The sequence below is a fragment of the Dermacentor albipictus genome, chromosome 4 (assembly GCF_038994185.2).
Source record: "Dermacentor albipictus isolate Rhodes 1998 colony chromosome 4, USDA_Dalb.pri_finalv2, whole genome shotgun sequence".
In the NCBI taxonomy this organism is placed as follows: domain Eukaryota; kingdom Metazoa; phylum Arthropoda; class Arachnida; order Ixodida; family Ixodidae; genus Dermacentor; species Dermacentor albipictus.
The window spans coordinates 155,194,009-155,482,366 of record NC_091824.1 but is presented as its reverse complement, the minus strand read 5'-3'; the positions used below and the strand labels follow the sequence as shown (position 1 = coordinate 155,482,366).

At 44.7% G+C, this 288,358-nt stretch overlaps 4 protein-coding genes and 1 pseudogene across 4 annotated transcripts; 3 read left to right on the top strand and 2 right to left on the bottom strand.

The window, feature by feature from the left end:
• Positions 1-65,919: 65,919 nt before the first annotated feature.
• Positions 65,920-270,611, bottom strand: LOC135903828 (L-asparaginase 1-like). The gene is made up of 11 exons (XM_065434240.2): positions 270,526-270,611; positions 93,055-93,217; positions 92,717-92,834; positions 87,399-87,510; positions 86,278-86,403; positions 82,315-82,398; positions 77,881-78,007; positions 76,208-76,317; positions 75,879-76,064; positions 71,611-71,724; positions 65,920-66,415 (listed from the first exon to the last, which is right to left on the bottom strand). The coding sequence occupies exons 2-11, from the start codon at positions 93,215-93,217 to the stop codon at positions 66,305-66,307; spliced, it is 1,251 nt and encodes a 416-aa protein (XP_065290312.1). The 5' UTR covers positions 270,526-270,611; the 3' UTR covers positions 65,920-66,304.
• On the top strand, positions 96,482-106,404 carry LOC135903806 (tetraspanin-33-like). Its single transcript, XM_065434225.1, has 4 exons — positions 96,482-96,665; positions 99,034-99,291; positions 105,781-105,864; positions 106,384-106,404. The coding sequence occupies exons 1-4, from the start codon at positions 96,531-96,533 to the stop codon at positions 106,402-106,404; spliced, it is 498 nt and encodes a 165-aa protein (XP_065290297.1). The 5' UTR covers positions 96,482-96,530.
• On the top strand, positions 107,667-117,434 carry LOC135903829 (tetraspanin-33-like). Its single transcript, XM_065434241.1, has 3 exons — positions 107,667-107,939; positions 114,302-114,576; positions 117,219-117,434. Exons 1-3 carry the CDS (start codon positions 107,706-107,708, stop codon positions 117,358-117,360), a joined length of 651 nt encoding a protein of 216 aa, XP_065290313.1. The 5' UTR covers positions 107,667-107,705; the 3' UTR covers positions 117,361-117,434.
• Positions 122,957-124,441, bottom strand: LOC135903807 (acetylcholinesterase-like). Its single transcript, XM_065434226.2, has one exon. The coding sequence runs from the start codon at positions 124,439-124,441 to the stop codon at positions 122,957-122,959; it is 1,485 nt and encodes a 494-aa protein (XP_065290298.2).
• LOC135903848 (U2 spliceosomal RNA) lies at positions 178,987-179,168 on the top strand (annotated as a pseudogene).
• Positions 270,612-288,358: the final 17,747 nt, after the last annotated feature.

The following is a 288,358-nucleotide window of genomic DNA, read 5'->3' as shown; positions in this document are numbered from 1 at the left end:
GTGTACCCATTCGACAAGCGCTGAAAGTGATATTAATACTAGTAGTGCTTTTTGCAGGGTAATCTATAACTATCCAATTCTTTCATTAATTATTTAATCATAATTAATCGTTTAGCCGGCAATATCATTACAATATTATTACTAATATGAATGAGATAGTTCAAGCGGCTGAGGAGTTCTATAGAGATTTATACACTACCAGTGGCACCCACGACGATAATGAAAGAGAGAATAGTCTAGAGGAATTTGACATGCCACAAGTAACGCCGGAAGAACTAAATGAAGCCTTGGGAGCTATGCAAAGGGGCCAGGCAGCTGGTGAGGACCAGGTAACAGCAGGTTTGTTGAAGGATGGTGGGCAGATTGTTCTAGAAAAACTGGCCACCCTGTATACGCAATGCCTCATGACTTCTAGCGTACCGGAATCTTGGAAGAACGCTAACATAATCCTAATCCACAAGAAAGGGGACGCCAAAGACTTGAAAAGTTATAGACTAATCAGCTTACTGTCCGTTGCCTACAAAGTATTTACTAAGGTAATCGCAAATATAATAAGGGACACCTTAGACTTCTGTCAACCAAAGGACCAGGCAGGATTCCGTAAAGGCTACTCAACAATAGACCATATTCACACTATCAATCAGGTGATATAAAAATGTGCGGAATAAAACCAACCCTTATATATAGCTTTCATTGATTACGAGAAAGCGTTTGATTCAGTCGGAACCTCAGCAGTCATGGAGGCATTGCGGAATCAGGGTGTAGACGAGCTATATGCAAAAATACTGAACGATATCTATAGCGGCTCCACAGCCACCGTAGTCCTCCATAAAGAGGGCAACTAAATCCCAATAAAGAAAGGCGTCAGGCAGGGAGATACAATCTCTCCAACGATATTCACAGCTTGTTTACAGGAGGTATTCAGTGACCTGGATTGGGAAGAATCGGGGATAAGAGTTAATGGAGAATACCTTCGTAACTTGTGATTCGCTAACGATATTGCCTTGCTTAGTAACTCAGGGGACCAATTGCAATGCATGCTCACTGACCTGGAGAGGCAAAGCAGAAGGGTGGGTCTAAAAGTTAATCTAAAAACTAAAGTAATGTCTAATAGTCTCGGAATAGAACAGCGGTTTACGATAGGTAGCGAGGCACTGGAAGTGGTAAGGGAATACATCTACTTAGGGCAGGTAGTGACCGCGGATCCGGATCATGAGACTGAAATAATCAGAAGAATAATAATAGGCTGGGGTGCGTTTGGCATGCATTCTCAGATCATGAACAGCAAGGTTGATATTATCCCTCAAGAGAAAAGTATGTAATAGTTGTGTCTTACTAGTACTCACCTGCGGGGCAGAAACCTGGAGGCTTACGAAAAGGGTCCTACTTAAATTGAGGACGACGCAACGAGCTATAGAAAGAAGAATGATGTGTGTAACGTTAAGGGATAAGAAAAGAGCAGATTGGGTGAGGGAACAAACGCGAGTTAATGACATCTTAGTTGAAATCAAGAAAAAGAAATGGGCATGGGTAGGACATGTAATGAGGAGGGAAGATAACCAATGGTCATTAAGGGTTACGGACTGGATTCCAAGGGAAGGGAAACGTAGCAGGAGGCGGCAGAAAGTTAGGCGGGCGGATGTGATTAAGAAGTTTGCAGGGACAACATGGCCACAATTAGTACATGACCGGGGTAGTTGGAGAAGTATGGGAGAGGCCCTTACCCTGCAGTGGGCGTAACCAGGCTGATGATGATGATGATGATGATGATGAATCGATTGATGTGGCATGAGCAAAAACAGGGAATCAGCTATTGTTGTATTGCTGCATGCATTTTTTCGAGGCACTGCACATGACGGTTACCACCCTTGTTCGACTAAGATACTTGGCACAGCTGTAGCATGTCGGTTCATGAGCCAGCTGAGAGTGAAGCTACCTGGAAGGGAATGAGTGAAGGTTCACCGTGGTTTCTTTAGAATACGAGTTAATTATAAGTGGTTTAGTTTTGCGTTCATTGCTGTGTTGTAGCAAAGGCGCATGCATTTTGTCCACTGTTGTAAGTAAATAGGTGCGAAACCATAAATAGATTGTTGCAGGGCCCTGACATGCTTACTAGATTTCAGTTTCAACCAAAGCAGCTGACTTGATGTATGCCTTCCCTGACTTCATCTTCTGTGGGCATTTTGTGGTCGGGATTAGCGATATATATATATATATATATATATATATATATATATATATATATATATATATATATATATCCGTCCACCGAAAGGAGGAGACTTCAAGCCCTGCTCACCGTCCCTAAGAATGTGCCCGCGTCCTCAGGGCGCTTTGCCGTGGCAACTAGAGCTATTTGTAACCCTCATAATAGTATGCTGACAGCTGGGCTGAGACGTTTAGTTTGCGTGAGCAACGATTAGTCTTGACATGTTTGTAGTATCCAAAAAATGTCAGCAAAGAATATCAGCATATGAATACGTACTGGTAGTCATCCAACCTGAACTAGCATTTTCGTGCAGGACACCGATTAAAGCCTTGTTACTCGATACCGAAAAAAAAGATGTTGAGGTTTAGATCGTTTGCCCCCATCGCTCATGCATCCATTAAAATCTCCTAATGCGCTTCAGCTTTACTTTCTTATCTTCACTGGTGCCGGTGCTTTTCTTATTGCTCATTTTCCTTCACTTTGCGACCGTTACGTAATTCCTAAAAAATAAAAATATAAGCCCAAATCTGCCTCATCGCGCCGGCACAAAGGAACGGATGCCAATTGTTCCTTGCGAAATGTAAGGCAGATAATTGGTCTACTACGTTTCTCTACTGCGAACTCTAGAGCTCCAAAAAACCGCCAGCAGAGCAGCACGCGTCCATTTTCTGAGAAGTCTTGCATCTGCAAGCTCACTCTAAGCGAAAGCTACTTTTGGTGGTGAGCCGATTTCGCGATTTTAATGACGCATGGTTTTCGACTACGAAAGGATGATGGTGTTGCAAAGTTTTCATTCGAGGATTGGCGACTAGGCCGTAAGTAGGCTACTGGATGAGTCTTCAATAACGGCGTTCTCATGAGTGTTTGTTCAGTTGACGTTACTCTTTTCTTTGCGTGAGGAAGAATACGCCATGGTATGATACTTGACGCCCCACGCAAGACCGAACCGAAAATTTAAAATGGCCGACACGAACAAAAAGGATATAAGTTGCAGCTAGCGAACTCCTGACTCAGATGAAGTCGCTGTCCAAGCAAGATACGCTCACTCGAAAGTTTTGCTGGATGGAATAACAGAAAAGAAGCTGGAATCAAAATTCCTTAACTCTCTTCACTTTAACGAAAATTCGAATTGACACTTGCGAGAACCCTAGTAGACATAGACTTGGTACTTACAACAGTTGAATCTTTGTTTTGTTTGGAATTTATGAAGCTGAGTGCAAGAGCATCAGCGTTAGTTTTTTGTTGATCGTAAGTATTGAAATTTTGTACCAATTATAAATATAGAAGACAGACGAGATAGAGTGCTGATTCAATAAAACGCCCAATCGAAAACCGGTATCCTTTTGGCTACACTGTATTCGTCTTTAAAATAGAGCTTATAGGCTTCAGCTGCTGGGAGTTGGGAAACTCGGCAGGCAATGATCGGTATTTTAGCTTACGTGTTATCCACGACTTCTTCTAGGGCAGAGAAGGATGCACATATTTGCTTTTTACATGCCGGTACACTGGTTTCACTTTATAGTTCTAAGATGTACGCCTCTTAGTCTGTGTAACCAGAAGCCGCGGTCGCAGTAAGAGAGCGCAATAAGGCCCTCAGTAAATTGAAAAGTAAGCATTCTCATTCTGTTCAAACACTTGTGGAATACCTTTTTAAAACCTTAACTGGCTTTCAGTTGTTCGCTGAACTTCTTTCGCGGTGAAAGCGTAGCGGCCTGTTATCCGAATACTTGTGGTTTTATTTCAAACCGTTACATCGCGTCCAGTTTCAAAACTAAGTATGATCGTTTGTCTCTGAGCTCTGCAAATAGCCGACGCAATACGCTACCTCAGGTATCTGGGAGAGTTCTTACGCATCGCATAAGCGCTGTCTCAGGTAATATAAGAACTGTTACAATAAGAACTGAATAAAGCTTAAGACTCAATATTTGCACAGGTAGTTTCTTTCATAAGACGCTCACAGTTGTGGCATTTTATGGTTTGAATGCCTATATTAGGCATCCTATTTCACTGTCTTTTGATCTTTTGGGTGACCACAAGTTCAACTTCTGTCGCCACGGAAGCGACAAGAACCACCTTTCACTTAAGCCTTGAGTGCGCAAAAGAAATGTTTATCTAATTTAGTGCAGATTTATCATGCATGCGATAATAAATCATATGTATTTTATATTCACCTTCATATAGGTTATTCACGTGCTGTAATCTCCGCAATGATGGTAGCCGGACAGTATCGATGTTGACTTAAGTTTGTGCGTCATCATGTGTAGTATATCTCCAGCTTCAACACAGTGGAAATTTTTGGGAGTTAAACATGAACGATCCAAGTTTTTCCTGCAGTTAGAAAGATATGGCAGGGTTTAACAGGCGGTAGTGGATCAGTACTGCTGCCTCTTGGTTTTCAGTGCCGTGAGGATCTCACTGGTAGTGCTAGGGCACTGTAATACAAAGTTATTCCAAGGTATTTATATACAATTTTTTTCTTTAGATCTCTGCTATTCGCCAAACATTTTTTTTAATTATGTGTTTTACGTGCCAAAACCACTTTCTGATTTTGAGGCACGCAATAGTGGGGGACTCCGGAAATTTCGACTACCTGGGGTTCTTTAACGTACACCTAAACCTAAGTGCGCGGGTGTTTTCCCATTTCACCCCCATCGAAATGTGGCCGCCATGGCCAAAACATTTTTGGGGCAAGGCCCACTACGCCTGTGCGTCGCAACACGTCGCAAAAACCACGAAATCTCCCCATCTCGACATGACTTGCACGCACTGACTGTGCATCACTGGGCTGAACAAAAGAAAAACATATGTCTGATTATATACCTTCATCACCATTAGCCTTTCGGGATTGGCGATAATATTTTCGGGCCATGCCTAGTTCGGCTCTCTGTCGCATGACGTCACAAAACCGCCGAAAGGTCACCGCGTCAAAGTGATGTGTACGCGCTAAAGATACAGTAATATGCTTAACATGCTAAACAAAACTGAATATTTTTTGGGTAGCCGGAGACTGCCCTGTTCCAAAATGAATTGAAGACAGCTGTTCACTGATCACTCCGGGTGCTCCGTTCTCGGTGTTTCCCGCGAGAATTGATTTCTTTGCATATAATAGAAATTTTGTCTTGGCAGGATAACGTTTTCTTGCCCTTTCGGCACGTATGCGACATCGCTCTACCGAACCTTCTTCACAGAGCATGCGTCTTGGCGAGAATTTTAGAGCCCCGTTGAACGCCACCGCAATCGTCACGAGACACAGCAAGTTAAGCTAGGGAAAACGGGCCAATCGGAGACGCCGGTACCTCTTTTCTCAACTGGTGATCTACACGTTTGTTGGATTAAGAGGAGACCCACAGCAACGCAGATGAAAATATGCAGGTGGTGTCATCTGTGGTGCGCCGGGCTGCGCCCACTCACAGCAAGGTTCGAGGGTGCACTGTACAGCGGCGGCCCCTCGCCTTGCACGCAGTGCAATCGAGAGCGGAGGTGCAGGGTGTATTGCTGTACCTCGGGGAATCGAAGGCCTAGGTGCAGTGCATTGTTAATAGGTGCAGAAGGTGCAGTGAAACTTGGTAGAATCGATTAAACCTTACTTTGACTTCGCTCGCTCAGCCCCGCTAAAACCCTCTGCGCTTCTGCGGGCTCGTCGCCTCTCGTCAGCGAATTAGACAAAATAAACCTGTCGCGGTAAGCAATGCTATTCGGTTTGAAAGAAAACAAAAGTGGCCTGCTATAAACGACGAGAGCGTTTTTATTGGACTGTTGAAATAAGCTTCCTTTGAGTGGTTACGTAAATTTGACATCAGGAGGTTGCAATAAAGTCAGAACGAAATAACTTTATGTTATAGCGCCCCTTCGCGTTCATATAAGGTAGCAATATCTTATATTAGGCGATATGCAGAATACTGTTAACGTTCATTAAAGCAATCCCTGTAATGAAAGCACATACTCTTTCGTAAGCCTTGTATATTGAAACCTTAGGATGCCGGAAAGCACAGCTTAAAACGACTATCCGAGGTGGCCTGGAAGCTTGTGAGGTCAAAGTAGTCTCTAGTTTGGACTTGCTAACAATGTTAAAGAGCTCCTATATAGTTTGTCATCCGATGCATTTTTATTTCGACATTATATAATCAAGTCACCCGACCCTTACCATCCCTAGCCTTAACAGGATGAAGTCTCAGAAAATTGTCGCAGATGACTTTAGCATTCAGCATGGTGCAATCGGTTTTATCACTGCGCTTTATGTCGCTTAGTAGTTATAACACACAAAAAATGTTTAAATTCTTCTTGGCCGTCTGAAAGTAATTGACCTGCCGATGGAGGCTTCCGTTGAGACAAGTAAACAGAATTAGGTTCCGCGCAGAAGTTCTGACAGCCTCGCTTCCATTCTCCCGCAGTCAATCAATATCAATTTGATTTCGTGCCGCCTGTCTAGCCCAAAAGCAGCTGGTGCTCTTCTAACTGCTCCGAGAAACACCGTTGTTGCGCTTGCAACTCAATATAGTTTCACTTATTGTTTTGTTTTCTTGTGCTGTTTGCAACAAAGGTTCCATAATACTCGAGAAAGTTTGCTATAGCTTAGTTATTTACTGATCAGATTGACGCAGGTGCTTCGGGCGTTCCTTAAGGAACTTCGCGCTTTTTCCGAGTCCTTTTGTTGAGCAAGTATAAGGTGGGCTTTGAAAGCTGCCAAAGCGAAGCTTGAAGCGAAGCTTCAAGCTTCGCTTTATGGGAAACATGAACAGCTAAAATCCTGTCGAAAACAGCAACACTGAACGATATCGAGTCTGTGCCGGGAAGCGTGTGCTTCGATTTGAGTTAGTTTTAGCAAAATACGAGCCTGAGTAACTCTGCCCGAGAGAAGCACAAACACATGCTAAGAGTTATGTTTGATGCGAATGGGTTCTAATGACTCAGTCTCTTTGAGTGCGAACATAAATGTCTCTTGAGTGTAAACGCGTGGGCCCATGGGTAGTTCGAGTGAGCGTGTATCGCTGAGACCCGCAGCGAAATCCCAATACCTCCCGACACAGGTGAATTTTGTGAATTCCGATTTTCAAATATTTTAATAAGCGACTCCAAGGGGATCGTAGTACGGAAACTAATATGAGCCCAAGTGAACAAAGGCCAGAAAAACTTTGCATAATGCCATTTTATAAAGACGGCTTCGCCACAATACAGCCCCGTTATCCAAAAGTGGAGCGCGTGTACTGCCACGGGACACAGTATGAGTTCCTTAATGATACGCGTGCGCCCTCACCACCTTCTGTGAACTGTGCGAGCGCCGAGAGGCCCACTAAGTGAACGGGCACGCATTCGGAGCTATTTCGGTGGTGGCTGTGGTGATTTGAGCCTTTGTTTCATCCACGTTACGCGCGCCGTATACGTGACCGCCGTAACGGGGAACACGCTTTACTAAAATATACATGGGCTCATGCATGGGAGGATCGTATGACCAGTTTTCACGACATCACGGCACACTACCAATTACAAAGACGCATATACCCATTCCCTCACGCTAGGTTAGACAGGACGCAAGCCGTACACTTCCGACAATTACAAACATACTCTTACAGAAACCACAGACTCATGCACGCCATTTATCCAGACATGTACACTACAAACAGATGCACATCGTGTGGCGAGGTTGCCACACTAAATCACATGTTATGGGAGTGTCGGGACCTAACAAACAAGTCGGGCAGTGCCGACCCCTCCGTCTCTTCCACCGCCAGCCTCCGGTCACGCTGGATGACCGCACTGCTCAGCTCTGACCTGACAGGACAACTCTGGGCCGTCCAGCGAGCCGAGGAAGCCGTTTCGAGACAAGGTCTCGGAACCGCGTCCGCGGCGGGTGCCCAGACCCACTAAAAAGACGCCGGACTCAAATCTTGTTGATTTGAAATTAACGTTTACGCTCTCATGCGCCGTCTCTGGTCACAGTAAGAGCACCGAGGCACCTAATAACTACACTGGCAGCTATTCAAAGCTGTTTCTGACGCTGCTGCTCCAGTTTAATCCGCTTGTTTTGTTTGGGGTGACAAGTACGGTCCTATCTGTAGAAAAATAATATTTTGTTATTAAACCGATGTTCATGGCTCATATTTTTTTAAATGTTGAATAATTTGTCATTTAATTGCTACATGATTTCACGGTTTTCTGTCCAACTGCTTTGGTCATGTACAAGTCAAGGCGTTATTCCTAGTGCCACCACTGACAATAGCATTTTGTTAACCCACCTAAGGGATGAATCGGCAGGGTTCGTTCCATGCGCTCCGATTAGGATTCCTCTCTGTTCATGTACTCACAAGTGGCACGGACATGGCCCCAAAACAAGGCGCTTAAATCGACGCGGCAACGCAGGAATCTCTTTCTATTTTTGATCTGCTTCACCGCAATACATTGCGTATATTTCTACCGAATAACAATTTTGTAGTGTGCCAATGTTGACTTTAGAAAACCGGCCATTATGCAACGTTACTTGGACACTTGCCCTTAAATGAACCCAGAGCACTTCAGGGGATCGAAGTCTCTGAACCCGATAGTAATAAAGACCGGATTAACACAGGTCGACAAGCGGACAGTACTAACAAAGCCAGCCTAGATCTGCGCCACGACTTGTCAAAACATTATATTTGATCCAAAGAACTTATCTGAGAGGCTCACTAACTTGGATTAACCGTGCACTCGATGCAGCATCTTCGAATACGCTTTGTAATATGGTTATATTTATCAGTGTTAAACAAAAGATTAAAAGGCAAGTGAATTCCGTCCTTATTTTCAAAGCCGCTTTCAGCTGAGGATTGATATTAGCAGTTCTTGACTTGCGTTTTTTCGTTTGAGCATGGTTTTCTTATCTAAATGATATTAACCGTTCCATGTACCCGAAGATTTGACCGCGCGAAATAACTCATGAAGTAGCAGAAGCTTGATGTGGGTGAGTTGGTTATGCATACATGATGAAATTAGCCTAAGAAGACGCGGACGAAAGAACAACATGTACGACAAACAAGGCGCTACTTCCAAGCAGTTGGAAGTAGCGCCTTGTTTGTCGTACATGTTGTTCTTTCGTCCGCGTCTTCGTAGCGCTCATTTCATCCAATAACTCATGAATACGAGGATAGACATTTCTGTATACATAAAAAAAAATTCTCGAACTTTAAAAGGGTAACGTCCGAAGTGGCCGAACAGGTGGCAATAGCCATGGCAATGAGAGACCCCGAACGTCCTTACGTCTACACAGATTCGCGATCGGCGGCAAGAGCATTCGCCTCGGGCTCGATATCTCGGGAAGCGGCGGCCGTCCTCGGCAGCGAGGGAGCCGCGGGTCAGCACCTCGTCAAATGGTTTCCAGCCCACATGGGGGCCGACGTGCACCCCGAATTTCCCAACGCCAACGAGCTGGCGCACGGACGCGCGCGAGGACTCACGCACCGCGGCGATCGTGGCGAGCGAGGTGGCAGGGAGGGAGGGGAGCACCGAGACCCGCTGCTCACCTTCAACGAAATAACAATGCACTATCAGCTGTCGAGGAGGACCTTCCCACTCCCCCACGCTAAACTCACTAGACCACAGTCATCGATATTCAGAATGCTTCAGACAGCGTCGTTCCCCTCGAGAGGCAGACTGAGCCGTTATTCACCAGAAGTAGAGCCGCAATGTCCGGATTGTGGCGAATCTTACTGCTCGCTAGCGCACATGCTTTGGCAATGCTCCGCGTTAAGCGGCACCGTGTTCACTAAAGAAGAAGACTGGGTGGACGCCCTGCAAAGCGACGACCACCAGACCCAGCTCCGGGCCGTCCAGAGGGCTCACGAAAGGGCGGAGGCTCACGGGCTTCCCGTCCCAACGTGGGTGCGGCCCGCGACCCCTGCCGCCCACTAAACCAAGAGTGGGTGGGGAGGGGTTCCTCAGGACACATTAAAGTTATTTCCTCCTCCTCCTCCTCCTCGAACTTTAAAAGCCCTCCAAGAACAGCGACAAGTGCTGAAATATTTTATAGATGACTCAGTAAAAGCAACTATCTCGAACTTGTGCACACAAGGGGAATGGTCACTCTTGAGGCTTGATACGAAATGGGTTCCTACAGTTTCCTGCTGATCACCAGCCAGGAACCTGTAGTTCTGTTCTTTAGAAGCGGTGAAAATTTTCACAGTTGGAATGCTACCCTAATAAATGTATTCCTCCGATTCCCAGTTACAAGAGAAAATACGTTAACTTGGTTCAGTCCTGCTTCTCCGAAGCTTTTTCCATGAAGGAGACTCAACTTTGCCATATGGCTTCGCACGCTAGCCCCAGATATTGGCATCAGTGTCTCTGTAAGTCAGTGCAGCAATGAGTTCAGAGAAATGCTATTTGGTCTTTATTTCACTGTTCTAGATGCTAAAGATCGGCTTCGTTATCATATTTACCAGTCTTGGTCAAGCTTAAGCTGGTGCCTCTGTTCCACCTTTGAGCGCAGTACGTGCGAGTACTGTCAAAGGCATTTGTCCCTTTGCTTCTTTTCGTTCCCTCACGCTTGCCAGTGATCCTCGGTCGCCCGCATCATGAAGGAATAGCATTTAGGGCTTAGCAGTGCGTGCTAGATGAGGTAACGGGAAGATAAGCAGCAAAGGGGTCGGGCTTTTCCTAGTAGAAAACAACAAAGAAAAAGAAAGAAGCCACGTCTGGGCTAATTTGCCTAAATCCGCTAATGATGACAAGCGGGCCGTGCGATCTTGCCTCTTCACTGCAACGGCAGCCTGATAGGAAGCAGAGGCACTACGTGTAAGAAAAAAGACAAAACAATGAAGAAAAGAGAAGAAAAACAACTTGCGAAAGAACGAGTAAATGCATGGACGCGAGGACAAGCCGGGGATCAAGGTTGCGGTGTCATGACGGCTCACCTACGCTTGAGCCCCTCTCCGATGCCTTGCTTTCTTGCCCTCCTCATCATATTTCTGAAATTCTGTGCAGTAGAGTATCAGCTGAGGGAAACCTCTTCGGCTGCGTTCGATAATGTAGCTTGTGACATAAGGGTGGGCCGTTATAGCGTTGGCATAACTTCTCTCTTGGGGAAAGCGAGATTTCTAGTATTCGCACATGTAGGAAGATCGATTGAGGCGACATTCTTGGAAGCACGAGTGCTAGGAAGGTAGCACAAGGTGACGCCGGGTGTTTTAGTGCCCCCCCTTCTTTTCTCACAGAAGCGGCTGCGTATAAGCCCGAGACTGCACGCAAGTTGTGTGCGGCCGCATGGACGACCTCATCGCGATGGGAGCGGGACCGGTGTTAAGCGAAGCACTCACGTCTGACCCAGGTTCGAGAGCAGAGCTCAGAGCTGCATAAACCAAGGGCACAAAAGCGTGTGCTCTGCGGCCTGTAGGCGTGCGAAGACCTTGTTGCGCTTGTTCTTTTGCTTCGACCTCCGTGGCAGCGGACAAGTCGCGCTGATGCGATCGGCGTTGTGGTTAATTTATCTGTCGGTTAAATAAGGCGGTAAATTAGCTGTGCAAGCTCATTTCCCTATACGAAGGGTAGCTCGTTTCGCCGTGTTTGCTGTTGAGTAGCAGACAAGGAGCCCGGACGTGCGCAAGAGAGCGGTGCTATTGGAGCGTAATCATCGGACGGTCGTTGTGAGCCTTTAATGGAGGTTCACCATAGTTGCTCGCAGTAGGCAAAACAATGACTTGAGTAGAAAGAGTGCAAATAACAGGGCGTAAGGAAGGAGCAGACAACGTCCTGTTCTTGTTCTTTTCTGTACGTCCTGATCTAATTAGTGCTGTTTCTGTTCAAGACATGAATCAGCCAGCCCAAATGCGCACCCTTAGGTCACCAAATGCCAAATGTCAAATGTCAAATGTCAAATGCGCACCCTTAGGTCACCTTAGGTCAAATGCGCACCCTTAGGTCAGCTTAGGTCACAGGTGGCTTCACCTCGTGTTTTTATCCGCAAGGTGCATTTCGATCATACAGAATTTTTGGTCAGGAATGACGTAAACAAGTAATCGCTCAGAAAACCTGCGGTTTTCTTTTTTACCGCTGATGAACTGACAGGCTGTGCTGTATTTACTCAAAACTACAGCTCTAACTGTTCTGGACAGCTGTCCTATCAAAGCCAATATGCTAGTGTATTTTGTCAATAAATTTTGATACTGACAGTTTGAAACTGGTACTGGTTTCATCCAATGAAGCGTTCCAGACGGAACATGCCTCGTGGGCTCACCTGCTTTTATTTCAAATTTCTAAAGCAAAATGGAAACTATTTGGTAAAACTGTTAACATGTGTACTTTTCTTAACAAGCTCTCGCACATATTGATTTGTTCAGAAACAATGCTTACTACTCAAGTAACCCAGTCCCGAATTTGAGGCATTTCGAAATCTGCCATAAAGTTTATAAAATTTTTAACAGCACTCCTCCCCCCCCCCTCCTCCAGTCTACAAGAAAAACAAGACAACGAACACCATCTTTATCACAAAAGAGAGTCATGATGTAGTGCTTCCATTGTCTGAACTTATTCCCCCATATGACGTCGTTTTCCAAGCCAAAATAAAGAAAAAAAGCAAATAGAATAGTAATAATGAAATCAGCACGTGTAGATAGAGCATGAGTGATAAACGTCAGGCAATTTTATTGAAGGTGTAGAATATGCGTTGACAGGCAGAAAGTTTGGCAGCAAGATGCGAGTGTCGCCGGTAAAAGCTTCCTATCGCTCCAAGAGGAAAATTCTCCGGACCTTTGTCAGCGAGTTGTGTTAGTTCTTTTACGTTCTTATCACGTTCTCGGCACCTGGCATTTGTAAAGGAAAGAATCGATATCCCGGAAAGCAGCTTCCGCTCTCGCCAATGTCTGCTCACTTTTTTTTTTTCGTAGACGTTTGCAGGTGCGGGCCTTTCGGCACGTGTGCCCTTGTAAAGTTACAACTGCTGCCAAACACTGCGGTTTGTGTCGCACCAAGCTGCAGGGCTATTGAGACAAATGATGTCACATGCGGTGACAAAAAAGAGAACGTTTTGTTAATCAATAATACGATAGCTTTTCTTTTCTTTTTATTTCACTGCTGAACAAACGACGGTGAAATTAGAATTGTTCAACGGCTGTGCACAGCTTTTGGCCAATACTGGTATTTCAGTGAAGATTCATTGGTTTTGGGAGAAAGAATACCGACACGGTGCTGTCAATGCGAAAGAATAGAAAGCTGGCCGAGTTGGGCGAGTTGGTCTGCTTCTAGTCTGTGTCCGTGTCACTTCGCGCTGTCAATGTGACAACGTTGTTGGAATGCGGGCTAATGTTTTAGTGACTTTTATGCCCACTTCTTCGTGTCACCCTGTACTAAAGGTGCGCTCGATTGAACGGGACAGACTCAGCCTTGTTTTGTGTCGCGTGAGCCTTGGCACGTGTGCTGCGTCCTTTCCTCAGTCCGTGTTCTCTAGGCACTATTTCCTTCCAATAAGCTCGATTAATAGATCACAATTTTGCACTCGCAAATGTACCATCCTTACGGCAATCGGAAGATTCGTTTATCAGGAGGGGACCTTGAAATTCGCGAACCAGTTCTGCGGGGCGAAAAAGCGAAAGCGGCGGTTGCTAAGGGCTCAGCTTGTTCTCCACGCCGATTACCGTTGCTGGTGCATTCCCGTTCGCGCAGGAACTACGGCCGTGCGACGGATTCAGCTATTCTTCTCTAGCCCCGCGTTATCGAGGCAAGAGCGCCCACATATACGACATCGACGAACATTGCCGGCCCACTGCCAAACAAGAGCGCAGAGGAGGCTTTCAGGCAAATGTCGCCGATATCGCGTAGCCTAAACCACACTAGGTCTCAGCTCCTCATCGACATTCACAAGAGGTTGCACCATCGCATCTAGCGCATTCACGTTCCCGCTGTATCGCGAGATCGTTGGAGTGACGCACATCCCCGGTGTATGGCGCAGCATTCGAGTCATCTCCATCGAAAAGAGTGCGTTCTTTGGGCATTCGCTGGGGACGCGCGAGTGAGAGTTATTTTAGGAAATGCCTTACGCACTGCCTTATTGATTTACGATTCGTCGAGCCCGTCGCTAAAACTGTGCTGCAAAGAATGCGCTCCAGGGGTTCCCTCGTGGGAGCGAATGCGGAACAGTGTTCAAGCGGAAGTAATCGTGAGTTATGGAGCGCAGACGGAAAGAAAAGAAAGGAACTGACGCATGGCCGCTTTTTCTTTTGATAATGTTTGGTTTCACAGGTCTTGTATCATATACTTCCCGGTGTTATATATGTTTGCTGTTCTTTTGTCGCTTCGGGGCGATGATGTTTACCTCTGAAAGTGTTTATTCTGTTCTGCGACGACAGCGATGGGTTCGTCACCGTTAGCGCAGTCGTCAAGCGTACGGGCTTGCCCTTGGATTTTCCGTGTGAAGGGCTTACAGTACATAAATTGACACAGAAACGCGCAAAAACACGAAAAGCTCGTAAATGCTTCTTAGTGAGTGCGTGAACACGCAGCCATAACTTATGCAACACGTGTTTGTTCCACTACAGGGCTTTGCGCTTGATGCAGCTTTCTTGCCTGACTGCTTGCTTAATTGTCTTCCATCGCTCGGCAAGCCTCAAGGTGGTTTAGCTGACACGCGAGAGCAACCTCGTAAACACTTTTGGTGCCGCTGTAAAATGGCAGCTCGGAAGAACTTTATGAGCAAAGGAAGCGCTAGCGACTCCTTTTTGCTGGATGCTGCCTATCCCATATTTAGGAGCCTATTAATAGTGGACAACTTGTTTCCCAGCGGTTAAGATCTGTTTTGCTAAACAACGCGCCACATTACACAAACGCCTTGGCAACAAGAACAACGATGCCCGCAGTGTGACATTCGCCAATAAAACGGCGAGATAGCGTTGGATGCGACTCGTGCAATCTGTATTCTTGTCCCTGTGGCATGTAATGCATCATGCTACACATTCTGTTCGTTTTTTTCCCCTCTACCATTTGTGGCGCGTGCTACGGTGTCGCAAACGCTGTTCACCAAACACGTCCCAATGGGCGCCTCACGAAAATTTTGAGTGGCAAGGTGTTACGACGTTGCCTTTATTATTGGGTTTTCCTTGGAAAAAGGAATGACAAATATAGTATGGACGTACGTAGCAGGGTAGAGGAATGACGCTTCATGTGAGACGTGGAAAAGTTCAGTAGGTCATTGCGCGACATGTTCTACTTATTTATTTGTTTATTGTTTATTTATTATTGGTGCGACAGTGACAAAATGTTGGCCAATAACTAGCTGGCGCTTGTTCAGAGTACGTTGCGTCTGCAGTGTTGCTATCGTACGGTCGGCGGACAGCGTCTGCTAACTTGCTGTCCAGTGTGAATAGACCTCAGCAATATATAGACCTCGCTTTGGGCATTCACTAGCACAGTGAATATACTCCATAAGGGAATATGTGGATGAACTGGCCACCTTCTTCTTCAATATTAAATGTGAAGCTCGGCAACAGGCAGGGCCGAATATCCCAAAATAATAGATAGGCAAAAAAAAGATTATCAAAACACTGTTGAAAATCTATAACAATATGTCAGAACTCTAACAAAGGAAGTCTGTGGATTGCGAAGAAAAGTATGTCACAGTTTCGTCATGAGGGTGAAGCAATGAATGCGACAACAGTATGTTAGAATAATACACGCACAAATGTCATAAAACGAAACATTGACAAAGCATGCCTTTTATCCTAAATCTTCTCAGGCTTAAATATTAAATGTGCGAGACAACAACAGAGCTCAAACCTGAAAATGATGTAATTTTATTGGGATAGGACCAGCAAAGAGGCTTGAAACATTACCGATACGGAAAAGTGGTGGCAAAGTCACTAAAAAAAGTCATTAATTTTAATTAATAAACATAAATAAAATTGTCCGCTAGCAGCATTCAAGCAGAGGACCCCTAGCACAACAGCTCGTTTTTACCTAATAAGATTCATAACTGTAGTGGCAGTATGAATTGAAGTAAACGTAAGCTGATTAGGTATATATATACGGCACCTCACCTAAATATATACGGCACCTCACAGCGACGCCAACACGGGCGCCGGTGGCGATGACGACGGCAGAGATTCGCTAGCAGTGTCCATATAATTGCCATCGCAATAATAAGAGATAGTGATAGGTAACAAAGTGAAACCCCGAGCCCGGTAATAGAGGAAAGCGAGTACAGCGACACGAAGAGAAACCTAGTCCTTCCGCACGCTCAGAATAAAGCCTTAAAACTAGAGACACTAGTTAACGCAGCAGCGCAGGACGAATAAAGAAAGGACGCAGGAATGTAAAGTGCCCGCATAACTAGAAATGAACTTGCTTATGTTCCAAAAATTATGGGGTTTTACGTGCCAAAACCACTTTCTGATTATGAGGCACGCCGTAGTGGAGGACTCCGGAAGTTTTGACTACCTGGGGTTCTTTAACGTGAACCTAAATCTAAGTACACGGGTGTTTTCGCATTTCACCACCATCGAAATGCGGCTGCCGTGGCCGGGATATTCTGATGTTCCAAATGAAGTCGCCAATTGTACGCTCTTGTGTCCATCATGCTACCTGCGGTGCTGCGTTAGCACGTCGAACCAACTAGCCCATCAAATCGCATTCAAACTAGAGAATGTTAAGAGTAGATAATGGAACGGATTATAGCTAATGATCGCTATCATTAGCTATAAGCGCCGACGTAGACCTATGCGCGTTATTGGTGCATAGAGAAGTTCGTATAAGAAAAACAGCTAAAAAGGTCACTGCTCAAACGATTCTTTCCACGTGGTGTTGTGAGAAACGACAAAAAAGAGCTCCCTAACGAATGTTCACGTTAGGTGCCATGCATACAGTTGCATTTCACGTTGAACTTCTAAAAAGAAAAAAGAAAATAAACTTATGCAGGGGCTTGCAAAAAGACTTGCTCTCGCGCTCTGGTCAGCTTCCACATAGAGCTTAAAAAGAAAAACGAGGATACCTAAGCACTTATGAGCTGTGAATGCGAAAGCATTAATGTCCAATTCAACGCCGCTGAGCGGTCCTTCGAGTTATGAACTTGTCGCGGGCAAGCGAACGCGTTTAGATGCTTGGCGAGGAGCAAGGCCGGTGCACTTCGATTCGTGACGTTATGCTATCTTACCTGACTGCCATAGTATCTAATGGCGAATCTCTTTAAAAAGCCGCGAAGATTTTCACGTCTACGCTTTCGCCACGCCGGGCTTGGCAATGAAAACTTCGGTCCAAGTAGCATGACGTCATAAAGCAAAGTGCACAAGCCTGCTATGCTTGTCGCGTATTGATTTGGCTTTACCAAGGTGCAGTTAGAACGCAGGCAAGAAAGAGCTTGCGCGGATAACACAGGCTTCCGGGAGCGAGAACGAGGATAATGTGACATCACGGCGGTACGCTTTCCTCTCATGCAACACCTGGTGCGCTCTTTCGTCTCGCTGTTCGCTCATCACTGTCGAGGCGCGATCGTGACGTAGCGTCGCAGCCAATGGGAATTTAGGCGCCGTTTTTCGCTTGTCCAGACGACAGACGCCGTCCTTTTCGCTCAATGGGCAATTTGATGCTCTCGCACAAAAATAAATAAAGAAAACAATAGGGAGGCATTCGGTACTCATAAGTGTGGCCAGTGCGGTCTCTCGCCTTGAGTCTTCGGTGCTGACAAACGGAGCAACAAACCGGAAATGAAGAAGGCTGTTCATAGCCTTGCGGGTATGTCTTTTCCTTCTTCGTCTTTATAGCTCCGTGCCGGCCGGTCGCGGACAGCGACAAGCTTGCGTGGTACGGTGGCACGGCCAGCCAAAGTTCTATTTACAACGCTGAACAGCGCGCTGATTGAAGTCTGACTTCGCCGCTAGGCATATGCGCCAAGAAACTCGGAAAAGAGAGCTGGGGCTCGCGTGGTTTACTTTTTGTACATGGCGGAACGAGATTTTTCGCGATGTCGCCTATCCTCATGCAGTCGCCTTGTATTCTGGCCACGGATTGCAGCTCGAGGGGTTTCAATCGCTGAGCTAGGGACTCGTATACTCTGAGAGTTATTTATCCGTTATTTGGTTGAAAGACGCTGATTCTGTTTTTTCGCCGTTCACTGTTCGCACGTGCGCGTTTCATTTCCAGCAGTAATATCGCCCAGGGGCTTCTGCACAAAAGGAAGTGTGGGCGCGACCGGATTGTATCGCATATAGCGAAGGAAAGGCAAGCGTAAGCCTGTGTTAGCAGATTAGCATAAACGGTAGAATGCATTTCAATTACACCACGGGAGGGGGGTTTCTAGCGGTAGACAGACGTTATCGTTGAATTTGTTTTTTAAGATTCAGTCATGGTGGAAATCCAGGCCACGTGGCGGAACAATTATTGTGAGTGCATGCATGTGTTCTGCAAAAAGCATTTCGTGAACCACCCCCAACGTTTGCGGTCATTGGTAGAACTGATATGCCATATAGGGTGCTTAATTCTGTGATTCGAGTTGTCGGTTTATTCGCCCCCACTCTGCAATCTCCTAGTCTCTTGGTTAGGTTGGTCCTCATTTCAATCCGCCGCATCAGGAGAAATTTTTCTTAAACTGCGAAACTTTCACGCTCTTGTGTCCGTTGTCCTTCCTTGTGAGATGCGGGTTTCCTCTGCAGCTTCGTGCAACTCTCGGCTGGGTGAAAATTTTCCCTTTCGTGAGTTTTCCTTCACCTTGCGGGTTTCTGCAGAACTAGTTTGCCGTGTTCTGCAAGAACATTCGATATAATGCTGGTATTATATGGCGTAGTTGATAAGTGAATTACTACTGCCGCAGTACTTGAAGTTATAAAACCTATTGCAGGTCTAGTTAGTTGGAAATGAGATCTCCTCAAGAGTATCCGTAAACAACCTTTCTTTATGAACAAATTAGGAAGAATAAGTATAATAGCGCCAGCATAAAATTGATTTCCACATCTGCCGCTTTCAAGCTTGGGTTTTATTTAATGAAACTACTGCCTAGGGGGGTATTTTCAGGGGTAGCTTATACATTAGATGGTTTCCGCAGATACTCATGTACAGCATATAGTACTTTTACAGTGGTTTCTCGTTCAAAAGGCGCTGCGCTATCTCGTCGGTACTTGCTGACGTGAGGGAAAACTGAAGGAGGCTGTTTATATAGAAAAGAGCCATACGCCGCTTAAAGCTGCGGTGGCTAGCCTGACGAGAAAAAAGACGCGAACGGCACAACAACATCGGCGACCACGACGACCGTCGACGTCATTTCGCGTCGGCCATGACAACGATGATGACACTACATAAGTCGTCGCGCCGTTACACGTCACTGAACAGGGATAAATTCCTTGGTGAGGACAACGAACGTTCTATTCTGGCGATTTCTTCCGACGATTACATGATCACAATATACGTAATCGTGATACGTGCTACTTACTATACATGACTAATCAGGTATCACACGCTGTGACTGGATGTTCGCGTGCTGCCGATACAGTGTGTTCTTACTGTGCCTATTGTACAGTACGTCATACCTAAGTTAAGTTATTTTTTATTTCTCTGCTATTTTTTATGGTTAATTTGTTCGTTTACTTTTTGCCTTTTTTCCCCCTTCGTGCCTTAGCCATCGGAACTTATTTTTGAGGACTGCGATGACCGGGCCTTCGGTGACCTATTTTCCAGGATCTCATCATCGCATCAAACGTACAACAATACCTGATAGAGGCGGCGCGAAATCGGGAGGAAGTGCGTTTAACTGTCGCTGTTAGAATGATTCAGTGACCACGAAATGCCCAAACCGTTGTGTCTCGATGGAGCCTCGTTTAATCTGCATCACCCAGATAAAAATAGATGGCACAGACAAAGATTTCCATCGGTGCCATAAAGCTTCATATGTGTCAGATCTGTGCCCGACGCGATCAGGCCGTTTCCGAAACCGAAGCGCCAGAATAAGCGGCACATGGACGAAGCTAAAACCCAGAAGCAAGCACCAGAAGCCAAAAGGTCGTGAAAGCCATGGGCATGCAAGGCAGAGAGGCAAGGCAAGCTTTTGGAAGAGGAAAACTGTTGTCTCTTTTTTCGGGACAACGTTTTAATGTTTGCGATAAAAATTTGCCCTTTATCACTTGATTGATCGAGCCTAAAGCGGATGCCTTTAGTTAAAGCGAATTGCAGGAGGCACCTAAATATAAACATGAACGGCTTGGCACGGTTTCATCGATGGGAGTGCGTTGAACCTAACCTCACGCATTCGAAGTGGTTTCGCTCAAGGCGTTAAATGTGATTCGTATAGTGTGTGAAAGGAAAGCCATAAATAAGAGGTTTCGCAAACTTTTGCGTATTCGGGCTAACTTTTCCATTTCACTGCTGCGTGCTGCGCGCAGTTGCCATCATTTGTCACAATGAATATTTATATAAATGCCTTGTCAGAGCTCACTTCTTCCGACAAATTGCTGGCATATCAAACGCACGGAAAGTTCTTGCTCGGTAACATACGGCAATGACTTAAATATTTTCTGAGCGTTATGACCCAGTTCCTTCACGAACCGCTGCACCAAAGTGCTGAAATTATTAGAAAGAATACCGTTGCTTTCTGAATGAACGTTTTCTCCCGTCAACTACCAATTGTTGACCACTTCCTTCATGCTTTTTGCCGCCGTATCATCAACCAGAAAACAGCCGTTGCTTTGGTTCTCCCTTTAAACTGAGATCAAAAGTAGCTCACTGAGTAAATATGTTGGCTGAAGCTTCTCTTCATTAGAGGTACCGCCATACCATGTCATTCATACTTACCTAACTGCATAATAAAACTATTGCATAATCGAGAACATTCAAAGTGCTTATGCTTTAGAGCCGCTGAAAGAGCCGAAAATGCACTTGCCTAACTGCATCCTAAACCTATGACATAATCGAAAAGATTCGAAGTGCTTATGCTTTAGAGTCGCTGAAAGAGCCGAAAATGTAGACAAATACGCGCACGAATGTTACCGCGGCTCTTCATAAACGTGCTCTTGCTGTTCCCAAAGAGTTTTCGGAGGTCACTCACATTATATAGATACTAGAGTAAGAAGTGCATGTGCGTACTGTGGTATAAAGGTTATAAACAGGGATAAGGTGCCTCAGAAATGCATATGCATTGTATATATGACATTGTACAGGCCTTTTCGCTTTGAAACACGAAGAACAATAAAATGAGAGAGAGGGATATAAAGAAAGAAAGAAGGAAGGAAAGAAAGAAAGAAAGAGAGAAAGAAAGAAAGAAGGAAAGAAAGAACAGGAAGAAAGGAACAACAGATTTGTCAAAAATTTCGTGTCTCTTTATAACACTTTGTGTATGTATAAGGAATCTATATTGTTTGTCACATGCTAAGCTGTGCTTCTTTCTTTCGACATTTTACCTTGGTGGTGTGCGACTTCCGATGTATTCCCATGTTCTGCATGCAAAAAGGAGGTGGTAGTACCCTAGGTGCCAAAGTCTCTTAATGAATTTGTGTTGAAAAAGGAATGAAAACAATAAGTAAAAAAAAATACCCGCCTTGTTGCATGGCTCTCTTCCAAATGCCTTCTAGCGTAAGTCTATAACTGATAGTGCGACCTCGCGGATCGATAACACGGACACGTCTGATGTTGCGTTGTCGAGGCAGCATTATTTCGCTCATACAGAGGCGACATTTGCATAATCACTGTTTATTCTCACGTTGCCTGAGGTGAAAGAAAATGGGAAGTCAACGAATGGAACTCGCCGTCTATTGCATCCATGGGGTCTATGCACTTTTTTCTCTAGTAAACATACGTGTACATACGCTGGAAAGCGTCACGCTGCATCGCCGCAGAAAAAAAAATCGCATCACATCAAGTTTTACGAAATCGCGTATTCTTTCAACGTATGCGACTTACACTATACCAGCGTTCCGCCAGCCTCGCGTGGCTCACTCACGGCTTCATTATGCTACGCTCTGGTGGCACGAAGAAGGCTTGGGCAAACTGACAAAAAAGCTTCCGCAGATTCCGCGTATTCCGTTAGGACATTCTGTCGTGCGGTGTTGCCTACAGCTTCACGCAACACGTGCCGCGTAGGAGGAGGTAAAAACACGAAAAATTATTTGAAGCGCCAGTACCATACCAGGAAGCCAGCCTCTGATCGCAAAAGCAGCGACAGGCGTACGCTGGCGGCGTTGTGTTCGCGCTTGTGCACGTTGTCCTGCATCGCTGATGCTCCGCGGGGAGAAGAGGGCCCGGATCGGGAGAGCTGGGCTTCCGAGCGTCGGTCGATAGGTTTCTGGCTCGAGGCCGCGAAGGGACCTCTCATATTTCCATCTCTGCGCGATGCGAGAACAGGTGGCGAGGAAGCACGAGTTTCGTAGTTTGGTACATGGCCGTGCTCGCTTCCTGTGGTTCTTTGTTGCTGTACCATGTAGCCGTTTTCAGCTCGAAACACTCATTCGAGCTGGCAGGTAGTGTTCGGGTTAATGGCATGCACGCTTGAAGTGGGATGAAAATGAGGGGCGACGTTCAGCTCTCTATTATTAATAATTACAACCACGACAACAATGAGCCTGCGCGAAAAAAAGGCGCAGCTATACCGCAGCATATCGTATGCACGTCGGGTCTTCTTGCACCTGTGTCTTTCATCGAAGTGAAGTTCTTGTAATCTTTATTAGATTAATATTTAAATATTTGTTAAAGGAGAAAAGTTTCATGTTGAATGGCTTACCAATGTGATTAGAAGTTCGGCTGTAAAAGGGGGAGGGCTGGAGCAGAGGGACGGGAGGGGGATTGGCGCTCACGTAGTAGGTAAACTTGCTGTCACCAATGTTTTAGTACTATAGACAAGAGAAATTCATGCGGACTTCTGGTGAAAGACAGCTGCGAAAGTAGCCCATCGCTTATTTATGTCATGGATGGTTAGGCTGACCCATAATCCTCACCTGCAGCCTTTCTTTCTTATATACGCTTTTATTGTGGCATTATTTGGGCCTTACATAAAGGACGCTCATCTCTAGGCTTATTGTCGTCTATAGGTTCTCTTCTCGCAACGAATGGTTTATTATAGTTTAAAGACTGACCAAAACAGTTTCTTATCATAGGTTTAAAAAATGCATGGGGTATGAGTCATTGCTTTGCAGAGTTTTAAATAGATCTTATTTACACGAACGACAGAGAGGGCGAGCTGAGCTGGTGCACTATAGCCTGCTACTGCCCACTGAAATAGGAGTAAAGTGAGTGAAAGTACAGGGATGAATGACGAGTAATATACGGTATGATCATTTTTAAGTTTTTCGGAATTTTCTAAAATTGCCTGTGGCAGATAGCAAAATTCTTGTCCTTGAGCTGTATTATTCGAAGAGGCGGACGATACCAGCACGAGAAATCGAAACGCATATTCAACTGATTCAACAGCCGGTTAATAAGTGCTTGTCCATCTGATGCTCGGTGCAGACGCTCTACATGATGTAACACTCTCTGGTCTGCTTGCAGCCTCAGGGCCAGCTGGTGTGCTTCAGTGAGTAATGGAACAGACTGCACTTCACGAGGTAAGCACGGGAATGACTCGGAGGGCAACACGATGGTCCCGTGCCAATTGAGACATCAAATGACGTGGCACATTCAACACTGACAAGGCATACATCACGCCAGATGAAGTGTGGAAATCAATAAGACCTGCATGATATACTTGATAAAGGCCAGGCAATGCACTGAATGACAGAATAGTTAAGAGAGGGATAGTAGATACCACCATCCAGGTCTAGACAGAGTTCTTTTTTTATGCCGTCGTGAGAGTTAAAGAAAGAGAGCGTTAAACTTCGAAGGCAAGATGAGCGAAAACCGTTACCCAATACACCCTTCTGGCCTGCAAAGGAGCGAAAACACTCGAAATTGCGAAGGTGCTCTAACTTCAGCGCTGGCGTAACGTTCACGTGATTGCGCAACTTTCTTCGAACTGAGTGCCTTGGCTCAGACAGAAGCGTCTTTAGCACCCGCATCGATCACCACAAATTTTAAATTCCTCCTCGCTGCCATTTACAGGCGCTGCGTCCCGCCCCGTTCCAACTTCCTGCAATTTTCTTTCTCTTTGGCCATTCGACATTTCACCACGGTATTTCGCAATTCCTCTTCAGGCAGCACATATAGAAGGTTGGGTGGCGAACAAAGAGTGTTTCGGCATCGGCGGCCACTAATCGAGTGGCGCAGGGAGCGGTTCATGGATGGTGACCAGCCGACCATGATGAAAGCTCGATGCCTGGCTATGTGGGGTTCAGTTTCTGTTGTGTCGCGGTCTACTACACAAAAATAGCACTAAAAAGGGTCAAAACGTTTTATGTGGAACATAAACACGATGATAGAGTCACATATCTGGATGGATTATATAATTATAATGTGACTAACACTTTCTACCAGAAACTGGTATTTATTGATTCGTAGTAAGGTTCGTCACAGCGCAACACAAGACAAGGATAAAAGACACACCTTCTTTTGTCCTTGTCCTGTGTTGCACTGTAACAAACCTTACTATGAATCCCAACCAACTGGCCCAACTTGCCGTCTTGATGGTACTTATTGAACCTGACGTTTCGAGGTGAACTCGAATCCTTCTTCCGGAACGTCAAAGATTGGGCTAGTTTTTTACATATTGCTACGGCATGAGCCGGGCGAGGAGAAGAAGAAGAAGACGTTAGCGTGTGCATGCGTGTGCAGCCTCGGGACGCCATCTTTACTTCGCCATCAATCTCGGTCCTTAAATAAAGCCTGTTTAACTTTAACCGTAACAGTTTTGTGGTGGAGGTGCGGGGTACTTCGACCAAGACGACGGAGCTGCTGCAGCAAGTACCACGCCGGAGCCGACGCCTCGCTCGACTGCCCCCAACACCACTTGAGATCCCGATGTCCCACAGCGGTGACCAACAACCTTCTCTGGCAGCTCCAGTGCGAACAACCGGCGCCTGGATGCATCAGATGGAGCCCCGCCCTTTCTCAGGAAAATTCGGCGAGGACGTGGAGGAATGGCTCACCCACTACAAGCGTGTGAGCAAGTACAACGGCTGGAATTCCACGGCTCAGCTCGACAATGTGGTTCTGTTCCTCACAGACACTGCGCTAGTGTGGTTCGAGAACCATGAAGATATCTGCACAACGTGGGACAGCTTCGTGACTCACCTTACCGAATGCTTCGGCGATTCCACCACGAAGAGGAAGCGGGCGGAGCAGACATTGCTGCAGCGCGCTCAAGTCCCAGGTGAGACCTGTACCACGTACATTGAAGCAATCCTGAAGCTTTGCAGAACGGTCAATCCTCGAATGTCCGAAGAGGACAAGGTTGGACACCTTCTCAAAGGCATAGCCGAGGATGTGTACAATTATTTAATCGGCAAGGAGAGTCTCGCCTCGGTCGCCGACCTCATCAAGCATTGCCGCACATTTGAGGCCTTGAAGCTGCGCCGTATCACGCCTAAGTTCGGCAGGTTAGCAAATGTCGCAACGGTGGCAAGCGTTGAAGACAATGACTACAGTTTTCAATTTGACCTTGCGGCAACGATAAGGCAAATTGTTCGCGAAGAACTTGAAAGACACAACAAAGGGGCGGATGTCGAACAGCTTGGGTGGGCTCCCAACCAACCTCAAGAACATGCATCTGCTGTGTCCGCATTGTCTGCCATGCCAGGCGTTGCAGAGTGTCGAGTCGATCAGCTGCGACAGCACCGGCGTACCTTTCCCGACGACGTGACGCACGATCAACGAACTCGTCGAGCTACCACCACGAATCGGAATTCGGAAGATCGCATTTATTATTCGCAGCGTCCCAGGGTTGACCCCGAGGCTTACAACGTCGGTCGCGCATCGCCTGTGTGTTACAGCTGTGGCGCCTCAGGGCACATTGCTCGTTTTTGTCGCCGGCGCCGACAGACAAGATATGGCCCACCACCAACTTGGCCTAATTTTGAACGTGACAGTTATGACGACCGTTGGCCGACAGACCCTGATGGTGCAAACACCACAGGCGCGCCACCCCGGAATACCTTCCGCCAATATAGTAAAAGGAGTGGCTCGCCAGCTTCGGACCGCAGCCTGACGCCCCCAACCAGTCACCCACGCCGTTCACCGTCACCACGGCGACGTGCTGCGTCACCTCCGCCGTCGGGAAACTAGCCGGCGCGACCGATGGAGGTAAGGTCGCCGGACCGTCTGCGTCTCTGCGAAATACTCCTCTGCCTATTATGATGGTGAAGAACAAAGTGCGTGTGTTAATTGATAGTATACCTGCAACAGCATTAGTGGATACTGGTGCTACCGTTTCCGTCATGAGTGTGACTTTCAAGGAGAGGCTGGGTCGGAAAGTTATGTTCCCGTGGAATGGTGATGTGACGTTTCGTGGTGTCAGTGGAGAGTGCCTAGTGCCCCTTGGTATCTGTGTTGCAAGTGTTTTGTTCGGAGGAGAAGACCTTAAAACAGAATTCCTCGTATTACCGCGGTGCACTCATGACGTAATTCTCGGGATTGACTTTCTTCAGGATTGTGGTGCATCTGTTAACTGTGGCACAGGCGAAATTACTTTGAATAGCGCACTTCTCGCCACCCTTGCCGACACATCCTTACCAGTGAAAAACTATTGTGTTGTTTCGAAGAATTTGCTGGTACCGCCTTGGTCGCTGTCACGTGTCCCTGTCAACCTCACTGCTGCCGACCTTTCATCGTTTGACGCGCAAGTCCAGCCACTTACGTCGAGCTGCGCAAAGAAAGGTGTACTCGTGCCACGCTCTGTCGTGAGAGTAGTGAATGGCGTCTCAAATTTGTGGGCTTTAATTGTTCTTGCGTCCCTGCCGTTCTCCCGCGTGATATGAAGCTTGCTGAATTTGACAAGATTACTTATAGCTCCATTACAGTTCTAAGCGAGGAGGAGCAGTCTCATACTAGCGATCCCCAACGAAACATTTCTGAAGAGCAGATCCTACGAATGATCAACAAGGCACTGCCCTCACATGAGCGCCGCGCTCTCGCACAAGTATTGTGGGCACATCTTTCTGTGTTCGATTTCACACAAGGCGACAAGCAGGCTTCACTCCCGCGTTCTCGTGCTCGCCACAGAATTGACACCGGATCTGCGCACCCCATTCGGCAAAAGCCTTACCGCGTTTCTTCAACCGAGAGGACAGTTATTGCTGAACAGGTGAAAGACATGCTGCGGAATAACGTCGTTCAAGAGTCTTCTAGTCCGTGGGCAGCACCAGTGATCTTAGTAAAGAAGAAGGATGGATCGTGGCGGTTTTGCGTCGATTACAGGAAACTGAATGCGGTCACCAAAAAGGATGTGTATCCACTTCCTAGAATTGATGATGTCATCGATTGTTTACATTCCGCTGCCTACTTTTCATCACTGGATTTGCGATCAGGGTATTGGCAGATACCCATGCACCCAGACGATAAGGAGAAAACGGCCTTCGTGACACCAGACGGTCTTTATGAATTTAACGTTATGCCGTTCGGCCTTTGTAACGCGCCAGCAACATTCGAACGATTCATGGATACTATCCTCCGAGGACTTAAATGGGAAATTTGTTTGTGCTACCTCGACGATGTGGTGATTTTTGGCAGCACATTGAGTGAGCATAACAGCCGTCTCAGTCTTGTTCTGGATTGTGTCAAACAAGCCGGCTTGATCCTAAATTCCAAGAAATGTCGTTTCGGGGAAACCGAGACGTTAGTACTTGGGCATCTGGTCGACAAAAACGGTGTGAGGCCAGATCCACGGAAGATTGAGGCAGTCAGCTCCTTCGAAGCACCGAAGTCAGTGCGGGAGTTGAGAAGTTTCTTGGGCCTGTGCTCGTATTTTCGTCGCTTCGTCCCAAGATTCGCCGACGTGGTGTACCCCCTAACATGTCTTCTCCAAAAAGCCGTCCCTTTCAACTGGACATCGGCTTGCGACGACGCGTTCCGCCAGCTAAAATTTCTGCTAACGTCAGGGCCCATATTGCGTCACTTCGATGCATCCGCACCTACGGAAGTGCACGCTGATGCCAGTGGCATCGGCATCGGTGCCGTACTTGTGCAACGTCATCAAGGAGCTGAACACGTTGTGGCTTATGCTAGTCGCTCTTTGACTAAGGCGGAACGCAATTACACTGTGACTGAACAAGAATGCTTGGCAGCTGTTTTCGCTGTCCACAAATTTCGACCCTATATCTATGGACGCCCGTTCACTGTCATTACTGACCACCACGCGTTGTGCTGGTTGGTGAATCTCCGTGACCCGAGTGGACGACTGGCACGTTGGGCTCTTCGACTGCAGGAGTACGACTTCGTTATTTCCTACAAGTCCGGGCGTTGCCACGCAGATGCGGACTGTCTCTCCCGCCTTCCTCTGACGACGACGGAGTGTGACGAAGACAATTTTGATGACTGTTTTGCTCCCATTTCTTCTACATTCCCAGATTCGATGACTTTCAAAGCAGAGCAGGAAAATGATATTAGTTTGGAACCTCTATTTGTAGCCGCATCGCGTCCTGGAGCCACCGGTCGATTTTGTGTCCGTGACGGCCTGCTTTACAAGACCAATTATGCTGTTAAAGGAGCACGCTTCCTTCTGGTGGTGCCGCAAAGTCTGCGAACGGACATACTGAGAGCCATGCACAACGATGTAACCTCTGGTCATCTAGGATTCGTAAGAACTTTGAACCGGACACAGGAGCGTTTTTACTGGCCCAAAATGCGGGCCACAGTCAAGCACTACGTCGCCAGTTGCGAACAATGTCAACGCTACAAGCGCCCTACGACCGCTCCGCCAGGTCTTCTCCAACCTCTGCCGCCACCTTGCCTGCCATTTGAACAAGTGGGTATCGATCTTCTGGGCCCATTTCCCCGATCATCTAACGACAACCGATGGGTGATCGTATGTGTCGACCATCTGACCCGTTACGCGGAAACGGCGGCTTTACCATCTTCAACAGCTGCGTCCGTTGCGACGTTTTTGCTTCGATTCATTATTCTTCGACATGGTCCCCCCCGTGTCATCATTAGCGATCGCGGTCGTCAGTTCGTTGCGGACGCCGTAGAAGAACTGCTTCGTCTCTGCAGTTCGCAGTTCCGTCATTCAACGCCTTATCACCCTCAGACAAATGGGCTCGTGGAACGTACGAACAGAACTCTAACTAACATGCTGGCCATGTACGTATCTTCCGATCACAAGGACTGGGATGACGTACTCCCCTTCATCACCTATGCTTATAATACTGCAAAGCATGAGACGACCGATTACAGTCCTTTTTATCTCCTTTACGCACGTTCACCGCTAAGCTGCATTGACACTATACTACCGTTTGACTTTCACAGCGAGTACTCTGTTGCCAAGACGCTTTGTCTTGCCGAAGAAGCCAGGCGTATAGCTCGTCTTCGCACTGTGGCATCGCAAGACCGATCGAAAGAGCGCTATGACAGCCGACATCAGTTTGTCTCGTACGCCAAAGGAGACTTTGTGTGGTTGTGGACTCCGCAACGTAAACGTGGCTTATGCGAAAAGTTTTTACCCCAGTACACGGGCCCATTCGTCATTGTAGATCGCTTGAGTGACTTGACGTACGTGGTGGCACGCTTGACGTCGGCTGGTCGTCGGTCTAGTCGGACCCAGTTAGTACATGTTGCCCGTCTTAAGCGGTTTCACCCTACGCTTTCCGAGTGATTTGGACTTGCCCAGCGGGCTTCGTCTGGCAACCGGGGATTGCTACGGCATGAGCCGGGCGAGGAGAAGAAGAAGAAGACGTTAGCGTGTGCATGCGTGTGCAGCCTCGGGACGCCATCTTTACTTCGCCATCAATCTCGGTCCTTAAATAAAGCCTGTTTAACTTTAACCGTAACAATATTATATAAAGGGTGAGAGCGTAACTCCGATCAAGGACAAAGGTGGCAAAGTAGACAAGGACACGCGCTTGTCCTTGTCTGCTCTTCGGTTAGTGTGCTCATCCCAATGTCAGGCTGTCACATCTTGAATTTTACTGAGAGGTCTAAACTACGGATGACAAAAAGTGCGAAGCTTCCTCCCGTCGCCATCCATTGTTTAGCAACTGGGCCACGAGGCGATAAAATTTAGTAAATCCTGGCCTTTTCGCTCCTTCCCCTTATGCAGATAAAATAATAAAAATTGGGCCTCCAGGGACGAGCCCACACAGTGGCCACGACGAGACAGCGCGTCTCTTGAGATACAGGTACAGTGCCGAGGGAAGAGGTAACGGACTGCGGAAATGGTCTGCACTCCACAGAGTTCCAAAACGATGCAAGGAAAGTGGCACAGACTGAAGAATGAGAGCTACATAGAAGAGAAAGGAAGCCAGGGAAACAAAACGGCAGAAAAAAAAGCTGAATGGCTTGGGCAGGAAATTGCTTCCCGTGCCCTTCTCGCGCCTCTCCAACAACGCGATGACTCTTTCATTCACACTCACGCACGCGCACAGCCATCGGAAACAAGCGAACAAACAGAAACAGTAGGAGGAGAGTCGAGGTTTGTCTCGCGCACGTAAGGCAAACGGGCGTCTCAAGCAGGGAGTGAAGTGGCGCGTTTTCTTATGCCGCACTGTTCTCTCGCGACCCGGCTGTGTTTTCTGTTTCTTTTCTCTCGGGGCACAGCGCTGCCATCGAGATGATAAGATGAGACAAAAGCACGAAGAGGTAGACTGGTAAGGCTCTTAAGCGAAGACAAAAAAGAAGAAAAAAGAAAGAAGGAAGAATATGGGGCAAAGATGCGCGAAGATCCTGCAATTTCCGCCTAAGCGCTGGCACGTGACACCAGTGTTTGCTCCTCATTCGCCGGTTCCCAATGATATCTCACTTTTTATGGATGTGTGGGCAGCCGCTCGCTAGAAGCTTTTACGCATGGTCAGGCGGTCAGAGAAAGCGGCAAAGGCCAGTTGGTGACGTATCAGACTTTTGGTGTTTTTTTTTATGGTGCTTATCGCACTGTTTTCTGTGCTTATAATCTAGGCTCTTTCATGGACTGCGAGAAATAAAACTGACTCAATGAATTTTTTATAAATATCAAGCCGATGTACGCAGAGATGTGTAAATTACCAGAATTTCGGCGGTGAAGCCAGGTTGGACAATATATATATATATATATATATATATATATATATATATATATATATATATATATTTCGACAGATGTTGTAATGGTAAAATTAAAACGGAACAGCAGTGAAGTCATGTCTACTCAGTAACTTTGAGAATAATAACACTAGCGCAGCTTTCCAGGTTGCTATCTTCACATTGTACCCGCCGCAGTGGCTTAGCAGCTATGGTGTTGCTCTGCTAAGCACGAAGTCGCGGGATCAAATCCCGGCCGCGGCGGCCGCATTTCGATGGGGGCGAAGTGCAAAAATGCCCGTGTCCCGTGCATTGGGGGCACGTTAACGATCCCCTGGGGGACAGAATTAATCAGGAGTCCCCAACTACGGCGTGCCTCATAATAAAATCGCGGTTCTAGCACATAAAACCCCCCAATTCAGTTAAATTCCGCAAATTCTCCTAATAAAATCAGTGCAGGAATGGTGATCGCACTGCTCCGTCGCCAGTCCACCAATGTACAGGTGTAGGCGCGAAAACCGTTCAGGCGCATAAGTCAAGAAAAATAAATAAAAATAAAACAGGCAAATACCTGCACAAGCAACGGCGGTAAGTTTGTGGTCATGGCAATGTCGAGCCCCCTAAAGCAGATTCCGTCTCTTCAGGCAGTCCCCTTAAACTGGCCGGTGTACGTCGCATGCTGGGTGGGAATAAAAAAAGATATGTCGAAATATAAAAAAAGGCACCCTGCGTAAGTCATCAAATCCATATAATGCCTACAGAAAAAGGCTTCACTTGTGACTACGAAAGGGCTTTATGGGGCTTATGTAACGCATAAGTCAGATAATCGAGCCAAGGAGATAATACTCAGTGGAAAAGGAATTTCTTTCTCGCTGAACAGCTGCGTGACAATATAAAAAACGATTAAAATAATTTTTATTACTTTATAATTCGAAGAATGTTTACGGGGCAATAACTTGTGTCAATACCGCTGCTTTCTTTATGAATGTATTTTTGCCTTCAATGTGAAATTTAATTGATATGTGCCAACTTGCAGGACTGCCGCTGTGCCCGTTGGGGTGACCTTAGGTAGGTATCCTTATACAAGAATACGCTGACCATCGGCTTCGGGGATTGAATAAATAATCTATTCTGGACGTTCCAGTGGCAGGAATAACCAGATGAACACTGGGCTGAATGCATCAATCGATACAATTAATAGCTTGCTGACGTCTGGAAATGAAGTGATGGCGATATTTTTTGGCGGGGAGGGGGCGGAAAGGAAACCAGAAATGCGGTGACCTTTGATGCTCTTTGGGACGATACAGTGTAGAATTTTCAGAATCTCCAAATTGTACAAGGCCTACACTCACTGAAAAGCTTAGCCGAGGCATTCCCCATGAATAGTTTCACATCTCCAACGCGCTTAGGGTTCTATTATTGAGTGCGTGAAAGTGGAACGGGCAGAGAATACCAAGCGTGTGCTCGTTAGAAGCTGTCGGACTACACATGCGAACACAGTCGGATTAAATGAAGCTTAGCTCGCTGATACTCTGGTCATGTTGATGAAGTGAACGACAAGCGTGCGAGCAAAGCCGAAAGTCGTTGTTTGTTTGTATGTTTATTTCCACAGAGGGTTATTCATTGTGAAGCCGCCACCAAAGAGCTTAACTTAACGTGGCGAGGGAACTGCTTCCATTTGTTGCAGATGTGGTTTCTGTGCGTCTGCTTTTTTTGTTTATGCGTGCTGTGCACGCGTGCGTACGGCTTGTAGTCACAGCGCATATTGAAGCCTAAATTGCGCAGCGAAGGCTCAGTGAAGGGTCTCCGAGTGAAAAAGAGGCTGGTTCTCGGGATACATACATAATATCAGTGAAATCAAAACAGAATCAATGGTGGCCGTTCTCGGTTACCGAAGAAATATAAGCAGAGCTATGCCATGCTTACTAATTTAGCTCCATAGTGATTCGTTGCAGTGCATGCAATACATAAAAACCTCCTGGTGACTCTCGACCGTAGGGCGGTCGAAGATCTACAGGTGGCGGCAACGAGAGCAGCGCCTGCTTCAGTTCCCCCCCCCCCCCCCCCCAACCCCAAATATTTTTTTCGTAACGATGTCCAATTTTGGGAGATGTTACTTCATATTATGTGGTTTTCAAGTTCATATTAGGGCAATCCTTTCTTAAATTTACACAAAGAAAAACCTGACGCCTTATCCTTCAGGATGTGGATGCACGAATGAACAAACAGATTACAATTTTTAGTTTTAGTTTTCATAATAAGCCCCGTCCATTGTTTCCACTACACAAGCTTATCCAATTTCGCACAAATAACTTTCTGGTCAAATGTTCGGAGCTTTTACAGCGAGATACTTCAGCTCGTATGGCGTCGCATTTGTACTTGGACAGAACTTACAAAATTTTAAGGTTTAAAAATAACGATATTAGGATCAGCATCCCGACTTTGCGTGCTTGTTCAGATGCGAACAACGCCACGCAGCTACATAGCAAGGTTATACGGGAACCGATGGGCCGTTTCATCGCTCATTTAGCACCGCAGCTGCTCTCAAGTCGCGTATTTTATAAATATTCAACTTATTCAGCTTCCGCCCAGGAATGCAGACCATGAACTTACGTAACGGAATTGTCGAATGTAACAAAGCATATAGCGAACTTGGTTATACAGACGATGACGAGCAGTTTGCGCAGACGCCGAGTTTCATAAATAGTTAGTGGAAGAGCCACAGGGCGGGGCTCGGTCCGACTGTGCAATAATTTAGGCCCCGCAGTGTATGAGCGCTTCGATATGAGCTCTTAGTGAATCGCTTGTGGAGCTGAATGATGCTGTAGGTGCCCCTGAATGCAGAGCTGAAAGTTTCGAGCAGAGGAAGTTAATAAAGTAGAAGAGACCAAGCTGTTTGCGGCATTGGACGGTTTCTTAGAGATAGTCTCCGCAACTCTGCTTAGTTACCTTATTAAGTTATTATGCAATGGAAAGGCTAGAGAAAAAAAAAACGTAAGCGACTGATGATGCCCGTGGTGCGGTGCCCAGAAATTTCAAAGGAATGTTTAGCGACACCCTTACCGTCGACAAGATATCTTTAACTGCCCGAAATGTCAGACACTATTTCCATTGCGGTTGCCACAGCCCGATGCGCAATCACTATAGCAAAAATCACAAAAGCGATAACGGATGCAAAATGTTTCATCAGCACAATAATGTTATCTCTTGCATGGTGGGTAAATTGTAAAGCTCGCATTAGACGCAGACAGGTTTTCATCTATAGGTAACTAGCTGATCCAACTGATCATTCAAATGATAATCAATGTTAATAAATAGCAGCATAAACATCAAAAACACCAGAAAATCAGCGCAGCATTGAACTTATGACGCCGCTTGAAGTCCATGCTGCAATAAATTTGGTGGTTTACCCCTAACATCATTCGCTGACCAGTTGCTTAAGTTTGCAGTGACCGAGGCTGAAGCTAAATGAGAAGGAATGTACCTCATGTGTGGTGTCTCCAGCAAAGTTTGGAGATCGGAGTTGGATGATAGAGAAAGAGCACTGTGCGGGTTGGGAGAGGCCGCAAGGCAAGGGTGCGGAAACACGAAGGACGCTTGGCGAATCGATGATCCTGGGCCATCTGGCGCCTTGCTACAAGCAACGGCAGATACAGACTGACGTTTCCCAGAGGCCACAAGCCGCAAGCCAGCTGCACGCGCCTAAGGAAAGCGAGTGCAGAAAGCCGAGTGATACCTGCCACGGAACGCAGACGAAGAACATAACAAACTAACAGAAGTTGGCGGAACCGGGCTTGCGAGTGTTAGCATCAATAACCTTCTTGTCACTCTCGTCGTTTTAGAATATGTTGGTATGAAAAGGCCCGATATCGATGGTTATGCTAAACTCTGACTTCAGTTTAAAGAAAGAAAGCTATATTTGCTATCGGGTTCTGTGCTCTAATTGAGGTGCTGAATTAAGAATTACCCTTGATTCTTCGTTTTACTACGTGTGTTCTTATTATTTGCTACATTTTCTACTTTTAAGCTCCCCCTTTTTACTGTAGTAGGTGTTATGTATGCTTGTTTACTTCTCAATATGGTGTAACTTGCCGTTTCCGCAATATGTTTCTTGTTGTTTTCGTTTGTGTCGAATATAATTCTGGCTGCATTTCGCGTGAATGTGTCTCTGTTCAGCATGAGTGATGGTGCACTATGTGATGTGTTCTGTTTCGTCGTTATTTTTTAGCAACTATTTTTCTAAATTTTTTTGTTATTTCAATGGCCTAATGTGACAGTGATGCTTCTTTCATTACACCTGTGTTATTTTTTAAGTTGTTCAAAACATTAAAAAAAAGCAATTGGTTACTCGCTGATACTGAGCTATGTACGGGCGGAGGGACCCTAGTGAGGAAGAGTTACTCTGCAAAACGACAGAAAGTTGGGCGAGTTGGTGCGCTAACATGATCTTGAGTGTAGCGCGAAGTGACATAGAGAGAGACTAGAAGCAGGCAGGAGGAGCGCGACAGGATAGCGCTCCTCCTGTCTGCTTCTAGTCTCTGTCTACGTCACTTTTATACAACTCAAGAGTTACTTTGCAATTTAGTTACGAGGCAATGCATGCGAGTTACTTTGCAATTTAGTTACGAGGCAATGCATGCCTCGTAAATAAAAATAATTATCACTGGCGTTTCTTGGTGGTTTTTATTCTGAAGCAAAGTGAACAAGGGAGGAAGAGTGGGATTCACACAGTGTCCGTTTTAACGCGCATCGATATCTTTACGCCGGATCTACGGAAGAGGTGCTGGTCATCTACAGCAGCCGCGGAATTCGCAGCACTTGTTATATAGCAGCCACAGGCGCGCTCCTCGAAGAATTGAGGAACCGAAGAACTGGAGTGTTGGAAGGAGATAATGTAGCTATTTCACTGATAAAGCAGCAGCTTTGCTAGGTAGTCGCTAGTAGCAAAAGTCTATGTAAGCACTAATATAGGAACAGAGCTGCTGAATTTATTTGTCGCTTTTTCCATATATTGTGAACGGACATAGACAAGTAAAGAAATAGCGCAGTTGCGGTAAGAAAAGGATATAAAGTTAAGGCAGGTGCGAAATAAATAAATATACAAAGAAAAAAGAAAGGAATAAAGAAAAACTAAGTGAGCGAAAAAAAATGCGGACCATTCAGGACCCTGACACTATCCGTTAGGTTTCGCCTACAAGGACACTCATTGCTATTCCGCGGACACTTCAACGAAAACTGCTTCCGCAAACAAGAGCATGCTTCTTGTGGTGTTTACCATATCCGCACAATTCCGTGCGTGTGATGAACTCTCGGCAGTCGTAAGCACGTAAGCTGCTCTCCTGCTCTGTCCAACACTACCCAAATAACCCGTGGCCTTTGAACCCGGAGTTTTGACGTCACACGTACGGACTGACAACTTAATACAATCAATAAGAAACGACGGCAAGCGAGCAGCAGCGCCCTTGTCACGTTCATGCTTCTTCGCGCCACGCTTGGCGGTTGAAGCGTCATTCGATTTGTGCGACGTTGGTGGCCCGAAGGTCGAAAACCGCTAGTCGTCTTGTTTTGTCTTAATCCCAAGCAGTAAGGGCATGTTGGCAGCCTTGGGGTAATGTAACGCAATTACTTGTTGGTTTCACAAATATAAAGTCTTGGAACATTTGAACCCGTTGGGGTGTATATTTGTTCCAAAACATTAATCGCCATCTGCCTTGCTTGCGTTTCCTTTCTTGAAAACGCTGCCCTTGCTATTTTTGGGATGAAAATGCTAAGTCACGCTGATAACGCGCACGTCGTTCGTGACTTGGAAGTAACGGGCTTTCAGCGTTAAAGAAAGGAAATGCGGGCATGACAGGTGATGATTATTGCTGCGGGATAAGATACGCCCCAAAAGGTGCAAACTGTTCTAAGAGTGTGCGCGGGATATGCGCAAAATGTGAATTGGTCGCGCCGAAATCAGAAGACCACTGCTCCAGTTTCTTAAAGGCAAAGCCTTTATTGGGGAGTTAGCATCACTTTTTCGTATCGGATCTGTTTCTATCCGCTTATCGTTTGCCGATACAGGGTATAGTGCAACCAAAAGATGTGGTCCGATATGTGCTACTAGGAGCACTGGTCGCTGGGATGTTCCAAATGTGGGAACGATGTGTATTACATGGATTTGTCTGATCTTCGTGCTTGTGCATTCAGACGTTCGTTTGCCTCTGTTTATTACTCTATATCTGCCTTAAATGACTTAAGCTTTAGAGCAATCCATATTTTTCTAAACGCAGAGGGCTCTGCGAACAAGCACAAATGCTACTGATTGCAGCGGTTCCCCCTGTCGAGGTGGCGAAATCAAAACGCGCTGGCTTGCCCGCGAGAAATTCTTAAGTGCCGGTTGTCGATGCATGCGTCCGTGGTGCAATAGTTTCAATACCGTGATTCTGTGCCACACGTCGTGTGTTCTAATCCCTCCGTCGGACATTATTAATGGTGTTTATTTAATTATTCATAAAACTATATTTTACCTAAAAGGAATACTTTACGAAGCCGTTTGAAGCCACAAGGACGAAGCTTAGGCAAATATATATGCTAACCGTCACTCCCATGATGGTTGACAAAAAACTCTCATCGGAGGTTCGTGCACCTACAAGTAGGTGGCGGTAAGTGTACAGAAAGCTTGTGTATTAACTGGGCTGGCGAACTGGGTGGCGAACCCGCCGTGGTTGCTCAGTGGCTATGGTGTTAGGCTGCTGAGCACGAGGTCGCGGGATCGAATCCCGGCCACGGCGGCCGCATTTCGATGGGGGCGAAATGCGAAAACACCCGTGTACTTAGATTTAGGTGCACGTTAAAGAACCCCAGGTGGTCGAAATTTCCGGAGTCCCCCACTACGGCGTGCCTCATAATCAGAAAGTGGTTTTGGCACGTAAAACCCCACATATTATTATTAACTGGGTGGCGAAGGTCGCGGCCAGCTGGACGCCACCATAACCCTCTCCACCTGATCTCGGCATCCCCCTCCCCCTCGCCTCATCTTCAATAAAGTTTATTTCCTCCTTCTTCCTTCCCAGATATTTAAGCCTAGATGACGCTAAGGGTTTTCTTGGAACACTAAACGGAAGGACGAACGAAAATGAGCAGGAAATTGCACTGTGCACATTGCAAAGGAATGGTACGCATTAAAAGCAAAACACTGCGTGAACGAAATAGGATTCCAACCTCTACCGTTGAGTACAGCAGCCTGGTGCTCTAACCATTAGGCCACGTTCGATCGTTCTTTCTGCATTGCGTGCGTTTGCTCAAAATACAGTCATATTTACAAGGAAAACATGGGGAATGCGGGAGACGGAAAATCAAAACGATGGGCAAAACGAGAACAAGGTAAAAGCGGGGTCCATCGTTTTGACAAGTGGACTTGTCTTTTTCAAGGCGACGTATTCTTTCCTTGGCACAGTATATATAGGTAGGGTTCTTCTAAAGGGAAAGGGGGGGGGGTTAAGGCAGCAACCGAAAGTGGTTTAGCGGCGAGGGTGTAGAAATGAGAATAAAGGGATGCTATGCAGCCGGCGTGTCAACCGTGTTGTGCATAACACCCCTTTATTATCTGCTTCACTGGACGTCAGCGGGTTATCGTTTCTCTGAAAGAAATAATAAAAGCAGCGACAGAGAACAGTGCTCGTGAAAGAAAAATACTGAAATGGAATAAATGTACCAATAAAAGAAAAAAAGAAAGGGAGGAAAAAGACACACTAAGCAACCAAATGAAAATAACTAAGTGCTGTTGCCTATAGCTTGAAACTTAGCATAGCGAATAGATTCTAAAGATCCCTTTGAAACATTTATGCCTTTTTGTTGCAATGTCTTGAACTTATGGATGAGGTATGATTCTCTGTATTTGCTTTTTCGTTCAGAACGGAAATTTGACTGTAAGATGTAGAGTTTGAGTTCATCAAAGCTATGACCTGGTTGGTTCAAATACCCGGCGAAGGCTTTCGGAGCTTTTTAGCTGCGTCCGTGCGATGTCCGCTTAACCTGATGTTCACTGATTGATGTTCATTGATGTTCTTCCGTGACTCAAAGCCGAGAGAATACGGACACATCTGATGTGTGGCCTAAGCGAGGAGATACAAAAACGGGATATGGGCGCCTACTGTCGCCTAGCAGAATTGAATTAGTGGGTTTGAGCGCTTTCGCAATATGGCAAGAAGCGCATATGCATTCCAAAAGATTTACATGTGCAGTTCGGAAGCGGTGAGTGCACGCCTAAGCATCTTAAATATCCCTTGTAATGTCGTCTAAATAACAGTAAGAAAATAAGAGCTCTTGAAATAACAGTCTGGTCAAGGCGCTGACGTCCATGTATCGACCGAGAAGACGTTCTAGCTATTCGAAGTACCTTTAGCGCTAACGCAAAATAAATGATTAACAAGAAAGAGGATGCTTTGCTGCTGCGTTATTTAGTGGGAGACAGCACGTTTTTACGACGAAACGAGCACTTCTACGAGCCGTCATCTGATGAAATCGCCTAGCGACATTTTCACTGTCGCAATCTTTCGTCCGGGCATAACATATGGCTGTTTGCATGCTTACTTCACAATAGTACCATTGCACGTGGATGGCTGCAGATTTCACAAGCTTGCCTGAACAAAATAAAGCCTCCCAGTGTGTTCTCGTACGTACAAAACATTTAGGAAGTGACGTTATCGTTAGTGTTATACGTATAGGCTTTAGGCTTACAGTCATTCATACGCGAGGCATGCTAGTCTGGCGCCGAGTCTTGAACGTTGCGCCACAATAGCTCCTTATTTGCTGCATAATATTCGAAGCTGTGGTATTGGAAGTTAGAGAGCGTCGTTAGGGAAAGATACTGGAAAGGTCACGTAGGTATACGTGACCATTCGCGGTCATGCATGGTGCAAGCGTGCAGTTGGATAACAAGGCTTGAAGAAGTCCTGTTTCACGGTGGTGTCCTCGTCAGTAGTTCCGACGGTCTTTTTGCTAATCCGCCTGTTCTACACATGACATTGGCAGATCTGTTTAATAAATAAATAAATAAATAAATAAATAAATAAATAAATAAATAAATAAATAAATAAATAAATAAATAAATAAATAAATAAATAAATAAATAAATAAATAAACCACACTCGCAAGCACCGACACAGGAGCTGCATTTCACTCTATTGCACACGCTTGTACATGGGCTTCGTGGAACTCAGCAAGTCAGCAACGCACTGGCTACTGACTTCAAGCTCTATATACTGCCTGAACTACCCAAGGTGGGAAGAAGCACTGTTTTGCCGGCTGTTTATTGGGTGTCGCGCTCACCAAGTAATATTCGTTCCCAATTGAATGGGCCGACAGCCTCTCTCCCTCTCTCTCTCTCCCTCTCTCTCTCTCTCTCTCTCTCTATATATATATATATATATATATATATAGTCATATAATGAGAAGCCAACAAACACTGACACCAAGTACAACATAGGGGAAATTGCATGTGCCTAATAAATGAAATAAAGTAATGATAAATTAATGGAAATTAAAGTGGATGAAAAAACAACTTGCCGCAGGTGTTGTTTTTTCATCCGCTTTAATTTCCATTAATTTATCATTACTTTATTTCATTTATTAAGCACATGCAATTTCCCCTATGTTGTACTTGGTGTCAGTGTTTGTTGGCTTCTCATTATATGACTAATAATTATCGGGCCCTCGGTTAACCTCCTTTCTTCTCGTTTATTACATAACGAGGGTCTCGAATCCGGCAACATTGATGCCTTCAGGTAGCATATGTGGGTTTATTGACCAGTTGCCTTCACCCGAAAAGATCACGTTCTCGTGACGCCTGCGGCAAAAAAGACGTTCCACGTCCGCCGCCAAGGTCTGTGAGTGGGGGCGCTGGCTAACACTCCCAGGGTTCTACTAGTACACATAAATACCCAAGAAAGTGGATGGGGAAACGCCGCCGCGGTAGCTCAATTGGTAGAGCATCGCACGCGACATGCGAAGGTTGTGGGTTCGGTTCCCACCTGCGGCAAGTTGTTTTTTCATCCACTTTAATTTCCATTAATTTATCATTACTTTATTTCATTTATTAAGCACATGCAATTTATATATATATATATATATATATATATATATATATATATATATATATATATATATATATATATATATATATATATATATGCCTCTGACACTTGTGGCTGTGAAGGAACAATCTACCCACATCTCGCATAGTACGGAGAGGCATTTTCTGTGTGCCACGTTAGACACTGCCGGCTCAAAATGCACTTCAAGAGTGGTCAGCACAGACATGTGCGCTGAAGGCAGCCAGAGTGTGCTAGTTCGCTTCTTGCGGTCTATACGGACCTGCGAGATAGGCTGTGATAGCGGCGCGTGCTGCTTCAGTTTTGTTTGCCGATATCCGATTCGACACTAACCTTTCTCCCTTCATATTTTCTTAAATCACGTTTCGCAAACCGGACTACGTCCATACCTTTACTTTGTTTTTCTCTGAATGACTGTGTGGTTTTTACTGGCACAAGGGCCAGGTATGGCCAAAGAGCGCCAATTGTTTTTCTCTCAGAAGACAAAATACATGAGTAAGCTTATTAGGAAAACTGCGTTGTCAATGGATGGGTTGCTCTACGGTGTACGCATTACGCTATAAAAAATTGCAGCAATTTGCATTGAAGGAAAATGCAAGAGCGAGAAAATTGAATCATAATAGAAGCAGGTGCCACAGAAAAAGCAAACGAACAAGCGAACGGGCAATATGTGTTCAAGGAATCCAGACCACTAAATTATTCCGAAAGTAGTATGTACGCAAACAAACTTTAACATGATTCTGGAGAATTGTTAACAGGTGCTACACATACGGGATGTAGAAAGAAAAACACTACTATAACGCTGGATTTTTATTCGAAAATCCCCGGCTAGTCCAGCTTTCCTGTTTGTGAGGAAAATAAAATCATTTATATTTTCTAAAGCATTTCAGTTTCGGGCAGGTGACCTTTTGTCGACTAGAGGGACCGATCTGTCAACACCCGTTCAGGCGAAGGCTTCGGCTCATCCACATGTAGTCAAGTGGCAGCCATCAATAAGGAGAAATGTTATGAGCGCGCTGCTTCTGAAATACTGTATAGTCGCCCTGGGCAACGAGCGATGGAGAGACTGACCAGTGTAGAATTCATAATGACGCTAAGAAAGAGTAAAGGGTGGCACTGTAAGCCTCGCATCAATGTACTGTGCTACAGGAGAGCTTGCGCTTTGCAATTCTGATCAGCGGGCTTGTGGGTGTGTGTTTTAGACATAACTTCAATTAATTTAATCTTTCGAGGCTTTACGAAAGGTAGCAATTAGCACCCACCGACGTTCTTCCACTTCTGCTTTTCATTCTTGCGTACCGAAGGCGTCAGCGCCTTGCCAGCGTTAATTAAAATAAGGAGCTAAGAAGTCCGAGACTTCAGAGCCGCAAAAGGTGGTGGCAGCATGGCCTGACTAATCGAAGGGAGGGTAGCGCTTCTGAAAGGGAAAAAAATGTACAGTATGCACGGTTTTATACAGGCTAGATTATTAGCATTTCTTGGATTATTATCTTTCAGCCTCTTAGCCTATAAACCCTCGGCCATGCGCTTTCTTTGCTGGAAAAGTGCTGCTCATGATAGTGACGCCGCAAGAAGCGTCACTATAGGACTGTTTTTTGATATATAGCTTGCGATAGTTGGTCGTTTATACCAAATGTTAAACAGTGGCGCAGTACAACAATGACAACAGGATGTACATCAATTACCAACTGAAGTCTGTGCTAAAAAAATGCTACCGAATGTTTTTCTCTCTAACGAACAAATTTTCTTTATTGCTTGGTGCTTCAAAATTGGCGTTCACCATGCTCTGCTTATCGTGGGGGAAAAGCCGCTTCTCAATGGCTTAGAATTAAACATAAGACTTTCGGCAACCTTCACGACTAAATTCAAATTCATTAAAAAGAAATACCTGCCGTCCTTGAGTAATAAAGCTTGAAGTAGATTACGTGCTTGCGCAAAAAGAGAAATAATCACGTACAACGAATGAAGTAAACCTTCAAAATGAAGAGGCGTCTGTCTTCTCTCTTTAGTGAGAGCGAAGCAATTCAGAACCACTCCATTCGTATAGCCCCGCATTTCCCGACAGGTGTGAGCGAAAACACCTTCTGAATTCTTTCTGTCTCGCCTTCGTTCCAAAAACTTCGGAGGAGAAAGTTGCCTTGAGTGAAGGAGAACGCGTTCCATGCTTAGACTCGCTATTTTGTGAACCGCCAACTTAATGCGACCAGAGGTGAGCATCCTGCAAGGCAGGGACACAATGGTGAGCTGGAGAAGAGAAGGGCATCTTGAGGGACAGGAAATCGATGGCGGCGGAGCTCGCAGGATGTGCACGGCCGCGACCGGAGGCCTCTGCTGACATCACGTCGGCCGACGTCGCGTTGCTCGTGGCCTAATGCGAACCCGAATGTCTCTGGCAGCTGCAGAATTCTTGTCTGCCAGCTGGCTCGGCGAGCATTCACCTGTCTCTTCATGCCTCGCTTGTGAAGCTAGCTAGCTATACGCGTGGCTTTCCCGCACGGTTTGGGAAAAACGAAACGGGCAGCTTCGAACTAAAACAGCGATTTGGGCGAGCAGATCTAAGCTTGTGGCGTGAATTCAGCGCAAGGCACCGAAGTGTGCATAGACAGACGGAAGCTTAGCGGGAAGATGAACATACAGAAGCGCCAGACGGTGCTTTGCACTGCGATCCCACCATGAGCTTTGAACTAAGAGTTTAAAAGCAGGAAAAGATCGACGAACTACACACGTTTTGCTGTCGAAGCGCTTAAAGGAGCACATCGTGGCAATGGCGGGAGCAGACTGCTAGCATGCGGGGTGGCGAACTTACGTATTAAACGGAAGGAAGGTAAGGCTTGAGAACACAGATAAACGAAATTTCTTTCATTGTATCTTCTTGATTAAAACAAATGCACGATGCCTGTGTTTTCATCGTGCATAAATCCCTTTGAAGTGTATGAATGAACGAAAAGCTTTATTTAGTACAAAGGGGTACCACCTCACATAGTGAACAGTACATATTGTGTGAAGAGAAATGGAGTGGGAATGTGGAGGTTTTAGAGGGTCAGTTGAAATCGCGCAGACGTGAAGGGTGTTGTTTGAGTCAAGGAAAATCAAGAAAATACGAAAGATCTTATGTGAAGGCGACACATGTAACGCTCATCTTCATTTCGTTGTACAAGAAAAAGGCATCGATACAACGTAGTTAGCGAATATAGAACCATTTTTGTTCTCTTATATGCCCAGAGTCGGCGCAAGAAGAATTCGAATTTTCGACTACACTTATATGAATGATTATAGCAACGCGGGAAGCTTAGTATTATACCGAATACGAAGAAATGTAACGTAATGGGTACTAAACTGTTCGCTAAAAAATGCGGCGTAAAACAAACATAAAGAGCTAAACATAACATGTTCTCGGCACCAATGTTGCCAGGACTACAATCAAGGCTTTTGAAGTACGTGTGCCGCCACTACTGCACCTTGGTATGCGGTACATAGTAAGGTATTGATATTCGTGGGTGACTAAATTCTACTATACAAAACCTACCCTCAAAACCTTTTCGCCATTGCATGATGAAATTCCTCTGAGCTTAACTGCGGGTGGCTCTCTCATTTCCTGCGTGGGTGTCGACATATATTGCTCCTAAATTTTTTTAATTGATATAAGTGCAAGATATATTATCAGGGTCATTATCGTCTGTATGATGTGCATGTGCCTACTCTGAGTGTCGGTTCCATTTGAGCGATACTGATTGGCGAAATTATCACAGACGGAATAGAAACTCGCACGCGTCAAAAATCATAAAACAAATAATAACAATAACAAAAAAGAACTTCTTATATGCTCCGCACGTCGGTAATTCCTTCGAAGCTTATCTCATCTTTGGTTTCCTTTTAGCGCTGCGGTCGTCAAAAGATAACTAATAGGAATTCGAAGTTTCGCTATTGCTTCGCTTTTTGCGGATTTGCGGAGATAAATTTTGCATTGCGAAATGTGCAGGCACAAATTACCGATGCGTCGAAAAAAAAAATCACGTAGCTCTAATCTTCTACACGTGCCGTCAAAGTTTGCTTAAGCCAGGAGGATTTCAGCCCAACGGTTTGCTCAAGCAGGCTGAAAAAAATAATAGAAAGGGGGAAAAAAAAGAACTGAAATTTAGGTTAACAAAAAATAACTGTAAGTCGGAGCGGTTTTTCATCTCAGCCGCCGCTAGCAGATTAGGCCTGACACTGACAGACTTTTGTATCATCCTAAGGTAGTTTTTTATGTACCTAAGTAAGCTTTCAATCTAGTCAACCCACTTTTGCGCTTTAAGAGCTCTATCCCCAGTTGTGTTCACAGGGTTTATTAAGCCATGAAAATGTATGCATTTCTCAAAAGAATAGAAAAAAGGACAGGTAGACTGATTTAGTCTCCAATTTCGCCTTAATGTCTCCTCCCGGAGTTCCACTCATTTGCGGTTCATGTGACCTCGATGGTGTCGTATTCCATTCAACATGCACTAAGTTTCTCTTCAGGTGAAGCATTCTTAGTGAGCGTAGAGTTGCGTTTAATTTGTGGAGTTCGGCTCGAGCGAACACCGAAATTGCGCGATGCCCACTGACGTATTCTTGTTTTCTTAGAATATCAGAGATAGAAAAAGGGAGACCTTAAAGAGAACGGTATACTTTCGCGGCCAGTAAAATCGTTTTGTGACCAGTAAAATCGTTTTATGAGACAACGAGTGTTGAAATGCGAAAATTAAATTATGGAGTTTTACGCGCCAAAACCACTATCTCATTATGAGGCTCGCCACAGTGGGGGATTTCGAATTAATTTTGACCATCTGGGATTCTTTACCGTGCACTTAAATCTAACAACACGGGCGTTCTTGCACTTCACTCTCATCGAAATGCGGCCGCCGTGGCTTGGATTTTATCCCGCGACCTCATGCTTAGCAGCGCAAACCCCAAGCCACTAAGCCACCATGGCGGACAGAGTTGGAATGTCGGCTATGGGTGGTGAGACATGGTATGTAAGTTTATACAAGACGAGCACGAAATTTGCGGCATTTACGCTCGTGCTTTTTCACAGCACTCAGTGCCCTTTGTAGTGCTTTTTCTGTCGTAATGAGTGAGAATCCTTTGATGTGCCAGCAACCGGAGCAGCGAAGGCGTTGCTTTCTTTGCGGGGTAGTCAACGGCACGTTAAGAAAGTCGCGAAACAGTTGTTATATCGGGCACACGAAGGTAGCACTGGCGTTAGCCGGCTTTTCCGTACGCAGTGAAACCCAGATATACCGAAGGCGTACTTGCAGCGAAAAACGTCGTTAAATCGCGAATTTCGTTAATTGAAGGTTAAATAATTTACTAATTTCCTAGGACATTCCTGGCGGCTAGTATCTTGTCAGTAAGCGCGGTGCGGATTGCGCCGAGAGCAATGCATCGACGTGGCTCACGGCGTCCGAGATTTGCGACTGTTGCGTCGCGCCGCGACGTAAATCTCGGAAGCCATGGCTGACCACGCTTAGTGCTTGCTGCCGCTATCAGATGGCGCCAACAAATTAAAAACAAACATCTAGCAAGGTACTGACATTCTCCTTGATATAAAAAAAAGATATATCGCAGTTTCGCCAGAAAGGCGGAGCATAAATGGCGATAGCGGGGAGATAACTACGCGAAGTAAGGCTCGTAGTTTTATCGGTGTCACGCGTGCTCAGGCAAGCGCGAGCAGGACTCACTCGATGATCACGAACACCCGCAGTCACAAGGCGAGAACGCGAGGGAACGATTTGCAGCGGGAACTTGAGATTACGAGACCACCAACGCTAGACGCGCGGGAGCAAAATGCGCATGAAGGCACCAACCATCTCGACTCGCCTCGATCAATTTGCTGCAGATTAGCTGGAATATACAGCGCGTGACCCGTGCATGAACAGCAATGCGCCGCCACTGCAAGAGCAGAGATGGAGACTTGCGCGCCGATGTGGAAACAGCAGACAGGCGCGCATATCCTGCGCGCAATGCTTTACTACGAAGCTGTGTCCGTAATAATGAAAATAAGTAAATCGAAAAAAAGATGGTTTCAAATGTGAGCGCCTTTCTCTTGTTATTCTAAACATTTCGTACAACGTGAATAAAACACTATACAGAGCATGCGAGGGTGTCCCATTCGTGAGAAGTAAAACAAAGCACGACTGCGATTGTACGACTACATTTACTGCAAGCTATGCCTCGGTGGCCGGATTTTGCAAACAATTAAGTAGCGCGTGTCCAGTGCTTCTGTGTACATATTCTGTCGCGTCTAAGAATTGTGCTTACCAGTATTCAGTTGTTAAGTAAGAAGCCAGAAAAGAAAAACACACGCCGTTAGGTTGGATAACGCTGAACGAGCAAAAACTATAAGTAGTCGGAATTCATTAAAATATTTTCATAACAGTCATTCTGGCTGTGGCAGTGAGGGAAGAGCAGCCTCTTAGAGAAGCACGTGGTGCGCATTATGAATTCATTTCCGCAATCGAAACTTCGTCGCTTTAAGTTTGGAAATGTTTTACTGTCTTCGCAAGCTTGAAGTAAGGAAGCGTCAGTTTTATAAGCCCCTCTTATTTCGCTGCTTTCTCTTCTTATCCGCACTTTCTCAACTAAGAGAAGAAAAAATTGGGCAGTTACGCTTGACGTCCTCGGACGGTGTTCAAGCAATCGTGGGGATGACATGTTGGCACGACACTGCAAGCTAGGCAACTGCTGCTGCTCAGCAGGATCAACGTCACTGGGCCTCGGCAGCTACTCTGCTTCTCACAGCACTGGTGCGATAAGCAGAGAGAGAGAGAGAGAGAATGTGGAGAGGAGGGGGCATTATTTTCTGAGAAAACTCTGGCAGAGACACTTAAAACCGCTTACGTGTGGGACTGCGAAAGCATTAGAGCCCCTAGGTGACATGTTTTCGATGGATGTGTTAAAGTTCCTTTTTGCTAATTCGGTGTATGCATATATATACATATATATATAGACAACGCGTTCCTTTTATACACTCAAAGCCCTCCTCCCGATTGGCTGCACCTACACGTGCCCAATGCACACCTTTAGTCAGCCAGAACCGTAGAGTCGCCGCGCAGCGTTGGCGAAGCGGGCTCGTCTCGCAACCCGGAGCCCCGGGTTAATTGGATTTCCATCCAGATTGAAATGTCCCAAATCATATTTTTTAAGCCATCAATTTACTTTGTTTACGGGAACCTTCATGAGAAATTTCACGTCAACTCGAGCATTTTAACATGTTTTTACTCCTTGCGCCGTCGGCCGTTTTTGGCACCATCGATCGGTCACGCCAACTACGCCGATGGATTTTCACGTAATGGAGCATGTAATGCGTTCGCATTAACAAGGAGCCCTGCAACTTGTGTTGCTGACATCGCAACTTGATGGGGTACGAGGTCAGAATGAAGGAAAGCCGTCGGTGTTTGTTGTTTGAAGCACGATGGGGTGACATCTGCGCTGGAACGCGAGCACTAGAGCGAGTAGCGCCACCATTGTGGTCATGTACGCAGCTGCCAACTAGAACCGCTAGCATTTGCGCGCACAGCCAACAACTCAGCACTTGTGCCAGCAGTAGAAGGCGAAACAGTCCACCATATACAATTGCTATCGCAATAACACAGGTTTGAATTGTAAAATACCTTCCACTCGGAAGTATCACGTTACTTGTCCAATTTGTAATGCGAACGCTATGTATGGCTCACGAGGCAGAAAATCCGGCTTTGTCCGGCATTGAAAATCCGGTGCGTTGTCGGCGTGACCACGCAGTGGTGCAAAAACGCGACGAACCCTCGACCTTTGGTGGCAGTCGAAGACACGACCTGTGGTGTTAATTAAGGCTACGAACCTTCGACGTTTGGTGGGAGTGAAACACACGACCTTTGGTGTTAAGGTGAAGTTAAGTAAGGCCAGTTAATTAGGGTGTAGTTAATCAGGGCACTGAAACCCATGACCTTGCGTTGTGTGCACCACGTGACGAACACCGTTGGTCACGTGGCGTCGCGGCGCTTCTGCTGACGTGGTCGCTCGAGTCACGTGACTCCGCCAGTAGAGCCACCGGACGTAGCCGCCCTTCTGCTGACGTGGCCGCAATGTTTTCGCGTTCATCCAGGTAGGGATAACCATAGAGTTTCTCCGTATAACACCTAAAGGGAAATCTGGCGCCACCGTCTATGGGAGTTTCCTAAGGGGCGCTGTGCTGTCATGGGAATGACGGTGTATGTGTCTGCGAGGCTTGTGTTGGCTGGTTTTGTAAGGGGCTTCGTCTAAAACGTGGATACAGCTATACAAATAACGCGTAGTTAAAGTAAAGTCTTCATAGAATGTTTCCATTCACGCATATTACATCTTTATTCACCTACAATGCATGACCAAGCGAAGAAAAACAACAGACGACAAACTGTTTCAAAGCGAGCGCGAATCTTGTCGTCTGTCCTCCAAATTTAGCGGCCCGTTGATACTTTTTACGCATCGTGTAATTGTACATGCAATAACAAGTTCTCATAGTTAAAACAAAACATGTTTTTGCGTAATAATAAAGGTAAAACAGCTTTTTACGTGCTGTTTTAGCAGAAAATGAATCATTATCACAGACGGAACGGTGCTTGCCAGGCGTTTCTTCAAGGTGTCCTAGCTCTCCGAGAAGGATGCCAATCATTTGCCGCCCTACTAAAATCCCGACCAGGGATTGTAGTATTACAAATAAATAAAATAAATAAATCTGAAGTCACAATACACCGGCATTCTCATGCATACCACAGCGCAGCAGCGCCAGATTTCCCTCTAGGTAATATACTGAGAAACTCTATGGGGATAACTAAGTGCTCCTTGAATTTTTTTTTCTAAAAGAGCTCCACCGAGCAACGTGAAAATGAAATTATTCAAAGAATTTGAAGCAAGACGGATGTGGTCATAAAAAGGTGACAAAATGGACATCTCCTCAGGAAAAAAAAATATTCCCGCAAGGCTGGCTTTAGTGGGTACCTGTGAAAAATAATAGTCGAGATAATTCACCCCCAAATTTCGCACTCTTCGAAATGCAATTTGTCACCGTGAAACCGTTCCTGAACATTTTTAAAAAAGAAATAGAACCTTGCCAAAAAAGTTGAGGAATTCTTTACTTTTTTATAACTATTCTTTATTCTGACTGAATTTTGCTAATGGAGTAAAATAACTCTTTCAAGCACAATGCAATTCTAAATAAACATTAGAAAATTAGGTGAATTTCTTCTAAATACCCTCGAGCTGTGCCACTTATAACAGCACGTTGACGACATGAAAGAAAACGAAGGAGATACGCGTCAATAATGCGATGCGATAACTTTATTTGGAATCCGGCGATTGAGAGGCCCGGGCCTGGGGCCGCCTAGATGGCCACTGGGAGCTGCTGCTCCTTTGTGGCTTCCTTATGAGATAATTATTTTCACAGCAATCATTCCAGCCCTGCAGCGCAGAGAGGCCCGGGGGCGCGCTTTTGAAAGGTTTTGGTAAGACTAGCGACACCATCTTAGGTGGAGAAAAAAAAAAGCGAAAGAAAGGTGCAAGGAATGTTGCTCTATGAGGGAAAATCAGATTAGAAGCACAGGTTAAGCGTTCCGCTGACTATAAATTCTGTTGCGTCTATGGACAGATGTTGCAGCGGAGTGTCACGAGGAATTGTTCTTTCAGTGTCATAACTTGCGCAGAGGGCATAGAAAACAACTTTCTGTCGAAATATACAAAGCAACTGAACTGAATGCAACAAAACATAAGCCACAGCGGAAGACGTAACAAAACAGGGCAAAAATGCGAATTAATGCAAAATATTTCGCATTCACATTTTTTGCAAGAGAGCCTTGTTTTTTTTTCATTTTTGAAATGTCTTAACCAAAATACTGTTGAATATTGCGAAAATGCAAGAATGGTACTAAACCTCGCCACCAGATAAGAGATTTATCGTGCATGATAATCTATTCATCAAGAAATTATGGAGCGATATAAGAGTCGTGTAGCAGGGCTGTCGCGAAAAATGGGAGCTTGTATTTTGCGACACTGCAGTCGGGACGCTCTGGTAAGATGAACACAATTGAATACAGAGTTTGTACTACTCGGCCACAACCCTGTTAGCAGTATTACAAACAAACAAATAAATAAATAAATAAATAAATAAATAAATAAATAAATAAATAAATAAATAAATAAATAAATAAATAAATAAAAATTATCATGGAGTGAAAAGCGTCGATATCCAAAACTTAGCTTAAGTTTACAACTATGTGCCATTTCAGCGAGCAACATCGCTATTATTTGGGATCAAAATGACGTACGTCAGGGCGATGTCTACTTTCTCTTTTGCCCGCCCTGGTGGCGTAGTGGATTTGGCCTTGCACTGCTAAGCTCGAGGGAGCGGGATCAAATTCAGGCCGCGGTGGCCGCATTTTGATGGGGGGCGAAATGCACAAAGCTCGTGTACCGTGCATTGGGTGCAAGTTCAAGAACCTCAGGTGGTCCAAATTAAACCGACGACCTTTACTACGGCGTGCCTCAAATCCTATCATGGTTCTGGCCCAAGAAAACCCAGAATTTAATTTTCATTTTTATTTTTGACTTAAGCTTAAAAACACCTTTTTGAAAAGTAAGCGGCGTATGCCAGTCACCAGGCCATTTTGGAGCCACAATTTTCTGCAGTTCTCATCAGCACTGAATAACTATTATCCCTTGACGCGTGTACAGCGGGTCTGAGAGTACCGTAGATAGGGAAAAAGAAATGAAAGCGTTTTCTTCTTGTTTTTTGTAAGAAAGGCGATACCAAACTGAGCCACATAAACATAATAGGAGGTATGTGCAAGGGACTGAATTTCAAGTGATCGCTGAACCTTTTCCTTCACGAATTCAGCGATTGCAACATCTGAGGTTGGGGCGCCGGGAATGTATTGCGCAGCTTCTTGCGTACAGTGGTCTCTCTAATGCCGTCAGAGCCTAGTGCTCTGACGAACAAAAAATGCAGAGAAAGATTAATGAAGGCGTTGATAACGGGGCGTTAAAAGAAAATGAGAAGTTGCAAACCATTATGCCATGCACTTATAGGGACTGAGAGGAATAATATGCTTACTGAATACAAGAGAGAAAAAAGAAAGAAAGAAAAAAAAGGTCTAACGAATCTCTCCAATGCCTTCTACAGCTTTGTTGCCTTCGATGTGGTCTTGAATAAATTTGAAACACGAACCATTTCAATTCATTTCCTCACTCTCGAAATACTCTGAACTCTGTGTTTTCGTTGAGGGCATTGTCTTCTAGCTCATATGGGGCTCTTCTTGGCTAAGCAGGAACAGAGGAAGCGCGTGTGAGCAACTCGATAGCATCAGTTGAGTCTTCAGAAACTATAACAGTGTGACAGAAAGACAAACAACATAGCCAGTAGCACGCACGGTTACCCTCTGCGCCCTTGTGAGTAGCAGATGAACGCGGTGTTTTGCTGACTTAGCCATGGAATCGGAGCTGAGCCTGGAAAAATAGCACTGGGTCATGTCATGGTGATTGTGCAGATCAAGGACATTCTTGCAACGCTCCAGTCATGAGAGGAATAAGAATTGGCATTCGCTGCGCCATCCGCTGCTGGCCGTTCTGTCGGACTTTGCGCGTGTCTGCAATGTGCGTGACCGCGAACGAGAGTGAGTCTCTTATTACCGGGTGAAGATACGTGCCTGCAGGTCGCTTGACCCCACACATGCCGGGCATTGTGCCTGTACTGGAGCCAAGCTTGTTGCAGGCAATGGTTGAGGACAGAACGCTGAACGTCGGACTATCTGCGAATATTGACTGCCTTTCGCCGTCATGATATATATATATATATATATATATATATATATATATATATATATATATATATATATATATATATATATATATATATATATATATATATATATATATATATATATATATATATATATATATATATATATATATATATATGCGAACAAGGGTCAGCGGCTTAATAAAATAGTTTGACAAACTTGGCTGCCACCTGAGTAGCTTGGGTTGACTGGTATGGGTTCCTCAGGATCGGTGCTTGTGGCCGCTCGGTTTGTGTGCTCTCGAGCTGCCTTGTCCGCCCTTAGGTTCCCTTCTATTCCAGCGTGTCCCGGTACCCAGAAAATTGTATGCCTGACTTTGTTGTTAGCCCTGCAGGAGCGGAGGATGTGAAGCGCTCTGCGTCCTACTCTGCCGTTCATGTAATTCCGACACGTAGCTTGCGAGTCGGTGAGTATTGTTAAAGACCTTTCGGATCGGTAGCCCTCCACTGCCGCTAGAGCTACGGCTATTTCCTCAGCTTCCGTTACCGAGCAGTCCTTCATTGATGCGCTGCTGATCTCTTTGTAGTCCTGGCTTATTACTATCGCAGCTGTCTTTACCATGTTTGTGCCTCTTTGCTTGGCGTATACTGCAGCATCTGTGTATACTGTTGTGTTTTTTGTGGCCAGGTACTTTTCGACGTATTTCGCCCTTGCGTCCCTTCGCGCCGTGTGGAGGTTTGGGTCCATGTTTTTGGGTATAGGGCTAACAGTGAATGTTTTCCGATATTCATCAGGAATCCCCTCCGTTCTTTGGGTTTCTTTGATTGATTCCGCGAAGCCTAGCCTCATTAGCAGTTCCCTTCCCGTTTTGGTTTGCTGGAGTCTCATGAGCTGTGCGATACTTTGGGCTTCTTTTAATTCTTCGAAGGTGTTGCTTAAACCAAGTGCCATTAGTTTCTCTGTCGATGTATTGTTCGGCAGGTGAAGTGCTGTTTTGTACGCTTTGCGTAAAATTGTGTCCGCTTCTTGTATTTCCTGTTTGGTGCAGTTTCAGTGATTTCAGCGAAACTCAAGGTGATTCGGCTATACCGAGGCTAAGAACCACTATCGTTAAATTGATAGCTAGCGATGACGTAAGCTATCTTACACAGTGAGAAATGTGGAGGAATAATTACATCTTATGTGGAAAAACGGACGCCCTGCGCGGAACGGCACGGGACAGAGGCGAGCAGCAAGAAGTCCACAAGCTCGCGAAGAACATAGTGAAGAACGCAAGAAGAAGCTAGGCTGGGGGGGGGGGGGGAGGGTGTTCATTGGCGAAGATCGTCCGTAGTGCGAATGGGCCACTTCCCGAGAGGAAGTGCAAGGACAGCCACCAAGTGATAACACAAACGAAACTTTTTTGTTGCGGTGGCACCAAGGAGACGGCCCATGCTGAGCAACCAAAAATCAGTGTTTGGGAGCCCTCTTTCCTCCAAATCGTGCTCATTAATTCAGGAGCATGCCGGCGATGAGGAAAGTTACACTGTAGAACTCGACTTTGACAACACACGTAGTCAAAACGCTCTCGTCTTTTTTTTAACAATGCATGGCTATTCACAACGAAGAAGGTAAATTGATAGTTGCAATGCGCTGTGCTGCGCTGAAATTTGCATCGTGCAGCGCAGCACCGTGAACAGTGGCCATGGCAACGCTTCGAAGTCAATGTATTTAGGGGCACTCAGTTTTGGCGCTTTAGCATTAGAAGTTCTGGGATGTGTATGGTATTCACTTGGGAGAGCCTATTCTATGCCGCTATGTGGAACTGCTGGTTGTGCTTGTTCCTTTTTTGTTTGTCAAATTCTTACATCTGGCCACTTCTTGACTCTCTTTTTCTGCTACCCACCTCGTGCGCAAGAGTATTTCTACGAAAAGGCGCTAGGTGATCCCTATATTGCGCGTATTATTAGCCAAGGTGAAGAGGACTGACAAATAGTTCTTAGAAGCGAACATTTTATTTACATTCGAGAAGGAAATTTTGTAAATCCTTACTCGCGCACAATATTCAGCTAAAACTCATTATACAAGCGCAAATCCAAAATAAAGATGAAAAATTTTATGAAATTTTGAGGGACGTGAGAAAACCTAGTTCTTTTTATGTTTTCTTTTCCAGAAAACACGAAAAACTGAGAGAAACACAATTGTGCTCAGAGCAATGAAAAACCAGATACATTTATTTATCTAACGCTGAAAAAATATATAATTGTTACGTTATTGCATCACAAAACTGCCAGCAGAGTTTCCTGGTTCGAAATCTAGGCACAATTCTCGTCAAGGCATATATTTCGCATCAAACTGTCCAGGCCAACATTTGTATTAATCTGTGTTCGATTCATTCTCGCTTGACGCGTCAACGCTTCACTGTGCAGCGGACGAAGTCTTCCGGACATTGAGGTCCGAGTGCACGTAAACAAGTTTTTGCACGCGGCCCCCTGCGAGCCTGTTGCGTAGTTTGGTGTGCACATTTCCAAACTCGGACAAGTTTCTTTCACGTGCCACAGAAGAAGGGGGAATCTGCAGTACGCGACAGACGAGAAGGCTCAAGGGTTGGTTGAAGCAAAGTCCTTACCACGAAGTGGATGGACCCAGGTGCTTTGCAGACTCCCAAACTCCTTCTGTTGACAAAACTTTTAGATAAGTCGAAAGGAGTCGTATCGCAACAGAAGAATTCTGCGGGGAAGCTCTCCAGTTTCTTTTGTTGAATTTTATCCTGGTTAAAAAAAAACGAAAAGGCCCCGTTTCTTCCGCATACTTTTCAATGCTTTTTTTTTTCAACGGCTTACATCTCTAGATTCACAACAGCAGGCGTCGATTAATTCAGATAGCGGATGTATTACCAAAGTACTAGCCGCTGACGAGGAACAGTCGGTGTTATTCAAAACTTAATCGGGGGGGGGGGGGGGTAGCAGTTACAAGGCTTTTTTTTGTAAAAATCTAGTTGACATTGGCCGGCCGCCTTCCAAGTAAAATTATGGGTATATCCGACTGGTTGGTGTCTGTTTCGACGAACGGCGGCTCTATCTCTCACAAAGTGCTATCTGAACACGAGGCCAGCAAGACCCATAGAAGCCGCTATTATGAACACGAGACTGAATTTTACCTCAATTACTGCAATTGTTTCCTGTGGTGAATTGAATGCACTTCCTTCCGACATGGTTGATGTACCAGCTACTATCTAACTGATATGATTGATATTTTTATAGGAGTTTTCTAGTTGCCTTAGAAACAATCATGCACAGAAAACATCATGACACAGGAAACAAAAAATCTGTATATTCATGAGATGGGGTGCTGCGCCAACTCTAACACAATTTTTGCTGCTTTGATGATGAGTCATAATCCCTCGCGTGATCGTCTTAACGCCTCACTTGATGATGCGTTGAAGATAGGCCCGCCCCTATAGCAGCGAGATACCTCAGTGGCCGCAATTTCAGCTGGGGAGCCTTCATTTTTATTAATAAGTACTGTAGATCACATCGAGGATTCCAACAGGGAAGACATACACATAGGTAATATTAGCGCATTAGATATAAATTTGTACGGATGTGTTAACACAAGATTGGTAGGCAATAAGCCCAGGTACACCATTTGGTAAGCATAAATAACAGAAAATAACACATAGCATTAAATTAAGAACAGAATAGTGGTAATATACCATTAGATTCATTTTAGGCATCAGTAGTATAAGTTAGCACCACGTATACAATAAGCTTCGAAGGGAATAACAAAAACAGAGTTCGATCACAATTGCAAAGCATGTAATTCTTTTGACTAATGATAAAAATATAGATAGTGTTTGGCTATTTGTAATAGAAGAATTCAGCTTGTTCCATTCCCGTGCCCATTAAAGAAAGAAAGGAATACTTATAATGTCATAGCAACCCTATAGTAGCTGTACAGTAGCTGCCCCTATTACACTTCGCAAGTGATGATAGCTGCACAATTACCAACATCCTTAACTCGTTTAATAAAATCTTGTTAGGTTAGGAATATCCTCTCAGAGCTTGATGTGCCGTAGAGGCCGATGCATTCTACTTTGCTTCTGAGGCAATACCTTTTGGAAATGGCAGGCTGATGGCATACATTACGCGCGCGAAAATTTTACCACTACGTGACCGCTCATTGACAGTCTCGTAGTGTAATTGGAATATTTTGGAAAAACTAGTACTACCCACCGTAGTTGCTCAGTGACTGTAGTGTTGGGCTGCAGAGCACGAGGTCGCGGGATCGAATCCCGGCCATGGCGGCCGCATTTCGATGGGGGCGAAATGCGAAAACCTCCGTGTACTTAGATTTAGTTGCACGTTAAAGATTCCCAGGTGGTCGAAATTTCCGGAGTCCTCCACTATGGCGTGCCTCATAATCAGAAAGTGGTTTTTGCACGTAAAATCCCATAATTAAAAAAAAAAAGAACTAGTACTGACATAAGCTTTTAACCATGAATGGTGTGCTGATAGTACCATTTCATCATGTCTGCTTTACATGATGAGGTTAGCAAACCAGATGAGTGTCTGGTTCGCTGTGCTGCATGGTGAAAATGGATTAGGGCTTGAAAGAAAGAAGGTGATAGTAAAAGCAAAAGTAGAGAGAGTTCACGTGCACAGTTGCAGACTCAAGGTACCTGTAAACACCTTCTCAGGTCTGCTGATTTAAGAAAAGTCATAGGAATCATCGAATTCGCATCAAAGTCCAACGTCAATCTTTTCGAAGCACTCTCAGTCTTCTTTACTGTCGAACTTCAACGAAGGCGAAGATCCGGGGCGCATGGCCTCACCAATCATCCACCCAGAAATGTACATCCACATTACATACACACACAAAAGGGGTATGGACCACAAATGCACCCACGCATATAGGGGCGTCTATGCGGCCCCAGATCCATTAAATAGGTTATGCCAGGTGGAATTTGGCCTGGCCGCTTTGCATTTGGAAAACCACTTGCACTGCAAAGAGCTTTGCGCTTAAAACGGATAATTTTTCGGTCCCATGTGAGTGCTGTTTCATTTCGGCATGACTAACTGACAGCTGCTTCATGCAGTTTGGCGTAAGCAATAAAATGCTAGATTTACTTCCTGAATGTGTGAGTGCGTTCCGTACATAGGCTTGCTATATAGTATTGCGTACGTAAGTAGTTACGTTCAATGTGTTATGCTATACGTAAAGGGGTGTAATAGTTTTAAGCGGCAACATTTCTGCGCTCATGCTTCGGTGGTAGCCACAAAATTATTACCACGTGAATTATTCTGTGAACGGACGCATGTAACCTGCGTTAATCGTACTCCGACGTGCGGCAGTAAGCGGTTGTCGCCAACCCATTATAATGCTCTAAGCAGCCTGCGCTCAACGCTCTGACTGGAACGATTCTACTCGCGTGGTTAGGAAGAGGAATTTGCTATAAAAAATATAGCTCGGGAGGTTGGGCTGAACCAGTCTAAAACAGACGGTGCAATTTCGACCAAGAGAGTTAGTTTCGCCAACTTTAAGCCGTTATTTACTCCATAGCTGGTTGGAGAAAGTCCCACAAGTGTTATTAGTGAACTGCTTTTGCTACAGAATCATCATCCTCTCTTATGTCCCACTTATCTACAGAGGCTCGCGTACACCCGCTGACAGTAAGCTGTTGCCTAAAGTTTTTCATACGTGGTGCTGGTAATTCTAAAATGTAAACGGAAAAAAAATTACCGACGATTACGTTACTTCCTAATGCGAAATTTGAGCGCAGCAAATAAGCTGTTTCACCTTTTCGATAGATTGAGGCAAAGAAATCGAGCAACACATGTATGCGCTATCACAGAATTTTTTTTTTATTTTTCACACGTATTCCTTAAACAAAGACTCCATTAACAGTTCTTGACAGTCATGAAGGAAGCTTTGTGGTCGGAGAAATAGACTGATATATGTTCGACTTGGTACACCAATGCTTGATTCTCAAAGACGAGATCTATACAAGTGCCTCGCGAGGTTGTCACAGCCGTGGGACGCGTTACGAGCGAGAGGAACGGGATGTTCTCCCGCATAAGTGTTAGGAAATTGCTGTTTGTCTTTATGTCAACATTAAAGTCCCCCACTACTAACATCGGTGTGGATCGATGGACGGTTAATGCGAGTTGCAGGAAGTGCACGACGTCTTTCGTGAGTGCGGTAGCGGACTCACGAAAGCGGTATCAGTCGGTCGCTGCTAGCGCTGGGGGGATGAAAGGGGGGCGGAGCTGGTTATGAGGCCGACGACAACGCGAAACCCAGGAACGGACGCCAAAGAGCCATTTGTGTAGCCAGCCCTCCTCCACAGTCTCTCCTCCTCCCTTCCATCATCCTCCCTCGCCCGGAGAGCCGACAGCGCGCATGCGCGGCGGCGGAGCAGCGGCGCATGCGCGGCGGCGGAGCGCGGCGGCGGAGGCGAGCTGGTTACGAGGCCGACGCCGTCGACGACGACGCCGACGACGACGACGACGACGACGACGCGAAACCCAGGAACGGACGCCAAAGAGCTGCGCTCTAAAAGACCCCCGTTGCCTGAGATTGACAACGAACCTCACCATTTCCTGAAGGTCAGGCACCGAATTCACAAAGCTTAACGTTCTAAGTTTTCTGTTCCATTGGCCGGCCACCTTCGCTAAATAAACTGCTCATCATCAGGAGAGAGAGAGAGAGAGAGAAAGAAACGTTTATTATGCGAAACAGTGTCCTGAGCGAGGCCCGGTATCAGCCTAATGTGGGAAGGCTCCATAGTTCAGGAACGCTCTGGCTTCGACTGCCCTCTTGGCCCTGGCGACGAGTTGTCGTTGGTCTTCTAGGTGGTTTGCTTCTTGTGCTCGTTTTGCGTCCGTTTCTGGCTGCATTTCGCTGCCTTCCTGCCACGGGCATTTCAGGAGCAGGTGTGCCAGAGTGTCGGGTACGTTACAGAGTGGGCAGAGGTAGCCGTGGAGTGTCGGGTAGAGGCGATGCATTATCGTTTTGTGAGTGTACGTATTACTTTACAGGCGTCTAAGGATCAGGCTTTCTTCTTAGCCGAGTTTAGGGTGCAGTGGAGGGTACACACGATGCTTGAGCCTGTAATGTTGCAATGTGGCTGAATAGCTGGTGGGTACGGCCTCCGCCTCTTCTGTCACGGGTCGGAGAGCACGTGGGGAGAGGGGAGCCCGGCTCACGCGCTCGCGTGCAGCGGCGTGGGCAGCTTCGTTCTCCTCTAGTGCCTCGTGTCCGGGTACCCACGTTACGCAGGTGTACGGGAGCGAAGTGCTAAGGTCTTTTTAGTATCTTGAGTGCATCGGATGAGATGCGGCCCCTCAAGAAGTTTCTACAGGCGGCCTGAGAGTCGGTGAAAGTCCTAGTGCCACAACCCGTGCTTTCGAGATTGTTGAGGATCGCGTCGTGGCTAACGTTATCAAATGCTCCATTGACGTCTACTGCCACTATGGAGTATTTGCTTCGATTGTTTAGGTGATCTATAAGGTCTTCTATTAGCTGTAAGAGTACGTCCTGCGTTGAGAGGTACTGCCTGAAGCCGAACATGGGGTCTGGTAGGTGGCCGTTGTCTTCCAGGTACTGGGTAATGCGGTCATGCACCATATGTTCGAAAAGCTTTCCCAAGCGCGAGGTGAAGGAGATCGGCCGTAGGTTCTCCAAGCCGAGAGGTTTGTTGGGCTAGGGGATCATGGTGATGTCCGAGTGCTTCCATACAGCAGGCAGTTCTCCTTTCTCCCAGCACTAGTTGTAGTAACGGAGGAGAGCCTCGGTGGCCTGCTGCGGTAGATTGCGTAAGTGTTTGTTAACGATCCGGTCTTTACCAGGGCTAGTTTTTATAGTCAGCTTGGATAGGGGCTACGTAGATTTCGGCCTGCGTAAAGGGTCAGTCGAGTTGTGGATTCGGTTTTCCAGAGTATTCTTTACTGCGAGTTGACGCGGGAGACGGGGCGTCTCCGCATAGTTTCTTTTGTATTTCTCGCAGGAGGTGTTCTTCTGATCAGGCGTGGTTGGGGATAACACTGTGGAGATGTTGCTTCTGTTTCGTTTTGATGGGTTCAGTGGCCAGGAGTGTGCGTAGGAGGTGCCAGGTCCTCTTCGTGCTCAGAGTTCCCTGTAGCTTGTCACACAAAGCGTGCCAGTTCTGTCTGACAAGGTGGTCCGCATAGTCTTAAGCCTGGTTGGTAAGGAGATGGATGCGCGTCTTTTGCTTCTGTTAAGATTTTGCCGCTTCCGTCTCTTCAGGAGGCCACTTCTGGCCTCACAGAGAGGGATGAGGTGCGTGTCAACCGCGGGTGTATTGGCATCGAGTTGTATGATCTTGGTGTGATGTTCTGCAGCGTCTAATACATTTTTGAGCCACTGGTCAATGTCAATTATGCCCTAAAGGATTAAAGAATGTCTCTAAAGGATTTCCCTTCGTTTAGCCGTGCAATTCCGGTCTTCGTCTGTCTACGGGTGTGTGCTACATCTAAATGGAGGACATGGTGATTGCTACCTAAGGTTTCCTGGAGTCGACTGCTCTCTGCCCAGAGGACGTCCGCAGTAAAGGTAAGATCGGGGTTTGTGTTCCTGGAGGCGGTGTTTCCAATTCTCGTGGCCTGAAGAGGATCATTCCGGAGGGTGAGTATGTGCTGCTGGGCGGCATCGTGCGCTCTAGCACCCTTCTTTGTTGTGGTATGATAGCCCCATGCCGTGTGCGAGGCGTTGAAGTCTCCCACTATGACGAGTTGGTGTCCATTCTTGGATTTCCTGATTTCTCGTACAAAGTGATCGAAGTCCGGTAGCTTGTCGCGAGGCGTGGTGTACACACTGGCCATGATTAGAATTTTCTGCGTCTTTCGTTCCGGTAAAACCTCGATTAAAGTGTGTTCTGTCAGAATGTTCTCTACGTCGTATTTTTGGACAGTGAGAGTTTTTTTCCCCAGTTTGGCAGTTCATCTGGTTTGTGCATGTGTGGCGCATTCTTCCAATCGGACGTTCTGCGTGTTGATTTCCTGTAGTGCTATGACGTCGGGTTGATTAAGCGTCACGAATTCTTGTAGGTTAGCGTGTCGAGGGCGGTATGTTCGACAGTTCCATTGGCATATGTGTATAGTTGAATGCTGGTTCTTTGCCTTGTGGTTAGGGGTCACCGTCGTCGATGGATTCGAATTCGCGTCGGCGATCGCGAGTGGGCGAGACCGAGTGAGTGTAGCTGTGACTGTTCGCCCGTGCTTTCTTCCGAGTTGTGGGGCGCGAATTGTCGAGATGTGCCTCGGTGATGTAGTTGTTCTTTCATTGCGGGATAAAATTGTTTAGCTGTGGCGCAATCCCATAGATTTTGGCGTTTAACGTGGCGATATTGTTTTCGAAGGTAGCGACGGTTTTTTCGACTGCTGATTGGACAATTTTTTTCCATAGGGGCGTGAATGTTCTTCACAAAGGCTTCTTGAAATATTAGGCACCTTGTATCTACTATGGCTTCAACATCGGCCTTGGTCAACGTCGTTCCCGACTGTCTGTTTATGTTTTCGAGTTCCTGGCATTTTTGATGCAGCTTGTCTGTGAGTTATTGTTGTTCTTTGCATTTTTGAAGCAGTTTGTCGTTGAGCTCTTGCTGTTTCCGTTGACTGCAAAGTAGCTTGTCTATGAGGTTTTGCTGGCTTGCAATTGGCTGTGCTGATTCTGCAGTTTGCCCTGCTGGTTCTGCTGCTTGTTTTCTAGGACCCGTATGACTGCGGCTTCGGCCGATGCATCCAAGCTGCTCGTACCACCCGAGTCGCCCGAACCGCGTACCTCGTCGGCGTAGCTCGCGCGCCTGAGCTGGAGCGAGAGCGGGAACGTGAGCGCGAAGGACTTGGCAGTATTGGCTTGGAGCTGCTGCGTCTGGGGGAGCTGCTCGCACTGACACTGCTCGAGCTGGTGGCCGAGGTGCCCAGCTCCGGGAACTCTTCCCTGCTGGAGCTCCAGTGGTTGTCTCTTTCTTGTAGTCTGTTAAGGCGCTGTTGCCGTATATTTTAGGGTGGAGGGCTTGGCTTCAGTCTCTTCTTGCACTCTGTACTTGCAGTTTCGTGCGCTTCTCCGCAGAGCTTGCAGGTCAGTTTGTAGTCATGGTCTGGTGGTTGTCCAGTCTTGCTGCATTTGTAGCAGAAATCTGGGATCGCTTTCGGACAGACGTCTTGGTGGTGTCCCATGTTGCCACAGGTGCGGCAGTACTGCACTGACTTGCGATATTGTCTGCAGCGGAAGTCTGTGCTCTGGAAGATGATGAAGTAGGGAACGTGTGGTCCTTCGAAGAATACCACTGCCACGGTCGCTTGACCCATCATTCGGGCGTGAGGAACGGTGCATTGTGCCGGTGATCGGATTGCTGCCATAAGTCCTGCGGTGCTTGTTCCTGGTATGAGGCCACTGATGACGCCTCGGGAGACGTCGTTCGGGGTTCGTATGTTGCCTTTGACGTTGTGGTAAGTGTCTCCGAGCTGTATTCTGTTGATGCTGACCACCATCCTGGCGCTTTACTTGTCGGCTGTGCTTGCGATGATTAAATTTTCGCGTCTCTGTACATGTATACGGGTCTTTCGTCATTGAAGTCTTGCTGCCATATAGTCCACTCGATCTACCGATGGCGTGCATGACTGCGACGGTATTCTATTTGGCGAGGTCGAGACCTGCTTGCGGGCGGTAGACAATCTTAAAGTCGTGAAGTGGCAGGGACGGCATCCTGGGTCTGCATTGTTGCTGTGAAGGTGCTGGATTAGACGTTTGTTCATCGGTTGGTTTTTGGCCGGTGTTTTTGAAATCGAGGTGCCCTTCTTTGCTTTCTTGTTTCTTGTGATCCAGGCGCTTTCCGCTTCGATTGTTCGGCTGCTTTCTGCGTCATAGTTCCAGTATACCTTCCCCGGTGTTTTCTTCCATCCGGTCTGTTTGCATCGCATTTACTTGATCTTCTTTCTGGCTCTTCGACATTTCACTTGCAGCAGCTGCATCTCGACTCATCGTAGGGGCTCTTCGCCGCAGCGTGGACGAGCGCTCGTGTGCTCATGCTCACGCGGCGCGCGGCGTGCGGCGCGAGGGTGTTTCGGCCGATGAGATTGCGGGAGCTGGTTCTGGCGTTAGGCTTAACCGGGCGGGCAGGCGGTCGTCGGGAATAACGCTTGATATCTTGAGATAAGGTGCATTCACCCGAAAGTGGCTTGTGTCCGCTGATTTCTCTCGTCTTGCCGGTTGCACCTGTGCAATACTTGGGTTCGTCACTGGCCTTGTTCCGGGGTGAGAAGCACGAGAAGCGGAAGCCTATGTGAGACACGTCTGTACTCCACGGCCCCTCTCATGTTCAGGATTGATTGGAATTTTCTCTTGCGAGCAATTCAGGTGCAAGAAAATTTTGTGAATGCGTACCCAGAGGCCGAATCCCAAAGCTTTTTGTTCGTAAGTGTTTTTTGCTACTGGCCAGTTGACATTACTTATGTCCTGAAACAGGATTGACTGCGATTTCCTCTTTAGTGAAATTCAAGCGCGAGGGCATTTTGTGGATTCGGGCAAAGATTCGCAATACTTCGCTTACGTGAGGTTTCGTAGATGATCAAGACTAAATGTTCTGGTTGCCTTTGACACTTTCAGTACGATCGCGCTGTTCGCTTACAGGTGAAAATGAGCCGAAGATGGTACTTCCGGTACGTTTGCAAGATGCAGTTTCGCTGGCAGGGAATCCCTGACCAAACTAACGCGGGCGAAATTGAGTGAATTTAGCGATGCTTTCGTAAGTTTCGCTAGCAGGGAATCACTGACCAAACTAGCGTGGGCGAAATTGAGTGAGTTTAGCGATGCTTTCGTAAGTTTCGCTGGCAAGATATCACTGACCAAACTAACGTGGGCGAAATTGAGTGAGTTTAGCGATGATTTCGTAATTTCGCTGGCAGGCAATCACTGACCAAACTAGCGTGGGCGAAATTCAGTGAGTTTAGTGATGCTTTCGTAAGTTTCGCTGGCACGGAATCACTGACGAAACTAACGTGGGTGAAATTGAGTGAGTTTAGCGATGCTTTTGTAACAACTACAGGTACCGTTTCATAAGAAAATGTTTTTCCTACTTCGCAGGAAGATTGAGGCTCGTAGTGGGGTACTGAATGGAAAGATGAGTGGCGTCAAATTTTCCTGCTAAGGTGACATGCCGGTGTGGGCCAGACATATCTTTTACTGCTTTGCACTCTGGGTTTCTTTTTGCTTCGGGTCACAAGAAGTAAGCACTCAAGTGTGCGTGCTGCGCGTACGCATTGCGTGCGCAACTTCTTCTACTTCGAACCTCTTTTTGGCGGCACGCTACCAGTTTGTACACAGGCACAGGGCTCATTAGAGTGTTCACGTGCACACCTTGGGTACGTGATTAGCGCAGTTTTTGGCCTAAACAACCATTCTAGAGAGTTGGGGATCACGCGAACGTGTCGTAAACTGCACTGTGTGCCTAGGTGGGCTTAAAGAGAACTGGAGTTGCGATACACAAAGAAAAACATTGTCATTTCCTAGACACGTGAAACACGACGTGACATACAGCGAGAAAACGAAGACACGATACTTACATTTGCGGAAGAGAAGGCACGTAACAGCCACATAAAACAACTTTCCGCTAGCGCGACATGTAAACATCTGCCATACTTTTCGCTAAAGTTTGTTCTTTAAATAATGTCCCCGTGCGCCTGGGTCAAATAATTGCTTTCAAAATTTAGGCCACCGGACACCTTCATCGCTATGAGAACATCCTCTATTCCTCGCCTCTTTCTCCGTTACTTCGTTTACGGCTGTGTTTGCACACTCTCTGGCTTAGAGAGCTTCCGTTATATCAAGTTTCAAACTGGCTGTATAGTGCCGTGTCAAACTTGCGAAGATGTGAGAACTGTGTCATGGGGTTCTCGCATTCACTACTATTATGCTTGCTATCATTATTAGTGAGCGCCAGCGCATATAACGTGGTTTATGTTACTTAGAGAAAGCAGCTATTGTGCGAAAGTTACTGAAAATGTGGCAGCGCTAATGTAGGTCCGTGTTGCCTTCCAGCCTCTCGCGCAATGATATATATCGAGCATCTGGTTAACTCATGGTGATGCATGCATTGTTTTTTTAGTTTTACAATAAGTATTGAAACTAAATTGGTAATTATTTATGTTTATTTAGAACACACTCGTACAATGGGCCGGCCTTAGTCGGCAACCACTCTCAGACCGGCATTGCATGCAAGAAACACGACACAGGAAGCGCACTCAATGTATAAGCAACCTCTTCCATGGTGAAATGTTGGCCGCGTTGTAGTGGAGATTAAACCTACGTTCGGAGTCTGTAGTGAGTTCTCCGCGGAGGCTTTCCTGGAGTTTCTAAAAAAAAAAGAAGAAAAGAAAATGCAACAGCTCTGTCATTTAGCGTCTCAGCAAACATGAACATCAGTGCTTGTTTCGGAAGGTTTCCGGTTAAGCTCCTCATTCTAAACTATGCCTCGGTGAACGGCTTCGTCTGATGGCGCCGAACTTAGGGCCGGAGATTTGGAAAAACCAACGACCACCGCATAGCGCGCGACTCTGCGTGAGCAATAGGGAGCATGTGATGCAAGGCTATGGGCCCGCCTGCAGTCAGCCTCCTCCTCCTTCTCCTCCTCTTCCTCATCAGCGTGAGCAGCCCTTCCGTAACGTTTTCGCAAAAAAGGAAGAAAAAAAAAGCTACTGCTGGGCTTCAAGGCATAAAACGACGTTTTGTTAAGAAAGTAACCGGAACGCCAGTGCTTCAGGGTAGGCTCCTCGACTGACTGTGCTATACTTTCTTTCACGGATAAAATAAGAAAGGCTATAGATGCCGGTTTCTACGCAGGTTCAGTTTTTATTAATCTATCCAAAGCATTAGAATCCATAAACAACGATATCTTACTTGCTAAACTACGGGCAGTAGGCGTCGATGGCCCAGCATTAGCACTTATAAAAAGTTACTGAATAGATAGACAACAAGCTGTGTATTTTAGTTCCTCACTTTCTAATTTCAGAAGAAACTATAAAGCGGACCCGCAGGGTTCTGTACATGGGTCACTACTATTCCTGCTTTATATAAATGATTTGCCCGGTTGTTTAACAGAAACTGAGGCCTTCCTTTACGCTGACGACACACATTACTTGCAACCGATCATTCACTAACTTCTCTGACTACTAAGCTAAACACTGTTCTGAAAAAAAAATATTTTAACGTGGTGCCAGCTTAACTCGCTAAGAATAAATCCTACCAAAACGTCTTTTATGCTTTTTCATTCGAATCATAGGACACCAGAACTCATTCCCACTGTCAACCTAAAATCTCTTGACATCAATGCAGTTAATGAATGCTCATTTCATGGTATAATTCTTGACTCAAACTTAACATTTACGAAGCATATCGCCTATTTGAAGCGCAAAACTTCTCCCGGTATTAGAACTTTACTTAAACCTAGATATTATTTTAGCAAATCAACACTGCTAACCTTGTATTATGAATTTATTCACAGCCATTTAAATTATTGCATTACAGCATGGGGTAACACATATCCAACTCATATAGCACCACTACAGCATTTGCAGAATCAAGCCATCCGGATGTTGTCGTTCAGCTCAGTCTACTGCAATGCTTCTGATATGTTTCTCAACCAGAGAATACTTTCAGTAAAAAATCTTGTTAAATATAAATTAGACGTAATGTTATTTAAGGTAACACGTAATTCTCCCTAAGTAAATATATTTTCGGAGGCTACTTTGGTTAACCTGAACCGCACAAGACTTGCAGCTAACAACAATTTCTTATTGCCACTAATACATACTAATTATAGAAAACAATCTGGATATTTCGCAACATTATCTACTTGGAACAGCTTCCCACTAGATATCAAGCGCTTTTCGTCTTTAGGTTTCTTCAAGAAAACATTATTCGCTTTTCTACTGGATAGCAAACATAATACACTTGTCTAAGCTATTCACTTCACTCCTGTTCATTTCCTTTCCGTTTTTCCTTTTTCTTTAGTTTCTTTTTCGTTTGTAGATTTTATAAATATTTTTTGTTTGTTCTGTTGCGAATACCTTAAACTACTTTTTAATTATACGAGTAGTTATTGACTTCATATTATTTTGCTGTTTGAACTACATTTACATCGTATAGCTTTCCCCTTAGTGACTACTGTATTGCTGTTTTATGCTGTGTATTTGCTCTAATGTATATATTTTCTGACAGGAGGTCCCCTTTCAGTCACACGCTCTGGGACCTCCGTCTGTATACTTGTGCAGGCATGTATCCACTTAAGAAAGAAATGAACTGAAACTGAAACTGCTACAAAAGTTTTAATATTTAAACAAATAATTGTACTTGGTGGTTAATTCTACAGCGTAAATGTATCGCAGTTTAGGTAATAGTATTTCTCCGCAAAGTTTGGGAATTAATACATCGAAAGTGGTGTCATTCTGAGAATTCGTTCCAAGTATGGATCCACCTTGCTAACTTTACGGCTTGAATTTGTAAATTGCAATAAGGGTCACAAGGTAATTAGTGAAAAATAGTTAGTGATTTTTTTATTAGTTGATTATACATCTCGATTTTCTGTGCAATGTCGGCCTTTTCGAGTACACTTGCTCATGAGCTATAACATTGTGCTATCTGCCAGGCAACCTTTAAACATTTTTTGCAAGTGTTCGCTGAAACGCCCGGTACGTACCAGACTCGCTTTACTTATACGGTACGTTACACCTCTGAGTTTGATGCTTCTAACTGGCTAAGTCGTGGGCATGATTACCAAAAATTGAGCCAACCATTGAACGGGGCTTGAGAAAGAAGGCCTTTGACAGTGTCAAGCACGTGGCCATCCTCGACAAAATCGCTTAACTCGGCCTGGGCGAACGAACGCATAATTATATCCGCAATTTTCTTACGGGAAGAACAGCCAGAATTAGACTGGATGAGGAAGAGAGCATCCAGGTGGACATGGGCACCGCTGGCACACCGCAAGGGTCCGTCGTGTCACCGATGCTCTTCAACCTCATCATGATCGGACTATCGGAAAAGCTGGAGCTAATAGAAGACATTAATCACACCGTTTATGCAGACGACATTACGATTTGGACCACGAAGGGCGCAAGCGAGGGCGATATGAAGAACCGACTTCAAGGGGCGGTGGAGGCAATCGAAAATCTCTGCAGGGCACCGGACTAGAATGCTCGCCGGAGAAAGCGGAACTGCTGCTCTACCGCCACAGGAAGCTAACCAAACCGTCCAGAGACGTAGCGGAACTACACAAAAGGGGAATCAGTGTAATCATGAGAAAAGGCACGGAAATACCCATGGTCCAAAAGATCTGAGTCCTGGGTCTCTGGATCGAAGCCAGGGGAACAAACGCGGAAACTATAACGCGCCTGGAAAAGAATGTCACGGTGACCGTTCGGCTAATACAGAGAGTCTCCAACAACAGGAGGGGCATTAAAGAAAGAAACGTCGTACGGCTCGTTCAGGCCTTCGCGATCAGCCACATCGCCTACGTGGCGGCATTCGTCCACTGGAACAAGGCTGAGAAAGATAAGATCGACGCGCTCATTAGGAAAGCGTATAGAATAGAACTGGGTCTCCCCCAATACACAAGAAACGAAAAGTTACTACAACTCGGGCTACATAACACGCTGGAGGAAATGGCGGAATCACAGAGGATAGCGCAACTTGAAAGACTCTCGGGAACCATGGCGGGCAGAGAAATCACGGAAAAGATCGGCATAAGCTACCACGGAATGAAAGGCCCCAAGACGCAGATTCACCCAGACGTCTCAGCCGCAATAAACATGGAAAATATCCCGAAGAACACGCACCCCGTGCACAATGTCAAGAGAAGAAAATACCGCACGAAAACGATTCTCAAAAATCACGGCGCGCGGGAGGTGGTGCTCTTCGTAGACGCTGCCCGGTCCCCCAACACCGGCATGACAATGGGAGTGTCAGCGCTGACAAAGGTAACTCCCTCTTCGCAATGACGGCCGTATGCACGAAAGGAAAGACAGTGACTGCGGGCTACATCAGGACCAGATCCTCGGAGGCAGCGGAAGAAACGACAATCGCATTGGCTATAATAAACGGTCGGCAACAAGACAAAACAATGATCAGCGACTCCAAGACGGCTATTAAGAACTTCACAAAGGGCTGGGTCTCCATCCAGACGGCCAAAATCCTGAACTGCAGAGCAGAAGACTTCAAGAACGGCAAAATCGCACCTAAATACCTCAAATGGATCCCGGCATATATGGGAGAAGTCCCCACGAATGCCCCTCCAAACCTCAATTAGAAGGCCCACCGAGCTGCGCGAGAACTAACCCACCGCGGCTCGCACAGTGATGGCCCGACACCCCGCAACCCCCGGGGAAGGGGGAAGGACTGCGTCGGAGGGGATGGAGGACACGGAGGAGGCGACAACGACGAAGTAGCGATAAAAGCTGACAGGGACAGACTAGTCACGTACCGCGATATACTGACACACTATACGAAACAAAGAGAAGCATACCCACAACCCCACAAACAACTCGACAGGTCTCAAGAAACGTATTGGAGAAGGTTATAAACCCGAACGTTACGGAACCCAGTACATTTAAACAGAGTGAGTTCAACACAATACCCAGACGTGAGCTGCACGCCCTGCAAGCACGAACACGCAAACATGGCACACATCTTATGGAAGTGCACAAATATCAGATCGATATATGTAGAAAACAACATAGAACCGGACCTTCTCGAGGAGCGATGGTTTAGCGCTCTAACTAACTCGGAACTACACGCCCAACTATGAGCTGTCCAGCGGGCCCGGGCAGCGGTGGAAAGGCTATGCCTCACCGCACAAAGTGCCCGGGTGGCCTGAGCCAGGGCTGGCAACCTCGCAGGTCCTTTGATCATTAAAGCTTCTTCCGTCCATTATATGGTGAAATGCTAGCGTTTCATGTGAGCTGTGTTGCGCGCCGTTGCACAGATCCCTGGATTATTTGGGACAACTTCGTGTTCTTTAACGTATAGCGAAGTACAAGCACACGGAAATAATTATTACAAGATAAGGTCCCAGGATTTCAAGGCGCCTGACAACAACTCGTGCTCACCAATAAAACTGTGCAGTATGTCCAGATAAGTTTACTTGGTCCCGTTCAATAAAAACTATACCTTGTAGATTACAGCTTTATGCGTTTGATGAAACATCTTGTAAACTTGGCTGAAATATTCATACCAGTAAAACGAGGTCGTAAACTTTGATTACAGTGCCAATTTTGCTAAGTGATAATTATAATAATTTTCGAGCTGCATTTCTTTTTAGGACTACATATATTTGTCAAAACAAGTGCTTCAATCTTGGCCGCATCAATATCTGGCCATGCGAGGTGATCAGCACTGCATGATTATACACCAACCTGGCCGAACGTAACATCTGAGAAGGAATTAATCAATAACGAAATATTCAAATCCACTGATAATGATTGCAGCTAGTCACTGCACTAGTTACCCTTCGCAGTTCGCAATTAGGGCATCTGTTTGCGTAACGATTAATTACCTCTCTTTTCTTTTTATCCGTCCATTCCGTCTTGGAAATAACGAAGCTGAGCTTTGTTAGCGCCGCTTCCGGTGTCATGTCCGCACCAGGTATTGCTCCTACATTGAGCAGTTCCTGTTGAGAGTCGAAAAGAAAAGAAAAAGAAAATCGCTAGAAACATTAATTGTTACAGGAATAGCAAAACACGTGCTTTGTGCAGACAATTTGCAAAGGAACAGGGTACCGTGTAGTGTCCTGGCGTACAGTGTTTTTATTTTTCCCAGCGGATGCTTCACACCGAATTATTACTGTTATCAAGCTATCGCTAGGCGCAAGACACGAATGCTATATCAAATTTCTTTCTTCCTAACGTTAGAGTCAATAACGAAAGAGTGTTGTCTAAACAAATTGCGTGCGTGACAACAGGAACAGCGTCGCACATTCTCGAATGTATGAAAGTAGCAGTGATTACACTGTAATGCAAGTCTATATTGATACATGCATAAATAGCGGAAGTACTTTGTCCTTGAGGTCACATTCGACGATCGACTACTGTGCTCGCCGCTATCGTTGAGATTGGAGTGTTGCGTCTCGACACATGGGGCGTAAGTTCACCCAATAAATATTTATTCGTTCCTAACTAACCCTTCTGGCAGTGTTTTCTCCTTCTTCGTCACAACAAAATGATTATATCATCACTTTGTTCACGTCAAGAAGTCTGAAGAATGCACTTCGCGCTGATGTCCCGACATGGGAATCAAGGTAACTCTGCATTCACAATCTGAGCTCAAATGTAGAGTTTAGTCGAGTGCTGCCTCTCTACTCTCACTGCGCTTCAATGTGGCTCACTGATATTCCTGCGTTTAGGAGATGCTTGAAACGCACGGCTCCTCTCGAGTGCCATCGTGCGGAAGCTGAATGTATGTGATAGCGATGTTCTAGCTCATGCGCTGCCCATAAGTATTATTAAAGCCCAAATACTAGATTTAATCCTAGGATTAGCCCTTCCCTACATACCATAGTCTAAGAAGCGCTTATAGTCGAGTCGCCTTTGAGAATGCAATAGGGGGACACATAAGCCTTGGGCTTGTGTCCACAAAGCAGCTCGTAGCCTATGGTGGTTTATAAGTACAAGTGCCGAAGAATCGTGGCATCCCATGTATCATTAATGAGGGCGTCAATCTTGTCATTGGCTAGCTGCCTTCCAGAATATGTTTGCTATCACGATTATCTAACACATATTAGGAGGAACCGCCCTTGTGTAAGAGGCTCTTCACGAATCCGGGCACTGAAGTCTTGTACTTTTGACACCTGAACCCGGGGCGGCAGTTGGGGCAATTGCTAGTTTGAGAAATCTGAACCCGCTTGGTTTGATCACAAATAATGACTATTCATTTGATTAAACGGTGAACATGTAGCAGCTCTTGACATTTCTTTGAATAACAAGAGCATCAACTATTTTGCAGCCTATAAACCATTTTCGACGAAAAAAAATTCGGCATATGACTATGACTGCCGAAGCTAATGCGTGTAGCATTGAATCAATTTAGCGGCACAACGTACTGCCCCCGTCAAAATGAGTCATGTATGAGGCGTATACTGCAGCGGGACTCCTTTTTTCGTACTTTCCTAAGAACCCTTGGCGTCTTTTAGCGCCGCCACCGCGTAGCCTGCGCGTGGCGTCCGAAATGTATGGGGCGCCGGTGCGTACGTACGCTTAGGCCCGATTCACAGAGCCGCCAAACATCCCGTCCCGTCACCCTCACCGCACCGGCGTCCGTCATGAAGCAGTGCTTTCTTGCCCGTTTTTATTAAAAGATAGCACATTGGTGAGCTTGGCTGACGCTCCCGAGGTCGCCGGTGCTCTACTTTTTAATAAAGATTGGCAAGGAAACACTGTTTCATGACCAGCGCTGGTGCCGTGACGGTAACGGGACGGGGCGTTTGACGGCTGTGTGAATCCTGCCTTACAGAAGCGCCATGTGGAAGCCTGCCCCCTCTCTCGCGCTTCTTTCTGAGCACGCTGCACCATCTAGAGGTGCCACCGAGAAGTCCGCGCGTGGCCTCCGAGACGAGAAGCGTGGCGCGCTGGTGACTGCAAAGGCTGAGAATTGCTCGCTCGCTTGCCGCACGTCCAGTGGCAGATACCCAGTGCATTTGTGGTTCAGCCTGCTAAAGCATCGGGCTGCTGTCCTTCAGGAACCGTTGGGACATATTGACATAGTGACAATACCTAGTTAGCCAAATTGGCGTCAAACACGTTCATTGAAGAGCGGTACACACCTTCTTATATATACCCAGTGACCCAAGTTGGCATAAAGAAAAGTTAATTGAAGACCAGCGCAGAGCTACAAGACAGTGTCATAGTTTCAGTGAACAACGGTACCTTTGCAGTCCCTCATCTACAGCGACCCGCCTAGACGTGAAAGAGGTTCGCTGAAGAACGGCGCATATGTACACATTGCCACTATGAAGCCGCACAAGTTGGTCTGACAGTTGGTTTCGAACTTTGTTCCCTCATCACAACAGCCCGATGCGCTACCCATTCGACCATGGCCTATCCAAGTAGTCGGGAAAGTGGTTAGATATCCAAACATAAACAGCCCCCGCAAAGCGCGAGAAGGGTAGTAGCCCAAGAATGCCAACGCATTAAAAATTAGGGCAGAACTCATGTGCGCAGACTATCTAAGTGCGCGAACAGCCGAATGTGTGAGGCGTGTGATGCTGTCGGGGTCCTACCTAGCACTTCCCTCTGGACACACTTCGCCCTCGAGCTGCGGCGCCGCGAATTCCACACATACCCAGCCAGCGGCCCCAGTGGGCCTCCAAGAGGCTCATAGAAGGACTGCCCACCGGGGAAATAGAAGGACTGCATAGAAGGACTGCATAAACCGGGGGAATAGCCCATATTTTCAAACTGCACTTTTCGGGATCGGCCAAGACGTTCATGCTGCGCTATCTTAGGGATCGATTCATATATTTTTGGGGGGGCGGGGGGGGGGGGGGAGGGAGGGCTATGCATTAACATAGCTGGAAAGAAAACTGGTCGCGTCTAAGAGGGCCAAGAATGCTATTCACAATAAAACACATGTTAAACAAAGCAAATTTTGAAAAGTCGGCTTCTGTCCATAAATCATGTTGTTGGGAAGCGAGCAATACCAAACGGTTGACTTGGCCTCATAAGTACTCTCTTAATATCGATACGCCCGCTTAGACAAATGGTTTGTTAATAGAGTAACTCGCACAAACGTTGAATTTCATGTGCATCGCAAACGAAGTGTTCATGACGTCACCAGGGAAAGCGCTTACAATAAGGAAAATTTCCAAACATCATTCCGATGAAAGTAAAACCGTCATCAGCGAATAACAATGGCACACACGGAAAACAATTGTTTCAGAGACAAGCATTTCTCGCAATCGAAAATAATGCTTTGTCAATCAGTCCCATATTTTGCAGATATTCTTTCCCGCGGTGTGCCAATTCCGCCAGAGGAATTGTTATCGGGGACGCTGACACTTGAACAAAATGTCATGGCGATGTGTCACAGGGCGCGAAACGGTCAGCTCAAAGAGAAAGATACTGTCGAATCAGAGCTACCAAGGTGACGAAAGCTCAGGCAAACAAAATGACCGTATATTTAAAACAAGCTGTAATAAGTGGGTCTGTATGTATAAAAATAGTCCAAAAGAAGAGCTCAATTATTCATCTAACAAAGTTATTTTATATAGGTTCTTTACGGGTAGAGCTATTTGTACATATGCATTCACAACTGCTTTGAGATATGGGTAAATATATCAAGACCTTGAAGACTAGTGAAAACCGGTGGCTATGTAATAACTTTTGAATAGTTATGCTGTCACCGAAAGGAGTCACTGATCCAAATTAATGCCCCATTTCGGGCTGCCTAAAATTTTGTCCAGGCAAAAAAATATTTTAAAATATACAATAATATTATTCACAGATGTATTCATTTTTCTGAATTGTTTTGTACGATTCCTGTATTTCAAATGTTTGAACACTTCAAAGCTAAAGAACGCGCAGCATGTGACCGGACAATCTACCAAGCAATTCAAAGAAGTGAACAGTTCAAATCCACTGATAATATAGGTAAGAGCAATATTTTTGAGGTCTTCTGTCTTATTTTTTAGTTTCGTAGATAATTTTCTCTTTGTACGCTGCAAAATAAGTGCGGCTTCGCTATGTGCCCTTTGGTTATCTTCATTCTCCTATTAATGTGTGCTAAGTATTCTGAAGTGTGTTCCGGACCGCTGCTGACACTATTACTTACGCGCCCTGTCTCATAGGCGGGATCCACGGCTCCATTAAGACACTGAGAACAGCTCACTATGAGAACGCCTCGCTCTGTGGCGCGGCGAATGGCATGCATGATGTCCTTGCGCTTCGTGGGTACGTTGCCTGCGCCGTAGGTTTGCAGCACGACACCCTTCATTGGTGTTCCAAAGAAGGCCTCCACCTGGGCAGCAACGAATTGTCAGAAATAAGTCTACGACCCATTAGCAATGCGTGCATTTAGGATGCGTTACAGAAAACGTGCTCCTAACGGTCGTACCTTCGCCACTACACCCACGCCTGAAAATGATGAGACTTCTCACTTACCAATTCAACTGTAATGCTGGGAAATAGGCGAAGTATGCCCACATCTCTGTTCAAAACCGTGTGGACGTAGAGTGTACCTTCTGGAGGCGGCAAGATGAGATCCCAGTTGACTGGAAAGAACATCCATTCAGCACTTCATGCGTGACTGTTGCCATATTCAGAGGATCGTTTTAGAGTGCTCTTGCAGCGCTACAAATATCATATAAAAGGCTGACCAAGCGGTAGTGTTAGTACACGCAGGCTGCACAGATGACAAGGAAGCAGGATCATCACTTCCATGACAAATTACTCTCGTAATAAAATCAGAGAGCTGTTTTCACCATTTTCTCATCACGGTGAAACCGCGTGCTGAAGAACCTGGTGAGCAGTTAAATAAATGTATTCAGCATATATGCTCAATTTTTTTTTATTTCTGCAATGATTTATTTGTAAACGTTAAAATAACCTCGGCAATAAATGTCTCGGTAAGCTATATTACGCGTATATATGCACCAATGGGCACCACAGAATGGGCACCACAGAAAGAACTCACTCATTCTTCGGCATTTCTGAAATTCACTATAGGAGCTGTTTTGGTGACACAAACCATTGAACGGAGTTTTTTCGCCTGATTACTGTCGTTCGCTTTTTTCGCGTAATCTATTACCCTAGACGAACGTACTTCTTAGCATTGGTGACAATATAGTTGCATAAATGCAATCAACCCCGCGTTTATGCCACAATATGAAAGGATACCAGTGCTGGATTTCCGAAGCTCTGCCTGCTTCATTACATTGCACACATATTCTTTTTTTTCAGGCCGAATCGCCGCAAGGCACACGGGGAATAAATGAAAATATAGAAGTATTATTCATGCAGGAACTGCAGTTACGTTTATGCAAAATTATATTTCCTTCACCCAACTAGCGTAGTTTTTACGTACGTCTGAGTTGAGTCAAGCCGTTCTAAAAATCTCAAGTTTGCCCACTGGCGTTTTCATACTTGTAGAGCGAAAATATTCGGCGCTCTTCATGCGAGCTCCAGCTTGTGGGAAAGCCTTCTCATATAGAAACCACTTACGAGGGGCCGAACTAGCAGAGTTTAACATTAGTAATGTTTGGCAGCTGCTCCTACAAGCATTTCTAGTGCAAGAGCTTCTTTTTTGTGTGCGAAACCAGGCTTGTGATTACCTTGATACATCTGCCATGTTTTGCTTTCACTATGACGTACATAAAACCTCACTTACGTAAACTTACGTAAAACTTAAGTTAAACGATTACTTACGTAATCCTTACGTAATTTTTCATGGTGAATACACAACTCATCATCATCAGCAGCAGCCTATTTTATGTCCACTGTAGGATGAAGGCCTCTCCCTGCGATCTCCAATTAGCCCTGTCTTGCGCCAACCAATTCCAACAAGCGTCCATGGATCGTCCAATTTCATCGCTCCACCTAGTTTTCTGCTATCCTCGACTGCGTTTCCCTACTCTTGCTATCGATTCTGTAACCCTAATAGTCCAGGGGTTGTCTGATCTCCACATTACATGACCTGCCAAGCTCTATTAATTTTCTCGTGTTGTCAGTTAATGATAAATTTAATAAATGATAAACTAATAATAAACTGACAAACTAGCGTTTAAATTTTGGCGTCACGAGCTTAAGATGAAGTAGCGCCTTTATCCTAGACTTACTTTCAACGTTGATGCCGATGGTCGCAAGCGGGGCCATGTTGAATGATGCGAAGGCATCCAAGTGAGATATGCTGAATTTGCTGACTCGGTTTCCGCGAAACAGTTGACCATGGAACATTAGCGTCACCTGTGCGTTGAGATGGCAGCTTTACATTTCATGACCGTAAAAATGTGAAAAATAAAGCAAGAAAGATAAATAAAAATAAACAGCGACACGCTGAGACGGCATAAAAATCTTCTGTCAAACGCAGCAGGGAAGTGTGGCCAGGGAACAGTGGTGGTTTCGGCGCTAAGCATGTGCATCACAGAGCATGATTTATTTTTATATAATTGGAAAGTGTTTATGTTAGACTCTCATTTGAAGATAGATAAATGAAAAGAAGATACAATTATGGGTAGAACTGCCATGAAAATTACAATTTAAAATGTATGAAGCTGATGACGTAGCCTGCAGTAGAAATAAAAACTACGATTGAGAAGTGTGTGAAAAAAAAAGAAAGCACAGGCAGACTTCAGCAGTTCTTTCAGTTCTGAATTCACTTACTACGATAGCAGCATTACCCGACAATGGAGGGCGCCATTTCATTTCCGCTTTCCTACTGCTTTTTCCTCAGGTAATTACGTTCACCCACTAAGGGGAACTGGGCAACAACTTAGTTGTTATAGCATGGTTTGTTATTAGGAAGGAGCTGGGTCGTATGAAAAGAATAATTCACAGTAGGAAGCTGAAATTTTTGTATTATAATATCTAAAAGGTAAGTATAATTGCGTGATAGTACAGAAGTAATAGCGCGGATTAGCTAAATAAGTGCTCACTTTTTTGTGTGAGGTACGGAACGTTTAGCATGACATAGTAAATAATTTTCAGACTACCCCTGTCTAAGTAGGCAGTTTTATTTCATTCGCAATTCTATGGCCAAAGGCTTATACCATCCTTTGTTTTTGTTTGAGGTGGTTCACCATGTACCATTGTACCATTGGCTGAAATGTGTAAAAAATAGTGCATGCAATATTTTTTACACTATATTAAATGCTCTGGCGTACTACCGTAGAATCAGGTTTATGCATGTCTCGTACTTTATTGTGCAGTCGAATAGCAAGACTGTCCACACTTAGGTTAAAGGGGCCATGGCAGCAAATTTTCGAGCTTAAGTTATGCATTGAATGTTAAACCATACGCGTCCCTCAGTGACCTGGCAAAGTTTGAGTGCATTCGGTGCAGCAGAAAACTTGCATTCGATTTCTTTAGCGTCGCAGTTGAACCTGAGTGATGAGTTGAACACTGAGTGATGAAGAAATGAATGGGCATGCCCGAAAACAACACCCTCAGGCAACAGAGGCCGGTATAGAAGGCCATGCTTTTGTGCACTTCAAACACCAGAAGTGATTTCAGGAGCTGGAAACATGTAATTACCGCCATGCGCCCTTTAGTTTTTGCATGTGCATCTCGACGCATTTTGGTGGTTTGCTACTCCTTTTTATCGCGCAAGTGAAGAATTGCGGGCAAAATTCAGCGGCAATGCCGTTGCTACGCCGTTGGGTGCCGGAGCGTGCCAAGAAAGACGGTCGATTTGGTTTCGAACTGTTTTGAAGCAGATGACACAGAGGTGGCCGCTCAGTTCCCGACGTCACACAGCCTCGCCAAAATGGCGGTTCTGTCTGTGGGAGGGGTTAAGAGGTAGCAATTTCAATTTGAAATATTTGGTTAAAGCTTGCGCTGAGTGTCCAGTTATTTCTGTGTGAATATCCATATTGGGCCCTCTACTCTGTGTTACAAAGATAACTAGAGAACAGACAGGTCTTGATTTTTCCTCAAAACATTCATCACTAAGATATAGACATCCTATATGAAACTTCGTTTTATTAGAACGTAAAGGGATCGGAAGCACTAACCACTACAGTGTCGAACTGAAACATTTTTCGTCCCAGCTTTCGTTTCGGTTCCCCGAAGATGGTTCAGTTCCGGTTCAACTCCGGAGGGAAAAAATATCTCGAACCGATTCGAAGCGACACAACTTCAGTTGCATAACCAAACCATAATTACAGGAAAACAGTACTAATGCATTTTGCACAAAAGCTTGATGCTATTGAGAACCTGCACTGAATGATTATCTATGTTTGCTATTCAGGCCGCGCATAGTTAAAAAAGAATTATGCGGATCCGACACCAGTGCTGGAATCGATGTGAAGCGAAGCTTTATGGAGGGAAAGAGAGAGAGAGAGAGAGAGAGAGAGAGAGAGAGAGAGAGAGAGAGAGAGAGAGAGAGAGAGAGAGAGATGAGAATTTATTAAGGAGAGTCCTACAGCCTGCTACTCTGATATCGAGGGAAGGAAAGGGGATAAAAATAGGGGGCTGAGGAGTAATGACGAGAACAGGCAAGCGAAAGGCCTGTTCACAGCCTTGAATAAAGATTTGTGTTAAATAAATACTCGACCTTGACGAAGCTTCAACGGCTCGCTTAATTCGTATCTCCGGCGGATGGCCAAGTAACAGTTTTTCACTGAAGAGCCTGTTGTTACTTGACGCTAACAAAAAGACCAATCGATGCCGTTTACGGTTATGCAGGGGACCAGTGAAGATTAAGTATATGTGCTGCACTGTCTCAGGTATCTTGCACGCGTCACAGTCCAGTGAGTCCCTGTGCCGGATGCGATCCAAGTACTGACGCGTTAGCACAACACCTATTCTGCCCCCTGACGCTAGGAGCTGAATAACGTACTAACGGCAATGCTACTTTTAAAATCATGGTAAGGTGGCACGTACTTACAAAAGAGGTAGCATAGTTGATCCATAAGTACAGGGAACGTAGGGATGGAAAGAGTTAGAAAACGTAGCCAACCTGATCCTTGCCTTTCGGTTTTGCTACGGAGTGAAAAAAATCGTAAAGTTCAGGTTTAGTTCCGGTTCGAACCAAAATAGCGCTTTTTTCCGGTTTTAGGTTTTAGGCTTATTTCAGGTTCGATACCCTGCTATCCGCATTAGCCTAAAGTTCGCTGAGCACTTGGATTGGCTGCGAGAAGCTAAACCGCATATAGTAAACGCGCAGTGGGCTAACTGTGAATATGTTGTGGTAGTAGCTAAGGTATACTAACGCCTACCACGACATAATTATTACGCACGCGTTGAGCAAAATAGTTGAGAAGATTTAAAACGAAGGGCTAAATGGTCAACTTCAAACCCTGTATTATTAGCGCTTGCTGGGGCCAATCAATCGTGTCCTTCGAAAACGTTGATCCACATTTCTTGCATCTGTAGAATCATAGAAAGCATACAACTACACAACAGACGATCAATTCGTAATTTTTTTAGAATTTGGTCAAGTTTACAGAAAGTGCACTCCACGCGACAGCTATCTACAAGTGCGTACGGTATGACAATATAAACAATTTTTTGTGTACCGTAGTTGGATAGCACCTATCCAGTGTACGATTTGGGGCTCATGGTCACGGAGTCTGGCGTCACTCTCGGAATCTGGGTCGCTGTCTAGCCTCTGCCATCGGTGCGTCTCGTAACGGGTAGATAGATAGCCTACGCTACCGGGGCGTCACGCGGAGGCAAAGCGGGCCCACGCCGTCACCCGGCTGATGAAGGTTGCTTCTTTAGTGATGATTACGAGGTCGATAGGTTGGAGGAATGGAACAGGTGGTTTATTTACACAGGAAAGGTAAACTTACTCACATAAAACAAGGGGTAGCCGTACTGGCTGGAGCACGGAGCGCTGTACATTGTTCTTGTAGCATCAGCTACAGGTCAGACATCTTTCTGGGAAAGCGTTTCAAGACACGTCTGCAAATGCTACCACATCTGAGTTGAAGCGCACTTGTTTACAGAACACAACGGGAGAAATAACCCCAGGCGCACCTAGTTCACTGACCCAGAGAAAGGAGGGGACCTTCGTAGACAGAAGATGTGACGCTTGACTGAATCTGGTGCGTCTTGTTTGGTGGGATGGCCCAGCCATCACCGAGTTCATATCACTGTTGAACAGTCTTGGCGGCTAGCAGTGGCCGCGAGGAACGCCCTTTCCCAGGAGTTTCTTGCAGCCAGCGTGGTCGTGGTTGGTGGCCGGGTGACATCCATCGATCACGTATTCTTCAAAAGCTGTCTCACCATGATGTCGCCGGTGGTCTGTCCTACGGGACGTATTACTAGCTTCACGAAGCGATTCGTCGCAGTAGGGCAGGAGAGGCTGGAAGGTCGCTTCCCCGCTTTGTGATCGTAACACCAGTTACTCGTAAAATATGACTGATATAAAATATCGTGTTTATGGTGTAAAATCCGCAGTGCTTAAAGATGCAAGCGACAAGTTTTAAAGATCCCTAGTTTCTTCAGCGATATTGCTTTTTATGTACTATTTTGGCGTTCGCAACTATGCACCCAGCGTCTAAAGGGACTATTTTATTTAGCGAGAAATCTTACTTATGTGTACTTACTTCCGGTATTACGTAGTTCCCAGCTAAGATCAAGGCATTCAGCAAGTTGTCCCTCCCGTCGCTACGAGTTTCGAATACAGGAATCTGCAGTGAAACACACAAAAGTGAATGCAGAAAGAAATAACATGCATGTGTAAATAACGATCCGCTAAAAACAACGACAAGGATGCGACAAGCATTTGAATAGAACTCAAGGTTAAGTGATCATTTGGCTTATTAACATGTGCGGTATTCTGCAGTGCGAAAAAAAATTGTATCAAGTACATATTGCCTTGCTGTTAGTATGGAAGTCTCGTATGTATAACCGTATACTCGCTGACCTAGGCCTAGCTCATTTATTCTGTTTAGTATCGTTTCGTGCGTAACACTGTCAAAAGCTTTCTTCAGGTCCAGTCCTAAGGTAGCTTTGGTGTTCCGACTTGTGCTATCTATAATTTGATGCTCAAGTTGCAGCACTGCATCCTGTGTGGGCAAGTTTCCCTGGAAGCCCAACATTGTAGGGGGGGAGAACGTCGTTATCCTCGACATAGTTGGTCAGTCTCGTTAGGACAACGCGCTTCATGAGTTTGTCCACACAGGACGTGAGTGAAATGGGTCTCAGGTTCTCCAACTGTAGCCGCTTGCCTGGTTTAAGTATTAGAATAATCTGGGCCGTTTTTCGTTGTTGTGGTATTGTACCGGATTGCCAGCATTCGTTTATATACTTGGTAGGTTGTTCTAGAGAGGCATCATCGAGATTTAGGATTGTCTTGCTTGTTATTGCGTTCAGTCCCGGCGCGGATGTAGTGTTAAGCCTTTTGTAGAGCGGCGTCTCAATTCCGCTTCGCTAATCTCTTCGTGTAATTGTCTGTTTTTGGTGCCTGTGTAATCTTGGTGAATTGTTGGCTTAGCCCGAGATGAACACTTTGCGGCTATCTCATCGATAAAAGTGGCTTCAGTTTTGTAATATACATGTAAGATTTTGTTTATGTTTTGTCTGTACGTGGCTTTACTTTTTTTAGGATTCCAAAGATAGAAGACCTTAACTCCGAAGAACTACAGATCGGAACCGCAGGTACACCCCAAGGTTCAGCAATACCAACGATTCTGTTTAACCTGGCTCTTATCAGATTACCAGCATAGCTACAGAAAATCGATGGTCTCAATTATACCCTCTACACTGACAATATCACCCTCTGGGTGAACGATGGAAACGATGGACAGGCTGAAAACACATTACAACGTGCAATAGAAGCAGTTGAACAATACCTAGCAGGAACCGGACTGGCGTGTTCGGCAGAGAAATTTGAGCTCCTCATTTATGCGCCATCGTGACGTGGCCGAAAACCACGCAACTACGAGGAACGAAACTATCCGCGAATTCAGCTAGCTACGGCAGATGGTACGGCCATACCCAAGGTTGACAAGATCAGAGTTTGAATGAGTAAAGGCAACATAAACGACCGGACCGGTGCCGGTCTTGTCGTTTGTGTCCTTCTTCAGTCCTGGTCTTTTGCGTCTTGCCTTTACTCATTAAAGCATGAACCAACTAGCCCAAGCAAGAGTTTTACTCAAGATCAGAGTATTGGGCCTCATCATTGAAAGTAACGGCTTCAATGGAGAGACCATACGCAAATTAGACAATATAATATCTCAAATCATGCGGCTACTTAAACGAATAGCAAACAAACATAGTGGAATAAAAGAAGGCAATCTGCTTAAACTAGTCCAAGCGTTCGTAATAAGCAGAATAGCATATGTGGCATCGTACCTACGATGGTGTTCGTCAGACAAAAACAAATTAGACTGCTTAATCAGAAAAATCTACAAGCAAGCAATCGGAATCTCCATCACCACCTGCAACGATAGACTATTGCAGCTAGGTCTCCAGAATACACTGGATGAGCTAATCGGGGCACAGCGAGTAGCACAATACGAATACGAGGGGGAGGGGAAGAGGGGGCTTCCAAAGTTGCTTACGTACTGGCTTCTTTTCTTGCCAGTAAATGATCAACTGCCCCAATTTAACAATAAACCTAGAACTACGACATACACGTGCTATATAAGAATACAATCAAATTGCTCTTTTTAATATAAAAATGGCTTTCGAAAATGTTTTCCTAAATAATGGAAGACAGCATATGACTCTCAAGGAAATCGAGTAAATATACGCTGAACATTTTTTTCTGTGTGTGTGGAAGAACAATTCTTGAGCGTGAAAATGGCACGGCGCAATTTTTTGGACAAAATGAGAAAACTGAATGCCAAATGCGTTGGGTATGCTCCATGTAAATCCAGTTGTAAAATAATTCATAAGAATGTGTTGAAGTGCACTCCCCTTGTGCTGGTGTGCCTCAAAGCAGTGCATTTTGTCGGTATAGTCCCGGCTGTAGCCTCGGTAATGCCATTACAGATATGGTAACACTAGTAGCGCTGCGATAATAGATTTTTGTATTAGAGTCAATAAATTAAATTAAAGAAACAAATGAAAATCTATGAGCCAGACGCAACTGGGCGGGGCAAATTTGAGTTAACTTTCTTGTGATCATCCACTTTAAACGCAAGACGCTTTGGCTTATAAGGATTGCAACGTTATGCCAAATTTTTATGCGTTCTTTCATTCCCTTTTTTTCATGAATGGCTGATTGCTGATTGAATCCGTCAGTGTCATCACATGTTACTATCCACAATGTTGTGACTGCTTTATATTACTGCAATAATTTTATTTTATTATACAAACACAATGCAGAGCTCGCATCCATTTTTAAACATGATTATTTATAGTTGGGAGGAATTGTTATTGAGAAATATGGGATTTGAAATACGTTACAGCTGACTATGTGCATAACTTGCTTCAAAATATTCTGTTCACTGAAATGTAGATTAGCGAAGCAATGTAAAAAAAAACAAGAAAAAAACAGTTACATATTTTATTCTGCTCAGTTTTTCCGGTAGATAAAGCAAATGCAGGAAGCCTGTATTATCAGCTTGTAACACAAGCGATAACAATAACGTGAGCTGGATAAAATGCCAGCAATGAGCATTTATAATATGAAAATATTCATTGTCAACCCAACCTATTCATAGATTATTATAAGGAAAGAAGCTACGACATCAATGCAGTATTTGAGACGCAGAAAGCGTTTATCTGCTTCGAGAGGCCCTTATAAAGAGGATAATAAAGAGGGACAAGAACAAGTCGTGGAATTATACATTATTACATCAGTCTATTCGAAGGATCCCTCCCAGTGTTTTCTTTTTTTTTGACAAGCAAGACATGCCTTTGCTTTGTAAAAAGTGACAGTGAAATGCTTTATTTCGATAACTTTAATGGAACTCCCGCCATAACCGCCATCGGAATGTCGTCGCTCCCGTAAATCACCAATTTTAGCGCTGAGCGAGAACAAGGTAAAAGAGAGAGACAACATTTCCACAAGTGGACTTGTATTTTTCAAGGCAACCTTGAAAAAGACAAGTCTACTTGTCGAAACGTTGCCTCCCGCTTCAACCTTGTTCTCGTTTCGCTCATCGTCTTCAATTTCCAGCTCCAGCCTTCCCCGTGTTTTCCCTCGATTTTCGAACTAGGTTTTTTTTCAGGTTTTATTCCAGCAAAAACAAGCACAAATAATTTCTGTATATCTTGCTCCTGTTCTTCCAGTGGATCCCGAGCAATACTTAAACTGATAAATAATGTTCGCGCAGGCTCGTTATCTGTGAAACTACCACCTGATGCCTTATGGAACGCAGCGTTGTGTTAGGCACTGGAGACGTTGGGGTAAACATTTAGGATTGTCGGTTAGACTACGTTGGGGTTTAGCATGTTTTCCTCGCATCTAAAATAATTTTTTTCAATTAGAAGTGATGCATTCGTAATTTCAGAGGTGTTATATTGCAGTATAACTTCAGTTCTTTTTATTGACGTGCACTTCATGTGCGTGAGGAGACATAACCGCATAATTACAAAACATTTTTGCCTTTCAGTACCTGTGCGCCGGTGACGATGACCGATTTGCCTAGAGACTCAAGAAGAAAGGAGAGAGCAGACGATGTGTACGCCATGGTGTCCGTGCCGTGAAGGATGACGAAGCCATCGTATGAGTCATAGTTATCCTGCGCACAGAGATATGAATTTTTGAGAAGAAGGCTGGAGACCAGAGCCGCGGAGGAATAAAGAATCTCATAAACTCCCACGTGTTTTAAGCGCGGAAGCTCGGGTGGTGGTTCATTGCGATCATTTCCACTGTAGTGCGCGAATGGTTTAGGAGATAACGAACAGGATGATATTGAGAGAGCGCTGACTCTGGACTGACTTCATTATTGTGAGACACTGAATATTTACAGTGTAGTCAAGAAAGATAAGGCAAATTAGGAGTAGGCATAAATGATTTGAGGTTACAGCTTTCTTCATTAGCATGGGCCAAAAAGCGGTTTGGTTATTCACTGGTGTGTATAGCCAAATGCTTTACTCTGGGAACATGTTCGTTAACACTATTGGCTGTCGCCTGTGCACTAGCGTACCAAGTGCTTTGTGATTACGGGTCATTGAGTAGGACTCCTTAAAGTATGTGGCAATGCTAGCATTTCCACTACTCACAAGATCTCTATATAATATCTTTGTTGTGATAATATAAGAAGTCTTCTGAAGCAACTGCCTCGATTGAAACAGATGTGAGAATTCCATCTTGGCATGAACCAGGCTCTAGCGGAGCAGCTGAGTGGCTTGGCTGACAATAAGACTATATGTAAAAAGTTTAGCATAAATAACTTTGTGAATTTGTAAAATTCAGTCTCATTTCTAAAATTTAAGCTGGGATATACACTTGCTTGCCATTATCTGGCATATGGACTCATTTGTTGAACGTTTCACTGTTAAACTTATCTTTTCAATTTGGCTAAATATTTATTTATAGATTTTAGTTACAGATACTGCAGGTCCTTTCTGGGCCCAAGCAGGAGTGGGTACATCAGTGAGCATGAAAACAGTACAAATCATATTTACAAAGCATATAAGCATACAAAGCGCACTCAACGCATACAAAGCATACAAAGCATATTTCAGTAGTCACAGGCAGATCGTTTGGGGATCTTCGGAATGAAGTTATCACCTTAATGTCGATGGCAATTTTCGTCCAGTCATTAACCGTGATGTTAGAAGAGTCTATGAGCACACTGTACTCCGATATAGAGTACATAACCCGTCGCGGATCTCCTGTCGGCCTGCAGGAACAGAAAAAAATGGGTAAGAATGGAGAAAGAAAGCCGTTTATTGGAAAGTCTTTTTCCCTGCCTGTATTCTCCAAGAATTCACTCTGCAGGGCAAAGAGCAAAAAGTAGCAAAGACCCAAAAAAGACATTGGCAGACATTTTAAACGCAAAGAAGAACATGCAGAACACGCAATCTTGTATTTAGAATAATGGCTTTATGCAATGAAGGCAAGCTTCTATCTTAGAAGTTGCAATGCTGGTAGTATGAAGAAAACGTTTTGGTCAGTGGAGAAGGATTCGGTGACGTTTGCAGGGTAAGCTTATTGCATTAGGCCATCTAAGCAGGAAGTTATGAACTTAGCGTTGTTTCGGTGAGCGAGTCCAGGTATCTGACATGCAGAGGTTATACAGAGTGTCCCAGCAAACTTTAGCCAGATTTTAAAAATACACAAATGCCACGTAGCTGGAGAGAACAAAGGTAATGTTGCTTGCCATCGCTTGTAGATACTCAAACTATTTATTTCATTCCGCCTAATTGTATAATTAGTCTTAATTGATTAATCAACTTGTCAAATAATATAATTGGATGAAAAGTGTCAGTTAGAAAATAGAGCGACCTGAAAAACTCCCGATACAGCTTTCTGTTGCTCAATACGTGCTACACAAAAGTGTTTTTCCGAGCGTGAAAGGAGCCCGCGAATGCACGCAAAGTGCCTCGAGCGGCCAGTCCCGCGACAAATTTGAGTGAATTTGCGGGCTTCTTTCACGTTCAGAAAAATACTTTTATGTAGCACGTATTGAGCAACAGAAAGCTGTATCGGTAGTTTTTGATGTCGCTCCACGATTTTCTCATTGACACCTTTCATCTAATTATAATACTTCAGAGGTTGCTTAACTAAATAAATAAATAATTTGAGTGTATCCAAGCGACGGCAAACAACATTACCTTTGTTCTGTCCAGCTACGTGGCGTTCGCGTATTTTTAAACTGTGATTAAAATTTTGACTTTAAACTTTCACTGAAGTCAGCTGGGATGCCCTGCATGTCCATGCACTGTCAATAACCTGATGACGCAAGACCATGCGAAACAGGTGCACGATCTGCGCCACAGTTCTGCATTGTCACACAGCCAGTCGTTTCAGAAACAAGCTGTGCGATAGGAGATCGTTGTTTGAAGTGCACGTTGCGTTTGCGTTCAGTTTCACCTCACGCAAGTGGCATAGGCCGCGCCGAGTCGTTAGCCGTCGCGTGAGCCGAAACTGAAGGCAAACTGATCGTGCGTTTCGAACAACAATCTCCGATCACGCCCAAGGTCAATTCTTTCGCGCCATCAAACTAGGGCATAAAGGGCTGACTTATGAAGATTGGTGATAAATCGAACAATCGACCTATCTCGCACAAAAAAATGTTCACAGCCCTCGTCAGTGACTTAGTTCCATAACACCTATTGCTATGATCATAAGGCCAGATTCGCAAAGCTTCATTCTTCTTTTCCGTCTAAGTGCGTTTCCTTATTTAACGATCGCCTTCACTAAAAATATGCCTAGCATCAAGGGTGGCTGCGATCTGCTCTAAGGAACCATTCTCGCGTACAAGCATTTTTTGTGAATTTGAAAAAAATGTTTCGTTGCATTACGTTTGCGTAGCAGTACAGGGGCCACATGCTACCACTACTTTTTTTTTTCTTCAACACGACACACCCGGACATCTTTCAGTCCAGATGCTACAGTGTGCCACGGTGCGGTGCCGCAGGTAAAGTGCACATCCATGTCGCCATAGGTATGAGTGTGCTGGAACAATTTTGAGACTTCTAATGATGAATTCGTGTCAAATGAAGTTCACTTTTTTCTCAGAGGCTTGATTGTGTAACATTTGGACGACACACACACAAGAGAAATACACACCACAGAGCGCATTTTGCAACTATCATTTTATTCCCTTGTCAATGGAATAAATACTGGAAGATACTGGGGGGAGGGGGAGGGGGGAGGGAGGGTAACAACAAAAACAAAAAGATTGTTACAAACATGGCCATCTACCAATGCCAAGCCAGCTTTGTCATGTGATCATTTTTGACATCGCAAACAAGGAAACACCATACAAAATTCCAGATTCCAGATTCCAAAATCTATTTCCTTTGCACTAAGGGAGACTGATGGCATGCTCATTGCCGTCGCCATCTGCCGAGCACGAAGTCTGGCTTTCCACATATGGATGAACCAGCTACCTCCAGAAGTACTACTTCTCTTCGGGAGCTTTGCACCGTCGCAGTCAAAGGGAATGCGGGTATGCAAGCTTCTGCACTCCGAATGCCACAAGCAAGTACGTTTCTTCAAGGACTGCCTCTTCTTACGTGTGCATGGATCAGGTTCTCAAAGAGGCAAGCGGGACTGGCGTAGTTTTAGGAACCTGGCGGATGCGACAGCTGAATTCATCATCATCATCATCATCATCAGCCTGGTTACGCCCACTGCAGGGCAAAGGCCTCTCCCGTACTTCTCCAACAACCCCGGTCATGTACTAATTGTGGCCATGCCGTCCCCGCAAACTTCTTAATCTCATCGGCCCACCTAACTTTCTGTCGCCCCCTGCTACGCTTCCCTTCCCTTGGAATCCAGTCCGTAACCCTTAATGACCATCGGTTATCTTCCCTCCTCATTACATGTCCTGCCCATGCCCATTTCTTTTTCTTGATTTCAACTAAGATGTCATTAACTCGCGTTTGTTCCCTCACCCAATCTGCTCTTTTCTTATCCCTTAACGTTAGACCTATCATTCTTCTTTCCATAGCTCGTTGCGTCGTCCTCAATTTGAGTAGAACCCTTTTCGTAAGCCTCCAAGTTTCTGCCCCGTAGGTGAGTACTGGTAAGACACAGCATATGCATCTGCATGTGGATCAGATGCTTTGGCAGCTAAGAGCGTCGATGAAGCGAAAGACCGCCTCCCCATTGGCTCCTATCCACATACGAGGTGAGGTGGCCCTACCGGAACCCATCAAGGACGTTCTCTCGAAGGGACCAAAGTTTGCCGTTCAACCTAAACTCTCTCCGCCACCTCTTCTGGGCATCGTCAAGCGCGTGTCCAAGTTGGCTCCGGAAAGTGAATCTGACCGCTGTTTGTCCGAAGGCATCGACGTTTTGGTGAGATACAAGACACCTATGAACGTTGTTCCTGTCAAAAAAGCAGTGTTCTACCTAAAGGAGCGTTCGCTGGCTTTAGTTCTGGCCGATAAAGAAGGAGGCTTCTTGGTGTTACCTAAGGAATTGTGTTTATCTAAAGCAACAGAAGCCATCAGAGCGACTTTTGACTGCGGCACCAGTGTCTGCTTGTCTAAAGTAAAAAATGAAGCTAAGAAGTTGTGCGCCAGATGGAAACTAGATAATCTGAATAAGTCTCATGATAAAAAGAGAAAATTAAGCTTACAAATGTTCTTCGCAGCAAAGATCTATAAAGTGGACTGCCCGCTTAGGCTAATTGTCGCTGCTAAAGACGCCTGGCAGTTGCCGGTAGCCTCGTTCCTGCAGACCAGGTTAAAATTACTGGAAGTTGACGACCCCTTTTTAATAAAACATTCTGAGCAAGTTATTGCGTTTCTACGAGAAAATTGTGGCAAGGGGTATTTGGCTTACTCTTTTGATGTGAAAGACTTATTTTACTCTATTCCTCACAAAGGGCTCTTGCTGTGCCTTGAACAATGTATTGACAATTATGGAAACGTTGCCTTTCAAAATGATTCACAGATACATGTTCAAGCTTGTTAGAATTGTTGTCCCTGTATTTAAGATCCACCTACGTGTCTTCGAATGGAAAATTTTTTCTTCAGAAATAAGGAATATGTATAGGTTCGTCTATCGCACCGATTCTGAGCGACTTGTTCCTAGCCAACATTGACAGAACCCTAGCGGCGCGCCTCATGAGTTCACAGGTTGCTCGTATGTTCAGGTTTTTTTGATGATTATTTAGTTCTAGTGGAAAATGTTAAAAACATGACTCAATCGTGCTTGACACACCTAGAAAGAATTTTCAGAGAGGGGCTAGAGCCATTGGTGATCACAAATGAAGAGCCAGACGCTGGATCAATTAGGTTTCTTGAGTTAAAACTAAGTCTGGGCTCCAGTCATTGTTGTTGGCAATACGAACCACGTGCAAATAAGCCTCTTTTGCCCTTCGAATCTACGCATTCGAAAGTCGTAAAACGAGCCATAGTCAAGTGATGTTACAGATACGCGTAGCAAAAATCGTGCCATCACAGCGTTGCTGACAGCTTTCGGCAGCAAACGCGCAGGCTCACGGGGGCAGGTTATCCATTCCTTGTATTAGTATGTGTGGCACAATGTTTGCTCAAGGAAATCGGAACCAAGGCACCATTATCTGGGAAGGAGCCTTGTGGTCGAAGCACACGAGGAAAAATTGTGGTGATGCCTTACATCCATTCGATTGCGCACCGAGTTAAGAAAATTGGTAAAAGATGCGATGTAAAAGTGGTGTTTTCCGCACCGGAATAATTGCTGAGCATGTGTGCAAAGGTAAACTCTTGTGCCACACAGAAACGAGACTGTGAAACACAACACAGACGAAAGTTCGTCGACTGCACTAAGGGAGTGGTATATTCTATGCCACTTCAGTGCGACTGAAGCTATATCGGACAGACTGGACGATGTTTGAATGAAAGATTAAAGGAGCATGACTGTCACGTTTCAAAAGCAGTCGCCGGACACCTTGGGATACATTGTAGAGATTGCGGATGTCGGCCATTCTTTAAGAAATGCAGGATTGTGAGCAAAGATGGCTGCCAAATGACGCGAGAAATAATCGAGGCCGCTGAGATTTCGCGTTTGGGAAGTATGTCCGTGAGCATGCCATCAGTCTCCCTAAGTGCAAAGGAAATAGATTTGCTTACACGCTAACCTGGAATTTTGTATCGTGGTTCCTTTTTTGCAATCTCAAAAATGATCACATGACAAAGCTGTCTTGGCATTGGTGGATGGACATATTTGTAAAAATCTCTTTGGTTTTGTTGTTACCCTCCCGCCCCTCCCCGCCTTCCTCGAGTATCTTCCAGTATTTATTCCATTGACAAGGGAATAAAACGATAGTTGTAAGTAGCACTCTGTGGTGTGTATTTCTCTTCTGTGTGTGTCGTCCAAGTGTTGCACAATCAAGCCTCTAATACGCTTTGCCAACACGCCCAGTCCTCAACCTTGGGAAGTTCACTTACGGTAACACTAGTGGACAGTTTTCGCAATCACCGAATTGGCTCCTCATGTACTCCTCGTCATGTAGCTCCGGAAACTCACGCAGGCGCTTGTCCAGGATACCCGGTGCCGGTTTGAGAACTACGAAGGATAAGTAATCAATTGATTATGCAATAATGTTTTACGTTTAAAACAAGAAGTAACCAGAAACGGAGAATGAATCTAAAGGCTCCGGTTTATTTTGAGCACACTTAATCAGATTGCTTTTAAGGCTGTACGTGCTCATAAAGTGCCTGCGCTATTGTTGCTAGGTTGCACAGAAGTAGACAAACAGGGAGTTAAAAATAACTTTCAAACGTACGCCCTTTTTCGTCCTTGACCATGCCGATCGTACCGCCGGTGTAAATAACCAAGACGCAGGCCTGATCGGGACCGGTACACGAATACCATGCATCTCTGTCGCCCGTCACTGAGCGCAGCACCTTGGGGGCATATGAGGTGTCTGTCGTAGACCCCTCGGCCATCTGCACGGGAATTCGACACTGTTATCGGAGAAATTCACCGTATGCACGCACGGACCCAGCCGAACGGCTGCTGCACGTGAACGAGAAGCACACGCACACACCAGAATCTCCTCTGTGCCGCTTTCTGAAGCTTTATTTGAATTAGTTACTACAGCCAAGATCTTGAGCCCAGCGACTTGTTGGACTATACTATAATGAATGACATTTTCGATCTCTTTTGGTTAGCGACGGAATACTTAACTCGCTTCCACTGTTGTGCATGTCTTTTCTACGTGATCAGCATATCTAATCAAACTTTCGTGTGCTCGTTACCTCTCCCCTGTTCAGAATGGTACGCTATAGCACGCTAGCTCAGGTTGGCCTTTCCATCTTCCTTCAAATAAATATACTCTCTCTGTCTCAGCAGCCGATGCACGCCCGGTTAGTGGCTATTGAGGGCGCATAGACTGCTTATGCATAAAGCAGAGCGCCTGCCTGTACAGTAGGTGCACACAGCCACAAATCACTATCTGTCTCCTTCTATCTCTCAATAGGGCTGTTGGCGTCAACTGTGACGACGTCAGTACAATGCCGATACTTATCGTACTATACAATGCTAGCATTGTATAGTGCGAGCTTAAGTACGAGCCCAAGCAATGAAAAGCGCCATTTCACGGTATGTTGATGCAATATAGCTGCTGGAAGCGACCAGCCGCCAGAAACATGCAAAATTGTTCGACGTAACAGGCCTGCACAGAATGATTGATCGTTCATGGTGGAGCGTCACGTCGCGTTGGAGAGGAGATCTTATTGTCGGCTCACTCATACCAATCTTTGCAACAACAATTTATGCAGTAATTATTTAGACTTTGTGGTAGGTTCGCATGAACTCAAGCGCAAACTGTGATTTGCTTACTGAAGGCAGTCTGTAACACTAAATAAAAAGCAGAGTACGTTACTTGCCGTTGTTCCACGTTGTTTCCTTGAGGTCAGAATGTAAGGGTAAGTGAATTGGACGTATATTTCACATGAAAATCTGCGTTGCGATGCTAGTGTCGCTTCTGAAATTTATAGAAGGTACGACCGGTGAAGCTCGTCCACGCAACGAGCGCTGCCTTTGCAGAGCAACGTGCACTTTTCGTTTTTCGAGCCACCTGCAACAGGCACTCTGACGAGCGCTCGTACATCAACAACGGATGCCTATTCTCTATATTCTCGTATAGTAAATGGCGCGTTTGGATCCATAGAGCATGAGGATTTATTACAATGAGAATCTGGAGAGCCCATGTGAAAGCCAGATCTTCATGACTCTTATCGCGAACATTCGGTAGCACTTAGAAGATTAGTATGCCGTGGTCAGGAGATTCATTTGGGCAATGAACAACAGTGTCACAAAAGACAGGCTTTTATAATGAGTAACTGGAAAAAAATAATAAATAAAAGGAAATGCAATGAAAGAGGTAGCTCAGGTTGGCTTTGTCTGCAAAATCTCGTCTTGTGCAAGCTTTAAGTAAATGATGACTGCCTATGGAACTGCCATTCGTAAATACACGGTCCCCGCCATGGATGCCTGCTAGACTTTGTGGTAGAAAACAACGTATATACGCATATATGTATATCCCTATTTTCATTGAAAGGTAAACTATAAAATAGAAACCTGATGAAAAATAAAGCAATGAGACTTGGAAATAGCGTTGACGTGCCGCGTGCGTGCTTTCAAACTCTTTCGTCACTTCCGCTTCAGCTGGTTTGGCTTAGGTCAATGAAGTGGCAGTGTAAATTACACTCGCGAGCTTAATTTATTTAGTTATTGACGAAATAAACTAAAGAAATATACCGAGAGAAAAAAATACAATAGAAAAAACTAATATGGAAGTGAAAACCATTTCAGTGAGCGTACATCCTGTGTGCTGATTCGTTACCAGTGACGCTAACAATTTTTTCGTCGGAGCCACCTATGTGCTCGGCTGACTGGTATCGTTGAATAGACAAAATAAGATGACGCCAGTAAGCAGCTTAGATATTATGAGTATACGTACATCGCAATCTGCCTCCATGATCGGTGGTAGCACGCGACCACGTAACCTAATCGAAATCCTTCACCGCACCAGCTCTACTCACCCACGCTGGAAATGGACACATAAAATAGCAAGCATTTCATTTTAGGCAAATTGATACAAAATTTATGAAATTGCCTTGTATACCAGGAAGGCAGGCTATACTGCTTCTCTACTTGCTCAAACAAGAAATTATCACAGGTAGTAAGAAAGTACTTTTCAATTATGTGTGACTTGCTTTAGAACGAAGCAGAAAATGGAACGTTAATAAGATGATCACAACGCCATAGTGTAGCCCCTCTCTGTTTGCCCCTCGTTTCGATGCTGTGCTTTAATAGCTGCTTGCAAGCTTTAGTTTTATGTTGCAGCGAAAGTAAGCCGAAGTTACTGCACCTCCGCTTTTACGGAGAAGTGGCTGCAAGAAGCGCTCAAGTTGAAGGCGTTTGGGGTAATTTATTAGGACTAAATGTGGCCGCTAAGTAGAACGACATACGAAAGAAGCTGCGCTATACTTCTCAGTGTAGTATTCTTCCCGCAAAGGAGCAACAAAGCTTGGGAAGCTAACACAACTATGAAATTCTTTTTGCAAGTCAAGAGAGTGTGCGTTTTAAAGATTACATGAAGGTGGTCACTATTTGTGCGATGGCGTCTTCTGTCACTTGAAGTATAGCACTTTCTACAAACTCCCTTTTACACTTTTTACGGCTTCCGCACTTAGACTAATGCAATGTATATTGCGTGGCACAGTTTCCGTATACAGATAATATAGTTTTCTTACACCGAGGCACACGCGCTTGCGATGAGTGACCTAGGCCTGCAACTTCGCTGGAGCTGAAACGCTGCACAGACAGACTGATAGCCATAATGTAACACTTTAGTAATGGTAACTGCAAATTGGATTGCTGTTTAGTTCATTCGGGGGTCGTATGACGTATGTGGGCAGTACAGAAACGAGTAAGGGTACCTGCACAACGCCCTCTATGAATACGAACTATATATACAAAACTGCAGCACACAAGTTCAGGCGCATGACATAGTTGGCGTTTGCTGAGGTCATCAAGACGTCGGCATCGCCATGTCCATAGCAGCCCTGGACTAAGGGCTCTACCCTTTAACCTTACGACGACAATAAATATATTTTCTATCTTTCTCTATGTCCCCTACTGTTAGCTTCAACGAGGGGTCCACACCGCAGTAAATGAACAAAGAGGAGGAAGTAGATGATTAGCGCGGGCGAGCGTGTTTGCTGCACGCTGAACTAGAAGAAGAAGCCAACCATGGTCAAGAGGATTCCGACGCCGAAGGGCGACGAGTCAACGTTGATTATCGACGTCAGCCCGTGGCGCCGGGTGCCGCTCGTTTTCATAAACTTGCTCCTCTTCGCCTCCAGCTGCGTGGTCTCGTTCATATGCGTGAGTACCGAACTGCATTTCGGCCAGCGCCTTTCACGCGCACCTGTCGTGGCTGTGTAGCTGCTTCGCCAGTCTCCAGCGAAGCTACAAGTCGTGAGCTTTACTTTAGCTCAATGCTTACTGAACTGCTGTGAAGTTGAATACAAAAATCAACCATTATAGTGGTATTCTGTTGCGAGGTAAGCATACCCAGGCAGAAATGATGCGCTAGCTATTTTAGGAATTTTCTTGCCTTCGTCAATGCGTTTAGCGGCACCGCTAGGTCAAAAAGAGGGTAGAATAACCGTATATTGATCGAAAATAAGAACTGAAGACAATGGAAAAAGATATAGTCACGCTGGTTCAGGTGTTCGAAAGTAATATCGACTCTTCTACAATGGCTTCTAGCATATTGCTAGATTAGTTGCTAACATAGGGGTATTGATAACAGCAGAGTGCGTCCATAGCAAAGGATATGTTCCTTATCGAACGTCACATTAATGTCCTTGATCGGGAGAAAAAATTGGAGGACGTGTAAGCTTTGCCTTTAAGAGTAAAACGCGATAGCATTCAATGATCCCCGAGTGCTTCTCAGGCTTCCGGTAACTGTAGCTTATGTAACCACAACGTTCACTGGGAAACGCTGGCCGCGAACGCTATGCATGAAGGCAAGCTTTGTGGTCCTTCTTTTTTTTTCATGTGCAAGGAACCGAGGGCGCCGCGCCACTCGTACTGAGGCAAACCTCAAACGGCAGCTCGAAAACACTATCCCGTTAAAAGGGGTTTGGGTTTGAGTTTCCGCGTAAAATAATTAGGTTTTCTCGTATATTAAAGTTGCAATTCGACGCTATCACGTCTGTAGGTTGTGTGTAAGTAGTACTTTATGATTGTTCTACGTATTTTGCCTTAAGAAATTCAATTAGTTACGTAGCTTCTTTGCGCCACATAGGGGGCCTGCGTGGTTGGGTATGCGTGGTTCGAAATGTTTTGCCGAAGCAATTTTTTGCCTGCACTCGACGTCGGACGACGACGACGCATTTGCTGCGACACGGGCTCCTTAACGCTATCGCTTTAATATGATGAAGATCGGTCGTCGTGACCTGGGACCCGAGGAGTAGTATAAGATGAGTGGGGGTCAGTTCTTGTCATCAAGACTATGGGGCTGCAGTGCTTAGCTAATCCATGCTGCGTAATCACCGTAAGCCACAATAGCGCTATCTTGTTACACTGGGGATCACTGCCGCCCCTCTCCTCTCTACCCAACCCATCTTCCCGCACGCTAACGTAGGCCGCAGAGCCATCCCCTTTTGAATAAAATTTATTCACTCATTCATGTTTGTACAAGCACAGCCATACGTGCCGTTCAAACCACGTACAAAAGATATACGCCCAGTGATCGATTCATGCTGGTTTTTCAGCATGACTTCAGAACAAGTGCATATGCACCCTGCCACGCTTCCACTTCTCGCCCTTCCTCCCTCCAAAATAAAATAAAATAAACATGAACTAAGCACACTGAAAACCTCAACAATTATAAAAGTTTCGTCCAATAAATAAAACGCTATCCTAGCAGCTGCGTTTGCCAGTTGTGATTGCTTGTTATGGCGCTTAATTATGGATTCTGCATGACAAAAATTTACCACCAAAGTATATCCGCGGATATGCTCTTGTTATCGCACGTAGCACCCGTGCAGGCTTCCAAAACTCTTTTTGCCCCAACGTAACAGTTAGGAATTAAAGGGTAGTTCAACATGACAGCAAACAACAGCTACTAAGTCAGCGCTCGCAAACGTGATAGTCATTCGCAGCTCGCTGATTCCAATGAATTCTAATGTTCCGGTAGCGTGTTACGTGTGGTATGCAGACTTGCCTAAGATAGTACGGCTCGAGTGGCTTCAGAAGCATTCCATATCCAAAACAATTTACCTACTTGTGTAAGCAAAAAGTATATTCATTTGCACTGTACCGAACTGGACTTCTTGAATTCTGCTATCTAAAGCAGGCAGCAGTATTGTTAATCTTTTTAGTTATGTTTTTTATCACGATCGCATGGAAAATGGGGCGTGGCGCTTGTGCGTGGATGACTTTATGAAATTGGTAGTAGCGCTCGTCCGCGTCTGTCCTGTATTCCTTGTGTGTATGTGTATTTTTTACGCTGTATTTGAAATTTACAATGTCAGACCAACTAGCCCAATAGACGGCCCTTCACAAGGACAGCCACCAGCACTGGGTGGGCTCGGGCATTTTCCAATCATTTTTCCAAGAGCCATGTTGCTTCGCTCTATTAGATGCGATATCACCGAAAGATAAGAGTATTTTGGTTTCCCGCACTTTTCGAGGTGAGGTTGTGCGCGTACTTAACAGTTGAACCCTTCTTCCTCGTTCACAGTTGGCGTCCGTATATGAGCGGCGTGACGCGATCTCATTCCTGAACCGCTCACTGCTCATCAGTTTCTTGGTGAACATGGAGGTCTCGGGGCTGCTCATCTCCGGTCTTCTCCTCGTCATCAGCTTCACGGGGTTCATGGGTGCCTTGCGCGAGAACATCTGTTTCTTGCGCTGGTACGTCAAAGACCTCTGCCTACTTATGATAATCACCATAATCTTCATCGCCGGTGCCATGATCCTCCCCTTCCTGAGCAAGAACGTGAGTAGAACCAATAGAAGTTATAGAAATTATGATATTTGATTTCAATGACTTCTAGCATTAGCACATCTGAGACAGCGAACTACGTTTATGCTGCAGCTCGCACTATAACGGCACATAGGCGAGCAGGGTATTGTATATGTGTGGTGATTTATTATGTCTATTTGTTGACAATATATTTTACGACGCCCATAACAATCTTGATGGAACAATTGCGGTACGGTGTTGACATTTTTTATCACGACACCGGAAAACAAGCAAGTGGCAAAGCTAGCCAGAAAATCCTCAAAAGGTAGAACAGCCACATGTTTTGCTCCTCGGCCACTGCGATGAGAGATGGTGGCGTCATTCGGTGACACGTTCTAAAGCGGCGGGTTTATCGTCACGCTGCTTTCTCCGTTGTGAAGGGAGGCGTTGGTGTCAAGGAGATTTATCTGATTTGGCTGGTGTGACAGCACAAGTGTAGCGGTTTTGGGCGTGTCAGTATATTGCTAATTTGGTGTACGTAGCAGAGAGAAAAATGAGGAAAATGTTTCTACGCCCCATGAGCTTCAGGTGACAATGAGCTTCAGGTGCTATAGGCTTCCTCGCGAGGCCATTTTGTCTCACTGTTCACGAAAACGTGCGAAAAATCTCAGAAATGCAAGTTATTGGTTGTTCAGAGTATGTAATTTCTGAGGGACTTTATTATGTTGCTGGGCCTGTGTAGGCAACTGGTGGATGTGTGAACAATCATCTCAGAGACCATGGCAACAACGTTCACAGAAGGAATTGTGAATTTCTTGACGGCCAATGCATTGTATGTGCTGTTGTCGACCGAATTTTCAACCAGTATAGTAAGGAAACGCCTTAACGAGATAATTAAATAGACAATCAAAACAGAAATATTAGCTAGTTTTGGTGACCTCTGCGCGTCTCAGTCACTAATCACGCCATCACTTAAAGAACCGCAGCTCGTACTCTAAAAAAATGTCTTACGCTGAACTCTTTCGTAAGACGAAATTTCAGCCTCTCTTAATGCTAGACACATTATTAAAGAAAGCGGCAGGGTAATGGAAAAGAGCACTTGCGGACAAAGAGCTCTGTGAATTCGACTCCAGAATTTCTCGAAGCATGATGTATGGACACTTTACACATGCGCTGGCGATCATATACAATAGTGCAACGCTAACATCAATCAAAATTAATTGAAAGCTAGCACTACGTGCAAAAAAAGTTAATCATAGTCAGCATGTTTTGTTGTTTCTCATATGTTGTGAGCAAATACATATCAGATAAAGAAAGATGCTTACAAGGAAGACTAACTTCCTTTTTATGTGTGAGGAACCCGCGCAATTTGGGAATCTATGTTATGCAAAACATTTTGTGGGTACCTGGCAATCCAACATTGTTTGGGGTTTCACAAAACGCTACCAGGTGGGCCAACGTGTTTCTGTAAACTTATTAGTTGTGTGTGTGGGTCACGGGGGTACATGTGTGTAACGACGTGTCTGCATTTTAAAAGCTTCGAGTCTCTGCAGATTTTAGGGATGATAGACTTGCACAAGGCCTTTTGTGTATCTGCTGTTAAGTAGCGTATAAGTATAGAAAAAATTTTTGAGCACAAATACAAAAATTAAGGCAGCAGATCCGCTGCAGTATTATGTTGCAGAAAAACTATTCTTATCAGAAGGACCATCTGTTGGGCTCGTTAGCCTAACATTGTAAATTCCAAATGCAGCGCAAGAAATGCACATACACATAAGGAAGACACTACAGACGCGGACGATTCCTATTGCCAACTCTTTACTCCAATCGACACACCCTCCGATTTTATAAAGTGAGCCACACACAAGTGCCACGCCCCTTTTCCATGCGAAGGTCATAAAAACATAACTAAACAGTTATGTTTAGTTATGTTTTTAATACTGCTGCCTGCTTTAGGTAGCAGAATTGAAGAAGTAAACTTCGGCTCTGTGCAAAAGAATAGATGCTTCGCTTACACAGACAGGTGAATTTTAGTGGATATGGAATGCTTCTAAAGACACTCGAGCCGTGTGGTTTGGAAACTTGCCTAAGATAGTAGTCTCAGAAAAAGTGCCTCGCAACCACACGCGATGATATGGGCAACCTAATGTGCATATTTGTCCTCTTTTTTTAACTTTTAGCGCACGCTCCCTAAGCCGGTCGTTGATGCACCATTCGGTTTGGCCGATGTATTCATTTCCGCACTCCAAGGGAACTGAATATACCACTCCTGCCGCACACCCTACGTGGGGTTGTTCATGTCAGGTTTTGCGACCTCGTTTGCTGTCAACGCAAATCCGAGGGCTGAGCCAGGAAAACTTATTAGGAGTTGTAAAGACCACAGGAATTCAATACCTGTTCACGACCTTGTTCAGGTTGCGCGAGACCTTATGCATATAAGGCATTACTAAGAACTGTGCCGTCCGTCGCTGGATCTCCGTGCTTTCCATTCCGGCTCTGTTATTCACCTTTTGCAGGAGAGATTCGTCCACTGCACCAACAAGCAACACAGGAAATCCCACTGCCAAGAGGCGACCAATCTGATGTTCAGAGCTATGCTGCATTACATGCGAGCTCGATTTTCGGAGCGCAGCATCCAAGAACTAAAACGCCATGCCCTTTTTGCTATTTTTGAGTGGGCAGAGTCAAAAGGCAAAAGTCCCAAATCTTGACCCGTGGGAAATACTCCCAGCACACATGGTCTACGCGAAACCTTAGCCTTAGATCCAGGAATTGTAACCCCTCATCATCATCATCATCATCATCATCATCATCATCATCATCATCATCATCATCATCATCATCATCATCATCATCATCATCATCAGCCTGGTTACGCCCACTACAGGGCAAAGGCCTCTCCCATATTTCTCCAACAATCCCGGTCATGTACTAATTGTGGCCATGCCGTCCCTGCAAACTTCTTAATCTCATCCGCCCACCTAACTTTCTGCCGTCCCCTGCTACGCTTCCCTTAGTGCTAGGCAATTCATGGGTGAAATTCAAACGCTGCCCCGCTTGTTTAAAAACATCTAAAATACTCTCAGGTGATGTAAGGGCACCATGTCCCTCTAAAAGAACTAAAAAGTCATCGACGTACCTAAATACTTTAGGAACCTTCCCACCATTAAAAGCGAAGTTGAGCGCCCTGTCAGTATCTGTTAAATATACGTCACATAAGATCGACGCAACACAAGACCGAATACCCACTCTCCTACGTTGAAGAAAAGGGCGCCTGTTAAAAACAGTGAATGTTAATAAATAATAAATAATAAAACAATAACTGGGTAGCATGTGCCCTCCTTATAGATGCCTCTAAGGCATTCGACAGTGTTTGTCATGACATTGTGTTACAGAAACTGTCTCTCCTAGGCCTTCGTGGATCATTCTTGAATTTATTAACTAACTTTCTGCAGGATAGACGACAGTGTGTAAAGGTGGGAAATAGTTTAAGTGTTATTTCCAGTATTCATACTGGAGTCCCTCAGGGCTCAATATTAGGCCCCCTGCTTTTTAACATTTATGTGAATAATTTGTCCAGTGTAGTAAGTAATTATATATATCAATATGCCGATGATACTGTTCTTGTGTTCTGTGCAACTAATTACTCTGATGCAATTAGCTCCTTACAGAATGAGGCAACTAAAGCTATCGACTGGTTTGCGGCTAATTTAATAAGCATCAACCCTTCTAAAACGCGACTTGTTTGTTTCCATAACCCCATCAAAATAATCCTTCCTACGACATCATCATTATAACACACATCGGAGTGTTATGAATGTACATGTCAACCTGTTAAAAATGGATCTTCTGTTAAGTAACTTGGTTTGATTTTTGACTGTGATCTTTTATGGAACTCGCAATTATCCCACGTCTGTAAAAGGCTGCGCGCGGTCTCCTGTGTATTATACAATATACAATGTCTTATGCCAATCTCCGTTCAAAAAATTATTGTTCATGCTTTAGTCTACAGTGTGCTACGTTATGGCTTGACTGTATATGGCCATTATACCCTTAGGTGGAGCTCAATAATTAATTCAATTTTACGTTCGCTGCTTTTAACAGTGGCTTACGATTTGTGTCCAAACCAAGATGAAGACATCTTTAGGTTGTTGAATTTGCCAAACTTCACTTCCCTGATTGTCGAAAGTGTTGTAATTAAACACTTCTGGAAGAATGATTTTAAAACATGATATACGCCTGTCCGCTCCTTAAGACCGAAGGAACCCTACGTCATCCCCAAGACTGCGACAAAATACGGAAGGAGAACGCGGCAATACTATGTTCCAGCCATATTTAATAAATTTCCAACGCCTGTGTCAGAAGCAAACACAAGATGTGGGATTAAGAAACTACTTAGAATTGTCGATGTTTAATGTAACATTTTGTATAACTGCTCAACATTTTGCTGACCCACTAATAGCTAACTCCGCTATTAACCCTGTGCAATTTTCTGTGACCTGACTGTCAGGCACTGCCAGTCAAGCCTTCTGAGGCTTTGGCAGGCCTGCGATATGTACTTCGTTTTCTTTATGCCCAATAAAGATTGTATTGTATTGTATTGTTGCACTAAGACAAAACTCTAAAAGCGTTAGAAATTGTAAACCGACAAGCAGGCAGAGTTCTGGAAGTCTTCTTCGCCATTCTCTTCAATACAATTCCCAACAGCAACTAAGAGCTTATCTTGAGGTACTGAACAAAAATTCTTAACGTCGACCAGCAAACCATAACCTGTACCCTTATTGTGTCTCACAAACTCAGCGACTTCTGATTTTTTCACGCGGAAAGGATTAACAACCGTGAGTGACTCTAGGTTCTTCATTAAAAACACGCTCACATTCTTTCGCCAAGCACCGCCTTCGCTCACAATGGTTCTGAAAGGAACGTCTTCCTTAGGGGATTTTGCGGAAAAGAAAACCTTCAAACATTTACCCTTAATATTCCTGATATCTTTAAAAGAGCAAGAGCGTTCCATTCCAAGTCCTTACAAAATTTGATATACTTAGCCTTAACCGCCACAAAGTTCTTGTCCACTGCAGCTTGGGCTTTTTCAGTGAACATGCCTTTAGGGATCACAACAAACCAACCCTCCTTGTCTCCTTGTAAGATAATCAAACGCTTCTGCTTGACGTAGTTGGCCACGCTCTCTAACTTCTTCTCCGCACCCCGGAATGGTCGTTGAGGGGCACATATTTTTAGGCAGTCTACGCTATCCAAGGGACAGCGCTTCTTGTACTCCTCGCTTGACTTTGAATATAGCTCGCGGTGAATTACGATAAGGTCACGAGCGGAAACTTTGGGAGGAACGACGAATTTCGGTTACTTCTTCAGAGTGCGAGACACATTTTCGGGCAGGGAGAAACCCTTCTTTTTCTCAGTGACCTTCACTTCAGCAAGGAGCGCCGTGCAGCGCACCATTTGAACTCTGTTTTCTGAGATGCTATACACCTGCAGTCCCGAAGTTTGGCGGAAGCAAACCCTCCTGGCAGTGTTGCGCTGCAAACAACACGTAAACAGTCTAGGAATAACCAATCCTGACGCCACAACCCCGATTTAGGAATCTTGCACAACCTTGTGGCATCACCCAAAGAAGGCCTCAAACCTGCGAAGAGTGCACCAACTTCCCTTGGAATGATGCCCTTGCGAAGACAAGAGGCGTAAGTCCTCGCACGGGTGGCTGCAACAGCGATGTGGTCGATCAAAACGTACACGGGCCAAACCGAATGGTGCGTCGACGACCGGCTTAGGGAGCACACACTAAAAGTTAAGAAAAAAGAGGACTAATATGCCCATTATTTGCCCATATCATCGCTTGTGGTTGCGAGGCGCTTTTTTCTGAGAATACTATCTTAGGCAAGCCTGCAACCCACACGGCTGAAGTGGCTTTGGAAGCATTTCATATCCTAAAAAATTCACCTATCTGTGCAAGCGAAGCAGCTATTCATTTGTACAGTGCCAAACTGGACTTCTTGAATTCTGATATCTAAAGCAGGCAGCAGTATTGTTCGCCTTTTTAGTTATGTTTTTTATCACCTTCGCATGGAAAAAGTGGCGTTATACTTGTGCGTCGCTCACTTTATAAAATCGGAGGGTGTGTCGATTGGAATAAACAGTTGGTAGTAGCGCTCGTCCGCCTCTATCGTGTCTTCTTTATGTGTATGTGTATTTTTTTGCGCTGTATTTGGAATTCGCAAAGCTATTGTTATATCGATGGTCACTTGATTTACCAGCTGAGCCACATGTTACAAACGTCTGAATAATGTACCACCGGCACCGTGCTGTCACCGAATCGCTCTAGCGCACAGCTTAAGTTTATAAACAGGGCGTGAAGGATGCAACACGACGCATGACTCATGCTACGTTTGTAAATTATGTCCAGTTTGTAATCTTAACTATGACGAACTAACTAGTTCAAACAAAACCATAATTGACGGGTCACTAAATCACAGCTTTGTTTTTTCCTCTTTCCTGCGACTCTCTCAGAGTGCTCAGAGCTTGTTCAGCATCGACCTCATAGTGAGCTACAGGGACAACCCAGATTTCGCGCGACTTGTCGATTTTGCTCAGGTAAGCTTCCACAAAGACTCAACGCATTATATAGTGAAAAGTAAGAAACAGGCACCAGTAAGCACCCACCCATGGCACTGGTTAAGTGGGTTTTTGAAGGTCAGGATATTGCCATCTGAAAAACCCTTTCGATCAGAGTTTTAGAATGAAGACCTGTGACGATACCCTTGAATTACCGTTGACAACGACAACGTCTTGGCTGTTGAAGTGGAACCTCGAAATCCCGAAGCATTAGTGGGAGTGCCTCCACGTTGACGCATAGATTCTCTTATGCATGTAGTTTACTTCAAATGATCTCAACCCTTGTGGTGTAGTGTACACATCCAAGTGATTTTAACATTTACGATTGATTCAGCCTCACCTTGCGATCTGCTAATTTTCTGGTTAGCTCCGATGGTAATGCGACCACCACGGACAAATGTTGGTGGTGGCTTCGATCCTCGCGTTAGGACAAATTTTTCTTCAACTGTGAAGCTTTCTGATTACTGCTTACTTTTTCGTCCTTGCGTACTTATGCAGAACTTTAACATTGGGCGTTGAATGTTTGTGGTGCCATGTCAATTAGCTACTTTATTTTTCGTGGCCATTTGTTTGCACTTTGTCTGAACTTAGTAGAATATTCTAAAACTTTCTTGGAACCTATTTTAGGAGTATGCTAATTTAGCGAGCAGACCAAACAGAGCAATTCAGCGAATTTAGGGAACCAATTTAAAAAGATACGCGCCACAAAGTAGGTGAAGCTTCCCAAAAAGCTATTCACATTAGAAATACAATAGCCAATGGGCAGAGCTGAAAAGACCCTCAACATCACTCAAGCGCCTGGAGGAAGGAACGGAGGAACACACAAGGAAGGTCGTCTTGCAGTCAGCCTTCGCAATGCGTTAGTTGGTTCCTTTAACAGGACAACTTCAGGTGCACGAAAAGGTTCGAGAACTCGCCTTATATGCTCCTTGTGCATCTATGTTTGATTGGCCGGTCAGTTGGGATGATTGGTACGATACCATGATAACAGGCCGTACAATATTTACAGGCACGGAAGATCAAAGATTTTCGCGCTGCCTTGTCACCATTGTGTTTAGTTCTGGTCGCTACACTGAAAACCCATATTGGTAAACGACGTCAATACATCGCCCCTGCGCCGCGTCGCTACGCATTCAAGGAATATGGTGAGGCCTGAAAGAGGTCAAGATGGTATCAATCAATCAATCAATCAATCAATCAATCAATCAATCAATCAATCAATCAATCAATCAATCAATCAATCAATCAATCAATCAATCAATCAATCAATCAATCAATCAATCAATCAATCAATCAATCAATCAATCAATCAATCAATTAGACATTATTACAGTTACAAAGGAAATGTAATACAGGAGGAAATTCGATAGTAAAAACTGTCGGTAATTCGTTGTCTTCATCAGGTTTCTGTCATTTTCTTGCAATATCCAGAACATGAGCTTGTGGAGTAGCCTCTCGGTGTTTTAATTTAAGGACATTTTAATACATTTGCTATGAAATGTATACAGGAGGAGGTCTCATAGTCAGACTGCAAGGGTGAGACCTCCTGTTAATACTTACAACAGGAAAATAAGGTATGTTATTACAGAAAACGGGAAGTTGGTGCTTACATGATTAAAGCAAGAGCCCAAATACGTGATAAATAATGAAACATAGGCATAAAAAAAACAAAGTGAGGTAAAATATATAAAAAGTCAGCGTTATATACACGTATTTCAAGAACGCGCGAAACTCAAATTTATAGAGAAACGAAGGTTTTGCGGCGCAGCGTTTCTTACACGCAAGAAAGAACAGCTGAAAACAGTGATTTCCGCTGCCACATGGTGCAGGCTTCGTTCAGCTGCTGCGGTATCACAACTGAGCGATACCACGATTGGGGTCACAACATCTATTTCAACTGCTCGCCGTCGAACCCGAGCACAGAGCGCTGCTCGGTTCCCGCCTCCTGCTGTCGGCCACTGGAAGGCGAGAACCTGAGCCTTGAAACTCGCCTGAAGCGCCGCTTCTGTGGTTCCGGAGTGCTCTCCATGACCGAACAGCAAGCCTGGCAAAAGGTGACCATCGAGCTTAATGACTGACTGGATGGCCGGCTTGTTGGCTGTATAGCACGCACGCACGCACGCACGCACGCACGCACGCACGCACGCACGCACGCACGCACGCACGCACGCACGCACGCACGCACGCACTGAGAACCATTCACGCAAAGTTACTCGCATCTAAAATAGGTCAAAAAGTCTCGGCGCCCATGTGATGGTGATTCATGGTGGTCACTGAGAAGAAAGGCACGGGCCATTCGGTCACAGGTCTTGGTAAGGCGCAGCCTTTTCGGCTTATGCGAAGCGCCATCAATCGGCACCCCCCTCAGCTTCAGATCCGCTGTGCTCATTTATTCGCACGCAGGAAGTTCAGCCCCCAAACTTGTTAAGTGGTGACTACAAGCAATTCTTATGAGCAATGCAGCAGGATTAGACTTTTACTTCGTATTCTTGACAAGGTATTTCTGGTGACCGAGATATAAAGATCAGTTTTACTCGATGAATAACTCCTTGTTTATCTGAAGGTTAGCACGAATTTTATTCACGTCAAAAGATTACTTACAATTACAGAATCCAAGCCGACAGGGGCTCAAGATATGCCACCTCAGTGGGAATTATGGGCCCGTTTAACCGTAGCTCATATAAAAAAGGCAAGAAGTGGAGCACATGCTAAGAGGAAACTTTCGCTAAGGCACTCCTATCTATATACATGGGAACAGATAAATCCGTTTTAGCAATCAATTCACAGATCTTGATGAAATTTGTTTCATATGAAATAAAAAGTTAAAATCTAGTAGTTGCAGAAGCAGATTTAGTTTTTAGCCTGTTTGTCATTTTAGAAAAATTCTTGAACATGGCATATTCGAAAAAGAACTCTCATAAAATGAACAACCCAACTCAGCAATAAGAAATGATACCACTATTCTGTAAACTAAAATTGTCAAGACATCTAAAGCGGAATAAATTTGTGTATTATACACCGATCTCAATTATACCACTATTTTGTGAGTACTTGTGCAGAACTTTTGTCCGCAGTGTAACATTTTAACGTGAACTGCAACTCAGATCTGAAGCTTGTTTGCTTTAAATGTTCTAGCAGATGGAGTTTACAGAGCTGTGATATATGTTCTTGAAGCGGAGTTACAAATCTGTAAACTTCACGCTTCATTTTTATGCGAAGCATATTACGAGGGCTCAACCCAGCTCCTCAGGCGCGGCGGTGACCATGAAATCACGTGACACCATGACGTCACGACAGAGGAGAAGTGGCTTTGGCTCAACGCTTGCAAGACGGGCTGGGTGGGAATCGAACCAGGGTCTCCGGAGTGTGGGACGGAGACGCTACCACGGAGCCACGAGTACAACGCTTCAAAGCGGTACAAAAGCGCCTCTAGTGAATGCGGTGTTGCCTTAGAAACGCGCTGTTTCTAAGGCGTGCGTCTCTTGCTCAGGCGCACATTTCGTTGCCGCGCCGAACGCTGCTTTGCTCGACGCTCACCGCGTCCAATGCGGGGCGCGTAGTCGCTGCCCTGTAGCCCATTGTCTTACACCCCTTGGCGGGTCGACGGGAACGCTGTCGCGTTCCACTCTTGAAGGCGAAGAAGTAATGCATGAGTTGTTTCTTCGTCTAGCCGAACCAAATATAGCCAAGCAACAGCAGTTCACCAGGCTAAACAGTGGTTCAACAACTAAAATAAAGGCTAGTATGCTTCGCATCCTGGGCTTAACCTTACCTAAGCCACAGCCATTTTTTTTATTAACGAATTTCGGTAACTTTTGTAGTAAACCTAGGTCATAAATATAAAGTGTGTTTCGTACAGTCGCTAGAATTTGACTTTGTTTCTCAAATGCAAGGAAATTCTTTTTAATCGGTCCAGCGGTTCTCTGATAAAAGCATTTCTAGGTTGTATATCTATTTGAATAGAAAAATTGGAGTTGGCCCCTGGCTAAACCTTCCTCTTAAAAAAATACTTAAAATTGAAATTGCATTAGGAAAGACTCGAGCCTAATAAAAAGCCTTAAGCACTCCATGCTCTCATTAGACAGAACAAAGCATCGGAAAACAATGCAAAAGAGGCAGGACACGTTCCTCAAGGACGAAATGAAAAAAGAAACAACGTAAGAACCGAGTCACTTGGGGTAAAAATATACAACACCTCGGCCATCCATAAAGGACGGACTAAGACACATCTGTGATTTGTGCATAAAACAAGTCTGGGATCTTCTTTTCATTTTTATTTTTGTCTCTATTTTTATGCTCCTCTTATTTTTTTCCTATGCAGTTAAACGTGGTTAGCATTCAACTCACATGAAATTCAGTTTTACAGAGATCCTGAGAGAACCAGCTATTTTGAGAAATTTGTAGCTGATATCTGCTCATTAGTGCGTAACTAAGCCTTTCTCTCGGAAAGCAATTGGAACGTCGATGCTTTCAGGATAACAAAATACGTGGACGCTCCGCTTATCTCCAGAAAAGCGTCGTTAATTCCGTTGATCACAACTGCTCCTTTCAGCTGTTTCTCGTTTCATCATCACAGCGCAATTTCATTGATCGAAAAGCAACTATCCTCTACAAAAGAAATTTCAATTAGGCTCCTTTAATGGTATGCTGGACCTGGTATATCACATGTATAACGCCGTTCAGAACTTTCTCGATATGTAGGCTCACCTGAACGTTCTCTTTTTCAATAAAACAAAACTTTAAATCATGAACATCAATCTAAGTACATCGGAAAGGAATAAATTTCTTCATAGACTATTCACTGCTTGGCAAATAGCGAACAATTAATACAAAGTTTTGAATTATAAAAAAAAACATATCGACTGCTCCTGGCAGGGTTTCGATTGGTATTGCAATTTCTTGAACAAGAAGAGTCGAATATACGAATTTTGCGATGTTCAAAAATGTTTTGTTAAGAAATGGACGCTCTAAATTAAATATATACTTGCTACCATGAGTACATTTTAACTTCAACACCGTGGCGGCTTGGGCTTGTCGGTACATACGCTACAGGGGAACGGTGCAAAAAGACGAAGGACAAAAAGGGGAAAGCCCACCAGCGCTGGTGTGTGTTCCCCTTCTTGTCTATCGCCTTTCGTGCTGCTCTCCTGCAGACATTTTAACTTCTTTTAAATGAAATTAATCTTGTGAAAGAGGTGGTGCGTAAACATGGCGGTCATTACTTGTTTCCGGATCTGCAATCCCTTCCGGTGCATACAACACTCAAAAGCACAAGCCTTCGTGATTTGTATCTTCTACTCGAGGGAACAGTTTCTGAAGAGTGAATTTGGAGACCACCTGTAGGGTGCAGTGGATGCCGAGCAAAACGAGTGACCCGCAGAAAACTGTTCAGAGAGCCGAAACGTGCTTGCATGTTCCCTAGCCATGGCTACTAAAGAACCTTTTGTGGTGTACCACGTGAGTTAAAGAATATTTAGATAGCTGCCCAAAGGTAAAGTTTCGTCTTAAAGCTGCTGGGCGATGCCTAATCTCAGAGGTCATGCCGAACAGTAGCCCGTTTTTAGTTACGTGTCTATTTCGGCAAGTGGCAATGGCGACGTTGTTTTCAGCTTCGGTATGAAAAATGCGTACTTTTGTGAGCATCTTTGTCACAAAGAAATTGCAGTCACTGACTAAGTCAAGATGAAAATAGTACAGAGACGTTTCAGGATGCGTACGGGTTCCTTGGTGACACTAATAGCGGGCAAGAGCCGCAAGTCGTTTTTATGCCAAAATGGGCGGTAGAGGACGGGTGTAATTGGCAGGCAGATTTCCATCAGTCTTGTTGACACCGTTGCCCGTAGTTTGAATAAATAAAGATTCTAACAAGAGTCGTATCATCGCATTCTTTTCCTTAGCTATTATAGCAGCGTTTTTCCAAACGATGCGGTGACTGCGATTATCGGCGTGTTCGGCCAGGGCGTTCGAGGCCTTTTTTATTGTAGGAGACGTCCCTTCGGTGCTCTTTTAATCTTCTCGTGCATTTGCCGGTTTCACCGATGTAACTGCAGCTGCAATCTACGCATGGTACCTTGTAGATGACACCGGGGTAATTCTTGCTTTCAAGCCGATCCTTTACGTTAACAAGCGGATTTCACGGCTTGTTGGATGGTATGTGTGCTATTCTAAGATCTTCTCTTGAGAATACGCGGCAAAGAGCGTCGCTGACGCCAGTCACATTTAGGACGCCAGCGCGTTTCATGAACGACTTGCCTTGAAGACGGCTTGGGATGGAGGACACGAGCTTCCATATCGTTAAGAAACTTCTTGGGGTACCCGTTTCTGGATAATTCGTGACGAATTGTCTTCAGCTCGTTCTGCATTTCGTCGTCACTTGAGCAGATGCATGTGGCCTGCGAGTTCATGGCGTGCGCTTTTCACCTGCCGAGAAACAAGCCATCGAGGGCCTTCGGAACAATACATCCTTTGCCATCCTTCCGGCTGATAAGGGTAACGCCATCGTGTTGCTCAACTGAAGTGGCTACAATGCGAAAATAAAGGATTTGCTCTCAGACGAGGATACGTATACGTCGCGATACGTAGCCTGCAAACAAAACTGCAAAAGCTCTTTTCCAAGGTTTTTAAATTTTTACCATGGCAGCAAAAGTATCTCTACCGTCGCCTCTTGCGTACTAACGGGTCCGCACCTGCAATATACGGATTACCAAAAGTTCACAAGCCAAGAGTTTTACGACCTATTGTCGACTCCACAAAGTCACCGCTGCACCGGTTGTCAGGATACCTACACCAAGTGTTGGGCTAGCTCGCCGGCAAAACAACGAAGCGCATTTCGAATTCTTCAGCCTTCGTGGGGAAAGTACGTGACATTTCCCTGGATGAAAACGACGTTATGGTCTCGTTTGACTTGAAGTCGCTCTTCACTTCAGTGCCTGTTGACCTGGCCGTATCTACCTGCAGAAATGTCCTGCTGGTTGACGAGACGCTCGCCGAGCGCATCCCTCTGGAAATACAGGGCATTCGCGAGCTTTTAGACTTTTGTATGAGCAACGCTTAATTCATATACGACAAACAGTTTTACAGAGAGATCAACGAAACTGCCATGTGTGCTTCCATTTCCGCTACTACACCGCCAACTTGGTCATGGAGGTCACTGAACAGAAGGCCCTCGCTGACTTTGCTCCCGCACCAAAGGTTTTCATCCGCTACGTAGAAAACTGCTTCTGCATAGTGCGGAGGCAGGACGCTTGACGCCTCCTGCGTCTTCTCAACTCATCAGAAGCAGCCATACAATTTACTACAAAATACGAGTGTGACAATAGCCTACCCTTCCTTGACGTCCTCATGCGGCGAAGTGGAACCAGACTCATTTGGTGTGCATAGGATGGCGGCTCATACCGGCCGGTACTTAATCTGCAATTCATGTCACCACCCGGCTTGCCACAAGCAATCCGTCGTCTCATCTCTCGTGACGCGAGCCACACGCATCTGCTCAAGTGACGACGAAATGAAGAACGAGCTGAAGACAATTCGTCACGAATTATCCAGAAACGGGTACCCCAAGAAGTTTCTTAACAATATGGAAGATCGTGTCCTCCATCCCAAGCCGTCTCAAGGCAAGTCGTTCACGAAACGCGCTGGCGTCCCATATGTACCTGGCGTCAGCGACGCTCTTAGCCACGTATTCTCAAGATACGATCTTAGAATAGCGCACATGCCATCCAACAAACTGAGAAGTCATCTTGTTAACGTGAGGGATCGGCTTGAAGGAAATAATTGCCCCCGTGTCATCTACAAGGTACCATGCGCAGATTGCAGCTGTAGTTAATGGGCTAAACCGGCAAATTCGCGAGAAGATTAAAATAGCACCTAAGGGACGTCTCCAAGAAGAAAAAAACCTCGAACGCCCTTGCCGAACACGCCGATAATCGCAGTCACGAACCACATCGATTGGGAAAACGCTGCAATAATAGCTAAGGAAAACAATATGACGGCGCGACTCTTGTTAGAATCTTTATTTATTCAAACTACGGACAACAGTGTCAACAAGACTGACGGAAATCTGCCTGCCTACTACACCCGTTCTCTACCTCACATTTCAGCATAAAAACGACTTGCGGCTCTTGCCCGCTTTTTGTGTGATCAAGCAACCCGTACGGGTCCCGAAACATCTCTATGTTATTTTCAGCTGACATGGTCAGCGACCGCAATTTTCTTCATCATCATGTTACCTCACCAGACCAACTTTCGTCGAACTCTTGACTATATCTTTGTGACACATGCACTCGTGTTCCAAACGTAAGCCTTTGCAATGGAGGTTGCTCTATTCCGCCCCATTTTTCTACGCGACCCAGCACTTTTGTCGCATTTGGCCTTTAGGCTTTTATGCCAATGCAGATGCCTTCTCCAATTGGCGCAGATCCACACGCGCAGTTGCGTAGATGCTTACGTGTCGTTCATGCGCGCCAACGCACTCATCATGATCGGCATCGGCTTCGTCGCTTACGTGGTGCTCACCGTGCTGAGCAGCATGGCGAACACGGTCCACGACGAGGTCGTCTCGCTGACGCGCCTCTACGACAAGTACTACCACAGGATGGCGAAGGGCGCGCGTAAGTCCCTGGCACAGCGGGAAGCGCTGCAACAAGTACGCGCAGCCAGGGACCACCTTATCAAGAAGAAGTCGAAGCCGGGGTGAGTTGGACAGGCCGGGCGCGGCAGTCTTTTGACCACAGTGTTTCCTACTGAAATCGCTAGAGGAAACGTTCATATATATCACGGAAATTATGTTTTGTACATGGATTTGTTCGATCTTCGTGCTTGATTGCGTTTTGAGATGTTCTTTTGACTTTGCTTACTATGCTTTATCTGCCTACGTTAGCCTGAAGTTCGAAGCAATTCCACTTGTCTAAATGCCGAAGGCCACAAGACTGCCCACGTGCATAATCACTGTGAAGTTAGGCATTTACAATATTACAACAATATTACGCAATGCTTTGTTGAAAATGATCAGTCTGCAAAGTCACAAGAGCGTTTGGAGCCGTAAGGATGAAATTTAGGCTAATTCCGTGTGCTTATCGATCGTTCCCATGCTGGATGAAGTGACCTCCTTGTAGCTCCCGTAGACAATAGGGCCACAGTTCTCTCAGATATTTTTTGTGAGAAACTGTGTGTTTTCAGTGAACGTGCCTGAAAACTACAATTTCTATCTCTAACAGAGTTTTCTACAATTTGGCAGGCTTCTTAGGGGAAACACGTTGGTCCTTCCATTTTTGTTGATTGATGTTCATTAGTGTCGTGCGCCACCCAGTCAATTTAGTTTTTTCTGCAACAGTTGTGTTTCAGGCTCATAGCTAGTTTATTTTGTCGAGCAATGTCGAGCGTATAATTCGATGAAGACACTTTAGCACGCGCTTACCACTAAGTACATGCGGACATCTTTGTAGTAGTTCTGGCAATGGCTTGGCTAAAACGTATTTTCCCTTGTACTATCAAACATTGAACTTGTCTCGCTAGTGTTACGTTTTTGTAATAATACTACTCATTCTTGTAGAGCGAGTTTTGTAACGAAAGAATTCCCTTAAAGAAACTTGAAAGTAACATGGGCATTCGAAGCTACAAGCACTAAAGGGGTTATAAATAAATATGCTGCCTGCCATTACTATGCTGGCTTGACCTCCACATTTGACGCGCACCGAGAGACACTAGCGCGAAAGTTCATTTCATGACTTTATTATGAAAATTCATGAGTTGACATATGAAGACATCGGTTCACCTCAGCAAGGCCAACAAGGGCTATTACCAGTCTTGAAATGAACCCATGCACTCCTTTGGCTAATTGCTTTCGCAGAGAAGTCGGAAAATAATTTTTCTTTGCGTGGTGCTCTCGCTACGCCTGATGTGGAGTATCCGAAGCCATGACAAAGCGAGATTAATAATAAGGGGGGTACGGGGGTAAGGGGGAGGGTACGGAGCTTACAGGAAGGGCCGGAACTTACTTAATTTCCCAATAAGGCAAATGGGAAAGCCAGTGACTTAAGCATGGCTTGCTCAAAACCAAAAAATGGCACTGTGGCCAAGCTATTCTTACTGGTTTCTTCTTGAATCGTTTTCTAATGATGGGTGAGCTGGTGACTCTCGCTGAGCTTTATTATACTGTAAATTATATGTATATATATATATTATATATATATTATTTTATATTATATGTTAAATATAAACATGGCCCCTCAGTTCTCTTATATATATATATATATATATATATATATATATATATATATATATATATATATATATATATATATATATATATATAGTCATATAGTCATATAATGAGAAGCCAACAAACACTGACACCAAGTACAACATAGGGGAAATTGCATATTAAGTTCATGCAATTTCCCCTATGTTGTACTTGGTGTCAGTGTTTGTTGGCTTCTCATTATATGACTAATAATTATCGGGTCCCTCGGTTAACCCCCTTTTCTTCTCGTTTATATATATATATATATATATATATATATATATATATATATATATATATATATATATATATATAAATAAGAGAACTGAGGGGCCATGCTTATATTTAACAAGAAAATAGTGCTTCACAGTATTTTCTTGCAGCAGTAAGTCTTCGTGAAACACATGAGTATATTGAAGCATTCTTACACAATGCACCAGGCGAGATACATTAGGGGGCGGAACGGCACCCCAGAGAGCCCATGTAGCGAGTTAACACATAATGCTGTAGAACGACATTGGCGGGCAAATGTAGCATTCTGAGACGATTGTAGCACCCTCTTGTTTGATTCTGGTATTATGTTATAGGGGGAACATCTAAGTAATGTCATTTATTTTAGGCACGATAGACGACGCCCTGATTGTAGGCAGACTTACTCTCTGCGTGCAACCAATGTTCCGTCGTATTGCACTCAAGTGATGTGAAAGTCTGCAGTAGTATTCATGAAAAAAAAAAACAGCTTATGGTATGGATGTATTTATAACCCATAGCCTCTCTCTAACTACATTGACCATAATGAGCGACAGATGGAATTAGTAGTGCTGACCGGGCGTGACGCATGAACTGATAGCAGGAAAGTTTGAAACAATTCTTTTAACCTTGCATAGTATAACTTCATCTATTGCTTAGCGTTCTGGCTCAATAGCCTGATTGCCTCATCTTTAGTAAAAGTAATAAATATAAAACGCAGAAAACTATGCACAGGACCGAAACGTGCTTGTAGGTTTACTAGCCATGGCTAATGATGAAGCTTTTGTGTTGTACCACGTGAGTTGAAGAATATTTAGTCGTTTCCTTTTCAACGAATGTGCAGGCGCCAGTATTCTGTCAGCCGGATGACGTCGAAAGCCAGCTGGCGTCCACCACCCGCTTACGACCATATGCTTGCCCGTCGAGAATCGCAGTACTACGGGGCGCCTGCAAAGAGCGGCCCTACTGCTGAAGCGGCTCTTTAATGAACCACAGTTTGCAATAATGCACCACTTACATTCGCTTTTGTGCAGATATATATGGAGTGTTCTAGCTTTGATGTTTTGAAAAGAATGACTTGACATTTGGACATGTTTTGACAGTGGAAGCCGAGGAAGGCTAGAAGCGTGGGGTGGGCCCTACGGTTGTTAAAACGCTTCCTAAACAATATCTTTGGTTTGACCAGTTTTTTGCTTATACAAGTGGAGCACTGGAGCATGTAGGTGACATACGTGCTGTGGAAAATAATGTCTACTTTTATTTTTAGGGAAAACTTGCGGGCGCCAGTAATAGTGGTCTGTGACCTTGCTAAGGCGTTTGTTGCAGCGGTGACAAGCAGCGCAGATAGAAGGCGGAGTTTTCGGAGATGTTAAGGCATTGTGCAGGTTATGTGAGCAGCGATAAACCACGCTGAAAATTTGAAGGCGGTCATCTTGAGCCAAATGTATGTTTTTTTTTCGTGGAAATTGGGGGTGAGATTGAGAACTGATGTTGAGTCTCTGCAGTTGGTGTTGTCTATCTTATTGAGGGCGTTCTAAATAATTTATGCCGGCTCTCTTTGTCCGGTTAGCTTAAATATGAGATAAATGCCATCACGAATCAATTCGCTATTGCTGCTACCCGCGCTGATGCCTTGAAATCGAATGGCCTGACTATATGAAATGCTGGTTTCGGAGTGTCTCGTATCCTTGATGCCAAAATGAAGGTACCAATGTCTATCGACTGGCTTCCTGTAAAATGTATTCATCAGTTTACCATTGCAGAGCGTTATAGGACTTCAATAATGTTTACATGGATGGCCGAGTAGGAGTGTGAGAACTATATGTTTGGGTAGACATCAGTACAATCATCGATGAAAGAATGAAGCTCTGTTCTGCTGTCAAGCCAGATTAGAAACTTACCCTTGCTGGTGTGCCAAAAAGTTTTTTGTAATACTCCCATAAAAGTATTTGCGTTGTTTACTAAAGGACCGATTAGGGGGCCAATAGAAGTATCGCTACCCTAAGCGTTATAGTACACGTTGAACTAAGTTATTCAATTGAAGAAATAAAATAAGGAGCGGTCCCAATATGGAATAATCAGCTGTTTTCTTCTACTCGGACCTAATTTATACCCGTGCAGGACAGCCCGGTTGCCAGAAGAGGTGAGAATGTTTCTTCAAAGCAAGTAAACATCACGTGTCTCCTGTAGAGACGCATGATGAATGTCCACAATGATGCTACTGTTTAAAAAGTGGTTCGTGTCGTTTATGTACGATGAAAACGTGGAAATAATAGAAGGTGTGAGTCTATCGAGGTAGCCGGGAGAGGTTCCATGTCGCCTTTGCTACTCCTACACTAATGGTTCACCATGATTGTTAGATTAGATTAGGGGTTTTCACGTGCCGAAACCAACCAGCATTGTTGCGTGTACATATTTTTTTGTGCGTAGACCAACCAGGCACTAGATTAAGTTAAATTAACGTACCCAATGCAGAGTCAGTGATGTTCCACGAGGCCTGCAAACATATATTTAACAACATTGTTAAGCTGTTCCGTAAGGTCGTAACTGTCTGGGGTGTTCTTTTTTTGAGCTTCACCAAAATTTTAAAAAAGTCACTGTGGCAGATAGCATATTTCTAACACATGGAACAACTTACTTGCTGAACTTAAACATCATTTCCACAAGCAGGCCGAGCGAAATTGACTAATTAACAAGCGTTCACTAATGAACTTGTAATGAATTAATTTACAGTACATATAGCAATCTACAAATTGTCGATAGTGCGTTTGCAAGTAATGTAAGCTTACGACATACCTAGGACATATGCTAGGAAGAAGCAACATGTCCTATGCTACTGACGCAATTGAATTTTTATTCAGACCGCACACCTGGCTGTGCATTAAAAAGTTCTTAAAACATTCTTGAAGTGTGTCCCACTGATTTGTTATTTCTATAGCAATAGGGATGAAAATATTATACGAAAATGAAACGACCTGCACTGTATTAAGGAAATCTTTTGTAAGATGTATAATTATCGTGCCACTGTGGTGTTGCTCTTAAAGTGATATTGATTAAAAGGCAACATGTCATGAAACGCTTTCCAAGTCTACCAGCACGTCTACAGGGTTATCGCGTTCATAATGTGCTAACGCTCCCTGATTTTCCTCTATCTGCAACCACACTTTCTCGATTTGGATCTGCGCGTCTAACACGCCTCTCCCAACCATCTGTTTTGTACTGCAAGTAAATTGAAGCAAGAAAACACTATGCACCTGAATTTTCATAACCAAAATTGAGCACAAGAACAAAACAGGACAAGAAAGGCGGCGGGACAATAGCACCTGTCCAATCGCTTCTTTACGTGCTGTACCAACTAGCCCAGCAGTCCGTTTGCTCATTCACATGGATCCACATAAGCCTTAATCCGCTAAGTAGCGCGCCGAGTACTTTTATGCTTTCATTTTGCTTTTGTTAGCAGCGTGATGCGCTGCTCTACAGCGAGCGTATTTCTAGCGAACGTACACGTTTGTATGTATTAGTGTACATACAAGCGTCGCCTACAGCACGCGGACCTTCGAAAAAGACTTGCGAAGGCATATAACGGATTTCAGTTTTGGAAAAGTGCAACGATTCGGCAACTTTACACCCAATAGCACTGTCATTGTAAATGCTTCTATCCACTTTTGAACTACGGGCTTGGCTGAAGAAAGAGCGGAGTCTCTCAAGCAGCAACACATATTCTGCAGAAAAGCATGTTCTGAAGTTGTTCAGACGGTTAAATGCAAAATGTAGTCAAGCAAAAAAAAAAATAGACCATTTTGTGCCGTCTGCTTCCTGAGCGTACTCGGAGCATTAAGAGTGGGAGAACAAGTACGGTTTATTTTTATTGCTTTTATAACACTAAAGTGGGGCTTGTGAGATTCTTGTGATTTTGTACGAACTCAGAAACAGTTATGAAGCACGCACGTCCACGAGCACGTCTTCTCAAGGACTGCAGTTTTATATCTGTAGAAATAATAGTAATAATATTTTTATTGCTTTTCACAGACGATACGCATTCACTGCCACACGTAAGCACGCACTGCTTGTGAGTGGGCAGGAAGATCAGCGAAGCACGCCCAGAAACGCTACAGAAGTTCCTAAAAATAATATAGCAAATCAGAAATAGACAAAGAAAGATACTCAATTTCGAAGTCAGTACACCATTAAAATAAGGCTGAGGCGATAGAGATCTGAGGACATGAGCTTGCGAATTTCGGTGCATCTCAGCAATTCCCCATTTTGTGTACTGTAAGGATGCGCATGGCTAAGGCATGGCATAAAAATACGCCATGTCGTATTCTTATGTTACGACATTACGCAGTCTACTGCATTGATGCATGATCATTCAATTTACGTTTGCTATATGATACTCTGGCAAATACATGCTTATTTCTTGGTGAATATTGTGAAATTGACACACACACATTTTACCTGCCAGATTAAAAAGATTTACAGGGGAAGAACTGTAGTTTCGATCAGGGATTCAACATTACGTGAATATACCTCGGCACACGAGTGGGTATTGCACATACAGCGTGAAAGCCTTATCGAGGCCCTCACTGGACCAGTGGTTGCACAAAATTGGCTGCCCTGGTGGTAACGACCGACCAGAAGGCATTCATCAGAAGAACCATTTATGTTCTTCAGCTCAGAGAAACTTCCTCCAAAGCTCACATCCTGTGCTATAAAAGTCATTCACTATCCCGTAGTTGCCAGGTTGGAGCCACACAAAACTCGGATCATCCAGTGAAAACTGAGGCCAGCTCTCGAATCCAGGCAGACCAGGAGTCCTGGGAAAGAACATAAGACGTATGTGCAGTTTTTAAAGGACGTTCACCCGAAACGTGGTCTCTTATAAGTTTGCAGTAGCCAAACCAAGAAGTTTATACGTGATTACAACCATTACATGACTGTTCCAGATCCCGTTGAGTTAGCGAGCTTAATGTTGCACATAGGTAAGGTGATACCGGCTGCACAGTGACAACGTATCACTTTTACAAAGATTTGCTTGCCTGTGCATAGCTAATCCGCTTGCTCACTTATTAACCTACTTGACTCACTGGCTTGCTCGCGCGCTTAACTATAATTTGTCAAGGCAATCTGGACAGTATTAAATAATGTGTTAGAGCATCCTGACTTAGCCGTATGCATAAAAGAATGTTTTATAGGGGATATTCTGCATGGTAAACTTAGTTCTGATGCCTCACAAGAGCTGATTTCTAGAGGCGGGGGATAGCTTTGCGCACGAAAATAGGCATTAGGCAAACACACACACGCAATAGGCGAAATAGGCAAACACACACACAAAAAACAAGATAGACAAACCAATGACTTCGTCTTAGTTTTTTTTTTCCGGCTCCAAACAAGAGAAAATCCATAAAAGAATTCTTAGAGGCATCTCGCTTACAATTTGCCTAGAAAAATGAAAAGCACGCATGAAAGAAATTGCCCTCCCAACTCATGCCCTTATACCGATAGAAAAGGACGTTTTACTGCAATTACACTCTTCCACTCTAACTTATCCAAAGATTCAAGATGAACATTGGCACAAGTGTGCAAAATGTACTACACTTGTATATCAATGTTGAAGAATTTCTTACCCACCAATAGAGAACGAGTAGATGAATCATAAAAAAGCCGTTCTGGGCCTCAATGCAGTTAATAGCATGCAACTTCCTTGACACTGCACCATTTGTGGTTAGCTGGCTAAGTAATACACGTTACTTAATGTTTCTAATAAAATTATGAGGCAGTGCATGAAGGAATATGTTAAACGTCATATACATGCAGCTGCAGGATAACATCCGTAGCCTGCTCTAGATACTCAAGTCTTGGAGCAAAGCTGTGCGAAAAAAGCTCCGGCTTTTCGCTTGTTTAAAAAGTTGAAACACCGGAGCTCTCTTAAACGCCTTGAGGTATATTAGGGGCACACAACACCTATTTAGCACCCTGAGATAAGGCAAAGGTGCAGTAACCTTGGGCTGCTAGCAAATACAGCCATGGTTGAAAATTTCAAAAAAATGAAAGCTCAGGAAGGATGCTTTGACAGTCTGCACATCTACAAGTATGAATTTCTCTTTTGTGTAATTAGTAGAAGCTAGACGGCGAGTGCAAGAGGGGGACGAAACTCGTGCAACACAATACGGAAACAAACGGAAGGTAACGATTGCAAATATGAAGAATAATTATGTGCTTTTTAACATGTGCATGGGTAGCTGCACGAAGTATTGCTCTCTACCTATTTTGGACGAGCGCTCATATACGCGCACAGTGCTAAGGAGGATGAAACTCATTTTACGATAAGCGTAAGGTGTGCACTTACACTCTACGTTATTGGCTGACAGTTTTTCTGGCATTGTTTATATTCATTTGCAAGCTACCTCCTACTGCATTGATTTTCTTGAATTTTATGGAAGCTGTCTTCTTTTTTTTTTTTAGATTTCACTGCCGTGACACGCTATACTACGTAAAGCTATATTAGGGGTTCGGTTCTACACCGCAAGTCAGAGCCGTTGGCCGAACTTCACGCAACTAATTGGCCAAGCAATAGAATCACACTCACCCGCTTCTAACAAAGTTAGCAAGGCTCCGCATTACGTCCAGACTAAAATTTCTGTCTTCGTCGGTGTAGCTGTCCACATCCAAGAAAGGAATTCCGAAATTGTAGGGTACATCGTCCATGTGCGTGACTCCCATCCATTCAGGAGTTTTAGCCATTTTGGACCTGTGCGCAAAAACTTGCCCATACACATTAGCCCCTTTCTTCGAGTGACTTTCAGCGAGGAACCTACTCGGGCAGTAAGAGTTCTGCTTTCCGAAAAAGTCGCACGCTGTCTCCCTCAGTGCCAACTTGTCGTCTGGCGGTGCGCGTTCCAGATACGCCACACCCAGTGGAACGACTTTATCCTTTTCCCACATATTGATCATTTCCTCGAGTGAAGATCTCAAATATTCAATACTCACATCGCTTAGGTCCGGTTCAAGCAGCCTGCTGTCAGGCTGATATGTGAAAGGAAATGTGCCTTCGTTAGCCGTGACGCTAACGACAGCATCGACGGGCGCGAAGGCTCCAGCTTCACTTGCGGCCGAGGGGAGCAGTGGTATGAATTCGGTCTTGAAAGTGGGCATGAAAAAAAGAAACTTCGGTAACATGGACAGGACTGTCGCTCCTTCGAGAAGCCAGGCCGGCACCTTTCGAAGGCAGTCAAGGACGCGCTCAGTATGGGTTGTCAGATCCTGGAAAGAGCTGGCACAGCCGAGAATCCTCGCAACCTCATTTCCTTTGACGATGCTTTCCGGCACAGCGTCTACGGTTGTATCGGTATTAAGCGTGCCGCTCATCAAGAACACTCGCCTAAATAGCCCCCTGCTGAGCGGTGACATTATGTGGGCGTGGGCCATCATGGAGCCAGAACTGACGCCAGATATTGTGACGGTCTCGGGGTCTCCCCCGAAAAAGGCGATGTTTTCCCGAACCCACTCGAGCACCAGTCGTTGGTCCCAGAGGGCGACGTTACCCGGTCCTTCCGGGTTGTCGGCGTCGAGGAATCCGAATACGGACGAACGAAAGTCGAAACTCACGATGACGAGGTCATTGACGGCTGACAGGACTGTGGCGTTGTACATATCCTGGTACGATGAACCGAGAATGAAAATGCCGCCGTACATCCACACCAGAACAGGCCGTCTACCAGAGTCTGTCGTGCTGGGTGTCCACACAGTTAGATACAGACAGTCCTCCGAAAAACGTGCCGGGATAGGAAATTTGGTTGGAAGTCGTGGCTGGCTGCAGGAGCTCTTAGGAAAGGTTGCATCGTACACACCAGTCCATGGTATCTTGGGCTCAGGTTTTCGGAACCTCAGCTGACCTACGGGTGGGTTCGCGTACGGTATTCCGAGAAATATGTTAATAGGACGTCCCAGTATTGTACCAGAGCGCCCACGTATTCGTCCTTGACGTATGGTGACGAGCACATCGCTAGATGCTGCAGTCCATATTAGCAGTGCCGAGAATAGAATACCAGCCTCTCTCCATGTCACCATATTTTGGCACAGTATCTGCAAATGTGAGAAGTTTACGTCAGATCATATATACGTCTCTATGCGTTTAGCCCTTTTCGAGCTGGCAGGTGAAATGAGACGCTATAGATAAAGTATTACGACCAAGGAAAATACATATCGAAAAAAAATATGGAAGTCTGGAAGGTTAAGGCGATACTGTGAAACAATTTTAAGGTATGTCGTGAATCTTACTAGTTAAAAAATTTCACGACTCATAAATTCATGCAAATGTTTCACTCAAGGAAGCAAAAAAAATGACTATACTGGAGACACAAGACGTATTTCCTGGTTTTGGTCTGAAGTAAATGAATGCTGAACAAATTGTCTTAAAATCACGAACACAAACGGTTGCTTCCCATTTCCATTTACTCTCACGTGCAAATGTGTTATCAATGATCAATTTTTATCATATTTTAGAAGTGCTATGCTATTATATATTTTAGAATATGGTATGAGGCATGTGTTGTTTTAGCTAGAGTTATTCCGCTATAAATTCGTATTTATAATTGCTCGAAATATTCTGAGTGAACTGTGGAACAAAAAGGATTGGCATGAAAACCTTGAAAACTTGCAGCTTTGGGTTATATTGAATTCTAGTCATTGCTTCCTAAAATCTCATACTTCACTAGTGGACAGGCCCAATCAGCTGTGGTACTATCCACGTCGTCTGCCCTGTGGATTGAGATCCACTATTCGAAGCCGTTAAAGGATTACAGGTGTGATAAAAACAAAGCTGGGTACAGCCGCAAAAAATCTGAAATTTTAAATCACCAAACCAGGGCTAGACTGATGGTCACTTAGCTTTAAACGAAATGCCAAATATTTGAGAACAAACAAGGAGAATAATGCAACTACAGGCACGCTGAACTACTAGGCCAAGAGAAGTAAACGTAAGTATTAAACACGTCGCAATATTACCACACAGTATAGGAATAATACCTGGCCCGATGAATGCATTTGGGTCGCCCAAACTGCACAATTTACAGTCGCATGTTGAACGCAAACGCTCTCGAGATGCACGCAGGCAGGAGAGTCGCAAGCGAGAGTTCCATAAAGATTACCACGTCCGGTAAACCAAGTCCTGTTGTCGACAGGTTCTTTCTACTTTTTTTCCCCCTGCATTTTTGCTTTTACAAAAAGCCATCCCCAGGCTAAAATTCACAGCATTAAATGCTGGAAAGTGCTACAGGTGTTTGTTGAATCGTACTGGATGGCTCGCGTGTGGAAGGGGAAAGAACAAAGGTGTTTTCATTCACTCCCCACACGCTATAATTTAAAGGCATTAAATCATTATTAGGTTGTGGGGTAGTTGCACGTGCCTCTGCGATCCTTACCCGCTCTGTTATTTTTGGCGACAAGATATCTACGTTAGATACATCAGATGTTCGGGGCCAAATTCGTGAAGCTTTTCAATCGTAGGTGTTGCTTGCCCCTAGCCGGTTACCTCACCTAATAATGCGATCAATATAACAACTGACTGGCACGAGTCCCTACTAGCGGTCCCAGCGTAACTTTTTTTCCGGATGATACGGTTCCGGATTTGCGAAAATTGTATGGTATATCAATCAAGTTCAGTGAAAAAAGGGCATCAAAATTTCTATCACAAAGGAGGAGGTATCAGCTTAGGTCTATGCAAACTTAGTCAAAAATTGCAGGAACAATTGCAGTCAGTGACCACGACAGAAAATCAGGAAAATATATATATACACTCTAAAAACTAGGAAGGGTATCGCAGGAGTGAAGCGGCCGGTTCACTCTTCAAAGCGTCGTTTTACTCTCACAAAATGTCGAGGAGAGTGAAATGCATTGTTCACTCTCTCACCAAGGAGAGAGTGAAATGTGCTTTTCACTCTCCCCCTTCAGAGAGAGAGAGTAGTTCTACTCTTGCGGCAATAGAGAACAAGACGCAGCGTGATCTTCTGCTTCAACTGTAAGTGGCTGGCCCCGAACATGGCAATGTATCATTCATGCACGCTGAGCAAAGAACACATCGTTTTGCTTCTTAGAGAACAGGCCGCCGCAGTTCAAAGGAACGCGTAGCGAGCGCTCTACTTTTTCACTCGGAGTTCTCCACCGCGCGCGCGCGCGCTCAAGATCGCGGAACAACACACCCTATTGCAAAAACCAGCGCTATGCATACCAGCGCCACTGGGACCCAGTGCGCCTGATTATGGGCCCAGTGCAGCGCGCTGGACGCTGGGGCGCTGGGAAGGCGCTGGGAAGCCGCGGCACTGGCTACTCGTGCGAAAAACAGCTCTAGCGCGTTAAATATGGGGTGCCTGGACACCGTATATATTGTTTTGAATACAGAAAGCAAGGAAGAGCGCTGTAGCGCATTAAAAAAGAAAAAAAAACGTAAAAAATGAAGTAGATCCGACAAGGATTCGAACGACCGACCTACACATCCCAAGCCCGTCACTTTACCAGTACGCCACGCCACCACACGGAAATCCGCGGATAATTTGCCATGTCAAAGCCGAGAAGCTGTTTGTTTAGCAGAGCTACGTCTCGTACAGGTATGGTTGATGCGCTATCACCCAGCAACTTAAACTCACGCCTGTACCAGAACGAAAAGGTTGCTGTCCGTATTGAGCAGTATCCTTGGAAGTGCCACACCATCGATTTTCACTTGCGATTGCTGTTTTAACTTCGAAAAAAAGTCCTAAATGAACCACCGACCGGAGATTGTGTATGGCCTGTTACTGCCGATTTCGATAGCCATTTCTGGTTCTTCACGCAAAGGATATGCACCGTTTCCTTAGTACAGTGATGCCTTTCAGTCAAGACGCCTGGCTAGTCATAGATCTTCGTCAGAGAAGCGCGGGCTAGTGCTGGGAGCCTTCGGCGATAGCACACATACCTGTGTTTATGACGCGTCACATCTGCGGTCATCGCTTCTTATGCTGGCACTGTAGACATGAAAAAAATGTTTATTTAAGAACATCGAAGCGAAAGCTGACATATAGAGTGATTTATCCTTGTTAGATTCCTTGATTCCTGCGCCTAGACACTCCCAGAGGATGGACTCGGCGGATACGCTAGGCCTAAGCTTCGGTGGGGAGCGATCTCGGCGCGGGTAGTTAAAATAGCAATCGCAAGTGAAAATCGATGGTGTGGCACTTCCAAGCATGCTGCTGAATACGGACAGCCACTTTTCATTTCTGGTACAGGCGTGAGTTTTAGTTGCTGGGCGATAGCGCATCAACCATGTCTGTACGAGACGTAGCTCTGCGAAGCAAACTGTTCCTCGGCTTTGACATGGCAAATTATCCGCGGATTTCCGTGTGGCGGCGTGGCGTAGTGGTAAAGTGACGGGCTTGAGATCTGTAGGTCGTTCGTTGGAATCTTTGTCGTAGCAATTTTATTTTTTACGTTTTTATTTCTTTTTATATTGCGCTACAGCGCTCTTCCTTGCTTTCTGTATTCAAAAAAATATATACGGTGTCCAGGCACCGCATATTTAACGCGCTAGAGCTGTTTTTCGCACGAGTAGCCAGTGCCGCGCCTTCCCAGCGCCTTCCCAGCGCCCCAGCGTCCAGCGCGCTGCACTGGGCCCATAATCCGGCGCACTGGGTCCCAGTGGCGCTGGTTTTTGCAATAGGGACAGCACCGGAGAAAGGTGATCTTTTATTGTGTCTGTAGCTCTCAATTTACTCATCACGGCTTTTCTTTGAATGCCTCAACCGTTGAGCTTCCTGCTTCTGCTCCTCCAAGTACATTTGTCGCCGGTTCCAGTTGCCTAAAACTGGTATCTGCAGCTCCTTTGTAATTTGAACTTTAAGGATGTCGCTTTCCTTCTATTACCTCCACAGACAATTCTCTGTGACATGCGAAGAATGTCACAGAAGGGAAAAAAAAAACACTTGGCAATGTCTGCTATGTCTAGCCAAGTGTACAAATTTAAGGACTTTCCAGTACTTCTAAAGATTCCAGGCTTTTAAATGCCTTGAAAATGGCATTTTAGAAATAAAGGGTTTTCAAGGATCGCTACAAACCCTGGTTTCTAGCACCTAAATAATTTTGCAAGCTTATTTTGGCATGGAGTTCGGAAATTCATGCTTTTTAGCTAACGCTGCATCATCTCTGTACATTGAAACCACGAGAGCGCAACCATTTTGGAGTAAAGAAAAATACTGAAAGCTTTTAATACCACTCTTTTTCTATGGAGCTTCGTATTGCCTAGTTAGGTTTACGAATGTGCCTGGTTTTGGTGGGCGTTTCTTCGACATTTTCTGTGAGAAGTAGATGACTAACCCCCGTATTCAGAAATGTATATTAATACAAAGCCCATGCTTGACTTTATATAAACGACGCCTGGTGCGAACGTCCCCCAGACGCTCACTGCCTTTCTTTTGGTGCGTTCACGACTTGCGTCATTTAGATCAAGTCAAGCATGGGCTTCAAGTTATGATGCATTTCTGAATATGGGGGTAAGCGTGCACTATTTCGGGCAACGCATTGTGTCATTGACACTGAGAGGAAACGGGGAAAACAAAGTTAACGCCCTATACTCCTAAACTTTCGCGTACCTGTGGTGTGCGTGTATCGTGGAAGAAGAAACAGCGCTAACACCAGGACGAAAAAAAGCATCGACCACACCAGCGCTTCGTGGTGTTGTCCATGTTTTTGCGTGGTCCTTGTGTTGCGCTGTTTCTTCTAAAATGCTCAACCAACTAGCCGGCAAGTCTATCCTGTGCATATATATTGAACACACGTATGAATGTAGAGGGTCTTCGAAGCTTTTAGAACGAGCACTGCCACAGGATACGAGCAGTGCACGCGTAACAAGTGGACACATTACTCATTTAAACATGCGTGCCAATGCATGCGACGCGGCTATCGGCATAAGCAGTCTCCAAATGCTGGAATGCGTGCTCTTCAAAACGCTAACGATCCGCTGCTAATGCAGGACAACAGCTCACAGCGGACTGAACCAAACTCTAAACTAATGCACCTGAAAAGAACGCCTATACGGCAGCGTGAGGCACGTCGAAATGCCTGGTACTGGCATCGCAGTTGACCACATACGAATGGAACTGGCGGAAAAAATAAACAGAAATGCTCACCAGTATACGCGCGACTTAAATTCACATACGTGGATGGTTGGCACGATACTTTGTATCCGCGTAATTTCGGAGAACATATAATGCATGGACTGGAAAAGCACTCGATCGTGAGCTGAACGGCACATTTGTTATTTTCCTGGGGTGACGACAAGCCGTGAATAGTTCTCACGTCGTCGTCTACGTTGTATTCCTCCGTTAGTCGTAGCAAGGAATGGAAATGATGCAAACGCAAACGTATTCCAGTACACAACAGCACAGCACACTGCAGAAAAACTCCAACCACCGCAGCCGATTTCTCAAAAACATTTGTTATGTATATAAGCTCTAAAACAACACGACTTAGCGTGGTGGCTTTGTGGTGTAATGGTTAGGATGTGTGCTTTGAATTGTATAGATGTGAGTGTACGTGGGTTCGAATCCACGTGATGTATAGAGCAATGCGGTTCTCTATAAGTGTGTGATTCCCTCGACTATTGTGTTCTAATTAGATTATGTGTCTCCTGATTGTGAAATATGCGAAAATATTTGCGGAATAAATGTGAATTAGCTTTTTTTTCTCCGCAGTGGCGTTCGGGACACATACGCATAGGCCGATTACGAGCCGTCACGACTCATGGTAGGCAGCAAATAGCCAGGAAAAATGACTTTAAAATCCTGCATAACATTGCGCACGCCTATTCTGAAGGCCGCTTGGAATCGGGCCACTGAGTCTGAGGAGCCGCCTAGAGAACGGTGTATCAGCGACCCTAATTTGATCTGATTTCCTGCCTGCATGCGTGGCCAGGACTTCGCTAAGAGGGTATTGGGAAGAGTAGTTGCACTCTGTTTGGGGGAGTAGAAGTACTCGGTCTGGTGGAGTGCCATTACCCCTACGGTGAGAGTATTACCACTCTGCGGAAGAGTACTAGCACTCCCTGTTGGAAGAGTATTATCACTCTGCAGAAGAGTACTAGCAATCCCTTGCGGCGGAGTAACAAAACTCTGTCAACAGGAGTTGACCTACTCTCTCTCAAAGAGGGTCGATCTACTCTCGAAAAGAGAGTGAAATATGGGACAAGCCGCTACTCCCTCAAAGGGAGTGCCCGGCACTCTCTTAGTTTTTAGAGTGTACTCCATTGTTGTTCACGAAATTTTCAAAGATAAATAAGCGTTACAGGGCTTTTTCACTAGCTCGCGCATACTAGCCTGCTGAATTCAGCAACCAAGAAACACAGTAGAAAGCCGTCATTCACCGCCAATATACTATACGCATTCCTCTCCTTTCCCCCTCTAACAGTTCGCGACAACACACTCTTAAAGAAACATGGAGCCAGAACACTATAATGAGATTGCAGGTGGGGTGCGCCAGTGTACAGCGACAGAAAGTATTTAAGAGCCTTCTGATTAATCCAAGCGTTATTAAAAAGTGTTAGATACAACTAGATACTGCATTCGGCTTTGATCATGATAAAAAAATTCGAAGCTGTGCGCCGAAATATAACGGCAGCTTGCATAGTGGGAGTAGGTACAGCTTCATTCATTGTTCAGCCTATGCGTGTTACTGCCGGTGTTATTCATTGGATTTCCTTCTCAAAATGTACTAGTTCATCGTGACACCTTGTCTTCAAGTAATCACTTGACCGTTACGACGTTGCCTTTCTTGAGGGGGTGGTAATATTCGCGTGGTGTTTAGCGCTCCGTTTAGCGTTTAGCGTTTAGCAAAAATTAATAAAGAAAACACAATGACGTTCCGGCAACAGGTTGTGGGCAACAAATGCTGCCATTCTGCAGACATCTGTGAAGCAGCAGTATACAAATGCAATAAAACATCCTGCAATGTTATAGAACAAAATTTGAATCAGACGTACAAGACTCGTTAACGTCAAATTTTGACGACTTAGCAATTTCCGCGGTGTAGAAGTACCCCGTAAAAAATAAATAACGAAATGTCGAAAGGGGAAACCAGGATGCTGTCTAAACTTCCTAAATTATCCACATAATCGGCCGTGCCAACATCAATGCATGCGTAGGCGAAGCCTACGCATGCATCGTAGGCGAAGCCTACGTGCGCTCACAGCTTTGACAACAAGCCTTTTTATGTGTCTTATTGGTGAGCGCAAAATAACACACAAGCGAAACTTCGCGACTGCCATGCATTTAACCGTGACAGCGATAACATTTTCAGTCTAGGCGCCTATACGTGCTTTAAAACACGCGTAGGCGCTTATACTCCTTTATGGTATTAAACGACGGCTCAGCCGGTGTTCCTCCTCAAGTGTGAGATACACTGGCTATAACCAAATTAAAACTTCAGCATAGCAAAAAAGGAAGGCAGTATACATAAGCAGAGTACTTGTACGCTGACAGGCATCGGAAAGCAAGGATTGTGGGAAGCCTTTATGTCGGCCTCATTCTGTGACTACATGCGCCGAAACAGCCACCAGGGCTTGCTACGGGCAATTTGCAGAGTGATGGACTGGACTCTCGAGACTTTAAAAAAATCACACTTCTGGGGATTTATTTTACACATGCATCCATTATTCCCATTCTCGCCATTATGTCGCTGCCTTTCCTGTAATAAGTTATCTCCCCTCTCCTTCTTCGAGTTTTTCATTATTTTTGGTTAGAATGTTGGAAAATAATTTTAGGCGTACCTGTGGTGTCCTTTCTGTTCTTTGTGTCATTTTTATTCCCGCTACAATGGCTCCACCAAATTCCAACCTCTGTACACATATCTGTTCCACAGTGCTCTGCACATAAAAATAAATCTCGCCTTAGTCACATGTTCGCTTACCTGCACAGCTGATAAACATTACCCTGCACCAATATTCAATCAACATCAATTATTATTTTCATAGCGTGTTTGGCACTTTTGATACAAACGGCGCATGTAGTCCAATGATCTTTCCAAATGTTCATGTACACCTATTTCATGTCCTGTTGTGGTATCTATGCACCTGAACTTGAGAATTAAAGCAATATCTAGACCAGATGATGTTCCAGACATGTTTCTCCGAGAATATGCTCTGTGCCTTGCGAAATTTTTTATTATTATTTTAGTACTTCTTTGTTCCATGTTGTCCGGTGACTAGAGGACGGTTCGGATTGTGCCTATCTTTATATAGGGAGACCGCCTGACACTAGAAAATTACCGTCTCATTTCACTAACTTCATCACGTTGTCAAATTATTAAACTTATTGTAGTTACTAGCATAAATGAGTTCCTGGAAGAGCACTCCATATCAAGTTTGAATATCGATTTAGGAGAGGATATTAAACCGTAACGCAACTTGTCACACTGTTTCATTGTCTTCCATTATTCCTCGATAGACATGGTCAGAAAGATATGGTTCTTTTTCAGATTTCCGTGAGGCTTTTGACAATGTTCCTCACGATAAACCAGTTTTAAAACTCAGGATCATATGTATTCAACAAATTTTTATTTGCCTGATTTCGGCTTAACTAATCGCAAACATTACGTATAAATAGGGCGGTCAACACTAGGAATGTTTTCCAGTCATTTCTGGTGTACCTCAGGGCAGTGCGCTAGACCGTGTCTGTTCCTTTTGCATAATAATGATATTGTTGATGCTATTAACCGTGGTGCACAAATTAAAATGTGTGATGATTGTGTCTCATTTAGAAAAATTACTTGCACTAAGCACTATAATGACTTCAGCACTAGTTATAATAATATAGAGGAATCGTGTAAACAATTGGGAAGAGCACTAAACACGAGGGTACGCGTCTGACTTTCTTCACTCGCAAAAAAAAAAAAATCTACTTTAATATACTTACCATACATGTACAAATACAAAAAGTAAGTCACTACAACTATCTCGGCGTGAAACTGACTACTAACCTATCTTGGAATCTTCATACTACTAACATCTGCTCACCTGCCTTCCGCAAGCTCTGTGTCCTGAGACAAAAACTTAGAAAGGCTCCCGCTGACGTTAAACTTCTCTGCTACACTTCTCCCTTGAGGCGAAAACTAAAGAATGCCTGCATTGTCCAGGACCCTTGTACTAAATCTAACGGGTGCACTCTTTAAAGTATTCAAAGGAAGGCTGTAAGGTTTATGTTTAGCAAATGTGCCACTTGAGACTCACGCTCTAAATATTTGGGTTTGAATTTCTCTTCCAACTTTGGAATAGCAAACTAGCTCTAGATCCATCCCCACTTATATTAACTTCAACTATCAGGCGCACTTGACACCATCAACGAAGCACACTAACACCATATTTTTCACGTACTTACCTGTTCAAGTTTGCTTTCTTTTCGCAAGAGCAATACATGAATGGAATTGTTTCACTGAATCAGATAGTCAGACTTCGAGTTAACATTACTGCACCTACATCATGGTTGTTAAATTTTGTTGTTTATTGCTGTTCGAATTTTAACTGGCCTATGCTTTTATCTTGACTCCGCAGTATCTAATAAATAAAGAATGAATATAAATTTATTAATAGTCACTATAGTAATTATTTCATATGAGTCACATAAAATGGGACAAAAAATTAAATTTCTTGTGACTTATCTCGTGTTTCTGCAATTTCGACATTTCAACTTCCCCGATATCGAAGAAAATAGAAAAATATATATTGCGGCACGCTAGAGTTTGATGGCCGTGCAAAAATATAATATAAAAAAGACGACGAAAAAAAAAATAAGATGAGGCCATAACCGATATTGATGTGAACGGCAAATTGAAGCCCCCTGTTTGTGCACTTTGACGAAAGAATACGAAAGGTAAACGCCATAGTAACACCACCCGAAGCTAGACAATTGCAATGTATTTTGCTTGTTATACGATGCTTCTTCGATGGTAGGATAAATGGCAGCAATCGAGAGTGGTATTGCAGATGTTGACGAGATCTGCAATGGCTCTAACGCGTTATGGAGGATTGGTCAAGAATGAGGAGTTTAGTGGAAGTATTTGGTATCGACGTGGAATTCGAGAGGTTACGCGCAGACCGACGGCGCGCTGAAAAGAAATGCAGAAGGATGAAATCCCCGTACGATCTCACCCTTTGGCGCCGAACTCAGCGATAAGTAAAGCGCCATCCTGAGAAATTAGGAAAGAAGCGCTGGAGAAAGTTCTGCTCAACACTGGATCCTCGCAAGCCGCTGTCACGTATTTGGCAGGTAGTTAGGAGCCTACGTTTTCCCGCTCAAGAAAGGTACCCTTTCAGTACTCGTGACCTTTACCAGCGCCGCACTGATGTAGAGGTAGCGGACGACTTCTGCAAAATGATTGTAGGCACAACTCAGCCAGCCTCAATCCAATTCGAAGTTTTTGCGCCAACTTCCCCAAGTGACCACTACGACTTACTCTTTACGATGCCTGAAAAAGAGGCTGCTCCTGCGTAGTGTCGGCATACATCTGCCCCTGGCCCTGACGGGATCTCGTACTCGTCTCTCTCTCACCTTGGCAGGGATGGTCGCACTGCGCTGCTCAATTATTAAAATGACACATGGGCCTCCGGTATTGTTCCGGAGCAGTGGAAGATCAGCGATCTGGTTGCTCTCTTGAAGCCTGGAAAGACTGCTTATGAGCTTACCTCATACCGGCCAGTTGCATTGGCCAGCTGTGTTGGAAAAGTTATGGAACGAATGGTCTTGGCGAGGCTCGAATGGTTTCTGGAGAGAAAACATCTTTATCCGAACATGATGACCACTTTTCGGCGGGGTCGTTCTTCAATTGACAGCGCCATTCACCTCGTTACGACAGTGGAACATGAAAAACGTCGACGCCAACTCGTCACCGCTGTTTTCTTAGAGATCAAAGACATCTGCGACAAAAACCTTTATGAAGCCACTTTAGATGCCCCAGATGACTTGGGTATTGGTGGCCGGCTCTAGCTGTGGATTGTGAGCTACCTCAGCGGCCTTTTCGTTTACATGTCTACGCCTGACGGAGAGACTAATCGTCATCAGGTATGCCGTGGAGTTCCTAAAGGAGGAGTTCTCAGCCCAGCATTATTTACTGTGGCACTGATTGGCCTAGTGAGCGAACTTCCAGCTCACATCCACATCAGTGCATATGCAGATGACATCTGCATCTGGGCTTCTAGTACAACACGCCCACAACTACGTGCGAAATTACAACGTGCTTTGTCATCTACTTCACAATACATACAGCGTCAGGGTTTGCTCCTAGCTGCTTAAAAATGTGCTGTGGTTGAATTCACGCGCAAATCCGTCTGCCGCTACCCGATCTCCATCAACGGTGATATAATACCTTATGTCTCCCACCACAGATTGTTGGGCATTATCATTGACCGCGGTTTGTCATGGTCGAGGCATGTTAATATGTTGAAGCAAAAACTTAATCTGTTTTGCCGTGTCCTTAGCTTCGTAGAGGGCATGAAATGGGGCCCCACAGAAGGCTCATTACTAGGACTTTATCAGTCTCTATTCGTAGGCTACATTCAATACAGCTTCCAGTTACTGTCAAACTTGAGCATTTCCTGCTTATGGACATTAGAGAGCGTTCAAGCGCTGGCACTCAAAAGATGCCTTGGCTTGCCACGGCATGCCTCCATCAAAAGCACAATTGAGGAAGCCCGCGTCTGCCCATTATCGGTACACCTGTCCCACGAACCACTTCGTGTATATTTACGCTAACTAACACGACACCATTGCCATTCATTGACGTCAATTCTACATGAGTGGCCGGACAGCAGTTTCACAAGTGCACTCTGCTACCACCTACCCCACATAACATCAGGCTATGCCCTTCCATATCACCCCGTCAAACCACCGTGGGTGACGCTTCAACCTTCCGTATGCGTGCATGTCCCCGGCATACTAAAGAAATCATTGGTTCCCGTTAGCGGACTACAACAACTTGCTCTGGCATACATCTGGTCAGAATACCAGACATATGTTCATGTTTACACAGACGGCTCTGCGTCACCAAAGGCATCGACAGCAGCTGTGGTGATACCAGCCCAACAGATGACTCGAGGTTTCATTCTAGATCATAATTCTACATGAACCGCTGCAGAGCTTGTGGCTATTCGGGAAGCAATTCGCCACATCTGCGGGGAAAGACTTCAAGAGTGGTGCATTTTCACGGACTCAAAACCCGCGCTGCAAATTTTGGGATGCTTCCTGCGCCACACCGCATATCAGGTTCTGGCACTGCAGGCCACCGAGCAACTTCCATGCGCTCAAGAAAAACACCACCGCATAGTGTTCCAATGAATCCCGGAACACTGTGGGCTCAGTGATAATGAGATGGCCGATGCTGCAGCAAGGCCATTGCTCAGCAATGGCCTGCGAACTGTATATATATATATATATATATATATATATATATATATATATATAGTGCCATTATCCAGACCGGACATCACATGCCTCCTGTCGGAATTAATGAGGAGAGCGACGAGAAGATAGTGGGCCGAGCCAGACGCTCGTCACGTCCGCCTTAAAAGGCTGGATCCCGACATGCAATTTCCTGTTCTGCGTGAAATTCCACGCCCTCATACATGCTTGATACAAAGACTGCGATTAGGCGCCGCCTTCACGCGGAAATACTTGCGCATCATTGGATGGACAGACTCCTCGTACTGTTCAGTGTGTGGCGTTGTAGACAGTATAGATCATGTGCTCGTGGTGTGGTATGCGCGCGAAAGACTCACAATGGCAGCTACCTGGAGACATTTATACAATAGACGACTGTCGGAGGACCTCTTGCGAGATGCATGGCCCCGCAGTTGGTAGACGATAGAGACAATGCGTGCTCTTTCACGTTTCTTAGGCGACACGGGCCTGGACTCACGCTTGTGCCGTGTGTCCTTCACCTCATTCCTGGCATCATCATCCCCCATTGTGACCCCTTTTCTTCACCTCTTCCCCTTACCTTGCGTAGACTAACAGGCCAGATGCTCCATTTGCCGGCCGACCTCTTTACATTTTCCAATCAATAAACTAGTTCTTCTGGGCGAAGAAAAAAAATTAACAATCAAGTTATGCGATCAAGGAAAGTACAAAATAGGTAGAGTAGGAAAACACTTGGTGCTAGACAATATACAAGGTAATAGAAACCACAAAATAAGGATTGTTAAATAACAAAAACGAGAGGGAGAGAAAGAAAAGAGGATAAATTTAGCAAGGAAAGGGGTTGCAAGGAAGAAAAGTATCCCGTATGGCACAGCAATTATTAATAAACTTGAAAACAAATGTTAAAGCTCCTAAAAATGTCCACATTAGCCGCGTTTGTTTCTTTTTTCTACATTTTTATAGAATTATGCCTTAAGCGTCTCTTCCTGCTCTTAAAAAACGTGCTATTATTATGATTAGCACTCTCCGAAAGCTTCACGTACTTTGTGGTATAGGACGAGATGCGGTTCCTCGCCCCTGTCACAGCATTTGTGGGAGCGCAACAGCTGCCATCAGAAAAGCTCGAAAATTTCTCCGTTGGCGAGCGGAAACGAGCCCGCGCCACATGGGTTCCTCAAACACATTAGTCCGGCGCTTTAGCGCTGTGCCAGAAAAGCCCAAGGGCAGTGAGGGAAGAATTGTCGGCGTTAGCACGCAGTGACGCACCACGCGCACCTCGGACTTTGTGGGTGCACCACCAGATGGCGCAGCGTGTCCAAAGGGAAGCGAGAGAGGAGCCCGGCTTCAGTACACGGCTCACACGTGACGCATTTCGGCGGTTTCAGTGCGGTGTGTCGCTACATTGCTTGAATGCTACACGCACTACCATCGAAATTCATCGTGAGATTGGTACAGCCGGGTTATTTATTATTATTACTATTATTAATATTACTATTATTATTACTATTATTATTATTAGTAGTAGTAGTAGTAGTAGCTGTAGTAGTAGCAGTAGCAGTAGTAGTAGAAGTAGCAGTAATACTGTTGAACTATTTTTTTCCTATAATATACAAAGAAATGCAGGAGCGCCTCGAGGTACTATATGACTCAATTTCCTCATATACCAATAACATAATAGAAGGGAAGCACCTGCAATACATGTTGTTTATCGCGGCTCAGATGCCAAATAAAAGTAATATGTATGTAATTTTCAGATTTCATACATGTCCTAGTATAATCTTGGTATTTTGTCGTTGTCAAGAACTCGTAGCGATGTTCTATGCAGTATTTTATTACTGTGTGCTATAGCCCATACGGCCAAACTACGAAATGTCCTGTAGAGCAGCAAAATCGCAAGTTCTTTTTTTCGAATGCAACGTTGCGAAATGCGCACATAAGAGGAATGGCGTGAACATAACATTGATGTCGAAAGACGACATGACCTGCTTCAGTGTTTCATGCGCAGATGGCAGCAGTGAATGTCAGAACATCCTTGTTCTATAGCTCACTATGCAGAACTCACCAACATTATCGCAATTTGAAAAAGAAAAGAAATGGTCTCCATTCACGCTGTGAATGTGGTTAGACAGCGAAGCTGTAAACGACAACTAGAACGATTACCCATAGCGACGTAGCTTTAAACTATTCAGACGGAGAAATTCCCACGTACTTTACCTATTTATTAGCCTAAGACGTTTCAACGCGTTCGGCGACTTGGCTTGCGCTGCTACTTCATGCACCTACAATATAACAGACCAGAGAGAACAGAAATTCGCCGCGCCTTGTATGCACGCTGTCACAACTCAAATTACTAGGTTGGTTGTTATTTTATATACGAAAGTGTAGTTACGTCACTCCTTGCTGCGCATGATACACTTACCGTTTCCCGGCAACTGCAGCTTATGCAAGCGTAATCTTTGCCGGGGAACGTTTGCTGCGAATGTTATGCGGGAAGGCGATCTTATTGGTTCTTTTCTTTCTTTCACCGGCACAGCCGGCGCCACCGCTGCCGCAGTGATGATGATGATGATGATGATTATGATGACTTAATGGCATCCCCTTTCAAGCGGGGGGGGGGGGGGGACATATAGCCACCTAGCTTACTTGAGTTTCTCATGTATGCTATATATGCTTTTAATTCTAGCATTTTGGTATACATTTCTTTAACCTTTTTCTATTCCTCAGAACTTCTCTATCTACCTTGTACCGCTATCTATGCCTCAGTCGTATGAACCTCTTCCTTGCTCCTTTTAGGCCAATACAGCAAACGTCTCTAGATTATCTCGACTGCTGAGTGGTTGATGCTTCCGTGCACTTTAAATCCAAGCGCTTCTGGAAGGTGTACGTTACCTATGGGTCTCACTTGTTGAAACCCTCCGGATTCCATTGGGATGTGCTGAATGGTCTCCTAATTTTTGCTGCAGCGTACACATGCATCATCTAGTTCTTCTTAGGCAACCAGTCAGAACGTCAAAAAGCAAGTCACTTCCTTCGAGTTATTGTACAGATTTTCCCTTCTCATTTCTTTATTCGTATTCTTCTAAATCTCCATGATCTTTTTTGTTTCCATTCGTTGCATGCAATTCACTGTATTTGTGCATATCACTTTCTTTCTGATGACTCCTGCTTGCCTATTTACACTTTCAAAGACCCTGTACTTGGTTCCCAACTTTCTTGACCTCTTCCTCCGTTCTCTGTCCACGTTTTTCAGGTGCAGATACCTGTGCACTTTAGCCGCCCATTCATTTTGATGCATGTTCTTGAGTTTTTCTTCAAAACTAAATCTTTTCTTCGCGTCTCTACTTCCAAACGAGGTCCAACCAATGTCACCCTGCAGTGGCCTCATTTGTGGTTTTGCCGTAGGCTGCCAAAGCCAACCTGCCTACCGATCTTTGGTTAACTTCCAGCCCCAGCAGAATATCCGATTTTAAGCACAAAATCGCATTTGCGAATGTTACACGCTGGCCCCGTTTTACGCCTTTCTTGATTCCACGGACCACCTAACATCTATTGTGACCCCAAAGAGCTCTATGTTTAGCCGAGCTGTTAGCCTACAGAACTACAGTGTTCGATCGTCAGACGTCTGATGACCTAACACTGTAGGTTTGATAATTGTAACTTGCACCATACTTTATATATCTACTTTTTCGTTGGACATCCCGGCTGACGTTAGATGGGACACCATATTTGCCTATACTGCGTTCGTTACATCTCAAAAGAATAGAATAGTGTGCCATTTTTCAAACAATCCCAAATGGATTAGACTGATTCGAGGGGTGATCACAGTCGCGTCCCTTATTACTTCTATTTTAGCCCTATAGCCATTTGTCGATTCTGGAATGCTAAGATGCTTTCAGTTGCGTCTTGCGTCACAAAGCATGAAAGTCAGTAATGACGTTTTCTTTTTTTGCGACAGTGAAGCCCACTCCCATGCATAGTCACAGGAATAGCCGCCAGCAAAGTGACAGATTGGCTGCGCTCTGTCGAGTGGGTGGGACTGGGATCGCAAATGCCCGGACCGAATCAGAATTCAGCTTCGAGAAAAAGTACTTCAGGACCCCCGCCAGCTATTCCCGTACGGAAGAGAACGCTCTCCTGATAAATAACGGCATGGTTTTCATCCGTCAAGTTGTTGCGGAAGGCATACTTTATGAAAGCCACAGCAGCAAACTCGACAAGTTTCGCCATGGCCCGCCACGCATACATTATTATTCCCTGTAGCATCCAAAGAGCAGGAAAAAGATAAATCGTTGGGGGGAGGGGGAGGCACTCCATGATGTGTCGCGGATGTTGCAATGTCATGCAGCGTTGTTTAGTCGCTCCGCTGGCTGCCTGCTCCTGCCCCGCGGCACACACGAAATTGCGGCATGGTTGATTACCTCGAGCGAGAAGGCAGAGACTGAAGAGAGTGAGAATGCAAGGCTCCCTTGCGGTGCCGCAGCCGAGGTGAACTCTCCGTGCAAAGGGTATCACACCACACGCTTTCGAAACGTGGCCGGAGCCCGTAAATATCGCGTGTTTCAAGAAAATAACAAATTGCGGCCGATCAGCGATTTGGAACAAGCGAAATAATTTTTTAGATTTATTTTTTTGTTTCTATGGAATGCATCACGTTGGTTCTTGGGACTTGAGAAAGAGGCAGTGAGCGACGGGGTGGGAAAGAGATCGTCGATGTTGCCCGTAATGACCGGCGCGGAAACATACTGTATGTTTTTTTTTGTTTCCTGGAAAGCGCGCGAAAATGATTTCGTGGTGTCGTGTTTGAAACCATACTTCAACGATACGTATAGCGTAATCCTTTCGTGTTTTTTTCCTTTCTTTCTTTCTTTTTCTTTTTTGCACCTGCGAGTCATGGAGAAAATCGAAGGCCATTGTTCTGGAAAATACAGGTGCCTGAGGCAACATCACGGAATGAGCTTTAAGACGGTAAGGCTTACTGAATGCGTGGAGATTCATCAGCTCTATTATTCTGCTTTTTGTAAATTTGTAAGTCAAATGAAACATAAAAGGAAAGGTGGCTAGCATTTAGCGCCACATCTCGGTGCTGCGAGGAACTCAGCCCCTTGTAGCAGATCAAGCTGTCGCTCGTGGCAGATTTTTTTTTTCATTTTATTATGCTAAATGCATTCGCGCGTCGAGCTTCTTTATCTCACTTCACGTTATGCACCAGTAATAAGAACGTCTTTTCGTCGTTCTTACGAATTTTTACTGTTGTGAGAGTGCGTGACATATTAGCTGCGGAAGTGATAAAATTGCGGTATTTGTTTCTGGTGTGAAAGCTTTTTCTCTGAGTTGTTTAAAAAAGAATTTCGTTGTCGTTCGTACCTATCTTGGAGCTTGCTATAGTAATTTAAACCACCCGTGTTTGCAGCGTCTTTCCTCAAATATATCATTTTGGCAAACAGGGTCGTTCTCTTCTATTGTTTTAGAAAATTTCATTCCCGACTGCTCTTAAGAAGTAGCGCAAAACTATGAAAAAACTTCAATGCATATCTTCATAAGTAAAACCACTGTTTCGTAGACAAGGGACCGAATTTACAAAAAATTTTTGCTTGCAATGATTTTTGCAAAAAACTGGCTGACTTCGCTAACGCAAGGATTAGATAAGTCCAGCATTAGGATTGGGTAGAATTTTTTATACGCAAAACATTAGCGTTGCAAACGGCCCTAGATGCGCTTACTATTCACCAAAGAAAAGTGGGCCTTTTCTATCGCAAGGAATGTAGTCCTCGCAAGCGGCAGACTGAGTCGCGATATCATTTTCTACTTTAATAATAACGCCCTTGAATCATATGTATTCTTGCTTGTGCATGCTCTAATGTTGTTAACCGTTATGCTTTGTTAGCTCAGCGCAAATGAACGGAGTACTTGCCACACTTTTAGTTGGGCTATCAGTGAAGCTTTGCTACTGCTACCCAGACTATTTTATCGCCATTGTTCGTAACTCACGAGCATCACAAAACCCTGTATGAAGACGTTGAACGTTTCTTCTTAAAAGCATAGTTTAATATATCGGACTCGCGAAAATACTCTTGTGGTAAAGTGTGGGAAAAATTACGTGGGGCAAAGTGGAAGGTGCCTCAACGAGCGTTTAAAGGAACACCGGTATAATGTAGCAGAAAATCGGGCTGGGTTCCTTGACGCTCACTGCAGGCAATGCAAGTGCGCTGTTGCCGGGGCAGACGATGGTGACCACTAGACGCGTGCTCCAGCATACAGAGACTGCTCCATTGTGGGAAGAGCAGGAGGTAGGATAACTCGCGAAATTATCGAAGCAGAAATGATTGATAGGCTTGGGAATAATTGTGTGTCAAAACCATCTATTGCCCTTTCCCGCAAAGAGTTAGCTTACCTGCGCAATCGTGTGTAAGGTATTTTTTGCAAACAGCGCATGTATGATGATGTATGCGAAAAAGTTGTATATATGTATGGGTCCTTTGCTCGAAATAAATATTGTTGCAAGTTAGCGCCTGTGTGTGTCACGTCTTCCTTTCGTCCTTGTCTTTTCACGCCCTATGCGCCTCCCTATGTCTTACCAACAAGCCCAAATCACTGCATTACAGCTTCTCATTGGTCACTTCAATTGGCGGCTTACGGCACGCCGTAATAGATAGCGGCGAGAATTCCATTGTATATATTCATCGTAGAAAAATGTTGCTATTTGCCTGTAATCACCTCACACGTTGTAGCGCCAGGCGAAAAAGAAGCCCAGGTGGTCAAAATTTCTGGAGTCCCCCACTACGGCCTGCCTCATAATCAGAAAGTAGTTTTGGCACGTAAAACCCCATATATTATTAATTATTATCAGCTGCGAGCCTCCAGCGTTTTACCGCTTGTGTGGCCATTCCTTTGCACTTATGTAGTATATGCCTACAGAATGTCTCCTCACTCATTATAATTGTTATTGATGACCTAACATGGCCATTAGAGTCATTAAAAACATACGCATCGTACAAAGGGTGACCCTCTTTAAATATTATGACATTTCGATAGCATAATTATTGCCCTTGAGTTAGAGTATTCGAAGAGGTGGACATTACTAGCAGGAGAAACCAAAACACATGTTCAACTAGGTAACAAAACATTCACTAATTTAGTTTATAATTGATTCCCTTACGGCACCTATTGAAATATACGAATTGTAGCCGGTGAGTTTGCAGGACGTCTCCACTTGAAATGAATTTAGAGGATGACAGCAGCGTCGAGATATTATTTCCCGATGTGTGGGGTGAAATAGATAGGCGTTCCAATTTTGTGCTTCAATGCATAAAACAGCGTTTTGTTAAAAAAGTGAGTGGAACAACACTGCATTATTACGGCAACTTTGATGACGCATATCTCCAAACTGGCGTCATTCTTTAAATTCATTCAATGTGGATACGCCTTGCAAACTGACCGGCTACAATTCGTAAACTGCAATATGGAGTGAAGTAAATATTTCAAAATACAATTTGTGCATTCTTGTTGACCATTTGAATTTGTGTTTTCATTTATGACGTAATAGTTCTGAGGAAACTCGCAAGGTGGAGGGAAGTAATTAATAAAAGGAATATGAGAGACCCACCCAAGCGTAGCAATTGCTACAAAGGAAACTCATATGGTTTCCTCAAAAAGAAAGCCTTGCAGTTGAAGAAAGTCTTGTGCTGGTCCGGGACTCGAACGCGGGACCCCCGCCTTTCCGAGGCAGCCACGCTACGATGTGAGCTAACCAGGCGGCTAGCAGATGGCAGGGTGAAGAAGAATTTATCGGCAACTGGAAGCAAAGGTTACAAGTAAATTCTACTAATAAAACACCCGTGTACTTAGATTTAGGTGCACGTGAAAGAACCCCAGGTGGTAGAAATTTCCGGAGTCCTCCACTACGGCGTGCTTCATAATCAGAAAGTGGTTTTGGCACGTAAAACCCCATAATTCTTTACATTTTCACGAAAAACAGAAAACATCACATGCTGAGGCAGTTGAAGATCCCTCGAACCCGTCAAAGGCAGAATTCACGAAGACGGCGGTCAGCGAGAGATTTCACGGCTGTCTCATGCGCACGCACGTGACCACGGTTGCGACGGCAGTCAAAATCGCAATGTTACAGGTCTCGGCCCTAAACGAAGCGATCCCACGAGAGAAGAACAGCCTGACTAATTTGGGCCGCGATTAGCTGACTCAGGCACTAGAGCTTTCCTCGCGCTGCACGGTTTTGGAGAGAAGGTGTGCATACACAGTGCGCAGGCACTCGCACCGCGTATCCCTCAGCCCCCGCCCCAAAAACAACAAGCTGGGCGAACGATTGTGCAGCGAAAAGCGCGGTCGTGTGCTTTTATGCATCGCGTTAATCTAAAGAGCGAAGACGGGAAGCGGCGGCGAGAGTGAAGAAAGAGGTGCAGCCGGTTGGGCGGACACGCACCGCCGTCACGTACGGCAAACGATGAGCGCAGCAACGACAAGGCCCGCCCGCCAAGCGCCGACAGAGCCACTCCGTTTATTGCCCGAACGCCTCCCTCTGGGCGGGCACGCCTAAAAAAAATACAGTGCGAGCGCTTCACCTCAGACAACAGTGCCCGTGCTCTTTACCGAGGAGTGGCTGAACCGAAACCGAGAACCTGCAGAGGGTGGGCTGAGACTCGCTGTGTACGGCTGCGGTTCTCTCCTTTTCGTACGCCTCTTGTGTGCCTGTTTGTACATAGATGTAGGCGTGCATTGAGACCTGCACCGAACGTGCTTCTACAGTATAGACGTATAGCGTGTGACTTCTCGCAAGCGACAGCACTGCCGAACACGGCCCGTGGTCATTAACCCATTTAGGGAAATTAGCCCGGACAGTGTTTGTACGGTGGCCACCGGCGTTTGTTTCGCCTGCTCTCCGCGCAAACGTCCATCTCTTGCCGGCGATGTGCGCTGGTGCTGTTCGCGACGTGACTGCGTCGCGCGCGGTTGCCGACGAAATTGCGGGCAGTGTAGACATACGGGTCCTTCCTTCCGCCAAACAACCGCAGTACGTGAGCTCGAGCTGGGACGCGCGGTGTGAACAGGATAGCACTCTATACAAGTCAGCTGCTTCAAACATACAAGCGAAATGTAAAACCTCAATCTACGCTGAGCAAATAATATGTAGAAATAAATTCGAGTCAGACGGTACGACTTGGTTTCTTGCTGCGTGCTACACATGTAGACAACTGCAATATTTAAAGCGGTGTTTGTCAGAAAATGCGTTCACAAGTAAAGGCAGGGAAAATGGGATACTCAAGAGCATCTCAAAATATACATGCAAATTTATCCGAAGATGTCGTTTTGAGAAGAAAATCGCAAAATCTATGGGTAGCACGTAAATATATTAAAATGTTCCTGCACGTCAAAAACATGTCCTACAACCGTTGCATCAATCTATACCCTTCATGCGGTGGTGGTGTGGCCTAAACATACACTGATCAACAATTTTGGGACAATTTGATTTAAGCACCGGTAGGTCCTTACTTTTTTACTTCGTCACTGGTTTTCCCCCCCTTTTTTTGACACGTCAAAATATATTGCACCATTGTGGTCATTCCCGAGGTCTTTCATTTTGGAGCATTAGCTTAGCGGTAACGTAATAAACAGGGCCAAGTACGTACAACACGGGTAGTATATTGCATGGATTCGGTCAGTTCGATTCTATACACACATTCACTTATAATAGATCCCCATGAGTGACCAATTCTAGTGATTGTGGGGACGTTGTTTTGTACAGGCCAGTGGTCAAGGGTAAAATGAAAAGAAAAAAAAAGAAGGGAAATGCAAAACGCAACCCCAGACATTTTATCACTAAGCTGCTCTCACCCAGAGTGTTTCCTCACTGGCCAGCATCTCGGCGGTTCTTCCGTAAGTGAAGTTTCTTTTAATATAAATCCTAAATTTAAATGTTTTACATACATTTATATGTATGTGTTACGGCAGGCGAAAGAAAAGTCGCAGTGACGTTCCATAAAAAGAAGTTTCTCTTTTCCTCGAAATATACAAAGATTGAGGATATTATGAGGTGGATAGCACGAAAAAATGTCCATATCCAATAATTCAAGCGAAATTTGCTTGACCCTTAAGAAAGCTAAATTTCGACCCTCAAGCGAAAGCGACCCTTAAGAAAGCGAAATTTCGGCAAAGACCCTTAAGAGTGTTGACCTGTGGGAATGCGAAAGCATCATAGCCGCTTTGATGAAATGTTTTTCCGCGCGTTCCTTGTCCGCGCAAGCTACCGCCTGCGTCCTAACTGCGCCTCGGTAAGGCCAAAACAAAAAGCGCCAAGCATCTCAACGCGCTTGCTTGCGCGCCAAGAGTTATTAACTCAACCGACCACTCCATGATGTAGAATGATACATCTATTGCTTTTACAGCGAAGCTGTTTATGCGGATCCTGTGCCGGCATTGTCGGACTTCGCTAAAAAGGGGCCACATGACCTAGCGGGCGAGGAAAAGACGAGCTCAACAAGGGGAAAGGGGTTTGAGTGACCCCTTTCCCCCTGTGAGAATGCTACCTTATACGCGAATGTTATACGGTTGTCACACGGTGCATTTTCGGCATTTATCGACGATTGTGTCCACCCTGCCGCGAAAGTAACAAATGTTATGTCGGCGGCTAGCGGCCAACGAACAGCGCCCAGCGGTTGGAACGCGATACTAGGAGGGCGTTGCTGTCAGCACTTCTTGCGCCAGCAAGAACTGCCGGCCCTTACGTCAATTGTAAAACCAATCCAACCAATCGTCAAAACGACTGCAGCACCCGCATCTGCAGTGGCGGGCCTGGCTCTCAATATACGGAGCCTTGGATTAGTGGCTGCGCACATTACATACCAGCTAGAACTATAGGAAGACCACGAGTAGTGCGTACTCCTGAGGAAGAAGCTGCCTGCCGCGAGCGCCAGCAAGAGTTGGCTCGTTAACGGGCTCGTCATCGGGATGCCGACCCCGAGCTGCTCGCCACAGATGCCTAATGCCAGATGCCAAAAATGCCCCAAAAATGCTTTCCTAAAGCATGCGCACCACGCGAAGCACGCAAAAGAGAAAATGTGGTGAAACAAAGATGTACAATATCGACTATTTTCGAAGTTTAACTTGAATGGTGTAACACTTGGTGGAACTAACACAGCATCGGTGTTCGACCATCTTCTCGGACTGGAAGGGGCGATGATTTTTTGTTTTATACACTCATTTTATAAGCTCATGACGTGACGCGAACTCCTCCCCATCGGCTGCGCCGTTACGCATCGAGTGGCGCATGCACTAGGTAACAGACTTCGACGTGAAGTGTGCAGCCACGCACGCACCGGGTATACATTTAGTCAACCAGAACCGTGGAGCCGCCCTGGCGTCGGGGTAGCGCGTTCGTCTCGCACCCCGGAGGGCCTGGCTCGATTCCCAGCTTGACCGAAATTGAACCAAATTTTCTTTTCAAAGTCATTGATTTACTTTGTTTACAGGAACCACCGAGAGAAAATTGACAATCCGAGCATTCTTGGCATGTTCTTACTTTTTCCATCGTCGGCCATTTTTGGTATCGTATTTAAAAAATTAAATTATGGGATTTTACGTGACAAAACCACTATCTGATTATGAGGCACGCCGTAGTGAAGGACTCCGGAAACTTCGACCACCTGGGGTTCTTTAACGTGCACCTAAATCTAAGTACACGGGTGTTTACGCATTTCGCCCCCATCGAAACGGGGCCGCCATGGCCGGGATTCGATCCCGTGACCTCGTGCTCAGCAGCCCAACACCATAGCCACGGAGCAACCACGGCGGGTGGTATCATCTTCTGAACAGGCTGAATATACCGACGGATTTTCACGTAAAAGGGCATATAATGCTTTCGCTTTAAGAAGTCACAGTTTCGCCCGGAAGGCGAAGCATCGATTGCGACAGCACATTAGTAGACAGCTATACGAAGTCAGAATAGTGGTTTTATCAGCCATGTAAAGTTCGAAGCATTCGTTTACTAATTTAATCGCAGGCTGCGTAAAAAGATTTCCAAGCTGAATAAGCTGATTGAGGAGCACTGTAAGCTTTTGTCTAGGCAACAGTGGGATGAGGTATGCAACTCGGTGGACGAGCAGGTGCGCAACGGGAGGTCGTGGGGCTTGCTTAAGCATTTGCTGAACGACTCCAATACGAGGGTTAGTCAGGGGCACGTCCTTGCTAGAGCTGTACACGAAGCGGTGGGGTCTGCCTCGGAGGAAGAGCTGGTTGAAAAGCTGGCCAACAAATACCTTCCTGTTGCGGACCAGGATGCTTTTCTGACGGAGCAGGCCTACACGGGAGAGGACAACTTTTCCCTAGATGAGGACTTTTCTGTGGAAGAGGTACGCACGGTTTTGCATAACCTTAAGAGCAAGTCGGCTCCCGGAGCGGACGGGATTTCGAACAAGCTCTTGAAAAATCTGGACGATAGGTCAATCAAGTACCTTACCGGGGAGGTTAACGCTATGTGGAGAGACGGGGTGGTTCCGGAGCAGTGGAAGACAGCTCTCACGGTGCTGATTCCCAAGGCTGGCAAAGTCCCGAGCATCGATAACTTAAGGCCTATTTCGCTCACTTCGTGTGTGGGCAAGGTAGTCGAGCATGCGGTGCTTAATCGGCTTACAAGGTACCTAGAGGAGAACCAGGTCTAACCCCACACTATGATTGGTTTTAGGGCCGGGCTGTCGACTCAAGGTGCAATGAAGCTCATCAAGCATCAGGTCACTGATGGAGATGGAAGGGGCGTTAAGGCCATCCTAGAGCTGGACCTGGAGAAGGCTTTTGACAACGTTCGCCACTCTTATATTCTTAAGTCCATTTCGGATCTTGGCCTCGGCGCGCGCTTTCATGACTATGTCAGGTCCTTCCTGTCAGGCAGGAAGGCTACCTTGAAGGTTGCGGAGCTGGAGTCAAAGATGTACAATCTTGGAGACAGGGGCACTCCTCAAGGGGCCGTCATCTCGCCCACATTGTTCAATCTGGCCATGGTCGGATTGACCAAGAAGCTCTTGGAGATTGAGGGGATTAGGCACACCATGTATGCAGATGACGTGACCATATGGTGTCCCGGTGGTAGTGAGGGCTATATCGAAAGTGTTCTGCAGGAGGCAGTACATGTAATTGAGAATTATTTGGACCCGACGGGGTTAAGGTGCTCCCCCTCCAAGTCGGAGCTGTTGCTGTACAGTCCCACTAGAAGGGGACGCAAGCCAAGAGGATGGATCCCCGTGGACCAGCTGAGCATGCAGCTTCGTACAAGAAATGGTGATCTCATACCTAGGGTTGATAAGATTAGGGTTCTGGGGATGATTATTGAGTCGAACGGCGCCAACACGCTGACGATCCAGAAGATCATTGTCAAGACAGAAAATGCGGTACGCCTAGTGAAGAGGGTGGCCAACAGGCAGACGGGGTTCAAGGAGGACAGTCTCATTAGACTTATGCACGCATTTGTATTGTGTCACTTCACTTATGTGGCGGCCATGCACAAGTGGAAACCATCGGAGAAGGAGAAGCTTGACACGCAGATTAGGAAGATCACGAAGAAAGTGTTGGGTGTGCCAATGTGCACCAGCACGGACCGACTTCTCCAGCTGGGAATTCATAATACCTTGGATGAGATAGCTGAGGCTCAGGAGAGGACGCAGATGGTGCGTCTCTCTGCAACTAGCACGGGTCGGCAGATTCTGAGAGAGTTAGGTGTTCCTCAGGAGAAGATTTCGCAGCTTCATGTCGGTATTCCCGTGAAGGTCCGTAATCGATATCACGTCAAGCCTGTTCCCAGGAACATGCATCCGGAGCGAAATGTTGGTAGAAGAAAGGCCAGGGGAGCTTGCCTGCTGAGACTCATTCGTGATGAGAATCAGAAGGTTGGCATCGTCGATACTTCTTTTAACGAGGAAAGGAAGGTGTTTACCATAGTTGACGTGGACAATGAGGGCAGTGTCGTTAACGCTGCTACCGTTCGGACTGATAGGCCAGAGGTCGCGGAGCAAGCTGCAACTGCGCTCGCCCTGGTTGACAGGCGCAGGCCTTTTGTATATAGCGATTCAAAGTCGGCCGTTAGGGCCTTTGAGAAGGGCTCGGTGGCTAACGTTGCTTTTAAAGTTATGCAGACATGTGAGATCTCTCAACACTACTTATGTTGGTTCCCTGCTCACCTTGGTATGATCGAGGGAGCCCCTCCGAATCTCAATGACTCCGCTCATGAGGCAGCGCGAGGTATTACCCTCCACTCTGCACCGCGCAACGGCGTGGCGGTACTCCCCGAGAACAGAGACTCCCCTTCCACATACAATGAAATCACGAAGTATTACCTTCTTAATCGCAGAGTTTACAGTTTGCCGCATCCTAAACTAAACAGGGCTCAGGCACTTACATTACGCTTACTACAGACTGGTACTTATCCTTGCCCATGGAGACTGAACACGTTTTATCCAGAGACGTATACAGAGCCTTATTGCCAAGATTGTGGTGCTTTAGCCACGCTCGAACACATGCTCTGGTCTTGCGAAAGAATTGAAGACTCGGCGATCAAGGATGCGTCCAGGTGGGAGGCTGCACTTCGCAGCCCGGACCTGGATGAACAATTCTGGGCTGTCCAGCAGGCTCACGATGTGGCCGTGAGGCTTGGCCTTCCGGTCCCGACGTGGGAGCGGCCCGCTTAGTGATGAATTATCACTACTTGCAGGACCAAATAAAGTTTTTCTTCCTTCCAGGACGCACAAGCAAACGTGTACACATCACTCATTCACTGAGTGAGCGCGGACGCTCGCTGTGTAAACGCTGGTGTGAGCAAGCGCGGCCGCAGCAGCGAGCGAAATTACTTTCGTGCGGTGTGTCGCTTCAACGCAGGAGCGGCGAGAGCACAGCGCGCAAAAAGGTATGAGCTGTCTGCCGAGTTCTTTGAAGATACGGCTCGCGTGACCACGCGTGGCCGTTCAAAGTACGCACTTGTTGGCACCGTCGACGGCGCGCTCCCCTCCCACCCCCACTGCATCTCCGTTTTCCTCCATATATGGCACGCGAGATTCAGCCGCGAACTTCAGTTCCCCTTATTTGCACCCAGTCGCGCAACTCGCAGTTGCTGCCGTACCAAAACGCCGCCCTTCCTCCCTGCCATCCCCCCCACGGCCTTTCGCGCGACGGAAGACGGCGCGTTCGCTCTTCGCTTTCTTCTTTCGCGCGCACCAGATTGAACTGCGGTCGTCACCTTCCCTTGCGTGCTTTCACTCGCACACGCAGCATACGACGCTCGGCCACGGTGTTATCGCCTTTGGACCTTATATGGAACATCGCTACGACGCCAACTGCGACGGCAAGAACACGCCTGGAGTTTTTATATAATTGTTATCGCAATAAAAAAAAAAAACGTCTAAACAACCACGCATGGGAAAATTGTGTAATTATCACGTTTACATTTACTACAGTAATACGCATACACTAATGAGGAATTAAATATATATACAGAAAGATGGCGTGCTTCGAGGTTTGAAGTAATGACGTCGCCGAACTTGTACCTATATTCTCTGCAGGTCTAACCTTGGTTCGCCAAATTGTTTCGGAAGGAAACAATTCCCATGTAAAAATTGGCATTTCCACCCTATGGCGAAGACTGAAAGCGACAGCAATGTTTGGTGTTGCGCTGAAGGCTTCTCAGGATGCTGTCGGGATGAGGAATACCGCCAACGGTGTCGCAAACGTCGCATCCCGATGGTGCACGACAGGAGACCGAAGGAAAACCATCTGTGTTCTTCCGCACCCAAGGAAGGGATTAGATAGATTTATACCTTGACGTTTAGCTGAGACCAGTGTATGAAACGCGTTGTGGGTTGCACTCCGCTGCTCAACAAGGATGTTAAAGTGTGTACGCCCAGCGCTCATGCCAGCAGGAGAAGACAGAACGCTTTCAGGCAGAGGTGACTGAGCACAACGTGATCATGCATCGAGTGGCAGCAAAACGCACTGCGCTGCTCTCGAGATATTCCCATTGTCCCCGCGTAGGGCACCCATACGCGTGAATGCTGTAAAAGCTCGACAAAGTCCAACGACGACGGCGCAAACATACTTCAAGCGTCCTTATAGTTTTTATCGCAGTAAAACAGTTGTGACACTCATAGCCGCTATTGTTTGACTGACGGCCTTGACAGTATACTATAATTCTGTTTCATGCTTAGAAGCTAACGCTGTGGAGGCTAGAGAGACTTCTTGCTATGGCTTCGTTCGCACTTGGATAGTAGGAAGTTTTTTTTTTTTACTGTAATTGTGCGCAGCTGTCTTTGATATACGCTCAGTATTGAATGAAACAAGTTTCAATCCTTAGAAACAAACAGACTGTGGTATACGGCTGCTAATGTGTTGTATCAGATCATTTTTATTTTAGTTGTGCTTTTCGAGTTTCTTATTTGCAAGAGGTCGCGAGGAGCCTCACGTGCATGCTCGCTTGAGCGAGCGCGGTTGGTGCGCAGCGAAGCATAGACGGAACGCCCAGCGAAGCACAGAGTGAATGTGCGGAGTGGTATCTCTTATTGACCGAACTTCTTGCGTAGCCTCCACAGCGTTGACTGCTATGTATTGAACGGAGTATAAACAACCACGCTTTTACGGAACTTCCAAGTTAGGCGCTTTTTTATTGGTATGCCATGAACCGTGTCACAGTCCTAGTTTAATAACATTTATTTTTGTTTGTTATTCATTTGAGCAATGGCAGTAAAAGAAATCTCATCGTCATCAACAAATCTAATGACCAGCTACACTTGTCGAAACGAAGCCTTATTAGGCAGCGCCACGCGCATTTCGTTAAACGTAAAGTCAGCGCTAACGTAGAAGGAAGGCGTGTATTTTATGGTATGTGGCCAGCGCTAAATGGAAGCGTAAGTGATGAAGCGTGAAATGGGTCAGATTGCTGAAGCAAATAAATGACAGGGCAGTAAATGGGAGCCAAGATCATTTGCACGAATACGCCCGTGATGGCGAGCTTCTGGCGGTGGGCTCGCTGGTAATAAAATTGCCGTAGTTGAGCGCGGTTAAACCCAGTTTGTCGAGCGATTGCACGCTTTTGTTTCAATTGGGAAAGAAAGAGACCATTGCTTTGCAGAGATTCAACGAGCTAACGTAACTAGCCAGCTCTTCAAATCGGCGGTATTGTCAACGCCGTGGTGCTCGCTGGACATGTTCGCGGTGTCCATACGCTTGCACGTAACCAGTGTTCATGAAGTGAAACGTCACTGCAATTTGTTGTAGCAGCAATTATCGCCTCTACTATTGCGCCCCAAGAGAACACAAAGACGCTCCTTGGCACCGTTAAAGTACCTAGCTATTTCTCAGAACATCTAGGAACGTTAGAGGCTGTGGAGGCTCTCGGCGCAAACGCGCAGTGTATGAATCGATGGATGCTGTGAGCGCCCCCTTTGGAACATGGGGGTGGAATGCGCCACCAAGCTCTCGTTATTATATTGCATAATGTACTATGTTAAAAAAAAAGAAACGGAAAGAAAAAGCCCACGACAAATTCCCAGAACTAAACTTCCTGAACCCATATTGCGAACTTTGTTCATGCACGACTTTTTCTTCGTACGCCTTTTCTGTACTTTTCCTCCACCTATCTTTCCATTGCCTCTTACTAATCTCTATTGCGGACATGTTTACTCTCCCCTGATCTCTCTGATCCCAAGGACTTCAAGGAGGCCAGAGGTGCCTAAATCAACCGCTGGGCTTCACATTCTAATAAAACATGCTCCACCGTTTCCCTAGCTCTATCGCAGCAAGTGCATGCTTCTTCTTTCTCGTATCTCGCTTTATAAGCGCGTGTTCTAAGGCATCCTCATCTCGCTTCGAAGAGTAATGAGCTTCCCTTTGAGTTATCATAAATTGTTTTTTTCCTGATCTCGTTTTTTCCTCTTAAGTAGTTACTCATAGCAGGTTTCTTTTCTATTGCGGCCATCCATGACATTATTTCAGCCTCTCTGACTTTCCGGTTGACGTTCGTTGTTACTGTGTTGCCTACCCTGCATGACGCATACTTGCTGGTAAGCTTCCTAGACTTTTCTTCCACTGTGAATCAATGTTTTTCCTGCAAAAATACCTGAAAACTCTTCCAGCCCATTTGCTTTCTTCCCATATTCCTCAGTCGTTCTTCACAAGCGATTTTACTGTGAGCTTTCCTAATTTCAAGACTTGTCCAGCACATATCACACTGCACAGTGTCATTTTTAGTCTTCCCGTGAGCGCCCAGTGCAAGGCGCCCCACTGACCTTTGGTTGCCAGATAGTCCTGCTTGTACCCCTTGGGCCCTATAGGGTAAAACTATTTCAATCTTTTTTTATTCCAATTTCCTGACGTCAAACTTATGCAACCACCGACGAGCGCATCGGGTGGTAACCCAATCGGGTGGCTAGTTTCTCGAGCTTACGGAGCATATGTGATCCCCTTTCATAGCGATCGAAATTATATGCCGACGCTCATGGCGCGCTTTCATCATTGTCGCCATTGCCGCCATGCTGTCATGGTGCCGACGGTGGATGCGCGGCTCACACGCGAAGGGTTAAAAGGTCTCCAGCGGCGTGTCACAGACACGTAGTTTGTTTGACAGAAAAAAAAAATGACGAAGCGAAGTGCACGCACCGCCAACATCTGCCCAATCGGCTGAGCCAGGGCAGGATTGCGCCTTCGGCTGCTGGCTTGAGTGTTGTGAGCAGAAACAGTGACGTACCTGCTGTACGGCTGTGTACAGTGTCCTGAGCGGAAATTAGACGGCAAAGTTCAAGCTATACCAGCCAGCGTTATACTACGAAGTTGACGGTCTTCCATTAGTCTCGTGAATTGCCGAGTTGCGACATTTACAATGCCGTTGGCGGAAGTCCTCATCGTGCCAGTGCCAGGACGCTGTTAACGCTGCGCAACAGATGTTGCCCAACGTGCTACACCGCGAAAACATGTGGCCACCGGTTATTTCGGAACACCAGGTTAGAGCATCGCTAAACCTTTCTATCACTTTCATTGCTTTATTCTTCAAGCGAAACGGCCCAGTTTGATGCCGATAGAGAATGTACGGATAGGAGCGCAAAAAACGCCGTTGGTGCCGCCGTTGCGGTTGCTAGCAACGTTGTCATGTTGTATCGCTCGACAGCGCATGCGCGGTACGTTGCCGCGCGTAAGGTTAGATGGTATTCAAACACGCGGAGAGCGTTTGACCATAAAAGAATTCAATGACAATTGAGCGGTAAATTCAAGAAAAAATGCGCGAGAATTATGTCGCGCCGCATTGAGGGCCCGGATGTATGACGTAAACCACGTTTGCTCACCACAGTGCTAAGTGTAGCAATCAGGCTGGTACAGAGAAGGCAACCGTCAGCTGCACTATATATATACACATATATATATATATATATATATATATATATATATATATATATATATATATATATATATATATATATATATATATATATATATATATATATATATATATATATATATATATATATATATATATATATATATATATATATATATATAGACACACACAGGGTGTTTCAGGGAACACTCAAAAATCTTTACCGGTTGAAACTTGAACCCGCCGTGGTTGCTCAGTGGCTATGGTGCTGGGCTGCTTAGCACGAGGTCGCGGGACCACGAAAACAACCGTGTACTTAGATTTAGGTGCACGTAAAAGAACCCCAGGTGGTCTAAATTTCCGGAGTCCTCCACTACGGCGTGCCTCATAATCAGAAAGTGGTTTTGGCACGTAAAACCCCATAATTTAATTTTTTAACAAAAACTTGAGAAGCAAAATTGACTAATTTATAAAAATTCACCAATTAAGTTTCTAACTAATTTCATTATGGACCATATTGAAATTTACAAATTCTAGCCGTGGAGTTCGCAGGGCGGATCCACTTGGAACGAATTTTTAACATGACACCAGTTTCGAGATATAAATTCCCGAACTTTGCGGAGAAATCCATTGGCGTTCCAGTTGATTTGTTAACAAAAATGTCGTTTCATGTGCTGACGCACACAAGTAACTGGAACGCCAATGCCAATGCATTGCTGGCTGCTGGGCACGACGTGTAATGGTAGCTCCTGGGCACGTTTGGGCCCAGCAGCTACCGTTAGACGTAGCTGGCTGGCTCCTGAGCGCCACGGAGGCTGCCGTTCCCGCGCTCTACACAAGAGTGGCGTCGACTGTACTGTTCCAAGAGTCAAAACGAAACGCTAGACCTTGCTATCGCTGCCAGTACTTCGCACATCGGGCGAAACTGCCAAATTACAAGAAAATTAACCCTCAAGCATTTGAGGAGTCTAACGTTGCGCTCTGGCACCACGTAAAAGACGGCTTTTACACGGTGTGATTATAAACCCAATGTGAAACGCATATGAGTCGCAAAGCTTCTAAGGGCCTGCAGGAGCAGCTGTCGGCTCTCCCGCACATTCCTGCAAAGGTTGTGCATTATGAAAGAGGAGCCTTCCACTCGACCGATCTATGCCGCTATGGACTTATAGGAAGCTATTTCAGAAAGGAGCGCCGCCAAAGTCTGTTGGCTTCACTAAGACGTGATACATGCTGCGAGTGGGGCTAAAAGGACTGCAAACAAGAGCGCTGCTATGTTATAATGGACAAGCCTTGTTGGCTTAGCGTTCAACGTCGCGCACTTCCGCGTGCTCGTGCGCAACAAATCCTACAGCTTCTATACTGATGCCTCCTGTAAGTGCGTATTCTGGAGTTACAAATATTTGTTTACATAATCTTTCCCTGCGCATCTATTGAGCATGCCGCCATTGCAAATTAGGCTTATAGTAGTAAGGAACGTGGTGTGTAAAGGTTGTGAAGGGCGGTGATAAAATCGTGAGGTGTACCTACGAGAGAGAAGTTTCATAGATTTGTCTACTGGCGCCGCAGTAACAACGCAGTCCCTGCAATAGAGTCGTTCGTATACAAGAGCGTACACTGCACAGTCGAGAATGTAAGCATGTTTGCGAAGGCAACCGACCAGTGACGCAGTTCTTATCAAAGAAAAAGCATTGGTGACAACGCCCCTGACGTCAAATTCCCAAGCACCAAGAAGCCTATGTTGGCAAACTGCTCTTATTTTACTTAATTTGCCCTTGTTTCCTTTTCCCTCATGAATTGCAATAATTCCACGATACTTGTGTTTTCCGTGTTGTTCACGTGGAAAGCGCACAGAACTGTGGCAAAATTCACAAGTTTTCGCATTTGCATGCCGATCCATCGATTAGCTACCTTCACTAATAATAGCCCAGCGTCCTTATGGGCTGCAATAGGCTGTTATGAAAAGTTTTAGCATACGAACGTTTTTGTGAATATGGGCCATCTCGGTGTCAGTTCGTGCCATCTCAGAGCTGATATTGTACGATACAGGTTAAAAAGTGCGTCCATTACGCTCTGTAGTTAAACCAGCGACCTTGCACTCGGCAGAAGAATGTTGTAACTGCTATAGCCATTGCGGAGCGCGCAAGTCAACTTGCAAGCGATGAAGAGCACATTGTCCCACTACTGCTTTATAGTTTTTATAACGTTGCTGTTAAGAAAAGAAAAGCATGAAATCTTCATCTGAGAAAATGCTCAAATGAAAATACACATTGATATTAGGCAGGCTAATTTATTAGAACATCTGCAGCCGACAAAACTGCTATGTCATATACCACTGTGAACTAAACCAAGAATTCGTGTGGCACGTTCCTAATATAATGAAAACAAAGTAAATCTTTCTTGTGGACTCTTTGCAGAAACATTATATTTCTCTGTAGTCGCTTAAGCAATTGCTTAGCGAGTTTATTTGTGAGTTTCACGTAAATTTTAATAAGCAAATCATAGTTAGCCCTTTGCTGAAGCACCTTCTAGTATTAACTTCGCCCTACACCAAGCTGTCCGAAAGCTTTCTTATCGGGTATGCCCGTTTCAAAAGTTCATGTTCTTTTTGGAAGATGAACTTGAATTGAACACTGTTATTCAGTCGCTTTGTTCAGATTGATAGGCATAACTTCTTTTGTAGAACATTTTTTTAGCTTCGCTTGAATTTTAAATGAGCCCGTATTCCCTTAAAGGAACCGTTGCAAAAAAAAAACCATCCTGCGAGAAGAGAATCAACCCGTCAATATTGAATCGCGCTTGAATGACAACGAATAAGGTGCGGAAAGCCTGCTGACGTGGCAATACTATGGCCTACCCGTGAAGCTTGGGGAAGCGAACTGCGGGGAAAAAAAGAAAAGACTGCATCGTTTAAGCAAAAGCATGATAGGTTGCGATCGTGGAAAGAAGAAAGAAGTGGAAGTTTCTCCGTGGTGGAAAGAAGAAAGAAGGGAGAAAATAGCAGGTTTCAGAGCTATTGAAAACGCACGGCGCGTCTTCTGCATACGCGCACAATCTAAGAAGGTGTCCTGCAATACGGCACTGCACTTGTTATGATTGTCCCGTTCTGCTACGCAGGCACGTTCTTTGTGAGTAGTGCCGACGGCCTATCGGCATGCACGGTGCGATGAAGAAGGTTGGGCAAAAGGATGCCTATACCCCTATTCTACCAACTCTGTCTGCTAAGCTACTCACAGTGGGCTCAACTAAATTCGCTTCCTGTGGTTGAATAGTATCCTCGTCTGTTCGTCCCCTTCTTTATCCACACCTATTTAAAAAATCTGTTTCGCCTGTTTCATTTCTTGTATTGGTCAGACATTTTAAAAAGATCTGACTCTTGATTCTCTTTCCAAATATTAGGCGTAGTTACTTGCACAAAGAGAGCCGAGAATGAAAAGAAGTCCCGCGCCTTTCCGGAAAGACAGCGTTGTACTTTCTGCTACTAATTTCTTCCTAATTGAAGAAATAGGGAAGATGGGTCTGTTGTTCACTTCTATTCCCACAATACCTGAATTGTAAAATTACCACGCCAGCGCTGTTTAGTGAGCTCCGTGGCGAGGGTTGAACTACTGGCGCTCGTGTAACTAGACCGCAGCTTCCGCAAAAAAAGAAATAAAGAACCTAAAGTGGATAGTTTTTATGAAAGAGGGCTTTTAATGAAAACTTGCCCTCAATTAGCATATACTGGCCATACCATGACAACGTAACTGCGTGATTTCATACATAAGTTAAGGCGTATTATGCATTATTTAGATTACTTCAGAGGCGTTCATCAATCCCACTATTGTTTCACGCCTCGTACAGGGTTCTCTCCCCAATTTGACATAGCCTAAAGCAAAAAAAAAAAAAGAAATCAATCCAACGCACATTTTGGAACATATGTGGTTTGATGAAGCAGTTAATCAATCAAATACTATATTTGTCCATTTAGTTACAGTGTCACTGGTGTAAAGGTAATTGGAGCTTGCGTAATAGAGGACGGAGTCATTGTACTTCGATGAATGGCTCCATGCTTATGTTTGCAATAGTAGACCTCCCTTCTGAATAAAGTAGATGGTGTAGTCTTGTAAAAAGAACGAAAGCGCATGCGTATAGTGTGGGTCTTGTCGGTAATAGGGCCATAATGACTAGCGTATGGATGTGTAATTACCGAAGGTTCTATGTGCTTAAAGGGACACTAAAGAAAAATACTAGGACAAGTTAGATAGATTGTTCACCTAAATGTCCCTTTCCATTTCTGCGTGCCAATATATTATTTTTTTGCCTAGAAAATTGGCACCGAAGGTCCAACTGCCGCTGCCCAACTTGAGCGGCCCACAACAAAATGGACGAGTTGAGGCACTCTCCACGTGACATCTTTATATGCCACTCTCAAGGAATAAGCCAGTGCTGATGTCAAGTGAGAGGTACCATAATTCACAAGGGGCGCCAGTCCAATTTCTCATTTTTGTCATGTTATCGCTTAAAAAGCTGCGTTCTCCCTATTAATGATGAATTTTTTATTACAGAAGCCAAATCTTTCTATCTAGCTCAGCTTAGTACTTTCCTTTAATCATCAGCCTCTTTTATTGTGCACTGCACGATGAATGCCTCTTCCAACGATCTCCATTTATCCCTGTCTTGCGCTAGCCGATTTCTCCGTGCTCCTGCAAATTTCCTAATTTCACCAACCCACCTAATTTTCTGCCATCCTTAATTGCACTTCTGTTCCTTTGGCACCCGTTCTATAACTATAATGGTTGACTAGTTATCGACTGACGCATTACATGGCCCACGCAGCTCCATTAAAGAAAAATCTTAGTGTCAACTATAGAATATCGGCTATCCCCATTCGCTCTCCATCCCTATCCACACCGTTCTCTTCCCGCCCTTAATGTCACGCCTAACATTTTTCGTTCCATCACTCTTTGCGGGATTCTTAACTTGTTCCCAAGTTTCTTTCCTAAAGAGCATAGGTTAGGGCGTGTTGGTATTCCAAAACTGAGGTTTTTAGCGCACGAAAAGGGACGAGAGACAGAGGCAAGACTCTGTGCGAGTCTTGACTCTATCTCTCGTCCCTTTTCATGCGCTAAAAACCTCAGTCCTTTCTTAACCTCCACGTTTCTGCCCCCTATGTTAGCCCTGGTAAGATACAACGATTGCACACTGTTCTTTTCAAATAATTTCCTTTAGTACTTCTTTTAGATATAAAGCGGCATCGGTCTTTTCCTGCTCGCTTTCTTCACAAACTGATTCGGCACCTGTTCGAAGCTATCAGTGGCAGCGTCTGAGAGAACGATATCAATCAGGTAAGTTACCGTTTCTAACTGCAGTAGCACTCCCTCGCGTCACGAAAACAGAAATCGAAAGAGCCAGAACGGGGCAGTGACAATAGCATCATGAAAGCGTGACACTATTCCCGCAGTGTAAAAGAGAGATCGATTTGTTGGCATTCGCTGTCATCGCAAACTTTCTATGGTAGTGGAAAGTGCGCAACGAATAAGTAATGAGTGGAGCGAATTGCTTGTCATACATAGGCTTACTAGATGTGCATGCGAAACATTTGCTCACTAATTAAACCGTTTCAATCTCACGATCGGAACGTTTAATTTTCGTGCACGTTTGTATTTGCTGGACTCCGACAAACTCGAAAGATACACAAGCGTAAAAACTGAATTATGCTACAAACCAATGAACTGCGGCCGGAATGGCAAAATGATTTATATTGGCAACACCGCGGCTAAAATGCGACCCAGGGGCCAAGTCCACAAAACTTTTTATACGTAAGTGCCCTTTTCCATGGACCATTCATATTCAATAATTATACGCGCAGCATCCCGATAGGGTGGCATCCACTGTTACGAACAGTCGTAGCGTAAGAACTCCTCGTGAATAGAGGTGCTGATTCCCTGCCAGTAGTGCAGCACACCAAGAGCAGTGTAGAAGAGGCGCTGCACGAAACATAACTGGCTGCCTCAGCATGGAATCGGTGCGGTGACAACGTCGCAGTACAGCAGCTTTGTGGCAGGGATACTTGCTGTTTACATGGCGTGTGGTGCTGCTGTTCTTTATAAAATGCACTGAGATCATCAGATGCACCTTTGTCAACAGTGTTTGAGCAAAAAAATGGTATCATTGGGAAAACCAAAGCAATCTTGTTCAACGCTCCAAAGTCAATGCGAACGTTTCCAGGTCTCTTCCAAATGGCGAGGGAAGATTTGCATTAGCAATTTGGCAAAAGCATGCATTTGGCTTAGAAATACGCTGTACTGTACGGAATTCCCTTTCCTGGCTGCGCGATGCGGCAGAAACACTAAAGCAGCAGCTAGGCCAGTGCAAGAAGTTACAAGGAAGATACTCCCTCAGCAATCGCCAATTACAATCTCACGATATGTGTCCACAGCTGCTGCGGAGCATACAGAGGATGTGCGACACGCGAGCAGCACGCGGAAGCGTGCTCTTGTGGAAGCGATCAAGAGCTGCGGAGAGGCGCAAAACCAGTCAAGCGAGGGAGCGTTTCAGGGTTGCGCTTTCCTTTTTTTTTTTCGCACGAGCTTTCGTTACGCCCCCATTGTTTATGGCGTGTCTTGGCATCAGCTTCTCACAAATTCTCAGTGACAATGTTGCTGTCCCCCTTTCCTTGTATATTTTCGTCGCGCTTCTCCATTTAAAACCGCAACCTTTTGTTTCCCCGCTCTTATCGCGTGTTTTCGCTTCGGCACATTTGGTATGTGCGCGCACTAGCTGACGCCCGCAGAACCCCTTCCCCCCCCCCCCACACACGCACGCACGCACGCACGCACGATCAGCCACTTTGCTTTGATGTGAAAAGCATAGAAATAAAGGCTCATGGTTCTTATATATACATATATTTCATTTTCGGCGACTGCAGGGATGCCGATGAGTGACTCACGTCTGCGCCTTGAAGAGCCACGCTGAAACGAAAATTTTAGGGCTTTTATTGAACATTGGAGCCGGAAGCATGACTCTACGGAGTGAGATGGGTGGATTCAAGGGGAAAAGGAAGACGAAGCTTCCTTTCTGTTGGAGGTTCGGTGTTCTTTATTTCTTGCATAAAATGTTTTATGTTATTTTCCACAACTAAAAGCGTGGGGCGTCACTGAGGCACCCTGGTCAAATATAGTGAATTTGGGTGATTGGCAAGCGTAGAGTCATTTACGAAGCGACGTAAAAGAAATTCTGACTGTTCAAAATACACCCTTGCCTGAACTTAGTTTGTCAAGAAACATGGCATGCCTGAGCAAATAAGTATTCTCTTGAAACTGAGTCTTCACAATGACTACTGGTTTTCTTGTAAATATTTCCTGCGTTTATTTTTGCTCACTTACAGCAAGTAAAACAAAATCTTGCTACAAACCCAGGTGGACCACAGATTGAAACCACCTCGCCCTTTTTTTCCGCTATAGGCAACCCGGCGGTGGTACTGTTTTCACATTATATTGCTATAAACACCATCTAAACACGACTCTGATACCAAGGAAGCCGAAGTAACCGTATAAATATCACTAAGGTTAAGAGCGAACGGACTAAAGTCCAGCGTTCGAGGGCCAGCCTGCAGTCATGTTTGTGATCGCTGTTATAAAGAACTGCATTTGCGTGAGTGACGTTTTGGGAATACGTGGATAAGGGCCTAATTCACAAAGCTTTTCGGTCCTAAACGTTTTTTTTCTGCCATTCGCCGGCCGCTTTCGTTAATGATATACCAAATGTTATAATGGGCTGGCATCTTTTCTTGCGAACAGTTCCCTTTTTGTGATTACTGGACCAGATCAGGAACATTGGTGTGATTGGCTAAACACTATGCGCTTGATACACCGTTCTTCGCAGCTTGTAAATTGCTTCTCAAAAGTTCTCAAATGTGCCGGGATATGGACACACCAGCCCACAGACAACGAAGAGTTAACTTATCGCCAATACGTCCCATAGGCCCCTTACGCAGCTTATTTGGAAAGAAGGCTCACATGCATTATTTTAACTATAATACATGCAGGCGCGGTAAAAACAAACAGAGAAAGAAAGGAAGAATCTTCTGCACACGGGTGTTTGCATTAAAGCGAACGCGTCTTATTTCTCATGTCCATGACAGCACATGTCGCGTCTACATTAAGAACAAAATAAAGATAAAACAGCAGCGTCAGGCTTCAAGCATGGTATCTACGATCGTTAAGCACACACTGAATAATGTAGAAGTAATTGGCATCGTGTTCAGAAGCAATACCACAAGTTCAGTAATTTGACAAGAACGTCTAGTGCTCCGAACTTTGCTGCTTGAGATTTTCAGGGCCCCATAGTGGCGAAACTTTTCTTACACCCAAGCCCTCTGCGAATATCGGCTATTGCCGGACTACTTTAGGGTTTTCACACTGCTCGCTATCACAAGTGCTAGGAAGGGCCATCCAAATGATGGCGATGACGAAATGCTTTTATGCAAGGGAAACCACTATACGTTGTTTTGCCTTTAGGGGTATCGACAACTAATTAAATGTCTGAAAATATCCCGAAAGAAGTTTGAATTGCACAGTGACTCCTGACAACTGCAAACAAACCACCTAACCGCAGCTTGGTGCTCTGTATGTGTATGTATTGGTAATGGCGCGACCAGAAATAATGAAATTCAATTGTAGTTTTATTGCCAGGAAATCTTTAGAGTGCTTGTTAAATGAACAAAACATACAGGCACGCTTTTAGAGAATAACACGTCTTGCTTCTCAGAGACAAGATTAATTGCACCCAAGAGCGGTGCTACTAAAAAAAATAAAAGCAATAAAAATGAATACGTCATCATTCCGCCTGGGTGATGACAAATACAATAAATTAGGGAGGCAAGAAGACCGTTACAAAGAGCGTTGCTAAACCGTAAAAGCTTTCTTTGAACTCCCAGGGACGTTTCTTATCTCATTCAAAATGCCTTACAAGAGGCCCACAAAAGATATACTAATAAAAAAGAAGCTATCACGACCATAATGAGTGCGGTACGGCACAGAGAAGGCAACGTCTTTAAGGTGCCGTTTGCTCCAGAGACCAATTATATCGCCCATTCTCTATGTAGCTCTGCACTATTTTCCACTTTCGCTTTTTTCTTCCCTTCTTCGCGATACTTTGTCTTTGCGTAAACTGGGTTCAAGTAATTCTTACGCCTCTTGAGCAGATTTCATCCTTGAGTGCTTATATTTTTACCATTGTGAGACGTCGAAGACTAAAAGCACATGGCTTGTATTATTTCCGTTTGTGTCACCACTGAGACCTTTTTTTTTTGCATTTTGCTCGTGTCTGAGAGTTAAACGTGGTCTGGGAGCGCGAGCCATATATTCTCACCAGGAAACGCATTAGGCACTCTGCGTAAGATCTTACTCTTGCCTAATCTTTTCCTTCTTTCTTAACTTTTGTTTTCGCACTTCGAGTTCGCTGGCGAATGCATGTGAACGCGCACTTTGCGGGAAGTTTAGACTCTGGAACTTTTGAAAATTTTGCCATTTGTCCAGTGCGCTAACTCAGTCAGACGGTGCCTGATTTGTGAGAATGGTTGAATGTGAAGGACAGTAGAATGACATAAAATGTTGTAGTTAGCGAGGAGAATAAGAAAATTCAAGGTCATTGTTTTGTTAGTTACAATCATACGAAGAAACAGGCAATGAAGCCAAAAAAAAAGAAGCAAAGGGGAAATTAAATGTTTCGTTCAGTTGCAGTATAAAATTACGCTAACGGAAATAAAAGCAAATGAAAAGAGAACTTTCCGCACAAACACCCAGGAATGTGGATGGGAAGATGGCTGCCGCAGCAGTAGCTTATTTGGTAATGCAAAGCAAGTGCCATGCGGAAGGCGTGGGTTTGGTTCCAACCTGGCGCAACTTCTCTTTTCGTCCACTTTCATTTAACTTCCCATTATTATAGTGTATTGCCGTTAAAACTTAAGAGTTAATAATTTATCGTGGGGATGGACGGAAAAACCTTTATTGAGAAAAGCACCTGCGAGACTGCCAGCCCACGCTCAGGCAATCCGGGCATTAGTTGCGGTGAGGCATATCCTTTTCACCGCTGCCCGAGGCAGCTGGATTGCCCATAGGTGGTAGCTTAGATCCGAGCTAGTCAGAGCGCTTGGCCATCGCTCCTCGAGAAGGTCCGGTTCTGTGTTGACCTCCACGTATATTGCTCTGATCACTGCATTTTCATAATATGTGTGCCATGTCTGCGTGTTCATGCTCGCAGAGCTTGCAGCTCGCGTCTGGATATTGTCTGGAATTGACTCCGTTTAAGTGTGCTGGGTTTCGGAATGTTCTGGTTTGCAACATTCTCCAGTCTGTTTCTTGAGACCTGTCGAGTTGTTTGTGTGGTTGTGGGTATGCTTCTCTTTGTTTCGTATTGTGTGTCAGTTTGTCGTGGAACGGGACCAGTCTGTCCCTGTCGTATTGTGTCGCTGCTTCGTCGTCGTCGCCTTCTCCGTGCTCTCCATTGCCTTCGCCGCACTCCTCCCCGCTTCCTCGGGGGGTGCGGGCTGCTGGGCCGTCACTGTCCGAGCCACGGTGAGTTAGTTCTTGCGCGGCTCGGTGGGCCTTCTCGTTGAGGATCGGGCATTCTGTAGTTACATCTCCCATATGTGCCGAGATCCACTTGAAGTCTTCTGCTCTGTGGTTCAGGATTTTGGCCTCCTTGGTGTTGACCCAGCCCTTTGTGAAGTTGCTAACGGCCCTTTTGGAGCTGCTGATTATTGTTCTGTCTTGTTGCCGACCTTGCAATACAGCCAATGCGATTACCATTCCTTCCACTGCTTCCGACAATCTGGTCCTTACGGAGTCCACAGTCACGGTCTGCCTTCTCGTGTCTACTGTCGCCATTGCGAGGAGGGAGGTACTCTCGTCACCGCTGACACTCCCGTTGTCGTCCCGCTATCGGGGGTACCGGGCAGCGTCTGCGAAGAGCACCCCATCCCGCGTGGCGTGGTTTTGAGGAAAAAAAATACTGGAAGGAAACGTACATAGAACGACTTGTTTTTGGCTGCAAAAGCATAGAAGTTGCGAAAAGATTTAACTTTCGCGTGGCTTCACACATCGACTTAATATTTATGTGTGCGATGTCGTGGCATCTCAAGTATTTATATGGCATATGTTTCAATTTCAGACGGGACACGTTGGTTGTGATAAGAAAAGAAAAATGCTTTAATTATCGCCGTGCCTCTACAACTTCCGCAGCCAAAGTATTTTTCTCCACAATTCAATGAAACATTATTTTCGGTGGCTTATACAGTGTTGAAGCCTGAATTCTATTGTGAGAGTACTGTTCCGTTTTTGCGGAGTGAGGTTAGAAATTTGGATGCTTCTATCTAAAATAATTTTTTAAGACCTTTGTCGAAAAAAAGCAACTATAGAATTCTTGAAGAAGATTATTACCGCATAATTCCTAAGACCAGATGGAATGCAAAAGTGATGTTGGACATACAATTATTATCGACGAGTGGCCTGCCAATGGTAACGAACGCTAAAGCTTTGAGAAGCCGGTCCCTGAGTTCCGAAACATAAAGGAAAAAGAAACCATTCAAACAGAGAAATAGGTGACGCTTCAAATTCAACAAATTCTATAGCCACTTCCGCGCTTCCCTTAAGAGAGCACCTCTTCGTTTCGCCTGAGCTGGAGCCCGGCTGACATTACGCAGAGCGTCCCCTTAAATAATGCTGACTGCGAGAACGGGTGTCAAGCCTGGCGCGCGTTGAATCCGGTCACGGAACGCGGATCACTCCACACGCCCCGCCCGGGCTAGGGCAGAGCAATGAGCTCGGCTTGAGCCCCGTTTTTGCGACAAGCCGTTATTTTTTACTTGCGTCGGTGTGCCGTGCCACATCGAACATCGGCCGCCCGATTCCGCTATCTGGTCTCGCTCCCTCCGAGCGGCAGCCCTTTAGCCCCGCTAACAGCTCTTTGACGACGAGCCCTGTTACCGGGTGTTCCCGCGCGGTCCCCGTCCATTAGTCACGAACGGATGCATCGGCAACGGATGGCGTTCGAGGAACCCACCCTCCTATGAACGCATCGCGCGCGTTGCCATGCAATGACGCAGACGAAGTTTTTAGCTTTGCGTCGGCTCGCACTGAACGAGAACAGTGGAGCCGAGGTTTTGCTTTTCTTTTTTGAGTTTCTCTCAGAATGATTTAGAGAAATCACTGCTTCGAATCTACAGCCCAATTTCTGCAGTCTTATCTTCCGAACGCTTCGCTTGGAAAGGCAGTGTTTGGAGTGGTTGCCCACAAATCTTTAGTACGTCAACGGCGGTTTCATCCGATCTTGTTGCATCATGATCATTGTAGCGTACCATTTAAATTTGTGGACGGGACGTGTATCATGTAGCCTCCTGTAATGTCCTATAAGTTAGCTAACAAGTTAGCTAACTTAACTTAGCTAACTTAGCTAATCAAGTTAGTTAGTTAGTTTTGTCAAAGAATATTTTTGGAATAGCCCTGAGGAAGCACCTCCTGCTGCAACAATAATGAAGCAGTCGTGTTCACCCTACGAAAGTTTTCCGCGAAATAATTGAAGCTGTTGTCTAGGTTCGTTTGACGCATGCCGGCGTCATTATGCCGTCTTGAATTGATCCAATACTGTAGGTGAGTGCCGGTGAAGAGTACTAGACCTCACCACGAACATCCCGCCGATGTTACAATGCAGGGCTTAGTAAGCGTAATAAACAGTGAGATTTCAAAAGCAATCGTAAACACGAAACAGTAGAAATTAAGGCGAAAACCTTCAATACGGCATTTGTAACATCCCACTGAATGTCTTCGGAACGCTAAAATGCAGTAGCTTAATAACCAGACATGTTATCTGGTTGTGATATGTCAATAAGCACATAAATTGGAATGTCAGTTTGCGTCACTTGAAACTTCGAGGATAAAAGTTTACTGGTCCCCACTGATAGTTGTAACGGCGTTTGGGTGAGCAGTGGGCAGCTCAAAAAGGACAGATATTTTGAGAAGTATAATGAAAGCAGTCAGCACTATAATTTATTCCACATACAGCCGTCAAAAGTATGCAAGGGAACACCGATTTTTTATGCAAACATCTGGTAGCGGCTAAACGCACATGCCCTTCAGAAAAGGGTTCAATGACACTAAATGCTTTACAGGAAAACTTACTGTTATGTATAAAGTTCCTAGATGTGAACGCATGCATTACGAGTTATCGTCTTTAAAAAAAAGAAAGAAATCGCTGTTGCCTTCTGTATTGCTCACTACTGTATACCTGCAGTATAAAATCTTGTGGGCTGCGCTTTAATAGAACACTTCTTCTCCACTTTCGTAATTGTCACCATTACAACAATATTCTCTAGCAAGCTTCATTTCCCAAAAAGATGAACACCGCTGCTTTCGGTTAAAGCTTTTCCGTTATCTCGTTGCACTCAGCTACATTAACGCTGATCAGGATGTTTTATATTTTTCCAGTGAAACTATGTATATCGTGGAGCCTGCAAGCGCGCTGTATTGAACGAGTCACGCTTCCCACCCCACGGAAAATAAAGTGGATGGGCGTCAGCTAAAATGTTTGACCTGGTTAGTCTCCCGCCTTTAATCAATTCATCGATCGAATGGTGGCTTGCATTTATGGAGAGAAACGGCACCTCAAACAGGAAAAAGAGAATTCAGCTTGCAGAAGGCCCTTGCTTTTGGTGTCTTTTAGTGAAACGATAGAAGGCAGAAATCTATACTGAAGAGGAACATGCATTTACAAAACAGGCACCATTTTGCTTTTCTCTCTCATTCATCAAGGCTGCACGTTTTCATAATTACAGTTGCCGAACTCGGTGTAAGCTAGAAAAAGTTAACAGCCCCCTGTCTCCTCTGCTGCTGCATGGAAAGTTACTCGCTCGGTAGAGGGGAAAGCAATTACACGCGAGTGAGCTGCGAATTGGATTAATTTCATTCACGTGATTTTGAAAAAAAACAATATTGAATTCAGATGTCGCACGAATATTTTACGAGAGCACTAATCGACTATGGTGAAGGTAGACGATCAATCGTTCCGGTTTTGAAAATAACAGCGTCATTCAAATACTCTTCTTTTTTGAAATCGATGGATAAAAACGCATGTACAAAAAAGCAGTACCTATAGTTGTACTTGCTGTTGTCTAGTTGGTGCACGTTAAATAAAACGTCCAGCAGCATGTTACTCTCCTGTAACCAGCGGAGGCGAAAGGCTGCTGTACACTTCATAATGCATTAGCTATACGATCGGAGGGGTCAGACTTTTTGCAAGACATAACGAGCCGCAGTGTGAAGTACACGTGTGGTGTCTTAGGTCGACCTCCTCAACGACACATGCGATCACTAAATGCACCACCTAAAGGTGCAGCATGCTTGTCGCTAGTAAGCGTCAGAAATGTGAAACACAAGCCGAACACAATTACGTTGCATCCTCGCAGGAGGAGAAAACAGCTCTCGCGGTCGAACGCCCTGCCCTCACCGCTTGGCACCTCGTTTCTCGCGTGGAGAGAATCCTCAGCTGTAGAGTACTTTCGACACCTACCGTGCAATCCGGTGGGGCCAGGGCGAGCGTCTTCCATCCAGTGTTGCCAGATTTGGCTATATATAGCCAAATTGGGCTGCAGAAACAAAATTTTTAGCGTCTACTTGGGCGAGTTTGCTATGTGGCTATATTTGTTCTACTGAAAATTTGCGACTTGGCTTTGTTTAGCATATAAGTGGCGCCCTAATCCACGCTTGAGTGGTGGCTCTCATCTAGTGGAAACAAATCTCTTAGGCTATGTTTTAACTGGCTAAACCGCCAGCGCGGCTGTGCATGTGTGCGTACGCGAAATGCCTCTCCCCTTCCCTTCAGTGCGCAACTGTCTGAGCCGATGGCTTCGATCTTCGATGCCCATAAAGCTCTTCAACTTACGCTGCGCTTCACCATGCTAATATTTGCGCCAGCAACATGGTCTCCTCTGCGTCTTATCGGTTTCAGTCGATACACAGGCCGCCATCGGGATGAGCATGGAAGTAGAGGGTGTTTCACAGCACACTACTGATATGGCTATGCTTAGAAACCGTGAACAATAAAATAGGGTCGGGCGATCGTGGCGCCGGCATGAAAGTAGAGAAGCACGGGTAGATGACACGCTCTAGTGTCCATGGCCATGGACACACTGGAGAAGCCACTCTGCTTTATCACTTATGGCTAGGGGTAGCATTCATGAAATCTTACTCATTTCGCATTGGGATGGCCGACAACACTCTCTGAAATGCCTGTCTTTCCGAGGAGACACTAGAACACATTCTGTGCGACTGTCCTGAATATAACGTTCAGAGACAGTCCCAGGCGTCCTTTCTGGCACACATTGGCAATAGACCATTGTCAGTTGAAACGATTTTCACATGTCCCCGACAGAAGACATCGCCGCTAAAGGCGATGAATGGACTACTTCGGGTTTTGAAAGAGACGTGCTTGGACAAGCGGCTGTGACAGTGATATCACGTACCACGCAAGAGTGACGGACTGTAACTGACGATGTGTGTGCTGTGCTATGTGCTATTTCTCTCTCTCCTCCCCATATTTCATCCCCCCCATCCCGCTCCCATGTGTAGGGTAGCAATCCGGTTAAGCTAAACTGGCTAACCTCCCTGCCTTTCCTTCTCCACTTTTTCCTTCCTTCCTTCCCTTCCTTTACCTGCGAGATGAATTTCAACACGAGAACGTTAAGGGCCCCGTTTCGCAGAATATCCGGTGTGGGCGCACGGTGTCACCGCCGTTGTCTGTATGAGAAAAATTATCCCGAACTACGCCTGGTGGATAGGCGTTACTGAACTCATCGAATTCCTTAAAGTAAAATGCGTCAGAACATTCGTGATGTATGACTTGCAACCTATAGACATGATAGCATTGGATTGTAATTTGGGTGTACGAGAGAACACATTCCTCTTATGCGGAATTCAAACACGAACCCCTTTTCCAGCTGGCGTTTGAGGTCTGTCTTAGAGGAAACGGCGCGCCCAGCTCGGTTCCTTGCAACCGCATCCAGAGGAAGCTCGCATCCATGGCAGCGATGGCGCCCGCAGTGCAGGGAAAAGAAAGAAAAGAACCACAAAGCTAACCTTCGTGCATAGCGTTCATCGCCAGCGTTTGCGGGTGCACATTACTAGTCACCATAACATTACGGCTACTTAAGCTGCAGCTGCCGGTAAGCGTGCGAAGCAGTCAGGTATCTTTGAATGCTATCATGTTCCACTCTTAAGAGGAAGCTTTAGCTCGGGTGCTCCTATCTAAATACATGTAAAAGGAGAATTCGTTTTTCTCGGCAACCACTGCACCAAATTTGACTGGGTTTGCTGCATTTAAAAGAAAAACTTAAAATCTAGTGACTGTTGGTTTCGAATTTTTGAGTTAGGTTGTGAATGTTTTAAAAAAATTGACAAAATTTGCAAATTTTTAGAAAACGAAACTATCAAGTTTACAACTCTGTAACTCAATAAGAAAAAATGATATCGCAATTCTGTGAATTGTATCTGATAGCACATCTAAAGCGGACAAAATTGATATGTTACGCATGAACCTCAAAAAATGTAATAATATGTAATTACAACTTTTGCAGAACCCTTGTACACAATGTAACAAATTCACGTAAGATGTAAAATGACATATAATACTTGTCCGCTTTGAATGATCTAATGGTTGCCGTTTACAAAACTGCGATATCTGTTCTTGATGCAGAGCTATTAGTTTGTAAACTGCATGCTTCTATTTTTTTCAAACTTCTGAATTTTTGAAAATCTTTTTAACAATATTCAAGCCCTAAATAAAAATTCTGCTTCCAACAGTCACTAGAATTTATCCTACTCTCTCAAATGCAACAAATTTTATTAAAATCAGTCCAGGGGTTATCTCAGAAAAATGTTTTTGCGTTTTTACATGTATTTGAATAGACCGCGTCGGACTTGGGCCTGAGCTAAAGCTTCCTCTTAAAGGCGAAGCTTAAAGAGACTGACAACCAATTTTCATGGTACCTATTTTTTTTGATGCAGTAGAAAGCTTACCGGTCAGTGTCTAACCACGAAGTGGTAACGCGGAAAGCACCGTGGAACATTTACTATCCGAATATTTCGATCTGGAGCCAGGATGTAGTCGTTCGATGGAAGCATATTGAAAACGGTGATAGGAGTGCACGATCGTGATTATACGCCGGCATTAGTGAGAGGTGGACGACAAGGGTGGCCGTAACTGTGAGAAAATATTATTTTCTTTATCAAGTCGATGTTCCTGCGAATAATGTTTTCTGACCTGTTAAACTATTTCTGCGATAACAGCTACGGGTTTTCGTGGTTTCCTGTCCAAACGCTTTGGTATTTAACCAGCCAAATGAACCAATCGGATCGAAAATAAGACCCCGCTTTTTTACGCAGTTCGGCGTGTTTCCGTAGCCATGTGTGCCCTTTTGATTTGCGAAGCATAGAATAAAGCGCATGTGTCGAATAATATAGCAACTGAATTTTTAAGCAATAATTTTGATGTACTCAACTATAACCGACTCACCGTAGAGGGATCTCATAGACTACATCCGAAGTAGCAAGATTTCACCACCAGGTTTCGCCACTTGCTGGTTTTTGATATCTTATTTGGTAATTTAGAATTATCATGCCTACTTAAATCGCAAACATCATGCTGGATTCTATCACAATAAATTATTGTAATTTCCTTTCTATCAACGTCTCAAAGCACATCCTCACCCGTGGTCAGTGCCTTTAAGCGTCCTTCAAGTTTTTTTGTTCGTACTTACGTTTGAGAAGGAGAAGAGCAATTCCCTGGAACTTGGGTTTCCGGGGCTAACGAAAACGTGTTCTGTATGTAAGCATCATGTCGCTGTTGTTGATGTTGAGGGTCGACAGTCACGGCGTCACAAACATTTCGTTACGACGGGTTGTGCAAAATGAGATCGCCGTAGTGGAATGTGAAAACGCATATATAAATAAAAGTGCAAATAAAAATGACTATCTTTGGCTACATTTTTTTGCTCGTTTTTGTACTTGGCTACATTTGGGCTACAATTTCTGTAGCTGTCGGCTATGCTGCCTTGTCCGACCTGGCAACACTGCCTCCATCACCGTCTCTCTCGCTTCGAAGTGGACTGTCGCCACAACCGCCGCCACCGCCGCCACATGACCAACGCGATGCAACACCTTTTTTTCTGTCTGGGCGCGCCACCCGTGGTCCCTGTCCAGCCGCCGCACGCTCGGAGAAGGTCACGTGTTTTTTTTTTTGTATCACTCGACTTAACGCCACGTTTTTTTTTAAAGACCATTGCGCAACGAGCCACTGAAGGCTTTCGCCCTAACGAATTTAGTTCTAAAAACACGATCGCAGAGAGGGGCGGGCATAAACATAGGATGAGCTCTTTCCTGCCTTTATGTCCCGACCTTTCTGCGATTGTATTTTTGAACTAAATTCATTATTATTGACCAAAAGCTGTTCCTAGGTTCATTTTTACATTTACGCTTAATCTGTTCTTAGTCGTATTAGCAGTAAGTATGGTTTGTTATACACTTGTCGAATAAATAATCTGGCTGTACACCACAGCAGTACCTCATTTCGGGAGCTAGGAGCTTCGTCAAGCCGCGATAAAATGGCTTTCTTTTTTTTTTCATGCCATGTACAGCCTTTGTCGAAACGATGTGGGGTACTCTGCGCCTTTTCCATATATTTCCTTCGGCTGCGTGAAGTGTATAGTTCCCACTGCTCCACTGACCCTTCATACTTCTGGGTGTTGAGTACGAGAATTCTTTTTTATTCTCTAGGGTTTGATACTTGCAGCATACCACTGAAATAACTTTCAACAGCCTACATAGTATGCATGGTGGTCTCAGGCAACATAGAACTTATACGATCGAGAAAGACTGTACATGCCTGGAACAAATAAAGACTCAGACTCAAGAGCCTTAGTGCTTTTGCGATGCCTGATTGAAGTAAACTTGTTGACAACGAAGGCATCAGTTGAATAGTTGAAAATTACTTGTTTCGAAACCATACGTCGAAATTTACAGTTAGCACCTTCAATTTACAGCTGTAGCGAATGACTCGCGTGACGGATGTCGTCAGCCGTATACGACTTGAACATATGGATTAGGCCATATGACCATATGAAGGCAAAATTTGTTTCCGATAATACGCAAGGACCCGTATTTTTTGTTTTCCTTGATTTTTTTTCTTGCAGAACGTGCTGGCAAAGCACTGTGCTAACGCCTTGGGCGTGAATGACCACTTTCGTCGTTTGAGGTCCAAAGCTGGCTAACTATGACGATGATCATTCAAGCGAACGTTTGTGACACCGACTCTTGCCCTTTGGATCCAGCGTCAGCAGAGGTCGCCGGCCTCACGTCCAGCCTACTCAGCGCTGTGTCCGGACGGACGTGGCCGAAAAAGCAATTAGGCGCTCGCCTGCACAGCCAACCCGTCTTGCGTCGCCGTTTTCTACTTCGTTTGCCGCATGGAACAACAACAGGCATCGTGGCTGTTTCACACACGGTGTCCAAAAGAGAGTATACGAAGAACTGCTTGCTTGTTATCACATACAGCCGAAAACGAGTCTTACACGGCCTTGTAGGTTGGGAGAAGTATGCATTCATAGAAAAAAAGAATAAAACAGCAAAAAAAAAAGAAAACGAAAAGGAGTGGACACGACCTCTTTTCAAGGCAGTATGGGCACTTTAGCGCGACATAGGAACTCTAGACTTGGGCGCAGGTCCAAGAATATGAGTAGCCTATGGCTTACTGTGAAATCAGGAGGCAATTTATGTCTATAGATAAAGCAAAAGAAAAAAAAACTATTACTCAGTGAAATGAAACCAAATGAAAGGGTATGCACGGTGTGGAAAACAACAACAACGGCAACGACGCTACAACGACGACAATTTTTGCACAGCAAAAAGCGAAGAATAACGGTAAAAAAAGGATTTTTTTCTTGTACTCGTCGTATGAGGGCATAAGGACCTTGCCCCAACTTTGCGAAGGCGCTTAAAAGAAAATGTGTAGTTGTAGGAAGAGAAAGCAGCTGCGCATACTTATCCCGGGCCCATCCCTGCACTATGTGCTGACGCCGAGAAATGAAAAAAAAGACAAAAACAAGACAAAAAAAGAAATTGAGCGAAAGTATGCTGTATCTGCTGGAGGAGGTTGGGACACTTTTCCCCCGGAATTGATGACGGTTGACCGAAGCTTTCAGCATTGCGACCCCCGGAGACAATTGCCGGAAGACGTTGCTAGAATATTTGTTTTTGTGAAGAAGTGAAGGGCACTGTTGTCATTTGCAGGTTCTTTTTGTTTCCGAGAAAGCTTTTTCGCCGAACTCGTACACTTCCTGGGATCTGCACAGTGTCCTTGTTAGAAAATGCAAGCAGAAAGGGAAGCGCAGGAGGCGAGGAAACACACAGAAAAATAGGTACGAGAGTTCCGTTCTTTGCTCTGAGCAAGCCTTCATTTTTGTATTGTCGTAGATTTTCATTAGGCCATATCTCCCTGAATTTAGTCGTTCTCAAGAATGTAGGATTTCAGCCCTCTTGAGGAGCTCTTGTAGACGTCAGTCGAAGAATAACTTGGTTTCTGCAGCAGTAAGAATAGAGTACAAAACCTTTTATGGGTAAATAATACAGGTCTCAAAAGCCAGGAGCATCACGAATGAAACTATTGTCCTCTAAGATGCTAATTTCATCCTTTTCGTGTGCTTTCTGCAGAAAAATCTACAAATTTAAAGCAATTTACAAGTGCTTGAAAAGTTTGTTCGACAAGAGAACATAGAAAGCAAAGTGGTATCCGGCATAAGAAAGCGGTTACATTATTCTGCGTCGATCGGCATATATAGAAAAAAGGCGTAAATTTAATCGTATACCTGTGATGACCTGTAGCCTACGACTTAATAAAGATAAATAACAAGAACATCCTTGATGAAGGTTCCCCACTGTCAGTTTACGATTGTTATAAATTTTTAATCAGAGTACCAATGCTTTGATATTCCTCGCACAATCATCTTGCCGGAATAATTTTGTTCTTGGGCATCGAATGAGACGTTTCGTGAGACCGGCTACTGAAGATATCGCTGCGCGTTTGTGATAGTCGCGATAGCTTACAAGGTGTCAGAGTGTCATTCCACTGGGATCAGAAGAAGCAGCTTTGGAAAGTGGAATGTTTTTTTTTTGAACAGGCACTTTACAACCTTTGTATACTCACTGTGTAGTGATAGCGTGCTAATCGCTTGATTTGACTTACTAGTGTTTTACAGTGTTTAACTGTACCTAAAGGCAGCTAATATGATCTGAACGACGCTAGAGTGAGTACGCCAAAGACAGAAATGAACTAAGTAATTACCGACCTCTATCACTACCATCAGTTGTCTCTAAACTCTCAGAAGATATCTTATCATCGTAGGTTATCAATTACATTACAAGTAATAACCTTTTCTTTACTAATCAGCATGAATTCAAATGTAGTCGTTACTACCAAACAGAACTCTTCGACATTTATTTAATTAATTTACGGTGCTTTATGTGCCAAAACCACGATCTAACTATGCTGACATTTAGAAGAGCTATGGAAAGTGAACTAACAAACAACTGAATGAATGAACAGCTCTTTGAATGAACAACAATCATTAATCAGTACCTACATAAAGGTCAAAAATGTGACGTCATTTTCACAGATTTCACGAAGGCACTTCATCGCGTGTCACTTAAAAGAATAATTTAGAAAAACACTAATGAATAATTATTGTTCAGTGGGTTGAAGAACGTCAGAAGAGTAGAAGTGTGATCGTCATTACAGGAAAAGATGAATCCTCCTTTCAATCTGTCACATCCGGTGTTTCGAAAGGGTTTTATTGTTTTTGCGCTATGTAAACAAAATTTGCGTCGACAGGAATTCAACAGCTCAAGTTTTTGCAGCCGATTGTGTCATCTATCGGCCTATAATTCTTCCTAGTGACCAGCTAACGATACAAATTTACCTGGATAAACTGAATAATCGGTGAGCTCAATGGCAAATGAAAATAACGCAGACAAAACCGAACTCATGAGATTTAGCACACGAATATCTTCTTATTCATATACCATTGATTCTGAGCCTACATGCACTCAGTGCCCATCGCGTAGCGAAGGGAGGCCCGGGCCATACACAAGCAATACGGGAGTCGACCCTCTACAGCCTACACAAATGCGGCGTGTTAGCCCGGGCGAGCTGCCACAACAGCCGCCGCAATCGTGAACAAAGAACATCGGAGCAGCGTTTCACTCCCCCGAAACAATCACAGCGAAGCCGAGGAAGCGGCTATAGCCATCGCGCTCTCCCTAAAAGGAGTTGAAGTCAGTGATCGACTTTCAACAGTCGTGTCGCAGCTTCTCAAGTGGAATTATCGCGCAGAATCATCGATAAATATTCGGGTGCCTCAACATTCCTATTGGGTCGGATTACCAGCGAAGTTGCTTAGGCTACATAGATGGGCTGCATACATGGGCTGCATACGTTATGAAATCATACAAAAAAAATGTAAATACGGCACTACACTACACCGACACAAGCACCGCCGCGGTCACCGCACCACCTCCCATGCCGCCTGCCGCAACCGCTGCTGCAGCCGCGCCGGCGCCTCTGACGCGCGTCACGTTATAACCACAGAAGCGCAGGCCACGTGCACAGGCACCGTCATCACACTCATTTCCCATCTCATTATTCGTCAAACAGGATTTAAAATAAAAAAAGCGCACAAAGGCCAACTTGCCAAACTAATTGCTAATGTATGCATGTATCCGTATTATTATGCACAATAAAGAACTCGCGAATTCTCGAATTCTTGAAGTTTCTTGCAATATATATAGTGTCTCTCTTACAACGCCTAAATTATGTGGTTCTATTTAAACCGAAGATATTAAACTTATTTTTGGAAGTCGGCAGAGTGCTTGAAGCTTGCTTCTCTTCCGCTACGGGTCCAGTCCGGTATTTTACTATCTCCGGAATAGGCCCACGCATTCTTATCCATACGACATGGGATGGACGTAAGCCGGCCTCCCTCCTCTCCCCCTCCCCCCGAAAACGCATGCGGGGGATGCATACGGGCAACAGAGGTAAACAGCTTCGTGGTAAAAGACGCCAAAGAGACCAGTCATGGTCATCTGCGTGCGAGCTCACCAGGACATTACAGGCAACGATATCGCCAACTTCGTGGTTCAAGATTTGAAACGCCAAGCGGAAGCCGAGGAATCTGAGTCCGAGGGCATGCACCCTGTAGTCTCGTACCAAGACATCACACAAAATTGAAAGCTAACTCACAGAACCTACCTACGCCTCTCCAAAGCTACATTTACATGATGAATATGTTTATTCTCCCTCTCTCTCTGATCCTACAGAGGCAGTCGATTTTCAAAGTACATTTAACTGGAAACCTTTGATAGAATAGTGCATGCAGACATTATATTTCTAATACCTGTCGAAAGTTTGAATTCCTTCGTCTTTCCTTGCCTCCCGCTAACAAAAAAGAAATTATGGGGTTTTACGTGCCAAAACCACTTTCTGATTATGACGGAAACTTCAGAAACTTGGACCCCCTGTGGTTCATTACCGTGTACCTAAATCTAAGCACACGGGTGTTTTCACATTTCACCCCCATTGAAATGTGGCGCCGTGGCCGGCATTCGATACGGCGACCTCGTGCTCAGCAGCCCAACGCCATAGCCACTAAGGAACCACGGCGGGTCGCGCTAACAAAAACACGAAACTTTTTGCCTACGCTTCCATTATATGCTCAAAAATCAAATATACTTGATTTATATGGAGCCACCATCAATTGTATCTATCCCGAAATTGTGTGCTCCAATAAAGCAGCTAGTTTTATGTTAGGACGTTACTCCACATATACAGGGTGTTTCAGCGACACTTCCAAAATTGCTTAAAGGTCGCCTGTGGTAGACATCACAATTCTAGTTCATAAGCTGGTCTACTCGAAGCGGCGGACAATACTTGCACAAGAATTTGAGATGCAAAATTGACTAATTAATAAACATTCAGTAATTATGTGTTTGACTAATTACATTATGGCCCATATTGCAATTTACGAATTATAGCCATGGATTTCGCAATGCGGATTCACTTGGAACGAATTTTTAACATCACACCAGTTTCGAGATAATAATTCCGCAACATTGCGAAGAAATGTATTGGCGCTCCCGTTAATTTGTTAACAAAACGTTGTTTCATGCACTGAAGCACGTAATTTCGCAATTTCTATGCCCCGCAACGCACGATTATCGAATTGTTCGATGCATTAGCCTTATAACCTTTCTGGGAGACATTAGTCTTAACGGGATATTTCGATTCATTATGCTGTGTTTTGGGGTGTGCTTAGTGTATGTTATGTTTCTGTTTCGTGGTGTGTGCATAGAGGTCATCTCATTTGCCATCGTTCCCGTCTGGAGTAGCATGCTTAGAGCATCGCTAGGCAGACCACTCCAGTATACAGTAAAGAGCCTCTCTCTCTCTCTCTCTTACATAAATAAAGCAAAATAAAGGAGACAGGAAGGAGCGTAAATGCCTTTCGCTCTCTTATGAGGCGCCCTTTATAAGTGGCGTCGTAAGATTTGTCGCTTTCCACCGCAGGGGAGGGACAAAACTCGGCCCTCACTAATTGGCGCTAGGAAGCTCTTCCATGCTTGCCTACGCGGACAACGTTATACACTTGTGCCTGAATTACGAGCACCACATGTTCAGGCTACACGGCCACTTGGAATTTAGAAAAACGCAATCTATTGCGGCGCACTTCGCTCCTATGGCATGAACCGCACGCGCCGGCTACAAAATCGAGTTCTGGGGTAGGACGCAAATATATCAGGCTTATTTGTTTTCAACGGTCTTCAGGTGGTTTCTCGGCAATTTTAACTAGGTTTAAGACTGCGCAGCAGAGCTTCCTTAAAAAAAAATGGTACAGCTAAAGAAAACACCCTCTATAATATCTTACGTACAAACAATCATCGCGATGTTCAGGACACGCTTTTATAATATTGGTTCTGACGAATTTTGAGTTCGTCTGATCTTGCTCCTCTTCATCATTATTTTTTTTGTTTGCTCAGTCAGCTCATGTTTGGAACGCGCCACAATCCCGTTTTCTTAGAATCCGTCTCGAATATTGTCCTCCAACGTTCTTCTACATACGTTAGCTTGCACCACTGCGCTGTTCGCAAAGCTCCTCACGTGAAAGACGTCTCCGACCAAAAAATTGGAACGCAGGTTGCTCCATTCGCACTGGGCACCGAGCGAGCATAATCAGCTGTTGCATCGTTCTCATGGAACGCTCGCACATTCTGCTCAATATGCAGCTCCACTCGGGCCGAAACCTAGTTTCAAGTAACTTGCGCGGAAAAACCAACAAAGCCTTGTGGAAGACGCTGCTTTGTGCAATGCTGCGCGTCTGCGCCAGAATATGCCAGGCGTTTTCGGGCTTAGCGCACAAGAAATGAGCCTCCAAGCAGAATTCATACAACTATATAACTGTGCACGCTGAACTTGCAAACTAAAATTGGTTCTCTTCGTAAACTCCTCGAAACCACTCCAAAGAAACCCTTCGAAACACGTGGCTAGTCTTATAGCTCAACTCGAAAAAAGCACAGACTTACTCATCGCTTCTCCGGCTCTCACATTCGGTTACAGTATTTGTTGCTCTGTCGCTTTGTTTCTCTCTTGTGCTTTTTTATTTTATGATACAAAAATACAGAAATCCAAAAGAAAATACTATAATCAATGTGAAGGGAAGATTTCGCGACATGGTTACTCAAACACTTTAATTTCTGCGTCATTGGCGTAAAAAAGAAACTGGTGCGCGTATGTGCGCTCTCGGGCACACGTGTTACACAATGTGACACTCGCAGAGATCGTATAAATTAGTCAGTTGTCGGCGTGTTGGCACGATAGAAGCGTACGTGTGATTGTGGACTACTGGTTAAAGCATCGGGCTGTTCTGCTAGGTGGCCGAGGCTCAATCACCCCACTGGGAACGTATTACAATTGTTTTTTTTTAAGTATGAGCTATTGGGGGAGACAGCAGCAGCAACCAGCAGCCATGGTCATGTAATCCTGGGAGAATACCCAAAGAAAGCTTCGCTCCAAATGCGGTGGCAAACAAATTGAAGTCAAGAAAGAAAGAAATCATGCAGCTTCCTCGAGAAAAAAACATCTGGGCCCATAGTCACCAACACTTCTTAGGCAAGAATTGTTCGTAAGGGAAAACTACAGGCAATCCTGATGCTGGACTTATTATTGGCGAAGGCGGGCAGCCAATGTCAAAGAGCACTTGCGAACGAAAAATTTTGTGAATTCGATCCCCGGAGCATAATTCAGAAAAAGTTCTTGCTCTAGAATTGTTCGGGAGAAAAAACTTCAGCCAATCGTGATGCTGGACACACTATTAGCGAAAGCGAGCGGCCAATCGCAAGGAGCCCTCATTAACACGGAGCTTTGTACTTCATGATTTCCACCACAGTTTACCTGCTGGAGCACTAGCTTTTCGGGTATTCATAGTCAGTAGTGGTTGTGAGTTCCGTAACTAACATTCGCTGCTACAACAATGCGAGATTTATTCAATTCGCTTATAAGTTAACTCGAAGATCACAGAAATGAGATGCCTGTGGGCATTGCATATTGCGCAGCACTCTACAAACGATCGTGAGATTGATAACGCCCTATGTACGTGATATAGGAAACGTAAGAAAGCCAGGAAGAATGCAGAGTGCTAAAAGTAAAGAAGCAGATCAATAGCCTTCCTATTCTTTGGCAGAAGTAGGGAACGTTGCATCTTGTTCGGTTCGATCACTCTTCCCAGAGGAATGAGCGTACTGTTCGCACCAAAAGCAAGTAACGCCTAATCTGGGAGCAAACGTTCATTATGGCCCCATGTAGCGTTATTTTTTTTCCTGCTTCATTTAATCTTTGTATCCTGTGGCTGGCTCATTAGCAGTGACTGATGGCATTGTAGTGCTGTCCATCGTTAGGGACACGACTGCGAAACATGAAGTGAAAAAAAGAATGAACATTTGGTCTAGGCCATTAGAGGATACTTCGTCCTAATATTCCCATGCAGTCGCTTGCGTCAGCATTTGCTTCGGTATCAATTAGATTGGACATTCTGCGTCACTGAACGACGGCTTCCTGGATCTAGAACAGAGAAGCCTGTCGCAACACACGATGATCAAATGACCACATCGGCGCCCTTCTGCCTGGTCGTTCTGTGTCTTTTTCTCATATCTTAGTTAGGTCTGCGCAATCTTTGAGTCGTGCTGACTGTGATTTCCCTGAATTTCTTTTCCGGTTATTCTTAATCGCTGCTCGAGGGTTTAGTGTCGGTGGTAGTCATATTATTTTCCAGTGCTTTCATAAGTTAGTAACCAGAACTCAGCGCAACCTCTATTTAGGGTAATTGTGAACGACAGCCCTAATAAATCGGCTTATGGTAGCGCGATTAAAAGACAGGACAAAAAAAAAAGACACACAGGGCCGCGCACAGCGCTCTGTGTCCCTGTGTGCCTTCTTTTGCACTGTCTTTTAATCGCGCTACCGTAAAACTATTCAAGATGCACTACCAACAAGCCCACATTGCAACCCCCGGGAACTTTATTTCTAGAACATCGGGTCCCTTTATGCAGGAGCTTTGAAAACCAGAAGAAACAGTAGCGCTGTGCATGTCTCTTTGTGTCTTCTTTTGTACTGTTTTTTAATCTCGCTACCATAAACCTATTCAAGATGCGTTACCAACAAGCCCACATGGCTACCCCCGTGGACAGTCATAAACTGCTGATGTTGAACCTTCAACGTACGATTCAGTCGAAGCCACCACTTCTCCCGGACACTATCATCCGACGCGGAAGCGTTTTGCAGCAAAGAGACCAGGAAATCATTATCGCAAGCATATGAAAGTGGATGGTCAATGACAAACGTTTGTAACAAACGAAAAACTCTGTGAGATCGGCCATCGCATTATGAACTCTGCCGTTGTAGAGACGCAACGTTCCAACAGAGGTTTAATGTAGCCAGGATGAAATGGATTGAATGTGAGCTACATATTGTTTTGGTTTATATAAAGAAGAAGAACTGTAGCTGGGTAGGTCACGTTATGCTTAAAATTGGCCACACACCAGAATCAGGGAATGAGCGCTAAGGACAGAGAAGTTACCTTGAAAGCGACAGATACTTAGAGTGATGATCAAAAGAATGTTGTAAGCATTGGGTGAACAAGACTTCATGCAGGACAGGTGCAGTTGGAGAGCTCTGGCAAAGTCGTTTGCGCTGCAGCAGCACTGAAGTAGGCTAAAGAGTGGTGACAAAATAACTGTTACTGCTATTGCTTTTTCGCTATTAGGGGTGACTATTATTACGACGCAAGTCGAACAGTCAACGTGTTCCGCCAACCTTTAAAATGAATGTACCAATGCGTATTTGCCTATCAATAAATTCATTTTACGCATGCCCACACCATGCAGTGGATGAATGATAACGAGAGACCAAGACGCAGAAAATAAGGCGAGGGGTGTCGCCGAGTGCCTTTGACAGAGCGGGCTATTTTTATGAAGAGCAATTGATTCAAAAGTTCCAAGTACAACAGTATCACAGTAGGATGGGGGGTAATTGATTCCACAGCACCAAGATATGAGAAAAACTTGGTAAGAAGATTTCATGCCGTTATGTCTTTATAGAGAGCTTTCCTCCTTACCTTTTTTGTTATCACCTCTTCTTTTGTGGCTTAGTTCACACTGAAAGAATTAACATCTCAACGAAATATAAACGGGCTTCCACGGTGTCAACAAACAAACAAACAAACAAACAAACAAACAAACAAACAAACAAACAAACAAACAAACAAAAAGACAGACAGACAGACAGACAGACAGACAGACAGACAGACAGACAGACAGACAGACAGACAGACAGACAGACAGACAGACAGACAGACAGACAGACAGACAGACAGACAGACAGACAGACAGACAGACAGACAGACAGACAGACAAACAAACAAACAAACAAACAAACAAACAAACAAGCAAGCAAGCAAACAAACAAACAAGCAAACAAATAAACAGACAAGCGAAACACAACAATAAGTTTATATATCGCAATCAGAGTCTTATAGCTCACTTCTTGTCTGTTCTTGACGTTTACCAGACCTTCATACTGTCTCTGCATTTATCACGTTGAACCTGATTTCTCTGAAGCTGCGCGCATCAGGAAACAAAGATGAGAGAAAAGCTACAAAAAAGGAACAAGTGCATGATGCGTTACCCTTCGATCCTCTTTAAGAAGCATTGCGATATCTTTGAGTAAAAGCGTCAAACCAGGCAGTAGAAAACAAAGCTCCTACTCTGCGTTCCCATACTCTAGGGATTGCCTTTGAAAAGCTGGCTTGCAGCTTCAAAGTATCCCAGGAAGCTATCCCAACGGATTTTTCACCGTGTTATAAATGCGTAACTGTCTCTTATATACCCTTTTCTGCCGGATAAATTTAGATGCCTCTCTGATCTAGCATCGCAGAAACACAGCACTCCCTTGCGTGCAGTTTCGATAGCAATCTTAGGAGCCGACGCAGTGTCAATCGATCGCTGTCTCACGCGTCCCGAAGAGGATGCGTCGTTGGGGCCGTGGCTGCAGAAGATCTTAACGGCGTCTTTGTTGAGACGGCTGCATGCTGCCGAAGGGGCTGTAGGCCTTTAAGTGCACGCGCGTGCGCGTGCGAGAGAGAGGGAGAGAGAGAGAGAGGTATATAAGGAAGGCAGAGATATTAACCAGTCAAGAGTCTGGTTGCCTACTCTACGCTGGGGGAAGGGAGAAGAGAAAGCGAAAAAAGACAGAGAGAAAGGGGGTATAGAGACGTGCACGAAAAGGGCTACAGAGTCAAATGCGCGTGTACAAGCCAGGCGTTCTCAGAGGGCACAAAAGCGCCTTCACGGCCTTCTGAGCCGATGATCGGTGGGGATGGTGTTGTAGTATTGCCTATTCACTCAGAAGACGATCATCCAGTTTCCTGAATGCGTGGGACATATATTGTCTTTGTGCTTCAGATTGAAGAAAATGGCATAATAAATGGCCAGTGTTCTCCTCGCATTCGTAGATATTACATGCAGGACTATCAGCTATTCCAATTAGTGAAGAATAAGCTTTCGTGAAGGCAACTCCCAGCCACAAACGGCACTGAAGAGACGCTTCGCGTCGGTGCAGTCCGGCCGGAAGTCCAAGTTGTGCAGGCTCGTGCACCTTGTATGAGAGGTATTGCACTCAGCTAAGGAGAGCGTGCGTTCTTGAATGCGACGTTTTCTCGCAGCGTCGGTCCATGAGAGAGGAATGGGGAAGCAGCGGCCTTCTTTGTTGGATGTCCATGCTGTCTTGTCTACGTAATCGTTTCCAACGATACCGCAATGACCTGGTATCCATTTTCTTGTAAAAGAGGAGTAAACTAAGTTGCTTGAGTGCAGATGGCACTAAGTCTGAATTTTTCGGAAGTCCTGGAATTTTTAGGTTTACTTGAGTACGGCTCACACACCATAGAAAAATTGAAGGCTTCTTGCATACAATACATATAGAAAGAAAGCAATGCAAGGACTCACAGGCTCCAGAAGTTTAATATCGGCAGCCGTAAATTATACCGAGTTAGCACGCATCACATTATACGCAATCGCCAGAGAAATGACACTGTTCACATAATCAAAACGGGGACACCGTTGCGTTAAATTGGACTTTTGCAATTGTTATGTTGGGTTGCACTGTTGCGTCAGCTTGGTTACTTGTTTAGTACTCATCGCTTACAGCGCACTAGCTCATATTGACATGAAATGCAGCAGCAGGAATTAACTGCTTAGAACCCCACCCTCTGATCTCCCAGATAATTCCAATGTAATGTGCTTAGTCCCACATAGCGTTGAATCAAACACAGGGCTAAACAAATTTGTTGTAAAAATAGCCCATACTTTTTTAGTGCACTGTAAGAACAACGAGAATTCCGAGAAGTCTTTTTGAGGGAGTATCTGCCTGTTCCATATTTAATTCCCTTTTCCAGAGCACATCGGTCCCTTTGAGAGAGAGAGCAGAATAACGCCCCCCCCCCCCCCCGACAGAATTTATTAGTCCAGCGTAAGTGAGTGCTAGCATGCTTCCTCAGAGTGCTAATACTCTCCCCCACAAGAGAAGCAGTACTCCCCCAGACCGAGTGCTTCTACTCCTCCAAACCGAATGTTTCTACTCCCCCAAACAGAGTGCTTGTACTCCTCTTAACAGAGAGATTGTACTCCTTCACAGCAGAGTGCTAGTATTCTTCCCAATAGTGTGAAAGCACTCACGATGTAGAGCCATGGTCATGTTAGAAGGGATTCCGAATACTTACTTATGGGGAATATTTGCTTCTTTCATAAGCAAATCTTGCACTTATGCTTGATGAATACAATTTAATCTGCTGTCGCTGAGTTACCCAACTGAAAAATTTTGTTTCTCCTAAAAGGTCAAAATCTTTACTGATCAGTCACAAGACAAATTGAGTAATATTTCGAGAAACATACTGATACGCACACATAAAATCAGGTTACGATGATGTCCATAAACTTAACTGCATATCTTCAAATCAAACGTAAATATATTTTCCAAAGTTTCATCAGTATTGCAGTGTAAAAACAACCCTTATTTTCTATTGGCTTTATCGTTTCAAAAATAAAGTATGAACTGGAAAGTTAAACATAGTGAAAACGTGCTCAAAGTCACAAAATATTGACACTACGATCGATGAGAAATATACGCCACATTGCTAGCCAGTAAACCCATTTCTAGCGCAAAATGTATACACTTATATGGCAGAGGTTACCACATGAGCTGCAAAGCACGAGGCTTGCAATGCAGATTAATTGGGCAAGAAACTGTTTTTCGTGTCATATTCTAAGACAGCAGCTCATTTGACGACGTCCTGCACAACGTAAGGATGTTCCTGACTAAAAGTACGGTGCATTTAGAAATGTGTCGTATATTCTCATATGAGGCCGCAGGTCTAGTCTTGGTTACAAATATTTATTCATGTATGGGGTGCACGCCATTTTTTCTAAGTATGTATCTTGTAGTGGTCCTGTATCAATATCCCACCAGGTCTCAAAGCGGTACAGAAGCCTATCATATTTCCTATGCGGTTGGCGTCTTCCCGAAAGTATTCTCCTGGTGCCGTTGAGATTGAGCCTTGCACTCTCTCACAAATAAATAAAATTAAACTTACAATATTTAACGTGTATCAAAATGAGTATAAAACTGGAAGGAGCAATGGCATTAAAATCTTGCGCATCAAATTTCTTGTCATATATGGTAGTCTTTTGTTCCCCATTACGGTATGAACGCTATACTTCTAAGGAGCAGCTTGCATACTTACATGATCAACTATCGTGACTAGTTGAAAATTCAGTCTAACTGAAGTATAGCATGGCTTCAGATGTGATGAATGTGATGCATGACAGGCGACATAGGCATAACTACAGGCAGGGCAATGCATGAAAACGACAAACGAAGAAGTAAATCATGGATTGGGAAAGGCAGCGTCATGTTCTACATATCCCTTCCATGCCCGTGGGTTTTGCATGCGGCTGTGCATATACTTGCACAATGAACCAACCACCTGAAGCTGAAGCTTTTTTCCTACTGAAGTGGTTAAGGTACACTAAAGTAAGCAAAATTATCGCACTTCACAGAATCCCAACTTCGTCTCAAAACCAGTATATATGTGTCTGGGAAGACTAGCGCAGTTCCTCACTGTGCACTTACATTAAGTCCAGAAATTTACTATGTGCGAAAATGCTTTAATTTTATTTTGCCTTACAAAAATTATGTCTGCAAAACCCATCATTCCAAGGGGATTTTGCTTGATTAACACTGTATGCTCACATACGCCTATTGATGAGCAAATGTTGCACGCAGATGCTTTCGCAGTTCTCTGCATTGAACACATCCCTGCTTCCACTAGCATATTTGGCTGGCAAGTAGATCTAGTCAGCCTAAGGAAAATCTCAAATACCTGCCAGAAGTGCACATAAAAATATTTCACAGGATCGAGAAACCCCCATTTTACATGTTCAAAGCTAATTTTTCAATTGCAAGCGACTCTGTTGCTTCTAATTAACGTAGGGTGCGCACCATGGTGTACAAAGCTGTTAAAAGCCTTGCTTCTTGCTCTCGCTTCGGGAACACAGGCACAGTGCTCGCTGCAGGTATGTATTATGTCAATAAGTAAATTAATGCGATTGCAGCACTATTTTTTGCCCCATGAATATATCTGTTGATAGGCAAGATAAAAAGTGGTCACTTCTCACAAAACTAATAAGCTTTTCGCTAAAACATATTTACAACTTTTCAATGAAACTTGCTCCTATATGTTTGTTTCCTGAGAGCATGCTTAGTCTTGACTTTCCCATCAGAAACATTACAAAAAGTTTTATGTCAAGATGACTGCCAAGAGCCCGTGATAATTTTCATCTTGGTGTAAGATACTTTCTTTTGAAAGGTTTGGTGACATATAGTCAAATGGTATTGCCCCACTATACCCACATTCTAGTTTTCTCATCTAAATTACATGGCAATGCATTTTGATGCTTTGCAGTGCGCTCCCCTGCAACATGTGGAGTCATGCTGGGCTGGTTCCTTGACAGCCTTGTGTCCTTTGCAGCTGCCTTCCTGCGTTATATAAAGCAGGTGCCTGAAAAATATCGTGTGCACAAGTCAACACGAGGACATGGTTAAAACCACATCAAGATGGTCAAGAAATAAGGTAATTCCACAAGAAGGAAGTCTTAGCTTTTAGTCTTCCTAGTGAAATGCATGCGAAACATCTAAATGTCTGCAATAGTCAATTGCTAAACTAACTTCAATTTTTACAGTTAAGAAAAGAAAGAAATAACCAACAGTTCACCTTCGTTCAGCAACAATGTTACAATACTCCTACCAATAAATAAAATATTGGCCATTGTGAGATGCCGTAAGTCTGTCATTAGTCTGATGTGTTACAAATGCCACTTGTGACACATCCTACCTACCATCTCTGGTTGTGCCACTGCTCAAGCCATAATTTGAGGATCATATCTGCAAACATGATGCGCAGTAGGGATGAAACTTTGGTCCTCCAGCTCAATGAATATTACTGGGTGTGCCTATAAGAATGAGCAACAAGGCTTGTTATGACAAGCTTACCCCCATTTCAAGACTAACAAGAAACAGTTCACTGCGGCCTCCATCTAAGCTCACTAACAGACATGAACTTATTTTAATTTATAAAGTACGCAATGGGGAGGTGGGAGGGAGGGACGGAGTTCATTTGTGACAAACTCTATTATTGCTGCAGTTTGAAATCTAGCATTTTACATTCTTGAAAGCGCGTAAAAGTTGCAGTTAGACCACAGTTATTACGTTATTAGACCAACTCTTTGTTTTGTGTACGGCAGACGACTGGTAACACAGAATAAGAGTATAGATTTATATTGATTCTTTATTTATCCATTCAAAATATGAAAGTGATAAACACATTTCGATCTTCCATGCAATAGAAAAATGCAAAGAATACGCTTGTAACCCCCCGAGGAAAGGCGATTTATCTGTTCATATGACTTAACTGTGAAGCGCCAACTCATATCAGCAAGTGCGCAGGCATGTCCAAAACAGTGAGTGTATGCAAAACGCCCCTGCGGCTGTAATTTAACTCAGTAGCCGTTATATTCAATTCCGATGAATAACTCACCGCTTGACAATTCAGCGAGTTCGTACACATAAGCACCCTTTCACATTCGCACCGTGCTCGAAAACCGCAACACGAAACAAAGAAGGAAGGAAGGAAGGAAGGAAGGAAGGAAGGGAGGAAGGAAAGAAATCAACTTTATTCGAGGTCCTGCAGGCCACGAGAGCTTTGAGCTCTCATGGAGTGGGCGTCTCCCACGACGGAAGCGGGAGGTTGAGTTTCCTGGCGGGGTCGTGGACCTGCTGGACGGCCCAGAGTTGGGTAGCTAGTTTTTCGCTCCAGAGTGCTTCTTCAAAGTTGCGCTTGTCCTGTTCGCAGTTTATGTGAGCTTGCGAGCACGGCCAGAGTAAATGATAGACATTAAGGGATGTATTGCAATTGGTGAATAAGAGTTGTCGTAGAGCTCAGGCATGTAATGGTGTAGTCTGTTTTGCGTGGGGTATGTGTCTGTTTGTAGCATTCTTAGTGTAACCGCTTGAACTCGAGTGAGCGTGCGGTGTGGCGTGCTATACTCTCTGGTTGTAGGTAGTAGTGTTTCGTGATTTCATTGTATGTAGTGGGGGCGTCCTTGTTCCCCGAGTGGTCGGGTGAAGCCGCGCGGTCTGTAAGCGCGCGCGCAGCCTCATGCGCCGCCTCGTGAAGGTTGGGGACGTCGCTGATCTTTGGTCCTAAGTGTGCTGGGAACAAGTATATGACGTGTTTTTTAATCTCTTTCTTTGTAAAAATTCTGAGAGCCTGTGCGCAGACCGTGCCCTTTTGGAAAGCCGCTGTAGATATGGGAAAGATTGTCGTTGGTGAGCGCAACAGCGATCGCAACCTGTTCGGCCTGTTCGGCTTCCTAGTAATTACCGTGGCTGCATGTCTTGTAGATCCGCGCCCGTCCACAACCACCACACGAAACAAATTGGACATAAATCACGTCATTTCAATACATGAGCAAAAATAGCTCAGTCTTATTCAGCCTAAAATATAAATTAGTCATACGTTTTCAGTAAGTTCGTGATTACGCGCCCAACTGACTTCATGCAGCATGCAGCTGAATGCCTGCGGCAAAGTTTCTAACTAGCACTGACGCTTCAAGTTACTTCAGTGCTCGTAGATTACCTATTCGCAAAAGACACCGTTAAGCGCGCGGCTTATTACAACGAAAGCATGCCGCCAGCAAGGTGACACCTTCTTTTATGTGACTCGCTACTTCGAAAGCGTTCCGTACACAGTAGACTGCCAAATTGAATAAATTCGAACACACAAAACTAACGCTAAGCACACTCCGCATAGGCTCGGAATCATGGGCTGGTAAACAAACTCTTTTATGTGTCCCCTCGCCTCACATCTTATTGAACCTACCATGGTTCAGGCAGCGTTTGCGATTTTCAAAGCTCTTACAGATGTCGGTAAGTGATAAAATCACATACAGTTATCGCGACGACTGACCTTTTTGACTGACATCGAGAGACGCAGCGCACTTGCCTATGCCGCTGTCAATCGCATCGGCTAAACGTCGCGACTACTGCCTGGCGACAGCATGTTAATCACGCAGAATGTGCACCTAAGTTAGCATTCACTTACCGTGGAAGATTTTACGGTATATCGAACGAATGACGAACGACCGTCCTGTTCTCGCGGCGACGCGAGATCGCTGACACACGATCTACGTTGGATATGCTTGGGTCCTTCCCGCTGGACGGATCGTCTTTCTCCGTTGCTGTGCCGTTCCACGATTTGCGCGCACGTGGTGGGGCAACTCCGAGTGAAAAAGCAGAGCGCCGGCTCTGCTTTCCTTTGCATTGTGGCTGCCTGTTCTGCTAAAAACAAAACAGTGCGCTCTTTGCTCAGCTTGCATGAGTGATACATCGCCGCGCTCAGGGCCAGACTCCTACAGTTGAAGCAGGCGCTTACGCTATGTTTTGTTCTCTATTGGCGCAAGAGTTCAACGGGCATTCTACTCTCTTTCACAAGAACACAATGAAAAGAGTATTTCCCTCTCTCCTTGCTGAAGCAGTGAGCAATGCATTTCACTCCACTCGACATTTTGCTAGAGTAAAACAATACTTTGAAGAGTAAATCGGCCCCTTTACTCTTGCCATGCTGTCCCTAGTTTTTAGAGTGCGTCAGTTTCAAAAAGAATGTTCAATGGTTTGGAACAGTTTGGGTTGATCGCCACTGATGCAGCTTCCAGACATTCTTTGTACAGGGGGAGGGGTGAGGGGGGATAGAGAAACTAGTAGTGATTTCTCAGCCTCTGATCTTTAACTTATCCAGCAAACAGTGCCGGTGATCGCACGCTAAGCTCGTGTATTTGGAGCATGACATTTGTTACTTGCTTCGATAGATTCGAATTGGGGCGTTCAGTGACTGATAGACTGATGGAGTGCAACGCTACACGAGAGAGACAGAAAATGAAAGGCAGGGCCAGGTTAACCAGGCGGCGCTCGGTTTGCTACCCCACACTGAAAGAGGTGAAACTGGAAGAAAAAGGAAAGAAGGAAAGAAAGGGATAACCACTAATGCACGCGCACTCCCAACGTTCGCCGTGCGTTAAAAAATGTTTGCTTAGGCCAGCCATTTTCAAAAAATGCAAAGGGTTCTCACGGGTTTCTGCACAAGAGACGAATTTTTCCAAGGCTTGTGAAGGCTGAGAATCGTGAACGATTACCTTTGTTATTCGTTCGCATAGGCTCGAACTCAAAGCTTGACAGGAATACTTGACTGTTAAACGCGGCTCGCTGGAGTGAATCTAGCAAAGGTGACTAACGAGTGTCTAAAGCCCCCCTCGTGTGATAGGCGCCTTTCTTACTTTGCGAGCTAGTATTAACACAAGTGGTCATACTCACGGTATTCATGCAGTATTTGCTGTTTACAGTTCTAACTATAAGAATGCGGCAGTTGACGTGTTCTGGACGTACACAAACTGCTTTAAATATGGTAATGAAATGCTTTATCAGATATAAGACTTCTGGATTGTGCGAGTTCGACGAAGTTATTAAAACGTAAAGGGCGCGCGTCAAATGCTATGAAACTCTTCATTATAACCAACTTTGACTGCATAATTCACCCTTATTAATACACATGCCTAGGTGTAAAGGCAGCCATTTTGGTCCAACAGTATAATGATGGTATTGCCAGAGCTATTGAAGGCGTCCTGAAACACTTTTCGGGCTTGGTGAAAAAAAAAAAACACAGTCCGCAATAGCATACGCTCTTGTGCAAATCTTAGCCAAATTTTGCAGTCGTGCGCGAGGCGGAGAGCTCACAAGCCGAGCGCGAAGTTTCCATATTCTCAAACGCTATCTTTTTAAGAGAAGCCTGCTCCTCACTCCTTTCTGGACGCTTTATAGATTTCCATACGCGGCTGCAATTGGACAATAGATGACCTCAATCAAGAAGGGTGTTTGGATCGGTGCACTTCCTGCTGTTACTGCGTGTATTTATTGACGAAGTTAAATACAAGGTTGAAGTAAGCGAAATTCTGCTTTCGAATTTCGATAATATTTACGTACTTCCGGAAGAAGCCGACTTTCGTCTGCTCACGGTCGGACACGGCCACCTGCGTAGGAATTAAACTGTGGCCATCCTGCTTATCGGTGTCGTAGCCGTTGGGTCTCGCTGATTTCGACTAGTTTCGAATACTCAACTAGCTTTGAACCGAATGTAACTTAAGGTAAGACCCCACGTACGCTTGCCAGCGCGTGCTCACTTCTGACCGCATCTAGTTAGGTGACTTGCAGACTTCGCTTCGCATTTACTTATTGATAGCACTTCAAAATCCCAAGTTGAATGTAGCTACCATCCGTAGGTCGAGCTGGTGCAGCACAAAGCCGGTCCTCACCACGTAGCACGGCCAGACTGAACATATGAGCCTGGGTATGCTTCAAGTCTTGTCGTGCACAAAGCAAACGCTGCGCAAACACACTACAGTTACATGTAGCCGCGGTCTGCAATGTAGCGTAGATACTCCTGTCGGGGCGGCGTGCTGCGACGAGTCTGCTGGCTGAGCGCACTGCTGGTCCCTGAGGACAACCAAGTTTGGCGCATCGTAGGCCGCACAGTCGGAAGTAGTGGCGTTTACGTAAACATCTAAAATCAAAGTTGAACTGCTCCCCGCGGTTACGCTCAGTAGGCGAAGCGTTGTGGGCACGACCCGCTCTCCGCAGTCTCTTTCGCAGTGCAAGTCATTGAAGAAGGAGAGGAAGCACCGCTTATGGGATGTTTGATTGTCAATAACTCTGCTTCTGCTAAAGGCACTTAGGCAAATTTTGCGATAAAATTTTCTCAAATAGGCTAGTTTAACCTCAAATGCTAATCTCAACTTCGATAAAAAGTGGTTCAGGGCCTCTTTAAGGACTGTGTATGTTGGAAACTATACTTGGCAATCTTCATCAATGACTAAATATGCTAAACAATATCTGTAAATTAAGAAAAATGCTTTGCATAAAACAATACAACGACTGAATGCGATTAGGGGTCTCAAGGTTCCGGAGAAAGTGATTTCAGACGTAGAAGAACCTTCGATTAAGAGTGGCAGATGGTTTAACATTGGTTGTGGTTTTAGCTGTAAACCTAAGATGCTTTAAAGCATGTCTTGAGGCTCTTTATAATTCCATCAAATAATGCCGCTTTCAGAAAAATTTTAGAAATTGCAGCGCCCGTCCTTGCTTGTTTTGTTGATGCGTTTGTGTCTATCCACCACAACACCACAGCAGTCAGTCCTCCTAAAATACGTTTCATCAATCATGTGTGGCTATGGAAGGCACGTGCACCTTGGATACTTTCGGTGTCGAAATGGTGCTTTTAATTTAACATAAAAACACTTATGAAATCGCCATTAACATTTTTCAGCGCAACTCGCGCAAGGCTTTGAGCCGCTGAAAGCAACTATTATCAAGAAAGTTTCCAGTGCTTTTATGCGCTGATAAAGGCGACGCACTAAGAAAGAAAGAAGGAAAGAAAGAAAGCAAGAAAGAAAGAAAGAAAGAAAGGAAGAAAGAAAGAAAGAAGGAAAGAAGGAAAGAAGGAAAGAAAGAAAGAAAGAAAGAAAGAAAGGAAGAAAGAAAGAAAGAAAGAAAGAAAGAAAGAAAGAAAGAAAGAAAGAAAGAAAGAAAGAAAGAAAGAAAGAAAGAAAGAAAGAAAGAAAGAAAGAAAGAAAGAAAGAAAGAAAGAAAGAAAGAACACACCAAAGCTGAAATATAAACAACGTCGACAGGTGATAGAATAGTTTTTGCCCACAGCTTGACAAGATGAAAGAGGCACTTCAGGGCAAGCTAAGTTGGCTTTATGCAATAACCTTACGCGTGAATTGCTCAGCGCAGGTATTTGGTTTTCTAGCCGGCTCACTTTGCTTCGTTTTTTACCAAGAAGAGTGTGTTTTTACATAATCGCTGAATTACGGGTACATACTCTTTTTCATACATCGCGAAAATAATAATAGCAGTAATCTTCACAGATGAGGGCGTCTGTATTGTTTGGACACCTTACCGCCCCCAACACCATCCAACCTTCTCAAGGAAGAAAACGAAGTTAGTTTGAAGGTGATTTACTCTTTTTTTTTTCAGTCGCCCTCGCAAGCGTTGAGAACGCTCTCCCTATCTTTCATGCACCTGCAAAGGCATGGCGGCCTTCACACGATGGCGTTACATTTCCCGCTTATTTTCGTTAAACGCCCGACACATCGCGCTCCTCGTGAAAGGCAAAAATTTTTCTTTATCAGGTGTCAGTGCAAGCGAGGTGCGATTGGCTTAGCGGAAATCCAGCAGGACATTCTCGCCGTGCCTCCATTCAGCAAGCACTTTGTTCTCTACCGGCGCCCTCGATTCCAGAGACCATGACAATCCGATTTTCCCGGTAACCTAGTTAGGAGGAAGCCTCTATGGCGCTGAATAGAACACCGTGTGCCGTGTACCAAGAGAATTAGAAGAAAAATTGTGAAAAGAAAGAAGCGTAGCCCAGCCGCGCACCAACCCAGTCACTTAGCGCACCTCTAAAATAAATAATACGACCATCTTGTTTGCCGAAATCCGTTTGTGGCTCGTAAAGTTGAGTGCCGTTGTTTTTGAGATCAACGTGTCTCTACTTTATACTCCAGCAAAAAACAGGCACCCAAACGAAGCCTGTGATTGAGCTTGGTTTGAGAAAATTGATATTGCGTGAGCCGTGAGGTATCGATAAGCTGTGAGGCATATATTAAAATATTTTCATTTATTTTATTTCACGACCAATTACAATTTCTGACACTCTACCTAAGGTGGAGCTGTCGCATCGGAGCGAAATCTATTCTTGCAAACAAATTATTTCTCTTCTGGCAAAAACTTTTGCCATATTAGTAGCACCTGACGCTTAGGACAGGTTTCGTTTATTTCTTCTTCACAAATAATTTCATTCTCCAGATAATTTATCCAGTCTTTCGCCTCCGAGAGCCAGAGAGAGCGAACAAAACAAATAGACTGAAAAAAAAAAGACTGCGAGTTTACTTGGGCTTTATTTCGTATGGCTGCGATAAGCATCAATGGCATGTCCGCAGGAAAGTGCGAAAGCAGAGAAAGAGAGGCAGTGCGAGAAAAACAAAGAAAAACACGTATAAACACTTTTTTTATTGTCTGGGCACGCAGGTGCAGTACACTTATACAGCCAGCCTCAAAATAACAAGCGAAGCATCGGGCAAAGGCTATTAGTGCGAACGTTTTCACGTTGTATTTGATTGTCATTGAATTGTTAATCTCTAAAATATGTACCGTACACTGATAAAAACTTCTGCACGCTAATTTAATGTAATTCTAAAACGCAGGCTTTTGAAGGAATCAGGTCAACGTATCAGGTCAGCGTAATAAAAGCAAATACGCGTTCCTCTTAGAAAACAGAATAAGATAACCTAAATAAAATGAAGGAGAATTATTTCCCACATAATACAATGACTCCATAAACGAATGTAAATACGCAGTCGCTGATTCACATTGGTTCGGGTTCTCAATAAACAATAACTATGCGGATCGAATGTGCTGTAGGAATTGGTTTAAGCGAAGTTATCTTTAGTGCTTGCGAGAAACTTTGTTTTTCTTTAGTGACCACTTGCAAATGTATGGCCCACGACAAAGCTGCGCATGTGTTCAACGGGAAACCCCTCTTCTAACGTAACACTGCGGCGCTCCGACATCACAGACACGTCCGGCAGAAACCAATGTCTATCGCACACGCTACGCGCGGAATCGAACTCGTCCTGCACGACGTGTTTTTCGAACGATTTGTTTGCACCCGCAAGCAACACGGTCTCGTCTCACTGCTCTCCCACCATTACGTATTGATGGTGCCCGGTTTCGCACTTACGACGAAGTGTGCACCCGCCTCGCGCTCCAAGTGATGCTATTATCCAAATTGCCACCATCACCTCACCATTGAGGTTGTAGCTCTGTGGGCTCAATGTCGTGGCTCTGGAGCCAGACTGCCAGCTGAGGTCCTAGCAGATACGAACACAAGGCCGACAAGGGAACCGCAATGCCATGTCGTGTCCAGGCAACAACTACAATGGCTAGACAGCGCAGCTACCCAACAGACCTAGTAGCGTGCCACAGGCTCGTGCCCCTGGTGAGCCATAATGTACGCGCAAGCCCCTACAGCCCCGACCGTTCGTGACTAATCGTGAAACAGCCAACATGAGTGAAGTTGGGAAACCGGCAAAACTGCTCGGATTTTATAAAACAGAACTATTCGACAGGCAACTGCTGGTTTTGCAGATATACACGTGGTCCTCTGAATGATCTGTGTACTGATACCGGAAGAGTTTGCCCGAGGGCTTTCATAATGGGACAAAGCTTGTACATATGAATTGTCTTTACGAGATTGTGGGAAGGCACCGGAAACTTACGCATAATGATTAAATGAGGAGAGGAGCGAGTGCTACGATAATCAACTAAGCATAGAGAGAATGCATTAATTATGAACAGTTCATCCAGAGTAGCGTTCCATGATTGGAGATCTTCATGTACACCCCCGCGAAATTAACGCCGAAGTGAAAAAAGAAAAATGGGGTTGAATCGGCCATATGTATCCTGTCTCTTTCTGAAAAAGAAAATTCTTGCATAGCATAGGGCTAGGAGAAACTGAGTTTTGCTTGGATATCATTGCAATTTATAACATCAGTGTGATGTTTATATACGTATTAGGTGGACAAAGTAACCAGTCAAACTCGCAGTTTTTTTACAATAGAGAATTAGCACTTCGGAGACAGCAGATTACCTGATGGGCCTGTCAAAAACCTTCTGGTTCACTTTTCTTGCTCTAAAGCGCTAATCATGGAGACAAGCAACACTTTCTCTGCAAGAAAAATTGTTCCATTCTTTATAGGAGGTGCGACGTACGAATGTTGGAAATTGGTCGTTATATTGCTTTGGTGTGTAAGAGTAACAACTCTGGCGTACTTATAAACGCTCCATAAAAGGTTCCGAGTAGCACGAGCACACAATTAAAACCCTATCGGTCTTCGTCCTCTTCAACGTCATTGTGCAGACTATACCATGGCATAAACTATCGACCACAAAAGCACCACCCGGTGCTGCCCAGTGTTTTCCCTTTCGAGTCACATGGGTTGATACTGGATATATGGACAAGTTCTGCAACTGGTGACGCAGCCACAGAGAGAACCGTTATTGGAGAAATCTCGTAGTTTGAATCATTCAGTCACTTCGTGCACGACACGATTACAGAGCATTACCTGAAACGTAATCGCCTTAACATTACCGTAACAATATAAGGCGGTAAGTGTGCACTTATCGAAAGTAGGGGAGCACCGCCTATTCAGTAAGACTCAGAAGAGAACACATAATGTTTATGTATTTTTAGTAGTGGCTCATCATGAACAAAGATGACAGCAAGCACTTTGAGTACGTCCTGGGAATCAATTGTCTTCACTGTAGTGAAATCTTTAGACGAAGAAAGATGATAGCTACGTATATTACCGCGCAAGGAAACAAGGAGATGGACATGCGTTATCTGTTGTGCAATAGTGCAGATTGTACGTTTCTCAATAATATCGTGGTTACATTGATGCGTCGTATAAAAATGAAGAGACGGCATATGTTACATCTATGCGCTTTTTTAACTTTTAAGTTGGGCATACATTGAAAGTACACTGAATAGCTTGCATGATAAGCTCGCTAGAAGGCCCGAGGTGGAATTCTCGAAATGCGCAAAAAAATATGCTGATTTCACGCACTGTGCCAATCGATGTTAAGCGAAGAACTTTGCAGGTACGCACCTGATTAGCCAACATCGCCTTGGCAATCTGGGTCTCTGCGAAGCGTTATGAGACAAACGTTTGCGTAAGGCGAAAAAATGGCGTGTGTGACAACATCAGCAAGGTGACTGTGCTGGTTATGGCTTGACGACTGTTTTCTTGTACTTTGGCGAAGAAACGCCATCGTGTTGTGCCTCACAGGTCATAAGATTATTCTACCGCAATGGTTATTTTTATGCAGTACACCGTTCAGAAGCGACTCCAAAATGCCAACACCAAATCAGGCGGATGCACAGCGTGAGACGTCGACGCTGAGGCGTTACGAGAACGAAGGCGATGTATGGCGCTTATCCAGGGAAGAATGGTGATGAGAGGTGTATCCGCACAGGCGCACGACGCATGTCTAACACATATAAGCTTTGTATATGCCTTGTGCCATAGTCGTGCATACTCATGCTAGAGAATTGGTCGAGAATAGGCGTATGTATCCAGTGGTACATACACAGTGGCCCAAGAATGGGGGAGCCCAAATAATTAAAGAAAGGTAAAAGAGCCCTTTGAATATCATACGATATTCAATTAGGAGGCCTGTTTGCTTTAGAGATATATATAAGCCAAAATTATATGAAAAGGCATTATGTAGGTATTTATTCTTTTACTTCACAGAACAGAGGTACGCTCGCGGGCACTACTTAGTTGGTCGGAATTAAACTATATTATCTAGCTCGCGATACAAAAACAACTTATTGATCTCAATATTGCTTTGCACTAAGAAATTGAAATATGACATGCGTTGTGTAGAATAGACTAAAGAAACGCAGTAGGAAGTGAGCATGAACAGACAGCAGTAGCCAGCGCTCATGCTCAAGAACATGTCTAGCAAAAGTGCTTGCGAAGTCAGATTTGGGCTTCATTTGCTGAACTGCAGCGGTCAGATGCGAAGAGTCCTTTCATCAAGTTTAAATTCTGCCTTTATTTGACTATACCACTGTACTGTAGCTAAGATACCAAATGGTTTTGTCATTTCGGCCATCACTTTCCACGCTGTCATCAAGTTCCAGACTCCTTTCGGGATAGCCGACTTCGTAGACGCTATTTTCTTCCATACAACTCTACTTCCACAAAGTTTTGTACAGTGAACCACTATCCTTTGTCTCCGAGCACGAAACATGCACGAAAAGAGCGCCTGATTTTACCGCTGTGTAACGAAACTGCCCCATGAATAAACGACACGATGGACAAAGTTTAGTTTCCGCTCAGGAGTTGCCAGTATCCTGCCGGAAGTTGACAGCATATAATGAGAGGCCCAGTTTTTTTTTTTAAGGTTGTAATAGCGCCCTTCCTTCCGTTCGTATATAACAAGTACCGCCAGTTCACGTTGGTTATTTTTAACGTATTGATGGGACGCGAACGATTCCATAGCCGAGTCGTTCAGTAGAACTTTTATTCGTGCTGCGGCTATCCAAGTAGATAAAGAAAAGGAGCGAGAAAGAGAGAAATAAGAGGGACTGATAAAATACAGATAAATTTTAATGATAAGACAGAAAGAGAAGTCAGGACTGCGGTATCCTCCTTTTTCAGCAGCTGCTTTGCTTTGTGAGAAGAGGGAGAGGAAAGGAGGGCAAAAAGGAGAGAAGAAAATGTTGAAGCACGCGATGGGTAGTTGTACTCGAAGCATAAAGTTCAAGCCCGTACTAACAGCAGGAACATCATGCTGCTGTTCAGACTGTAGCAGTGATGACCGCATGCGGCGAAAAATAAAGTAAAAATAAAGCTTCATCACCACGCTTATTGATGACACACGTGAACAAACAAAAAAGTGGGACAGATTGAGGGCGTCCGGTGCCTATGTTAGCTAAGTTTACTTATCCAACTGAAAGCAATTTGGAATTTGAGTTTAAAATTGCTTCCGCCTAAATGGCATCCGGAAGAGAGAAAAGCGGGTTGCAGGTGTGTAAAGCGCATGCGATAACAAGCGCCCATTTGCAGCGGACAGGAAAGTTGGTAAAGTCCGTGGATTTCTTTTGAACTGTTGGGGGATTTTTAGTCGTGTGAAGCATTTTAAAAGTCAGTTTTTCCAAACGGTCAAGTTGTAGGCATGACACTGCTTTATAGAACACAGAAATGTGCCGTTGAACGGAATATCAGTTGAAGAAACATACGCGGCGGCGTTCAAACGACAGTCTTCGGTGAACCACACTTCATCCAACCTCTTTCTTAGTCTGTCCATCCCCCTTAGCTCCCATTTTACCAAACGAAATTCACCTAGGTGCTGGTTTAATGCATCATGCATGATCGCGAGCAGTGTGACCACTCTCTCACAATGCCATGCGAATGTTGCCATTTAGAGCATTCTCTTCAGAACACTTCAGTACACGTTCGAGGACCCTCCCTTCGCTACACCTGAAAGAGCTGAACAACTCACCGTAAGAGCTACGCCCTATCACACGGCGACTGCTGGCGGATAACAGAAAATATTTCAAAGCGTCCAGAAAAAAGGACCCCCTACCAAGACTGAAGACTCGGCAGGACTATCGGCGATGACTTGGCCGATGACGTTCTCACTTTAGCCACCCACGCTTCTTCGATGTGCTGGTGCAGGACATAGTCTTTGGTGCATAAAAGGCTTCAGTGTAAATACCGGTCAATGGGCCTTCTATTGATTACTGTAAACATTTTATTTTGCCTTTCGCGCGAAAATGAGAAGGTTTACTTCAAGCATCATTATACGAGGTTGTCAACAAAGCCGGCAACGAAACCATGTGACACTGTCTTCGGACGTAAAACTTTTCTCAATACAAGCTGCTGATTTTTAGCTATGCCACGGAATTGATTTTACATCACCATGACAAGATGTTTCAATGCAGTCTATTCAGTTGAGTCACCTTGTAGGGTGCCGATCGATCAGTCCGTGATTTCTTGCTTAAATGGACTTTTGTCGACGTTTCAAAAACCTTACAGCTATGGCTATGGTGTCGGGCTGCTAAGCACGATGTCGCGAGGTCGAACCCCGGCCAAGGAGGCCGCATTCCTGTGGGGGCGAAATGCTAAAACACCGGTGTACATAGATTTATGTGAACGTTGAGGAACCCCAGGTAGTCTAAATTTCCATAGTACCCCGCTACGGCGTGCCTCGTTATCAGACCGTGGTTTTGGCACGCAAAACCCCATAACTCATTCTTTTCATTATATTTCCTCACTTATGTAATCCGTCGTCAATAGCAAGAAAGGAATACTTTTAAGAATGATGTGCTTGTGCTCCTTGTTTGTCTTCTCTTCCATGACTTTAGCGATGCTCATCCTACAGCGGTTGAGTTTAAGATGAAGAATAAGAAGCGTTATAACTGACGCCTATAGTCTTAGTCGTTTTCTTTGAAGCGGTAATGCTCTCTATTGGGTGGAATACGGCCACGGATGCTATCGCTCCTCGCGCAGCGGCAGCAGCGCTCCAAGCATGCTCAGGTGTAAGGGATTACACCTGAGCCTAGCATGCTCAGGTGTAAGGGATTATGAGATGTCGGTACGCGGGATAGTATGGCATGAGGTGATTGTTCGGTGACGACCCCCGTACGTTTGTGTCGGGTTAGTAGAGAGAATAATAGTATGCGTTTGGGCAATATATAACCTTGCTAATATTTAAGGTTGAAGCATTAAATCTCGAAATTTTCCTCGTGATAATCGCATTTCTCCGAGAAGCTACCATTTTCGCCAGGAGCAAAGCAGAATGTCAGTGAGAACCAGCGGCTAAATTATCTGCACTTTCAATAACTGTGGTTGAGCGATGTTTTCTGATGCAATGATCAGAAATAGCTTGTATGCGACTGAAGATTAAGCTAAGCTTGGGTTGAAATAACTTAAATTGGTGCCAATTTAGTAATTTTCACTTGCTAAAATATGGTCGCCTATTATATTTAATACACCATATACAGGTATACTAGTCTACTTGTATTTTTTAAATAAATCTGGGGAAATCTTGTGCCAGTAGCCTAGGATATAGATGAAACTAATTTTGTACGTATGTAACTGCAACGTCGGCGGCACGCAACCATGGTTGCCGAATTAAATTAGTTTTTACTGCGATAGCAGTGTAGGCGCAACACTGCTATTTTGTAGGTAAAAATATGGTGAAAAATATGGGTAGAATCCCGGAGGCAGTGCAGTCTAATACAGAGTCTGAAAGCAGCAGCTGTTCCGAGTGAAGAATGCGAGAAATCGTCGCGTGACGCACGCACGAGAACTTCCAAAGAGCGACTTTGGCACGAGAGAAGCATGCGTGAAATCGTCGCCTAATGGCTACAGCACTGGGCTGCTGCACCGGAAGACAGATGTTCAATCCCACCGTCGGTGACCATTTATTTGCAGCGTTGGACCTAACCACTTTGGAGGTATATAAGAACAATAGCAAAATAAAAAGCTCCACGTGTGTTGAGCGTACGCGAGCAAGTCACAGTGTGCCCGAAATCGCAATGTATCCAAGAGATACGAGATATGCAAACGTAACTTTGATGAATGAGAATGTGCAAGGTCCTCCGTGACTCAGCCATAATCTCTGCCCTAATCATCGCAGTCTAATTACGTTAGCATATACTTAGAGATTTACCGGTGTTAAGTTCTGGCCTAGTATTTCCTATACTCTAATACTTATAATTAGCGCACTTCCTTACTAGCTCCAGCGCTCTCACTTTCATCTCTGAACAAGCGCTGTCATAGCAGAATGATGGGAATGCCAGTCATTGCGGGAATGATGACTTTCATTAAATGAAAAAAAAATGATGTCTTCTCGTTGGGAGCACATGCATGTATAAGACAGCGCCTGCATCGTTTCTCAGTCCGGTTGACAGACCTTGTGAACGGATTTTTCTTCCGTGCTGTTTTGTGTAATGTTCCTAAGGTAGCAGAAGAACGAAAAAATCCAGCTTATCTGCTTTTATTGGTATCAAGATAAAATTGCCCAGAACCGACATGCATCCTTTGCATAAGGAAAGTGGCTGCTATGTTTTCAAGAAAACGAAATATATAAAAATTTGTTGGCTGTGCAAGCTTCTAAAAATTTGCACTGCTTGCAGTGCCGTGCAAGACTTGTAAGCTTAAAGCGAAAAATATATAAGTGGGTATAAGTGCGACAAAGCGTGCGTGTCTGCGTAAATGAGACAGATACCAGCCGGTGTCAAAGCATTTGTGTTGCAAAGTGACATAGGCCTGCGGGAACAAGAAAGAGGCGTGGCTTCAGCATGTCATATATTTTATTAAATAAGCCCAAAACACGCGTGCCCCATTACCAAGGGAATCACTATTTTTCGCAGCTGCATATATTTGATCGCTATGATGTGATCGCTCCCAAGACGAAGCGTGAATGCGGTTACATGCATCTATTTGCACAAGGATACGCTTTAGGACAGCGTACGCGTGTGCCTGGTGGATGTAAGCACAGACAAAGAAAAAAAAAGCATTGCTGATGAAAAGGAGAAAAGACAGCGCACTGATAAACTTGCTTTTGAAGATCCCAAACATTAACGATTTAAAACGTGGCGTCAGTTTTGTCATACTGAAATATTCCAGTGCCACTGCGTGGTTTGGACACGTGCCCCAGAATAGATTGGAAGCACGCGTAACATCGTGCGTATGATGGAAATCGGCTGCCATGCAATATTAAGGCTGAAGACATTGGCGACTGGGATAAGGGGAAGCGAAAATAATGATCAGAAGTACATCTATTGCGCAATCAGCCGTCGGATTAGCGAAATTACGATCGCCCTTTTTGTTGCATGGTCTTTTTTTAGTGATTGTCTCTTGTATTAGTTGATATCTATGTCATCCTGATTTACGCAATTCTTTTGACGAAGATGAACATTCTATTCCCGAGGCATTTTCTGAAGGAATTTGGTGTCCACTATCCAGCGGTAAGTATGAGCGCGATAAATTCGGGAGATAGCACGCTTCCTTGGTACGTGTGACAAAAGCTTTTCAAAGGTTAAAGTTGTCTACGGTTGACTTTCCAAGTCTAGGGACCTTAAAGAAGTCGCGCTTTCGATCGAAAGGCGGAACTTTCATTGCGATAACAAATTATTAGAGAGCCATAAGAACTATCGTCATTGTCATTATTAGCTGCATAAAATGCTGCAAACATTCGCTTACTTATTAAATTAACAAACATGGTGTCACAGACTCACAGGCAAGCATGAACACATTTCACTCGATGACCGCGGATGCTCGCTATAAGAATGCTAGAGTGAGGAAGAGTGGCAGCAACGGCCTGTGAATTCCCCTTCGTGCTGCCTCTCACTTCGACGCGAACCAGGCGTGCGAGAACACAGCACACACGAAGCCATCAGCTATCTCGGGCCGGCTAGCTTTCGAACCCAGCTACGATTGTATTCAAGACAAGATGCGCGAACGCATGAAAGTGGAAAGTTTGGTATTTAAACACGTGAAATTGTTAACATTAGTCCAATCCTAAAAACGTTTTCCAGATGAGTCAGTGCGGAATGCCCATGGCACATGATGTGCGTTGAAGTTTCCCGCAAACAATAGGTTCTTTTTGCAATAGGCCACTGCGAGGTACCCTGAGAGTAGTTCTTGCACCCCAGCGAGAAAGTAGGATTTATTTATAGATAGCGGAGTGCAACTCGGAATAGTTATTTCTAATATTAGGATTTCCCATTCTGATGATAGATAATGATGTGAATTTTTTGCTTTATGACAGAATTTAGACGGAATTAAATAATCTAATTCACCTACCCAGGAAGGTCTATCCAATCAAAAGCACTTGCAGTTGTTTAAATAAAAGTCTCGGCCAGCGGACAAACAAGCTTACTTTATAGTATAACGTGTGGAGACTGTTAGCAGAGTAAGTATAATAAATCTGTAGCTGTATAAAGTATTAATCGGCAGTTCCACTGCCATCCTATGTGGACGGTACACAAGCAACCGCAACTGCTTGGTCCAGAATACTGTCTTTCAGAAAGTCAACCCTCTTAAGTGATTATTTCACAGACTTTTTTGTTTTGGAGGTAGGCGAATTAAGCAGTTTGTTGTTAGGCGACCTTGTGTGTTTGAGAACTCGAGCGTCCATATCCACATCTCGATTGCCTAGAGAGTCTTAATCAGAATGGCATTCGTGATCAATCTGATGTGAAGTCGAAGGTGTTGCTAAATCCAAACTGTTAGAAGATCTGTTTGACACTCAGGTTACTTTGTTTGTTGTTGTCTGAGATAAACCAGGCAGTTGCGAAGATATTACCGTAGCCAAATAGTCAGACAGGTTTAGTAGAATCTTTTCTAATGCTTTTTCCATCGCTTTTTCTACCACTGTTACAATTGTCTGGAAAATTGACGAGGCCATGCCAAGTGATTGACGGGCTCTTACACCAGCATAACCCTGGGTCCTGCTCTGGTCTTCTGAAAGAGCTTCTCGACGAAAGCACAGCATCCTCTCAATTATTTCGATTAATTGGATCTTTTTCGATCTTGCAAGGCAGTTGGAGTAGTCGGCAGCATGATTTGCATCGTACAAACAGCATGGCCGAGTCCGAGACGTGCAATATTGGGCAATATGGCCTTCCCCGCATAAACGGCAACGAGCACTTGACCGACAACCATTAGCAGTATGTACGTACCGCCAGCACTTGAGGTCGCCAGCACTTGTAGTGCTCGTGGAGCTAAAGGTTCTTCTCTCTCGAGGAATGGTCATGCCTTTATCTCTCATGACACCTGCAAATGTTGCTATGATCGTTTCTGTAGGGACCCTCTTATTATCTACAAGGCTGGTACAACAGTACATGGAAACTACACCTGCTGCAGAAACTGTCTACAGGATTGTTGATGGATTTAAGCTTATGTACACACCACGGACTAGGTCTTTGGAGCAAGCTAGGTGAGGAGGGATGAAGAAGCTCAGCGGCTGCGTGGCAAAGATAGTACATTTAAGCAGATCCTGCGCACAGGCCTGGCCTGGTGAACAACAGAGGATTCCCCTACGTCCAAACTGTCGGATCTCGGTGATGGGCTGGAATTGCGACGAGACTGTGCGAAACTCTGACTTAATGGCCTTGGGGTTCCTCATACGAATAGCTGCTCCATTCGTAGGTACCAAAGCCACAGGAACGCTACTGGTTCCACTGCAAAGGAACAATTCCACTGGTAAATCCTGCGGAGGGATGGAAGCAGACCAGAGGATAGCTCTCTGGCTCGGAGATGAAACAGACATCACCTTATCAATAACCACCACTTTCAATCAAAAGTATAAGAAAGACAAAATAAAGTTAAGGAAACCCGCCGCAGCTCACTGCTGACCAGGGTCGATGGCGACCGTCCACTGCTGCTCTTATTCAACTGCTACGGCCACCGGCCACTTGAACGAGAACGACGAAGTGCGTAGTGGTACGGGCGCTCTCCGAGTGTCAATTATTATTAAAGGAATGCCATTTTGCAAAGGCTTCCCTTTAGTTTTTATGGAATTGAAAATAAAAGAAAGAGATGTAGCCACCTTATAATGGTGACGGCTACTCCTTTTCGCATAGCAGAAACAACTATATAAAAAATATCTAAGAAAATGAAAAGAAACCACTTCATAGGGTCACAAATTCGTAGCACAAAGTCTTGTACAACCTTGAACATATCAATACAAGAGGCAAATGCAAGTTACACCTAACTTAGTCTGTAAACAAAGTCACAAACACACCCAAGCGCCGGTGATGTAGACTGTGATGAGCATATAAGCAGATGAGGAATAATACTAAAATATTGCGCTCACGGAATACAGAAAAAATATAACACGTAATATACAAGCGCTAATAATTACAAATAATCGAAGCAAATTATACTAAGATCGTGCGATATCGGTTCAGTGCGATATCTAGTGCTTGTTAAGGCTGCCTGCCTCTTCGTAAAAATGTTCAGGCGGGTTCAATACTTTTCGCTGTACTATTTTCGATGGCTAAGAGCCCAGCGAAATTGGCGAGTGAGAAAGGTCGGTGAGGATCAAAGTAGTGTAGCTCTTGTTCTTTCTTCCGTCGCTGCGTCGCTTACGTAGGGCATTCAAGGAGAAGATGGCGAACATTTCCATCGTCGTGACCACAGGAGCAAGACGGAAAGAAGCCTGTTTTTGTCATATAGGAAATGTTTGGTGTCTGATGTCCGAAGGTGCAGTCGATGAATTCGTGTCTCGGTCCTTTTTGAAAGTTCTACATCCAGCTGGTATTTGAGCTGAGGCTCCAATTCGTAAGGAATTGATTCCTTAGTACTTTTTTAAAACCTGGTTGACATACACAACTCCTTCTTTAGCACTCTCAATATGCGCTTCGTGTCCATTGGTAATAAAGGGATGAGTTGAATTTCTGCATATTTATGGGCCGTTTTTACCAACGAGTCCGCTAATTCGTTTCCTGCTATACCAGCATGTCCCGGGAGCCACGGCCATATCACTGCATGTTTTCTTTCATTAGGCTGAGTTACAATGTTCAATCACACTGCGCATCTTATTCGTGCGTGGGTTTGGCTGTCATCAATATATTCAAAACATGCTTAAGCACATAAGGACTTTGTGCAAATTACCCACTTTGTTGGAGTCTGACATGTCTTGATAAAATAAGTGGCTTGGAGAATTGCCACTACTTCCGCTATGGTTGGTCACGACGTGCGTCCTAGTCGATAAGCGTATACTATTTCTGAGAGGATGGCTTAACATAAGCTGCAGTCGCACTTTCTTTGATTACAGAACCGTCCCTGTAGACGTGAATAGATTAATGCTACTTGTAAAATTGCTGATGTAAGGCTAATTACTTTGCTGCTAATGTGAAAATGTCGCTTTGAAGCCCTTCGATTGATGTTTTTATTTTCGGTGCCTGAAGAAGCCATGGTGGGTAGCAGAGGTCTGAGTGCCAAAAAAGTGATTGTGGCAGTCGGTATTTATGCTCTTGAAACATGGAATGTATCTGTGCACCCGGACGGTTCTCTATCAGGGAAATGAGAGGGTGTGCAGAATGCTGGGTAATATTTCTGAACATATGCCGGCCTCCTTGATTAACTTTGTGACAATATAAAAAACCGCTATTACTCAGTGCGTCCAGGCTATGCCTACGCGTGACACAATGGCTGTAACTAACAGTTGTGTTATTATACCAATTGTATTATAGCAGTTGCTAGAAAGACACATGAACGGAGACTATTTGAATTTGCCGGTGCTCTCATCTGGAACACGATAACCAATGATGTTAAATTAAGGCGCAATTCCTCTACGTCTATGAAGAAAACGCTATCTCAAAATGAACACTCACTTTAAAGGCTCCCTCCATATTTAGTTGATTCGTGTAAAGAAAGCAAGTTTTCAATGTTGCTTTGGTAATATTGCATACTTGTCGTATATAGCTGTAGGACTGACATGGGCACTGCATATCAAGTATTTGTACGTGCGTTTCAGTGTTAGGCCCTAGAGAGAGAGAGAACGGAAGACGGAAAGGCAGACTCTCTCTCTAGGGCCTATATTAGCCACTATGGCTATGGGGTCCAACAAGTCTTCTGTAATTTGTAGCACACCTGCATTTTGTCCTTTAAATAAATAAATAAATAAATAAATAAATAAATAAATAAATAAATAAATAGCACATTACTGCAACAGCAGGATTTCAATACGCAAAGGTGGCGGTAGTGCCCACAGTGCTGTTTTTCTTTGCAAACGGCAAGGCTGAAGTTCTTCTGGATGGGCCGTGACCTGACGATGACGGTAAAATGGGTAGGAGAGACTGGCACAGTAGTTCCAGTTTCGAGATTTTACAACTGCTGTTGGAATAAAAAAAAAGAAGTAACTTACCAAGAGATCACGTTAGAAATGAAATATGAGGAGAGCGTGCACCCCAGATCGGCCTGAAGTATCATACGCAGAAATAGTTAGGCAGGTTATCTTTATTATTTGAGCTTCCATAATTGGAAAGGGTACCTTCATTGTAGCCGTTCAATTACCTATGGCATCTCCCATAAAGAACTGTTAAATGCACATTTTAGTCAAAATATAGCTTTCGTTATCAAACGATTGATGAAAAGGGGCTTACAAAGGCAACAAAGATATATTAAAAGGTCAGCGAGGCGCAGAGCGTTCCCGATCGACAGTAGGGTCCCTCTATTTTCTGCTTATAGGCGAACTGCTTCTCATTTCTCGGGAAAGTGCGGCTGGCTGCCCGCATCGATCTTGTGTTTAAACGTTTGAAAACCATAAGTGCTTCGAGGGGCCAGTCGCGCGGGAATTTTGCGTGAATTCGCTGGCTTCTTTCACCTTCGGAAAAACACTTTTATGTAGCGCGTTTTGAGTAACAGAAAGCTGTATCCGGGGTTTTTCATGTTGCTATACAATTTTCTAATTGACACTTTTGATCTAATTACAAAATTTGAGGAGTTGATTAATTATGTGAGGCTATAATTATGTAATTAGGTGAAATAAAAAAAATAGTCGGATTAACTGCAAGCGACGAAAACACTATTACTTTAGTTACGTCCAGTACGGGGCATCTGCATATGTTTAAACCTTGGCACATGTACTGACGTTTAAGGCCCCGGTCTAAACGTTAGGACGCAATCTTTCAACTTGTGCCATCATCCCTTGGTGTCATAATAACCTCATTATATATATATAGATATTATTATTATGGGTGTGTTTGTGTAATGCATGCATTCTCGTGCATTCTTGTGTAGGTTCACGTTTGTAGCGCGAAAGTTCGACATTCTGTAGTAGCGTGATCTACAGTGACCGGTCCTACTGTGTGTGATCTGTATTGTGTTCTAACGCTTCCTCCTTTGAAGACTGGGAGGTGGCAGGTTCAAACACCTTGTAGTGTATATTATGCACCGACTACCAGCGAAACCCTGATTGCGTGCAGCTGTACTTGGCGTCTCATCGTGGAGCACGCAATTAGCCGCATAGCGAACTAGCGATGGATGTTATTGATAATTGTGGAGGCTGTTCGACGCGGCGTCACTTTAATTCCGGCTGCACAGTCGGAACTGGGCAGGGCAACGAGCGTAGTGTACTGTGTTCTACTTTAGTCTTTAGATTTGTCCTGTTGCTCTTCCTTTCCTCTCTCCTCCCCTCCTTCCTATCTTCCATTTCTGTGTTGCTGTCACTTCCCTTCAGAAGAGCAGGCAGGCGTTGTGCCCCTTCCGGTGGCAGTTGCCAGCCTGCTCGTCGCTTTCTCTTTCCTGTGTATATGTGTATATGTGTTCAAAACAAATAATAAATAATAATATAATTCTCGTGCCTCAGTTCTTAGCGCATGCACTTGCTAAGTTTGAGATGTTGTGTTCCATCAAAGCAAACAAAACCACCAACTGCCCAATAATAATAATATTTGGGGTTTTACGTGCCAAAACCACTTTCTGATTATGAGGCACGCCGTAGTGGAGGACTCCGGAAATTTTGACCACCTGGGGTTCTTTAACGTGCACCTAAATCTAAGCACACGGGTGTTTTCGCATTTCGCCCCCATCGAAATGCGGCCGCCGTGGCCGGGATTCAATCCCGCGACCTCGTGCTCAGCAGCCCAACACCATAGCCACTAAGCAACCACGGCGGGTACCAGCTGTCCAAGTACGCGCAATTGCACCGTGCGACATTTTCGTTCAACCTCTCAGTCAGTTTTATTTTTTAACAAAACAATGTAAAACGTTTATCGCTGCTCGACGAAATCTCGTTGGTGCAGAGTGCTGTGTGAGAGCGTGTAGTGTGCTACCGCAATTGATATAAACGAAAAGGAAAATGCACGCACGTTCTGAGAAATGGAGCTCTGCAGCGTTTGCCCTGAAGGATAATCTGTTGAATATGCCACGCTTTTATTCCTACGTAGTGGAAGGTACAAAAACTGCAGGAACAAGCTGACAACGACCGCAAAATCTCGAGTGGACAGCTCCCACAGAAATCCACGCAGTACTGGCGCAATGAAGAACGACGCCGCGTGAATGCGCCAAGTTAATTACGCGCTCGCCGAGTTCTATTTTTTCCCCTTTGTGTTCCGCACCGCTGACAAAATGTGGAAGGATCATAATTGTTGAGGGGGCGCTCGCTAGCTTTCTCATCCTGATGTCCTTGATTTCAGCGCTTTTATTAAACGACACCCCACAATATGCAGCGTGTGCTGTGCTTCTGACTAATTGCAGCTGGCGACAATCTATAAAAATGCAGTCCTTAAATTAACTGCTGTAATACTTGAACAGAAATTGAATAGATGCGCCGGCCAATTACAGTCGATCTAAGGCAATCTAAAACGGCTCAACGCTTTAGAGTGTTCCAAATAAAAATTGCACTGAAACAGGCAGTTTGTTTATCGCAATTTGTATGGACGTTTGGTAGGATAAAGTTACTTGATAACAAAGCAAACCAAGTTGGATTTTTGTTAACGAATCGATGAATTAGAAAAGCATCGATGGAAGCTTGGCGGTGGATGACTTTATGCAACAGGATCATCGGACTAGCCTCATATGTGGAAACAACACCAAGTACACCCAATTTTAGAAATAGGGGCTTAGATAATGAAAGAGGGGATGTAAATGCTATAATTTTAAATGGCCGCTTTTGGATAATAATTAAGTGAGACATGCGAGTATAATAAGCATTTTCCCAAGCAGTAATATAATATTTATTGTGTGTTTGGATGAAAGCATGCTAAAGCGAGAGAAGTGTACTAATGCTAAAAGCTGAAACAGCATTAATTAAAGTTCTTACGCCGAGACCAATTTTCTTAACAACTGAATCAGTGTGAGCGTCCAGATTTAGAATGAAATCGACAATGACTCTTAGGAACTTAGCACAACCTACTTACTTAATTGCAACGTTGCTTATCCGTATGTGCAAATTAGCTGCCATGGATCTTTGAGGAGAGTGGAAAACTATAAACTGAGACTTAGCAGGATTTATGCCTATATAATTTTTATGACACCACTTTTCCAGCTGGCGTACAGTGTAGTTTATTTTATCTAAAATTTTAGTGGGGTTTACGGCTGATGTTACAATCATGGTACCATATTCGTACAGAAAACACATGGAATTATATAGATAACTGTGTAGGTCATTAATAAATGGCAACGATAAGAGCGGATCGAGAATTGATCCCTGGGGTACTCGTTTGGTAATGAGCTTTTCTTGGGAAAAGGCGCCTTTAATGAAAACAGTGTGATATCGGTAAGAAGGATAATTCTGAAGAAGCAGCAAAAGCGGCCCTGTAAAACCATAACTTTCTAACTTCGAAAACAAAATTTGATGGTTAATATTGCCAAAGGCGTTTTTTTTAAATCAATGAAGACTGAACCTGCTATTAATCCCTTGCCCAACTGTGTTTTAATCCAGCCAATAAAACTAATAACTGGGCGTTCTGTAGAAAGACCCGCGCGAAACCCGAACCATGAGAAAGAGAGTATGTTAAGTTTGGCCTCATAGCCAGAAATTCGAGTTTCAATTAATGTTTTAACTATTTAGCTGAGAAACGGAAGTACCTAAATCGGTCTCTGATTCTCTACCATTGCGGGGTCGCCCTTTTTAGTATAGAAATTACTTTATCTATATTCAATTGGTTAGGAATTATTCCTGTGTAACAATGAGGTCGACTATACGGCAGGTAGCTTCAGCTACGATGTATTGGACAAATTTATCATGTATTTAATGTATGTTGTCTAGGCCAGTGCCTGTATTTTTAACTTGTTCATAATAGTGAACACTTCTTCGGCTGTACAAGGCCGTAGGAAGCAAGATTGTGGCTGTCTTTCTAGCTGTGGCACAGTAGGACACAGGTTGATTTCCGAGGAGGAAAAAAGACTTACAAAACACATTACTTACTTCTTCGCGGATTTGTACGACGGTGTTTTCGATAGTGATAGCCTTGACGATAGTTATCTTGTCTCGATTTAGAAACTTATTATTGACATTCCAGTATTGTTTAGCGTTTGTGGATGCGTAAATTTTGCACTCCAAAAATATATATTTGTCGCTTGCTTCAGATCACTGCCTAACTGTACAGAAATGATCTCGTAACGCACTTTATGTCATATGTTAAACGCTTGCCTTTTCGTTTTTCGATACAAATTATCTTTCTTGCGCAGTGAATCTTGCACAGTGAAGAAACTTTTACATATCTATGGGCAACGTGGTGCATCATGTTTCTTGATAGAAAATTCAACTTTCGTGCAAGCTTTAACTGCGTTTGCGATTGTGAGGGAAAATTCGCGTAACGCTAGTTCCGGATCAGAAGAAGAAAGAATGTTAGAAAAGTCGGCACGCTCTATTTTCTCAACGTAATCTCGCAGATTGAATTTTGTGTTGTGTAATGGTTTTTTGGGAAGACTGCTAGGTAAATCAAAATAAAGAAATAGCGGGCAATATATCAAATATATTACCCACTATTATATAATATAATATTGATTGCGTATATCAAGATTGGAAAGTATGTTATCTATTAAGGATTTAGAACCTTGCGTTGAACATCGGGTTGGGGCATTACTCAATGCTTCAAAGCTAAACCCACAAATCAGCCGTTGAAGTCAGCGTAACCAATGTAATTTTTGTCTAAAAATAATGTTGAAACCACATAAAATTAGCGCATTCTTGTTTTCTCGTGACATTTGCTCTAATGTTGCTGACAATTCCGCACAAAATTATTTTATTCATGAAGATGGCAAGCCGTAAACCATGCCAACTATCGTGTTTTCCTCCTGCAATGAGTGGAAAGACGGGTTCTGTTCTGAGCTATACGAATTCAGGTTTCCGAACATTGATAACTCAACATTATCATCTCACTTTGTGCCCCCCGGCCTCGCGATTTACACACACACACACACATATATATATATATATATATATATATATATATATATATATATATATATATATATATATATATATATAGAGAGAGAGAGAGAGAGAGAGAGAGAGAGAGAGAGATAGAGAGAGAGAGAGAGGGTTCGTACCGCCGCCGCGGTCGACGCGCCCGCGCCGAGCGAGGATATGCTAGTAGACCAGCTCATGAACTAGAATTGTGCTATCTGCCGCAGGCAACCATTAACATTTAGCACAATATTCGCTGAAACACTTTGCGCACTTAAGCAGCTCTGCGGCTACCGACATACTAGAGAAAAAGATGCGCCTACTGCCCTGGAAGGATCCACCACAATCAGTATGGCGCATTGTTTCGACAAACAACCGTAAAACAAGTGGCGAGCTACCACAATGAATCAGCGCTTAGCTACTGCAGGTGTTCAAAGGACACGTAAAATATTTGATGGCGTAAGAAAACTCACTTTGTGTGGCTTCGTACATAATGATGTAGTACATAACGCACTACAGACGTAACGTAACTACCAGGGCTGTGAGCGAGAACAAAATGATCGGCTTGCCTACAGAGATGGGAGGTGTAGAGGGTTCACTTTCTGGTGGGGCGTTTGAGTCCTCGGTAGTGCCACCTTGGATGCCAAAGTTCCACTAGGACGATGGCCCCTCGACCACCGGAAGGATACGCGGTGGCCCCGGTTGGGGCGACTCCAGCGCAATTGACCTTAGCTCCGGGTCCGGGCCTAGGGCCGTGTAATGCACGGATCTCTGTGCGGCGTTCGGAATGTGTAGGCAACCGGGCCACTTGGGGCAGCTTGCCTAGTAAGGAAACCTGAGACAACGGTGGTTGCTCCGGTCATTTCAACAGCAGCCAGATGATTAGCTAAGGAGCTGCGGTCCTTCTATTGTCGCTCAGATGGTGCGATAGGCTCGAAAAGAGCACCTTACGTGAGGCCGTTGTATAAATGTAGTAGGGCAGAACAAAAATGTCAGAAGCGGTGAAAAATGTCAAAATTAAGTTAACTGGCCTCGTCTTAACTTTTTCATTTCTCCCGACAGGGCCTTCACAATTTTATACCTTCCTTCACATGTGTACGATGTTACAGATGGTATATGACACGGCATTTGAGTTTTAACGCAAGCAGAGCAGCCATGATTACACAGGCAGCTATAACGTTTCTGCAGTTGAGTTCGTGTAGACAAACAATTGTAGAGATGCCACAACGTAGTGGACTTGTGTCTACGCGTTGCCCCTTCACCTATAATCTTCACTCATCATTCTTTTTGCTAGCCGCGCCTTATCACCAGTGCAGCGCAGCAGGCCAGAGCAAGCTGTAGCTCAGGCCGACTGATCAGCCTTCCTGTAAACAAATTAATTTTTTTCTCTCCAACAAAAGAAACAAGCGATATTTGAAGCACCATATGTGTGTCTTCATATCGAGTGAAATCGTCTCTTCAGGTCAGCGACCCAGCAGCCTGGTTTTATACCGTAAGCACAAATGACGAAGCGTGAGATCCACTGTTGAAAGGGATAATCTAATGTAATATTCACACCCGCAGATGAATGTTCACTCACTTGTAACCACAAACACTCGTGTAGTCCAGTTACCTTCCAAAAGTGTATTAGCGCTTTGGTGACGTTTTGAATACTAGAGGTCTGCTGCCAAGGTTCCACGACATTTGCTTTCGAGAACTCTCTGTCAGTCAAGCGGCTCAGAATGTGCTCAGGCAGTTTCATCTGAATCTCTTTCCTCTTTCCGTTCTTCTGTCCCGCTTTTCTTGTCCCCAATTCTTCGTTATAAAACCGGGCCCCTGGTTCCTGCTTTCCGGACCTTCCTGCTTTTCTTTCCTTGTGTATATATATATATATATATACATATATATATATATATATATATATATATATATATATATATATATATATATATATATATATATATATATATATATATATAATTCAATGAGAAGTTCTGTAGGTCCGGTGCATCAGTAGATTTAGAAACGAAGGTGCACACTTACGAAAATTGCATCTTTAATGTTTGTAACGTTTCGGCCGTGGCACGGCCTTCGTCAGAATAAAATGTGTATATATATATATATATATATATATATATATATATATATATATATATATAAACGAGAAGATATTGTTGTTGAATTGAAAAAGTAGCAGAAGGGGCGGTACCCGAATAATAAGTCCTCAAAGCAATGTGTGCGCACGGGTCGTTCCGCTCATCCAATTTCAGAGCTTACCATTTTAGTCGTGAACTGCAGAAGGGTAAAAAACAAAACTGATGAATTTACTGCTCTGACCTCTTCAGTAAAACCCCATCTGATTATAGGTACCGAGTCTTGGCTCGACGAAGCTGTTGGTAGTTCCGAAGTATTTCCGCCTGGTTTTCACGTCTACCGTTCCGATCGCAATGCGCTTGGTGGCGGTGTCTTTCTACTTGTTGACTCGTGCTTGCAGTCATCTCCCGTGTTAATCCGAACTGATTGTCCCGAGTCAGTTTGGTGCAATATTCGATTTGAAACTGGGCAATTACTGACAGTTGGCTCCTTTTACCGTTCCCCCGCTTCCACATCGCCTGAGACCTTCACAACCCTATCCGAGTTTCTTTCTACAATAAATAATGACTATATTATTGGCGGTGATTTCAACATGCCTGATGTGAAGTGGGTTCACTATAAGCCTGTCCTTGCCAATTCTTCCGCTCTTTCTATAGCATTCCGCGAGGCAATAGTTACCAATGACATTTATCAGTTTGTTACTGAACCTACTAGGTATGGTCCGAATAGCTCTTCTATCTTAGATCTGTTTTTTTCAAACCAGCCATTGCTTGTGTCTGATAACGCCATAATTCCCGGTATTAGTGACCATGACTGCATTGTGGCGCATGTGCAGATGGTCCCCTTCTCATGTGCACATGATCACCCAAGGAAGGTATACTTTTTTGAGAAAGGCAATTATGTTTCATTGTCTAAGGATCTTGCTATATTCCTGCAGGAATTCAGTCATTTAGCTCAGTCCGCAGATTGCAATACCCTATGGGATACATTTTGCTCCACACTAAAGCACCTGGTTGACACACATGTTCCATGGAAACATTTGTCTGCAAAAAATCGTAGTGATAAGCCTTGGGTAACTCGGGAAGTCAAGCAATTGATTAATAAAAGACATCGCCTTCTGAATGCTTATAGAAAGCAGCGTAACCCTTCTGTATTTGTAATGCTAAAAACCCTTGGAAAAGATAAAAGTAAAAAACAAGGTTGCTAAGGAAAAATACTTCTTAGCATTGGGCCCAAAGTTACAAAATAACCCGAAAGAAATGTGGAAGTATTTAAAAACGATTAGCAAAGAATCAATTGGCATCCCGAACTTAAAAAACGGTAGTGTACTTCTTACTAATGATGTCGATAAAGCTTCTTGCTTCAATCTTTATTTCCAATCATCTTTCTCAACTCCCTGCCAGAATGAATTACCGCCTATTCCCGACAATGTGTTTGAACCTATGCCGGAACTGGTCGTGACACATGGTGGTATGCTTAAGTTGCTTGACAACATAAATGTTTCTTCTGCAAGTGGTCCTGGTGGTATACCTTCTCATGTGTTAAAGGCTTGTTCTGACACAATTGCCCACCATCTGGTTATTATTTTTGAGAAATCACTAAGTACTTCTTGTTTACCTAAGGAGTGGAAAGTTGCAAACGTGATACCAATCCATAAAAGTGCTCCAAAAAATGTTGTCTCCAACTACAGGCCAATTTCTCTAACTAGTGTGTGTAGTAAAACACTGGAGCACATTGTATACAGTTCCCTAATAAAACATCTAGAAAACAATAATTTTTTTAGCAAATATCAGCATGGTTTTAGGTCTGGTCGTTCTTGTTCGACCCAGCTCCTAGAATTCAGCCACGATGTTTTTCATTCATTCGATCTCGGTGTACAGACTGACTGTATATTTCTAGATTTTAGAAAGGCATTTGATTCTGCTCCCCATGTTTTACTGTTGTATAAGCTATCATCCCTCGGTATCTCTCCTTCATTGCTTGATTGGAATAAATGTTATCTACAAGAGCGCATGCAACGTGTTGTAGTTCACAATCTGATTATGTTGATGTTACATCGGGAGTTCCCCAGGGATCTGTTTTAGGGCCATTGCTGTTTTTGGTCTACATCAATGACATTGCTCAGGTTGTCTCATGCAAAGTGCGTCTGTATGCGGATGATTGTGTGATTTATCACTGGATTAGGTCTGCCTCTGACCACGAGTATCTGCAACGCGATTTGGACTGTATAACACGCTGGTGCGTTAGGTGGCAAATGTCTTTAAACCCCAGTAAGTGTCAGTACGTGTCCTTTACACGTAAACAAAATCCACATCTATTTCATTATACATTAGACAATGTCCAGCTATTGCGAGTAACTCAGTATAAGTATCTTGGTGTTTATTTTTCATCGAATTTAACTTGGACTAAGCACGCTGAATATGTTACAGGGAAAGCCTGTAAAATGCTAAATTTTGTTAAACGCAACTTCCGGCTAGCTCCTCCCAAAATTAAAGAACTACTTTATTTTTCGAACGTAAGACCCATATTAGAGCATGCCTGTATGGCCTGCGACCCGCAAACCAAAGCTCTGTCTAATATGCTCGAGCATGCACAAAACCGCGCAGCCCGTTTTGTCTGTAATAACTATGACTTTACTTCTAGTATTTCAGCACTTACGGATAACTTGCGGTGGGAATTATTAAGCACACGCAGACAAAACATGAGGTTGGAACTGCTTTTTTAAATTTATTTCGGCCTGGTTAAAATAGATAGAGAAACTTACCTTTTACCTCCTCATTTCTTGTCTCACAGAAGTGACCACTATTTAAAAATAAGAGAACTTATTTGTAGAACAAACGTCTTCAAGCATTCATTTTTTCCACACACAATATCACAGTGGAATCAGCTACCGCAGGAAATTGCTGATTGTCACACTGAAGCATCATTCAGAGCATTTCTGCTGAGCATATAGTGGCGTGAATTTTTTCTATTGTTGTGTTATTTTTGTTTGACCAGTTCTGTATTTTGTCGAGCTTATGTACACTGTATATTCCCCCCCTGCAGTAATGCCTTCGGGCGCTGCAGGTACTTGAAATAAATAAATAAATAAATAAATAAATAAATAAATAAATAAATAAATAAATAAATACGAGGGCCGTTTTTTTTTTCAACCTCCGATCGCTCCGTGCAGGCGCTACGCGGGCAGCAGAAAGCGGACATGCGCTGTAGGTAACTGCGCAGCTCTCGCGCTACACACTCCGCCATTGTTGACATTCAGGCGGCAGTCGGCATTGTGCTACAGCCACGTAAACATGGCTGCCATTATTGTTGCTCCCGCCAAGTGTGAATTGCGAAGTGTTATTCGTTTTCTACAGGCTGAAGGCCATGGTGCTGCAGAAATCCATCGGAGAATGAGTCGAATGTATGAGGAAAACTTCATGAGTGATGGTGTTGTGCGTGAATGGTGTCGAAATTTTAAAGATGGACGTAATGATGTGCATAATGAAGGGGGCCAAGGACGCAAATCTGTCGTTTCAGATGACCTGGTTCAACGAGTTGACAGAATGGTTAAAGAAAACCGCAGATTCACCATTACTGCTTTATCTACGGAATTTCCAGAAGTTTCAAGGTCTGTTTTGTACTCTATTGTTACTGAACGGTTACGCTACAAAAAACTTTGTGTACGTTGGGTCCCAAAAATGTTGACGGACGGCCACAAAACTCGACGAATGGCGTCAGCTTTGGAGTTCCTTGAGCGTTATCAGGATGAAGGAGACAACCTTTTGAAATGAATCCTGACTGGGGATGAAACCTGGATTCAATACGACACACCGGAAACAAAACGACAATAACAACAATGGATGCATTCAAATTCACCAAACAAACCAAAGAAATTCAAAAAAACCTTCAACAATAGAAAGACCATGGCTGCTGTGTTTTGGGATCAACAAGGTGTGTTGCTTGTGGAGTTTATGGAGCCCTGAACCACAATCACTGCAGCTGTTTATTGTGCAACTTTACGACGTTTGCGTAGAGCCATTCAGAACAAACGAAGAGGAAAGCTGACCGCTGGAGTTGTTCTGATCCATGAAAATGCCCGTCCACACACTGCTGGAGCAACTCAACGGCTTCTCGAACAATTTGGACGGGACATTTTCGACCATCCGCCATACAGTCCAGACTTAGCACCCTGTGACTTTCATCTTTTTCCTGGACTGAAGACGTGGCTTGGTGGGAAGCGCTTTCAAACCAATGGCGACCTTCAAACCAACGTCAAGGACTACTTGAATTCATTGGCGGCAACTTTTTTTGAAGAGGGTATTGCAAAGCTTATCCACAGATATGACAAATGCCTCAATCTCTTCGGTGATTATGTCGAAAAGTGACCATAACTGTACTAATCTTTTGGTAATAATATTATTGTTTTAGATGAACTTGTCTTTTATTTATAGCCTATCGGAGGTTGAAAAAAAACGGCCCTCGTAAATAAATAAATAAATAAAAAGGGGGTTAATCCAGGGGCCCGATTTTTTATTAGTCATAAGATGAGAAGCCAACCAACACTGACACCAAGGACAACATAGGAGAAATTACTTGTGCTTAATAAATGAAAAAAAAAAACGATAAATTAATGAAAACTAACGTGGATGAAAAAACAACTTGCCGCAGGTGGGAACCGAACCCACAACCTTCGCATATATATATATATATATATATATATATATATATATATATATATATATATAACATGATAAGCCAACCAACAATGACACAAAGGACAATAGAGGGGAAGTTACTCGTACCCACTAATTGAATTAATTGAAGCAATTTCTGCTATGTTGTGCTTGGTGTCATTGTGTGTTGGCTTCTAACGATATGGTTAATAAATTATTAAGGGAAAATGAGACATCCAGCCAAACGTAGCTAATTGCTACAAAGGAAACCAAAGGCAGTGGCCCCGGGTTCGAGTCCCGGACCAGGACGACTTTTTCGTTGACTGCAAAGCTTTTCTGTCAAGGAACCCGTATGGGTTTCCTTTGTAGGAATTGGCTGCATTTCAGTGGAAGTCTCATTTCCCATAATAATTAGTTCTATCCACCCTGCGGGTTTCCGCAGAAGTATTACGTCATGATTAATAAATATCGGGCCCCGGGTAACCCCCTTTCTTCCTCCTCCCTGATATATATATATATATATATATATATATATATATATATATATATATATATATATATATATATATATATATTTTTTTGTGTGTGTGTGTGTGTGTGTGTGTGTGCTTCTCAATATTCGGCGCCTGTCCCTGCTAGGTTTCCATGGTATGTTTTACCAAAGCTTTAGTTATAGAACGCTCTAGGGAAGCGTGACTACATTTCACAAGGTAATTATAAACGACGCGTTGTTCTACATATTGTCCAACGTCGGTCTGCAATCCATTCGTACCGTACGCTCGGAGGGAGGAAGGGAAAACTTTTGAGTCTTTCGAGAGTTTCGCGGTTACGAGGTCTCCGTCGTCTTCATCTTCTTGGCGCTGGCGACTGGAGACTTCTCTTCAGCAAGGGTGGGCCCCTATTCCAAGGCTCCACTGAGTCGCGCTGCATCGCTCGCGTGCTGCACTAGGGCCCTTTGGGCCGTGAGCTCGCTGCTGGTGAGCCGACCCTCCCATTGCTCCGCACTCGGGTGTTCGTGTTTGTGGAATGCTTTGTTGCGTTCGCACTCCCAGGTGATGTGGTAGAGTGTAGGTTTGGCACCGCACCAAGGGCAGGTGGACGCTCGGAACCTCTTTCTGCACGCACGTCCCCACCGCGCTCTTCTTACTCCTCTTATGGACAGCGCAACCCCTCCGAATGGCGACGCTATATCAAACTGGCACACACGTCGTCTTCGTCCTCCTCAGTGCAGCCACACTGTGGCGGCTGTTCCGCAGCAATATTTTATAGTTCTGAAGACTCAGAAACATTTCTTTCTTACAAAGTTGAAGTGCAGTTAGATACGTACAACTCTTAGTTAGAGAACCAAAAGGGAAAGAAAGGCAGCGAGATTAGCCACTGTAAGTACCGGCTGGCTACCTTTTGCCGGGGTAAGGGGTAAAGGGAATAAAAGGAGAAAGAAAACACAGATAAAAAAATAAAGTAAGGAAAATTCACACAACAACGCCATGATGGGCACTACAACTTTCAAAGTCTGTCGCACAATTCACAAGTCTTTAAGAACTTTATCAGAGCCCTTAAGGCCTTGTGCACCGAAATTTGTCTGGACCAGTATTCTAAAACGTTTTCCTCTGTGAAGGGGCGATAGTCCAGTTTGTCGAGTGCGGTCATGATCACTTTTCTTGTCACATTAAAGCATGGGCAGTCACAGAGGAGGCATTTGATTGTCTCCTCGTAGCCACACTTGCCGTAAGGTGTGCTTTCGCCCACTCCAATGCGGTAGAAATATGCCTCTGTGACGTGGGTACAATCTGTGGAGATGTGCGTTGGTGAATTCGCTGGTGTTTTACAGAGTCTGCTTAAGCTCGCGCCCGAGAGAGAGAAGCCTTGGGGCTGCATCTGTTCCCGACAGTGGTATTGGTATAATATGGCCACCATCGTGGGTTGATCGGGCAGCGTCATCCGAACTGTGATTCCCTGAAATTTTGCAGTGACCTGGTATCTACTGGTAGATGATGTTGGTCCCCTTGTCGATTGCATGATGGTAAAGTAGTCAGATTTCTGCGGCTATTTGCTCATTAGGTTGGTTGTTTAAGGAGGACAGCAGACACTGGAGAGCTGCCTTCGAGCCCCAAAAGATGGACCATGCCTGTGATGATTTGTGATCAATAAACTCCAGAGCAGCACGGTAGCTGTGTATTCTGCGGCCGTCGATGATGTAACGTAAGACGTCTCGAATTGTATGGTGACAGATTTCGCGAAAATTACCACTGCTTCAGCTGAACTTCTGGAAGAGGCAGAACCGTCCGTGTAAATGTGGATGCTTTCTGTGTGCTTCTCACACAGAAGTGAAAGCGCTGTTTGTTTCAGGGCGAAAAATGACATCTCTGTTTTCTTTGGGATGCCGGGAATAACAAGAAGGGCCTAGAATGGACGTAGGAACCACAGTGGCGGATATGGTTGGGCTGCAGGTGTGAAGTTCGGCAATAAACTACCATGGTTGGCGGTGATAATTTTTCTGAACGCTGAACGAGGTCAAGCGGCACGAAGGAAGGCGAGAGGATGCAATGGTAGTAGGGCGAAGTGCCCGATGTGCATCCTTAAAACGCCGACTTGAATATACATATTGATGGACTGATCCTGCACGATGGCTATTGTTGCTGCCGTGGATGCACACCTGGGAAGGCCAAGACACATCCGCAGAGCTTGAGCTTGCACACATTGGAGGGCACTGAAGTTGATCCTAGCGGTTCCACCCAGTACAGGTAAGATGTAGTGTAGGAGCCCAAGGAACAGTGGGTTATAGAGTTGGAGCATCACCCTCCCAGACGCACCCCATGATTTTCCGCAAGAAATTTGAAGACATGGGTTATCATGGCCAGCTTCTTTTTAAGGTAGGAGACATGGGGACTCCAGGAGAGGTCTAGATCAATTATCACTCGTAGAAAGCGGTGCGTCATTCTCGTAGGTGATAGGCTGTTCATTAATTCTGACAACGTATGGTCTCATTGAAATTGTGGACAGTAAATGGTCCGGGAGCTACCCGGACAATTTGCTGTCCAAGATTGCGGAATGTCTTTTAGCAGATTTCTATAAGTCAAGCCATGACAAACGCAACAATCAAAAAGAGGAAAGTTCGCGCACAAGAACCATGGTCATTTCTTATTTGCACCAAGTCTCTCATCCTATAAAAGAGGTAGTGCATAGAGCAGGCATTACAATTGTTTTTGCTGCGAGAGACAAGTTCTCCAGTATGTGCCAAAAGTGAATAGGGAAGACACGGGGACCCGCACGTGTAGTAAGAAACACACAAAAGAAACCTGTTGATTGATGCCACAACGTAGTATATGAGATCTCCCTCTCGTGCGGTCGTTGCTACATCAGCCAAAGTGGCCGTTGTATTAATGGCCGTCTCAGAGAACATTCAAGTTTATTGAAGGAGTGTGTTGGCAGCCACCTAGCCGTGCATACCTGCCGGTGTGGTTGTCGTGCCTTGTTTTACAAATGCAAGGTACTAAAGCTGTATGGTGACCACCGTGGACGTGAGATAGATGAGGCCGTTTGCATTGACATGAAAGGCGATATGTGCGTGATTGTGCCTTTGGTATCGCTCCTCACGAAGGAACTCGCGTATCTTGCACGTGGACGATGGCAACCATTTATTTGCGCGATTTCCACATTATCCATCATCGATATCTTTCTGACAATGTATTCATACTATATGGTCTCTTCTCGTTCCTTCCTATTCAAGCCCCCGTATATATTGTTGTGTGCCCAGTAGAATATTGGTTGAAAATCAGTGCTTCGTCTGTCTAAATCATGTCCCGACCGTCCAGCACTGTTACCTGTTTTCCTTTCATGTTTAAGTATGCCGGACAGCATGCCACATACTTAAAGCTGGCTTCATTTTGTGCTGCTTCGGAACGTTAAAGACTGCAATTAAATGGTACTATACCTACAGCTTTCGTACTGTCGGTCAACAAGGCACAACAAGTTGCGTTAATTTTACAACAGCAGACTTATCTATCAAAATTTTATACAAACGTATAGATCAAGGAATTCGCTTTTGCAGAGAAGACTCTTCAATTGACACACCATGTATACCTGTGGCGTTGAATAAGCACAACGTACGCGCTGTAGGCGGTAGCGCTGCATGATCGTAAGTCACACGTGCAACACCACTGTGTTCCGTGTCTTGTTCCGTTCCCACGTATGTACCCACTATATATTGAGTATTTGTATGTATTTCGGCCCCGTGTTGAGCATCTGTCGTCACCATGTAGTCACCATCAACAAACAGCCCAGAGTCAATATTGGGAGCGATAGGCGAAGCTCATTTCTCAAAAGGTGCTGCTTAGCTAGACGTGATAGTGCGGACTTCCAGGTATAAATGGTCCCATGAACGATCGCGCCCTCGTTGCTCCTCACGTAATTGGAAACGCCGGCGCTAAAATAATCGCTAGAGTTTCGAGAGCAGAAATCCCAAGAAAGAACAAGAACTGTGATATTAGATTCCGCGCTGAAAATCAATCAAGGCTGTCTGGACAGCAAATGGAACTATTTGAGAACGTGGAAGCCAGTCTAAATCATTCCGACTCGTGAAAGTTAGAACAGACGATTACTCAGTGATTGCTTCTGAAAAAATGAACGGTGCCACGGCAAACCGCACGGACGATAGGACCAGTGACACAAGAACAGGACAGATTGCGCTGTCTTTATAAGGCAACAGTCTTTTTTGAGGCCATGGTGCATCTAGCTTGTTTGTGTACCCCTAATTTTTTGTAATTACACTGCTTGTCGATCCGACGGAATTTATTCGGTAAAATATATGTTGCCCAGGATCCACGCCTGTGAATGCGAAATTACCTGAGTGCATGTCCAATTTCATGAAGAATATCTCAGAACAGAGCGCCCTAGGAGAATCAAAGTGGAGCTGCCTTCTAATATAACTGTTTTCAGTATTAAGTATAAACATATTCCATCGTCGTTATATCAAAAAATAATTTAGAAGCTTTTGTGAATTATGCATCTGAGGACTTTAATTCCGAAAATTGTGTTTGCCACTGTGCGTAAACCAGATGTCCTATTGTAATCTACAGTCTACCTCGAGTTCAACTTTCATAAGCACATTAAGAACATCCTCTTTAGAATTCATGGGAGCAATATAACCAAAATTTTAAGAGATCTTGGACGGATGCCCCACTGTTATTGAACTAGACATATCTGTATAGAGGGCCAGCGTAGATTCTATGATAGTTTCAGCGGAAGACATGTCGATCAATAAAAAATACAATAACAGATGCCAGAGAAAAAAAAAATAAAGAAGCAGGAAGGAGAAGGAATTTAGTATCAGCTTAAGTATAATTCTCAGCTCTTTTGGCGTTCTTGTAGTTTCCCAGAGCAGCACGTCCAGACATAGTTTTTATATGTAAATTCTTCGTAGGTGAGCACTTTCCCGAATGGCTGATAACAGATGGCCCAATTTAGCGTAACTTTCTTTCTTCATCCCCGGGCATCGCATCATTAGCTTAGGCAGCCTTAATGATGCTTGCAAATGATTTACACCACTAGAGTGCCCGTTATTCTACGGGGAGAATCATCACCACCACCACCACCACCACCACCACCACCACCACCACCACCACCACCACCACCACCACCACCACCACCACCATCATCATCATCATCATCATCATCATCATCATTATTATTATTATTATTATTATTATTATTATTATTATTATTATTATTATTATTATTATTATTATTATTATTATTATTATTATTATTATTATTATTATTATTATTTGTACATACTGCAACCCGATCAGGCTATTGCAGGAGTGGGTGTGAAAGGCAGAGAAATGAAAAGAGTAATACAGGCAATACGAACAATACAAACCAACACAAACCAAAACTCTTCAATGGTCGCCAAGAATAAGTTTAAAGGGAGAGAACGAGTAGCACCAGACAACGAATTCCAGTACTCGATTACATGGGGAAATAAACTGCATTTAAATGTGTCCGTACGGGCAAAATAAGGTGCGACTGGTGATGACTGGCGAAATGGTTATGGTGACTTCTAGTATTAGATGGTTTTGCAGTAGTTAGGTAGTTATCTGAAGATATACGGCAAGAAGAGTTAATAATGCAATGCACAAACTTCATTGATTCCGTGCGTCGGCGATCTGAGAGCGGTCGTAAGCCTAGGGATGAAAGCGCTGTATAACGTGAAAAATCGCAATCGTACCTACGAATAACGAGAATGTAAGCCTAATGTTATTGTCATTCGCATGTGAGCCTAATGACGACATACTATTGCCATGTGGTGTAAAAATTACGGTAAGTTAGTGCCGGCCGTGCATTTTTTTCAGCCTAACTAAAAGGTATACTTTCGCCAAGTTCCCTTTAAGCTAATTCTGACCCCTAGGTATACTTAATTGTCGCCAGAGCATGGCCATAGAGTTTCCCTTGAAAAACTGACTTCGCATTCGACGAAATACGTATTTCTCCTGGTGAAGGTATTGAAATGGGGATCGCCATTTTCCTGGATTGGCATCTTTACTGTATGAGCACACCACAGAACTGTGAGATAGTAGCGTGAAGCCGAATTATTGCATGACGCAGACGCTGGAAGCTTGAAAGAAACAAACTATTCCAAACAGCATTATTTTTACGTAAGATGACAGTGCAATTTACATAACTATAATTAGCTGGTACCGATGGGGAAGGGAAGGCGAGAGGTAATATATTAAGGGATTATGAAACTGCACGATGGGTTATTAGGGATGCCGCAACGGAGAACTGGGGGCTCTATAACGTGCACTCAAGCCGTAATACAGGAGAGTTTTTGCAATCTGCTCCCATCAATCTGTGACAGCTGCGGCCTGGAATTAAACCAGAGGCCTCGTGTTCAGCAGCATAATTCCAAAGTCAATGAAAAAAGAAAAAAAAAGAAAGACCTAAGAGAGCAGGGCGGCTGAATACCGTATACACTCGTGTAATGGCCGCACCCATGTAAGGGCTGCACCCCTAACTTAACAGTACAAAAATTTTAAAAAGTTGAAACGGAGAAGCAATCGCGTTCGGTGCCCCGATGCTGCGCGTGCGAATCGCCGAATTTCCACGCCGTCCGTAATTTTGTATTCCGCTACTAGATCTCTAGAGCCGGGATGTGCAAAAGATTGGGGGTTGTGCACAATTCGCCGGCTCAGCCGGCTCCATTTTGACCAAAAAGGTCCGGTCCCGTGTAAGGACCACACCTCGTCAGAATTGCTAAAGAAAAGGTGTGGTCCTTACACGAATCTATACGGTACACTGACTGTTGAAGCACATGACGCTTGAACAACGTAAGAACGAGCTCGGACCGGGATAAATGTTGTAGTGTTTCGATCGGGTTCAAAGAAGCTGGAGGAATAATCCGATCTCCTTGAAGTAAAAGATTATCCACGTAGAATAATTCTGATGGTATGCTTGCACGTGCCTGTAATTCTGGCGAAAGATCGGCAGCATTTCTGCACCCAGTGACTATTTCTTTATTAAGCCTTGGCAAAATGGATCCTCCAGTGCAGCTGCTTGGCGCTCTTCCTTTGTAATGCACACTGAAACCAAAGACACTATCTCTTCATCTAACGCTGGTTCAGATTCAGGAGGAACAGGTAGGCGCGACAATGCATCAGCTATGACATTTTAATCAGCATTGCAGTACTCAATGGTGAAATTGTAACACAGTAATCTTGCACTAAATCTCGAAATCCTTACGGGATGGATGGATAGAAACAACCTTAAAGAAAATGCGGCAAAGTTTGATGACCCGGGCTCACGTCTCCCATGAGGGGACTTCGAGGCCTTGTCTGATCACCGCCTCTCGGGCTCGCTGTACTGCCCAGTCTTGTGTATTGAGGTTAGAGCTGCACAGAGTGGCGGCCCACTTCGACGCAAGAGCCTCCGGAGTTACTGCGATTTAGCTGCTACGACAGGACTCTCCCACAGCATGTGCTACGGCGTAGCTCTAGTTGCCTGACATGACTTGCAAAGAGAACTCGGGTACTACGCGGGGAAAATGTGCCGCAATCGCACCGGACGGGGGAATGTGTGTGTCGGTTGTCGGGGGGTGGGGGCAATATCCACCTGCCTAACTGGTAGTGCTTCGTGAGGTTGTTGTGTCTGACTAAGCGTTCTCGTGCGTTTCGCACCAGGAGTCCCGAACTCGAAGAGGGGTCTCCGACTCTGCGCGGCAGATCATTTCTCGCGCAGCGCAGTGTGCTACCTCGTTCAAGTTAGAGGGGGGGGGGGGGGGGGGGGGCTCGTCGATGGGGGTGGCGACTTGCGCTGGGAACGACATGATCGCGGTGTTATCGAAGTGCTGTCGACCAGCTTTCCTTAGAATCTGGAGGGCTTCGTTGTAAACGCGCCCCCGCGCGTAGTTATGAACTGCGGATTGTGAGTCGCTAAGAACTACCTCGCAGAAGAGGTCGGTAAGCGTACGCGCAATCGCAACCTCTTTCGATGTTTCGGGGTATTCCGTGCTGACACTACACGTGCGTGTAAGCCGAGAGTTAACGTCTACGACTACCGCTGTGAACCGGTGTTCATGTGTGTATTCTGCCGAGTCTACAAAGCGCGTGGTCCTCTTCCCATCAAAGGAGTGCAGCGGTGGAAGCAGGCAAAGGTGTCATCATGCCAGAAGGAGAGGAGAAGTAGTAGCAGAGGCAAGTAGTATCAAAGGTTTGACCTCATCGCCAGTTGTTGTAGCGCTTCGATGGGGCGGCCGGAACACGGGACCTAAGGCGTGGGGCCTAACGGCCACAGAAAAGAGACGTGCGCCGCAGAAGATAGACGTGCGACTTCAACGGCACCAAACCTACGTGCAGAATGAGTTTATTTCCAGTCGAGGGGCACAGAACACGGCGCAGCATACAATGTTGGGCGTGGCGTGATGCTAGCGGTCAACACGTTTCGAAACCTAAACACAAAATGCAACAATAAACTTTTCTCGACAACTGCGAAGGTTGTGTTTTCCACCAAAACAAAAAAGACGGTCTTTGTAAGACCATGGCAGTTGGATGAAAGCGCACAAGGCTCACAAGTGTGGAGCGCACAGTTAGACAATGGCATCGAATATTGAGCCACACACTCCCACACGAAGATGGATTGAACATTACCCGAAATCAGTTGGCCAGGAACTTTGAAAGAGTACAATGCCAGTAGAGTACGCAAATATACGCGTTACCTTTAGTGCTATTCATATTTTCTCACAAAGCGCAGACCAGTCACCCGAGCTTTTTGTTCAATTTCATGAAAAGAGCAGAATAAAAGCAACTGTTATTGTACACCTCGTTTACGTGCAGAGTACCCTAGATGCTGCATGGGTCAGAGGAAAGAAAGCCTTTACGGCAGTAGTAGTAGATGCAGATGGTCTCACTCGGCATGCTGTTACAATAATGACTAAAGACACGACAGTCGCGGAACAAGAAGCGATAGCATTGGCTTTAAGGAATAATAAGTGGACGAAGATTTACAGTGATTATAAGATGACTATTAGACACTTTACCAATGGCTTTGTTACCAAAAGGGCTGCCCAGCTGATCGGTGAGTTGGACAACCAAGGGATCGAAATCAGCTGGTTTCCTGCGCACATGGAAGAATTTAAAGGAGATGGCTAACGCAGCTGCACGAGGACTTACTATCGGTGCACTACGCGACCAGGACCTTAATAATATACAGGAGGCGAACAAGGACCAATTACTTACATATAATGAAATCACGAGGCATTACTACATGAACAGAAGGGAATTCCCAGTGCCACACAGTAAGCTCAATAGAGCCCAAGCGCTGACTCTGAGATTGCAGCAGACAAGAATTTATCCAAGTCCAAACTTTATTAATAAGCTATATCCTGAAAGAGAGGTACCAATCAATTGAGAGAGGTGTAATGGCATCATTACTGTGGATCACATGCTTTGGCAGTGTCCTGTGACTTTCACAGACTGTGGCAAAGAAAGAGACTGGTAGCAGCGAGTCCTACACAGTGGAGTTCTTTTCGATCAAGTACCTAGGCCATCCAGAAGGCCCATGATACGGCGGTAAGGTTAAACCTTACTGTCCCGACGTGGGAGCCGCCTACTTCAACCTAAGGGTTGATCTTCAGCACATTAAATAAAGTTCATCATACCATACCATGCTATGTCGTGGTTTTGATTGGAGGCCTCCACTTATCTATCTTAATAATGATGACCTGGACAGTAAGAATGCATCCCGCACCCTTCCATTGCGGTGTTTCACAGTATCTATGCCACTGCACTTTTTTCCCACCCATTCTATACAGAGAAACATTACTATTATTTCGGTGCTATTTTCTATTCCCCAGAAACGTGAGGTACGAGAGCCCTCTCATAGGAGTCGGCACCATTCATATATTGAGCGGAAACATGATTCTGGCGTCAGTAAAGATGAGTGCTGATAATGAAAAGAAGAAAGGCGTGGTGCGTAGGCATGCAATATATATATATATATATATATATATATATATATATATATATATATATATATATATATATATATATGTGTGTGTGTGTGTGATTGTGTGTGTGTGTGTGTGTGTGTGTGTGTGTCGATACAGCTGCTTTTGATGAATGCCTTGCTATGATAACTGCTGAAAGTTGCGCATATCTCTCGATTTCTTTCTTCTTTCAAACCCTTTTTCCGTATAGTTCTTAACCACTACGGTCTTCATTCTACTACTAATTCTAAAATAGCACTGTACTTTAAGTACACTGGTATTTTAGGGTTTTTACACTAAATCTCTTTGTATGCCAGCCTAACCTAATGTTGGGCACGCATTATTAGAGAAGATCCACCACGGTAGCCGAGTGTCTATGGCGTAGCTGCTGAGGTCGCAGGAGCGATCCCAGGTGCGGCGGCCGAATTTCGATGAAGCGAAATGCAAAAAAAGCTCAACGTAGGTCCACGGGAAAGAACCCTAGGCAGTCATGGTTGATCCAAAGTCGTACACTATAGCGTCCCTCATAATCAGATCCTTCGCTTTGGTCCGTAATACCACAAAAGGTAAATTCTTTAATTATTGAAGAATGTGGCCGTCTAATGTTTCACAGCGCTTTCGAACGGTAATTTTGTTTATTTCAGCGCAAAAAATTTTGTCCCCTGGTTATTTCAGCGAGAAGTGAAGCATACAAACTCTAGCCAGATAGGGTGTGAAACACTGGTATTCCAATAATGCTAGCGGTGGTACTTACTCCGCGAGCTCTTACCATTAACAAGCACGCTATAGATTTTTATAGTATTTTTCGCTGAGTACGTTTAATCTTTTGAGCTAGAATAAATTCCTCGGCGTAACGCTTGTACGGAGCATGAGCAGAAAACAATTATTTGTTCGCGATTTTTGTTGAGCGCTAAGGTTTTACTGCTTCTTGAGCATAGATGCTAGTCCAAAGACATCCTGTTATTGGGTTTGCTTCTGCTGCTAGCGTTGGCCGGCGCCTTGTTTCTCGACTGCCCGAGGCGCTTGATTTTCCCTCTCTCCACTTGCTTGATCACGTGTTGGGGCGTTGAAAGAGGTTCGCAGCCTGCGTCTCCACTTACTCTTGCGCTCTCAATGTTCGGATCGAGTTCATTGTGTGCCTGGCCATCTCATTGCATGGATCGCCGCGGGCTTTCTTGCCAGAAAGTAAGGGGTTTAACTGTAGAGATGATATAGATTACGAAAGAAGAACTGCTGCGGCGGCACTTCTCCCCTGAGATGTTTTAATTATATGTTCCCGGTTCCGCGCGCACTGGGCCCTGTTATTAATGTTTTGGCCGGGGTTTTCTCACCGTGTATGGTCGCATTGGGCCTCGGGTAGTGCTTCGATTACTTCACAAACGTCGAGCTAGCCCATCTGAGCACTCATTATCATGCGCTTTGAAGGGGATTTACTACGGTAGCCAAACGGCGTCTGCATTTCGCAATATGTCCGCTATGGCAAAGTGGATGAAACTAACGCATCTTGTTCGATTGATAGGAAAAGAAACGATTATCGACACACATTACTCATAAGTATTTTGCTTAATGGCAAACAGAGGAATCAACCGATTTAAAGGCAGAGAGGTTACACAAAGTAACTGTTGTGTGGGTTCCTCGGCGCTGGGGTACAGGAGGGAAGGGTAGAAAATATGAGGAGAAAACAGCATCAGATATGAAAATAATATGTCCCCACAAACACGAGGAAGGTGCCAGGTAACGACTACAGTCTTTCATACAGTCTTGATACGTTTCACCGCAGTCAATGGCTTTTTAATGCGGTAATGCTGGCCCAAAACGAATGAGGAATGAAGCGATCCGTATGCGCAGTGTGCTCCTGCTTGATTTACCTCTGAAGGAAATGTAATATACGTTACATTGTTACGGGAAGGAAGAAGCGTGCGTCTATTTACAGATGAGTTTTTAATGGCTGAGCCAACAAGCGTAGAGCAGCGATAATACTAAAGACTTCATCGTCGTCTCCAAGGCCACCATCAGCGTCCTCTTCTTCCCACATTACCGACTGTGACGTCACCCCCGTCGGTAAAAGCGCCTTATTGGTGCGGCTCATCGGTCTGAGAAAGGTAAGGTTTGAGACGGCTGACGTGAATGATGTCAGAGAGAGGTGAAGGCATGGTGGCATTCTGCGGAGACAGTTCATATGTGACAGGGGTCACCTGGCGAAGGATGCGGTAAGGGCCATATTATCGCGAGGGGAATTTCTCCGAAAGACCAACATGCCGAGTTGGATACCAAACTAGCACAAGAGCACCTGGTTAGTAGTCCACGTCATGATGGCGCTGGTTGTAACGGCACTTCTGGCGTGTCTGTGAAGCAGAAAGATGAATGCGGGCAATCTGGCGTGCTTCGGTCACTGTGTCTATGACAACCCGAGTGTACTCTGTCGGCGAGTTGAGTGTGGTCGAAAGGAAAGTCTCGAAAGGCAAAGTCGGCTCACGGACGAAGAGGAGATAGAAGGGTGAATAGCCAGCTGTGTCGTGGCGCGAAGAATTGTTGGCGAACGTGACAAATGGCAGAGCAATATCCCAGTCCAGATGACCGGAGGAAACATACATTGCTAGCATGTCAGTTATTGTGCAGTTCAGGCGTTCGGTAAGACCGTTAGTTTGAGGATGGTAAGCGGTAGTAAGTTTGTGTTTAGTAGCACGTGATCGAAGTAGGTCGTCTATAACTTTGGCAAGAAAGTATCTGCCGCGATCGGTGAGAAGTTTACGAGGTGCAGCGTGGTGCAAGATAACGTCGTGAAGCAAGAAATCAACAATGGCTGTAGCGCAGCTGGTTTGTAGGGCTCTATAGTAATCGCATAGCGAGTTGTATAGTCCGCAGCGACGGCAATCCACCTATTTCCGTCATTTGATATAGGGAGTGGTCCGAGAAGATCAGCGAACGCGAAAAAAATGGTCCGTCGGTATATCCAAAGGCTGCAGAAGACCGGAAGGACGCACAGCTTACCTTTGCCGGCGTTGACACGACTCCCACGCCGTAACATAGTGCCGGATGGAGTGGTTGAGACGGGACCAGAAAAATCGTCACCGAATTCGGTCATAGGTCCGCGTGTCGCCAAGGTATCCGGCGGTGCGAACGTCGTGCAGTTGCTGCAGTGAAATCTGTCGAAGATCAGATGGAATGACGGTTAGGAGCTGGGGCCCGTCGGGGTGCATGTTGCGGTGATACAGAATGTCATTTTGTAGCACGGACATGTGAAGGGATGGGTCAGACGGATCAGAGAGCAGGCGTTGGATAATGGGGCGTAACGATTCATCGCGTTGTTGTTCAGCGCCAATGTCTTGCAAATCAGAGAGCGAAAAAATGCAGATTGGTGCGACATCCACTAAACCGTCCGGTGCATCAACGGCATGACGAGACAGGCAGTCGGCGTGCTGATGTAGACGACCCGACTTGCAGACCACAGTGTATGTGTATTCCTGCAGCCGTAGGGACCAGCGACCGAGGCGTCCGGTGGGGTCCTTGAGGGAGGAAAGTCAACAAAGGGCGTGGTGATCGGTTGTATCCGTAAATTGTCGACCATATATGTAGGGACGGAACTTGCCCACCACCCAAATGAGGGCGAGACACTCGTGCTCAGTAATCGAGTAATTGCGCTTGGCGGGAGAGGGGAGGCGGCTGGCGTAGGTGATAAAGCGTTTGTACCCAAATTGGCGTTGAGCTAAATCTGCGCTGATGCCGTAGCCACTGACGTCAGTGCGGATTTCTGTCGGAGCTGAGGCGTCAGAATGGGTGAGAAAGGTGTGGTGAGCAATGTGATGAGCTCCGAGAAAGCAGATGCTTGTTCAGAGCCCCAACAGAAAGGAACGTCTTTCTTCAGAAGGTCAGTCAGGGGACGGGCAACATGAGCAAAATTTTCCACAAACCTGCGGAAGTAAGAGCAAAGGCCAATAAAGCTTTGAATATCTTTGGCACAAGTTGGTACAGGATAATTCTGCACACCATGAACTTTAGCGGGGTCGGGTTGAACGCCTGACGAATCGACGAGATGTCCAGCATGGTTATTTAGCGGTGACCGAAGTGGCACTTGGACGAGTTGAGCTGCAAGCCAGTGGTGCGAAAAACAAAAAGATCAGATGAAAGTTTTTCAAGATGAGTCACAAGCGTTGAAGAGAATACGATGACGTCATCTAAGTAGCACAAACAGATATACCATTTGAAACCGCGCAAGATGATGTCCATCATCCGTTCAAAGGTCGTCGGGGCATTCCACAAGCCAAAAGGCATTAGCCAGAACTGATATAGGTCATCTGGTGTGACGAATGCGGTCTTCTCACAGTCCATTTTATCCACGGCAATTTGCCAACATCGAGAGCGAAGGACAATAGATGAAAGATAAGTGGCACCGTGGAGACAATCCAGAGCATCGTCAATGAGGGGACGCGGATACACATCTCTCTTGGTGATCGTGTTTAGATGACGATAGTCAACGCAGAGTTGCCAGCTGTTATCCTTCTTTTTGACGAGAACAACAAGGGAAGTCCACGGGCTGGAAGCGTGTTCAATAATCCCGTTGGCAAGCATCTTGTCAACCTCGTTCTAGATAACTTGTCGCTCAGAGGGCGACACCCGCTATGGGCGTCGGCGAACAGGTGCTGCATCGCCGGTATTTATACGATGCTTCACGACCATAGTTTAACACAAAGGGCGATCTTTCAGGTCGAAAATGTAGTAGGGCTCGAGGAGGCCACGGAGCTCTGCAGCTTGTTGGGCTGAGAGGCCCGGTGCAATCATCTTTGTAAAGTCGTTGGTCGGGGGAGATGCAGAAGGCGCAGGAGGAGCATTGGTCGAAGACGGCGCAACAGAAAGAACGGAAATGTGGCACTAGTGTGACGGTGACAACGTGGCAAGAGACATGCCTCGAGTAAGTACTTGTGGGCACTGTCTGAAATTTAGGATGGGAAGACTTGTATTATTGTCCGCAACAGAAACGATGGTGTGTAGGTAGGAGACATAGTGAGGAAGCGGGACTGAAGTCGCAGGAGTAAGGACATAGTCTCCGTCAGGTACAGGTGGCCAGGCTAAAAGAGGGATGCAGGTTTCTGCTAGAAATGGCAGGCTAATAAAATCCGTGGAACAAAGCTGAGTTGGAGCTTCAGCAGGAAGGTCAACGGTAACAGGTAGGGGCAGGTCACAATGTACCACACCGGCTGAACAGCCAATCAGAGCAGAATGGGCGGCCAGAAAGCCGAGTCTGAGGATCACATTGTGAGGGCAACGTTCAAGCACACTAAACAAAACGGACGTGTGGCGACCGGTGACACTGACACGAGCAGTACACATTCCAAGCACAGCCGGAGCACCGTCGGTGACCTGGAGCAGTCGAGTCGGAGCAGGAGTAAGTACTTTCTTCAAGAGCGTTCGAAGCTCTGCACTAATGATGGAAACTTGGGCTCCAGTGTCGATCAGTGCTGTAACGGGCAAGCCATCCACGTCAACGTCCAGAAGGTTCGATATGTAGGCAGGGTCTGCAGAGGAATTTCACGCTGGGGTTCTCGAGCAGCGTCACCTCCAGGAGCTGCCCCAGCTATTTTCCTGTCGGAGAGCGGCGACGGTAAGCTGGGGATGGAGAGCGCCGCAGCTGGGGCGAACGGGAGCGGTGAGTATGTGGTGATGGCGAGCGGCTAGTCACGGTGGCTCGGGCGTTGTGAGGTGCGTCTTCAACCTCGATGGAGAGTGACGGCGAGCGAGGATTCCAGGGGGAGCGGTGGTAGGCGGGAAAGCTTGGTCGAAAGTTGGCTGGCCAGGAGCTTCGAAAGTGGCGAGAGATGTGGGCCACACGTCCGCAGTAAAAGCAGATGGGTCTATCGTCATGTGTGCGCCACTCGGCCGGGTTGCGATAGCTCGTATATGGACCGTATTAGCTCTGGTGAACAGGGGCAGAGGCAGCAGACGAAGCAAACTAAGGACGGCTGGCTTAGCAGATGGACGGAAGACCAAGATTGGCACGTTCTTGGCGAATGACCGACTGGATGAGAGGCACAAGCGGCCGGGAATCGTCAAAGCACTGCGTCACTGGCATGACAGGAGACGCTGCTTCGATTTCTCGCCGAACGATACGTACGATGTTCTCGCAGGAGGTGGGCTCAAGCGGTGGACAAATGTCTTCGCACGTCAATGAAGCTGCGGTATTGGGTAGACGCGTAAACTGTTGAACTATGCGGCGACTCTTCGCTTCTTCAAAGCGGCGACATTCGTTAATGATCTCATAGACCGTTGTTACGTTCTTTTAAACAAGCAGGTTAAACGCGTCGTCCGCAATGCCTTTTAAATCGTGGCTGACCTTGTCTGCCTCTGCTATATTGTTATCCACTTTGCGGCAAAGAGCGAGGACGTCCTGAATATACGCCACGTAAGATTCAGTGGACGTCTGTGCACGGGTCCCAAGGTCCTGCTTCGCAGCACGTTGGCGGCCGGCGGGCTTGCCGAACAAATCTCTAAGCTTCTGTTTGCACTGGTCCCAACTTGTAATCTCTTCTTCGTGTTTTTAGAGCCAGACCTGTGCTGGTTTCTTGAGGTAAAATATTATATTAGCCAGAATAAGTGTGTTATCCCACCTGCTGTGTGCGCTGACCCGCTCGTAATTCTGCAAGCAGTCATCGACGTCAACGTTGTCCATCCCGGAAAGCATGCCAGGGTTGCGAGGCTGGGGAAGGATAACCGTTGGTGGCGACGACGGAGTGTGGTTGAACTCTCTCTTTCGGATGACATGGCGGCCAGGTTCCGTCCGCTGCGGAGCTCCGTCTTGTGCAAGTGATTACCCCGCACCTCAACCAATAATGATGTTACGGAAAGGAAGAAGCGTGCGTCTATTTAGAAATGGCTTTTTAATGGCTGAACCAACAAGCGTAGAGCAGTGATAATACTACACTCTTTTTCATCGTCTTCAGCGCGACCATCAGCGTCCTCTTCTTCCCACATTACCGCCTATGACAATATTAAGCTCAATATACAGATAAATGTTACACTAGATGCTTGCTCCTTATTAAAGGTTCATTTGCTACATGTCCCTTAATGTTCATATAGGCCCATTCATATACGGGAGCGCTCATTGTGCTAATAATCTCAAAATATGAGTATGCACTGGGAAGTCTCATCCTTTACCCTATGTATTCGATAAGCAAAAGTTTTAGAAACAAAGTGCCGCATGCGCATTAACCGTACTGGGCTGTGGCTTCTGGGCATCTCTGTCGAGACCAGGACCAGTATAAGCACACAGAAAAACTAAAGTTCATACGCTAGAACTTTTATAAGAACCAATCGTGAACTAGGCGTGATGTTGGACGTATCATCAGCGAAGACGGCCGAACAATCAGCGAAGACGGCCAACAAAAAAGTTTTGCGAATTTCCCTCCCTCTCTTTCGTCAAGAAAGTTGGGATTCAAGTCTATATACACAGCCTTTTATCATTCTTGAACAGCACATCAAGTGAGAAAAAGAAAGTAAGTGTAGGAAAAGCAGGGTCCAGCGTTCGTCTGACCTGCATCGGAGCCAGACAAGCGTGCGTTTTTCTACCCTATTTCTACCCTACACAAGAGGTAAGAGAAAGCAGAAATCGAAAGAGGGAACGAGAGAGAGAAAGAAAACGAACACCGCATTTACGCAGGACGATGCAGCTAAATATAACGGTCTCACAGTAAACAGTTCTTAGAGACCGACATTCGGACTGCATGTCGGCCGGCTCTTCTTGCGCCACCGGTGAGCTATGTGTGACCGATGTGGGGCCCAGTGCAGTCATAGTGTGTCACAAAAGCCCTCACTTGCACGGTGTACCAGCATGCGCTCCATGCGCTCCGAGCACTCTACACTGTACCATAGTGGAAAGAACACGTGGGCCACAGAGACCGTGTGTGTTGCCCATCTATCCCCTCTCGTTCATGTAAGGTGCACACAAGTACAACAAGCTTTCAATGAAAATCAACAAGCGGAGCTTGAAACGCTTGCAGAAATCATTCGCTGTGGGGAGGCGGGAAGAACTGATCACACGCAAAGAAGCCATGTTCTGACGCTTTCGTGAGCCTATTGGATTAAGCAATGGCTTCATCATAACAAGATAAAGACATTTACTAAGAGCGCGGGAATGGTGATCTCATAAGTGCGCTTCGTTCACGCGTGCCATAGGCAGCTGGTTCGACACTACCTTCTTTTGACCATGCCATTAAGACAGACGGACTGCTCTCCCTTACTCAAGCTGGTTGTTGCTTTCACTACTTCTTATAAAAGACATCGCCCAATGCTAAGATAGCCTCAGCCAGTGCCGAAATGTCAAGCACATGCATGCCTTATCATTTCGCTTGACCTATCGTTAGGATGTAGGGAATGTCTTCGCTGCAGCTGTAAGGCAACACTACTAGCATTGCCCACGCAGTGAGGTACCGATTGCTAAGAAGAAAATTGTGTCCGATGAAGTAAACTTTTACTAGATGGTGCGAATGCAAGTGCTGCTGCACGCTGCTCTAGTGCCCTCGACAATTGTGCGGAGCGTATCATGTTATGACCTTTAAACGAAGATTTCGGACAAGCGCAAATCCCTCAGAAACTGTGCCCTCGCTGCCGGGCGCATATTGAGAGAAGCCTTTCCCAACACCGCTTTCAGCTATAGGTGGAGCCCGACAGTCGTGATGACAGAAACAAACTAACCTGTGTCACCGGCGGAAGTGAAAGGGGCGCTTCATTTGTCCGAGTCATTGGGAACGAGGTAGTGATAACTTGGCTCGTCGATATAAATGGACCGTTGGACGCGTGCGTGGCCTCACCGCTTCCGCAGGGAGCAGCTGCCTCCTGAGTTATGACGTGAGCTGCCCGACAGCGCTGTGCGAGAAAAAACGAACGCCTCGGCAACCATGGCACATTTGTCGATATCCGACTGTAATCTCTTCCAGCCAGTCTGACAGCTAGTTTTCTCGAGAAAAGCCCACCATGAAAAATAATAAAAATTAGGTCATCCAAACTTTGCGAAGATCGGTCTTTGTTGAGCTGATATCACGATGAAAAAGTATCCTCCAGAAAATTGAACTTAGCGATCTGTCTCTGCATTTAATAGAAGCGAAAAGCAAATTGACGTATTATGAAAAAGAGACACGATAAATGCGGTACACCGTAGGAGTGTATCATTTGCGAAACGCTTCTGACAAAATCTTGTTGTGAGAAATAAATGAGTGAGAACACAGCCCTCACCGAAACACCGCTTGTATGCGGAGGCGGACGTGGTCGGGTGAAACCCACCCTCTTCAAGCAATTAAATGAACCGGAATAACTAGCGTTCAAACCGGCGCCTGTGGTGAAGAAACGGCGGAAACCGACCGGTTGTTTACGACATTTTCATTGCTTGTCAGAGGTCCGACTGTTAAGGCGGTCCCCTTCGCTGGCCAACGAGTGAGCCAAGTCCCACCTCTTCCAGTGCACAGATCGGCGCGAGGCGCCCAAACCTGGGCCACCGCGTATCTCACCGGCACAGCTGTCGCGCCAAGACGTAGCGATCGACATCTTGGGCCACGTGGTTCAAGGTTCCCCACTGCACCTCCCATTTCCGAGGCCACCATTGTCATTTTGGACTGTTGGTCCCGACTCTGGTGCTTGTAGCTAGCTTGTAGTGCCTTTTATAGAATCCGTGTCTCACAGCTATTTAGGACTGGCGCAACACCAACTGATACTCGGATTTCGGGATTGTGTATGTATGGCATGGCCTGTTGCTGTAGCTTGTTTTGGAAAGAGGACGAATTTTTTTAAAATTTTGGATGTAAAAATTGGCAATGTTGGCAACGCTGTCTTCGTTATTGTCAGCGCCTCCGCACGCCCTGAAAGAAAGACTTATTCGCGATTCGGACAAAGCTCACCTGGTAAGAAAAAAAGAACAAACCAGCCTAGCTCTATGAATGAGCCATCGTGGTTTTGACAGTGCAGTGCCTTTTGTGGATCCCCGATACACTAATCAAAGTGCATGTTTTCTAGCTGTGTAGTCATCCCAGTGAACATTGATTTTATACCAATTTATGCCGCATGGGAACGAATGGACGATCGGTCGCTGTCAGCGCAGGTGCTCCTTGAAGACCGTCTCCATCGCTCGTCAGCCCACAAAGCTGGGAAGGCACCTTCGTCTTTCTTGAGGGCGAGTGGCCTGTTGTGAAAGCCTTTGTCTTGGTGGGGCTCTCCGCGCGCATGAGCAAACTCATTACGTCTTTCCTTATCCCCGCTTCCTCTCTACTTTTTCTAGTAGAATTCCCCGTCACCCAGTGTAGGGCAACCAACCAGACGCATTTCTGGTATTATCCTTCCCTAATTTATTTCTGTCCTCCTCCTCGCCCCCACTTTGTGTCTTTTATTCGTTCCCCCATTTTCTTCTTTTCCTTCTTTCCCACTTTTTTTCTCGTTGTGATTATGCCATTAGCATGACATCCAGATAAATCTAGGTTGCCTCAATAAATTCCGTAATCTGGAAGTTGGCGCTTTGTACGGTCCTTCTCTGTCTTTATTTCATCCTTTGTATCTATTCGTGACTATCTTCAAACATAAATCAATAATAACTTGGCCAATTTGCCATTCTGCTAAAGAAAGGGTAAAACCAGAAAAAATGCCAATACGCACGATACACACACGAACACGATGCAAACACTCAGAGTGTTTTTACCGGCTCCTGCACTGAAAATGCAGACCAGTAGCTGGGGCTGCTCACCCATTCAGTGAGGAGCCAAGTAGTCCACACGATACTTTTATGCGTTGCCATGATAACCAGAAGATAAAATTGCTCATCTTGTGCAGATCACATGCCGAGCAAGCAATCTCAAGTCATGCCCGACAGCTGAGTGATTTCCATGAAAAAAAAAAGTACTGAACTCGTTTATTTTCTCAGTACTAAATACAGTGCCGAATCTCAGAGAATCACAAAGATAGCTGACGGCAAGGCAAGCGTTGAGTAATAACCGCTTGACCGGAAGCTTCTTGGCGTACTGTTCAAAGCGCGAAAAAAGGTAGTATGAGGGTTAGAAAAAAAACAAAAACAAAAAAACACTACATGTTTATTACTATTAAGATAGTTTGGCAGGTCATGTCATAGGGGGGCGCTGAACAGGTAAGCGTTGGATTAATAAACTGAATGATTGTTAGAGGAAGGTTAGTGCAGTTGAGGGCGGCAGAATAGCAGATGGAGCAACTGAATTTAAAGTTTGGAATAATATAAAGCATTCGAGTGGCGAGGGGTAACGGTATCGTGAAATCTAGTATTTCAGCAGCCTTCGCCTATGGCAACGGATTGTGATCAGCGGATTTAAGACGACAGAAGGTCCTGTCACGGGATTCATGAGGTACGGCGTAACACAATTAGCGTTTCACTGTGCTTGCCTCATAGCGCTCACGGCATACATAATTTTTTAACATATTAAATATTTCTTCATACAGTGCGACATAAGTGCGATGGAAGCGTGCTTATAAAGACTCCCTATTCTGCTTATCAACATTATTTTTCATGATGTAATATGTTTGGAAATAACAGCTTAGCGCGGAAGTTGAAATGCGAACCATTGCGGCGTTGGTAGATTACAATACCGTATCAGGATTCAGGACAGTGTCCGGAATTAAACTGAAAAAAAAAAATAGTTCGCTGCCTTAGAGACGCATATTTGGAGTGTAGATAAACATGACGAAAAAAATAAAAGTATATTGTTCTTATTAACATCGCACTAGTGACGGGCACCATGTTTACATATGCCTAATGATGCGCCTCGGATAATAAATTACAGGAAATGCGAAAAATCAAGAAAACGTTGTCTCGAAAGAACGTGTTTACATTTTCTTATCTCTTAGAATAACCGGAAGCCGCTGTTGCTGTTACGCTAAGCTCGACCCAATTTTAGCCACGTCCGACGTCGGAGAAAATTAATGCACGCTATACGTGCCTAGACTTACGCACTTGGTGTTAAGAGAGCGCGAAGGTAAAGTCAGCTCAAACTAGAGCAATCTACAGGGCCTATTTATACTTTAGTTTATATCTCGGTAAGCGAAACACGTGCCTAAAATTATATTCAACTGCCATCGATAAGACATGCGGGTTTAAATTAGCCCAGTGATCTCAAATAACAATGAGATGGATTTAGGCACCCTAACGTTTCTTTTAAGGTGATTAGCATTTATTGAGCGCTACTCACAGTTTGTCAGGTCTCTCTATCTATGTATGTGCATATGTCCACGCCTAACCTCTTTTCTGCTAACTTGGGTGACGGGGTACTCTATGGTCAAATAGATAGAGCGTAAGGCTGCTTCGCAGAGGCAACTGCGTTCAAAACACGCTTTCAACTTGGATCACTGGGTGTGTAGCAGTGGGTATGTGTCGCTCTTTACTGAGCCTCTTTGCTGCCAATGGGTCACTGGGCATGTATGTGCCTGTCTTCAATGAACATCTTTGATGGAAACCGGGGTCGATGTGTATATGTGCCGCTCTTGAATGGATGGATGGAATAACTTTACTGAAAGGTCCTGAGAGCTACAGCATGGCTCCATAGAGCGGGCTACTCCCACGTTGCGACCGGAAATTTTAATTCCCTGACCGGATCTTGGGCTCGCTGTACACATACGGCCCAGAGCTGCTCAACCAGGTCCGTGCTGCGTTATGCTTCTTGTAGCCTGGTGGAGTCTTGATTCTTGCTTGCGTGGGTCCGACCACGCGGCCAGAGCAAGTGGTGTACGTCTAGTGTGCTAAGGCAATTTTCGCAATATGGTGTTGTGTATAGCTCGGGCATGTAGTTATGTAGTCTGTTCTGCGTGGGGTTCGTGTTGGTTTGACGCATTCTGAACGTGATGGCTTGGGGCCTGGTGAGCTTATTGTGAGGTGTGCTGTATATTCTGCGGTCTAGATAAAAGTGCTTTGTGATCTCGTCCCGATTCTCGCTGGGGTGGTCACGACCAGAATAAGTGGTGCCTTCATCTACAACCCGGAACACATCTTTACTTTCTTGGGTTTCGTGGGTTCCGGGTTGCGGAACACAGGCCACTTACAGGTCGCGTCGCCAGAAAGAAACGGAGCCGCGAGACACCCAACAAAATCTTTTAATAGCTAAAGACGAACACAAAAGGTATCATGATGATGATAAAGGTGCGCGCATTTATCGGCGCCAGGCTCCGACAACCTCCTGGGCCTCAAATGTGGTGACATCTAGTTCTAGACGATGTAGCTCCTGCACTGGCCTCTTGAAGACTTTGCCTCCCAGTAACCGGATTAAACAGGCGCGCACAAATCCGTCGGCGCCTGGGTACACCTCCTGAACCCGGGCAGGTGTCCGGAATAACTTGGGCGTGTTAGGAATGTCGATAGTGATCTTTCTCAGAAGTGCCAGTGGTTTTTACAAAACAAATTAACAATACACACCTCAAAGACTAAATACATTGTGTTCTCTAGTCCATATAAAAATTCATATAGCTTAAATGAGTTACGAATAGGCGCAAACCCCCTCGAACGAGTCGATCAACAGGTATATCTTGGTATAACCCTAGATTCAGCTTTCAATTTTAATCCTCACATAATTCGAGTAAGCAGTAAATTGAGACGGGCTTGCTTTATCCTAATAAAAGCTAGAAAGTTCTTCCCGCTTCGCACATTAAAAATTTTGTATTATTGCCTTTTTCAAAACAATATGACTTACTGCGTGGAGTCCTGGGGACTTACCTATAACACGTACTTAAATCAAATAGTAATTTTACAAAAAAGAGCACTTCGAATAATAACACATAGTAAACACACAGATAGATCCGCTCCGCTATTTCGTCACTTAGACATTACACCTTTCTTTGCTATGCGGGATTTCAAACTAGCTTGTGTGGTTATACATATACTAAGCCATAACATCCCACTATCATCATCTGTTTTTGTATATCCATCCCGTCCAACTAGAAATTTTTTCAGTTGTCGATTTAACCTTCCAGCTGTTAATAATGTGTATGGTAAAAGAACTATCGCCTATGCCACTGCTAAAATTTGGAACCAGCTGCCTGCTAACTTAAAAGTAGGTCAATTCTCAATCGCCGATATAAAAAATTTTTTCCGAAGCCAGCAATATTCGACTCCGCTATAAGTCTGTGTTTTCTCTTTGATGCATTCTTCCTTTTATTTTTTTTTATCTTTTTTATTTTTTTTTACTTTTTTATTTTTTATGTTGTCCTCCGCACTATTGTATAATTTCTTGTGCATTTCGCCTGCCTTTGTGTATAACTGCCGTATAACTGCTGTTATGTGAATCCTGTGTAAAATACTGAGTTGTCTCGCTATAATTATTTTTTCGCACTTCCTGCATGGGCCCAAGTCTAGCCGAGAAGGCTAAGGGCCCAGATGATTCACATGTATTTCTGATTAGCCATTTGAATAAACTGATTTCTGATTTCTGATTTCTGACTATTACGATGTCGCCGATCTTTAAATTTCTTGACTGATGCGTGGGTGAGCTATGGGTCGATGGTAGTCACAGCAAATATTGATGTTTCCATCGCTTCCAGAAGTCATTCACCATTTTTGGCGATGTTCAAAGTGTCGCTTATAGTCGTTGAGAACGTGGTTGGTTGCTAGGTCTGACAATGACTTTCCTTCTGGTAACGTCGTAAGTTCCTGGGCCACTAGAAAATGCTCTGGCGTGAGGGCTACAGACTCGCCTGCCTGATTATCAGAATACGGTAGAGGCGGTGAATTGAGCACCGCTTCAAACTCAGCAATAATAGTTGAAAGCTCTACGCACAGACAACTTCGACCTGAAACTTTGTGGAGTGCCATTTTGATGGTTCCGACTAACCATTCCCACCAGCCTCCCCACCATGCGGCCGCTTCGACGATGAACTTCCACTGAATTCTTTGGTTCGCAATGTGAGCCTGGAAGTCGTCTTGTCGTAGTACTTTCCATATTTTTTTGTGGCTCTCGCGACGTTGTTTTAAAGGTTAAGGCATTGTCGGAGTAAATGGTGCTTGGGAGTACCCTCCTTGCAATAAAACGCCGGAATCCCAACAGGAACGTAGGTGAAGACATATCGAAGACCAGTTCCAAATGCAATGCTCGTGGTACTGCACATGTGAATAGCATGATGAATATTTTGTTTGCCGGAGCTCTCGGATGACTTTGCATACAATGGTCCGGCAAAATAAATCCCTGTAGTGTTGAAAGGTTTCGTCCTTTCAACCCGGCAGACGGAAGCGGTGGGTACGGCGTCGCAGTGGGTTTCGTACAAAAACGGACGCATAGCAGGCATCGACTAATTGCTTTCTTTGCCTCTTGTCGTGCTCTTGAAACCCAGAATCGTTCAAGTACGTTGTGTATCACCGCCGTTACTCCTCCATGCATGAATCGACGATGGGCATCCGCAAATACCAGCTCAGTGAAACAATGTCGACTTGGAAGTAGCAATGAATGCGGCACGTCCCGGCTGTCTGTGAGGTTCTGTAGTCTTCCTCCGACGCGTAGAAGCCCGTTCTCGTCGAGAAATGGGTGTAGTTGTGCTACCCATGAATCACTTGGCGGACCTTGCCTTCCCAGCAGCCAACTCCCTCCTCGGGAAACGATTGAGCTTGAACTTGCCGGATCCAACATTTCTCCGCTGCCAATATTTCTTCAGCAGAGATAACTCTCGCTTTTTTAATCTTGCACTTAACGTTGGAGACAAAGCGCTGCACCCATGCTGTGACACGGAGAAGCTTGAGCAGTGAACTGAACTTCGTTGTGTCTAGCAGTGGGGTTAACTGCACTACGTTTCCTGTAGAGTGAAGCGTCGTTCGTTTTCGTCACTGTTATCCCTTGGATGCCGTTGATTTGGGAAAGTGAATGCTTCACAGCTGGCCATTTTTCCGAGTCCTTACTCAGCCAAGCTGGTCCTTGCCACCAGTCTACCCCGGTAGTCAGTACGTCTAAGGAAACACCTCGGGTCAGCATATCAGCAGGACTGGTTTCTCCTGGAGAATGCCGCCAGCTACACTCCGAAGTAATAGACAGAATTTCTGTGACTTGGTTCTTTACAAAGACACCTAAAGTCGAAGGCGCTCGCTGTAACCAGTCAAGCACTCTGCTTGCGTCAGCACAAAGAAAACATTGCGCTCTTGTCATTAGATCTCCGCAGGTTTACACTATACATTTTAACAGTCTGCTTCCTGTTAACGCACTCATTAGCTCTAGTCTCGGCAAAGATAGAGCTTTCAATGGGGCTATCCTTCACTTGGCTACAATAAGAGTGCTAGCCACGCTGCCATTCACATTTTCTACATGAAGGTAGGCGCAAGCTCCGTACGCTTTTGTGCTTGCGTCGACGAAAACGTGTAGCTGAATGTGTAGCTTTTGGGGCAATTCCTCGGTGCTTTCCTTGGCTTCTTTGTCAGTTGGCGTTATGTGGTCATGGTTTTATATTTATATGGGTGGAAAAATATGCACTATGTTAAATAAAATGAGAAGTGTCTGCATAATACTGCAAGAAAGGCAATGTTCGAACGGATATCTTCTGCTCCAGTTCATGAACGTTGCTTACAGTGGCGCCCATTAATATGAATCTGATTACGTCATGACCTTAAAAAAGAAACAAGAAGCCCTATGACCTTCTAGAGCTGTAAATATGTTGGCTCATATGCTGACAATGGAGCACACAGTTACGCGCAGTCTCATTGTGGCACATGACGGATTGATGCCTAGAAAAGCTTGTGGTCTACAAGTTGTTGCTTTGCTGTCATAATAGACAGGGCAGGACTGAAACTACAGACTTGGAAGAAACAACAACTTGTCAGCGCTTTTTCTTGAAGAATAAAATAAATGTTAAAAGTGCTGGGGTGACCTTTTTAGGCGACATCAGGTTGATTTTTGGAGATTACACTATTGTCACGTGGTAGTGACTGTGAAGAAAGCAGCCAAACCATAGAGAAAGAAATTTCAACAAGAGCGGACACTCCCATAGAGCCCAGCGGCCGAATGGACTGCAGCCCACCAAGCTGATGGTATTAACTCCTCCGGGTTTCGGTTTTGGGCGCGCGCGTTTTGAAAAGCAGTTGGTACACGCCGCGCCGGTTCCACTGCTAAGCGTGGCATTCATTTTTTTTTTCGCTTCTACTTAACCCCGCGTGGCCTTGGCGTGGAACCGTTTCATTATTAGAAGCAATGATTGCGAACGACCGTTACAAGACTGCGCCGAAACTATCAAGTGCAATTTCATAAAGAAAACGAAAGACGTCTTCTGAAATGATGAAATGTTTATTTTGCTCTATATAAATGCTCGTTCCGGGCTCCTTCTGCATTCATCCAAAGTTGTGGCACCAGGTAAGCAGCTGTCATTGCCGTACGAAGCTCCACCGGATGCCATCAGCTGAAAGAAAGTAAATTACAAGCATGTATCTTTTTTCGTATATTGACCTAACAGGAGTGTTGCGTGTAGAGGCGAAACGTGCGTAAGTGGTGAATGAGCGGTACTATAGATAAATTCACTTTTACGTACATTTCGCAGCAATGACTCCTCTCAAACAGTTCCATAAAATGTGAAGAAAACATGATTTTCAAGCATTCCTCCCTTCCCGGGCATTATTTCCTGCACCCTAAGAGAACAAATACACGGGTGACTGCGCATTTCCAAAACAACTTGGCCTCAGTCGACGCGATGGTACGCCAAGTACACAGAGGTGACTACAACACAGGCTCAGCCAGACCACGTTACACGCTGGCAGAATGCCTTCTAGTCGTACTCAAGACAGATTCGTGGGTGCAAAGCCTGTTTTCAGTCGCTTAGAATACATAAATGTCAAGTTCTTGAGCTCCTCCATGTTATCTTGTACGCGTCCTGCCGGCGCAAGCAACACTCCCGTGTTATCACTCTCGGCAATCACTCGTCGCGTTTTTGACAAGCGTGAGTACCGAAATAAGGTATATGTTGTTGCAGGGCTATAAATTGCGTCACAAACTTGCCCCACTTAAATTCAGTACACGCAAAACTAACTCACTATGGCTGGCTTGCTTTTTTGCTAATAGCTTCACATCCCCAGGCGCGGCGAGCACGCCTCAATATATCCCCAAAAGTTACCAAATGGATTACAATACTTTTTCGGGTCAGAGAATGCGACACAAACTTCTACCACTAAGATTCAGTACACGCGAAACTAATTGCGGCATACAGCCGAGCTGCTTTTCGCTAACTGCGCCACTCCGCGGAGCGCGGCCACTGTGCTTGAAAAGTGCCCCCAAAAGTAGCCAAATTAGTTACAATAATGTCTGGGGTCAGAGAAAACACCAAAACCTGTTCCGGTAAGATTCAGTACACGCGAAACTGTATCACACGGCCAAGGTGCTTTTCGTCACAAAGCCAGGTGCGGTGAGCGTGCCCAAAAACTACCGAAATAAGTTTTAATTATGCTTGGGCTCATAGAAAGCGTTGCAAACATATCCCAGTACGAATAATTAACTCAGATTAACTAGGCTTGGACGACGGAGCTGTTTTTCGATAACTCCGTCACTATATAGGTTCAGTTTTGCGCAGTAAGCCTAAATGTGCTTGAAGTGCGTCGCAGACTGTCAAACAAAATTCCTCACCTTGTTGTAGTCCAGTAGTGCAGCTGTACCATGCCGAAATGCAGACGGAACACAAATGAACGCCGGGAGCCCAAAAAACGGGCTACATCCAAAAAAGACGGGTCGCCGAGCACGCGCGCTTCACATGCGCAGCCGCCCTCGCTCACTCCTGCGGCTTGTCTGGAGCATGACGTATGCACGCGCGTCTGGAGTGCCGCTAACTTGCTGCTAGGCAACGCAACAAAAATAAGTCGCAATGTAGTTCGTTTACACGCAAAACATTTTCACTTTTAGTGGGAAAGAATAGAAAAAAAAATAAAACGCTGTCTGTAAGTTTATTTCCCCTTACTTTTTTCTGATGCTCGCGGCAACTAACGGATGGAGTTGAAACTAGGCGTGACGTGTTTCCTGTTGCCAGTTTTTGAAGAGCGTCTCCTCTTGTCGAATTTTCTTCTCTATGGCCAAACTGAGAAAGGCGAAACTAGCGTTTTATTGGGCGAACTTCTGCCCTCAAAAACAGGCTACACTCAAAGAACGGCGACAGCGGCGAACACAGTCGCCGATTGTCGAAACTCTTATCAGTGGGTCAAGCGCGTCGGCTTTTATACAGCAGTCGTCGAACGTTCCAGACTAATCGCTGGGACCCGCATGCCTTCCACAAAGTTCTACACCATTCGCGTCACGCGATGAAATCAGATAACCCAAGGTTTGGCGACAACAGACAGCGGATAGAAGCATCGATAACTTTCCAGAAACTTCGGATGCATGCAGGCGCGTCCCGCGCTGTGCGATAACATTTGTTAGGCGGTGAAACGTGGTCACCCGATAAAGATAAGTACATGTGTCACTATACTCCCCGTGTTTGCCTAATTTATATGGCGGTATAATTCAAGAGTAAGAGTATCAGTGACATTGTTGAAGTGGTTTTACGTCACAAGTAATATATCAATTAAGACACGTACGGAAAAGGTTAATGTCCCTTGACTCGCGCTTTGTTGTTAGCAGGGTCACTTCACGACACTAAATATGCGCGTTTTTTTCCCCTTGATTGCTCTGTCAGCATATCCTCATAAAGCTTGACTTCGCTTTTGGTGCATCTTTGGAGTGTATCCTCGATCAATGGTGACTGATGTATATTCTTTGTTACATTTTTTTTTCCTTTCTCTAGGGCTATAGGAATTTCTGCTTACAATTTTGTTTGCAATATTTTCTCTTCCCGCAGTGAAACTGCACGCTACATTACGATGATGAAAAAAAATATTCTTTGAAATATGACATGGTTTTGTTGCTTTGAGTTTGTCATTGCTTTTTACACGTAAGCTGCTCACACGTCATAAGCCGGTAAGGAAGCACTTCACCATGTGCCAGGGTAATCACGGCTATTCGTTTTTCTTTGACGCCGAGGGGAAATGTAGGAGAGATGTCGACGTAAATGTGAGTGGCTAGCAATTTTTTTTAACTCCTCATGCCTACCGCAGACGGGTATAAACACGAATGCTTTATTCTCCTTCTCAAAGGAGTTCCATCCAACGATAGTGTTATGTTTGGACCGTAGCAATGACGCGCCTAATATTAACTGTCGCTGATGCTCATGTTCTACTGGGCTAAATAGATGGGGAGAATTTTACATGAGTTATCGGCGCGTTTTTCTTGTCTTAAAATGGGGGAGCCTGGTGACATTCGCTCATGTATATCACGAGTCCTCTCTGCCCCACAGCTTAGGCATGGGAATGTCCTAAGAGCTGCCAAGCAGCCGTAAGCAACAGCGTTCTGCGCAAAATTTCCGTGATCCGTTCATCTCTAGCATTAGGAAGTAAAGCCTTGCTACGGCTGTTGGCCATGCAACGCACTTATGTATTGCACAGTTGTACTTATCGCTCCACTTCGATGTTCTTATTTTCGACTGCTTTGTTTAAAACGTTCTTGTTTAATTACCTCGCACTCCACCCGGCGAGGAACGTTTCTGCATGAGAGGACAGTACGTCATATCGAACTTTACCATGCCAAGCGCTATGCTCTTTCCGTTTATCAACAGTACGACACTTAGCTGTATACCTCAGCTAGGTTTCACTCGGCAAAATTCTTGCATTCAAGATTGCCAGCTTTAATATTTCGACCTACTTACAGGTTAGGAAATAAACAAACGCACAACACAAGGAAGAAAGGACGGATGCTGAAATTCGACTAGCCTGTCCTGCCTGTCCTGCCTGCCCTGCCTGTCCTGTCTTATTCATGTCGTGTGTTTCTGTTTCTTAAGTGTTGTAAATATGTCAAGGTACTCAAAACAACTATACCAGTTATCTGCCTGAAACAATGACAGCTTTAATTGCGGTTTTTCCAGATCTATACATTCTTGGAAGCCTTTGCTGCGCGGCGGGGGAGGCACATGAAGTGATTCTTTGATAGAACGCTTGTACTTTTGTCTCTGGTTTTTCGCTTTGTTTCCCTGCATTTTTGAGAGCTTCCGCTCGTTCTTTGCGGAAATGGATGAAGAGATCGCCGAGGACCTTCCTGGTTCGCAGCCGGCAGGTCGGACAACGTCCAGGAAACGTGGTAGTGCGTTAAGCCATACAGACAGCGAGGCCACTGAGTTCAAGGTTGGGATGAGTAGATCACCAAAAAGAAGACTACAGCAGGCATCTTCGTCGCCAAGTGCTTCAACCATGAAGCGTGCACCGCAGCGCTGGCTGCGCACTGTGCTCTTCATGCCGGTGGACCCGGCGGCCAATTTGCGGCTCCTAAATTGGCAGGTCCTCTCTTCTTTGTTCGAGAAAATTGACCAAATGAGATTAAATAAGGGAGAATAAACTCGCGTAAGAATGTCCTAGCAGTTTACGTGTTGCATCGCAGCGCCCTACAAGGCCTACGTAATATAACAAATTGACAATGTAAAGATGCGATCAATGATCTCTGCAGGTGGCGATGATACTGCGGGCGTCATTTATGACCTCGAAGCTGCCATCCTGAATGACCGCTTGCCAATACTGAGCAAACCAACGACAGAAGGCACTTTCATTACGAGAATTTTCAGAGTGGGAAACACAGGCTGTGTGAAGATTTTTTTGAAGGAGACAGCCTTTCTTCTACGTCAAAGTAGGACATGTACATCTTTCAGTACGACCATTCGTTCCGAAGCCCCTCCAGTGTTTCAAGTGTTGCAAGATTGGCCACATAAAGCGTGTCTGCCTGGACAATGTCGTGTGCCCGCGGTACTACGACTCGCATTCAGAAGACGCCTGCAGCAATAGTTGAAGTGCCCTAACAGCAGTGGTGCTCACAACGCCTCATCAAAAAATTGCCCGCGGATGCGGAAGAAATTCACGATCCTCAAGCGAATGCTACGGCACAATTCAACGCATCGAGAGGCTGCTGCCACCGCTTGGAGACGTCGACATCAACACCGAAAACGTTCACTAAATACCGCAGCTGCAGCTAATGACACGCCACCTTCCGTCAGAAGGATTGCCGCATCAACGCATAGCACCACCAAGACAGATGAAAGGAAAGCAAACAGAGCGGAAAGGCTCGGCCATCCTAAAAAATGGCCTGAGATACCGACGGCACAACACCCTGCTAAGTTACCTCAAAGCGCACCGACCTCGACGGCTTCGACAACTGTTAAAGCCACGCTGGCTGATCATCTGAAGGTCATCCACATTCTGCACTCGCTCATAAATGTCATTCGCGTTATACTTAACAACATAATATCTTCGTCTGCGAAAAAGTGCTCTACAGGTGTTGGAAACTTTGAGTCCAGTACTTTTAGCTCTTGGTTAAAATCATGGCTTTCCATAAGCCATGGTTTCGTGGCGAGGTCCGGAACGCATAGATATTTTAGTGGAACGCCAGAGGACTTAAGTCACGCATATTGGACTTTCGACACTTTATGTTCATGAATAAGTTCCCCATCGTCGTCACCTGCGAGCCCCTATCAGCAAACACCAGACTGTCCGGGTATGCGTGTGTCATGTCTGCCACCCAAGAAGAATGAAGCAAGATCATAGTTTTCATATGACGTGATCTTACGTATGTTCAACATCCAGTACCAAGAAAACCAGTATGTATGTCTGACAGTGAGGAAAGGCAAGTTCCCTTTCACACTAGTTGGAGCCTACATATCACCCTCAAGTAGGCTGGACTGCGAGCGGTAACGGCGAATCATGACAGCGACTCCGCAGCCTTTGGTGATGACTGAAGTTTTTAATGCCCCACACTATCTGTGGGGAAGTCCTAAGATAAGCTCCACAGGCAGAAGATTAGTGCCATGTGCCTTCTAACAAGAACTGTGCTAGGTGAATGATGGAAGCCCCACCTTTCTGCGTGGAACTATCTACTTTAGCTGCCTGAACCTCACCTCTGTTTCACGCTCCTTCACTGGAAAGGTCAGGTGGTTTTCAATATTGAAACGCGGGGAAGTGACCACCTACCAACTTATCTCAGGATTGATGGGTTGACGGGCTCCAAGGTAACGTCAGTGAATGTATCGACTGGCCAATGTTGAAATCAATTGTCGAAGTCGGATGTTCTGATGACTTGTCCTCTAGCCTAGAGGAGACCATAAAGGGTGCCCTAAAGCTGCCACGTACTCGCTTCAGAGAACGTCTACACGCATTGAATACGACATTGAGCTGGATATGCTTCGTGCAATTCGTCGCCGTGCAAAGATACAGGCATAAAGTCTGTACATGACTTCAAGTTGTCCAGAACTCAAAAGAAAATTCAGCGTCGGATGGACAAACTTGCATTGCAAATTTCCATTGCACTTTTGTGATTGCTGAGAACGTCTGGTTTGAACGAGCAGCTTTGACTCAATGACTGTCTGTGCACGTCTCTATACCCTCTCTCTCTCCCTTCTCCATCTTCCCCTTTTTCCTTCCCTCAGCTTAGGATAGCGTTGGATATATATATATATATATATATATATATATATATATATATATATATATATATATATATATAGCTTGCTGCACGACATTTCTTTCTGTTTGCATAAAGGAATTTGAAGAACAGCGTTGTTTTCGTTCCTCTTCTTTTTTCTCCAGAGCGCTGAAAATGACTTAAGCGTTACTGCGAGTTTATTTTGGGTTGGCTACAGCACGTGAATTATATTTTCTTAAAAATATATGCAATGTTGTTTGCATTTCTTCAGTATAAATTTGCAGATAGCGTTGCTCACTGATCGAATTTGTGTTAAAGAAAGCTAGTCCTAAGTTTACCACTTACAAATGGGGTAGTGCGAAAAAAAAATACCATTTCACGTTTTGATAGAGAGGAAGCAGTTTTTTTTTTATAGTTATTCTCGAGCATGTCCCTCTTTATATGATTGCGAAGCAGTGTTGCGTTACAGAGTTGAAGGTGTGCACATAGTTGCGTGCAGCCTATATAAGTGCGCCCTATTTATACAGCGTTGACTTTGTGAAAGGTGGTGATGACGAGTGGTGACACATTTGGCGCAGCGTTTCGGTTTTAACATAACCACATATCCCTTATGAGAAAACATGTTGCGCTCTATAGAGAAAGCCACTCTCTAGTGCGGTCTGCCTAGAACCTGTGTTCAAGTAGTACGGCTGGTAATACAGGCTTCCTTGGCACCCAGGAAAAAGTTCTGCAACGCTGTATGCAAAAAAATTTTTCCTCAGCGACTGTGTGAACCTGAATCAGCCGAAGTTGTTACGACACGTGACGACAACCTAACTTCTCATATTATCAGGTCCAGGATGTGTTATGGACGAGATAACACGCTGTTTACGGACTAGGTTGGTTATCTCGCTTGCCAATGCAACATTGCCCTCACGAAATACTCCATCACGTGACAAAGTGTCTTGCCACATTGTTCAGCTTGTGTCTTTGATGAATATGCAACGTCGTTCGTCTTCCATGAATAATACACACAGATGAAATAGGCACTGGAGTTGCCCATGAAAGATTCTCTCACATGAAAAAGAAAAAAAAAAGGATAGAGAGTGACAACCATGACAAAGAAAGAAAGGCGCACACTGACCAAATCAAACTTTAAAAGTAAGGACGTTCTAACTTCCATACGGAAGCCTTGTCCACAATGTTTGGTAACAAGGCTTCCGTGTGGAAGCCAGAATTCTTCGACTTCTAACGTTTCCATTTGGTCGGTGTACGTGTTTCTTTTCTTTTGCCATGTTTTACCCAGACCAGACGGGCTTCCGTCGAACTCTCGATTACTCAGAGAGAAACAACTCATATAAGAAGAAGGCACAGGAGAAAGAAAAATAAATAACGAAGTGCATTTTGTAGGTCGCCTAGAAAGAATATGAAAAGATAACCGCAGATAGAACAGTATAGCCGGTCATGGAGCCTTGTATAAAAAGATTTCAGTGAACTTGCACAGCGCTTACGTTCATGCGTAAGGATAGGCTTTACTTCACCTTTATTGGCGGCACATCATCATCATCAGCATCAGCATCATCATCATCGTCGTCGTCGTCGTCGTCGTCGTCGTCGTCGTCGTCGTCGTCGTCATCATCGTCGTCATCATCATCATCATCAGCCCGGCTACGCCCACCGCAGGGCAAAGACCTCTCCGATACTTCAACTACCCCGGTCATGTAAACACCTCCTGTAAACATGCTGTGAATAGCATTGGAGAGATCGTCTCTCCCTGCTTGACGCCTTTCTTTATTGCGATTTTGTTGCTTTCTTTATGGAGGACTACGGTGGCTCTGGAGCCGCTATAGACATCTTTCAGTATCTTTACATACGGCTCGGTTACACCCTGATACCGTAATGCCTGCATGACTGCTGAGGTTTCGACTAAATCAAACACTTTCTCGTAATCAATGGAAGGGTTGGTTATATTCCAAACATTTCTCTATCACCTGATTGATAGTGTGAATATGGTCTATTGTTGAGTAGCCTTTACGGCGTCCTACCTGTCCTTTGGTTGACAGAACTCTTAGGTGTTCCTGATTCTATTTGCGATTACCTTAGTAAATACTTTGTAGGCAATGGATAGTAAGCTGAGTGGTCTATAACTTTTGAAGTCTTTGGCGTACCCTTTCTTATGGATTAGGATTAAGTTAGCGTTCTTCCAAGATTCCGGTACGCTCGAGGTCATGAGGCATTGCGTATACAGGGTGGGCAGTTTTTCTAGAACAATCTGCCCACCATCCTTCGAAAAATCTGCTGTTACGTGATCCTTCCTAGCTGCCTTCCCCCATTGCATAGCTCCCAAGGCTTTCTTTACTTCTTCCAGCTTTACTTGGGGGATTTCAAAATCCTCTAGACTATTCTCTCTTCCGCTATCGTCACGAGTGGCACTGGTGCTGTATAAATCTCTATATAACTCCTCAGCCACTTGAACTATCTCATCCATATTAGTAATGATATTGCCGGCTTTGTCTCTTAGCGCATACATCTGATTCTTGCCTATTCCTAGTTTTTTCTTCACTTCTTTTAGGCTTCCTCCATTCCTGAGAACATGCCCAATTCTATCCATATTGAACTTCCTTATGTCAGCTATCTTACGCTTGTTGATTAGCTTTGAAAGTTCTGCCAGTTCTATTCTAGATGTAGGGTTAGAGACTTTCATACATTCGCGTTTCTTAATGAGATCTTTCGTCTCCTGCGATAGGTTACTGATATCCTGCCTTACGAAGTTACTACCGACTTCTATTGCGCACTCCTTAATGATGCCCATAAGATTGTCGTTCATTGCTCCAACACTAAGGTCTTCTTCCTGAGTTAAAGCCGAATACCTGTTCTGTAGCTTGATTCAGAATTCCTCTATTTTCCCTCTTACCGCTAGCTCACTGATCGGCTTCTTATGTACCAATTTTTTCCGTTCCCTCCTCAAGTCTAGGCTAATTCGATTTCTTACCATACTATGGTCACTGCAGCGCACCTTTCCGAGCACGTCCACCTCAAGGCGGCACCTCAAGTGCCTAATAATATGAAAGCACGTAGTATGAGCTTGCTTTTCATTGTTTCACTTAACGTGGTGTCCATGTCTTAAACATAAAAAAAAACTGTCACTCTTGAAGAATATTTCATTGGGTCCGCATGTTTCGTATTTAGCTGGTAGTCGCTGCATGCCCAAGCACTTCATCGCTTTCGAAGTGGTGGCTATTTAAAGCATTGACAAGCACACAGCGATGACACTTCACTTGCGCCATAGAGGCTTGTAAAATAGCTTTTAAGTAAAATTAACGGACGACCATTTAAATAATGCTAATAGACAAACACACCGCAGACATTTGAGAAAATAAGGCAATAACAGGTTATGATCTGAGAAAATATTAGTGAAGGCATCAGTTGTCATAATGTGTATGTACAAATGAAGCAACAATGAATATGCAATTGATGGCAAACGTTACGAGCGCCATTGTGAATGAAATTATTTAACAAATGCGCTCTTGAATGTATGCAAGTGTGTGTTCGTTATTGATTGCTGCTAGATGTGCATATAATATATATCTCTACAGGTGCAAGAATTCTCCGAATTTATGTAAGGTACAAGCGGTAGTATTTCATGTTATGCATTTTTGCACGCATGTTCTTGAAGTATATATGACTGAGAACTGGCATTTTTAGTGTCATCATTTTCAGTGGCTGAGAGGTCAGAGAGATGTTAAGGCTTTCAGTTACGTTCTTCCATTTCTGTTTGTTCTTAAAACATAACTACCTTTCTTTAAAATTTTATTTTTTCATTCAGAACTGTCGACAGAGGGCATAAACTGCTGCAGAAATGAGAGGTTGCCGACGCAATTACATGGTTCACTGCGGCATGGGGAAGCCCGAGCGCACTGCGAATGACTCGCTCGAAAATCGCTCCATCATAAATAAATAAAAGAAGAAAATAACCACGGCACAAACATGCAAAATAAGCTGTCATGTTTTGAGGCAATAACAAAAACAAGCTGTGAACAAACGCAAAGCCAAACGTGCTGGTTTCAGGGAGACGATGCAATGGTCGTACATCAGTGGAGGAAAGCTTAACCAGGCGGCGCATGAAATAGTCTGAGGAAAGCAGTTGAGCAGAGCTCGACAGGGAACATCACTTGTAATTGTGTGCGCTGTAAGTAACGAGATATGAGCAGTAAAACTGCCTCCCCACCCTCCTCCATTCTCGGCGCAAAATTATGTCGTTCTATACATGAGGGTGCTTTCAATTAGACTGGTGGTCTGCAACTGGTGGTCACTGCTGATAAAGATTCAGCTATATATCTGGCATCCAGTTTGTTACGGGGTTATTAAAAAAAGAGAACAAAAAAAAACTGACAGTTTGATGACATTCTGGTCTGGTTGGGTGGCAAATTTATGTCAAAAGATATGGAATGACGCCGACCAATTTGATTCCGTCCAGCTACGTCACGCATTTGCCGACTGATTAAATATTCAAGTTTATGAACAAGGCTTCCGCATAGAAGCCGAAACGTATAATGCTTAATAACAACACGCATATTCTGCTTCCTTCTATGCCACCGCCACCACAGCAGCAGCAGCAGCAGCAACGACGAGAACAATAATAACATCGACAACCATGACGACATAGCTCGCACGCTGCCATATCTCTACATCCATACAAAGAAGGCTTTCGTGTCTTATATGTCACATACACCTATCGAAAGCCGGCGAGAAATCATGCGTAAAAGTCACTATACCTGTGGAAACCTGAAACGTTGGTCTCGACGTGCATCTGTCGCGTGCACACACTATATACAGTAATCAAGCAGACAAGTGTGCTGATACTGTAGAGAGAGAGAGAGAGAGAGGAAAGGGGAAAGGCAGGGAGGTTAACCAGAGAAAGAAAAATCCGGTTGGCTACCCTACGCTGGGGAGAGAGGGGAGGGGGAGGTAAAGTGGAAACAAAGTAGAGATAAGGAAAGGAAGGAGCATAGACACACAATCACAATCGGTCACTGTCACCGAACACTGTCATCGCACAGCACACTGACACTTGTAGCAACATTAACATCTGTTCAGGCTACAGTCGCCTGTCCAGTTCTGTCGCCCTCAAGAACCGCAACAGTGCCCTCGTCGCCCTCTGCTGCGATGGCTTGTGATGGCGGTATCTGAAAATGAGTTCCTCTGTGAGAGGTCTGTGGTCAAAACGCGCTATCGCGGTTGCAAGTGATTGTCTCTGTAAATTATATCGAGGACAGTCACAAAGAAGGTGTTGAAAAGTCTCTTCGTTACCACAGTCCTCACACGAGGCGTCGTCGGCCCATCCAATTCGGTAAGCGAAAGACTTGGTGAAAGCCACCCCTAGCCATAGGCGACAAAGCATGGTAGCTTCGCGACGACAGAGCCCAGCTGGAATACAAAGGCGTAGGGAGGAGTCAAGCTGGTGGAGTCGGTAGTTGTGAAAACTTCCAGCGTTCCACAAGGATAACGTGATGTGACGGCTGATCATTCGAAGTTTTCGAGCGGCATCGGTCCTTGATAACGGTATCGGCTCCTCTTCGTCCCCTTGAAGAGCCGACCGAGCAGCGTTATCAGCGTGTTCGTTCCCTATGACTCCGCAGTGACTTGGAAGCCACTGAAATGTCACGTGGTGTCCTTTCTCAGTTAAGGTATGAATGTATATACTGTAGACAGAGAATACGACTATCCTGAAGGCAAGTTGTAGTGTTTTGAATATTCGAAGCTGCAAAATAGCTTCGCCACTAAAGCACATGTCGACGATGCTACCGTTAGCGCCTGCAGTGGACAGCGTTGACTGCATAGCTGCTGCAGATGACGCGGCTGCACTCGCATGAACTGCGCATTGAGAGGAAAACATTTCCAGCACCCTTCTCTCTGAGCTGCGCTTGATGCTGACGAGCGAGCCAGCGAGTGGGCGCATATCTCTGATGCTTTTCTTAGGCGGCAGGCCATTAGCAACGTTCTTCGCACTGGCGATAATGATGACGAACCAAGCTATTTCGCGCCCTCAGCAAGAAAACAATAAATGTGCTTCCTCCGCATAAAACGGGGGCGCCATAAAATATGTGTTAATTACGTGAAAGCAATCCGCCCTCCCAAAAGAAAGCGTGATATATATATTTGTGAATCCACTGATAGGAAGAGCAGCTCGGTAGCAAGCGTAACGATAAGATAGGTCTCGCGCTTCATTAGCTTGTGTGGAGTGCATCCATTTGTTCTTTTTTTTCTTTAACGCCAGAAATACCGTTGGTTCAGCACTTTATCCTGTGCGATAAAATCGGGTAGAAGCTGTGGCTGAACACATGACACGGACAATCAATAAAGGACGGCTGTTGCTTAAAAGATGCCTTTGCACAAAACCCAACTAGTGCACGTACGTTCTACAGTGATTTAGTGCCGGCAATCACGCATGGCATCACACAGGAAAAGAATGAATACATTTACAGTACCGTTCAACTCAAGCTGTTGTAAGCAGGAGTACAGCTTGGTCATGGCGTAGTAAGCAGTGCAGCGAGATAGTTGACGAACTGCGCGAAAGTTACGAAAACGTTTGGAGCGTTACATATCACAATATGACTACGAGGTGCGCAGTAGTGCACATAAATTTAAGCGCACGATCGTTTTTGCATTTCGCATCCATCAATATGCGGCCATCACGGCTGGGATCGTAACCGCGACTTCGAGCTTAGTAGTGTGTGAATGTATTGCGCCGACAAGCACGTGCAATGGGGGTCAGACGGCACTCTCAGCTCAACACGGAATAGGTTAGCGCCATGTTTTTTTCTTTGCAAGCACATCGGACTTAGACCTAGAAATATCATTATTTAAAACACTTTAAACTACAACCTTCATATTCTACAGCATGACCTCATTTCGGCAAACCAGCGTTCTGCCACTATATGTACTCATGGGTTGAAGTAAAAGCCACGTGACCAACTATCCGAAGGGGACAAAATAAGTGCGCTTTAGTGGGATAACCATGCGCGTCATTGCGCGCCTTACGACAGGGATTAAACCATAGCCCTCGCTCACGGCAAATGAAGGAACAAATTCTGTTTCTATATCTTTACGTGGAATGGATGCACATCGGCGCCTACGCAGGGTAGCACACGATATAACATTGCCGAAAAGTGGCAGACACCTGAGTTTGCCCACTGTCATGTTTATTCACTCGACCTTGCTATGCAACTGCACCTGTGGCATGGTGTTTCTCAAAGCGAAGAAACACTACTTGGTTGCTTGCGCCTGGCCATTATACTCACCAACGCTTGCTTATTGGAAACAAACTGCAGAGCACCTTCTGTGCTTCTGACCATCCTTTGAATATGAAAGGCTTACCCTCCTCACCATTCTGAACAGGCTGCCTGGAAGACCTTTCTGGGACCACACTGTCACAAACCATATTTGCAGAAGGCCACAAGAACGCAGCTGCAATTCCTGAAGGCAAGCATACTTGGCGGCTATCTATAACACAGCGCTGATAATTTCTTTACTTCGGCAACGCCGCCAGACACATAACGTGTCTTTCTCCATAAGCTTAGTGCTCTCAGTTTGTACGTCTGCATTATGCATGCGCATATTGATTTTAATATGATTACTGGCATCCGTCTGAAGTTTCACTTCAAGGTATCTTTGAAGACACGCTCTAGTTTCATTAAATGCCTAATTATGCAACTGCCATTGGTGCGACTGCATACAAACTACTACGAACATACGTGCCTACACACTTGCTGTCTCTTCTTCTTACAACTTCCAAAGAGCATCAATAGATTATGAGCTCAACTGCTGTTTTTTTGTATCATTAATCCCCGTCGCTGTATTGCAGAGAAATCTGTTTTCTTGCTAGCGTAAATCTTGTGGTGCAGGTGATGTCCGAGGGATGTGTCACACCACATGCAATAATCTGCATTTGCATTCTTTTTATCTTTCTAGAATAGGAAAATAAACAAACTCTGATTTTTTATGCTTTCCTGTGCGCATATGCTTGTTAGTTCATTATAATAAAATGGCTTCCACTGAGGCACCGGTTTGCCCAAGGATCATTTGATTATTATTATTTCTGATGCAAAAGTCCTTTAGCAAGTCATGGCCCCTTACTTTCCAAAAATACGAATGAGTCTAAACTCGGGGTAGTTATGGCTAATCTAGATATTTTCTCCTGCACTTTGTGCTGTTTAATTATAGAGTGAAGCGTACAGTGGGGTGATGATGTGGACATAAAATAAAAGCACAAAATGAAGGTATTGTTGGCACACCTTCATTATGGCACAGCCTGAATTTTATTATTAGGTTTATGGACCAACCACTAACGCAAAAACGAGATATGAAGCACAAGGTACAGAAGTGTGAACTGATTGTGTTACTGATGTTGATGATGGTTATTATGTAAATATTAAACTATGTCGCATGGTTGAGAAGAAGAACATACAGTAGGAACAAAAGGCTGAGTAAAATATTTTATTTCCTTATTCACTTTTAAGGGCACATATTATCTTGAAGTGCGCATGAATCTTGAGCTTCGAAGCGAGAAGTTCCCAAAAACTTCGAAGCGAAAAGTTCCCAGACGAAGACGAGTGCATTAGTCAAAACTCTAGAACCAACCTGATTGTTCACTTTTTTCACCTTGCTGAATTCTTGCGAGCCAAGAAATATCTTTTGCGGATGTTCTGAGCACTGTAGGCGCAGAACAGCCGCCAAAGCGCTGCAGGCTCTTTTTAAAAGGAGCCTCGTGCTCGAAAATCCTCGTGGATGCCTTAGTTTTACCGGCTGTTGCTTGAGGTTTTGTGATGGTTTACATCGGAGGGGAAAGATTGAAAACGTGAACATTAAGGCATGTTGCATAAAATGCCCTGTTTGAACGTCAGGGAAAAGCAAGACTTGTGCGCCGAGGTAGACAGTTTGTTCGACGATAAGTGGATATGGGCACTTCGCTAAAAAGTGGTTGTGTAAGAAATAAAGCAGCAGAAGAAGCACTGCTAAAAAATCTACATACGTTTTGGGGGGCCGCACGTACTTCTGCACCCTTTGAAGTGAAATTCATCTTTTCTCCGTTTTCCTCCTAGAGCACTCTTGCCATCACGGTTCACGCTCATCACACGGCAACATCTGAAAAGTCATGTTGGCAGTCGTATTTTTTTTATTGCTATCGCAATCATATAGACACTCAACTCACATTTTTGCCGTCGCCGTAATGTTCTGCATAAAGTCTAAAAGCGATAACACCATCGCCGCGCGACGTGTGCTGTACGTGCGAGTGAAAGCACGCGATGGAAGTCAATGACTGCGGCTCAAGCTGGCGCGCGCTAAGGAAGAAAGCCTCCTGCTTAACCTCCCTCCCTGCTTAGCATCCTTCCCTTCTTACCCTCCCTGCCTTTCTCCTTTCTTCTGCGTTTCTGTCGTACATGTTCTCACTGCAGTAAAGAACCAATGCATGAGAGGACAAATTGGCATGCGTTTCTCAAAAACCTCGATCATTTGTATATGTCTGATATAACGTCGCCATAATATTTGACAAAGAAACCAGCTCTTTAATGGTCTCAAAGACATCAGAAGCTCGAGCCCGTTTTCTCGGCTTCTTGCGTCAGACAAGTGAGCAATACGAATATGTTCTTGAGGTGACAGCGGGGTCTGTGTCAGTAGAAAAATTCTTACTCGCACATAAACGAAGTCACTTCAGCCGAGTCTGCTTATTTCATTCATCATAACGCAACGTAACGGTAAAACGGAGGTTTGCCCTGGGAACATGACTGCCTATTTCATCCGTACCAATGAAGTCCTGCACAGTGCGACCCCTTTTGCGTGTATTATGAAAGCGCGCACACCCGGCGAAGAAACTAAAGCACTACCTTGAGAGGCAATGCACGTGGTAAGCGCGTCGTAGTTCCCTGGTGGAACACAAGACATAGAAGGGCACGGAGAGCATGTCTATAAAGCCGCGCACAGCGTCTGCCTCTTTTTTACGGAAGCTGTCATCTCCTTTGCTTCCGGTATACAAAACGCTCTGGCGGGCCTGTCGAGACTCGGAATGGCGCCAGCTGGGAGGAACGAACGCGTTTCGCGCGGGGGAGGGAGGGGGGGGGGGGAGGGGTGCACTGTGACAAGGGCGGCCGGCCGACGAAAATTGAATGCTGCAAGGCAGCCCCGGGGAATCCGCCATTTTCATGCCCGAAGTGTGGTGCGCAGGGCATCAAGAATGTGCCGCATTCTGATGCGTTTCACTTGGGCGTTTGTGTGTCCTGCTTGTTTTGCTTGACGCGAGTCGCCCGAAACGCAAACATAAAGAAATACGGCTTCGCCGTAGTGAACCGAAGAAGTGACCAGTCAGAAAAAGCCAAAAGATCACAAATGCCGCAGGACATCTTTAGTGCCTTGCACCGCCTTTGTTCGGTTTCTCCTGCCTAACAGTCCTTCGCGTAATATTTTGCTTGCGGCAGGACAAACTTGCTTGGAATCATAAAGCTGGAACGAAAAATAAACTAAACGTAAAGGTATATCGAACGGAGCCACTTCAAAGGGGCCGAGGCGGAAAACAAAAACGCGAACAATTATATAAAACTGCTTGGTCCGAGTATCACAGCCATTGCCTATGTCCCATCGAGATCCGTAATTGTGAAGCCGCATCAATACGACCACAACCAGCGATTATCGTACATTTACTGGTTCAGAACCCAAATAGGATTAACTTGTAAGGTATACTACGCGCTATATATATGAGAACGATACAGAAGCTCACAGGAAAAGGGAGAGAAAGCGATAAGCAGTGGGCTAACAGGACAGGCCTGCAGACGTTTCGACAAGGCGAAATACTTTTGATAAAACGCATCCTTTAGGGCTACGAGGCTACGGTAAGGCAGGAATTCGGGCAAATTAGTACATGTAGAGTAGGGCAACAAACAAATATGAAGAATAGACAGCACAAGCGCACACTCGCCACTATGTGTTTAATGCTAAAAAAAAGTGTTTCAACGCAAGCAGCTCTACCATCATCATCATCATCATCATCATCATTTATTTACCCTTAAAGGCCCTTGGATTAGGGCATTACATAAGGGGGGGAGCAGTCGTTACATATGCAATGGTCGGTAACAACAAAAAGCAATACAGAGTGCAGGATACATGTTCAACATTAACATCATTTAGTAGCATCAACAACTTGGATACAAACAACTTGGAAACAAAACAAAAAAGCAACTTGGAAAGAAGAACTTGGAAACAAAACAAAACACGCATACACATTCAAAAACACGGCAAAATAACTCAGCTCTTGAAATGTGTTGTTAATAAGTGCCTGAATTTATTAGGTTCTATTTCAGTAACTATGGAATCGGGTAAGTCATTCCACAATGTAATGGAGCTAGGTAAAAAAGATTTATTAAATGAGTTTGTGGAGCCATGTATGCGCTGCAAACTTAAGGAGTTGAAAAGACGGCGTGAGGTGCGAAGCGGCGGGTGTAATACAGAATTTCTTAGCTGTGGGAAGGTATAGTATAATTTGTGAAATAGGCAAAGTTGTGAAATTTTACGCCGAAGTGCCAGGGGTTGAAGATCAAGGGATGCCTTGATAAGAGTTATACTGTGTCGTCTGTCATACTGCGATGAGATAAAACGGGCCGCGCGATTTTGGATGGCTTCAAGCTGATCGATTAGATAGTTCTGATGGGGATTCCAGATCGCCGAGGCATATTCGAGTTTCGAACGGATGAATGTTGCGTAGGCGAGTTGACGGACAGAACGGGGTGAAAAAGCGAGGGATCGTCTGATAAACCCAAGTAACTTAGAAGCATCAGTACAAAGTTTTGAAATGTGTTCAGACCATGTTAGTTTGTTGTTCACGATGATTCCGAGATACCTGTATGATTCTGCTTCAGAGAGTGGTGTAGAATTTAATGAATACGGATAGCTGAGGTTATTTCGCTTTCTTGATACATGCATGAACTTACATTTGGAAATATTCAGTTGCATAAGCCATGTCGCCATGTCATAAGCCTGCGCACTCACCACGGTTGTAGGAAAACCACTTTGCGCAGGTCAAAGTATATAGCAAATAATAGTAATAAAGAAGATTGACGGTATAATAAAAGTGATTTTGTACAATTTCGATGGCTGCGAAGTTAATAGTGCCTGTGTTTAAATACATATTATTCTTGTTGTTTATTTATTTTACACACATATACACACATTACACACACACACGTATATATATATATATATATATATATATATATATATATATATATATATATATATATATATATGTAGCTGAATAAGGAGAAAAAGCAGGGAAATTAACAAAGGTTGACGTTGTTTGCTATTGGGGGAACAATTCAAAAGAAAACCGACGTAAAAGAGAACGAGAACATGACGCCCTCATTGTGCCCAAAATAAGTATAAAAGGCGAAGAGTAGACATAGAAACTGTAAACAGGTCTACAGAAATGCAGATTGCCTGACGTTTTATTCAGACTGCAAACGTGCCACAGCTTTACTCCATTCTGCAATGAAAGCAAATGCGAGGTTTCGTAAGGTGCTACTGAAGAATTTTTGTTTGCAAAGCATTTGTGGCTTCGCCTAATGAGTCTACCAAAGTCTACCTGAGAATATCAGTAATATGAGTCTAGGCGTAACACAAACGAGATACCAGGTGGAATCAATGTGCATAACATGGAAAAAGTTCCAAGGGTGAATAACAAAGGGGAAAAAAACGAGAAACCATGAAAACAGCAAGCATGTGAAACAAAGAAAGAAAGGAGTACAATATAACGCATCTTGAATCCCAGCTGCTGTTCATTTATTCTGTTAAAAGATAGATTTTTAGCACCCACAAGAGAAAAACCAAAATGGCAGAGCGAGTAGCACATAAAGACACTTCCCTGTACGCATTTGCATACATCCATTTTTCTTCACGTCCCGCGCTAGACGCCTTTTCCACGATATTGATTGCAACACGTTAGTGCTTACTTCTCTATTCGTAAAAGGGAAGCAGCGCGAATCTGACGAAGACGAAGAGAGACACAAAGACGCACGGCACCTTGTGTTTCTTGATGATGTTAATTCCTTGTTTGTGCGTCTCTTTGTCTTCGTCAGTTTCTGCGTTGTTTCCCCTTGTACAATGCATAGCGAACAATCCCAATTGCAAAAGCCGCTCCTCTGTGTAAATCTTCCTAGGTGAAGTATACAGAATATTGATGACTCCTTTTGATATTTTCTCTAAAAGGGCTGTGAGCTTAACTTGCGTGTTCACCTTCAATATGTTCGTCAAGCAGCTCTTCTGATTAAAACTGTGAAAGCAAGAGCAAAAAGTAATTTATTTCAAGTGGTAAAATAGGAGCAAGGATGAAGACACCATAATGAACCATTCGAATGCTCAGTTACGATCTACGGTGAATGAAGTTACGTTCTGCATAATCGCTTTTCTGCCGCATGCACTCCACTGCTTCCCATCGAATCGACGGCGTTGCTACGAACTTACGCCCCCTTCAAGTCGTATAATACAACTGAACAGAAGCTACACAGCCGAAAGGAAATTGAAAGAAGCGGAGTAAGAGTAAACAAAGGTTTTTATTATTTCACAAGAAACTACCACCGCCTTATCTACCCTCGCAAAATGCAAGAGAAAAGCCAGTCTCACGAAAATTTGACTAACAGGTGAAGAAATCTCAAATTCTTTTTAATTATTTTTATTCAGGTGATAGAACACATGACGCAAAATGCTATGGCCAACAAAAGATAACAGAAAGAGCAGCTAGAAGACAAAAAAATGAAAGTGCGCGTAAAGGTTCTCGTTCACAGCCCCAGAAGAGCTCAAGCTATACTTTTGCTGCGAAGCACAACCAACAAATCGCGCTTTGCACAACAAGCCTAGTATACTTGCTTCCTACAACCAGACGAAGTTTGTGTTATCATATTTCAAACGTCTCCCTCCCTGTTTCCTTAAACTCACGGCAACTCGAGACGTCTGCACATCGCCGCTGAGAATATCCAGGAACAGGCTTCCAGTCTCTGGTTTTTGTCGCAGGAACCATCGGGAAGTGCTGTAAGCATAAACGATAGAGGTATTCTGCACATTTGGAAGGCGGCGACGCGTTTCTGTGGATGCAGGTCACAAATATGAGTAGAGTGCATCGATGCACAGTGATAGTTGTTTTCGTTTATCTATTATTTCTATGTTGCACTTTTCGAGATTGTGTTTGTTTCTTTTTGGCATCCTGTCCATCTTTTATACGTGTTTCCATTGTTGTTATTAGCCGAGGGTCCCGTTGCAGTCTTTGATTTTGGGACCCTCATATGGGCGTATATTGTCTCTTACTGGCAAATTTATTTCATTTAAAGAATAATAAACTGAAACTGAAACTGAATCGTTGAAGGTTGATTGCAGAATTGGAGTAGAAAAGTTTGGAGTAACATTACGTGATACCGCCCCAGGTTTGAAAATCGGTCAGTATTGTGGAATTTTATCTGGTGCTCTTCTATTCTGACATTGGTATACCTTTCAATCCGTCCAATGCAGGTACTGCTCCAGGGCAGATGGATCTGGTTGATTACCTTTGTCGCGCGTGGAATGAACCGGCTTCTGTGTTTGACAGCAGCATTATCTTTCTTTTTAAGTTCGCCTTCTGTCATCTGATTCACACGAGCGCAAATGCATCCCAGCTTACCGGTAGCTGTGAAAACGGCATTCACAACACATCGGGATTCGACATTCTTTAAGCTGTGTGCAAACTTGTGAACATATGGCAGTGGGACGAGTTGATTTTGCCTATCGTTTCCTTGGTTTTCGTACCTATCTGACGCCTTCATACACCGTGCCACCTCGTGGCAAACCGGACGCTCGTTTGGTTGACACCACTGCCTTTACTCTCCTTACTTTCTCTCTCTCTTTCTCGTGCCTTGGAACTCAGTTATGACCTGAAGGACTTTGCACACCCTTTCACATCATCTATTCTTTAGTGGAGTCACGAGAGATGTCATCGGTAGAAGCTCGTATATCCATATACACCGCCAGAAGGCTTTTACCTCACAACTACAGGCAGTTGGCAAGCTACTTACTCATGCGGTTGTTATTGATTTACCCAATCGCTTCTTGTCCTATGTCAGATCATTTCTTCGTTGTTGCTTAATAACTGTGGATAAATCAGAAGGCAAGCTAGGAGGCTATTGCAAGATATATCCCAGGAATTCCCCTTGATATTACGCACATACTTCGTACACAAAAACATAGAAATTCTAAAAAAAGTAAACATAACAAAATGTCCAGAAGAAGTGACCCGTGTTCCTCCATGTTACTTGACAAGAGTTTATATCCAGTGAGCAAGAAAATGCAATTATACGCGCACATACAAATGCCATTGTTTAGGTAGTCCTAAAAGCGAACACTCAATGTAGTTAGAGTTCGCAAGAATCTACAACTCAAATCTACTAAATTAACTGGCAGTCCACAAGAAAATCTCATAAGGTTGTCAGAGCATATCTCGGTTTTAGCAGCACATGGTCTTGATGACTGATTGTATAATTACAAACTTTTTGTCTGCTATCTGATGGGTTCAAGAGTTGTCGTGCTTCTTTTTAAGGACTTCCTCATTAGGTTATTCCAACAGATTCCAACATTTAGCCACCTTCGATTGCATTTCAGAGCATCATCTTCGCCTCCGTTAATTATAAAGGATCAGTACTTAGTACTTGTGGATTGAAAACATTCGAGCATGGAGTGAGAGGGACAAAAATTGAGACAGTTTGACTTGTTTGAAAGCGACTGCAATAACTCAATATATTTTGAGCGCTCTCCTTGCAGCCTCTGACCGCCATTACAAAGAAAAATAACTTATGTATATTTAGTGGAGATGCTGAAACATATGTCAAGCGAAATTTTTTTGAATGGTCAAGCAACTTGGACATAAAAAAGTGCAATCTATAAATTAACCTTCGATTTGACTTTATGCAACATGTAATCTCATGCAATGGGTATAGATGGAAACTTTATAATGCCGCTCAATTAAGAAAATGTCAAGCATAAAGAGTGAAAAGAAATTATGATAGCATATAAATAAATCAAGAAACTGAAATTCTTCTTATGGACGAAGAAAGACCAACGCCGTTATCTCGCAACAGTTTGCTGATGATGAAATAGAATTCATAACCAGCGCACGTGAGTGTCAAACGCAAGTAAAAGCCTCCTTGGTAAAAAGCTACAAGAAGGATAAAGAATTTACTAATCGTGAGCATACATTACTCTGAAAGATGTCTGACATAAATATGCTATGGCACTACAAGAGGAAGAGCACATATATGTTTTCTGGTTCCAGACGACAGGCAGTCTGTGTCAACCAAAACCACAAGTTTCGTGAGTCTAGTTTGACTATCTTCTTTTCAACTTTAAAAGCGGTGCACTCCTTAGGCTTCTTTCATTCTTTATAGCTGCTATACTGACGGACAACTTTCTGTGGCTATGAAGGGAAAGCTGCGGAGGCAAAGCGCGCACTAGTGAGAGCGCTTCTGAAAAGAGTCCCGCCTTTTAATCTACGTTAGTTTAGGCTGGGGAAGACAAAACATAGATACGTTATCAACAACAGTTGAATAAGCGCAGCACACCACCGAGCGTAAAGAAGAAGAAGAAGAAGAAGAAGAAGAAGAAGAAGAAACTTTATTGAAGAATAGTCCGGCAGTTCTTGCTGTGGTGGCCTCAGGTGGCGGCTCGAAGTCCTTGGACTCGGGCGGCATCTTCGACTTGCCGGACAGCCCAGAGCTGGTTTTCCAGCTCTGAACTTTTGATAGCCGCCTCCCAGCGGCGGGGACGCCTACGGAGAAGGTTCCCGGCGGCTCCCGCATCCGGGGCGGCGTCGGGAAGAAGCGAGCTCGAGCCTTCCCGTACTCTGGCAACGGCCGCGATTATGGGCGCGTCGCGTACGCAGCTGGTTTGATTACCGTTGTTGCCGGCACATTCCCAGAGCATGTGTCGCAGCGTTGCTCTTTGTCCGCAAGTTTTACACGCGTCTGTTCGATATAAACGCGGATAGCATTGGTTTAAGATAGCGGGGCTAGGGTAGGTGTGTGTCTAGAGCAAGCGTAAAGTTACGGCCTCGTTCCTGTTCAATTTATCGTGCGGTGGCGGAAATGTGCGTCTTTCGAGTCTGTAGTGTTGGGTGAAGTCTCTGAACCGAGTGTAAAGGTTTAATTATTCTGCGGCTTTTACCTTCCGCCTCTGAGGAAACGCGAAACCCGTCGAAGGTGGAAGCTGCGTCGATTCAGCGTCTGTTCCCAGCCGCCAAACGTACCTTCAAATGATACCGGACTACTTGGCGCAGTAACACATGTGCAGCAGCGATGCACCCATAGCTTTCCCTTCATAGCCACAGAAAGTTGTCCATGAGTATAGTCAGCGCAAGGGGTCTAAGCCATATACGAGTAAAACTGGGAGGAATGCAGCGAGACTATGACGAGGGGAAGATACGCCACAAATTTGATTAAAAGAAACGCATAAAGGTCGGCGTCACTTATTACGATGACCCGGCTTGCTACTCTGCATTGGAGGAAGAGGGAAAGTGAGGATTAAGACGGATTGGAGGTACAAGATGCACAATCGTATGTCACTGCTAAAGCACGGACCCACTTGGTGTTGGGGATATATTCCAGAACATCCCACAGTACAAGTTAACCGCAAGAACGTCTGGTTGACTACCGTACGCTGAGGAAAGCGGAGAAGGCAATAGAAAAATGAGAGCGTTGATGAAGGTGTCCTTATTTTGTAGGCAGGCGTGCGCTGTATAACCTTGTGCAAGATCTTTTTTTTTTTAAATGCGTAAGCATTTTTGTGCCTACCCAACGAGGAATCCCGTCCGTCCGTTACGTAAGATGATCGCATTTAACATAGGGCCCACAGCAGTGAGCGAATAGACCTTCGTGCTGCCTCTCGCTTCAACGCGAACTAAGCGGCGAGAACACAGCGCATTAGAAGCTATCAGAATTCGACACACTTTGTCCACATTGCATATCGCTTTCAATAAAGGTACCCGCCGTGGTTGCTCAGTGGCTATGGTGTTGGGCTGCTGAGCACTAGGTCGCGGGATCGAATCCCGGCCACGGCGGCCGCATTTCGATGGAGGCGAAATCCGAAAACACCCACGTATTTAGATTTAGGTGCACGTTAAAGAACCCCAGGTGGTCGAAATTTCTGGAGTCCTCCACTACGGCGTGCCTCATAATCAGAAAGTGGTTTTGGCACTTAAAACCCCATAATTTAATTTTAAAATTTTCAATAAAGGCCTATGCGTCCGGTTTCAGCGCGAACTAAGCGGCGAGAACACAGCGCACACGAAGCTTTCAGCACTCGGTGCACTACGCAGCCCCCGTCGGAGTACACCTGGCCACGGTTCGTAATGGTTCGATGCGGGTGGATAAGCGACTGAAGAGCGATAACGGCTTATAATGGTCGGAACGTCATCAGTGCACCTGGCGCAGCATACTTGCAGTAGTTTGCTTGCGTCAACATTTCATCATGCAGCGCCATCCGTAGCAGTTCATGTCGCCGCAGCGCTGTTGGTTATACCGGTGGGATCAAGTTTCATAACATCGATAATAACGTCGGGCTGCGTGGAGATGAGCAAGTGGCACAATGCTTACGCATACTTAGATGACTCCGAGATGAGTTTCTGCATGAATTTTCGTTTTCGCTTTGTTTTAATTGTGGGTACCCGCTAACTCGCCTTTTTTTGCAATTGATCGTAGCCGATTTCAGCGATGCGCGAAGGCATACCTATCAAGCTCTAGCTCAGTGATACGTTAAACGGAACGCGGAAGACGACACGCAACTATAACCGGCACCCTCGTCTGCACGCCGTTCTCCTCCATGACCCGTTGCCATCGATTGCTTGTCCCTGAGGCACTCTCACCTGTTGATGGCTGCTCTGCTCGACCGGTTCGATCCGGACGTGCTACTTATAGATCGCTCATCCGTCGACGCGCTTTTCATGTCTAAGCCAACGGTCTGGGACGTAGGGGGCAGTCTAGAAGGAGTGCACGTGCTGCCTCCCCTGATGTCTCCCTGAGGATGAAGGGCCTTTGAATAGTTGTGAAAGAGCGATACGAAGCTTACACGCCACGTTTGCTCTCATGTGTTTCGGTGTACGCCCTCCTGCATCGTTTCCATACAAAGGCAGGGCACGAAAGAATGTCACTTGCTGAAAACGTCAGTATTAGGAGCATGATCCTTGCATTTAAGTACTTCAAGACTCTTGCCTTCCCTTCGCAACTGATAATCTGTTACCCTAATAAAGAACCTATTACCTGCTGTACTTCCTACGCAAATAGACATATTTTATAATCCATTTCTATTCTACTTGTTGCGTTGGGAGTTGAGCTTGATCTCGTCACCTTAATCTCAAGTAGTATGACCAGGAAATCCGTATGTGCCACAACCTTCATTGTGATAACTCCATTTGATCACCATATGACCATGTGCTAAACTCATGGAGAGGCGCTTTAGTGAAAACTGGAGAGGTTTGCAGTGCGACAAGCTTAGCATGATACTCCAGGTTTAAACAATGACAAAAGAAATAACACCCTGGGGCCGAATTACGGGCGCACAGAATCCCGAAAGCACATAACAACGCACGACATGCAAAGTTTTTGTTGAGGGGCACAGATATTTAATTGGCAGTGTAGAATTTCATCGACTTGCGCGTGATTCATCCATTCATTATGGTAGAGATGTTCAGATGGTCAGATGGTAGAGTGGCTGCCCCGGATAGGCGGTGGTGACGAATTTTTCGTCAACTCTGAAGCTTTTTCTTTCGAGGAACCCGTATGGGTTTCCTTTGTAGCAATCGCTACGAACGGATGGATGTCTGATTTTCCTTTAATTATTTATTTCTCTCCACCTTGCGGGTTTCCGCAGAACTTCTACGTCAAACACTTGCCTTTGCTTCGTGTTGTCGACAAATTCGGCTTCGCCCTACAATCTGCTAGCCGCCTGGTTAGCTGAGATGGTACAGCGGATGCGCCGGAAAGGCGGTGGTCCCGGCTTCGAGTCCCGGACCAGGACGAATTTTCGTCAACTCTCAGGCTTTTTCTTTCGAGGGACTCGTTTGGGTTTCCTTTGAAGCAATTGCTACGAAGGCGTAAGCGTCTGATTTTCTCTTTATTAATCCATTCATTATGTAAGGCTGGTTCCATCGGTTCGCTTCAGATCACCAAAGCTAAGCAGCACCATGCTTGCTGAGTACTTGGAAAGGCAGAACACCGGGAAGTGCCGAGTAGTTCACAGTTACCTTATTGTGGGTCTTCGTGCGCCCGCCTGTAGAACAAGAGAGGCATGGTGTTCGCTTTAGAAGGTGACCTCTCATATCAATTCTAAAGAAATTGCTATTTTAAGCGTGACATTATAGTCGTGGTTGCTCAGTGGCTGCGGTGTTGGGCTGCTGAGCACGAGGTCGCTGGATCGTATCCTGACCGTGACGGCCGCATTTCCATGGGGGAGAAATTTGAAAACACCCGTGTAGTTAGATTTAGGTGCACGTTAAAAACCACATAGTCGAAATTTCTGGAGTCCTCCACTACGGCGTGCCTCATAATCAGAAAGTGGTTTTGGCACGTTAAACCCCATAATTTAATTTAATTGTTTTGACATTATAGTGTAAAAAAACTCTATAATGGAAGAAAATAATGCGGAATGGTTAAAAAAAAAAGGCTGCGAGAGAAATAAATAAATAAAACGCTTTGTTTAACACGCATGGTGCAAGCATTCTCAGTAACCTCTTGGCGCATGCTCTGTTACTATTTATTGTTTCTAACTCCCAGAAACCATTTCGGCGAACAGTATCTCAATAAAAAGTCGTTTACAGAAAGTGGCGGCCTTTAGTTGCGCATCGAAGATGGTGTAATGTTTCTTGCAGCATGATCTGAATTGCGGTAGATGGCGCGGAACAGCACAAGTGTGGATGCTGTAGATAGTAGCGGGAATCGTACAGGAAACGTAACTTTATGTATAAAGACAGCACACTCACGACAAACTTTTTATATCGACCCTTCTTTCGTTGAACTAAAAAAAAAAGCCTGCTAGAAAATAAAAGAACAATGACCACAAGTGGGATCGCGCATGCGGCTCTTGCTCTGCGTGCATATAGTGTCGGATGTTGGCAGCGACGAATAGCTTCATTAACAAACCAAGCGTGTCGATTTCCCACAGCGCCAACTCCGCCCCTTTAACCGATTAACTACACCGTGGCTTTGAAGCAATGCGACCATTACGTCTATGAAGTGAAGCAGAAACGCTGCGTGCGCGTCAGTTGCTCTCGAATAGTATCACAGCGCTGCGGGGCAAGTGTGGAACGTTCCACATGAACCGATACTACTGTGACATATCTCGTCAGCCGGTTAAATTGGTTCGCCCTGTGAGCGGATGACGATGCAGTAGATAAGGTTCACAAAAGTTTGAAAGCCCAATCTTCGATGTGTCGTGAGAAAGCACGCGTTTTACTGGTTTCTTTCGCAACTTTTTTGCTTAAAGTCTAAAATTGAGGAGCTCAGACAAACGTTTTCTTTCTCTCGTTTTCTGCCTTTTCTTCCTTTCCTGATTACACTGTCATCGATGTACGAAGAGGCACGCTGTCGGATGTGCCCCTATGCGCCCGGAAGCGACTATTCGTGATTAATGGAGTCTGGAAGCGTGTCGGAGTGATCGCGAATTTTTCGCCCACGCCAGATGAATGTTGAAAGATGCGAGGGGTAGTTCGCAGCAGATGAGCGTTGAGATAGCGCTAGCAGCTTGCGCTGCGCGGCCCGCCTCTGCAAGGAAAGAAGAAAAGAACCAGAAATAAAACAAACAACGAAGAGCATCGTTTCGCGCGGGTTGCTTCCCCCTGGGTCTCAATTGAACGGGTTGAGTGCAGTCAGCCGGTGTGATGAACGACGCAGTACGCCAGCAGCAGGCTGTCCCTGCTCTGCGTTCCGAAGTCTGCGTCAGTGCAAATGATCGACGTGCATATTTTTTTGCACTCACTAGAATGCATACATGAGTTTGTGTGTGTACATATCTTCATAGCTTTTGCATTGCGTGGTTTGCAAGAAGACTATTTGTTAAACTAGAATATACAAGGTTAGCTTAGACTAGACTAGACTAGACTAGGCTAGACTAGAATAGATAGATAGATAGATAGATAGATAGATAGATAGATAGATAGATAGATAGATAGATAGATAGATAGATAGATAGATAGATAGATAGATAGATAGATAGATAGATAGATAGATAGATAGATAGAAAGATAGATAGATAGATAGATAGATAGATAGATAGATAGATAGATAGATAGATAGATAGATAGATAGATAGATAGATAGATAGATAGATAGATAGATAGATAGATAGATAGATAGATAGATAGATAGATAGATAGATAGATAGATAGATAGATAGATAGATAGATAGATAGATAGATAGATAGATAGATTTCATTTACTCAACCTTAAGGGCCCGAAGGCATTACATAAGGGGGGGGGCGTGCATCAAAGTCGAACAGCTTGATAAGGAAGTTGCGTAATAAAGTGCACAATGGTTGTAATAGGTACAAAAAAAGAAAATTTCAAGAAAGAAGAAAACGGAACATATACACAGTACCAACAAGACGATAAATAAGTAGATGTGGTATTCATGTGGTTATGTTGGCACTATCAAAATCGTTTAGTTTTTCGCGAAATGTTTCGCGGTCGCTGCACGAAACAATGTCATCCGGGAGTGCGTTCCAAAGTGTTATGGTATGGGGGAAGAATGAGCTGCTCATCGCCATAGTCCGGCACTTTATCGCCGCCAAGAGGCGAGCGTGAGATAAACGAGATGATGTTCTGAACGGTAGTTTTAAGAGGGCGTGTCCAGAACGGGCGAAGTAAAAGAAAGTGTGAAGAAGGCAAAGACGAGAAGTTACGCACCGTGAAGCAAGCAATGGGAGAGACAAAGTTTGTTTTAAGGTGGTTACACTGGTAGGGGCGGGGGGGGGGAGGGGGGGCGTGTCTTGAATATTGTGACGTAATGAAGCGAGCAGTGCGGTTTTGTATGGCTTCTAAGTAATCGGCGAGATAAGCTTGTGAGGGATGCCAGATGGATTATGCGTACTCAAGTTTGGGTCGCACATACGTTCAATATGCTAGTTCTTTTTATTTCAGACGATGCGGATTTTAAGTTACGTCGTAAATACCGTAGTGTGCGTGAAGCTTCGCAGCGAATTGTTTGAATATGTTTCACCCATGAAAGTGATGGCGTCATATGAAGTCCTAGATATCTGTAAGTACACGTGTGGTCAATAGGAACAGAGTTAATGTGATAAGTGTGGTGCACGGTGGTGTGTTTGCGCGTGAAAGATATTACCTTGCCTTTAGTGAGGTTAAGAGGCATGTGTCATTTTTCGCACCAAGAAGCGATAGTGTCAAGGTCGTGTTGTAGGGCGATTGTGTCGTTAGATGTATGAACGGGATTATAAAGAACGCAATCATCTGCAAAAAGCCGCAGCTTTGTTGATATGTTAGTGGGAAGGTCGTTTATGTAAATAAAAAACAATAGAGGCGATAAACCTGCGCCTTGGGGAGCCCCGGAAGTTACACTGGTAAGGGTTGACTGAAAATTGTTAGCATACGTAAACTGAACGCGTCCTGTTAAAAAATTTTCAATCCATTTGACAATCTCGGGGCGGATACCGAGGGAAGATAATTTTGCAAGGACATGGTTGTGAGACACGCGGTCAAAGGCCCTAGAAAAATCTAGAAAAACTACATCTATTTGAAGGTGATCGTCCATGTGTAGTAGTAGGTCATGGGTAAATTCGGCAAGTTGAGTTTCGCAAGACAAACATGTATGAAAACCGTGTTGTAAAGGGTAAAAAAAAATGATTGATTGTAGGTAATCCATTAGGTTAGATGCTGTAATGTGCTCAAGGAGCTTAGATGGGACACTGGTTAGAGAGATCGGATGGTAATTAGTAGGGTTATCGCGCCTTCCTGCTTTAAAAATTGGAATTACCTTCTCTTTTTCCCAATTGTCGGGAACGTTTCCTGTGTTTAAAGGTTGATTGAATATAAGGTACCAAAATTGTGTAGAAAAAGGTTTAGTACTTTTAAGTAATTTGTTGTTTATGTCGTCGCAGCCAGCCGAGGATGACATTTTAAGAGAGCGAATTAGACTAGATATGCCATCCGGGTTTATTTGCTCTTCAGGCATTGTTTTTGCCGAGAAGCTAGGTAAAGGTTCTATAGTGCAGGGATTAGGGACGTGAAATACCGACGTGAAGAATTCATTTAGGGCTGCTGCGGAATTATTAGTGCTTAATAATTCATCATCTGAGTCAACGAGATTTATTTCATTAGTTTGTTCTTTCGTGGAGATGACACGCCAGAATTTGTTTGAGTTTGAGCGAAGCATTGTAATAAGGTCAACAGAGAAGAATTTGTCCTTGGCCTCATTTATTGTTTTATTATATTCAGTCTCACAGAGGCGGTGTCGCTCCCATGCTTCTGGACTATTTTTACTTTTGGCGGTTCTATAGAGGTGTCTTTTCCCGTTAAGTAGTGATTTTATGTGTTTGTTAAACCATGGGTTATTTGAGTCGGACTTAATAATGACTGTAGGGATATATTTGTTTTTTAAGCTCAGCAACGTGTTTTTATAGAGTTAGCATTCACAGAACGGGTTGCGTAGGACTTTTCGAAGTGTTCATAAACGCGAGTGAGTTCATGATTGATTAGTTGAAAGTTTCCTCAATTATAGTCGGTGATTAATTTCTTCGTAGGTGATCTTCTTTTTAGTGGTATAGAAAAGGATACATGAAGAAGGTTGTGGTCGCTAATTCCGGGCAGTATTGTCACACTTGATATGTCATCAGGGCAGCTGGTGAGTAAAAGATCAATTGTGTTATCGCCTTTAGTGGGGTTGGTTATTGTTTGGTGGAGGTTGAAGTCTAGCGCCAAGTCTAGGAATTGTTTGGATTCATTCAATGGCGATTGATTAGTTACTGAAAGGAGGGCCCAATTGATGTGAGGGTAGTTAAAATCACCGAAAAGAAAATAGGCGCATCGGGGAATTTATCTTTTATGTTCGTGAGGGAACTGCGAAGGTGATCAGCAAATACCGTATACTGATTTAACCGAGGAATTATGTACACATACCCATGTTTGTTCTAAATTGGAATCATGGCAGATGAGTGAGGACGATAGGTTCTTGTTCACTGCTATAAGGACGCCGCCTCCTCTCCTTTCCTTGCGTTCATGACGGTATAGCGTGAAATTCTGATTTAAGGGAAAAACTTCACAGTCTTTGATGTTGTCAGTCAGCCATGTCTCGGTGAGAAGAATTAGGTCTGCGTCGATGTCTGTGATAAAACCGTGTAGCTGCTCACGTTTCGGAATTACACTTCTGATGTTCGTGAAACCAATGTTTACATAAACTGACAAAGATGAACGGTTGCTTGAACGACCTTTGTTGTTTAGTCTGTGTCATTCGGTGTACGTATCAGCCCTGTCACGCGACTGATGTGCGGAAGGTGCTAATGCAAGGCGTTTTGCGCATTCTAGGACAGCATCGGTTGCAGATATATACAAAAAGTTTCTGAAGTAGGCAATGAATACTAATCACATTTAAGCAAGCAAATAGTGCGTTCGCAGTACTTAGCAATGAAACACGCAACAACAATGGTTTCGGTCGGCTGTCAGTGTACTTGCAACAGGTAAAATCTTGTTTTGAGAATTCCTTCCAGATAAATTGTACGAGCGAGGACTCAATAAATATTAGTGGCAGGCATGCGTATTTCACATTTCCATCTGTTCCGTTCTTTTTTTCTTGCTAAATATCTTAGGCTATAAAAACCCTTATGTTCTTGCATATTTAAAGGTGAACTATATTTTAAGCAATGCAGCTGTAGAAATATCTAGCTGAAGATGCTTATAAGAGACAAAGAATATGAAGGCAGTGGTAGACTGTAATCGCCATTTCGAACGCCAATTCCTATCTTCAGTCTTTAGGGGTCTTGCCCGCTCCATGAGTCTTAGTGAAAGCTTTCGATTGCTGCAACCTGCTACCAGTTTCTTATTCAACCAAGACATGAAACTGTCAGGTCTAAATTAGGTACTCAAAGTCTCTTCAAAAAAACATAAACTGCTAGAAAAACATCAAGGCCGGGAATCCAAGGAGCCACAAACATGCCTTAATTCTCTACTGAGAGGGCACGACAGTGCTTTAGAGCGGCCATGCCGCGCCATCCTTGTTTACCTTAGAGGAAGGTGGGATACAAACATACGAATGGAACATAGAAAAACGCGCAGGTCCAATGCAATGTGGGAGTCTAAATGACTCGAAGCTTGCTAGAGTTCGAGAAGTAGAAGTAGCAGCAAATGAGGCATGTAGCATGCAGCTGTTGCCTATTTGCGTCACGAGAACGAAGGCGATATACGATGAATTTTCGACAGTATAGTGTCGATGACCGGCGTATGGTCACAGAGAAGTGCGACATATATATAGATACAGTCAGGGCTTCACACCCCTTGTGTCACCGTAGCACATCCGTTCTGGGGGATTGACCGAGAATGGGTGCGTACAAGCAGGGGTACGCCTACACCGACCTGCTACATTATCGCCTGATCACAACGAATAAAGTAAAAAAAAACAAAGAATAAATTACAGCAGAAGGTGTAAAAAGATATTACAATAGATCGCGCTATTAATGTTAAAAGTAGGACACGTGATGTCCGAGGCAATGTCGATGGCAAATGAAGAAAAACTAAAGAATAAGGGCAAAGCAGTTCGTTATTATTCATAGGCATAAATGCATGTAAACCTTAAAAAGCACAAATAGTCAGGCGTGTCAGAAATAGTCAGAAGGGACAAGTATATCGCAATGTGCTATTAACGTCGCCGTGGCTTAGTCGTAGAGCGCACGCCTCGGCTGCGGGAGGCTGTGGGTTCGATTTCCGCCTTTGCCGGGCACCCACTGGTTGCCAAATGGGCACAAGCGTTCCCCGGCCTTGCGTTCGGCTTTTTCAGGGGCGATACACTTGGAAAAGGAGCCTGCGCCCTGTTTTTCCGTGGAAACTCTCGTGAGCACCAAGAAAAGTGTCGTAAACGAATGTTTCTTCTCAACTGTTATTACCACTGCCACACTTCTGTCCCGATTTTCTTCCCGCGTCCTTTTGTCCGCTTGCAGTTGGAGGCACTGAATTGGTCTAAATATATCCGCAGAATCCAATTCTGATCAATTTCTCTTTTATTTCCGAGTCATAATAAAACTGCAACGGTGTCACTTTCAGTGTCTTATAAGACACCGAATATGACAGCGTTGCAGTCTAAGAGTGTACTTTGCCTAAGAGTGTACGCATACTTCAGCCTGTCAAACGAAGTGCATGAATAGTTTAGCACCTTTTGGTAGATGCTTCAAAATTCAAAACGAAATATTTTTGTTCGAAATATTTTACAGAGATAAATCCTGCTTAGTTTGATGCCATGCATTTCCCTCTCACCAATCTAATTGCCCATTTCTTAAGCAACTTAATCGAGACAGTAAAATGCTTGACTAATGCCGTCATGTAATCAGACATCGCCGTGACAAAACAGCCATCAGATAATGTTATCCCGACATTCACACAATGAACAGATTTAACGAAATAAAAACCTGAGAGCGAGATGGGCTGTGTTTCACCGCGGCTTGCATTGCTGACTTTGCCGTTGGATACACTACGGAAGGTCTTCGTCTTTGCCGAGTCATATGTCGTGTTACACAAGTGGTTGAACTATATGGACTGAATGCGTGCAGTCCGTTGTACATAGCACATTTCTGAGACGCATCACTTGAGAAAGCTACCGTCTAGCGTGACACACGTGAAGGCATAAACCATCAGTCATGTCACTGAAGGTGGGAGGATATTTTTTGCTATTTTAGGAGTGGCATTGCAGTTATAAAATTTTTATTTAAAAAGTCTGTGTCATTGCTGCAATGTGTATACGTCTCATTCGTTCCAACACTTGCAAAGCTTAAGAGCGTCATAATGGTATATGACATTGTCATTATTGTAGCATCTCCGAGAGTTTGCAAGCCCTTGATATTATCATGGCAAATTGCGTTCAAGTTTTCAAGCACATCAAGGACTTCTCTGAGAGTAAGAAGTGCTATCGCAATGATCCAGCGAAAAACGCGGCGCCTAATACTGCGCGACCAATTCAAACCCCCTTCAGCTTTTTAGGCAAGAAACTTGTTTGTTGACATGAAAGGACCAAGCAAACCCTAGGGTTGATGAGGCAGTAATTAACTACGCCCGTTATTCGTGTCCCACCACTTAGACGAGTCCGCAGACGTTCGGCTCAAAGCACTTGATTCGGACGCTTGCGTAAGATGAGCGTCAGTGGATGCGCGCTTGTTAATTAACGCCAGAATTTTGCTTTTTGAGGGCCCTTACAGCTGTGCTCTTCACACGAGGGCCTGATTATTGCTAGTTCACATGTTTTCCCGCCAACGATCTCCGAAGCATTTATTTTAATTTGAAACGATGCCGTTTTGATCAAACGCGAAGTATAGAAGTTCAGCTCGCCGCGAATATGACATGTTGGAATACAGCTCAGTGATCACATATTACTGATAATTTAGTAGAATCATGAACTGAGATGAATGGGCGGTAGCGTAGAAAGCTACGAATATTGAGACTCTCGTGGAATACCAAAAGTAAAGACCTTTCGTGCCAACTTTGTTTGTGATAACCAATGGACAGCTCCGTTGGAGTGTGCAGTCGACAACTAGCACGCCTTCTGTGTTTCTCAAAAGCCACTGGGTATTACTGTACAAATAGACAGACGAATGAAACTATACGCCGGGTATCCGTTGCTATAGCTTCGGAGCCTGCGAAATTGATTGGTCTATTAGCTTAAAGCACGCATATGTAGCTCACATACAACGTTAACAGAGACTGCCCAACACTTCAAAAAAAAAAAAAGAAATAGAAGTAACACAAAGAGTCAGAGATTGCTCAAAACAGAAGCCATGGTATTTACTATTAGAATGAAAATATTTTGTCACGCCCTATTATAAGTCATCAATCAAAAATTTGCGGTATGATAAAACACTTCCGAGACTAACGATGAGTTCTTAGGCCCCGAAGGTGGCGTGTCTCAATATTTGCCCTTCCTTCTTTGTTCTTTACTCTTATTCTTATTCTCTATTCTTTATTCTTCTTTATTCTTTTTTCTGTGCCCTCACTTCACATTTTTTTAGTATTCTAAAAGATCAAGCTGCTGTAAAATTTTCTCATTTTGTTCAGGGTCTGCTGCTCCAATATTACCGCTGTTTTCTGTTTCTTTTGTATCACAAGTTTCATACCCACAAAATATATATAAGTCAATATAAAGAACACAATCTAAACATATATTGTAAGTTAGGAAGGAAAATGCCCCACCTCAGAGGATATTGCTTATTGATGAGCTACTCAGTGCCTCAGCGTTATAGTTTCCCGTGAAGAATGCCCGCCGGGTGCTGTCGGTATTGGCTCACATCCAAAACCGCCGTATTTGATTTTGAGGTCATAGTCGACGCCGTTTAGATTGAGCTGTCAAAAAACATGTGACCCACTTTTGTTTGCGGACGAGAGGCAGAAATCGCCCAGAAAAACGGCACGAGTCATTTGTCGTCAATTCAGTGCGTCCTATTGCTGTCGCTCGCTGAGTGGGCTACAAAGGAATTGGTTTGGTCTATTTATCACTTCGTGTTTGCTCTCGGCTTGTTTAAATGACACTTTGTTTGCTCGTCGTTGAAGCATGACTGAGTCGTCGACCGGTCGCCCGCCATCTCAACGAAAATATGCTGTTCTTGGCCTGTCTAGGCAATATTGCTGGGCAAGTTTAGGCAAATGAGACTTATGATTGTTTTGCATGATGGTTCTCACACAAGGTGACAGGTTATGGTGCATCGTTATCACTAGCTTTCCATTCAATCTATCACGAAAGTATCTTTTCATGTAGGATAATCACTAGAGACTTCCGAAGTTATGCATGTGCGCGGGTAAGTAGTTACTTTATTCTCGAAACATCCTTGCCCCATGTCTCACGGAATTTTAATGATTGAAATATTCAAATACTAATAGAAATATATATCTTTAACTAAATGTACAAAATAACAATAAGAGCGGACGTAAGCGATTGCTTCGGCTCTGATTTACTGATACATCAGTCAGATTTGGCAGTGTATACAGGAAAGCTAGAAGTGACAATAAATTGGCGTCAGGTTTGCTAAGTTGCTTTGGAAAAGGGTTGCTATCCTGAAAAGGATCAAATTAGAGGGCCTCTGAAAGAAAACCAGTGAGAGAGAGGATGAAAATCACCTAAATGGCATGGGAATCCTCGCCAGAGGCGGGCAGACTGTCGGAACTACGCCGATTGGAAGCAATTTGTTGATTTGGGCGTTTGCACAGCGAAGTTCCCCTTTGATTGCCAGCATTCATTGTGTTTTATGAGATCGTTCCGGTTACAGGCATTGAAAAAGACTGTTTGCTTTCCCTGCCCCTAGAGCTTAGCGTCAGCAGCCGTGAAAGTTGTCGCAGCTCTGTAGCACCGCGGCTATTCATTGACGGGAAGTCCACCAAGTCTATTTCCCTAAGGGTCTCCACATAATTGCGCCCGAACTCTATAACTATAGTGCAGTAGCGCTAATCATGGCACAGTTCCCGCAGAGCCCCTGAGTTTCTGGTTGAAGTTATTCAGGGTGCGAAACTAGGTCGCTATAACGTAAAGGTATTGGAAACTTTTCTATTCGAATTCCGCGATCAGCCCTCCGTGATTGGTCAACAACTTTTTGGACAACCCCCACTGCGCCTGTCTTTCATGCGACGTCCCGAAAACCGCGGTAGTTTTCCATCTGATATGACGTGAACACACTGATTATGCATGACTGGAAAGAACAAAAGAAAAATAGTTATTTATGATTCGACGCCTTTGCACCATTAACTTATAGGGCCCCTAGTTGCATAATGCATAACTGGCTTGATTGCAGTTACACGGAATACAGTGCTCAGCGCGCAGCCGGATAGATTAACCTGCCTTTACAGGTTCACTTTTCTGCAGTCAAGAAGAACACGTAGCTACACATAAAACTGCTTTCCTGTGTATCTGGTGGTACACCAGAGCAAAGTGTTTTTTTAACATTTTGTGGACGCAGGAATCTGTGGGCTAAGCATGTAACATGAATAACTACACAGACACTGTACATTATAATCTGATGTTATGGGGATTATTAAGTGTTATTGTTTCTTTTTCCTCGTTTCTATCTTAACCAAGGAGCACCCTTGTGCTCTGTGTCTATCACTTGCTGGGACTGCTTTACGTCTGATGCTGAATCCAAATTTTAAAATATAATGCTCAAGACAAATATACCTCGCTCATGTTGTATAAAAATTATTGTCCTCACTTCTCGTTTTTTCTAGTAATAAATTAAACTATGACTTGAGGTTGCACTATTGAACATTATCTTTTTTTGTAATTTAAATTGCGTGTTATATTTAATACCAAAAAAATAAATGAAGCACAAAGAAATGATGCGCGGAAACTTCCCACTATGAAGCGCTTTGGCGTTAGCTTTGTCTGACAGAAAAGTTTTTTTTTTTTTTCAAGTTGACACAAGAGACAGAGGAGGCTGAGAAAATAACAACTCGAGTGAAATTCCCCCTGCCTTGAATAAATGAGCGCTTCAGTTTAGAAGCTCTTACTCCGACATATTAAATATTCAACCCTTACAAAGGAAAGAAAAGAATCGCTGTTCTAAGTTTTACAC

Excerpts from the sequence above, each read along its gene's own strand:
- LOC135903829 (XM_065434241.1), top strand. The coding sequence starts at position 107,706 with ATGGTGCAGGCTTCGTTCAGCTGCTGCGGTATCACAACTGAGCGATAC. Across the intron at positions 107,940-114,301 it reads AACAGCAAGCCTGGCAAAAG|ATCCACACGCGCAGTTGCGT; the intron begins GTGACCATCGAG and ends CAATTGGCGCAG. Across the intron at positions 114,577-117,218 it reads AAGAAGAAGTCGAAGCCGGG|GCGCCAGTATTCTGTCAGCC; the intron begins GTGAGTTGGACA and ends ACGAATGTGCAG.
- LOC135903806 (XM_065434225.1), top strand. The coding sequence starts at position 96,531 with ATGGTCAAGAGGATTCCGACGCCGAAGGGCGACGAGTCAACGTTGATT. Across the intron at positions 99,292-105,780 it reads TCCCCTTCCTGAGCAAGAAC|AGTGCTCAGAGCTTGTTCAG; the intron begins GTGAGTAGAACC and ends CGACTCTCTCAG. Across the intron at positions 105,865-106,383 it reads GACTTGTCGATTTTGCTCAG|AACTTTAACATTGGGCGTTG; the intron begins GTAAGCTTCCAC and ends GTACTTATGCAG.
- LOC135903807 (XM_065434226.2), bottom strand. The coding sequence starts at position 124,441 with ATGGTGACATGGAGAGAGGCTGGTATTCTATTCTCGGCACTGCTAATA.
- LOC135903828 (XM_065434240.2), bottom strand. The coding sequence starts at position 93,217 with ATGGCCGAGGGGTCTACGACAGACACCTCATATGCCCCCAAGGTGCTG. Across the intron at positions 82,399-86,277 it reads TCATCGTCACCGGCGCACAG|ATTCCTGTATTCGAAACTCG; the intron begins GTACTGAAAGGC and ends GTTTCACTGCAG. Across the intron at positions 66,416-71,610 it reads CGGATAAAAAGAAAAGAGAG|AAACTCCAGGAAAGCCTCCG; the intron begins GTAATTAATCGT and ends TTTTTTTTTTAG.